At 35.8% G+C, this 288358-nt stretch overlaps 1 protein-coding gene across 1 annotated transcript; it reads left to right on the top strand.

Annotated features, from left to right (window-relative positions):
• The first annotated feature begins 58370 nt into the window (after positions 1 to 58370).
• BMP5 (bone morphogenetic protein 5) lies at positions 58371 to 181892 on the top strand. The gene is made up of 7 exons (XM_082414351.1): positions 58371 to 64614; positions 119842 to 120034; positions 143458 to 143606; positions 163359 to 163553; positions 174624 to 174700; positions 176018 to 176128; positions 179890 to 181892. The coding sequence occupies exons 1-7, from the start codon at positions 64125 to 64127 to the stop codon at positions 180037 to 180039; spliced, it is 1365 nt and encodes a 454-aa protein (XP_082270477.1). The 5' UTR covers positions 58371 to 64124; the 3' UTR covers positions 180040 to 181892.
• Positions 181893 to 288358: the final 106466 nt, after the last annotated feature.

Here is a 288358-nt window from a genome sequence, read left to right as displayed (position 1 = left end):
ATTTGCATTTTCTACAATAAGCATGTGCTAACTTTGTAAAGAGAAAAAATAACAAGCAAAAGATAAATTGATCATTCAGTAAATAATATTAGATCCAAATGCATGAGCTCAAGGCTTGTGTGTCTGCCCAGGAGGAAGGAGGGTCTGGAGAAGCTTTTCCACCAGGTGCATTTTATCACATAATTGGCACTTCACTAAGCCCATTAAACACCTTGTTGATTGGTCCAATAGTCCCTAACTAGAATACCAGGTAGTGGTTGTAAAAACAATGCTAGGACAAAATATTCACTTTTTATTTTAAATAATTGGCATCCATTATCACAGGTTGTGCTACTCATACTACCTTTTTGTATGAGTAAGCCTGTATTTCTAAGAAATAATAGTCTACTTTTAGGTTTCTTGGCTTTATGGGCTTGAATTCAAAGCCATAAATGATACTATAATGGATTTTACAGCTGTTTAAGTATTCTGGGAAAAGGCCAGTGTGTTCAAAAGATAGGAAAACCAGAGAAGGAAAAATATTTACCTAAATATAAAATAAAAAGTGTTAAGGGTGATGTGAAGATGCAGAAAATTTTAGAAAAGTTATTCAAGTTTTAGGGGTTGCTTCCAACCCTGGGGAGTCACGAATGAAGTCATGTATGAAGTAGAGTTTTTCTCACTTTAATGTGTTGTCATATCTGATATTTTAGTCTATTCTTTCTTTCATTGCACTAGAGTTCAATATCATTGTTAATATTTTGAGCATTACTTCGTCATTAGTTATAAGTAGGTGTTTTTTTTAACATCTTTATTGGAGTATATATGCTTTACAGTGTTGTGTTAGTTTCTGCTGTATAACAAAGTGTATCAGCTATATGTATATATATATATCCCCATATCCCCTCCCTGTTGTGCCTCCCTCCCATCCTCCCTGTCCCACCCCTCTAGGTGGTCACAAAGTACGGAGCTGATCTCCCTGTGCTATGCAGCTGCTTCCTACTAGCTAGCTATTTTACATTTGGTAGCGTATTTATGTCAATGCTGCTCTCTCACTTTGTTCCAGCTTACCCTTCCCCCTCCCCGTGTTCTGAAGCCCATTCTCTACATCTGTGTCTTTATTCCTGTCCTTCCCCTAGGTTCATCAGAACCATTTTTTTTTTTTTTTAGATTCCATATATATGTGTTAGCATACTGTATTTGCTTTCTCTTTCTGACTTACTTCTCTCTGTATGACAGACTCTAGGTCCATCCACCTCACTACAAATAACTCAATTTCGTTTCTTTGTAAGGCTGAGTAATAATCCATTATACATACATGCCAAGTCTTCTTTATCCATTCATTGGTCGATGGACACTTAGGTTGATTCCATGTCCTGTCTATTGTAAATAGTGCTGCAACGAACATTGTGGTACATGTCTCTTTTTGATTTACGGTTTTCTCAGGGTATATACCCAGTAGTGGGATTGCCGGATCGTATGGTAGTTCTATTTTTAGTTTTTGGAGGAACCTCCATACTGTTCTCCATAGTGGCTGTATCAATTTACATTCCCACCCACAGTGCAAGAGGATTCCCTTTTCTCCACACCCTCTCCAGCATTTATTGTTTGTAGATTTTTTGATGATGGCCATTCTGACTGGTGTGAGGTGATACCTCATTGTAGTTTTGATTTGCATTTCTCGAATGATTAGTGATGTTGAGTATCCTTCATGTTCTGGCAATCTGTATGTCTCCTTTGGAGAAATGTCTATTTAGGTATTCTGCCCATTTTTGGATTGCATTTTTTTTTTTTTTTTGATATTGAGCGACATGAGCTGCCTGTATATTTTGGAGATTAATCCTTTGTCAGTTGCTTTGTTTGCAAATATTTTTTCCCATTCTGAGGGCTGTCTTTTCGTCTTGTTTATGGTTTCCTTTGCTGTGCAAAAGTTTTAAGTTTCATTAGGTCCCATTTGTTTATTTTTGTTTTTACTTCCATTTCTCTAGGAGGTGGGTCAAAAAGGATCTTGCTGTGATTTGTGTCATAATGTGTTCTGCCTATGTTTTCCTCTGAGAGTTTTATAGTGTCTGGCCTTACATTCAGGTCTCTAATCTATTTTGAGTTTATTTTTGTGTATGGTGTTAGGAAGTGTTCTAATTTCATTCTTTTACATGTAGCTGTCCAGTTTTCCCAGCACCACTTATTGAAGAGGCTGTCTTTTCTCCATTGTATATTCTTGCCTCCTTTATCAAAGATAAGGTGACCATATGTGCGTGGGATTATCTTTGGGCTTTCTATCCTGTTCCATTGATCTATCTGTCTGTTTTTGTACCACTACCATACTGTCCTGATTACTGCAGCTTTGTAGTATAGTCTGAAGTCAGGTAGCCTGATTCCTCCAGCTCCATTTTTCTTTCTGAAGATTGTTTTGGCTATTCGGGGTCTTTTGTGTTTCCATACAAATTGTAAAATTTTTTGTTCTAGTTATGTGAAAAATGCTATTGGTAGTTTGATAGGGATTATATTGAATCTGTAGATTGCTTTTGGGTAGGATAGTCATTTTCACAATGTTGATTGTTCCAATCCAAGGACATGGTATATCTCTCCGTCTGTTTGTATCATCTTTAATTTCTTTAATCAGTGTCTTATGGTTTTCTGCATACAGGTCTTTTGTCTCCTTAGGTAGGTTTATTCCTAGGTATTTTATTCTTTTTGTTGCAGTGGTAATTGGGAGTGTTTCCTTAATTTCTCTTTCAGATTTTTCATCATTAGTGTATAGGAATGCAAGTGATTTCTATGCATTAATTTTGTATCCTGCTACTTTACCAAATTCACTGATGAGCTCTAGTAGTTTTCTGGTAGCATCTTTAGGATTCTCTATGTATAGTATCATGTCATCTGCAAACAGTGATAGTTTTACTTCTTCTTTTCCGATTTGGATTCCTTTTATTTCTTTTTCTTCTCTGATTGCCGTGGCTAAAACTTCCAAAACTATGTTGAATAATAGTGGTAAGAGTGGCACCCTTGTCTTATTCCTGATCCTAGAGGAAATGCTTTCAGTTTTTCACCATTGAGAATGATGTTGGCTGTGGGTTTGTCATATATGACCTTTATTATGTTGAGGTAGGTTCCCTCTATGTGCACTTTCTGGAGAGTTTTTATCATAAATGGGTGTTGAATTTTGTCGAAAACTTTTTCTGCATCTATTGAAATTATCGTATGGTTTTTCTCCTTCAATTTGTTAATATGGTGTATTACATCAATTGATTTGCATATATTGAAGAACCATTGCATTCCTGGGATAAACCCCACTTAATCATGGTGTATGATCCTTTTAATGTGCTGTTGGATTCTGTTTGCTAGTAGTTTACTGAGGATTTTTGCATCTATGTTCATCAGCGATATTGGCTTGTAGTTTTCCTTCTTTGTGACATCTTTGTCTGGTTTTGGTATCAGGGTGATTGTGGCCTCATAGAATGAGTTTGGGAGTGTTCCTCCCTCTGCTATATTTTGGAAGAGTTTGAGAAGGATAGTGTTAGCTCTTCTCTAAATGTTTGATAGAATTCACCTGTGAATCCATCTGGTCCTGGGCTTTTGTTTGTTGGAAGATTTTTAATCACAGTTTCAATTTCAGTGCTTCTGATTGGTCTGTTCATATTTTATATTTCTTCCTGGTTCATTCTCGGAAGGTTGTGCATTTCTAAGAATTTGTCCATTTCTTCCATGTTGTCCATTTTATTGGCATAGAGTTGCTTGTAGTAATCTCTCATGATCCTTTGTATTTCTCCAGTGCCAGTTGTTACTGCTCCTTTTTCATTTCTAATTCTATTGATTTGAGTCTTCTCCCTTTTTCTCTTGATGAGTCTGGCTAATGGTTTATCAATTTTGTTTATCTTCTCAAAGAACCAGCTTTTAGTTTTATTGATCTTTGCTATCGTTTCCTTCATTTCTTTTTCATTTATTTCTGATCTGATCTTTATGATTTCTTTCCTTCTGCTAACTTTGGGGTTTTTTTTTGTTCTCCTTTCTCTAATTGCTTTAGGTGTAAGGTTAGGTTGTTTATTTGAGATTTTTCTTGTTTCTTGAGGTAGGATTTTATTGCTATAAACTTCCCTCATAGAACTGCTTTTGCTACATCCCATATGTTTTGGATCGTCGTGTTTTCATTGTCATTTGTTTCTAGGTATTTTTTGATTTCCTCTTTGATTTCTTCAGTGATCTCTTGGTTATTTAGCAGTATATTGTTTAGCCTCCATGTGTTTGTATTTTTTACAGATTTTTTCCTGTAATTGATATCTAGTCTCATAGTATTGTGGTCAGAGAAGATACTTGATACAATTTCAATTTTCTTAAATTTACCAAGGCTTGATTTGTGACCCAAGATATGATCTATCCTGGAGAATGTTCCATGAGTCCTTGAGAAGAAAGTGTATTCTATTGTTTTTGGATGGAATGTCCTATAAATATCAATTAAATCCATGTGGTCGAATGTGTCATTGTGTTTCCTTATTTATTTTCTTTTTGGATGATTTGTCCATTGGTGAAAGTGGGGTGTTAAAGTCCCCTACTATGACTGTGTTACTGTCAATTTCCCCTTTTATGGCTGTTAGCATTTGCCTTATGTATTGAGATGCTCTTATGTTGGGTACATAAATATTTACAATTTTTATTTCTTCTTCTTGGATTGATCCCTTGATCCTTATGTAGTGTCCTTTGCCTCTTGGAATAGTCTTTTATTTTAAAGTCTATTTTGTCTGATATGAGTATTGCTACTCCAGCTTTCTTTTGATTTCCATTAGCATGGAATATATTTTTCCATCCCCTCACTTTCAGCCTGTATGTGTCCCTAGGTCTGAAGTGGGTCTCTTGTAGACAATATATATACGGGTCTTGTTTTTGTATCCATTCAGCCAGTCTGTGTCTTTTGGTTGGAGCATTTAATGGATTTACATTTAAGGTAATTATCGATATGTATGTTCCTATTACCATTTTCTTAATTGTTTTTTGTTGTTTTATACTAATTATTTTTTATTTATTTATTTTTGGCTACGTTGGGTCTTCATTGCTGTGCGCGAGCTTTCTCTAGTTGCGGTGAGCAGGGGCTGCTCTTCGTTGCAGTGCGTGGGCTTCTCATTGCGGTGGCTTTTCTTGCTGCAGAGCATGGGCTCTAGGCACGTGAGATTCAGTAGTTGTTGCACATGGGCTCAGTAGTTGTGGCTCATGGGCTCTAGAGCATAGGCTCAATAGTTGTGGCACACGGGCTTAGTTGCTCTGCTGCCAGTGGGATCTTCCTGGACCTAGGCTCGAACCCGTGTCCGCTGCATTGGCAAGCAGATTCTTACCCGCTGTGTCACTGGGGAAGTCACATTTGGGTGTATTTTTGTAGGTCTTTTCCTCCTCTTATGTCTCCTGGCTAGAGAAGTTCCTTTAGCATTTGTTGTAAAGCTGGTTTGGTGGTGCTGAATTCTCTTAACTCTTGCTTGTCTGTGAAGGTTTTAATTTCTCCATCAAATCTGAATGAGATCCTTGCTGGGTGGAGTAATCTTGGTTGTAGGCTTTTCCCTTTCATCACTTTAAATATGTCCTGCCACTCCCTTCAGGCTTGCAGTTTCTGCTGAAAGATCAGCTGGTAACCTTATGGGGATTCCTTTGTATGTTATCTGTTGCTTTTCCCTTGCTGCTTTTAATATTTTTTTTTGTATTTAATTTTTGATAGTTTGAATAATATGTGTCTTGGTGTGTTTCTCCTTGGATTTATCCTGTATGGGACTCTCTGCGCTTCCTGGACTTGACTATTTCCTCTCGCATGTTAGAGAGGTTTTCAACTATAATCTCTTCAAATATTTTCTCAGACCCTTCTTTTTCTCTTCTTCTTCTGGGACCCCTATTATTTGAATGTTGGTTCATTGAATGTAGTCCCAGAGGTCTCTGAGAACTGTCCTCAATTCTTTTCATTTTTTTTTTTTTCTTTATTCTGCTCTGTGGCAGTTATTTCCACTATTCTATCTTCCAGGTCAGTTATCAGTTCTTCTGCCTCAGTTATTCTGCTATTGATTCTGTCTAGAGAATTTTTAATTTCACTTATTGTGTTGTTCATCACTGTTTGTTTGCTGTTTAGTTCTTCTAGGTCCTTGTTAAACATTTCTTGAATGTTCTCTGTTCTATTTCTGAGATTTTTGGATCATCTTTAATATCATTACTCTGAATTATTTTTCAGGTAGACTGCCTATTTCCTCTTCATTTGTTTGGTCTGGTGGGTTTTTACCGTGTTCCTTCATCTGCTGCATATTTCTCTGTCTTCTCATTTTGTTTAACTTACTGTGTTTGGGGTCTCCTTTTGGCAGGCTGCAGGTTCATAGTTCCTCTTATTTCTGGTGTCTGCCCCCAGTGGGTGAGTTTGGTTCAGTGGCTTGTTTAGGATTCCTGGTGGGGGGGGCTGGTGCCTGTGTTCTGGTGTGTGGGGCTGGATCTTGTCCTTCTGGTGGGCAGGGCCTCATCTGGTGGTGTGTTTTGGGGTGTCTGTGAACTTAGTATGACTTTAGGCAGCCTCTCTGCTAGTGGGTGGGGTTGTGTTCCTTGCTAGTTGTTTGGCATGGGGCATCCGGCACTGGAGCTTGCTGGCCTTGGGGTGGAGCTGGGTCTTAGTGTTGAGACGGAGATCTCTGGGAGAGCTGTTGCCGATTGATTTTATGTGGGCCCGGAAGGTCTCTGGTGGTCCAATGTCCTGGATTTGGCTCTCTCACCTTAGAGGATCAGGCCTGACACTTGGCCAGAGCACCAAGACCCTGCCAGTCACACGGCATTCTACGTTGTCAGACTGGCTTCTGTTCAGGATTTCCAAGCTGCTATAATTATGAGAGTCATTCTCATCTCTGCTCTTCTCCAGTCCTTCTGAAAATTATGAACCAGGAACTAGTCTAGGTCCATGGATTTCAGTAGTAAAAAGCAGTCAAAAATGTCTGGCTTCATGGAGTTTATACATTTCCTCACAAACCAGAAGGGAAGATCCTTGAGGACGGAATATCCTTGTTTCTCTAGTGCCTATTACAATGCCTGGTCCATTGCAGAAACTCAATGTGTAATTGGGAAGAACAAATCTGACTCCATACTGGATCAGTTTCTTTTACTTTTACCGTTGTATTCAATTGCTTTTGCTTAGTTGTACTAATTCAAGGAGGCATGAAACTGAGCAGGACCCTGTGGGGCCTTCCCAAGTACAAATCCTTCCTGTGTCCCTCCATAAATAGGGTTTTTGTTTCCTCTTAAAATTTGTGATCTAAAAAGATTTCCTATGTTTTCCAACATGGTTTAATTAAATTTAGAAGTCATAATGTTTAGTAGAATATATTTCCGGTTTTGCTTTTACATATGAGACATATTTTTATGGAAGTGGTTTGGGGAATATATAATCTAGGAAATAATTCAAAGTCTACCTGTCATACTGAGAAAGAGAAGAAAGTAGAAGGAGATTTTAATGAAGGTTGTATACTGATAAGTAAAGGAAAAGGATAGATAATCTGGTAAGTGCAGGTAGATAATATGGATTATTCAGGGACTCCCAAATCTGTTTGTATTCTATATCATTTATTAGTTGTTATTTATCTTACTAAGTCACTTTTACCACTTTAACCTAAATAATATTACATTTATGCAATATCTTCCACTAACCAAAATATTTATCATTTTCAGAAAAACTTCACATTTATTACCTTATTTGATCCTCACAAAAACACTTTTGGAAACTGAAAAAGTACTATTAGTCCCAAGTTACGATATGCATGCAATTATCATTATTTACAATTCTAAAATTCTAAGTTTATTTCTGGACTCTCTATTATGTTCCATTGATCTATGTGTCTGTTTTTATGCCAGTAGCATACTGTTTTGATTACTATAGCTTTGTAATATAGTTGGCAATCAGGGAGCCCCCATACTTTCAAATTTTTTCTTCTTTCTTAAGACTGCTGTGGCTATTTGAGGTCTTTCATGGTTCCATACACATTTTAAGATTGTTTGTTCTATTTCTGTGAAAAACGCCATTCAGAGTTTGATAGAGATTGCATTAAATTTACAGATTGCTTTGGGTAGTATGGACATTTTAACAATATTAATTCTTCCAATCTATGAGCATGGAACACCTTTCTATTGATTTGTGTCTTCTTCAATTTCTTTCATCAAAGTCATACAGTTTTTGGTTGTACAGATTCTAATTCTATTAGGTAAAATAGTATGCAGATACATACGTAACTATTACATTAGGTAATGATAGAAGCTTTGAAGAAAAATAAAAGAGGCAAGAAGGTAAAGACTGAAAGGAGGTACTATTTTTATAAAATTTGGTCCAAAAATGATTTTCTAATGGGCTAACATTTGAGCAGAAACCTGAGTGAATGGAGCATGGGAACTCTGTGATACGTGGGGTGGAGGACTTTTTCAGTCAAAGGGAACAGGATGTGCAAAGACCCTGAGACAGGTTTTTTTTTTTTTTAGAAAAATCGAGAAGGCCCAAATGGGAGGGTTAAGACAATTATAAGGGGGACTATTTACCTGGTTTTGGGCTACCGGCTATCAGAATTTTGACTCTCATTGTCAGATATACTTACCCAACTCAAGTATTTATCTATAAAAATATTTATAGAGGAGATTTACCTTATATTTTCAAAGGCTTCTAGATACATGGAGAATGACTGAACCCATGTCCTCTATTTATATAAATTTTATTAAATCCTCCAAAATTATAAGAGGGTGTATAGTGTGTCCTTTTTCCTCATAAAGAATTTATTACCGTTAGATATCATGTGTAAGAAAATAATTTCTGTGACAATTTAGTCAGGTGTTTCTTCCAGCTGTCCCACTTTCATTTGTCTTAATGCTGTAGACTCCGCATCTGACCTCTTTTACTGAGTCTGCTTAGAAGCGGCTCAGAGTAGTCTCTCGGTTTGGGACTTTACAATTCGTTCACTCCACCCCTATGAACGTGGGAAAGTAGGTATCCATTTTCCTTGGAAAGATACTACCAGTGTTTGGATTGCTCCCCAAATTCACTATGGAACCATGAATCCCTTCCCCCAGGGAGGGTGAGCCCTCAGCTTTCATTACCTTGTTTCTTCTGCAACCCCTCAAGCTATTCTGCACTGAGGCTTTTTTGCGTCTAAGAAGAATATATCATCAGGGAAATTCTTATTTTACAGGCATGGAAAATGGAAATCCTGTCCCCTGTGGGGTGGTGGGGCTGGAGAGAAAGAGAGGGAGGGTGGGGATTAAGTCAGGGATTAGAATTGAGGGTCTGAGTTTCCTCTCCCTGCGGGAGGAGACAAGGTAGAGGACAATGCTGGGGAAGCAAGGTTGCCGTTCATCTCTGGATAGACCTTGGGTAATTCCAAGCTCTCTACTCAGTATAGTTTGAGAATAATGAGGCAGGACAATATCTTGGAACTGGTTGAGGCAGATGTCTAGGTTCAGGCTGAGATGGTAGTCTCACAGCCTCACAAACTGAGCATGGTGTCCCAGCCACCCAGAAGTTCCCTGTGTGTTCTGCCAGCTGACACAGAAGTGCTTAGAAGAACCAGATTATATAAGGGGGCTGCCGAAAATTTGTCTTCGTTCTATGGCAGCTCAGCTGATGCTAGCACAGAGACCAAATAAAGCAGGTGGGACCAAGCACCTCTCAGCAGATACTGGCAGAAACTTCTCAGTGACTCATTGGTTTAAGCGTGATTGCAGGGGAAGGTAGCTTAACCCCCTGAAACCATAGGTTCTCTTGGGAGGGAAATAGGAAGAATGAGGAAGGGAATAATTAAAAACTCAATGAGTTTGTATAATGAAAAAATCTGAGTTACTAATACCCCAAAGAGTCTGTTGAACCTAAAAGGACCAAGGTCCCTTGAAACTATTTGAAAGATTTTTTTAATCCACTGAGTAGAAATGGAAACTTGAGACAGATGACATCATCTTTGAATTTTAAAAGTGCATTTTTTTTGGTATATCTGCGTTAGTGTTTACAAATTTCAGCTCTTGCTAGATTAGGGTATTTGGCATACCACACAGTAAAGGACTTATTATAAGGCATACGAGCTGCCATGAGTCCAAATGGATACATTTGTAGCTTTGAAACCACAAGCCATCCTCAAGAGAGGAGACTTGGGAAGTTTCCACAGCTCTTCTTTATTTTCATGTCTCCAAAACTTTCCATTTTCACCATCGTGTGGTCAAATTATGGTGCAGATGCTTCCTGGGGCACCCCACATAGGTCTTTGTAAATCCTGAAGTTTCCAGAATGTAGCAGCATCTACACTGGTTGCCTTGTTTCTCTAATGTCTGCCCCAGCTCAGCAGTTCCTGGATGTTGAGGTGGCCTCTTACATACCATAAGCCTGTCCCAGCCAGTATCAATATATCATCCATGGACCTGCCTTTCCTCTCAAAGCATGAGCTAACTTTTAGAAAACAACAGTGCCTATTCCATGTTAAATCCAGGACAGCCATCCTGTGTTCCATGGCTACCCCCACGTTCCCCACCTTGCTTCTCCTACTCTAGGGCTGATACATCATTTGCCTTTAACATGCCACTGGTCCTCTGGGAGGAGGTAGTAAGTCTATTACTGCCTTTTTTGCATTCACTTTTGCCCCCCAGAAACATTCTTCTAAAAGTTTAGTGTCTACAGTAGATCGCACTTCATTGGTTCAGTTACAGGGTATGACCTGGTTTGGGAGCAGCCAAGCAATCTGCTTTGTGTTATTCAGAGTAAATAACATCCACACCTGTGCCAGATCTTAGTGGTTTATTTCTCATTGTGGTCTGAGGCCGGTTGAGTGGCTGTCTTCACAACGGTCACTCAGGGACTGGGCCTCCATCCAGCAGTGACTCCATCCCAGAAGCCTTTGGTCCCAGACATGAAGATAAAGGCGAGCAGATTCAAGAGACACCTGGGATTAGGCTTAGAAGCAGCATACATGAATTCCATGTACATGGGCAAGGGTGTGCCTTCTCTCTCAAGAGGTGATAAAACTTTTTCACGAAAGTCCCTCTCTGAAGAAAAGCTGGGGAGTAGATAGCAATGCATGCGTATGGGCTAGGCTGCCACTGTCTGTCCTCTGAACACCAAAGCTCAGGTGGGTTCCCCTCTGCCATGAAGACCACACTCACTCCCTCCTCCAGGGGGACAGTGGAATCCCAGGCAGTCACTGCATCAGCCCAGGTCCATGAGGCTCTGTGGTCCTTTCCATCAAGACCACACCTGCCTCCTCTTGATCCTTTAGTCTACATGCTAACATAGCAAGTCATCCCTCCCTTTCCTCACTCCCCACACCTGATGAACAGTAGTGATCAAGAAAGGATAAACTCAGTAAAGCTCTTACTGGGAAAAGGGGAGGAAGGAAGACCTCCGGAAGTCACTGGTCCACAGCAGTACTGAAATTCTGTGTAGAAAGCTCTCTTTGTAAAGTGGGTTGATCTCCTATTCTGTTCTGTAGGATAGAATCTCTTATGCAGTATTTTTGGTGCCTCTTTCCTTTGCCCTCTGTATTGATTTTCCTTATCCACATCCTCCTTGCCAATGTCTGAAATGGCTGTTTTAAAGGTGGCCATATACCTTTAAAACCTGCCCTAGTTTTTAAAGGCAGTGAAAGTTTAGGGTCCCTTAGGAACCTTTAAGTCTCGATCAATCACTTTTTTTTTTTTCCATCATCTGGACTCTTGGTTGTTTAGATAGCACATTTTGCTCAAAAACTCTGTAGGCTTCTGAGCTCTTTGCTTCCAGCCCTTTCCATCTGCCCATCACCACACTCAGAGTTCTCTTCTATACCTAATTCTCAAGCTGATTTAATTCTTTGCTTCCTTACCCACCTTCTTCGTCACTTAATGGGTGCTCAGAAGTCATGCTTTTAATAGGATCATTGCAACAGGTTTAAAGAGTAATTGGTTAAGACTTGTTTCTCAAAACCTCTGTCAATTTTATCTCTTACTGTTTGAAGTCCAAAAAACAGAGGGTTTTCCAACCCTTAGTTTGAATGGTTTTCCAACTAATTCAGAGTCAGGGGGAAAATTTGGAGGCATGAACCCTGAAATTATATGGTGGGTTCACAGACTTAAGAAAAATACTGATGAAATTATTGTGAGTTGATATGCAGGCATTGCCTTTGCCCTGAGGAAACATGCCTGATAAGTTTATAGAAATTTCTAGAATCTGGAAGTGGAGAGGAGGCAGTGTCTTGAGGAGTGTGGCAGGGACACAGGGTACCTCATTAGTGGCCAAGCATACCAGCATCCGTAGTCACTTCCGTTCACAAACCTGCTGAGGGAGATTCTCCATTTGAAACAAAAGAAGAGCAATGAGCACTTCTCTAAGTTACATAAATTCAGATAATTCCTAACAAAAAGAAGTGACAAACTGTGTCTTGTCGTTTATTACAAAATGCCCATTTTCTTCCTTCCTCCCTGAATTCAAGCTCTTTTTGCATCAAGAGAAGCTCACATTCAAAAGACACCAAATGTAAAATGAAACAAACTACTTACACAAAATAAGTGGCAGCAACAGCAATTTCTATTGTTGAGGACCTAATAATCTAAATTATGAACTATTTGAAGAAAGCAAAGATAAAATAGAAAATCAGGAAGGAAAAAAATAAAATAACCAGCAAGAATAAAAAAGCATTAAAGGAACATCTATAACATGAAATTTTTGAAGGTGAAAATTTAATAAATGGGTTAAACAGCATATGAGGCATAGCTAAGGCAGCAATGACTGAACTTACAACTTTACCAATAGTTGGTGATGTTGGCACTGAATATTATCACCATTAAAAATATTTACCGTATGTAGACAAAGGATATTAATTAGCAATTTAGAAAGGAAGAATACATATGACCATTAAAAGGAGTTAAGTGAAATATAAAATAAACTCATAGAAACAGAAAAAAAAAAGGAGTTAAAAAATTACAATCTCATTTGTTTTTAAAGAAATGCAAATTAAGTAACAGCATATTTTGTTTATTAGCTTGGCAAGGATTGAAGAACCATACCCAGTACTGGCATGGATGTAGGGAAATGAAAAACTCCAGTCACTGCTCTTAGGGCAGAAATTGTCATAACTTTTCTGGAGGACACTTGTTTCAAAGGATTTAATGGGCAAAATGATTGACTTAGAAATTTCACTTAAAAATTTTTTTCCCTTAGGAAATAATTACACAGATGCGCCAAGATGTTATGTAGGAAACTGTTCCTTGAAGGATTCTTTGTAATAGGAATGAATTGTAACAATTAAAATATTCAAAAGAGGTTTTGTTAAATAGATTTTGTTTTTACATTGTGATAATAAACGGCTATTAACAATAATTGTGTGAATATTTATTAACATGAAAAGATATTCGTGGTACCTTAAGTGAAAGAAGCAAGTTTTGGGAAAATATATGTGATACTTTTGTGTATTTCTAAATGTGGGCATACATTTATATGTGTGTGTGCATAGGAAAAATTTGAAACCAGATATAGCAAAATTTAAACAGTGAATATCTCCCTATGTTTGAATTTCAAGTGATTTTTAATTGTTTTTTCTTCAGGGCCTTTCCATTACTAACTTTTTAAATTAGATGAACATATATTACTCATGTGGTAATTTTTATAGAAGAAAACCACTTGTCATCAAATGGTGACATTTGATTCTTGACATATATTTGATTCCTGACATCATTGAAGAATTTTCCCCAGTATTTGTTTCCATTTTTTCTTTTATGATTTGTATGCTCACAGGTTTTACAAATTTACTATTTTAGTTTTTATCCTTTCTTGTACAATTTAGAAGTCGTCATGTATTTAAATTAATAAACTTGGTTTCTCATTTCAGATGCATTTATATTATGTCGTGTGACCACATTTACATATATAGTATTAAGAACCTAAAAGTTAGCACGTCTCTGGCTTCTTCTTTTTAAAGATTTTTTTTTTTGAAGTAGACCATTTTTACAGTCTTTATTGAATTTGTTGCAATATTGCTTTTGTTTTATGTTTTGGTGTTTTGGCCACAAGGCATGTGGAAGCTTATCTCCCTGACCAGGGATCGAACCCACACCCCCTGCATTGGAAGGCAAAGTCTTAACCACTGGACCACCAGGAAAATCCCTCTCTGGCTTCTTAATGTAGAAGGTCCTTTCACTTCCTAATCTCAAACAGTTTATCACCCTCAACAACTATTCCAAGCCATCGAAGCTCCACTGGAGTCAGACTGTGCCCCTTCCTCCTCTCACACTCAGCAGATAACCTGCCTACTTCATGGACTGAAACTCCTTCAAATTCCTTCCTGTCACCCTCCTCCACTCTTCCCACTCAGTCACAGAGACCCTTGTCTGCAACTGCATACATTCTTATCTCCATCACCACTGCCCCCTTCTGTGAAAAGAATTCTTCTTCTATCTGGGTCCCAGATCCCATCCTCTGTCACCTCTTTGGTGATCTTTAGTCTGTCAGCAATATCTCCCTTTCTTCTGTATGTTTCTCTTGGTTGTTTCATTTTCACGTTTCTCTTTGGTGTTTCATTGTTGTACATAAGCAAGTTAAATTGCCATCTTCCTAAAATAAAAACAAAATAAACAACCCCCAAACCCTTCTTTGAGCTTTTCTTAGCACAGTGACATAAAGGACCTTCAATGATGTTGAGCCCTAAGCATTTGTTGAACACTCAAAAATGGCACTATAATTGTTTCCGGAGCTGCAGAGATGAATAAGTCACATACCTTTGAGGAGTTTACTATCATCCTTTACGTACTTAGAGCTCTGAGTGTGATTGACATAACTGTTTAACAATGTAGCTTCATGCAGGTTGGGGCACTTTCTATGAATTCTGTTGGGAAATATTTGAATAAAGGAGGAAATGACTAATTAATTAAGTGAAGATCCCTGATCCCCTTCCACTCTTCAGAAGAAAACCATAGATTTCAGTTGGCTAACAGACACCATCCCTTTTCTTTCCTTCGCTTTCAAGATTCTGAAAAGAGTTGTGTATGATTGCCACCGCCACTGCCATCAAGCTTCTCTCTTTTTTTTTTTTTAAATTAATTAATTATTTATTTATTTTATTTTTGGCTGTGTTGGGTCTTCATTTCTGTGCGAGGGCTTTCTGCAGTTGCGGCAAGCGGCGGCCATTCTTCATTGCGATGCGTGGGCCTCTCACTATCATGGCCTCTCTAAGATGTTGCGGAGCACAGGCTCCAGACGCGCAGGCTCAGTAGTTGTGGCTCACGGGCCTAGTTGCTCCGCGGCATGTGGGATCTTCCCAGACCAGGGTTCGAACCCGTGTCCCCTGCCTCGGCAGGCAGATTCTCAACCACTGCGCCACCAGGGAAGCCCAAGCTTCTCTCTTAACTAAACTAAAATGACAACAGATGATTTTCTGTGTTCTCATTTCTGACTTCTTTGAGACATCCTCTCTCCTTCCTGAAACCCTTTTCTCCCTCCACTTCAGGGTTGCCTCCACCATCTCTCTGGCTATATTCCCCCAGAGATCATTTGTGGACTTGTCTCTGTTTACCCTCTGCCCATTCCAAGCTTCATTCTTTTCCTGGCCTGTTTTGTCTCCATCAATGAATTCTATTCTCACATGCATTTTTATATTGAGGAAGGAGTGGATTAAAGACTGATTTAATCCACAAACAAGTCTTAAGGAAACTGAGGAAAGGAGAACCTAAGTGTCATTTCCAAGATCTTATGTCCATTAAGAGCTGGAAAGATCCTGACCTCACCCTGGATTTCCTAACTCCAAATTCCATCAGGTGTTCCTGTGCAATCCTTCTGGAAATAGTTTTGGAACCATTCTGCCCCACCATGTCCTAGGATGTTACATCAGGAATATTTAGGTGGGCACTTTCATCTTCCTTCAGTAGCTCTCCTGGCTTTTTAAAAATGTGATTTTTTTCTTATCACCTGTAGGAATAAAATTCCCCCTGGATGCCATGAAGATGCAAAGATAAAAATTTTTTTTAATTGAAGTATATTGGATTTACAATGTTGTGTTAGTTTCTGGTATACAGCAAAGTGATTCAGTTTTATATATATATATATGTATACACATACGTGCGTGTGTGTATATCCATATATATATTCTTTTTCACATTCTTTTCCATCATGGTTTATTACAAGATACTGAATATAGTTCCCTGTGCTATACAGTAAGACCTTGTTGTTTATCTATTTTACATATAGTAATGTGTATATGTTAATCCAAAACTCTTAATTTTTCCACCTCCTTTCTCCTTTGGTAACCATAAATTTGTTTTCCATGTCTGTAAGTCTGTTTCTGTTTTGTAAATAAGTTCATTTGTATCATATTTTAGATTCCACATATACATGATATCATATGGTATTTGTCTTTCTCCGTCTGACTTCACTTAGGATGATAATCTCTAGGTCTATCCATGTTGCTGCAAATGGCATTATTTCATTCTTTTTATGGCTGAGTAATGTTCCATTGTATATATACCACATCTTCTTTATCCATTCATCTGTCAGTGGACATTTAGGTTGTTTCCATGTCTTCACTATTGTAAATAGTGCTGCTATGAACATTGAGGTGCATGTATCTTTTCGAATTAGAGTTTTCTCTGATATATGCCCAGGAGTATGATTGTAGGATCATATGGTAGTTCTATTTTTAGTTTTTTAAGGAACCTAAATACTGTTCTCTGTAGTGGCTGCACCGAGTTACATTCCCACCAACAATGTAGGAGGGTTCCCTTTTCTCCACACCCTGCAAAGATAAAATTCTTAATGTAAGTGCGAGTAACAATACAGTGAGCAACATGGGGAAAGAAATATTAAAAAAAAAAAAGCTCACATAGTCCAGTGTTATCATTAAACATATGCATACATATACATATGTATACAGATGTGCATGTATAAATATATCAGTATACAAACCTATTATATGACATTTCTACAGCATACAAGTTCATATGATTAATGTACATGTAATTACATTACGTATAACATACAGAGTTGATTTTTGCAGAATGCTTTCGAGTTCTTCCATAGTAGAGCGCCAGGAAAGGGCAGGTTGCCACAGTGTTGATAGTATGTTTTGGCTGGTCTGTGGTCCTGCTGTCCCCATGTCTTGCAGACAGAACCCTCACCCAGCCTTCTGGGCTGCCCTGATCTTTGACGTTCCCATCCTGTTTGCTAAGGGAGCTCCATGAAGCTCATGACTATCTGAAGAGATGACTCAAACTTTACTCCTACTGTACATGATTCCTGCATGGTGGAGTCAGGGTAGGATGAGGGTAGACTAAGTGGCAGATGGCCTTGGGGTTTTTGTATACAGGCAGCCAAATTGGGACACTCATGTTGATGGTCACAGTGTGCAGGGCTGGCTGAGACCCATCAGGTCAGAGTGTGTGCAAGGGAAGACCAGCCCCTTCTCCCCACCACCCATCCAGGCACTCAGCTTATCCAGGCTGGGAGGTTGAGGAGTTCCTGCTCTGGCCCTGCAGAAGGATTGAGGGAGGGAAGAGGCCAGCCCTGGACAAGAGGGCGTGGGTCTTCCTGAAGATCTCTGTGTGCTGTGATCTTCTCGTCTACCTGCGCCCATCTGAACTGTAATAAGGAGGCTTTGTGACGTGTGTGGCATACACTTGTGCATGTGTGAAGTTAATTCTTTGTGAATATAACCTGATTTATTTACATGTACTATTTAAAAATTTGATTATTTTAGGCCTCTAACTTTTAAATACATTTCCAGGAAAGAAACATATGTAAATAGAGGACTTCCTGGACATGCATAGAAAAAAATCATGAAAGGATATATAGTAAAAATATAACAGTTTGTTTTGGAACATTATGCATGCTTATTATATTCTTTTACTCTTTCTGTTTTTCTGAATTTTAAAAATCATCATCAAGTTATTATTATTATTTTTTAAAGATTTTTTTGATGTGGACCAGTTTTAAAGTCTTTATTGAATTTGTTACAATATTGCTTCTGTTTTATGTTTTGGTTTTTTGGCCCCGCGGCATGTGGGATCTTAGCTCCCTGACCAGGAATTGAACCCTCAACCCCTGCATTGGAAGGCGAAGTCTTAACCACTGGACCACCAGGGAAGTCCCCATCAAGTATTATTTTTATAGTCAGGAAACATGTCTTGAATATGAAACTTCAGTCTATTTGTTCTCAGATCAGTAGCCTTGGGTCTGTAATACTTAGTAATTAAGTATTGATTTGTGGTGTCAGTTATTCTTACTAGAAGGATTAGATCTTTAAGCATTACTAAGATTGGTTTTGCTGGTCTTCTTTAGTAATTTTGCTGAATTTCTGCAGGATTTGTTTTTAAAATAAAAATTTTATAGACAAATACTTTGGGTATTGCTTAATCAGAACACTTTATTTCATTAAATTCTCAAGCTCTTAACCAAAGGATGAAATCATGATGAGATCATTAAAAAGGCAATTTGGCACTTGAGAAACCATTCCACATGCTATTGAAGAAAGACTTTTGTCTATGCCAATGAAATGACTAAGAGTTTCAACATTGATATTATTATGATGCATTAAAGTCCTGATCTAATTATAATATATCAACATTTGAGCATAATTTACAAATTCTGTCTTATCAGAGAATTTATTATCTTCGTTTATCAGAATGGGAAAAATAAAGAGTGAAAGTTTAATGATTTACCCAAGGACACACATCAACATTTTAAACATCTGGAAACAAAATCTTGTCCCTAACTTCAAATTAAGTGCTCTGTTCATTAGAGCATATTTCCCATCAACTATGCCATTTTGATTAAATAATCCTTATAGAATTAATTTTAAAATATGCCCTGTGGACAGTAATCATAATTTGGCTTCTTTTTTAAGCTTTAGTTTGAATTTTAAAAATTACCCAAATTTTATTTTTTTGGAGAGGTCATAATAAGGAAAATTCAGGATATCGACAGATATCACATAATACTAAGAAATAAATCTGAATATATTTGGAATAAAGATTCCATTATAAGATTTTTTTTTCAGATTTTAATTCTATCAAATTCCAGTTTCTCGAATTTTGTAGCAAGTGAGACAGATACAGAGGAACTTTCTCCTAGGCTTTCAACATTTGCTTCCGATTTGAGCCGTTGATGTTGCAAACTTTCTTTCTTACAATATTTTTGTTCCATTTTATTTTAGTTTGCTTGAAACCATGAAAGAAGTAAAACATAGGATATTTTAATATTTTAAAATTTGTGGGTAAAGTTTGGGATACATGGAGGTCTCATTTTATATTTGGTTTGAGTTACTTTATTCACTTTTAGTTTTAATAAAATGTGAAACAAAACGAAACTCTCTAGTGTGTATGACTGTTTATTTTATTGTGCTCTGTTTAGTTATTCAAGAAAAAAAAAGTTGCAGAAATGTAATCGTTGCCATCTGTTGTATTTGAAGTAAAATCTAGCCCCAAAGTCAAAAAAGTCATGGCAACAACTTATAAAAACAACGGCAATAATATCAACTCACTATGGTTACTGGTGAAACTTTTTCTCCCAAATGAAGTAAGTTTCCTTAGAGGATTATTTTTTACATTTGATTTATGTCATTATTAAATTTTCCTCCCAAATCATCAGAGTCTCTAGTAACACTGTTATTTAACTTTGCCTGATAGGAGATTAGCAGATTTTTCTCTCCCTGTGACTCAAACCGCATCAGAAGTCCATCTTTGGTGAATATTATTTTTAAGAATTTCATAGGATGTGATTTTAAGGAGAAATGTGTGTATATATGTGTGTATACATTTTCCCATAGTATTAAATGGCTACTGTTACTGGCAAATATAGAAAGCATGCAAATTTGGTCAAGTGTAGGATATTCGTTGTGATTTAGGGACATTTTTTCAAAAAGTGGTACTGCCTCAGGCCATGTTTTTGTCATGTTTTTCTTTAGACACTGTAGCTGTAAAACATTAGGTGGTCTTCAAGGTAGACAGGTCTTATATGAGGTTGCTCTCTCTTGAGAGCATAAAGGCAAAATATGGTACCATTGGCTTCTTTTGAAATCAGCAGAGCTAGTATTTAAAGACACTCATTGGAATTGCTGATGTATTTACTCACCTTTTTATTTTCCAAAAAGGAACTCTAATTACTCTACCAAAGGAAAAAAGGACTTTATGCTACATCCATAATTACACATTTTAAAATCATTTTAACCTCTCTAAATATTTTTCAAAAGAAACCATAATCAGAAATATTGTGGACATTCAAGAACATACCATATTTTAGAGAAATTAGCACAAAACTTATTGTCAAGTTATTTAATTTAATTTTTTTCTCTAGTTCTACTCCAGGGTGAAATAACTAAATAAACTGAGAAAAAATAAATGATTGATACCAAATTTTCATTTATAATGTGAAACTAACAATCACCACTTTTACTACCTGAGAAAAGTATTGTGATTTTAAATAAGAAAATAAATTTGAAAGTTCTTTGGGTTTGTTCAGGACAAATATTAAATCCTGTTCTTACAATTTCTACATTAGTCGAATTTGAATTAATGTAAGTTATAGTGTTGGCAAGGTTTGTGTATGTGTGTGAGTGTTTGGTAGAAAAGAAAATGTGTAAAAGTAAAAAGTATTCACTCATTTACCACACATCTTTCTCACCTATGATGTATGAGGCACTGTGCTAGGTACTGAGTGGAATTCATAACTAAGCCTGAAGGAGTTTATAGGCTCAATTAGATAGGAAGATAACAGACATTCATGTCACCGCAGGATACCCATTACTTGTTTAATCTTAATGCCAAGTCACAAAAGCCTGGAAGTAAATACAGGATCATATTTTTCAAAAACATTATTTCTTAGACTATATTCCCCAACACTAAAACTATTTATAGGATTCCTTAGGGAGCTAAACACCATCTAAGAATAGGGTGTTTTGGGTACACTAACCATCTGCCTGTTTTTTTTTTTCTCCTGAAATGATTTGGTTACATGCGCTCAAAAAAACTATTGGTGAATCACCAGAGCTACTGAATGCCAACAAAAGCTTCATTTGTGTGTGTGTGTGTACACCTTGTTGCCTCTTCTTTTTTTTCTTATTCTTTTTAAAATTTTAATTTTAATTTTAATTTTATATCACAGTATAGTTGATTTACAATATATTGTGTTAGTTTCAGGTGTACAGCAAAGTGATTCAGTTATACATATACATATATCCATTCTTTTTCAGATTCTTCTCCTGTATAGGTTATTACAGAATATTGAGTAGAGTTCCCTGTGCTATACAATAGGTCCTTGTTGATGATCTGTTTTATCCTTGTTGCCTCTTTTCATCCTAAAAGATACCAGACTCATTTTCTGCCTTGGGATGACTTTGCTCCCCTCACCGCCCAAACTAGAAGAGTAGCAAAGCCATGGATACCACCTACAGGATTTTCATGGGTCTGCCAACCACGCTGTTTAACCACCCTACTGAAAATTCAGTGCCAAAGAGCTGGCACAGCGGCAGTTTCTCTGTGAGCTGTGGAAACCCTTCCCGTGCTGGGAGAGCTGATGGTCCTCAGACTCTACAGCTATGGTGTGTTACCAAAAATATGGAAAATTCTTTCTCTCTACCTTTATGGTGTGTACACTAATAATACTCAGAATTTCAGTGATGCAGTCATTTATCTTTGCTTTCCAGTAGCTCCCTCTCGCCCTGGGATCAGACATAAATCCTCAGGGGTAGGTAAGGAAGTCTGTATCAGAAATCGCTGGGATCCTCTAATAATGTATGTTGATATTGACCCAATCTTGTGTGCCACCCTTTCTTCCCTTAGATTAATGTCCTTCCCACAGATTATTGTCTTTATGCAGATGTATTATTGTGCCTACCTCATCTGTCCTGAACTTGTCTAAATCCTAAAATGAGAAGGATTTATACCCAGCTGGGATTCCTGTAACATAAGAGCAAACAGACAGGAAGTAATGGAACTTTAGAGAAGGGAAAGGAAACCTTTGTCTAAGAAGACTTCACAAATGAATATTGGAGTTGCCATCAAGAGAATTGAGGAGAGGATATGGCCAGATCTGCGGAGTTAAGAATTTCAAGTTCTAAATGAGATCCTACAAGAAATCCAGTTTCTGTGGCAATTTTTTAAAAAAAATTATATTAAAAACATATTTATTTATTTGGCTGCACTGGGTCTTAGTTGTGGCATGTGGGATATTTAGTTGTGGCATGCAGACTCTTAGTTGCAGCATGCAGGATCTAGTTCCCTGACCAGGGTTCGAACCCAGGCCCCCTGAACTGGGAGCACAGAGTCTTAACCTGGACTGCCAGGGAAGTCCTGTGTGGCAAATTTTAAGCATAAAGAGCTTAACAGAGGGAATTAAGGAATCACACAATGCATGGAAGGGCTGAAGCGTTGGACCCTACAGTGGTCCTTCAGGAAAAACTCTCACAGCATCACAGAATTGACTCACCAGAATCTTCTCCTGCTTCCTCTAAGATTTCTGTGGGCACTACAAAGTTCCTGAAGACCTCAAGGGAACTGGGATCCTGGGATTAGGGAGCTGCCGCCACAGTAGACTGTGGGCTCACAGCAACTGGAGAGGGAACAGTGGCATGATTTGCAGGAACTTCTCGCACCCTTACAACATAGTTTTCCAGTGGAGGAAATTGGCCTCTGGCTCATTTTTCCAATTCCAAATATTTAGCAAGTCCATCTAATTGTTGGCATCTATTTTTCATCCAGAAGTCTAGCTGAAAGATAGATCTGGAAATATTTACACCATAACAATTGGCAGACAATACACATCAGAGCCTCCCTCCCCTTCTCTCCCCAGAAAACTGGTTTTGAACATTTCTTAGCACATCACTGGCCTATTGACTCTGTCCATGGTGTCTTCCATATTTTGCACAGGATACATAATACGTAAATGAAAGTGTAAAATAAGATTAGAATTTTATGATAGTATAAGATTAGAACTTTCATGAAAGATTTGATTCTGACAGATTCAAAGCTAGTCCTTTTGTGACTTTTTGGTAAAGATTCTTCAAAATGAAAGCACAGGACTTCAAAACACCATTCTGGCATGAGATACTAAGGGACTAAAGTGGAAAATTAAAGTAACTACTGGTACTGGGAGTCTACTTATATCAGTAAACCTGTTTATATATCCCTGTTCAAGAACACCGTGTTTGTTAATAACCTATTTTCTCTGTCCTGACCCAATTTTACAGTTTGAGGCTATCTAGAAATAAAGATTCTGTGTACATATAGTATGATACAATGACTAATTTTTTTCCACCATCCAAACCTCATAGATATTATCATGTTCAGTTGGAATTAAAACTATCATTAATGGCTAAAGCAGTTTATTTGCATGAATATAAACATTTTCATTTTATAACACAATAGGAAGTATTCTAAAATTAGTCTTTTTACACAAATGAACTTATCTATGAAAGAGAAACAGACTCACAGACATAGGGAACAGAGTTGTGGTTACCAAAGGGGGAGTGGGGGAGAGAAGGATTGGGAGTTTGGGATTAGCAGACGCAAACTATTATATATAGGATGGATAAACAACAAGGTCTTACTGTATAACACAGGGAACTATACTCAATAACTTGTGAAAAACCATAATGGAAAATAAAATAATTAAATTAAATTAGTCTTTTTTAAAAGTTGTTTGTAGGTTGGGAGAAAGGATTTCAATAGGTCCTTGACTTTTTCTTTATAGTTAATGATCATTAACTTCATTTTGATTCAAGCTAAAGTTATCCCCCTTTTTTTCTTTTAAAATTTAAAAATGTTCCTAAGCACCATATGGGTATAAACTAAAGAAAAAACAAAATGACAGTTTTTGTGGAATCAAGGTTAGACCTTGGGTGGGAAGATATCCCCCCCTCTCTTAAACTGCGTTTAAGGATACTGAGGAGGTAGAACTTTCAAGAAGAATGGAATTGACTATGTCTTTGGTACAGTTAATGATGGGAAAAAACTGTGGCCATGTGGATTCTGGGTAGTTACAGAGCATTCGAAAGGAGTCTGATGTTACAGTTGATTCTAGAGCTGCACAGATGAAAAAGTCACATAATTTGAGGTCATTACAGTTATCCCTTTGTTTTCTTTGTGTCCGAAGGTGTATGACACACTACTGAAAATTGAGATTCGTTCAGGCAGAGGCAGCTTCTATGGATTATGTTGGGAAATGTTTGAATGAAGGAAAAAATGGCTAATTAATCAAGTAAAGATCTTAGATTATCGCAAGTCTCTAGCAGAGAACAATGGAAGTAGGCAATGACCCTACTTGACTTTGAGGAGGTTAATTCCCTTGTCATCAGTGAAAGCAGCCAGACTTGCCTGTCAACTATTAATAAATATTTGTTGGGCTCATTCTTAATATCATCATGACAAACAGGAGAGCTTAAGCTTATTTAGATGGGCTGATTTCCCAAATTTTCTGAGTGACAAATTTAGCCAAGAGGGGGCCGATACCACTAAATATAACTAATTTGTGATGACACTGGTCTTTTTTGATGCTGGAGTTATAAGGTAAGAGAAAAAGACCAATGTCAATGACATGAACTCCCTGTAAATTTAACTTTACTCTTCCCTGCTCTGCAAAACATTTAATTGAAAACCTATTTGAAGGACTTTCAAAAAAAATGATTCTCTGAACACTGATTTCTAGTTTCGCCTCTTACATTCTGATTGTAATGACAGAATAATAGAGGAATCCAGAATTAATGCTGGCAGCTAGGAAAAAATACTGTAAGTTTGTCCATAACATTTCAGGAATTTATGCTTGATATGGTATAGATTGATGGGATCTCTAAAAGCCAAATTTGAAATTTTCCCTTTTGATGAAGTAGGTTAGCATAGAGAATTCTGGAAAACTCCTTCAGAAGGTGAGAGCACCCTTAGGAGAGAAAGATACGTTTCACTTGGACTCTCACCACTGAAACTTAAGGCATTTAAAAAGACCTGCAGCCAAGTACCCACAGACCCCAGGTAACTGTAAATCTACCACTAAGATAGGAACCTTATTTACAGATTTATGCTGATAAGATAACTTTAATGAAAGACAAAAAGTTAATAAAATGAATGGAGAAAGCATGAGGACCTGCTTAGAAACAGGTAGAAATACAAAGGGAATTAGCTGTGTGACCTAAGAAAATCAAGCATGCAATAACCTAATTAAAACTTGCATTATAAACTATAAAGATTATAGTCTGAGATCAATCTAATGAAGGCAATTAAATTTCCACGGAAGATCTGGCAGGTAGGGATTAAAACAATGAACTGAGAGCCAAACTTTAATATAGATTGTTGTTCTCATAAAAAATAATATTAAAAAAGAAGGTAATAAGCAATAGTCAGAGAAATAAGGAAGATCATTTTGTGAGCCAAAGATGGACTTGAATCTATACATTGACAAGTCTTTCCTGGAACAAGAAAAATATTAATGAAAAGGGGCTAACATCAAGGCAAAATCTAGTGAAATATTTGAATTTGGAAATCAGAGAAACAGTCCTATAGCATTTGGTCAGGGGATGAAATAAAACTATCAGCTTCAAAGAAAGTTAAGCCAGCTCAACCTAAAACTTACAACACTTTAAATACAAGGAGATAGTGGAACAAAATATTTTTAAGGGAAAACTTGTGATCTAGGATTTCTCTACCAGCTGAACTGGTATTTATTTAAATTATAAATACATCTTTTTGTAAAAAGTAAGCAGTGAAAATTGAAAGAAAAAAGTGAAATGAAGTTTAAATCATTGTAATTATCTTTTCCCAAAGATGTACAGATGGCCACAGACACAGGAAAAAATGCTCAACATCACTAATCATCAGGGAAATGCAAATCAAAACTACAGTGAGATATCACATCACACCAGAATGGCTGTTATCAAAAAGACAACAAATAACAAGTGTTAGCAAGGATGTGGAGAAAAGGGAACCTTTGTGCACTGTTGGTGGGAATGCAAATTGAGCCACTATGGAAAACAGCATGGAGGTTCCACAAAAAATTAAAAATAGACTTGCCATATGATCCAACAGTTCCACTTCTGGGTGTTTTTCCAAAGAAAACAAGAACACTAATTTGAAAAGATATATGAACCCAGCATTCACTGCAGCATTATTTACAATAGCCAAGATATGGATGTAACCTAAGTGCCCACTGATAGCTGAATGGATAAAGATGTGGAACATTACTCAGCCATAAATAAGATTGACATCTTCCCATTTGGACAACATGGATGAACCTAGAGGATATTATGCTAAGTGAAATAAGTCAAACAGAGAAAGACAAATACTGTATTATTTCACTTACCTGTTCAATCTAAAAAGCAAAACAAATGAACAAAGATAACAAAACAGAAACAGACTCATAGATACAGAGAACTAACAGGTGGTTGCCAGATGGGAGAGGGTGGGGGAGGTGAGAATAGGTGAGGGAGATTAAGAGGTACAAGGTTACAAAATAATTGAATCATGGGAATGAAATGTACAGCAGTAGGAATATAGTCAATTACAGTATCTTTCTATGGTGATGGATGGCAACTAGACTTATCATGGTGACCATTTTGTAATATTTTGAAATATCAAATTACTATGTTGTGCACCTGGAACTAATATAGGTGTAGGTCAATTATACTTCAATCAAAAAAAATATTTAGACACTGGGAAGAAATGCATCAAAATGTTAATGGTGGTTATCTCTAGGGGGTGGGGATTATGGGTGACTCTTACTTTTTATTTTATGTTTTTTTATATTGCTAGTTGTCTATAATGAACATGCATTGCTAGTAAAATTAGAAAAAAAACAATAAATGTTATTAAAAATGAAAATTATTGTAATTATGTACAAAATGCAAATGTTGTGAGAATGCTAAAAATGTGAAATACACTGAAAAATAACAATAATAAACTGAGTCTAAAATATCAGATGATATTGTTGATAGCATATCAGGGATTGAGACAGAGTAATGGATGGAGGAATTATACAAGCATGAAAATAAGTGACTAACAGATAATTAAATACTGAAATAAAAACTTAGAAAACATTAAAAATTAAGGAAATATGATGGTAATTTTCAGAAGCATAAAAGCAGAAATGAGTAAGCAGAAATCATTCAAAAATGAGAAATAATAAGTAAAGTGAATTGTTTTCCATAGGAAAAAATATATAAAATTTTAACTAGTTATGTTTAAAAGATCACACCTCTGAGAACTGACATATAGGCACTTAAACTTAAAATCAAAGATGATAGCCATGAGATCATAACCATTTTTATAATACTTATTGCGAACTAGTTACTGAGTACCTATTCTGTGCCAAGCACTGTTCTAGAAGATACATCAGGGATTTCCCTGGGGGTCCAGTGGTTAAGACTTCACCTCCCAATGCAGGGGTTGCAGGTTCAATCCCTGGTTGGGGAGCTAAGATCCCACATGCCTCGTGGCTAAAAAACCAAAACATAAAACAGAAGCAATATTGTAACAAATTCAATAAAGACTTTAAAAATGGTCTATAACAACAACAACAAAAAAAGAAGGTACATCAAAGTAGTAAATGTACACAGATCTATGCCCTGGTGGAGATTATATCATATGTTGTCATGCAGTGACCGTAATAAATAGGTAAATTGTATTAGGAAATGATATACATATATGCTTTGGAAAAATGAAAAAGTAAAGTAGGGAGAAGGTGATTGGAATTACAGGTTGCAACTATAAATTGGATGGTCTGAAAGCTCTTGGTAAGAAAGTGACATTTGGGCAAACACTTGAAGAAGATGAAAAATTTCATCATCTTGATATTTTGAGAAGCAGTGATCCAGGCAGAGGAAAGAGCTGGTGCCCCATCCCCATGGACACATAGCTAGATTATTTTTCCCTGTAGCCTGGGAGGGGACACAAAATGAATTCTTACCAACAGAATGTGGGCAGAAGTGACTTATGCCTCTTCTAAAGGTGGCCCTTAAACCCTACAGTCATATTCTCAGCAAGTTCACTCTCACCTCCTCTATCTGACTCTGTCTCTGTCTGTGTGTCTTACTGGCCAGTTGGGTGGAGGAGATCCAGCAGAGTGCTCCAAGATGGCCTTAGGGAACAGCAGAGTCACATGATAGAAGGAGACTAGGTTCCTGGGTCACCCCTGGGAGGAGAGACATCTAAGAGAGCCAACCAACCTACATCACATTGTGACACTTATGCCATCAAGATTTCTTTTTTAAACAGGAAACTATCATTACTTACCCTGACTAATACAGAAGCAATTATAAGGACTTTGCTTTTGAATGTGAGTGAAATGGGGAGCCAAGGAAGGGTTTTGAGCAGAAGAGTGATTTGATCTGACTTACATTTTAAGAGTTTCACTCTGGCTGCTTTGTTGGTACCAGGCTGCAGAGGTACAAGTGTAGAACAGAGAGACCAGATAAGAGGCTACTGCAATTATACTAACGAGAAATGATGGTGACTTGGACCATCCCACCAGCAGTGAAGGTGATGAGAAATTGTCAGTCCAGGATAGATTTTGAAGGGAGAGCCAAAAGAATTTCTTTTCATATTGGATAAGGGCGTGAAATAAAGAATGAAGGGAAGGTTTTTGACCAAAGAACTGGGAGGATAACGTATCTATCTACTGAGATGGGGAAAGTGGTGGGTAGAGACTGCTTGGTGGAAAGATGAATTTAGTTTTTGATATGTTGAGTTTCAGGTTGAGGAGTAAGCAATTGGAAATGAGCTTAGCTTCAAAGAGATTTCATAAACTAAAAATGTTAAATAAATCATAATTCAATCATATTTATTTTCATCACATAAAAACACCCTTATATATGATAAACTGTAATTATGAGAAATAGTAGCTGGATAATATTGTATATTTCTATTAATCAAATGTGATCCTTGAGAGTGATATCCCATTTTAGTTTGCATTTCTTCAGTTACTACTGAAAATAACATTTTATCATGTTTAGTGTCCATCTATATTTCTGTAATGAATTACTTACTCATATTATTTATACATTTTCCTATAGGGTATATTTGTATTTTTATCAATTTATAAAGCCCTTAGTATTTTATGATATCTGATCATTTGTCTCTGATATATTTTGCTAATATATTCTCTCCTTTTTTTCATACAATTACAAAAGCTCAGAATTTGACCCCAAATTATAACTAAAAATGTTAATCATTTGTCTCTCTTTAATATAGAAAAGAGAAAAGAAGACAAGAGAATAATTCTTTTCCAGTTTCATTTACTTCTCTAATTTGGAACCTTCTAAAAATATGTTTTCCTTTAAAATATTTCAAGAAATTGCCTCCCATTTGTCAAAATAATCTTCTGATTTTAAATCCCATGTAATGCAAGGGTTGGGGCTGGTGGAAACTGAGGTCTGTAGAGTTATTATCTATGGTTGATAGCTTCAATTTACGATCTGAGATTTTGTTGGATAGGAAGTCTCATACATAAATGGGTGACCATGAAGCGACCACGAGAGACTTCCAAGGATGCTCTGAAAACCGTGACCCCAGGGTGACTCTGAGGTCGAGCACTGTCAGTAATTAGGAGACTGGAATGTGAATTAGTAGCAGAGGAGACTCAAAGAATTTTTGGTGAACACCATTCTTTTTCCTGACCTGTTTCTATTGTGACATCTTCACCACAGTAGCTCTTGCCTCCTTGTGAAGCCAACACTTGGTGTCTGCCAGTTGAAATATTTTTCGTCTCTGACTTTCAATCCAGAGTGGTTTCTGAATTCCAGCACATCTCCTCTGTGACCTGTATGGCCTGTCCTTGAACAGCTCCCTCCCTCCCTTCTTCTTTCATTTCCTTCCTTCCTTCTCTCTTTCTTCCCTTTTCTCTATCGCTCTCTCCTTTTCTCTCCTATTTTTCTTCTTCCTTGTGGTCTTTTAGATTAAATTTTCTTTTTGGCCCCCCTATTTCACCTTTTTCTCTTTCTGGTTTAGAGGTGATTTATTTGCTCTCTATTCTTTTAATTAGTATCCTAGAAATTATAACATACAGCCTAAAATAATGAATTTTAAAGTGAATCAACATCTTTACTCTCTCAGGATATTATCTAATATTAGTTTCTTTCTTTCTCTTTCTTTTGTTTTCTTTCTTTCTTTCTTCTTTCTTTCTTTCTTTCTTTCTTTCTTTCTTTCTTTCTTTCTTTCTTTCTTTTCTTTCTTTCTTTCTTTCTTTCTTTCTTTCTTTCTTTCTTTCTTTCTTTCTTTCTTTCTTTCTTTCTTTCTTTCTTTCTTTCTTTCTTTCTTTTTCTTTCTTTCTTTCTTCCTCATAGGTAAGGCTTATTTGTATATATTCACACTTTTACCAGTTTCTCTGCTCATTCCTCCCTGTATGTCAAGTCTTCCTGCTGAAATCCTTTCTTTTCCTTTTGAATCACTCTTAAGAATTTTTTTTCATAAAACTCTGTTTCTTTATGAAAAGTCTTTTTTTCATTGTTCTTGAAAAACAGTTTTGTTGGAAACACAATTGTGCACCGAGATATGAGAGACATTTCTCCCCAAATTTGAAGGGATTCCACTATTTTATTATTTCCTGTGTTACTGTTGAACATTTCAGCTGCAAGTTTAGTTTTTTTTTCCTTTGTAGGTAATCTTTCATTTCCTTCTCACTGCTTTTAAGTTCTGTTTATTTTGACCACAATGTTTCTAATAGTGGGTTTTCTTTGCTTTTTTTTTTTTTTTTAAATTCTGCTTGGGATTTATTCAGTTTCCTAAATCTGAGAATTTTAATAAATTCTATTTCTCTTAATTCCCAGCACAAAAGGAAAAACCTATTTATGGTGGCTTTATACTGTTTATATTGCATTATCTGGTATATTCTGGTCGAGAGACGACTTCTGTTTTGACTAGACATCACTGAGAAATAAATTCTCTGCCTATAATTTTATACTTCATGATTGGAAGAGTTTCCCTGGACTAGATTCCGGCTCTGTTCCTTTTACCTTGTTTCTTCTCCATTACCCAAATATTTCCAGACCCTAGCACTGTAGGATACACTTATATTGTCATTTGACCTCTGGCTCTACACTGTTAAGTCACAAAGCTAAGGAGTCAACATGCTGAGTGGTAGAAGTATTCCTGGAAGCCAGTCCTGCACTGGAATGGTAGCAATAACTTAACCGTACACAGAAATAATTGTGAACTAAATAAATATACTAGACACTAGGCAGTCGAGTTTGACACTAGTGTCAAACTAAATGAATAGCCAACTCAACTTCCTTTTAGACGGATACCTTGAATGCCCATTACCTCTCTTAAGGCATCCAATAAAAGGGGAAATGTGACAGACCGGAATTTGGACAGGAATGAGCCATCAGTCTTAACCAACTGCAGTTAAGTGTGCTTCTTTTAAACATTTTACAAAAACATATGATCACGTGAGCACATTGATCAGGTTTCCTTAGGACCTTGAAAGCGGCCCATGCAAGCGAGGGGCCTGAAGCTTATCTCATTGCAAATCTACTTCTGTTCAATCTCTACCCTCCTCCTCAAAGGTAACTATTATTCTGAATTCTAACTTCATAGGTTAACTTTGCTTAATTATATTTTTTGACTTTATATAAATGGAATTACACAATATATATATATTTTTTTCTTCTCTCACTGAACATTGTTTTGGTGAGATTCACCTATAGTGTTGGACATAACTACAATTTGTTAATTTTCGGTATAGCATGACATCATGTGAATAAGCCCCATTCTTTCATTGATGAAAATTTGAGTCATTATTAGTTTAAAGCTATTGCAAATAACGCTACTATCAACATTTCCATCTTGTCTCTCAGTGTATGTGTGTAGGCATTTCTTTTCGGTCTATACCTAGTAGTGGAATTCATAGATTATAATCCTCTTCAACTTTAGTAGATAATGTGAAACTCTTTTCCAAAGTATTATATCAACTACACTTTCACAATCAATCTATGAGAGTTCCTGTAGTCAACACTAGTAATGCTGGAAAGTGGGAAGTGGAATCTCATTCAAGTTATAATTTCTATTCCCTTGATGATTGTCATATGGTTACTAACCATTTGGTTGTCCCCTTTTTTAAAATGTCTGTTGAAGTCACTTACTGACTTGTTTGCCTTTCTCTTATTGATTTGAGGAAATATTCATATATTTTGGATATAAGGTCTTTGTAAGTAATATAAGTTGCGAATATTTACTTTCACACACTGAAAGTAAATAACTAATTGTAATTAACTTGTAAGTAAATAACTATGTGTAATTTTAATGACTATGTTTTTATATTTCTAAAAAATCTATTTATTTCTTTGCAAATATACTTGGTCCATTTTTGGTAGACTTTTAATTTCTTCATCTTTTTAATTTATTCTTTTTCTTTAAACATTCAAAATGTTAATATTTTGTATTCAAGACTTCAATATCTCAGGTGTTGTGAGATCAAATCTGCTTGTTTTTTTCCCTCAGTGCTGATTCTCTCCCATGGTTTCTTCATGTATCTGTGTTTGGAGGGGCAAGGGTGTGGGCCAGAGGGGGATGAGAACTTGTTTGAGGTTATCCTTTGCTCGTGTGGATTGATATTATTTTTCTGCCATGTGTCTATGTGTGTCAACAATCTTAGGGTCTCATAAATTCATTTCTTATGAATGGCGTGATACACTGGAGTTTGTACTTAATTTGCCAAACAAAGGGAGACACCGAGAAGTTTAAATGTGAGAATAACATGGTTAGAATTCTGATATTAAAAAGAAAAAAAGAGGGAGAAAAAGAGCATGTAAAATGATTTGGGTAAATAGTTGGTAGATGGGGATGGGTTAGGATGCTATGCAATCATCCTGGTGGGGGTAAGGTAGACATGTACAATAGTGGTGGTGGTAAGAAAGGTTACAATGACTCATTGAGACAATATGTATTTGCAATTCACACAATGCAAGTAGAAACAAAAAGAACAAAAATACTCTTGGTCAAAGACCCACATTTTAGTAAAGAAGAACTTTCATTCATTGCTGATGGAAATATAAATTGGCCAAATCTCTAAGTGGGGAATTTGGTAATATATACTAGAAACTGTAAAAACAAAAGTACAATATCTTTTTCCAGCAATTCCACCATTATTAATAATTAAGGGACTATTCAGACAAGCATGTTAAAGCGTATGAGCAAAGGTTTTACTTGTTTACTTCTAAGGTAGCAAATTAGAACAAATCTAAATAATTCAGCAAAATATTGGGTTGGCCAAAAAGTTCCAAATGAAATTTTTGGCCAATCCAATAGAATAGAGTAACCAAAAATGGAGATATAAATCCATATATTTGAACATGGAAAAATTCATTAAATTATATCATTAAAAAATAATATGTATGCATGTATAGAACATATTTGAAAATGTGTATACAGTTTTAACAATGCTTATGTCAGTGTGTTTTTCTCTATTGCCTTATATTTTGATAATGCATATGGATTACTATGTTTTGAAAAAATGATGATGTCATTAATAGGCACTTGTGATGATTTAGATGCTGCTTGAGAGTCTGGTTGAAAATCTAACTGGATATATCTGAATATCAGTTTGAAAGAGTCTGACTATAGAGAATTTAAAGTGAAATGATGACAGAATTTTTGAGAATTTAAGATGAAATGGTTGATGCAGAATTTTCCCCAATATTAAAAAATGATTAATGCTTCCAGGAAGTTTGGTACTAAATTTTAAATGCTTAGTTGAAAGAATGATATAAGCCCATATTTCAGTAGTATTTATAGCTGCTTTCCTTTATGGCATTTAACTTTCTGGGGTTTAACTTCCCCCCTTTCTATTATATATAATTACATTTATCAGATATTTGAAATCCATTATAGATTAGGTGAGCTATACATTTTAAAGAAATATATTGTATAATTAAGTAATGATTCTATTGGTCACTATTTAAGGAGGTGTTTTAATTAAATTCAACAGTTGAATAAAAATTCCAACACTATTATTTCCTCGAATATCACTTTTTAAGGCAAACTTTGAATAACGTATTCATTAGTTTGCCAATTTAAAGTTTTGATTTTTTTTTTAAACTCCCAACATTTTGCTTGTTTTTTAAAGATTAAAAGCCTTTTATTTATGACTGGTATAAAAATTTGGTAAATCCTATTGACTAAGGTGCTTCAGTTTTACAGGTAGGAAAATTGGTCACAAATCTAAACCAAGCAAAAGGGAGATACAAAAAAAAAAAACCTGTTTATTTCTAAAATTGTTTTAATCCATCTCTGCAATTCAGTTAAAAACCATCTACTCTTCTCCATTCTCCTTCTAGTTCAAGTTCTAACTTTTCCCCTGGATTATTACCTTCACCTGGTCTCCCTCCTCTCAATGTTCCCCTATTTCAACCTATTCCACATTGGTAGTTGATTGGTAGTTGATTATGAAAATTCTCTCCTTTTTAAAAATTTTATTTTATATTGGACTGTAGTTGATTTACAATGTTGTGTTAGTTTCAAGTGTACAACAAAGTGATTCAATTATACATATACATATATCTATTCTTTTTCAAATTCTTTTCCCATTTAGGTTATCATAGAATATTGAGAAGAGTTCCCTGTGTTATACAGTATGTCCTTGTTGGTTATCTATTTTATATATAGTAGTATGTATATGTCAATCCCAAACTCCCAATTTATCTCTTCCCCATTTCCCCGTTGGTAACTATAAGTTTGTTTTCTATGTCTGTGAGTCTGTTTCTGTTTTGTAAATAAGTTCATTTGTATCATTTTTTTAGTAGATTCCACATATGAGTGATATCATATGATATTTGTTTTTCTCTGTCTGACTTACTTCACTTAGTATGATAATCTCCGTGCCCATCCATGCTGTTGCAAATGGCATTATTTCATTCTTTTTTATGGCTGAGTAATATTCCTTTGTATATATGTATCACATCTTCTTTATCCATTCCTCTGTTGATGGACATTTAGGTTGCTTCCATGTCCTGGCTATTGTAAATAGTGCTGCTATGAACATTGGGGTGCATGTATCATTTCAACCCATGGTTTTTCTCAGGATATATGCCCAGGAGTGGGATTGCTGGATCATATTGTAGCTCTATTTTTAGTTTTTAAAGGAACCTCCATACTGTTCTCCATAGTGGCTGCACTAATTTGCATTCCCACCAACAGCATAGGAGGGTTCCCTTTTGTAAATTCTCTCCTAAAAAACTTCCCTTCCCACTCTTGACAGACTAAATGTTCTTGCATGGAAAGCAGGATCATCTACACGTTGGCCCCATCCCACTTTCCTGACTTCATTTCCTTCTATGCTTAGAAACATACCCTACAGTTTAGCTACTTAAAGTTCTTGGGGGCATGAAGTGAATTTTCTTGTCTTAAACTTTTGTGTAAGTGCCAGGAAATTCTTTCCCTTCTCAAATTCTTATGGGTCAATTTTGATAAGCAGGAAAACTAGTCTACAAAATCCGTTGTGAGAATTCATTTATCTAATGGCTAAGGAGATTTACTGTTTCTCCTCCCCGTCCAATTCTGGCTCAAGCACAAGGTTGTGAAAAGAGTGACCTTTTCAGGTAAAGAAAGGCCTTTCTGTAATAAAGAGTAAAGTCTTCCTTGAGGACTCAGATCAAATTAGGAAAAATTATTGATGATACATATGAGCTCCAACAATGATTAGTGTGGTATTGGTTTCATTAAGTTAATACATGTACAAAACACCACTGCAAAAACAAAAAACTAAAATAGAACAGAAACAGAGTGTCTAGAAAAAAGTTTAAATGTACTCGCTTCTTCCTATTGGTCAGGACCTTGGAAGCTTGGGTTGAGCTTAGGGTCATTACCCTTCATTACTCCCTGGAGACTGAGCCCAGTGCCTGGGTGTTTCCTAAGTGGGAAAAAAATGAATAGGTGTCTTACATTTGTAAGACAATTTTTTTTTTTTTTTTTTTTTTTTGGGAATAGATTATTTCTATGTCTGTGGGAAGTGTTCTATTTCAAATTTCAGTTGGAGCAAGATTAACTAAATTAGGAGATCTCTTCCTTGGGTCCCTTAATAAATTGTTTTTAGAAATTAATTCTTCTTAGATACTTTGTTACTTAATAGTTCTTTACTACTAAATGCTTTTCTTTTTTTGTTTAAATGGATTCCTTTTATTTTTAAAATTTATTTATTTTATTTATTTATTTTTGGCTGCATTGGGTCTTCTTTGCTGCATGTGGGCCTTCTCTAGTTGTGGCAAGTGGGGGTTACTTTTTATTGCGGTGCATGGGCTTCTCATTACAGTGGCTTCTCTTGTTGTGGAGCATGGGCTCTAGACACATGGGCTTCAGTAGTTGTGGTGCGTGGGCTCAGTAGTTGTGGCTCTCTGGCTCTAGAGCGCAGGCTCAGTAGTTGTGACCACAGGTTTAGTTGCTCTGCGTCATGTGGGATCTTCCCAGACCAGGGATCGAACCCGTGTCTCCTGCATTGGCAGGCAGATTCTTAACCACTGTACAACAAGGGAAGTCCCTACTAAATGTTTTTAACAGGAATAATTTTCTTCTGGGTAAAATGTTTTCGTTGCTTGTATTTACCACCATTCCTTTTGAATTAGGCATTGAAGTAACTTTTTCTAAAGTCAGAGGTCTTGGCATCATTACTCTTTACTAATTATATTTATTTTCTGCCTCTCATTTGCTTGCTCTTCTGCTGATAGACACTTAGAGAGTAGTGCCAAGATATAGCTTTGCTTCTGTCCTTTGTTTTCCCCTGTTTTTAAACATCACCTCCTGAGACCACAAGGATTTTTATCTTAAATACTGTTTATTTTAGTTTGTGTACTTTTAAAAACCTCTATCTTGATATCTTTTGGCCAAACGTTGAATACTCAAGCTTGGCTGCTATCTAGTTGGGAAATGAGACTGTATCATTCTCTGCTGTCATGGTTCCCTAACCAATTCTGAACTATTTCTTGGTTTATAAGCTCTCCCTGCCATCGAAATCTTTATTTGGCTTTTCTGTTATAATAGACACTTGCTTCTCTGGCTTTTCAAAGCCCGGACCCAGCCCGGGCCCTTCTCTGACAGCCCTGGTCCTCAGGGCTGCTTCTCTCCCATTATCTCTTTGGAATTCAGCCTCTTTCTCTGAACAAATGAGTCACGTTTATCTAAACCTTACCTTTCAACTCTTTAGTTTTTTTTTCTTCTTCTTTTGCTTATGTTTGGGCCCTCTGGAAATCTGAGCCTGGGGAAAAGAAAAACAAATACTATGAACTTTTCCAAAGAATGCCTGGCTCCTACCCTTTCTGCATTTCTGCAGCAGACACAAAGCCTCCGTATCCATTTCACATAGATCCTTCTCCCCAGAGCTCTTTTATTCCAAAGTGCAGCGAAGAATTTATAGTCATCTGGTGAATTCCAACATAGTAATTCAATTTTTAAATAGAAGTTTTACTGCTTAATATTTTGGCTAGGCTTGTCTTAATGTTATTAATTATATTAGTAATAATGACCACTATCAACTGATTTTTTTTAATGTGCCTAGTGCTGAATTAAATAGTTTACAGACATATAAGAAATCTAGATTTATCAAATAACAATCAGCCTTTCATTTTAGTCAATATTGTGTTTTATAAACCATGCTGCAATGTTTTGGATTGTGGTCCTTGGATTAAAGACCTGGGTTCAATTCTGTGTCTGCTAAGTAGTACATGTATGACCTTCCATATATTATTAAATATTTTTTATGCAACAACTATTTTTGAGACCATACATGCCATTTATTTTTGAATTCATCATAAAATTTAGAATTATTCATTGAATGTGTACATTTCAGGACTGAAGCTACATCATTAATCTAAGGAAATGATATATCTAACTCATAGAGTTATCGTCGGGAGTGAATAAGGTTATATATGCAAAACACTTAGCTTAGTGCTTGGCACATACCAGTGGTCAATAAACTGTAGCTCTCTCCCTTCCCCCAGCAGTTATCAAGCTGTTAAATTCCTGGGGCCAGGAATCTGCTAGAAGCTCATTCTTTACATATCATAATAGTTCATAGCAATTTCTAATATTAAACAGGCTAGGATAGAAATAATCTAAAGTCATAATAAAATAAAAAATGATAATTTAGATATATATTCAATCAGTTTTGAAGCAACTTCTATGTTTTTCCACTTTTCCACTTTTTTATTTTCCAGATAAAATTATTATTTTCCAAATAAAATAATTATCTTATCCCAGGAAATAAGTGGTTAATCGTGGGCCTGATTCTCTCCTTTCAGATAAAATTTAAAAGGCAAAGCCACTCAAGATGTGGTATGACCATTGGCTAGTACCTCAGAGAGTTACCTTCTTAGAACACAATAGAAGAGGGGAGTTGTTAGCTTTGACAAATTTTGAGACAAGTAGCCTAGAAAAGTGTAGTACATGTTGATTCATAATGTCATTAGGCAATTCTAATCTGCCAAAGAACAAAGATAAGGAAGCAGTTGTATTTTTTTGACATCCTACATATAATTATCAAGATCAGGTACAAACACTTAAGCCCTGAATTCAAATCTTCAGTCTGCCTTTCATATTGCTCTATATTTTCCCGCACAGCACACCCAGGCTGGACCACTTGCTCCTCCATGAATGGATTACGTAAATTGAAGGTGATGCTTTGGAAACTTTGCTCATTTGATACACTGTGTAGGATCTCTTCCCCTTCTCCTGCCCCACCTGGGAGAACCACTAGGGATAGTTCTCTATCACATCTCACTCCTCTTTCAAACCATACATCAGAGCTGCAACCTCTTTTCCATTTCTCCTTAGTGATCTTCATCCTGATGTTTCCACAACAGTTAGGTCTGCATCTCTAGTCAAGTATTTATTTCAGTTGGTCTTTTCTTATGATTTTTTAAAAATAGAAAACCTGAGTAGTTCATAATTTTTACAGAAATGGAATCATTAGTTAATCTTTCCACAAAAGAAAACTTCAGATATAGGCAATTTTATAAAGTGAGTTCTACAAACTTTTAAGTGAATAGATCATTTCAGTCATACAAATATTTCCCCACAATAGAAAATCAGGAAATATTCCCCTCCACATTTTATAATGCTATAATAATCTTGATGTCAATATTCAATAAAAACAATAAAAGAAAAGTTAATTACAGGCCAATCTACTGCTAAACATATATGCCAAAAATCCCAAGTTAAACGTTGCCAAACTGAATTTAGATGATATACAAAAACCAAAAAGAAAGAAAAAAAAAACAACAAAAACCAAACCAGAAAAAAGAAACCCGAAAACCCACTGAAATTCTAATATTCCAGAAATTCAAGTTTGGCTTGACATTATACAGTCTATTAATGAATTTGTGATATTAATGGATTAAGAAAGGGAAAAAAAATCTAGGTGTTTTTCTTAATAGAAGTACATAAATTATTTGATAAGATTCAAAATCCACTGACCCACTGATGATTAAAAAAAAAAAGACCTTAGCAAGTTAAAAATAGAAGACAGTATATACTGGTAATCTAAAGCAATTATGCTTAATGGGGAGAGTTAGATACACTCCTTTTTGAATCAGGAATAAGGGAATGTTCTGTATCACTGTTTATATTCAACATTGTTTAGGATGTCCAGGTCCTAAAGATAAGTGTATGCATGATAATTCCCACTGTCAGGGCTCAGAGGACCACATGCCCCTGCCGGAATCCAGTAACTGGGCTAGTCTAGGGTGGCCAAGGCAGACATCCACTGTGTTGAGTATCTTTTCCTACCACAGTCTCCCCATGGATATCGAATGTCTAGAGCTGAACTCTGCAACGTGGTGGTTACTATGTACATGTGGCTGAAATGTAGTTAGTCTGCATTGAAATGTACTATAAGCATAAAATACAACACTGTATTTCAAAGACGTAGTATAAAAAGAGGAAAATACCTCATTAATAAATTTTTGATAACATGTTGAAATGCTAATATGTTGGACACGTTGGATTAAATGAATATATTATTAAAACAAATTTCACTAGTTTCATTATACCTTTTAAAGTTGTAGCTAGTAGAAAATTAAAAATTATATATGTGGGACACTGAGTTGCATTCTGTTTCTACCAGAGAGCTCTGGTCTACAATAAATCTGAGTTAAAGGGCATTAGACCAGGATGAGAGGGGAGGAGATAGCATAAATGTTGGCAGGATGCAGGAAGAGCCTGGTTTATCCTCCACACTAGGCGGCAGCCATCACCCCTGTGATGTAGCTGTCACCCCTGGGTTGCAGCCATCACACCTGGGAGGCCCCAGCTCCACAGGATGAGAAGCCACTACTGGAGCCACAGGAGGTGTCCAGTGGGGGATTTCTGGTTCTGGTCTCTGTAGGCCAAGGTGCTGCTGCCATGGCTACCTCAGATGGCAGCCAGTTGGGGACCACAGTGGGGCCATGATTGGGATCCCTGTTGACCACCATGGACATCTTAAATTTGGTGCTGGGCCTCTGAGGCTGGAGCAATAAACTCCTGCTGTTAACGACTTCCTGTCTGTCTTATTAGACTATAAGATTCTTGGGGAGGTCCTGTATCCTACCATCTTTCTATTACACACTATGTTAACACAAAGTGTTTTGGACATAAAATATGCTACAAACTTATTTTCTGAATCAAATGGGAATTACATCTTAGTTCAACAACTTTCCAGGGGACTATCATTCTTAATGTCCTCATTCACTACTACACTCCTTCAGGATAAAAACCCAGCACTTCCCAGAAGGCATAAAATCCCTTCATAGTGCACAGTTCCATGGTGTTTTTAATGTGTATTGGTGATCCTACTATTAGTATCATTATTATTTGTGTATATTGAATTCCTTTTTTAAACTTATTTTTCACAGCCTTAATTAAGAAGTCTTTGTACATATAGAGGTATTTGAATACTGCAATTACTAAATAGATAGTAAAGTTTTTTTATTCCACTCTTCTGCCCCTGACCTTTTTCCTCATTCTTATTGCATTAACATTGCTGACAAACAGATCCACATATTTACTGTTGTTAGTGAAAATCTACTGTATAAAGCTCTGTGAGGGCTGAGAAATACACAAACTCTCAATCTTCAAGCTCCTTCTATCTGATAGGAGAGTTAAACACAACAATCACTTTAGCACACATGGTGTGTGAAAACTGTGATAGAAGCTGTCAAAATTTAAGACTGCCAGATTGCCTGGGAAAGAGGGTTCACTTCCACTTGAGGAGATCAAAGGCAATATCCTTGTTGAGATGACATCTGACCTGAGCCTTAGATGGTGAGTGGAATTTGGATAAGTGGAGAAAAAAGAGAGGACGTTATCTCTAGGTGGAGGAAATGGCATGAAAAGTGGTAACATCTTGTAGAAATGTTTAATTGTATGAACTGAGCAACAATTTTGAGTTTTTTCTCTCCATAAATAAAAGTAGTGTTTGCTTTATTTAATAAGCAATAGGAAAGCACTGAAAAAAAAAAAAAAAAAAAAGGTTTTGGAGGTGTGTGATTTGACCAAAACAAGACTTCAGTAAGATAAAGTTCAGTTGTTGTAAAAGGTGGCTAAAGAAGACAGTGATGCCTTCATGCTTTAGAGAAGTGTTTATAGAAGAATGAAATAAGCAAATGTGGAAACTGCTACCCAGAAAGAACTCAGAGAATTTAGCAAGTGATTTTGATAAAGGTGATAGATAGATAATGAAGAAAAGGTTATCACCCAAGATCTGAGACTAATTAAACTGACTAGTGAAAAAATTACGTTCTGCAATTCTAAAGGCAGGCAAATATCCAACTTTCTTTTACTTTAACTTTCCTTTAGTACAACTATCTCTCCCCTTATTTTTCCTTTTCAGATCTTTCATAAAATAGTTGTTTTCATTTATTATTTCCATTATTTCATTTTCCATACACTTTGAAATCTGGTTTCCATCAAGGTCACACCACTGAAAATTTTTAGGTAAAGGTCTTTGATGATCGATCTGTGGCTTAAAGTGACAGATGATTTCTATTCCTTATCTTACTTGACCTCACTAAACTATTTGAGAATTGTATCTAACCCACCCTTTTGCATGCTCTGCTATCTTGGGTTCTGTGACATCACTATTTCTTTGTTTCTTTTCCTACATAGCTGGCTCTTTAAAGAACAATGAATGCATCCTTAACCTGTTTCATGTATACTGGTGTTTCCTAACCTTCTGTTTTCAGCCATTATATCTTATTATTCTATATTTGCACTGGCATTTTTTCAACAGTCACTTCTAATGCTTTTTAGACAAGTGTTTATTGAGCATCTACCTTTCCCAGGCATGGCATTGATTAATCCCAAATCACCAACCTGGCTCTTTCTCCTCAGCTCCCGACCCCAGATGCCCACCTACCTGCTGGAGTTAATCTCTTGATTGTCTCCCTGGCTCTGCACAGATAGCATTCTCCATTCTGATCCCTCCTCAGACCTGCTCTTATTTCTCTATCCTCTTTCTTGGCAAATGGTAATATCATTCATCCAATTGACCCAATTATGACCCCAGGAGCCATGCTTGACTCTGCATTTCAGTAGATGACAGCATGGACAGATACCAATGGCCAGAGACCAGACGCCTTCTTTTCATTACATAAAGTTAAATACCCCTGAAGAGAAAGGAGAGTGGAAGGAAAATTTTGGGTAGAAAGCATTTAAATTAGAACTAATCATGTTTCCATAGAATTCACTACAGTATGATAATGTAGATTAAAAATTGAGTTTGAAGTGAAATTATAGAAAAATGATGTTAAAATTTTGCCTACCTGAGTATATGACTTTAAATTATGACTTAAATTTGTTTAATTTCAATGTACTTATAAACATTTTACAGAGGGTCCTCATAACCTTTAGGATAAAGTCCCAAAACTATAACATGGGATCCAAGACCCTTTACAACCTGGGTCATGCTGACCTCCCCAGCCTTGTCCCTGGCCACAACCGTCCTTACACCTTACCCTTGAATGCACATGCTCTTTCTGATCTTTAGGACTCTGTACATTTGCTCTTACATTTTCCTAGAATATGTCTTAGCCAGTGTTCATTTGGTTAATTTCCATTAATTAATTAATTCATAAACATTTCAGGAAAAAGCAAAAATCCCTGCTCTCAAGGAGCTCATTATCTATTGGAGGAGGCAGGCATAAGAGATAAGACAACTTTTACTTATGTTGATAGAAATACATTGCAGGTGGTATCCCTATAACTGAGGGAAAGGTTCTGGAAGGTTCATCTAATGGTGAACATCTGAGCGCAGCCCAGGGCATTCTTCCAGTTTTTGTGATCAAGAAGTGCTTTCCCATGTTCAGAGGAAATCTTCCCCTTTGTGTTTGATCCTGGTTCTTTCCAATGAGGGAGCAATCAGTGATATTCTAAATGAGTATGAAGGTTTAAAGTCGGGGACTTTGGAAAAATAAAATGGTTTTAACACCACTCTGACCTGCTGATCAGGATTTTCAGTTGCAGTCCAGGCATTTCAATTTTGAAGAACAGTTCTACAGGTTGTTGTGATGCACACACAAGGTTGAGTACTGTTGCTAAATAATCTCAAAGAAAAAAGGAACAAGAACTCTTTTAGTGATTTACATTTTGTTCAGGACATAACTTAGAGACCATCTTTTCAGAAGTTCTTCTAGAATCATCTGAAGTCTGAGATAGGCACCCACAGCAATCTGGGCTTAGCTCTATGAAAATACACTAAATGGTATATTTCTGTCTTCTCCACTAGACCTAAGGTAGAAACTATGTTATTTGTTAAGAATAGAAACTGTATCTATATCCAAGGCCTTGTATAGTATCAGAGTAGAGAGCACTTAACAAGCAGTGACTATAGGGTATGAATGCCTTTATGGGATAAAGGGGACTCTAGTTTTAAAGGGGAACAAATAAATTTCATTTTTTACATGTTGAGACCAAGGTGTCATTGGCTTATTCAGTTTTAAGTACCCAATGGACAACTGGGGATGTGGAACTTGAAGTTGAGAAATAAGTCAGGACTGAAAATATTGGTTTGGTCATAACCTTCAGGATGGTATTAGCTAACACATGAAAAGTAGACTTTATCTCTTTGGGCAAAGTGAGGCTGAAAGAGGTCAAATCACAGAAGTTTGAGATTAAAAAAAGATATATATATATATATACACACATGCACATACACATGTATATATAAAACATATTATATTATTAAATTATAAAAATTATACATAACATACTATATTATTATATTATAAAATTATATATAACATATTATGCTATATTATAATATATATATAATTGCATACATGTAAAATTACATATATATTATATTAATATGTTATAAAATTATATATAATTGCATATATATATATGTGTGTGTTTAGAGGAGCAGTAGAAAACAAAGAGTTAGTGAAAAATGTACATCAGAAACTTTCCTAGAATACAAAGAGGAGAATCAGTCCCATATAATTCAGCAGAAGAAAAAATTTCATGGTGAAATAATGAGTCAACATTGTTAAATATTGTAATTAGAGTAAGTCCCCTACATACAAACGAGTTCCATTCTGAGAGGGTGTTTATAAGTCCAATTTGTTTGTAAGTCCAACAAAGTTAGCCTAGGTACCCAACTAACACAATCAGCTATACAATACTGTACTGTAATAGGTTTATAATACTTTTCACACAAATAATATGTAACAAACAAACACAAAAATAAAGAAAACATTTTTAATCTTACAGTACAGTACCTTGAAAAGTACAGTAGTACAGTATAACAGCTGGCATACAGGGGCTGGCATCGAGTGAACAGGCAAGAAGAGGAGGTGGGAGATGGTAGAGCTGAAGGATCGTCAGCAATAGGAGATGAAAGGCAAGCTGCGATTTCACTCATGCCTGACGTTGATTGCACAGGTTCCTTGCTGGATTCAATTCTATCTACCCTCTTGAAAAAATGATCCAGTGATGTCTGGGTAGTAGCTCTTTTTTCCTCACCATATATAACACGGTAGCACTGGATTGCATTCTGAACGGCTGCTGCAACCTTCATGTACATACTGTTCTATATTCGGGTCCTGTGCCTCAAAAACTAACAGTGCTTCCTCAAATAAAGAAAATCCCCTTGCCATTTCCTGCGTCATGAATCTCTTTGGTTCTTCAGTTATTTTCACTTTTGTTTCCATCATTTCACTTGGCGCTTCTTAGCAGTAGCAGCTACATCACCATTGCTTTTACGCTTGCTTCCGGACATCCTGGGCTTGAAATAAAGATACTGTACTACTGTACTCTATACAGTACTGTATGGTAAAGTACACAAAAGCACAACCACTTGTAGAGGATGCATGCATGTGACAACATACGCCAGACACGTGAACTAACTTACGTGATTGGACATGCGAATGCATGTTCATATCTTTGAAAGTTTGCAACTTGAAGGTTCATACATAGGGGACTTACTGTACAGTGTCAAAATGCTGTTGAGATCTATCAGAGAAGTCAAGAATGGAGAAAACCCATTTTCTAGTATAATTAGGATATCACAGTTGACATGTAAGGGAACAGTTTCAGCTAAGTGGTGGAGAAAAAATCTTAATACTATAGTTGACAAAATGCATAGTGATAGAATTGTGGAAGTCTGGATAGGAGAGGGATTGAATGATAATTTGCGGGATTGGCAAGTGAAAGCAAAGAGTTTGTATTATATTGAGACCAATGTGTATTTGGAAGGAATGTGTGTTTGTCCAGTGACTGACAATGGCTGGTGGTGGAAAACATCCAAAAGGGAATGAGTGGTAGAGGATGATCTTGGGCAAAGTAGGATGGTATGGATCTTTGCAAGTGGAGGACATGGGAGAGGTCAAGGCATCTTTTCACAGGATATGGAAAAGAAAAAAAAGTAGGTGGAGGCATGGAATCATCTTGATTTAAAATGGGGATTCATTTCAGGTTTGTTAAAAGTTCTCAGTAAGTTATGACAATCAGCTGAAGATGGGTAAGGTGAGTATAGAATTGGGGTGGGAGGTTGAGAAGACTAGGCTAGTGGAGGAGCCACTGGGAACACATTAAACACAGAGTCAGCAATCTGGTAATAAATGACTTGTGGTGCAATGGTGAGGACCCAGCTGATGGAGCATGGTGCTGTGAACAGAAGCAGAGAATACAGTCAGTAGGCATGACCTGAGGAAATAGATCTGTTAGATAGGAATGTTAAAAATTTAAGGAGCTATTCCATTGGTCTATGTGTCTGTTTTTGTGTCAGTACCTTACTGTTTTGATTACTGTAGCTTTGTAGTATAGTCTGAAGTCAGGAAGTGTGATTCCTCCAGTCACTGTGGAAAACAGTATGGAGGTTTCTCAAAAATCTAAAAATAGAACTACCATATAACCCAGCAATTCCACTCCTGGGCGTATATCTGGAAAAGAGGAAAACTTTAATTTGAAAAGATACATGCACCCCAGTATTCATAGAGCACAGTTTACAATTGCCAAGGTATGGAAGCAACCTAAGTATCCATCAACAGATGAATGGATAAAGAAAATGTGGTATGCGTATATATATATATGTATATATATATATATATATACACATACACACACACACACACACACACACACACACACACACACACACACACACAATGGAATATTACTCAGCCATAAAAAAGAATGAAATTTTGCCATTTGCAGCAACATGGATGCACTTGGAGGGCACTATGATTAGTAAAATAAGTGAGGCAGAGAAAGAAAAATACTGTATGATATTACTTATATGTGGAATCTAAAAAGAGATAGATATAGAGAACACAGATATAGAGAACAAACTTGTGTTTACCAGTGGGGAGAGGGTAGAGAGGAGGGGCAATTTGGGATGGGGGAAAAAGGGTTAATATGGCATTATATGAAATCATGTGTGAAACTTTTGAAAATTGTGAAGCACTATTATAGAATTGAAAGAATTTTTCATTCAATAATAGAAAGTAAGGAGATGAGGAATTCAGAGACCTTGTGAATGATCACACTGAAGTAAGTGATCATTTTAACTATGATGAGTAAGACAACAAAGAGTGAACGGATTGAGAAATATGGTGTGGAGATCAGACGTAAAAATAGGAATAAAAATAAGTTTAGCAGCTGTGAGGGCAACAGAGTAAAAAACAGGAAAACAGGCAATTGTATTAGTGGAAGGAGAGTACCTTTGTTATTTGATGAGTATTTTTCTGCATTTTTGCTCCTCTAGCAGCCCATATGAAAGTGTTATCCTTAGATTCTGTGTGACCCCCAGACTTTTAGATTTCATAAGCCAATAAAATTTCAAATTTTAGTGACATAAAGTTGCTAGATTTTAAATTTATTTTTGACAATTAAGGACAATGAAAAGAAGAACTGCCGTCTGCTCTCACTATAATGTACTAAACATAAAAACACATTTTAATATAAAAAATCAGAAAAGGCAAAATCTCAGAATAAGAAAATAAAATTTTTTCCCAAGAAAGTACATTTTGCAATTATATTAATGCCTGAGCTTAAATTTATATGCACATGCATATGCATCTATCTATCTATCATCTATCTATCTATCTATCTATCCTCAGTCTTTAGTGTTGTATCGTCATTAATATAAATTATTTTTTGTTTATTTTGTCATAAAAGCTTACACGTCCACCTGGAACCTCGGAATACCTCTTTGTTTGGAAATGTAATGTCCTTTGTAGATGTAACTAGTTAAGATGAGGTCATACAGGATTATGGCTTCTAAGGTCTGTCTGCTATAGCCAGGTCACTCTCTAGGTAGCCTTTGTGGGCTGGATCCTAACACAGTTCAACACATTGACGCTCCACCATCTGTGGCCCAAATCTGGTCTATAGAGAACCCTCAAATAACTTTTGCTTTATTGAATTCTTGGAATAGGAGCTCATCTCAACTCAGCCACTGCCCTTTGCCCACCATTGGAACAATTAACAAGTGATTTCTTGCCTTTAACATTTTCAAGGTGGGAGTAAAACACCATCCACTGCATCTCTCAATTCTAAGGCACACATGTCAAGTTCTCTGAAGGACTCATTGAAATCCCTATAATTCAGTTTGTTGTTAGAAGCAGACACCCTCCCCTAAAAAGGAAGAGGGACCCTCAACACACTAGCAGTTCTCTCTACTTTTGACCACTGGCTACTCTTGAGGTGAAGGACTTATGGAATGCTTAACTGGTTTTTGTAAACCTCCCTTGAACAATTTTATGTTTGATGTCTGATATTTGTCATCTTAAAGTGTTAGTTAAATCTTCCACCTTATCATCTCTTTACTTGTGATCAGCTGTTTAATGTTTCCTTCTTCCTTAGACTTTTACTTCTATGAGAGCAAAGACACCTTTTTTTTTTTCCTAACAAATGTATTCCCAGTACCAATCTAAATGACTAACTTATGGTAAGACAATAAATACAATATTTATTGAGCGAAAGAATGAATGAATGAAATTACAGAAGAAACATTTTTCCTCTGGTACTAAACTTTAAAACAAATTTTCCATGTGATGTTTTAAGAGGGATATATTTAGAGATGGACAGTGTTCTCAACATCAATATCATAGATGTTCTAAGCTAATATAGCTTATTTTACACTTCACCCTTAGATCAAGTTTTCTCAAGGAGTGGATGGATGACATGCCCATTAAATTGTCTTTTCTAAATAGATTGTTTCTTAGCAGTTTTTAAAACTAAGAAATGAGAGTTTGATATTCATTTCTTTGATGAGTTGATATTTGTAAAGTTGATTGATGGTTGACCCATATTCTTCAGAAGCTGGACTCTCAGGTGATATAATTTCACTTTCCATTATGGTTGTTGAAATACTGGTACCAATACTTTTTCTAAGTTAAAGGACATCTCGCTCATGTAAGAAACACTGCTACATAACAAATAACCCCCAAACTTAGAAGCTTAAAACAAAAAACATTTATTATTTCATAGTTTCTGTGGGTCAGGAATCTGACCCCAGCCTAAGTTGATGCCTATGGCTCAAGACCTCTAATGACGCTGCAGTTCAGCTGGTGGTGGTGGCTGTGGTATCCTCTGATGGTTTGATGGCAGTGGATGAGGGGAGAGATCTGCTTCCATGCTCACTCGCGTGGTTGCTAGAAGCCCTCCATTGCTCACTTCATTGGCCTCCGCATAAGCTGATGAAATGCTCATGACAGGACAGCTGGTGGTTCAGGAGAGAGAGCCAGAGAGGGAGAAAGAAAGAGCACCTGCGATGGAGCCACAGTTTTTTTATCACCTAATCTTGGAAGTAAGATCCCATTACTTCTTTTATTTATTTTTTTAATATTTTATTTAGGGACTTCCCTGGTGGTGCAGTGGTTAAGAATCCACCTACCAATGCAGGGGACACGGGTTTGATCACTGGTCTGGGAAGATCCCACATACCGTGGAGCAACTTAGCCTGTGCACCACAACTACTGAGCCCACGTGCTACAACTACCGAAGCCCGTGCACCCTAGAGCCCACGTGCTGCAACTACTGAGCCCATGTGCCACAACTACTGAAGCCTGCACACCCTAGGGTCCACGTGCTGCAACTACTGAGGCCTGTGCACCTAGAGCCTGTGCTCCAAAACAAGAGAAGCCACCACAATGAGAAGCCCGAGAACCACAATGAGAAGCCTGTGAACCACAATGAAGAGTAACCCCTGCTCACCACAACTAGAGAAAGCCTATGTGCAGCAACGAAGACCCAAAGCAGCCAAAAAATAAATTAAAAAATTAAAAATATATATATTTTATTTATTTGGCTGCTCCAGGTCTTACTCGCAGCACACGGGATCTAGTTCCTTGAGCACGGATCGAACCCGGGCCCTCTGCATTGGGAGCGTGGAGTCTTAGCCACTGGACCACCAGGGAAGTACCCCCATTACTTCTTTTACTCATAGAAGCAAGTCAATAAGTTCAACCCACATTCAAGGGGAGGCGATTACACTAGGGCACAAATACCAGGAAGCTATTTTAGAGACTGCCTGTCGTACTCAAGAGGACCTAACTGCAAAGCTAGAATAGTCTTGAAGAATTCAAATTTCTGCATTGTAGATCATGGGAAAATTCTTCACTTCAATAATTTTAAAAACACTTACTATTTGGCAACTTGCACATAGAATTCTTTTCTGATTATTTCAAGCAATACTTGAGAGTACAGCAGTGGTGAGCACCTGGGTAGAATTCCTAAAATCTGTTTAAAAATATTACATTGAGACCAAGACTCTAGGTTTCTTGAAGAGAAACCTGCCATAATGTTTTGCAGAGATTTCCAACACTTCCTTTTCATGTCTTTCACTTTATATTTTGTAGTGCATTTGGGTAAACTTCCCAGATAGATCTTCTAGTTCATTAATTTTTCTTTCAGTTGTATCTTGTTGGTTGTTTAAATCATTCATTGATTTAAAAAAAATTTTTGGTAATCATTTTTAAAAATTTCTATTAAATTTTTTCTCCAAATCATCCTATTCTTTTTTTAAATGTCCTGCTTTTTTTTAAAAAAAAATTATGGTTTCAATTTTTTCTGTTGTCTCTTTCCCCATTTTAAACATATTTTAAAACAGTCTAATTCAGGTGGCTTCACTGCCTCTAGGCTGGCATGGGCAACACCTCTTGCTGTTTTATTTGATGACTCCTGCTATTGTTAGATTGTTTCTTTGTGCAGTTTGTAATTTGTGATTTTGAACTTCTCTTCAGTAAGGATATCCTCTGTTGGAATACTGTGTACCCTAAGATGTGATGCTATGTACTCATGTTTGTTCAGTTGGTTTAGGACTAGTTTTTTTGTTTTTCTTTTTTTTTTTTTTTTTTTAATTTATTTATTTATTTATTTTTAGTTATGTTGGGTCTTCGTTTTCGTGCGAGGGCCCTCTCCAGTTGCGGCAAGTGGGGGCCACTCCTCATCGCGGTGCGCGGGCCTCTCACCATCGCGGCCTCCCGTTGCGGAGCACAGGCTCCAGACGCGCAGGCCCAGCAGCCGTGGCCCACGGGCCCAGCCGCTCCGCGGCACGTGGGATCCTCCCAGACCAGGGCTCGAACCCGTGTCCCCTGCATTGGCAGGCAGACTCCCAACCACTGCGCCACCAGGGAAGCCCTGTTTTTCTTTTTAATTTCTAAGCTTGAGGATTCTACCATCATCCTTGAAGACTAGTATCGTGAAGTCTTTTGTTTTAATTTTTAAAGGGGAATTTTGTTTTTCCCACTAAGATCCTCAAGCCAAATCAAATATCCTTGTTACTTTCCCAGTGATTTTATCCCTTTCCTCTATCACTCAGGAGTCACTCTTTCATTTTCCTAGCATTTTATAGGGATCTCAGGTCCTGCACCTAAATTCACATGTGCCAAGGTCATGTTCTTATCCCAAATAGGCATGTAATCTGTGGCCTCTGGGAATGAGGCCTTCCTTGAGTCTAACCCCCTGAACATCTACTGAGTCACTTTACAAAGCTTTTGTTTTACATTTCTTCTTTGTTGCTGGCTCCCAGGAATTTCTCTTTCTTTTCTTTAAATTCATATGTATACTTTTATTATTATTTTGATTATATGTTATTTACTGTTTTTCTACTTTTATAGCCAGAGGGCCATGTTGTAGGAACTGGACTAAAAAAATAGTATAATATCCTGTTCAACCAGTTCCTTTATTTACTTTATTTATAAAGTCTGTCTACTCTTCCATTCTTTATTTTCCTTGTTTTGTCCCCATGCTTAGAAAAACATCATAATTTCAGATCCTGCCCTAAATGAAATCTATGTCTATATATAGGCTTTTATTTCTTCTCACCCACCAATTAGTCCCTATATGTACCTAGGCACCTACTGTATCATTTCTTTTACCCTATAATTTAAAACTGTATACATAACATACTTATGGGTGAGAAGGCATAAATCCCTCTAGCTGAAAGAAATGCAATATGTGATTCAGGGAATTTGAGTGTGTCATTGCAAAATCCTGTTCTGTCGGGTAGCGGTGTGGTTTGGTATAGAGAGAAGTAATAGAAATATTCACAACAGAGCCCTAGGATATAAAAGTCCCTTTGTGTTTTTCATTACTGGGTCATTACTTGCCATTCTTTACAAAATAAACAGGAAGAATTGTTTCCAGGTTCTAAAGTTCAAGAGTTTGGGGACAAACTTGCAAAATACTTAAAAATAAAGGACCACAACTGAGGAACAAATAATGAAAGATGGATATTTTCATACCAACAGAGATAGGATTACTATTTCTAAAAGCTGAAAGTATGTCTACACATTTTCATTAAAAAAGCCTACAGTGAACTTCTGCAGCTTTACAATTTGTATAACCAAAAGGTGGCAGTGTTCCATTTGGTTTCCTCTGGAGCCTCATTTTCTAGAGGTATAATTTTCAGATGTATTCTGTCTTTAATTTACACTTAAAACAAACATTAAGCAATATTACTATTATCACATGTGCCAAAAGATAATTATGATTGAGAAGAAAAAAAATTTTTTTTGACAACAGGAACTTTAAAGGATTTATTGTATAGAATGCATTAACCTGAACAGCCAAAAAAACAAAAACAACAAAAATAACCGGACATTTAAAAAATCAGCATATGGGTGATTCACATATATTTCATTTGTTATTCAATTATCTCTTTGGTCTACTCTGCCTTGAATATTAATTGATTCATTTTATAACACTATGCAAGCATAGATTCATTTTCAGGTCTAACTAGTTAATGAGGGAAACAATTTGGCTTTTGTGTTCATAGCAGACAAAATATTTTCATCACTATGATTAAAATTTTTCTTCAACAAGTGAATAATAAATATTTATGGCCACTGACGAGTAGGTTGAAAATATATGCAAATATATTCTTAAGCTATTAATATTACAATGAAAGCAACTAAAATAAGTAATTGAAAATGATTTCAATCCCAAATCCTAAATCTGCTACAAAATCTTAAATGAAAGCTTACATGAGGCAAAAATTCTTTTATGAGTGTATCCTGGCAAGAATCGACCTAACAGTCAATTATTATAAACAAAGTCCAGATTTCTTAATTAAAATACAAAATATTGGCTCTCCTTCTTAGCCTGAAGTAAGTTATGTCTTAAGGAGACTGCAATTACGGTGGCGCCTTCTATTGCTTCTGGTGGTCAGATCCTGTCAGTATTTGCATAAAACCCCCTTTCTTAGAGCTTCACAACAGTGCTGTGGATTGTTACTTTCTTAGCTAAAGCTTGGCATCAAAATTCTAAAACAGAAGTTGAGGAATTTTGTTTTGAGTTTGCTCCGAACACCAGAAAACTTTCATATTTATTCTCATAAATGTGGGGAAAAAATAAACTCTTCCATTTATTATGGTTACATTTTTGGACATGGGGATTTTATCTCTGTCCACCTACTATATATAAAAATTATAATTGGCTATATTTGGCAAATAATACTGACTACAAATTAATGAACCATCCATAGTACTTTTCACTTTAAAATGACTTTCAAAGACAGCCTTTATGTACTTAAATGATAGCTGTTTTTAGTTGGTGAACCAAAATTAGTTTTTATACCTGATTTTATCAAAGTAAGTAAACATTTTTTCAGTTATCTGTGTTAGTGGCAAAGTCTTTTTAAATGACTTTACTTATTCCTTTAAAGCTCCTTTACCACCTAACCTAAGAAAAATTTCTAGGACAGAACAGGTTTGACTAGTTTTTATTTAATCTTTCTTGTGTCCTTTCCTGCCAATTGAAAGAATGCAAGTGACAATAAAATTGTCTCCAGCTGGTCAGGGAGAGGAAGAGGAGAGAAAGTCATGAACTGATTTTTTCACCTTGGACTTGTATTACGATTGGTTTTGTCATGGAGTATTTCTCAAGGTATTTATACAATCTGAAAAAGTGAAACTGTCTTTTCAGCTAAAGAAAACTACCGTTAAAAACACCTACTTCTAGATTCCTTTATTATAGCTCATCTGCTGCCCTTGGCTAGTGATGGTAAAGGTCACATTGGCACAAGAAAATGTCCTTTAGGAGATAAGCATTTGGACCTTTCGTGTATTCAACTGTGGATGAATTTTGTTGTGCTGCATTATCAACGTGAAAACACTTTTGTGGACCAGTCACAATCATGGCCTACCTTCCATAGACTTTGATGCTACATGAGTCAGGTAATTAGATGTGTAAATACTTATTGATTTGTTTAATGGTTGCTGTTGTTTAGCTACAGATATGTGCTTAGTAAACATTTTTGAAACAGATGAATGAACATTCATTATATTGGGTATTTATGTGCCAAATGCTGTGTGCAGGCATGTGGGGGGCAGGGAGGGGTGAAGGGTAGGTCTAGTGAGACATCAGAAGAAAGTCCTGTCCTCCAGGAATTGGTCACTAAGCAGTGAAATCTAATGGTAACTGACATTTATTATTTATTATGTGCCAGGCCCAGTGCTAAGTTTTTTTTACACTTATTAACTCATTTAATCCTTATAAAACCCTATGTGGGAGGAACTGCAATTAACCCCATTTTACAGATCAGGAAACTGAGGCAAAGCCTGGTTACACAGCTAGGAAATAGTGGAGCCAGGATTCAAATTCATTCTGGTGTCTGAGCCTAGGCTCTTAATCACTGTTTTATCTTGCCTTTCCAATGATAACAAGACACAGATTAATTCTCTCCCAAAATGTGCTGGTTGCAGATTAGTCCTAGGGTGTGTTTTGCAAAACAGCAGTCAGCTCCTTAGATAAATGGTAAAATTTGCTTGGAAAATACTGCATACTATAACTCCTCTGCATCACCAGGGCCATTAAAATATCTTTGCTTATTCTATTGCTAAATGCTTTAGATCACCACTCTGTAAAGGTGTGAGAATTGTTCAGTACACCCCTCAAAGACAGCATTCTGAGTAATAAATGCAGTGCCATTTTTTTTAAGATGAAGTTATTGAAGCAGAGGTGTTAAGTGACCTTTCTCATCTGGAACAAAGTGGGCAGTACCGGGACCACTGCTTGAATCAATTCTGATCCAAAACCTAGTGCTCTAAATTGTGTAGAGCAAACTTCTCCTTTGTCTTTGCCCATGTGCTTTGGACAATCCTTTTTCCTAGTCCTTGGTCATGTGTGGCTTACTTGAGTCAAAGCTAAGCAAGCTAACTCTTCCCCTCTTTTCACTCACCAAGTTTCCATTAACACTAATGGAAAATCTCGGGGTAGATGTGCATTTTACATTTTCTTTCTTGTGCAGTGGAGGAGCAGTTAGCCAATCAAAGCTCTTTTTTTTTTTTGGCCACTGCACTGGGATACCCTAGGACCAGAATGGAGATGGGCTGATAAAACAAGGAGAGAGAGGTTTTGTGTCCTTTGAGCTGTTAGGAGATTGTGTGTAAAGATAACCATAAAATTCCTGGCTTTGTCTACCTTTTTCTATTTGTAGACATCACAACCTTCTTTGGGAGAATGATCTTTTCATAGTAATTCTTAAGTGTTTTTCTCCCCATCCAGTGATTAAACAGTGGTACAAACATTGTCTCCAATTATCAATGAGCACCAACCAATGGAAAAGCTTACACAAATTGAATTCTACTGGGCCACGTGCCCATGATGAGTTATGAAATACATCAACTTTTACAGAGCATTTATTCATTTATTCTCTCCTTTTAATGGGCTCAATCTTATGCATGGTGAGATCTTGTTTTTTTCTGATTTCACAGGTGAAGAAACTTAGATTCCAAAAAGTTAATCCTTCCTATTTATTCTCTAGTTGGATGATTCCAAAATGACGTTTCCAAGGTCATTCAGATAGTTAAGTGGCAAAACCAAGATATAAATCTAGTTTCCTGGCTGACATTCTCTGAGCACGTGTTAAGTGATAAAGTATAGTGGGTGCCTAGGAAAAGATTCAAGCATCCAGATGGCATTTGGATACTTGCAAAGAAAATGGTATATAGATTATAGGGCAGTATATATTATAGGGCAGTGAGTTTTAAGCTCATGCCTTGTAGTTATTGATTTTACCCTTCAAAGTGCTTCTGATTCCATGTGTATGAATAATTCAGTACTTCATTCTGGTTAGAGGGGTCATGCCAGCAAGTTCTCCTTGAATCAAGCATCCATTAACATCTATAGATTTAGAAGAGAAAAGCTCAGGGTAACTGAAGTGCTCCAGCCTTCCAAGGAAATAACTTTTCCCACCTAGAAAGCACTTGAAAAGCTTAAGCAGTCCTGAATGCTGCATATAAACCACTCAGTTTAAGGGACCTTATCAGATTGGTCTTTATCTAATGAGCCTTTAACTGATTTACAAAGCATGTTTGAAAATATATGTAAATGAGTCGTATATCTACATATGAGGAATCCCTGGATTACATTAGAAATTGTAGATGATTTGGCTTAACTTTTTTTCCTTAAAATAATTGGAAGAAAACATACAATTGATAAACATTATATCTAGAGAATTTTCTAGGAAAAGTATTAAAAGACATTTTAGAAGACAATATTAAATCATACTGCATATATAATTGAGGACTTCTATTAAAAGAAATGTATCTCATGTCAGAATATAAAAACATTGAGAATAAGAATTTAATGCTTTGGACTCAAAGATAATTATCCATTATGCTAGGTGTGGCCTGGCAGCAGGATATAATTTCAGTACCTATTTAGGTTATTTTCTTATATTTTCACTATAACACTGCATATCACATTCAAATTCAGAGTTATTATTATTGTTGCTATTTTTAATATATTAGCCAGAAATATTAAAATGTTGTGAACGTTTCAAAAGTATTTGTATCTGCATCTGAAAACACTGATCTATAGTTGGATTGATAGGTTACAATATTTGCTTCTATTTCTCCTGAAACAGCTTAAAAGTAAAATGAATTTATCCAATGGGAAGAATATTATTGTACTGCAACTTGATGTTATCACTGCCTTGCTAATGAACATGCAGTGATAGAAAATACAGCCATTCTAGAAGGAAGAAAGAAGTGGAGATTAGGAAGGGGGAGGGTAGGATTACCCTGCAGGAAGAGAGAGGTGGTGAAAGGTGAGAGATAAAGGAAACAGTCACATACTTGAAAGAGAATTCTAGATAAGGGAGCTAGGCAGGATAAGGCTTTTAAAAATGGAGACACCAAGATAAAGAGTTTATTGTAAAATGGAAGAACAAAAGATATCAAGAGAATGCAAGGGTGAAGAAGAGAAAATCAATAGCTCTTAAATATAGAAACTACCTGGGAAATGAAGATGGAGAGAAGTCCCAGTGCCAGAGGGAACTTCAGAAATGCATGTGCAGCTCCGAGGAACTTGTGTGCATTCACACACGAGCACACATGCACACACAACAACACACATACACACACACACACACACACACACATGACACACACAACCCTCCAACAACCAGGACAGTAGGAAATTTTCAGAAATGAACATACCCAGTATAGGCATGAAGGGCACCTGCTATGTGAGTTAAGATGACTATTTTTTTAAATTGAATTTTAAAGAGTTATGTAATGGAGCAGCCCTTGTGATTCACCTTATGTTATAATCCAAGAAGGAACTGGAAACGAGGGCAAAGAAGACTGTGCGATAAACAGATGCCATTTTGAGGAATATATTCTTTCTGTGATGCAATAGCATTCTGTGTCTAAGAAATTGCATTTTAAGCTCAACATTCAAATACAGATATCTAAGGAAATTGTTCTAGAAACAACTAACTTTTAAATTTGGAAAGAGCGGGGACTGTGTGTTTTATTCATTGCTATAGTAGGTGCTAAATAAGTTGTATTTAGTGTATAAACGGGTGCGAAAGGTTTTTTGGATGCAAGCACTGCATATGTCTTTAAAAATTTAAACAACAGTTTATTGCATACCAGGCATCTTAGCAGCAATCAAGGAAAAATCAAAGGTCTTGTTCTAATTTGGAAACTCTATTATGATACTGAAATATCCTCTTATTATGTGTGTAGTGGTTTGAATGTTGCCAAGACTATTTGTTAGGGGTTCTTAACTTTGGCTACTAATGAATCAGTATTAAAAAAAATACTGATGTCGCCTTAAGAGTTATGATTTAATTGGTCTTCTGTGTGGTCCAGCCATTAGTTTTTGTGTGTATGTGTGTGCTTTTTTTAAATTAAGGCATAATTGACATACAACATTATATTAGCTTCAGATGTATAACATGATTCAATATTTGTATATATTACAAAATGATCAATACAAAAAGTCTAGTCTAGTAAGATCTCCTCTCTTAGCAACGCCATTAGTATTTCTTAAAAGTTCTCCCTGCTCCCCATTTATGATTGTAATGTGTAACCTGGTTTGAGAATTTTTGTGTTAAAGGGATAGTGTTATATGCTTACAGCTTGAATATTAATCATTAATGTCCATCCTCCTCATTATTAGTTATATTTCCTCAGCATATTTTGTCTTAGGGAGCAGAGTTCATATCCTCTCATGTTGCAGAATAGGAATGGGTCTTGGGTGACATTTACAGAATTTTTTTCTGTTGCTGTTGGACAGTTTTTGTGATATAATTGGGGCTAATTCGTTAGGCTCTTAATTTATCCTAAAGCTTTACCTTAAAGTGTTTGATGAGGAGTCTATGAAATAGCATCTATTTCCTATAAAAAAAAAAAGTGGAAAAGTAGGGCTATTTAATTAAAGCATTACAGATAATAGTAAGTATGCTATTGAGACACGTTTATATTAGGTAAAGTAATTTAAAAATTTCCTTTGAATTGTCTCATTTTGAACATATCATGACTAGTGACATTTATAAATTGTATTTTCCACTGAGGACTAAATCACCGTTTGTGGGAATTATGGGGATACAATGGTAGTCATGCCTTTCATTGATCTGTAAGATTCCTACAAATTTTGAATTGGTTAGTATGTTGGCAGATACTTCTAGAGTCTTCCATTTGCTAAAGTGTGAAGGATGAAAAATGTGGGTTGAAAGACTTTGACTTTGGGACTCCCCAACATGCTTTATCAAATGCCTCTTCCCACGCTCCAGGCATTTTCAGACTTCACCTCATCCCAGTGTGTGTCTCAACTCTGTATATACCTGCTCGAGCCTTGGCAGGTGTGGTGTTCATTGCTAATGTCTGTTAAACAAAAAGTGGTCACTTTTGGGGCTTCTTGCCTTGTAATATGGGTCTTAAAAAACAACACCAAAACCCAAAACTAAACTAAACAAATAAGCCATTACAAGTCAAAGGAATGAGATATTAATTGAGAGGAACAGAAGTTGCTCTTTTGGGTCAAAGGCCACTTTAATTCAATGGGCAGTCACCTCATCAGAGCTCCCTGTAATGATAGACCAAGGTATTTTGCAAGTGCTAATGTGACTCATTACATGATGTTTTTTTGACATTTGCACTCTGTTTCACAGCTGTGGGATGAGGTCTGTAATAGACCAGTTTCCCCATGAAAGGAACCTTTCCTGGTGTAGGTGAGCCTACCTGTTAAGAGATACAGCAATTTGTAAACGAGTGTGTCTAATGAATCCTTGTAACTTATAATGTTTCCAGAGACTATTGCCCTTAAAAAAGTCCCTGGAATATTGTTCATCTTTGTTAAAAAATTGTCTCATCAACAAATATTGATTGAGCTGCTAATATGTACTGTTTGACACTGATGAACAAAATAAACTCAGCCCCTACTTTTATGTTGCTTTCATTCTAGCTAAACTCTCAAGCAAAAAGTAGAAATATCTCTTGATTAACAACCACATTTAAATAATAATTTTATGCCCTTAAATCAACTGAAACTATCATATATGATTGTAAACTCTGTGAGGGCAAGTATCTTATTTGATTTCTTTGTATATGTAAGGCATATAGCACATAGTAGTCACACATAGGCATTCAATAAATGCTTGTTGAATGAATAAATCATTCCAAATGCTGAGTTGTTGTGAATGAGTTTTTAAAATTATAAAGTGCTTTACAAATGAGATTATTCTTTCATGATTAACTATATAACTGCTTAATGGTCAACCTACCTATCTAAATATTCTGTCAATTTGGATGATGGATAAAATATCTCCCCTAATAATTTGACTTACCAAATGTCTTGGGGTCAGTTAATTTGAGTCTATCTGTCAGATGAATCCTTAGAACAGTATTTCATTAGCAGTGTTTCCTTTTTAATGATTAAATGTTGGTTCTTTCTCACTTAAGTAACTACTAGACTACCTACTCTATGAAATAATATAAAACAATCTTAGGAACATGTAATAATACAAAGCATATTGACACATCCTCTGTTCACTTACAAGTATTACATGATGTCACCATTCATTAAAAAAAATACTACTAAACATTTTAAACGTTTTGGATCACTATCTTTTATTTTTCATCTCCAAGGTTTCTTTAACAACTATTAACCAGACAGAAAGTGGAGGTTGGTATAGCCTCCACAATTACAATCCCTTTCAGGTTACTGCAGGCAAATCCAAGTCAGATGGTGGTGTTGTAACACCACTCTTTTCCTTCAGACCTTTCCTATGCACACCATATTCTCTGTTTGTATATGTGCTATATTTGAGTGAACTGAGAGCAATTTCATATCACAGATGCTGCTCTGCTCTGCACTTGTGCATGTGTTCACCAAGAAGGTTCTAGAAGACGGTGTCTCCCCTGGACTCTCCCACGGCTGTCGCCTCTTCAACCTCCTAAGCATTCTCACCCCCCACTTCCTCCAAAGCAATCTAAGATAGCTTCTGCTTAAGAATTTTAAGATCCTATTCAGATGATTTTGAATTGTTTTCGAACTTAAAAGATAATTTAGAAGTGCAGACACCACTGACATTGGGTATCTGTCTTTCACTGCAGTCACATCTTTCAGTTAGGAATTTTTGTTTCAAGGAGCAACCAACATAACAACAACAACAACAAAACCAGGAGTGAAATAGAAAGACCCATCCAGAACAACACAGATTTACAAATGCTCCAACTTTCTTTTGAAGGGCTGGGGAAAATGGGATCAGTCTATCCGTTGTCATTTTGCATATCCATGGACTAAATATGTCCAACTTTTGTGAGGGAAAGAGGAAAATGAACAGGAGGAATGGCAGTGGGGAAGGACTTCTTCCATGCATTCGATTATCTCTGTTTCCCACCAGAAGGCCACTTATATTAGTATATACCTCAGGCAAATACTACGCCTGAGAGGTGGGTTTTTACAAAGGCCCCTCTTCTTGGAATGTGCTTATCTTTAGGAACAATTCTTGTGATGCCCTGGATGTTTCTCCTGTCCCAACTTCTTTCATACTGAATATAGTTCTTCAGTCTTTTCAGTGACTTATGCGACTTTTAAATACACGGTCTGAAGTTTGGAACATTTATACCTTGTCATTGCAAAATAATCTTCTAAATTGCTCTCACATATTTACTTAGATACACAACAACCCGGCAATCCCAATGATGTGGTAAAACACCTTTACTTTTATTTAAAAATGAATCTGACTTTTCGTTTGGCAGTTAGCATTTCCCCTCTCTTCCTGGCAGGTTTTTTTTTTTCTTCTTTATTTTCTTTCTCTCTTTGCACATGTTGATCCTTTTGAAAAATGAATGTTTGCCAAATCTAGTCTGAGTTGGAAGGGAAGGTGGGGGGAGGGTAGATACGAGAAGTTCTGACCAAGAATGCTAGCAACTGATTTCCAGTCTAGATGTAGGCTCTGTGCCTGGTGAAGCAATTAAATTACAATTACACTGATTGATATTATAAATCAGACTTTGGGAAAATGAGTTTGGGGGACTTGTGACACCTAGACTCATTTTTATTTTTCTGTTGGATCTTAGGGAAAAAAATCAGCACGTGTGGAAGATAAGAATTGTTTCTTCCTCAAGGGTAACCAATTTTTACTTGTAACTCTACACTGTGCTCTAGAGACAGGAAGCGAATTCATAACCTTGATAATTTCTTCTAAAATGTAGCGAGAAAAACTGTAGTATCCTTTATCTGGGATATGTTTAATAAATGCAGAAGAGACATTTTTTTATCTCCAAGTAATTGATTTGGATCTGCACCAATGGCCAAAAAATTCTTAGTTTGGTTTGTATATGAAATCAACAGTTTCAAAAATTTTAGTGGTTTCAACCATTTCTTACTGAAATGGTATTCTTTCACCTCCTTTCAACCTGCCCTACTGCTATTCACGGGAGAGCGATGCTATAGAAGTATTCCATGTATGTCAGTATTTGGGTCTGCTACTGTGGTATCCTACCTGGCTATTAATAAAGTATTTTCAGTAGGGCAAATATTCAACAGTGTCATCAAGTTTGCAGTGAGTTTGTATAAGAAAAATTATGCAGACAATAAGATTCCACAAGCCCTTTCGGTATCTTGCCTTCACCAATAAATTGTAGATTTATGAGAAATATGGCTTTGCTTTAGACACTCAGAGGAAATATTTAAAAAGAAATTAAATAAGAAACCGGGCGCCTCTAGGTAGAGTAAAGGAAAAACATTAAAATTTCATAATAGTTTGAGAATTTGCTCGATAAATCTGCAACTGGTATCAGAATACTATCCCAGACAGTGAAAGTACTGTGAGCCCTAAGGTTAAGGGAGAGCTTGTAAGGAAAATTATAGCTGCACAGAAACGTTGTAGACTTCCAAATTTTAAAGGCATTAAACATTAAGGATAAACACCTACTTTGCTCATTTCCCTGGATTAAGTATGGCATTTTAGAAAGGTGTGCACTTTCCCCATTATACCCATCAGATTTTAAAAACACAAATTTCAATCTGCATGTAGTCATGAAGAATATTTGACTTGTGTTTATTTGCATGGGTCAAGGCAAATCAAAGTACTGAGTACAACTTATGGGAAATATCTAATTTGAAAGTCAGTTTACATTTCAACTGAAATGACTTGAAAGTTGAGAATCATGACACCATATCTTAGGCTATTTTTATTTCAAATGCACCGAGTTAACAAGAGAAATATGAATACACTTTTCTGCTTAAAATTTTGATGTTTAAAGATCATTATACCTGGGCTATCTCATCACCATTATGGAATTATTATAACTACTGCTTTGGGAGCTAGAATATATTTACTGGTGGTGAATTCTCTACTGTATTTTATTCTAAAGAGATCTGGCTGTCATAAACAAACAATAAATTAACCTCAATTTATGACACTTCCTTTTATTTTTCAAGAAGTAAGCTTTAATAACTTACAAAAACTAGAAATAACCTCAAATACAGAACGGAGACATCTCATGTTAATTCAGCCACAACCTGAGACTTAATATAGAAGTGTATTAAATGTGTACTATTAAAAGAAAGATCTGAAAGCGTCCTCTATAAAATTGATGACCAAATTTCCAGTCTGCCGCTTGAAAACTGGCTTTCCCCCCCAGAACTAATATGCTCCATGCATCACTGTGCTGTGTCAGATGCGTGCCTATAAAATTGCGAAAATGAAGTCTTTTCTGGTAGCAAAGGGGTTAAGTTCTTTTTGCTTTACCAGTTTCAAATTACAATGAGAAGCCTCTTCTTTCCCAGCAGGGTTGTGCTTACATTACTCTTTAGATCTCCCTTGAAGAGGGCTGGTATATTTGTGTCTGCTGGAGGTGGAATTAACAGTAAGAAGGAGAAAGAGAGTGAAGGGACTTTCAGCAAGGTTTGCAAGTAAATTCAGGAAAACACATTGACTTGAATAGTACAACCTTGAGTCTTGTTTTACACTAAGACGACACAAAAGATGTTAAAGTTATCACCAAGCTGCCGGACAAATATATATTCCAACACCAAGGTGCAGATCAGCATAGATCTGTGATTCAGAAATCAGGATTTGTCTTGGAAAGAGCTCAAGGGTTGAGAAGAACTCAAGAGCAAGTGAAGATCACTTTGGGAACTACAGTTTATTAGAAGATCAACTTCCGTTCATTCAAATACCAAAGGCCTGATTATCATATATTGATATAGGAATGCATAGGTCATCTGATCAAATAATATTAGCCGTCTTCTGCTCCATCCATGCAGCAAAAACTCTTAACAACTGTGGATAACTGGAAATCTGAGTTTCAGCTTTCTTAGAAATAACTACTCTTGACATATTCCAATATATTGAAAATAGGGCAGGAAAATCAATGAGGATGTGTGTTCAGAAATGTCACTGTCATGAAGAATAGGTAAATTTGTTTTTCAGCTACTGGGGAAATATACCTCCTAAGAACTTAGATTTTTTTTTTTTTTTTTTTTTGGTAAGAGGACAAGAACGACTAAAAAATATCAACTTTTGCTTTTGGACAAAAATGCATCTGACTGTATTTTTACTTAGGGGTATTGTGGGTTTCCTCTGGAGCTGCTGGGTTCTAGTGGGTTCTGCGAAAGGAAGTTTGGGAGACAATCATGTTCACTCCAGTTTTATTTATAGAAGACTACGGAACCACGAAAGACGGGAAATACAGAGGGAAATTCTTTCTATCTTGGGTTTGCCTCACAGACCCAGACCATTTTCACCTGGAAAACAAGCTTCCTCTGCACCTCTCTTTATGCTGGACCTGTACAACGCCATGGCCAGTGAGGAGAACCCCGAGGAGCCGGAGTACTCTGTGAGGGCATCCCTGGCAGCAGAGACCAGGGGAGCCAGGAAGGGCTCCCCAGCCTCTCCCAATGGGTACCCTCGCCGCATCCAGTTGTCTCGAACGACTCCCTTGACCACCCAGAGTCCTCCTCTAGCCAGCCTACATGATGCCAACTTTCTGAATGATGCTGACATGGTCATGAGCTTTGTCAATTTAGGTATGTTGTTCGTTTATTTGTTAATCTATGTTATTGCAAAGTGGACGTTTTCCTAATGGTAAAGTAGCTGCCTGGTAGGTGGTCATGTTTATATAAAGTCATTTTCTATAACTCTCCTCTCCAGCTTCTGTTTCCTTTCTTTCATTGACATAAAATAAGGTTTTGCCTTAGGCAACAAAGTCATATGTATATATATATATATATTTTAATATAAAAAGCTAAAATTAAACACATGGTTTGGGTAAATTTGGGTCTTTTCACATCTTGTTAAAATTTCAACTTTGCTTAAATGTATGAATAAACAGGCAATAGTTTAAAAAAAGGAGAATTTATGAGGATAGCTAAGCTATGGGTAAAATAATAATCATAATAATAATAATGATGATGATGATGTAAGTATTTACAGATGGAAAAGTAAAAGCCAGATTCTGGACCATTTTTTTGGTTAGTAATTTAAAAGACATGTAAGTGTAATTTATATGCCACTTAAGAACTCTCATTTTAGTGAGGAAACTACTGTGAAAATATTGATGTGAAATTAATTAAGTTCAAATAATATTGTAAACGATTACTATCAAAGACTTTCAGGGATAGATTCTGAAATTCTGTGAAAAATATTTTGGAAAAGAAGTTTCAATCTAACATTTTTTTTAACTGTAATGATTAAAATATATTATACTTATTTGATTTTTTTCAGAGGCAAGAGAAATGTAAAACATTCTATGATGCTTTACCTATACAAAACTTTCCTTGTCATTTAAGATAAAAAATTTCAATTGAAAAATTCTTTAATTAGCAGTATGGTTAGCGAATAATTTAAAAAAATTATGTTTTAGTGCTGATACTGACAATACCTAAAAAAATTGATATTGACAATATCAAATGATAAGTTAGTGCCCAGTATTTCATCTTGCAATAATATTAAAGAGTCACCACTTTAAAATGAGTTTATGGGGGCTGTAATTTTCTTTAAATTTTTTGGTAGTGACTGAAGGTGAAAATTTACTGTCTTTAAACATTCAAAAAAAAACCACATAGAGTGTATTTATTTTTGAAGACAAAACTTAATCAATAAATTTAATCAATTTTAATGTTAGAACTTTTAAAACTTTATTTTAAAAGTGCAATCTGCTTGGACTTAAAATTGACATGTTTTATTACACACTTAATTTAAAACTTCCTCAAATAATATCTCAAAAAATATTCTTTGAAAAGTCAGATAGCAACAAATCTTAATAACACATGATGCTTTTATAATATGTGTTGCTTAATATGCCCTGCTCATTTGCTCTGAGCAATCCTAGCAGGAAAGATAAGGTGCCTAATAAATCATATGCTTCACATTACAGGAGACAAAGCTCTCATTATAAGTTTTAGTAAGTCATCATTTGTTGCCTTAATCGGGTGTCCTGGGGGCCTTTTCTTCTACATGTAATTAAAAGGTTCCTTTGGAACTTTTAAGCCATTAAAATATATCTTAATTCTAAATTAGTTTGATTGCTTTTTCTTCATGAGTGGCATGCAAATGTGACTCATGGTATGTTTGAATTTGTAGCAATTTCTCAAGCTTATTCAATAATTTAAGTTAGTTTTAATATTTTCATAGAAAAAATGCAATTTAGCATGATTTACATATTCATAAAATAAATCACTGAAAAAATCAGTTCAGGTCATCTAAAATCTGACAGGAAAGAATGTGTTATGTTTTGTACTTTATAAAACAATAGCTCAGTCATGAATCTTTTCTAATAATATATTAAAATTGAATACTTTGATCATTCACAAGAGAGTGTATTGTTTTTTCAGAAAGGAATGAAGTATGATTTTTGAACCCATGCACCATTGTTCTCTGTAAATCTACATAGAATAAGAAAGCCAAAACCAATAATAAACAGTTTTATTCAAGGACTTTTAGGAACATTTTTATCGTTAAAGAATACTTATATTTTTAAATCAGTAGACTTTTGCTTATTTGTTTGGATTATAATAACAAAGCAGTTTATTAACTATACCATGAAATATAATTATTCATTTTACACTAGAGAAACAATACTGGATATAAGCTTCAGAAAATTTTTATTTATTTATTCTTATCATGCTTAACTTGCTGAGTAGTGATTCATCTTCAATAATAGATCGTATTGTTTTCTCCTTATTTAGTAATTCCAAATGAAATGTCTCACATGAAATTACTGACAAATTGATTGTGATACTAAGTGAGTTTTTCCTAGTAGTCTCTGAGGAAAATTGAACCACAGTTTTATTTTATTATCTTTAGACCATGCCTCCTAATATATCCAAAGCTTATAGTCAATCACTACTTAGTAAAAAGCTTTAACTTCTGTATTTCTTCCATAATAAAATAGGTCAAAGTATACTTAGAAAGGGTAAGAGAGTAATATCATTATTAACAATGCTAAGAATTTCACTGCTTCTTACTGTAAAATTCATTAACCAATATTATCTGAAACTTTTTTCACTTTCTATAAGACTCAAGAGGATTTTATTCTATTTTTTTAGTATCTTAAAAGATATGTATATAGTGGAGATTGAGGGCAAATGATCAAATTAGCAAGAGGCAAGGGATTTGTATTGAGGAAGTCACCTGATATTTAAAAATGTGAAAAGAATCTGTTGACATTTCCCATAACAAGTTGAATTATATAAAATGGATCTAGTAGCATCCTTGTTATTAATGCCTGCCTGTGTCATTTTCAAGTCAAATAATGGATTTTCTACAATTATCTTGTCATTCAGAAAGACATTTTTTCCAACATAAGTTTTGCTCACCAAGAACAATTAAATTTAATTCAAACTCTGAATCAAATTTAACAAAATATCTATTTTTTAAAATTTCAGATGAGATTAGTTTTATGTTCATAAGCAAAAAGTAGAGTAGAATTTACTAGAAGAAAAAATAAAATGTGAATAAATTGCCTCAAGGCCAATGTAAACAACTAAAACCAAACACATTATTCTGACCTTTAAATTATTTTAGTGATTTGTTCACTTTGAAGAAACAAATATTAATTATTAATTGTGTGAAGAGAAACTTTCCGCCTTATTTTATTCATTATTCTTAGGCCAACTTTTGTCAGTCTCATAGTCTATAGCTTTTACAGATTGACTTCTCTGCTTTCTCCCTAAAACTAATGAATATCAGTGGAATTTTGCTTAGTCAATTCCACACTATTTAGTTAGTAACAAAAATATCTTTCTGGTAAATTTTTTCTTTTTCAAAAATGTTAAGTGTTAGTTTATATATCAAATACCTTTGCAAATGAAAAGAATGATTAGGTAAGTTGTTTGCAATATTTAAGCATATCTCTAGCTTACATAAACAAGTAGTGTATTTCTAAGATCTTTTAGTTAGAAACCAATTTGATTACTTGGTGATCATAAAATTAAAATGACATAACATTGTAGATGTTTTAGAGGAAATTACAAAAATCAGTCAACATAGGAATTTCACTTTTGTATTATTCTTTGTCTACATGTATTTCCCTGATAAAGAACTTCGGGTTTATTAATGGGCTTTGATCAGTTGGCTTGGAGTCAAATACTCAGATACAGTTCAAGAATGTATATTCATTCTCAAGCATAAAAGTATAAAAATGTGATGCTTACATTTTTTCATGTTTTACGACAACATATTTAACATGTTAAGGTATGAAATAGAAAAAAATGCTTAAACCCTTCCCCCCTACTTCCCCAAATCATTAAACTCCCTTGGTATTGGAAGAAAAAAAAAAAGCTTATGCCCTCAGTTGACAGCTTTGAAAGACATCTTTGATATTTATTGTTGGTTTTGGCTGACTCAAGTGCCCAGTGGAGAGGAATTTATACACAGATCTACCTAAAGATGCCTATCTATGTAGTCTTTCCAACAGGGTTATTAACACTTGTGTAACATAAACGCACCTATAAACACACACACAAAATTTTTTTTTGAGGAAAGAGGGATGGGATGGAAGGAAAGATGATCTAAAACCATTACAGTACATATTCATGGATTATGCCTGGAATAAGAAAAGGTAATACTGGGTAAAACAATCATTCTTTACAACTTTTCACTTTTGAAGAGAAAAGAAGTTACTGAGGGTGGAGACCTTTTTCTCTCTTCTTCATCAACCCTTGGCATTCATGAACGCACCCCAGGGGGATTCTTGTTCATCTCTAAAGCTATGTCCTTGCTGATTGATGAGCATGGCTGCAGAGATAGTTATAATCATAGTTTAATTAGAAGTTTTTTGCACGTTTGAATGGTCACTCACAAATCGCTAGTTTTAGAAGTTTAATCAGAAGTCATGGCTGGAGAGAAGAAGGTATGAAAACACACTGTAGAAGGGCTTGGGGCTGCTCACCCACCATCTCCAGCTCCTTCCTTTTCACTCTTCCATTTTTGCAATATCACCTCTCTCCTCCCCACCTCCTGCCCCTCCCATTTGTTGGCCTTTCTTCTGTAGTTCTAGGGCCTCTCCAGCTTCAGGCTTTCTTGGCATCCCTCTCCTGACTGCCCCCACTCTTCCTGGGGTCTGCCTTTGGTCCTTGTTTCTTCGTGGCTGAAGGCTTAGATGAGCTGAAAATCAATTCGTCACAGCTCCATCATTGAGGTACAGTCTCCTGTTTTCTCTCTGTTGAGAAGGAAAAGGTTATGATGGGCCCATTGCAGCCTCCACCCATCAGGAGAAAAGCTCCCCAGGGCATCAGAACCTCTCTGGCTGTTGCATCCCCTTTAACTGTTTCTCTACCATCCCTTTCATCTTCGCCTCCTCACCTCTCCCCGAGGATCCCATGGACTGAATTTAATTGTTTTTGCCATTCCTATTTTATAACAGTATTAAAATTTAAAAGGGGAAATTCAAGGGCAAGTTAAAAAAAAAAGGGAAAAACGCACCACTGAACAAAAATAACGCTCATCAAAAATGCGATCCGTTTTTGGTTTATAAAACCCATTGGCTAATAGAATTTTTATGGAATACTCATGGCACGTCTGTAAAGAAATGAGGATTTCCTTTTTTAAGTTGAAGAGAGATGTTGAGAGAGCATAAAGAGAACAAGAGTAACGGTTGGAGACAGAACAATGAGGATGAGATGGAGAGAGAATAAGTATTTTTTAAAGCCCTGGAAAGGAGGAAAACGAATAGAATGAGTGTTAGGGGCCGTCTCTGGGCCTCGCAGGTGGAGGCTGCGGGGAAACCCTCTGTCTACCTCATCGTGACACTGCTGCTAGTACCACATCCCCAGCCACATCGGCTCCAGGGGGAAATCCTTTCATCCTTCCAGACTGAAACACCAAAGCGGGGCAAAGAGAGGGGGCGCTCTCAGTGTGTGTGTACAAGGAGCACACAGATGGGCTACTCACATTTACAGTCATAAATAATGTGGTAACTCAGCTTGAAAAAACCATAGGTTAAAGGAAGAGGCTTCCCTGATGCAGAGAGGGGCTGAGATCAGAGGAGCCACTGAAAGGGTGGGAGGGAAACAATGCATCCCTTGTTCTAGGGAATATTTATGAGTGCTTCTTTGCACCTTCAGTTCATATTTTATTGCCTGGGCTGTGGGGTTTCCCCATTTGCTCATCTCTTAAAATAATACCCTTGGCTAAGATATCCTTTAAAATACACCAGTCAGCCCTGACAACTGGCTCATTTATTTGGGGGGAGAAGGAAGCTGTTGTGATGTTGATGTCTAACGGGAATGTTTAAGATCCAGTCATGGAGCTTAAAATTATGACAGCGTGATAAAAATCATAGTGGGAGTATTCACCTGCCTTTTTTGGAGATGTTTACAAGAATCTACGTAACCAAGTAGTAACCCCAGGTTTGTATGAGTCTTATCTAAACGGCTGTGATAAAATGATAATCTAACAAGGTAGAAAGAAAATCTATTAAAGTGTACAATGTTTAAAATGAGCAAAAAAAAGTCATTTGTAGATTTGTAAGAAGGTTCTTTAGAGGTGTTGGGAGAAAGGCAAATAACAACAAACCTTCATAACCAAAGAAAGTACATATCTACACTTGGAAGGCAGTGAATTACATACATATTATACAAAACGTAGAAACCCAGACCTTGTGTAATGTTAAATTGTTTGATCGGTATAGAAATGAAACAAAGGTTTAATTATTTTATAATTATCTTATAATTTCTAAGATGATGAAGATCCCTGCCTTTACGATGATGTGTCTTTTCATTTTACTTTTCATAAACAATGGAGTCTTGGGGCTTGCCTTACAAAAACAACCCTGCATTTTAGAAATAAATACATCTAATTACATTATCTCTTACATATTGTGTTTATTTAACTTCTTTTTGGAAGTAAATAACAATTTTATTGTTCTTGTGGTTTAACAGCTTTCCTGAAGTTGTTTGCAATAAAGTAAATAGTTTAAAGAGGTTAGATGCAAATCTCACTTAGATTTTATGCAGGCCTATGAAACATGTCAACATCAAAAGATTTATTAACATTTACAGACCCCTTCAGCTATGCTGTAAGGATATGAGAAATTCAATATTATTTGTTGTACACAGATTTCCTGTCCTCAGTGAAACTTTGCTATTAGCCTTCCTATAGAGGGAGAGGCAGTCTATTTTCAGAATTCTGAGTCCATGGCATATTACTGCTCAAACGGCTTTAAGATTTAATTATAAATGAAACCTAATTGCAGTGTAGCATAGAAGAAGCCAGCCTGCCTGGATTAGGATTCCATAGCCTACACTTTCTTGCAGGGTGACCTTGGGCAAATTACAAATTTGTAATTTGGGCAAATGTGTCTCTCATTCCTTGCTTAAGAAGGGCTGATGATAATAATATCATCTTCCTCCTTGGGTACTGAGAGGATTAAATGAGTTAATCACATACAATTTTAAGAAGAGCATTTGGAACCTAGTGAGACCTCTCAAAATGGCCGTTATTGTTATTGTTACTGGAATTTCATTTGTAGCCAACATCTGTACCACATTTGCAGGAGCAGCTAAGTGATTCATGGAGCCCAGTGTAAAATGGAAATGTGGGGCCACTTGTTTAAGAGTTATCAGGAATTCCAAGATGGTGGCAGCAGGGTATTAGACCCGATGCGGGACCCTCCTGAGTACATATTTGATGATATGTTACACTAGCAGGAATCAAGCCCTATTCATCCTTTTCTTATCCCCAGTGGAAAGAGACAATATGCACAAAGTGCATCATTTGAGGAGAGTTTAATTAATGTTATAATATTTCTAATGTTGTAGGTGGGGCTTTCTGGAAAAACTGGAGATAATGCAGAATGTGGAAAAGCAGGGGAGCCTTCTTTCATGACTCCTAGGATGGGACGAGGGCAGAAACAGTTACCAGAAGTCTTAGAGGAGGACTGTAGAGGGAAGGCACCCTGACGGGAACAGTGGCCTTTGTGAGAGCGATGCCAGGCAACCAACCCCAATGGACTCAGCAGGGAGGGAGGTCAAGCAGTAAATACCCAGACCTTACTTTTCCGCTGTCTTTCCCATTGGCTGATCTTCACTGAAAGCCAAGGGCCGTGGAGCCCATTGGATCAGCTCCCAAAAAGTCAGCCTCTCCGTGTAGAGAGCTGAGCAGAGAAACAGGGAGAGTGTATATTGAGGCATCAACTGAAGATATTGGGGACAAATGGATAGATGTATATTGAGTGTTTAGTCAACAAGAGTTCTAGAATCACTTCAATTTCAGTGCAAGTTACTGATAGGTAAGTTAATCCTTGTCCTGGTCAATTTATTGCAAAATTTAAGAGATAATCATAATATAGTGTGAGAACTAATTATGTCACAAGTTGGTGAAGTGGCAAAAACAGGCATGGCATGCTGAAAAAAAATTCTTAATTGTATCTGGATCAGTAATTTCACATGATATATTAAAACTGTTTTAGAGAAAACTTAAATTAGAGACAAAACCCAAAATACAAACAGCAGACTACCATTGCCAATCACAAAACTCAGTAGAGAAAGCACTAGAATATACGCAGATTCGTAGGGCAAATATAAAGGGTGATATGTGTTTTCAATCTCTAGGCCTGTTGATTCTCAATTCTATGTCATTCTTCCTGAAAGGACCCGTGACTGTGTGTTAAAGTTTTGTGAATTCTGAGTGGAACCATATAAAATTATCCACAGTGCATGTTGCAGGTAAAAATCATTTCAGGAGGAGGCAAATTCAGATGATTGTCTTTCTTCTTTGCTACCTTTCCTCTCCCCTAGCAGAGTTCCTGTGACTCACAGATGTGGAATTTCATGGGGGAGCAGGTGTGTCTGCTGTTTAGTTCTCATAAATAACCAACCTCTAAGCCTCGAGGCCAGAGCCATTCCCCTACCCTTTAATCCCAGAGGAGCTTTGAGTAGAACAGCTTCTTTCCAGTATAAACTCTGTTCCCCTTCAAAGCTTTGAAGGATGGAAATTTTAGCCTGCTTTTGCTTCTATAATTATCAAAAGCAGAGGAAGGGTGAGTTGGACTTGGAAATGATGTAGGCTCCTCTGCAAATAACTTTGATGCAGACATTGAAGACTCATTTAGTGAGGAAGAGGTGAAGGTCATCAATTCTATAAGTCTTATGGTTAATATTTTGTAGATGTTTTCTTTGCTCAGAGTGAGGAGGGGTTATTTGGTTCTCTAACCCTCTCAGGAGGGTTTAAGTGTAAGGGTTTTGGAGTCACACTGGTTCGAATATCAGCTTTGCATTAACACCTGCATATCTTTGAACAAACTAATTCACTTCGTGGGACTGTTCCCTCATCTGTAAAGTGGAGATCATAATACAGAATTGTAGTTAGGACTTAATAAGGGAAGGGTATAGGTCTTTGAGCCGACATGAGCAAAGGATGCAATTAATGATCCCTATTGCTATTATAACTCCTTCTACTAGAAGAAGATCCATGCTGTTCTAATGCTTGAGTTGGTATTCTACGCCCAGTCCACCAGACATTGTCAGATAATTTTCTATCTGAAACTGTGGAACATTATGCACATGACTTTTGCTCCATCCAAAAGAAAATGAACTTGAATTTCAGGGACTCTGTCTTCAAATTGGTCAGTTGATGGGCTCTGCTCCCTCCTTGGGGTGTCCAAGGAAAGGTCAGTCCACAACCGAGATTTTGGGTAACTGTGGGGCTTCCCTGTGATCACCTGAAGGCAACACTTTCTGTGAGTTGCTGTTGAAAGGTGCTTTTCAATTACTTTTTGTCCCTTTCCTAGAATGAACCCGACATTCTACTTTAGTTCCAGATATTACCTGTACCATTTCCTTGCTTGTTATGGAGAAGGGGAAACTAATGGCAGGCCAAAGTAATAATATAGGATTAGAAAACATGTGGTGGTGAAGGCTGGGAAATCTCTAAAAGACCCTTTTGAAAGACAGGAAGAAAAAATCTTGAGTTCGAAAGCTTATTTTCAGAAGCCAACTTGTGTTTTTTTTTTTAGTTTTAATTTTGCAAAACGTTGATTCATGATGAAAATATCGGTGAATAAACTCCTGAACTCTAAAAGAGGAAAGCCACTCTGTTCAAATAATCATTCAATCCTGGCACTGTTAGTGTTTTCTGTTAATCAGATCATGTTTGAATTTATGATTTTCTAATTTGTAGCTGTTCTCATTACTATTTGTATTATTATCATTTTGTTTCTATTTCAAACAATTCAGCCTTAAGTATTTTGACTTTCCTAGACTATTCTTTGGGTTTTTCTTTTTTCTTTCACATGACAGTCAGATCCTTTTATTAATTTTCCTGAATTGTTTCTTGTTATAATATTTTAAAGCAGGATGGGAATTTATGAGTTTTATCCAAAAAGTCACACAGAAGGCCATGCATGAACTGTGGACCTCTTCTGATTACAGTATCCATATTGTAAAGTCATCACATAGACTTATGATATTTCCTAATACTTTGAGTGGGAAAATATGGATTTATTGTTTTTTCATTATTTGATAACATGCTAAAGATAAGTCATTACGATGCTCTTTGCTAAAGTTTTCATTGTGGTGAGTGAAGTTTTACACCAAAATATGGATTCCAAAATTTATTGGCATGTTCAAATCAACAATTAAGATTTTTTTGTTCCATACTGACATATCAAAAACAGTTAGCATTTTACAGTTATTTACTTGGCGGAAGAATTTATCAGAATTAAGCAAGCTGTTTATCATTGTTTTTTTGTGTGTGTATGTGATACATTTAAAGTATATGACATTGTCACATAATTTTAAATGATAGTATAGTTGTAGCAACAATGACAACAATTAAATATAATTCCTGTGCCGGGAACTGGACTAAGTGATTTACATGCATTATTTTAGTTAATCTGTGTCTCAGTTTTATGGGTAAATATTTTTCTGTTCCCATTTATTGGTGTGAAAATTGAGACTCATCAGAGGTTAAATAACTAACAAAGATCACCAACCTGGTAAATGGCAGAATCAGTACTGGGACCACGATCTGTCTGGCTATACATTTTTTTGTTCTTTGTCACTACTCTTTAGCTAGGTAACCTACTTTTGAAATATATAGACAGCAGTGCAACTTCTAACAATAATCATCGTTTTCACTTTTGTACATCACTTTAGCATCCAGCACTTAGGAAAGTGGATATGACCCCACAATACACATCTGTGGGCACTGGAGATCTGAGTGGTCATTCATTCAGTCACTGGGCAAATGGAACTGACTACCTACTATTGGGTCAGGCACTGTGGAAAGACTCTGCCTATCCCACTGCCAAGATCACAGGGCAAGAGGAGCCGGGTCCAGGCCCAGAGTCCCTGATTCTTGTGCCAGGATTCTTTTGCTCAATGTCACCAACTTTCAAGAAATCACACAAAAATTCCAGCACCAAGTAAAAAGAAAGCACTAACAAACATTATCTAGAAGAATGTATTGCTTTGTTGTTGAAACAACCAGACAGAATTAATCTATTGTGTGCAGAGAAAATAGTTTTCAAACCTAAATTACTTTAAAGACAATTTAAAAAAAAAAGCTTCTTACCAGCAAACAGAACCTAAGGAAACCTGTTAGTCCAAAAAGCATAAGGCAGAGGTAGAACCAATCTTCAGCAAAGCTTAGGGACTCTGAAACCTTCTGTGTAATGGGTAGAACTTTACCAATAGGAGATATATCCCTTAAAACCACTAGGTGATTTTAGGGGGAAATATCTCAAAAGAAGGTTCACATTTTACACTGCATGCTTACTGCACGTTCCAGACCTAAGTGTGGCTTAAACATTCATTATTTATTTGTGCTGTACTTAGGAAATAGGGGTAAAGTTCATACAGTTTTTCAACTTTAAATTATTTGATCTGTCTAAATCTTGACCCCAGACCCTAACTTACTTCTTCATTTGTGTGCTAACAAGCTTGTGTTCAGTGTCTCCTTTGTCACTGTACACACTGCACGTGATGTGGATTCAGGACATAATGAGTCATTGAAGACACATTTTACCATGTAGGGAATAACAGAGAATTCCAAGAATTGGTATACAGACCTCTTGGATACATGTCTTTGAATCTACTCAGGATCCTGAGCATTAGACCATTATTACTTCAACTTGATTGTTGAGAAACATTGACAAATATTTTACCACTGTTTTACTCTTTACCAGCAATCTGTTGTGATCATGAAATGAACTTATACAACAAAATGTGGATCTAAGTCTCCTGGAGCGCCATGCCCCCGACTGGTGTTTACCTGTGAGTTCATATCAACAAACACCGGATCATCAAAATGAAATAATAAAAGAAGCCCTTAAGATTTATAATGATTTCTGCTGTACTGAATTTCACTGTCTTCCACAGCTAACACTTATTTGGTGCTTATAAATTACCAGACAGAGTGCTAATAGCATTTCAAGTGCTAACATTTAATTCCCACAAAATTACCCTATTTTACAGATGAGGAAACTGAGACCCAGAGATGTTAAGGCATTGGTCCGAAGTACTACATCTTGTAAGAGGAGGAACTGGATTCAGAATCTAAGCTGCTCCCTGCTGTACTGTGTTGCCTTTGTAGATGCTGTTGGGAAGACTGTTGGTTGGGACATGGTTTGAATTCTATCAAGTTCTATATATTTTTCCAACATTTCCCATATTGGATTTGGAATATTTTTACTTCATTAGTAATGCTTTATGTTTTAGGGAAAAAAAATTTCTAGTGATGAATTTACCAAGAGTGTTATCCCTGGAGTTGGGCTCCTCCAGGCCTTCTTCTGAACTGGGATGCTTTGGCCTTCTGAAGGAGGCAAATCCTCATAATACTCACAAGGCAGAGGGAGGCAAGTATTTTGAAGACACCGGTGATACTGACCTTTGTGCCATGCAACCATCTGGCCAGTAATGAGGAATGGAAAGGGGATTTGTGTTGATTCCCACCTTCAAAAGACAGACTTGGGATGAACAGGAGTAATGTTTGGCAAACTAGAAAAGAGGTAGAATTTCAAAGTTGCAAACAGTAATGGGCCTCAAAAACAATGGTTGGAGGTTGGAATAAATAACCGTGAGTTCATTTGGATGCTGGAAAACTACCAAAATTCTGGCCAGTGTAGAAGGACACATAACAGGGCTGCCCTGCACCTAAGGATGAGTGCCTTGTCACAGCTTTTCTGACCTAATCCTGGACTGGCCAGTGAATGTCATGAGATACCTACTAGACTAGAAGTTTGGGCTACAGGACCATCTAAACCTACAAGTGAGGAAGTTCCTGCTGTTGCAGATGGGAACTCTGGCAGCTAGCCTCTGCTCCATCCTACTAGTTGTGGCTGAAGTCTCCTCTGTATGCTATATAACACTGAACACTCCACACTGAATGCATATCTCTTGATCTGTAGCAGCTACAGCCCTAATCTCTTGCACATGTAAAGTGAGTGCCTTTCACATAACTCACTCATTGCCCCTATATCACACTGAAGTTAAATCTGTTATTTCTGCTCCTCATGTATTTTATAAATTAAAAGCTAAGACCTTGGGATAATTAATTTTTTTTCCAAGAGAAAGTATTTCTAGGATGAAGTGTCTGAGGGCAGCTGCCCTCAGTTTCAGCTGCCCTCAGCCTCAATACCAAGCCAAGAAATCAAAAAAGGACTTGTAAAAAGCAGGGATGATTGTTCATGTATCAACTCTTACTAAAATGCCTGAGGACTAATTTCTGCTTTGAAAAGCAAGTCAAGCAGTAGCTGCAGAGTAAAGATGAGCATCTAAGATGGCACCTGTTTCTTTTTAAAAATTCTGCTTTCTTTCTCTCTCTTCCTCCCTTTACCTAACTGCTCCGACCCAATCAACCCATGGCCTGATTGTAATGTAAGGGGAAGTGTGAACGATCTCAATATCTGACTTCTAAAAACTTAGACTGAGATGTACTTAGAAGGTCTGAAGATAAAATTATTGTTTATGAATGGATAAAAAAGCCTATTTAATTTTAATTCCACTAACTTCATTGACATATAATAACTCAAGCCCATGCTGAATCATGATTGTTTAAATTTCTTGGCCACTTTCAATCACTGACTCTTTTTAATCAGAATTCTTAGTATTTGTAAGGGGATTCCATTGAAAGCATTTCAAGTCCTTCTAAGGAGTGAATCTGAAAGTTTATAGTCAAATAAATTTGAAGGATGCTGAGAAACAGTAATTAAATAAGGTTTGATATTTCCAAGAGGAGACTTCTCAGTATCTTTATTACGCTAACGGGCATGGTGAATCTCTGCAAGGAGGATGTGGGTTATAGGGTTTCCTGTGCACATTGGACTCTGGAACTCTTCTGACAGAGCACCATGGGTACCTGGGGTTACAGGGAACTCACTCTGACAAAAGCTCTTCCACGTGGAAATCCTATTATATAAAAGCCATTTTGGAAATACGGCAAGCAGAGCATTATGATAAGCTAATTTGCTGACACCATGGCCACTTTATTTCCAAAATTAAAAAGAAGCAGGGGCTTCCCTGGTGGCGCAGTGGTTGAGAATCTGCCTGCTAATGCAGGGGACACGGGTTCGAGCCCTGGTCTGGGAAGATCCCACATGCCGCGGAGAAACTAGGCCCTTGAGCCACAACTACTGAGCCTGCGCGTCTGGAGCCTGTGCTCCACAACAAGAGAGGCCACGATAGTGAGAGGCCCGCGCACCGCGATGAAGAGTGGCCCCTGCTCGCCGCAACTAGAGAAAGCCCTCGCACAGAAACGAAGAACCAACATAGCAATCAATCAATCAATCAATCAATCAATCTTTAAAAAAAAAAAGAAGCAGGGAATAAAGACTCAGATGTAGAGAACGGACTTGAGGACACGGAGGGGAAGGGGAAGCTCGGACAAAGTGAGAGAGTAGCATTGACATATATACACTACCAAATGTAAAATGGATGGCTAGTGGAAAGCTGCTGCATAGCACAGGGAGATCAGCACAATGCTTTGTGACAACCTAGAGGGGTGGGATAGGGAGGGTGGGAGGGAGGCTCAAGAGGGAGGGGATATGGGGATATGGGGATATATGTATACATATAGCTGATTCACTTTGTTATACAACAGAAACTAACACAACATTGTAAAGCAATTATACTCCAATAAAGATATTTTTAAAAAAAGAAATTAAAAAAAAAGAAAAAAATCCATGACATTAAGAAAAACTAAAGAGGAACAATTGAAATTATTTTTGATAATATATTTTCCTTAATCCAATATATCCAAATGTTACTGTTTCCATATGTACTCAATATAAAAAAGTTAATGAGATATTAAGAAAAAGAAGGAAAAAGTTTAAATTCTATTATCTAGAATGACCATTGTTTACATTTTTATGTATTTCTTTCCATACTTTTCAAACATACATTTTTCATAGACTTGAGCAATGTTTATGCAATGTTGTACCCTTAGTTTATTCTTGATTTTTTAGTATATGACTTTTCTCATTTCTTTGCGTGCTCTTTATGGGCATATTTTTAATGACAGTAATATTTCAGCTGAAAAATTCATTTGTGTAAACATTCTTTTATAGTTGGGCATGTAATTTTTCCAGTTTTTACTATTATATATTCTATTGCAATGGATATCTCTCTATATATAAGTGTTCATAAACATTTTAAACAATTTCTGATCATTTTTCTTAGAGTCTGTTCTTAAAAAGTGAATTATTAGAAAAAAAGATATGATTGTCTTTTAAATCTCCTGAAAAATATTACTAAATTTTTTTCCAGTAAACTTCTTTCAATTACTATTTTCACCAACAGTAAATGCTAGAACTATTTTATCATACTGAAACCTATATTAAATCTAACATATTTACATTCTTGATAATCTTAAACATCTTTTTTTGAATTTGTATTTCTTCCAAGATCGATTCTTTTATATATCTATTGGCCATTTATATCATCTCTTTGGGGAGTCCTATTTTGATATTTTTGTTCATTTTTCTAGTTACCTTATCTCATTGTTGCTTATGCTTAGAAATTCCTCCTGTGTTTAGGTATTTAATAATTATTCACTTCTAATTTTTAAAATTTTTATGTTTTGATTTCTCGCTTTCCACCTCACTTGTCATTTGTGTATAACAGTCATGGGAAAACACTCTGTTATTTAAGAGTTTGGAAAATATTCCATCCACATCCCACTCTAGAAATAACTGCTCAAAGGTGCAATGTAGCTGATTCCTGGAATAGAAATCAAGAAGAATGGGGAATTCATAGTCTTCAAGGAACCACAGTTTGAGAATTAAAATCAGCTGAACAAATAAATTTGGGCTAAATAACCTTACACCCAAATAATCTCCTGTAATTTAATTATAAAACATGCATTTACAGATGACCTAAGAACAGGGCTGGCAGAGGGGTATAAGTATCTCATTGATTATAGTACTTAAAGGTGGCATTTGAGGATTGCAGAGAAAGAGCACTAAGTAAATATGCACATTATTTTTAAATTGATTAGCCATTGCCTGCATTTACCCACAAAAAACATACTTTCTAGTTTAGTATCAAGTTTGTTTTTTGAGTCTAAATCTTTTTCACAGAATCCCGAGATGGTTTGGTATTACTTTTGCCATCAGCCCTTGTTTAAATGATCACAGTGATGTGGAATATTCATGACCCACTTCCATCACCTTGACCTCTTTAGTACCTTCTTGGCTGATAGCTACATCTGAGATTTAGGAAGAGTGCCAGGATATGCCTGCACTTTTGTTTTGGCTAAATCTGGTCTTTAAATCATGATTTTTCATTACATGTGTTCATAATCTTATCAATATCTCTTAGCCCTGAAAAATTCAATACTGTATCATAGTGTATAGTTTTAAAAAAAGACATTTAAGCAACAGCTAGAAATCCAAATATTAGTACGATGGTGTCCTAACTGCAAAAATAACTCAGCTAAAGTGACAATCAAATAATTAGATAAATTCTGAATCAAGGAATAAAGTATATCACAGATATACAAGCAGAAGAAATCAAGGGTCAGAATTTTATATCAGGAAGTCTAAGGTCCAAGGGAAAATGAATGACATTGAACAGAGCAAGTCACTATGATCATGGGCTATATAAAACAACAAAACTCCAGCATTGCCAAATCTTTATATGGGAAGTAATAAATCAAAATGCACAAAACAAAAACTGTTAAAAGTGTAAGTAAAAATTGATAAAAACAAATTTGTAGTATGAAATCCTACCATACAATTAAAACTGCATGATAGAATACACACACACACACACACACACACACACACAAATATAAAACAAAAATGTACTTGACTAATACAATTAATGACGTTAAATTAATTGACATATCTCAAGGATTGTACTTTGAAATATATTGACATGTATCAAATTGTGTAGAGTATATACTTTTTCTGAGATTCCATGGACTGTTTACATAAATCACTAATTGGATGATACATAAATTCAAAATATTATAAAAGTTATGGAAAGCCAATAGGCACATAAAACCATGTTCAACATCATCAGTCATTAGGGAAATGCTATTTAAAACACAATAAGAGCACTACACATCATAAAAATAGCTAAAAAGGAAAAAGGAAAAAACAAAACAACAAAACCTCCCAGTACAAATGCTGGTAAAGATATGGAGCTCTCATAAATTGCTGGTAAGAACACAAAATGACACAGCCACTTTGAAAAAAATCTTGGCAGTTTCTTATAATATTACACATACACTATCCATCGTGACCCCGATATTTCACTTCTAGGTATTTACTATAGAGAAATGAAATCCTAGGTTCACATAAAAACCTGTGCATAAATGTTTACAGAGGCTCTCTTCATAATTGCCCCAAAGTGCAAAGAACTTAAATGTCCTTCAGTGGCTGAATGGTTAAACAGACGGTGGCATATCCATTCAATGGAATTCTCAACAATAAAAAGGAAAGAACTATTGATACATGTTAATACATAGATGAACTTAAATTACATTTTTCTAAGTGAAAAACCACCAGACCCATATTGTATGATTTTATTTACATGAAGTTCTAGGAAAAGCAAAACTATAGAGATAGGGAACAGATGAGTATTTGCCAGGGAGTAAAGATAGGCAAGAGTTTGATTAGAGAGAAGCTGAAGGATGTTGATAGAACTGTTGTGAATCTTGGTTGTGGTGGTGGTCACAGACCTCTGCATTTGTCAAAATACACAGAACTAATAGCAGGTTTTACTTGTGAAAGTACGTTACAAAGAGGCAGATATTTTATATGCCATATTTACAATTGAATATTCATAAAATACATAATAACTCTATTTAAAAATAAATTTCTTGGGCTTCCCTGGTGGTGCAGTGGTTAAGAATCCACCTGCCTATGCAGGGGATGGGGGTTCAAGCCCTGGACCGGGAAGATCCCACATGCCCACATGCCGCGGAGCAATGAAACCTGTGCACCACAACTACTGAACCTGTGCTCTAGAGCCTGTGAGCCAAAACTACTGAGCCCACGTGCCACAACTACTAAAGCCCATGTGCCTAGAGCCTGTGCTCTGCAATGAGAGAAACCACCATAATGAGAAGCCTGCACACTGTAACGAAGAGTAGCCCCAGCTCGCTGCAACTAGAGAAAGCCTGTGTGGAGCAATGAAGACCTGATGCAACCAAAAATAAATAAGTAAAATAAATAAATTTATAAATAAATAAATAAATAAATAAATAAATAAATTTCTTGATTAAATTAAGAGAGAAATTAAATGTTTAAGGAATAAATTTTAGAAAATACCATACATGAAAATTTATCAAAACATAAGAATGGTTGCCAAAGCTATACTCTAGGATAAATTCATGCCTTTAGAGCTTTCATACTAAAAGGAAAAAAAATAGAAATGAATGTAGATTAATGAATTAAGTATTTTATTCAACATGTCCCATTAAGTCCTGAAAGGATAACATACAGAAATAAAAAAAATTTATGAAATTAGAAGAGAAACTATGAATTAATTCATTTAAATGCTGTTAATTTGAAAGGCCAAGTAATCAGTGAGGTTCTGGCAAATATTATTATACAAAAAATAAATAAATAAATAAATAAAATGGAAAGAAAACAGATAAATGATATATAATTATAAAGACAACACTTTATGGAGTACTACATTAATTCTATGCTAATAAGTTGAAAATCTTAATGAGATAGCTCAAGAATGAGAAACATGAATAGGTAAACAACATTGGTATTTATTGAAAATTTGATTAAAATATTATTTTTTCAAAGATTTGGAGCTTTGTCATTTGGGGCAGGAGAGTGAACAAATTAAGAAACAGGACTGCAAATGCTAAATAAACTGGTCCAGAATGCTAAAAAACATAGCTACAAAGTAATTTTTAATAAATTAACAAACTTGGATAGGAAAATATGAAAAAGAGTTCTTTTCTGCATGGCAGAAATCTCAGTTAAAATTACTTGCAAATCAAAATCAAGAATCCTGTGGCAAAGTCTTAATTAAAATACTTGCAAATTGAAATTAATTTAAAATAGTCATGTATCTTTACCAAATGAGTTTGATCCTAAAAATGAATGGATGATTTAGTATCAGGGAATCTATCAATTCAAAGACTTACATAATCTTGATTGATTGCATACCTAGAATATTGACAATCAGAGTCATACACCTGGCTCCGCTGTCTGACAAATTATTTTCAATAATAATAATGAAATCAATCCAGTAAAATAAGACCACAAAGAAAGTACAGTGAACAATTTCCTTATTGAATGACATATATAAACATATATATGTATGTATTTTAATAAAATAATTAAAAATTACAGTATAATAAGAAAAGGGGTACTTGATTAACACTTTTAAATTACATTAATACTTTTTGGAAATAAAGAAAAATAAAGAAAAATACTGACCAGTATCAATATTGGTCAAATACATAAGAAACAAGATTAGAGTTCTTCTGCAACTTTGTCAATGATTTTGTTAAAAGCAATCTCTGTATATTACTTTTGTAATTTGTAATTTAAAATTACATTATAATTATTTTCAGTATCAGTATAGCCGTTTTCATCAATCTATCTTACTCCTACTTGATCAAAGAATAATTTTTGTAAATTATAATTTAGAGAAGTTTCTTTCAGCACAACAATAGATATACAAATAGTTAAGGAAGGTCTTAAAACAAAAGGATAAATTTGAGATTCATAAAAATCCTATTTCACTTTTCTGAAAATTGCAATACTGTCTGTGTTTCTTTGGATTATTTCTAGTGGTTTTCAATAGTTTTCATATTTGAAAATTTTGTGCTAAAATATCTTCATATTCAGAAAATTTGTAATAAAATTCTGTTATATTTGGTAAAAACTTCTGAAGTTCATAATAGTTCAGAATTTTTCAGGCTCACTCTGGGTGCTATTTGTGTCTCCAAGTCATGTGATACTACGCATTCCTGTATTTAAACAGTATATTTGGTATAAATAATGAAAGCACAGTGATTGATTGTAAAGGAAAAAATATAACTGAACTTAACTTCTTGCTCACCCATGTGCATTGGGATTTACTGTATAACCAGCAGTTCTCCACATCAACATCCACATAATGAAATGTTTATTAAAGGATACATAATAAAAATGTGCTAATTTGAAACTCACATATGTATTATGAAAATATAACAGTAATAACAGCAATTTTTTGAACTCTGATCAACACAACATTTTTTCTGAGAGGAGTATTTTATCACTGAGAATTGCTGAGGCATGGTGATAATGAAAAGCAGAATGACTTATAGTTGGTTTTATTATTGTCTTTAATGAATCCCTTTCTTTCCTAGACCCGGCATGGATTGCTCTAACAGCCTACTCTTGGTACACCAATGATCTTCATAAAAAATTAATGGTGTACAATAAAATTCAATTCCCAATCCTGTTAGAGAGAGAGAGAGCGAGAGGGAGAAAGAGAGAGAACTGGGAATAGAAAGATATTTTACTCACATGGTAAAATTTATCATATATCAAAAAAAAAAATTTTAACACATTAGGCCTATTAAAAAAAAATGACAAACTAAACAAGAAAACTACAACAGCAGAAACACTTAAGTGTGCTTGTTATCACCATCAATAATTAACATAAGTCTGGGAGTTCTGGAAAATGCCACGTCTAACTATACACCATTAACATTATTGTTCACTTTAGGAATCAACTGAAAAGGTACTAGAATAAAATTGGTTTGGCTAAATGTGCAGAAATAAAACTAAAATTAAAAATACACAGATTTCATGAAAATAAACAACAGCCAGTTAGAAACTATAATGAAAAAATTACATCCCAATGACAGAAGTAACAACAAACACTAACACATGTAAAAAGTTTAACTGGAACCCTCCACGAGAATGTGTACAACCTTTATGACTAAAGCGTTACATAAATTTAAAAAAGGTATAAATCAATTTAGAGACAAACTATTTCCTGAATGAGAAGAGAGATATAAAGTATTGTCTTTTTACATCCATATAGACTTATTATAATTCCAATTAAAACTCTTAACTGGATCTTCTTCCCTGTACCTTGACAAAATGTATAAAGTTCATCTCGAAATGAAAATTAGTCAAGACCTAGTTGAACAGGAAGTTTAGGAATGTCTTACCATATGTTAAAATACATTGTAAAGCCCTATCAAATATTATAACATATTATAATGCTATGATAGTAGAAGCAGTATAGTATTTGTATATAACAGGGTATATATCCATGAAACAGGATAGCTAAGAAACAAACACTACCATATATTATAATTTAATATACAATAAATGCACATTTAAAAATCAAATTGGAATTAATGTTTATTAGTTAATTACCTTAATTTATTAATTTTTGTTTATTTTGACATGTAACACTGTATTCGTTTTTGGTGTACAACATAGTGATTTGATATATGTATATATTGTGAAATGATTACCATAATACATTTAGTTAACATCTATCATCACACATAACTACCAAATTTTTTTCTTGTGATAAGAACTTATAAGGTCCACTCTCTTAGCAACTTTCAAATATACAATGCAGTATTATTAACTGTAGTCACCATGCTGTACATATTAATGTTTACTTGGAAGCACTCATTGAGGGAAGAAGTTCTGCTGTTAACAGAAGTGGAAAAAACTTGGGAAAAAGAGAGCTAGATTTAACTATATCACAAATGAGCAATTTCTCCACATAAGAAAAGGGGAATAGAAATAGAAGAACAACAACCAGTTGGATAAAAAAAAAAAATTTGGAATAAATATAAAATATAAATGTTAACATACTAGCTATATAATGAGCTTATATAAATTAAAATAAGCACCAAGACTCTAATTGAAAAAAGAGGGAATATAATACAGATATGGATCAAACCACTGTTAAGGAATATATAATCTCTTATGCATATGTTTTAAAAATATATCACAGAATACCTGAGAAAAAATGAACCAAACTCCTAATTAGCTTAAACTCTGGAAATTAAATTCATAGTGATTTTCTAATTTTCTTCTTTATATATTTTGTTACTGTTTTTTCCAAATGGTATATAATGAGTATGTATTTTTATCATCAGAAATAGATTTTATTAAAATACCTACACCAAAATCTTTTTACTATCTCCATTTCATATAAATTTCAGAGTTTTCTGCAAATCTTTCTTCCTTCTTTTCTCTTTCTTGAGCACCTATTATTTGCAAAGCAAGATTTTAAATAGCATATTTCCTGAATTAGGTCAATTTCATTCCAGTGAGAACAGATATATAAACAGAAAATTTTTCTAATTTTTTTTTTACTAAAGATGCTTGGTACTTGAAGTTTATTTAAAAAAAATTTTTTTGATAATGGGAGATATGAAAATTTGGGTTAGTGTCTTTTTTTTCTGAATTTACTGGGAAATTAATGTAATCTTCAACTTTTTTGTAGACTGATACACTCAAGATATCTTTGCAATAAAATATACTTCTTAAAAATCTGACAAAACCCAATCTTAAAGATTTTCATAATTTTAAAGTCATTTTTCCTGTGATTTACTAGAGGAAACAGGTAGATTGCCTCTTATCAGATGCTTTCTATGACATCTGATCAGAGTAATAACAATGTAGACATGACTAGTGTTTAAAATGAACAAGTACTTTTTGTAATTCTTAATCCTTCTAGGTTGATTCTTATTTTTACCAAAATTATATAGGCACATGTTTTAAAGGTATGATACAAAATCTTGTTAAGAAAAACAGAAGTCCTCTCTATTTTCCAAGCCCACAGATTCCCATGCGGTCCAGTGGCTCTGTGCCCAATCTCTCTCTCCAGAAAGATTCCAATAATATTCCCTGGGGCTGGAAGCCCACTTCCCATACTCCTTTCAGAGGTGCTATCACCTGCTGTCTCCAAGAAGGACCTGGCTCTGGACTCCTTCCATGGTCTTGGGGAATCTTTCTGTTCCATCTTGTGATTCCTGCCCATCTCCCTTCAAAAGCATTTAGTTTCTCTGCATCTCTGACACACCTAGCATAATCCCATCAGTAACGTTAAATTACAGGCCTAAAAAAGCCAGAAAGGTTTTCTTCGTCTGTCATTAAACACAATCATCCCCTGAAAGAGAAGTTCACACGAAGACCTGCCTACCTGTTTGGAATGGGGAGAGGAAAATTAAGAGAAGAAAATCATAAATGGCTCTCCTTTTTCTTTGTTCTGTTAAAATAGCAAAAGATGCAAACAAAACACAGCAGAAAGATCAAAACAATAATGGTAATAGCCACCTTTTACCATGGCCGTGCTTTGCAATCAACAAAATGCTTCATGCTGAAAATACATTTTATCCTTTGAACCATTCTACATTATATCATGTACGTCCTGTTGTTTATGCCCCATTTGCAGATGAGGAAGCTGAGGTTTGAAGAGGCTAAGCAACCTCCCCAAAGTCACACTACTAATAAGAAGATGGGATTGGAAATTATTCTATCCAACCACATGCCAAACAGCCTCCAGATATATACATTTAGTAGATGCTAAATAAATATTTGATGAAAGAATTTATGATAACAAACATAGCTTATAGCATATGGCAGTGCTGCTGTCAGATAAGCATTATTGTGAGTGCTTTTGTTGGAAAAGAGCATATCGCTGTCAGTAGACAGAGAGGATGGTGGAAAACGCACACCAAATAAGGTTTATGTGGGGTCAGGCTTGCACTGGATAGAATTTGGAATAGAGCTCTGTGGGGTAGAGTGGTGTGGAAATACAAGAGCGTGCATGTGTGATGCGGGCCCAGCACCCCTGGTTAGGGATGAGGGAGGGGAAGGAGGGAGAGGAATAGATATGTATATAAGAAATCTATAATGCATATATCATCTATAAATGTATATAAATCCACCTCTATATGTGTATAGGCTTCATGTCAGGTGAAAAGAGTTAACTCGTATCTACTGCTTATCATTCACCAGGCATGTTCTAAACAATTTATATCTATTGTCTCATTTAATCCTCAACATCATTATTATATAAATACTATTATTAATCCCCATTTTACAGAGAATTAAAATATAGAAAAGTTAAGTCATTGGTCAAAGTTGCCCAACTAGTAAATGGCAGCTGCAATTTGAATCCAGGTCCTCTAAGAAAAGGAGATGTATTTGAGAGAAACCGGAAGCTTCGCTCTAAAAACAAGAAGAAAAATACAGCACTGACAGATCTTGACAATTACCATGTGTGTTGCAAAAGACTCCAGAATGTTCTTTGACCCTAAGTTCAAGAGAAAACACTTGATAGAAAGTATATGTAATTTAATGGAATACAATTTAGACTTTATTAATAGAGTAGATTATCAAGAATTGGGTGGAAATTGTCCTATTATAATTGTTGATCAGAAAAATCTAGGACTGTTTTCATTTCCTTCCCATCTCCATGATTTAAAAGACATGTAGAGAAAGTTTAATAAATTCTTGGGAGATCACTGCAGGTTGTGAGCGTGTTCATTTCATTAGTTCAGGAGTGCTTGAAGGAAATCTAAAAGCTTTCTATTACACAGAATAAGATTCAAACTCCTCGTCCCTAAGTAATTCAGTTTCTGGCTCGCTTCCCTACATTTTGCCCTAATTCTTCTTGCATTTCACTGGGGTTCCAGGCTGCTTGTCCTTAAGCGAGTCAAACACCATTATGCCTCAGGGTCTTTGCACTGCCTAAATGTTCCTCCCCAGAGTATGTATGTGGCTTACTCTCACTTTACTTAATTGCCACTTTCTCGGAGAGCCCTTCCTTGACCAGAAAAAAATAAAAATAAAACAGCACCCATATTACTCTCTATCCTCTTATTCTATGTGAATGTATGTATGCATGTATGTATGTATGTATACATATGTACACACATAAATTGCCTTTATCACCATCTGATGTTATTTCTGTATTCATCAATTCTTAGTCAATGTCATTACAGTTTTCACCAGTAGAATATGAACTCCGTAAGGACTGGGATTGTCAGTTTTGTTCATTGCTCCACCCCCAATCCCCAGAACTGTGTGTGGCACACAGTAGGCTCACAATAAATATTTCCTGAAGGAATAAACAACTGATTAAATGATCAGCCTGGAGAAGGGAAAAATGCAGTGAGGATAATCATTATCCTCAAATATTTGAATTGCTTTTGCACAGAAGTGTAATTTGACATAACCGGCAATAGCACTAAATTATTGGTGAGCCTACTTGAGCTCAAGATGAGGAAGGATTTCGTAACAGTCCCAGCTGTCAAAGATGAAGTGCACTGTTACAGGGAGTGTTTGTTCCCTGTCACCAAAGATATTCAAGCAGCGTCTGCCTAATTTCTCAGTTAAGATTTACAGGGGATCGTGCTCAGACTAGAGGAACTTTAAGAGCTGGTTTAATCCCCAGTCTTTTTTTGACTGGATAGAAGAGGAAAATGGCTCCCACAGCACAGTCAAACCATAACATCTTAGGGCTGACAGACATGAGAGATCTTATAGAAAATGAAGTTGAAAGCTAGGGAGTGATAGTATGCCTTGCGACAAAGTCCTCTGTGGCCATCCACCGACCACAGATAAATCCCAGCTCCTCACTCAACAACAAATATTTATTGAGCTCCAACTATGTACCAGGCACTGTTTTCAATCCTGAGGTTACAGTAGGAAATGAGATAAACAAGGACTTTCTTTTCATTGGAATCCCATCTATCATTTGTAGATGACTTATGTACGTGTGTATAAATGTATGTGTATATTTATATTGAGTTTATGAACAGGATGAATATATCAAATTATGAGTGGTGACAAAAGATAGAGACAAAAGATAGAGAATAAAATGTAGTGACTGGGATGCAATGTTTTCTCTGTTTACAAATTTGCATTCTTTTGGCCTTTGAATGATTACACCAGTGACAGCAATTGGTCAACCAGAAACCAGGAGTCAGCTGAATTTTTGCAGGATATTTATTCATACATTAGGGTGGTCTTCCAGGAAACAGAACAACAAACAGAACATTTTACAAGCAGTGTTATAGAAAGATACACAAAGAAGCGTTCTGGGTGGAAGTAGAAACTTTTGGCCTCACACAAGGAAGTCTAAATGGAGCTTAGGCTACACCAGAAGTTTTGACTAAGAAAGTAAATAGGAGTCTTTAAAAATTGTTTTAAAAATAATGGCTTAAGAGTCAAACCGAAAATGTTAGAATCATTTATCCTTCTAGGGAAAATTAATTGGAATAAAATTAAAAGTACTTTTCATTAAGAATATTAGTGATCTCTACGAAAAATCTATAGGCGTGGTGTGATTTGCCCTCGGCACCCTTTTTGAAATTTTGGAGTGTTTTTTTTTTCACAATGTTGGTTTGTATCACTGTTATTTTGTTAGTGGGGGTGCTAAACACCATATAAAAATGGACATTCCACACAGTGCAGAATTTTCTCCTTCTTACACAAATTTCTAATTTCCTACTGGACATTCGTGTACGTGTAAAACCAAAATCTAGATTCTAAACTCATTTAGCATAAAAATACCAAATATTTTGACATTTTTACACACATTGATTTCTCCACTAATGCATTTATTTTGTAAGTCAAAGGATGATGGTACTAATTTTGTTTTTGTCCAAGATTTTAAGAGACACCCTTTTCCATTTTGATAAATAATATGGCTGATGGCAGTGTAAGTGTACATTTTAGGCTGTTGCATTTCTGGTGTACCTATAACTTACTTTATAATAGTGATTTTATATTGATGTTTTGGAAACTATGAAGGTGGGTAGGATACATTATCTAAGAGTTTTATTTCAAGATAGAAAAAGACACATTACAAGATATTTAGCAGGAAAGAAAGTGTGGAGTCTGCCAGGGCTGAGAATGACAGGCTGAGACGGGAAGTTATGCTTGTGAATCCTGGGTTTGGTGAAGATAACTAGATGGGCTCGGGTATATTTTATTTTTTATTTTTATTTTTGGTCACGCCGCGTAGCTTGTGAGATCTTAGTTCCCTGACCAGGAATCGAACCCGCGCCCTCAGCAGTGAAAGCCCCAAGTCCCCACCCCTGGATTGCCAGGGAATTCCTACAAGTGTATTTTAGAATGCATTGACTTTGCATTCCAGCCCCAGTACTTTCTAGCTGCAAACTTGGGCAAATAAATCTCTCGGAACCTCAGATTCCACATCTATAAAATAGAAACATAATTCCCACTATAGGAGGTAATGGAACTGTGGTTACACAAGGCTGGGGACAGGCCTGGTCCATAGTTAGCCCTCGGGGGTCACTTCCTCTCTCTGCCTTAGAGCTAAGATTTCATCTTGAAACTACCTTTTAACTCTAAATATTTACTTTTCTGTAATGAAAAGCATCCCAAACATAATACACCCACACTTAATTATAAAATGTCAACTTATGCTTAAATGTAACATACAGGAAGAATAAAATGAAAACTATTTTAAAATATTATATATTTAAATATATAAAGATTTGAGTCTTGCTTTAGTAGATGAAACAATAAAATAGTTGCTTGAACTTACTAGAAATGAAAATATTGGAATTTAAGAGACCTGATGTCAGAAGCCATTCTATTGAAAAAAACACATTGAAATAAAAGAGCAGACATTCAGGGAAATAGGAGCATGTAAAGTAGTGTAAAGTGATAAGAAACTGGGACATTAGCACATGATAAGAGAAAGAGGATTGTAATAAGTGTGTGGATAAGAGTTCAAGTTTAACTGAAGACAGGATACACAAGAAAAATGACCAACTATTAAGGTGGAGAAAATGAGGAACTATTATAATCTTCCCAGTGAGCATGTAAATAATGCCCTCAGGAGCCCTTTGGGTTGCCATCTGTTCTAGCTTACTTTGGGCAGCCTTTCTCTCTAATAATGTAGTGAGGACCATTCCAAACAACTACCATGTGTCCTCAGTAATAATAAGTAAAATATGACCAAAATTAAAATTATCCAATCAGTACTTGCATTTTCCTTTCCATTTTATTCTACTATCAATGTATCACATTTAGATTATACATTGGCTACAGTATAGAGTAGCAAGTCAGTACTTCAATAATTTCAAGACAATGTCTTTACTCAAGTCAGACTTCCCTCTCCATGTTGAACTTTCACTAAATTACTGGTATTTTCATGTAAGTTCTTATAAAAACTCTTCAGTATTGTTACGTGCTAAAGAATGCCCAGTTTGTATTTAACAAGGTTGAGTCTGGTGGTCATTTAAAGGTGATGTGTGGCCCAAGACAATTCTTCCTTGGGAGGGACTCCTGTGTGGGTCTTCCTACTAAATGTCACAGCTCTGTAAATTTCCAAACTCTAGGGACAGCATTGTGTTCTCTGAGGTTTTCTGTGCCTTAGTGTTACACCGACCAGGCTCCTTGGCCTCCTTAATCAATAGAAATTGATAAGAGGCCAGATAAGAAGTTCAGGCAAGGCTTTATTGGGGCCCCTGCTACAGCAGGAGGGAGCAAAAACAAGTAATGGGTTCCCTTGCTCACTCCCTAAGGGGGGCAAGCTGGTTCCTTATCTGGGGTGAGGGTAGGGGCAGGACCAGGGGTCGGGCCAGAGGGTTGATTTAGGTGGTTTGTCCACCCCTTTGGTGGTGTCAAGTGCAGGGGGTATTTTCTGTACCCTGCTTTTGCTCCCAGCTCTTCAAAAGTGGCAGTTGGGTTTTTGGTCTTTTTGTATTTTGTTGTCCATAATTTGTCCCAACTGCACATGCGCGCAGTTACTTTTAGTCCCTTATGGTTTCTTTGTGTTTTGTTGCTTGACGAGATGTTTGTCCAGGTGCAAGCCCTGGAGCAGAGGGTCCCGGGTCCCAGGTCCCAGTCTGTCTCATTGGAACATTGGGGGTGGGGGTGGGGTCGGGGAGGAGAAGGAATTGGATTTGGTGTTCTTCTTCCCAAATATTTGGTTCTAGAAAAGTATGAGAATGAGGAGTTAAAACAGCTACCTAATGGTACAATATATGTTTTCCAAGAAGACTGATAATGGGAACTTCAGTAAACTGAGCCAAGAAGGTACACAGTATACCCTCCAAATTACAGAAGGACAGAAGCATGATACTCTCTGTCTCTGTATGAGAGAAAACCAATTCTCAATTCCCTGAGTTTCTCTGAAAGGCTTCTTTTTGTGGTTTTGTGATATGACCAACCTCATATTTTAATCCAAGTAAGTATATTGGCTATTTAACTATTTTTCAAGTAGCAGTACTCTATTGCTATCATCTATAGCTCTGCTCAGTAAGTAAAAAAAATCTTACAGCAGGTAGGAGACACTCATCTTCACAGTAAATGAATTGTCACATATTCACACATTCATGGAAATCCCTCCACCTTCTGGTTGTTTCTCTACATCAAAGCATGCAGACCATAATTTTGTTTCAAGAGTTGTTTTATAGACTCATTTTACATTTCAGATGAATTTGCTATAGGATGATTTAGTTACTTACAGACATCAAGTAATTTGTATGGTAGAATCATATCTTGGAATAATTCATAAATTTCCATGTTTATTTTTCATTGTCTCAGTGTATCTGATTTGTTGTGAAACTCAGATTTCTTGGCAAAAATATAAATCTCATTATAAGTGTCCACTGAAGTAAATATGACAGCTCTGTTTCTCATTACTGTGCATGTGCAGAATAAAAATATTAGCCATAAAATTTGGTGAATGTCCTCTAGGGGATTTCAAAGTTTAGTATGTTTCAAGTAACTTGCAGAATAGCATTTGTTTATGGTTTTTCATGTGTATAGGAAATAATAAATACAACTGAACATCATGTACATGGTGAATTAAACTGAAGCTACATGATATATACAAGGTGTCATGTTTTGGCTTTTGATAAACTTAAAATGAAGTTAACATGTCAAAATCAATATTTCAAAACGTATCTTTTTAGTTAAACATTTAAGTCTTTTAGAAAATATTTTGGTAGGCATTAAACAGCTTTATAACTTTTTCTTAAATAAGTTTCATAAATATTTGTAGAATTTCAAAATTACTTATAACAAGAGTCAAACTGTACATTTACTAGATTTTAAAGGGCAAGGAAACAAAATTTCAGTAAATTATGTAATTTATAAAATTATTAATAAAAGTATTGGTATTTCATTTATTGAATAGCTGTTGAATTATAATGATCTGCTGTGAGTTTTTGGAGTTTGAAGTTTGGAAAACAATGTAATCCCTAATTTGTAGAACTCACATCACTCTCAAGGAAAAAAGCCATCATAAAAAGGAAATTGCTTCTAGTTTAAATATACAATCTTAAAAATGAGTTCACAAATATGCATAATCTGTTGTAGCTATAAAATTGTATAACTTTATGATACTATATCTTCCCTCAGCTGATAGTTTTTATTTTTAATTTAAAAAAAAAGTCGCTCTCTTTAGATTGATCAGAGGAAAGAAAACCTGACAATGTTTTTATTCATTTATCCAAATCAAAATTAGATTGATGAGGTATGGTGACAGTAGTGCATTTAAAAGAACTGATAAATTATCAGTGGACCATCTCCAAACTCTGCTTGCAAAACTTCTGAATGCAAAATCTTAGCGGGGGTGGGGAGGGAAGTAGCTTAATGGAGAAGACAGAGCAATCAACTCCTTGGCTCCTGCTGTGTGCAGATAAATAAGACAATGTTTTATCCAAAGGGTGGGCGGGAACATCATTAAACTAAAAACAACTCATCCTGTAGCATAAATACTGATTCCTTTGTAGGCTCCTCCCTCTGTCCTCCCTCAGTGTGTGTTGGTAGAGATGTAAATGGAGCTACTGAGGGTCAAGTTTGACTTTTCATAAAAAACCTGGTAACTGATACCTAATTAAAATTCAAGGACAATTTTTTTTTTACTTAAACAAAAGTATGATAATGTGAATTTTTAAAATATTCAGAGAATTCAAGTTTCTTGCAGAATATTATTTAGGGCAGGATATTAAGAGCCATGAAAATCTGCATTTGAATCTTGGCTCAGACAGTACTGAAAAGCCTTGTTAATTTATTCAGCATTCATTTATTAAGTGAATACTATGTATCAAAGACTGCATTTGGTATGATAGAACACCAAATAAATAATTTCTATTTCAAATTATATTTTTCTCTGAATATCAGATTACTCCACAGCATAGTGTAAATAATAATTCTTCCATTTTATTAAATAAAATAATTTTGTAAAGTCTCAGCTCAAAACTAATACCTAATTTTTGTTATTAGAATAAAAAAATTTCACCAAAGTGGAAACTAGTCTATTATTCATTTCTGCTTTTCAGCTATTAAGGTTGAAATAACAAAACCTGAAAGACAAATCTTTTTTTAAAAAATTATTTATTTATTTATTTATTTTTGGCTGTGTTGGGTCTTCGTTTCTGTGCGAGGGCTTTCTCTAGTTGCGGCAAGTGGGGACCACTCTTCGTCGTGGTGCGCGGGCCTTTCACTATCGCAGTCTCTCTTGTTGCGGAGCACAGGCTCCAGACGCGCAGGCTCAGCAATTGTGGCTCACGGGCCTAGTTGCTCGGCGGCATGTGGGATCTTCCCAGACCAGGGCTTGAACCCGTGTCCCCTGCATTGGCAGGCGGATTCTCAACCACTGCGCCACCAGGGAAGCCCGACAAATCTTATATAACAAATTCATCAGGTGCTCAAATTATCTTCAGTAGCAACTTGACTTATTACAAACCCTTTTATCTAAACATAACTTATATTTACATTTTTCGATTTATATGTATATATTTTTACATTTTATTTGTTTTTTTGGCTGCATTGGGTCTTTGTTGCTGCGTGCGGGCTTTCTCTAGTTGCGGCGAGTGGGGGCTTCTCTTCGTTGCGGTGCTCAGTAGTTGTGGCTCGCGGGCTCTAGAGTGCAGGTTCACGGGCTTGTGGCGCACGGGCTTAGTTGCTCAGAGGCATGTGGGATCTTCCCGGACCAGGCATCGAACACATGTCCCCAGCATTTGCAGGTGGATTCTTAACCACCTCGCCAACAGGGAAGTCCCTTAGATTTATACTTATTTAAATTTTATTTACAGCTTTCATTATTCCTAAATGATTGTGCTTACAGAAGAACCATCTCATTCTTTAAAGGCAGTCTAACCAAAGTGAAATCCATGACTCTCTATATTAGAGTCATGCAGAAAAATATAAATTCTGCCTTTGGGAGAAAACATTACATCAGGCACGATCAAATGGTTATGCCAGTATGCAAGTTATTGAAGGTTTTGCTCCAAATGCCATTATAGAGACGTACACTTATGCTTTAGTTGGCTGTATTTCTTGACTTCAGAAATGTATTAATTTATACAGTTTGTAAAATACTTAAATGCTTAACTATTTAAAGGAAACTTAAAAAAAATTATACTTGTACCAAGCATTCCAATGAACAAGCCAGTCTGCTTTAAAAGCTAATCATTTATCAGTAAGTCTAAAAATCATGTATCCCAACTGAGGATACTCAGAGAAAAAGTAAAAAGGTGTTTTTACATGGTAGAATGTCATCATGTAAATCACTTTCTTTTTTTAATTTAATAAGCCTATGGAAAAAGACTGTTTGGAAAAGTATTACTTTATTTTTATTTTTAATTTAATTTTATTTTTTGCCTTTAAAGTTTTCATGAAAAGCGGTATCAATGGCCAGGGAATAGATTTAATGATATTTATTCTTAGGAGACTACATCTGGTACAGGGAAGCAGATTTTAGCCTCATAGCAAAGAAGTAATTAGATGAGTGAGGAAAAATAACTCTTTAATGTTGATATATATTATTTTAGCTCAAACATTTAAAAAATACATAAATAACATATTTTTTCTCTAACCTTGACAGACTAACTGTTCTTAAGCTTATATCTTCAATGTTAAAAAACAAAATAAAACAAACTAAATAACCTAAGAAACTGGGAAAAAAATATATGAGGCAACTTTTCAAGGCATTGGATGTCAGGCAGTGGAGGCTTATAATCTCCAATGGAATGGGAAACACACAGGTGAGACCCACTCCTGCTCTGGTTTTCTGTGTGGAGCAGTTTGGGGGCCTTAATGCAGGAAGGTGGAGTCTAGGCTGAGAGCAGCAGCCTGGGAGAAGGGGGTGTTTGGGGTCTGGGGCTCCTGGGGTAGCTGCAGTTTTCAGGGAAAGGTAGGGTAGATGAGTGAGCTGTGTGGAGGCACTGAGCTCCCCTCCAGAACTTGGTCAAGGGTTGGCCTCTACTTGTGCAGGTTGAGGCTCTGGGGAGAGAGTCGAGAGCAGCTGCCACTGTTGAACCAGTGATCAAGTCCTGGGTGGCACGGGAGATCCAGCCCAGCCAGTGCTGGAGAGACCTTGCTGACATTCAGTTAGGACCCCAGAAAGGCCATACCTTAGGAGTAAGGATGCTTAAAGTAGGGCTCATACCCTAGAACTAAAGACAAACTAAGATCCACTCTAAGAAATCACAATTTCTTAATCATGAAGCCTGATAGAATTAAGAGGATTTATCAGAAATGTAATTTTCTATCAAAACAAAATTCAACAGCTTTTAAAGAAAGAAACGTACAGATTCTCTACAATATATCATTTACAACAATGGCTAAAATAATGATATATCAATATTTTAGATGAATGAAAGAGGAGGAGTTCAAAGCAAGGCCACTGCATTCTAAGAAATATTAGAAGAAAATCTCCAGGGTCAGGCAAATAATATCACTATTGGGAAGGACATCTACACAAAATCTACAGTTAATATTCTAAGGGAAGGTAAAACATTGGGTGATTTCCCTCTAAGTTAAGAAATAAGGTAAGAATGCTAACCCTGTCTATTTAACATTGTTATTGGAGTTGTTAGCCAGTAAATCATGTCAGGAGAAATAAAAGGCACAAAGATTACAAAAGAAGGAGTAAAACATCCTTTTTTTGCAGACACCATGAGCATGTACAAAATCCTTTTAAAAACTCGACATGATTACTAACAAAAATATTAGTGGATTTAGAAAAGTCACAGAATACAACGTCAGTACAAAATAATAATTGTATTTTTATATCCTGGCATGTAACAAAAATTGGAAAATAAAATTTTAAAGGTATTTACTACAGCATCAAATATAAATTTAACAAAAGATATATGACCTCTATACTAAAAAGTATAAAACATAGCTGGAATAAATTAAGGAGATTTAAACAAATGAAGGGATAGACTGACCTCACTGAAATCTCGATGTTGTTAAGATGACGATCTTCCCCAACTTGAGTTATATATTCAATGTTATGACAGTTGAAATACCAATAGTCTTAAAAAATTCTAAATTGACAAACTGCTTTTGAAATGTATATGGAAATGCAAAAGACCTAGCATAGCCAAAATGTTCTTGGAAAAAGAAGAACAAAGATGGAAGACTTGTTATCTTATCTAATTCAGGATTTAGTATGAAGTTACAGTGATCAAGACAATGTGGTATTTGAGTAAGAACTGACAAATATAAAGCAATGGAACAGTAGAGATGCTGAAATAAACCCACAGGATTACATTCAAAGAATTTTTGACAAAGGTGCCAAGGAGGAAAGAACTTCAATGGGAAAGGATAATCTTCTCAACAAACGGGGCTGAAACAACTGGGTAAATACCTAGAAAAAATGAACTTCAGTTCCTACCTCACACTATACACATACTAATTGATAATTATAGATGGATCCTAGAATTAAAAGAAAAAGTTAAAATTATAATGCCCCTAGACAAAAATAGGACAATATCTTTATGACCCTGAAAGAACCAAGTAACTCCCCTCTCTCTCTCTTTCTGTGTATGTATATATATATATATATATATATATATATTCACATTTTATCTCAGTGTGAATGAGTTGTCTAAATCCTCCTTCTACCATGGATTAAAACATACATGTTCATAAGAGTGAGGCTACTCATGTGTTTAGAATAAAATTTTTTAAATGAAATATCAACATGTAGGACTTTGAAATATATTATTATACAAAAGAGATTTCCTTTCCTTTTATATTTTGCTGATTATTTTATATATATATGGAAGAGGGAGGTGGGGGAGGGGGAGTGGAGAGAGTGAAGGAAGGAGGGAAGTTTTATGGGGTGTGGATGGCCTATAGTAGCTTCTAGTAGGTGTCATTTTACTACATTCTGAGTTTGTTGGACTATCAGCAACCTTTATGCAGTATCACTCTTGGTCCCCTGTCTTTTTCTTGGCCTCTGCCAACATTTCAATTGATTATGAAGGTTTAAGAAGATAGTGCCACAAGAAATAAAAAAGTGAAGGCACCTCATTAAAACAATATGTGATACTCAGTATGTCCTGAAAGTCACCTAAGAGATGGAATAGAAAGAAAATGGAACATGTATCAGTGAGCAAGGAAGAAGGCAAAATATCATTCTCTCCATTATTTCATATTTCCCATATTTTTCATTTTAGAAAATATTTAAAGCAGTCTAACTTAGGAGATAAGTTAAAACATCAAATGGAATAATAATTATTAAAGGACCTGTGGTGAACAGGTTACACTGGGAAAATTAGTCAAATATCATTCCCATAAATACCATGGTATTAATATCTACTAGAGAAAGATTCCTAACACTTCAGCTATCGATACATTTTTTTTTTCAAAATGGTTCGATCTAATAGTACTCTAAGATTTGTCCTTACTGTCATTTCTATACACCTATTTGTTAAAGTTTTGTTTTGAGTTGTGTGAAATTACAAAATGCAATTAAAAGGAAAAGGGATGTGGAACACATTGGTATTTATAATTTATAAAGTTCCACAGAGGTATGGCAGCAAAAGCACCATGAAATGTGTGATCCTATAGATGTTTCTCTGGGGTAACGATAAGACAGAGAAATATTTTTTTAAATGCTATAAATAACTTGGAAGTCCAGATCTGGAGAATACCTCCAGAAGCTTTTAAAACACTATTTAATGTGATAACTTAAAAAGACTGGACTGATTTTGTTCAAAATAACTGTCCATCTATCTTTATCTATCTATCTATCTATCTATCTATCTATCTATCTATCTATCTATCTATCTATCCATTTATCTATCTAAATTAGTTATATTTTATAAAATATAAAGGATTATTTTAAAATTTTTTTGTAGTTATAGAATTTTCAGTATTTCTTCCCATACTTTCAATACCAAAAAAGCACATTTGATAACATTATGCTTTATTAATTTAAAGATCTTTGTTTATTATTTATTTATTCTAGTCTTCCACAATTTCTTCTGATTTGAATTTTTATATCCCTCAAGTTCAATGGAAGAAGTGTTTTTAAATTATACTGTGAGATATTATTCAACATAGATCTATCAAATTCCTAACACTGATGATTCGCACTGAAATAAGAAATTACCAAAGTACAGCCACGGAAGTCCAGAATTGACAGTGCTTTTTGGAATATGTTAGTTGGCATCAGGCTGAAGGGTGGGAGGGTAAACTAGATGATCTGGAAGGTGTTCCACTGATACCTACTTATGTTTGTTTGTTGGGGGGAGGTTCAGGTCTCTACAGCTTAGAGCCTGTCAACTGGGAATCTAGAGTCAGTGGACTAAAAATCTCATTCTTACCACTGATTCATCACATAACTTGGTTCACCAAGACTTATCAAGTTAGATTTTCAGGCTGGACGCTGGTACTCTGACTGCTAGACCTAAACCCCATTAGGGTGATGGAGGAAGATGTTTGTTTGTTTGATTTTGCTTTTGAAAGAGGCTCTCTAGTCTTTGTAAAAAGTTCTATGTATGCATATGGTCTCGGATTTGGTTAATGTTTACTCCTTAATGTTAACAGTTTTGCTGAAAAAATTTAATTACGATCACTTTTTAGGTTATTCTGAATTTTAGTTATAGATTTTTATACTGTATTTAATAAAAAGCCATCTATAGTCCTTAATTCATTGCATAGTATACTTTAAATGCTCAATAAGCACCACTTGTAATTATAATAATTATTTGTTCTCTGATACTTTTGTGAGCCTTTCTAGATATCTAAACCAAGTTCACAAATTGTGTTAATTTGCTTTTGTTTTGTTTTGTTTTGTTTTTGTTGGGAAAATTGTGCCATGTAGCCTACACTTAAATAAATAATAAGATGGTATTATTACTCCATTTACTATTGAAGGAAGAAAGAACAAATTCAGTACTTTATTTGTGTTAAATCAAAATGTACTGCAAACATACCAACAGTGGTGCAGATGTGCCTATTTTTTAGTTCTAAATTAGTACCGTTTAACTTTAAATTCAGCTCTCGCTTCGGCTTTAAATTTAAATTGAAAACTGTAACACTTTCCCCCAAATAGTTTCTGACAGAAAATTCCTTTCTCAGTCCCTTGCCACTGAAGTGTTTTTCAAGTGTTGCAAATCTGCTCTCTCTGTTGCCTTTCCTCTTGAACACAATGAAGGCTAGCGTTGGCATTCTGGAAAGGAAAAATAGGTGCCTGAAAACTGGACAGAATTCAAGCCTCAGGTAGAGGGAGATGGAAAAATAGAACTATATACCCTTGAGCCCTGAACAATGTCGTTTAGTCTTGAGCACAAAAGTTGTGCTTATAATGCGTATTCTGGTGCCTCCTGCACAACTTCAAGCTGAGAACCTTGTATGAAATACGTGCTCAACAAATATGAATGAAATGCACTTTGGCATTTGAATTTATTTGCAAGGTAGTATGTAGTGCAAAAGGTAAACAGCATTGCTTAACCAAGTCCAAGTTTTCCTGTACATATGCATTTTAAGTCAAAGAGACTGCCCCTGCTCAATTAGGAAATTTTGCCCCAATCCATGTTATACTTGCTTTTGATGAAATCTTGCATTTTCTTATCTTTTCATTGTTGGGAATTTGGTGGAGGGAATTTGGGACAGGGTTTTGGTTCTCATACATTTTTTTTTTAGATGGTAAATTAAGTAAAAGTGAACATTTCCCTGTCAATTGGGTTACATGAAGAGACTAAATAGAGACTGCTATTCACAAGAAAGTCTTCTCAAACGAACTGCACCCAGAACTTTGTACCATTTGTTTGGTATCTTCTGAATGTTATAGAATCTGTTTCTGAAATCTCATCTGTGTTGTCAACTTAAATATGTGTATGTGAACTGTAAGTTTGACTTTTTGGGGAGGGGTGTATTCTCCATGACACGGGGTACTGTATCTGCCACATACAAAAGTTCAATAGAATGAGAGCAGATTGAATTGAATAAAATAGAACTTTATTTTATTGACGTACATTTGATTTACAATGTTGTGTTAATTTCTGCTGTACAGCAAAGTGATTCAGTTATACATGTATATATTCTTTTCATATTCTTTTCCCTTATGGTTTATCAAAGGATATTGAATATAGTTCCCCATGCTATACAGTAGGACCTTGTTGTTTATCCATTCCATATATAATATTTTGCATCTGCTAATCCCAAACTCCCAGTCCATCCTTCCCCCACCTCCCAGCCCCACTGCAACCACAAGACTGTTCTCTATGTCTGTGAGTCTTTTTCTGTTGATAACTTTTTGTTCCTACCTTCTCTACCTCCCTTCTGTTCCCTAAACTTCTCTGCTGAAAATGGTGGCTGAATAATAAACATCTAATAAACGTTAGCTGAATTTCTCTCTTCTCTCACTAAGTACACATCATATTAAATAAGATTATATGCATTTAGCATAATGTCTCACAAATGTTAGTTATTATAATTTTATAATAATTATTATTACTACTGATTCTGAACATTCTAAGGCTTTGAGGCTAAGCTTCATAAATTCATCAGGATTCCAAGATTGAATATAGAGTGTCCTGTGTGATTTGAGTAAGAAGAAAGGAGACCCTGTAGCGTCTAACTTCTGCTCCATCATTAAGACAGTTAACGACACAAACTCTGCTTTATTCTTCTGATGTTGCTCTTGGTTGACATATTCTTTTGGCATCTCTTGCTTGAAGGTATCAGGTCATGAATATTAATAAACTTTATTAAGACCTTACTCTCTCATATGCATTCAGTTTCTCTTTCAAATGGGTTCCTCAAACATTTCCATGACCATCGTCCGTCCGCTCTCTTTCACTGAATGATTCTTTCCATGACTATTTTCAGCTTTAGCTGGTGTCCTTCAAAAGCAAAAAAGAAGGAAACTAGTTTAACTGGAAATGTGTGAAATGTATCTTAGCTTTGGGATTACTTTTGTTTTCACTGTGAGTTAAGAGCCATGTAGAATAAACTGGTGATGTTCATATGCTTTCAGGATTATGCTTGTTTGCCCTTGTGAACCTGCATCTAGGTGAGAAAAGCAAAACAAAATTTCAAGTTTATTTTCTGCTTCCACACAAGAGCCATTCTTGGTGTATTTAAGTGTGATTGTAGCAATAAAGCTTGCGTTTTGCAGTGTCTCAATATTCTGTACTGTGATCGACACATTAGGATTACTGAAAATGCTTCCTGGTGTTAGATATTCCAAATCACTCTGTGGTTTCTTCATAAAGGAAAGATGTCCAAAGGTAAAATGAGAAACTAGAATTTTGGAATTAGAATAAACACTGAGGCAGAGGATAAAGATAAACGTTCAAAAAGAAATTCTGTAGCCTCTTGGGAACATTTCCTAAGAGGCGCTGATGTGGTCAGAACTGGATTTGAATCCATGCTTCAAGGATCACAGTAAACATGAACTTGACTAAGTTATTTTTCTCTATCTCAATGATGTATTTTATTTTAATTGGATGTATTTCACATATAAGTAAAGATAAAACCAATTATTATTAAAACTAATAGGAAGCACAAAACTCCTTATTTAAGTCAAAGTGTTTAGGCGAATGTTGCCAGAAGATGAGTTAAACACAGCTTGCGAATAAAATTCTGGTTCAGTTTGCTTGGCAGCTTTTAATTGTCCTTCCTGGGGAGGTGGTGTCCTGGGAATTTATGGGGCTGTAGTGTGGTGAGGCCAGGTATGACCCACTCAGCTGAAATGCATGAGGGCGTGTGGGCTGTGTTGTAGTCTCAGCTTCTGGTCTCAGCGTCATCAACGGCCAACTTGGAGGAATACATCAAAAAAGGAAAAACAAAATACTTCTATGGGAAAAGTGAGTATTCTCAGATGACCCAGACAGCAGGACTTTGAGGAGAGAGCAGGAACTTCATAAATACATGTAAGGAAAGCTACTTCTGGGTCCAAGTCTGGCTCAGGTTCACCTAGACTTTGTCAGAGTCAAAGGATGGTGCGAACGGGAAATGGCATCTTGTGATGTTAGCCTTAAGGTATCTTTCTGTGGAGTTGCATGGCTCCAATACGGACTGTTTGCCTCTGTGTCCAGAGCACAGCTGTCATCCTGGGATCTCCCTTCATCATCATTCTGTGAATTATCTTTGTTTCTCCTGTGTCAAACCTCCTCTTCCCTGTAGCTTATGCCTTCATCTTCTTTCTGGCTGGTATGTTTTTTGCTTTTGTTTGTTTGTTTGCTTTTTGACTTTTTACTTGTGAAGCATTTATTTACTTATTTTTATTTCTTACTTTTTACAGTAGGTCCTTGATGATCTATTTTAAATATAGCAGTCTGTACATGTCAATCCCAAACTCCCAATCTATCCCTTCCCGCTACCCTTCCCCCCTGGTAACCATAAGTTCATTCTCTAAGTCTGTAAGTCTGCTTCTGATTTGTAAATAAGTTCATTTGTATCATTTGTTTTTGTTTAGATTCCTCATATAAGTGATATATGATATTTGTCTTTCTTTGTCTGACTTACTTAGTATGGTGTTTTGAAGGAGCAAATTCTTCAGGAAATTCCTAAGAAATATTTTTTGGGAATCAAATTTTGGACACCTTGCAATGTCTGAAAGTATCCTTATTATACCTTCATATTTGAGGGATAATTGAGTCGAATATGGAATTCTAGGGTGGAAATAATTTTTCATCATGATTTTGAAGGCATGGTCCCCTTGTCTTATAGATGGCAGTGTTGTTTTTGAGAAGTCTAAATCTATTTTGATTCCTGATCCCTATGTATGTAGCTTGTATTTTGTGTCCAGAAACTTGTAGAAACTTCCCTTTGTCTACAAAGCAGACATTTTCAATCCTGAGACTTTTGCACTTGGATCAGTGAACTGAATTATTTCTTTGATGATTTCTTCATTGTTTCCTGATCTCTCTTTATGGAACCACTATTATTAGGGCTAATTCTGAACTAATGTTTTTTTTTCTTTCTTTCTTTCTTTTTTTTTCAGTCTTCCTCTCCTATTTTCCATTCTTTTGACTAATTGCTGTCCTTTTTGAAAATTTCTTGAGCTTAATCTTTCAAACTGAGATTGATTTTCAACTTCATATCCAAGACATGTTTTAGCATTGAATATTTGTCTTTTACAGCATCTTGTTGTTTCACGGGTGCAAAAGCTTCTCTTGGCTCTCAAAAGATATTATGGTAGTTTTTAGCAAATTTTTTCTTTTTATGAAATACCTACAAGTTCCTTTTTTAAAAAATCTACTCTTATCTCTATATTTAAAGGGAGAGAATTTTCTCAGCTATTAGTGATCTTTGCTTGTCAGCTCTTATTTAATTGCAAGAGATTAAAAAGCTGATTAGAAGCTCTTAGCATATGGGTGGAACTTGATATTATTTTTTATCTAAGATATTCTTGCTTTGCCATTTTGTGGAGACTTATTCTTTCTGCTGGGAATGGTCAGATTTCAATGAGAGGACCCTTTCATTCTCTTATTTGGAAGGCACAGGCCTGGGTGTCAACATTCCAGAAATTGAGTGGGGACAGAAGCCCAGAACTCAGCATTTAGTATGCATGGGTTGGTCTAGTTCCTCTGTTTCCAGAATACTACATTCTCAACTGTGCTGGTGATGCCAGTTTTCCAGAAAACTTCCAAATTTCTGCTCATGTGGCCAGAGCATTCATTAGGACAGATGTGGAGGGTGATCTATGAATCCACCAGCTACTTAAACATCTAATACTCAAACATTCTTATTTTAACCCCACACTCATACCTGCTCTTTGTACTCACTTCTGGTACTAGGTCTCACCAGTTCCTGCCCATTTGGAGGAATATGTGGTTTAAATGAAGTTGGTATTTAGCTTTTCCCATTGCTGAATTTGGCTCTTTATGTAACAGTACATATGGGTTCATTGGATGGATTATGAAATAACATTGAGAACAAGTCCAACTACTAGTAATAAAACCATCAGAAAACAGGCCATCTGATAATTAATATAAAATTGGACTGGAGACTCAGGAAGTTATTAAATTTGAATCTAAAATGAGATCGTCTGAGTTGGATCTCAGAAGACTTATTGTTCTTTCCAGGTGTGCATCTTAAGAATCTTGGAGGGTTTGTATAGTTTGAACTCAAAACCAGATACTGCTCAATGATTCTTCTCAGAATTTTGCTCTGAGTTTTGTGGTTGGCCTGAAATCCCAATACAAAGGAAAAACCCAGGAGTGTGAAACCAGATCAACAAAAATATTAGACTGTTCACATGAAAACTCTGTGACCTGAGACCACTAAGGGTCTCTTGACTCTACAATGCGGTCTCATTCCATAAATGTGGGAAGGTCATGTGATTTCTTTATTGATTCTGGCACTTGTTACATCTTTATTAAATCTAGCACATGTTCTTAAGTAGGTCTCCAATTATAGAAAACCTTTTTTAATACAACGTATTGACTCATCTAACTCACAGTTTTAATAACGTGCTGTAAAGAAATGTTAAACAAGTCATGTATTATGCATTCCAGTTTCTATCTGTAAACACTCAGGCGGATGAAATGAACTTTCACTTTCAAGGATGATGTTAGGAAAACATACCAAATAAAAGCAGTTCTAATAAATTTTTTCTAACAAAAAAGAAATTAACAAAAACAAAGCATATTTCTGAAAGGAGCAACTATTTTCAATATTTTGGGAAGAACATTAATAATATTATGAACATGTTATCAAAGATTTATATTACATATACATATTGTAGAGGAATGAAATTCATGTTTTCATGTAAATAGAGAAAAATTAATGAGAATATATAAATTATTATATTATAATCAAAAATGCATAAATATTATCATCTACAATTTATTCTGCAAATCATTCTAAATACAATTCTATTGATAACCATAAAATAGACAAATGTTAATTTTTCTATTACCTTTTTCTCCTTCCCCAAGAATAATATGTCCATTGAAGAATCAGAGATTCTACTAGTCCAGCATATGTCTTTAAGTACCAGTATAGCTGGTGGAAACAAAATAAATATAAGACATTAACATTCTAAGTTTTCATTATTTATTTGAATTCCTTTCAAAGAAGAAAGGGAAAAAGAAATATATCATTAGGAAGAATACTATTTCAAAACATGGGCAAGACTCATCCAAGAATAAATGGTTGAATTGTAAATCAACTAGACTTCAACTGAAAAAAAAAGAATAAATGGTGGAAGGGTTTTTGCTTAAGCTGGATTAATGGGGTCTGCATTTACTCTCCCTCCTGAAACAAACAAATGAACAAACAAAAAGAACCAGAATCAGTCATATATGCCTATATTTTTATATTCATTCATTTCCTATGTATATTGACCACCTACTGTGTGCCAGAGACTGAGGTAGGAGCCGAGTGTACAGTAATGAGCCAAGCAAAGCTGTTGCTGTCAAGCTTGAAATCTGGTGCTGGAGGCAGACAGCTATACGCACATCGTAGGAAGCAAACATGGGCCACCAGTGGCTGCTTGTGGTCCTTGCCTAAGCAGAACAGATAAATCAGGTACCTTTATATTAGGTATAGAGTATATAGGTAATACATCCAAATACACCATTTTATTCCTTTTCCTAAAAACCTGTAAAACCATGTAACTGTGTCTCTAATAACTTGATCCGGTTTTAAGTACCAAACTTCCTGTACCAAACTTCACTGATGCAACCCATCAGGCAGAAAAAATGTAGAGTTTGCTTTTGTTTCAAAATGATGGATTGAACCACAGATTGAACTTGAATGAACTCTATAAAAGCTATCATACTGATTTAAAACTTAAAGGAGTTCATGTGAGAAAGACATTTATTTGTTTGTTCAGCTACAGAAATTCTCATATCCTTTCTACTATGCAAACTGTCTTAAACTTCCTTCATTTTCCCCCATAGAGAAATTCTGTACACATTTAATGCCAAGTTTTCTAGCTTTCCTCTTTTCCATTAAGTAGAATTATTCTTTTTTCTGGACAAGATGTTTCTGAAATTCTCCAAAATAAGCATGTGAGTACACTAAGAATACATGTGAGTACACTAAGAATGTGATACGAAAACAATCTTTTTTTTTACTATGTAAATAAAAACATGCAAACCTTAACTATTGATACACTTAGGGTGAGTGGTTTCACTTTTACATCACGTGTATCATGGCATCGAGATATCTCTAAATTATAACAAAAGCAAGTGAGAACAGATTTCAGGCTCAGGGAAGAGCTATTAAGGGGATAATAGACTTTTGATGTCTGCCTTTTCACAGTAGCACAATGGCTAATTCCTGTGACCCCTGAACTTTTAGTGTCTCCTAACCAAGTATTGGCATTAATCTACTGCTCATCTGTCACCTATCACATTTGGGAGTCCCAGTCTCTGTTTTCAATTATCAGTCATTAGAGAAGGCCTTGAGCAATTTCAGAAGAAAACTCACAAAACCTTTGACCTGTTTTTGTCAGATAACTGCAAGTATTCATTGTAGATAAACTATCATTTCATTGTATCCAAGTATAAAGGAAGGTTCTTTGCTGTATATCACTTACTGTAACCTCTATCACCTTCAGGTGGTTAAAAATGGACTGTTTTATTTTACTGATGAAGCAGAAGGATTCACAAAGTCATTCAGTGAAATCTGGTGAGATTGGAATGGTTGACCTCTAGCTGCCAGGCAATCTACAAACCCCACAGATTTTTCCACTAAAGAAAACATGAGATAAATATTTACCAAAAGGTGATTATCAGATAGTTGTGTTTTTACATTGACTTCTTGTAGGTAAACACAAACTTTCTCAAATATTTATACATAGTGTAACTGAAATCCATTATTTACATACTAAGCATATCCACTCATCATTAAGTAATCATTTTTTATTACACAAAATGAATTAATCAGGTACCATCCTCTGTGATTATTAATTCTAAACTGACTTTTGAAGTTTAACATTAATATCCAACCCACAAAAGATGAATATTTGCTTTAAATTCCAATTAATTATTTCCTGTATAAAATGCCTATAATCAAAAAAATAACAAAATATTTTCTATATGTCAGGATGTATTGTTGTCTTCAGGGATAAAAATAAGTGACTTTCTGACTCCTTTAAAGAGGAAGTATGTCAGAACCAGCTAATCTGATTGGATTGGTGAGTAATATATGAATGTCAAAAATGTGTTCTCTACCTTATAGATGTGAAATATCTAAACAAGGTATCAAGTAAATACAATTATTTTCTAACTACCCACTCTTGTAAAAATCTAGACTGATTTTTTTAACACTACTATAACACTATGTAAAAATTGTATATCTATAACTAAACAAATAACACAATTAAAAACTATAACACTATAACAAAATTATATAGCAAAATTAAAAAACCAAAAAATTTTGTCTTTTTAATTTTGTTATAATGAAATTAAAACACTATAACAAAATTTAAAAATGGTAATAGTCATCACCTTTATTAATATATCTATATTCCAGATAAAGAAATTGACATTTTGATCATCAGCATGGCTGCGTTTTAAGCCAGGTAGCAATTTTTTACAATTAAACTTTTATTGACCATTTACTGTATTAAAAGTCCTGTTTGTTGTATATGTAGAAATACAAAGGTAAGAGACAAAACAAAAAGAAACCATGGATATTCCTCTGAAGTATCTTACTCTATGGGATTAATCTAAGGTGACATCATAATTACAGTGCAAATAGAAAGTAATTCACACAATAGCTACTGCTTTTTGAGAACTTGCTCTGTTCCAGCCACTATGCTATGATCCTCTCTTTCAAATATTATTTAACCTCTACAGCACACTGTGGAGGAGGTCTTTCATGACTGGCCATTTTAAACATGGATAAATAAAGGTTCAGGGATGTTGAGTATCTTTTCTAATATCACACTCTTTTAACAGGTTAGGGAACTAAGATTGAATTTAAATTCTTCTCACCTCAAATCCAAGTCTTCACTGTGGTCCCATTATGACAGCTCTGTATTAGAAAGGGAGGAAGAGAACAAGTGCTCTGGGGCTCCCAGCAGGAGAAATTAATGTGGGTGAGAATTTTCAAAGTAGTCTTTGTAGAATTCAAACTGGAGGTTTTAAGTAGAATTGGGATTTCAACCTCTGACGTGTGGGAAGCATCTTAAGTTAGAGGATCTTAGGTCTAGGGTCCAGGTCCAACTTAGACCCAACATGTGCAATGACAATGAACTATTTATTATTCACTCCTTTGGACCTAAGCTTTCACATCTCTTTCCATCTATATGAATTCCTTTCTCTCCCTGGTGATAATCCTTTAAGACCAAATTCAAAATGACCTCCCCTTGAAGCCTGCTGCACAGCTTGTTGCTCCTTCCTTTCTTATTCTGCCCCCACACATGTCCCTCCCAAACCCCAACATGATTGTGCCACAGTGGTACTTTTTAACATATGTCCTTCTCATCCTGAGCTCCTGTCTCTTTGCTTCTCAAATCTTAACTATTAGGCTTTGGCCGAGAGCAGTTATCCGATTAATATTTGGGGCTTGAATAAAGTTAGAGGGATCACAGTGGCTCTTTTTAAGATAATCAAGATGAGTATATATGGAAGGTGAGAAAGAGAAAAGCAGCCCCCTGACAGCCAGGATTGGGACTGGATCAAATAAGGGAGAAAAAATAAAAAATTGAAATATATTAATTTTAAGAAATCAATAATTACTTTATTGCTATTATTGTTTATTTATTATTGAACATATCAGTTTTCATACCAATGCTTGACATGTATCATTATTATTATTATTGTATTCTAATAACCCCTGGGGGCTGAGTGCTGGGCGCATCCAGTCTGAGGAGGGAAGGGAGACCTTGAGACCATCTTCCTCCCAGTTCCAAAGCTGTCTTACACAAGACTTAATTCTTTTTCTTTAAAATTTTATTGAAGTATATTTGATTTACAATGTTGTGTTTAATTTCTGCTGTACAGCAAAAGTGACTCAGTTATACATATATATATTCTTTTTCATATTATTTTCCATTATGGTTTATCACAGGATATTGAATATAATTTCCTGTGCTATACAGTAGGATCTTGTAGGACCTTGTTATTCTTCCATTCTATATATAATACTTTGCATCTACTAATTCCAAACTCCCAATCCTTCTCTCCTCCAGCCCCCTCCCCCTTGGCAACCACAAGTCTGTTCTCTTTAAGACTTAATTCTTTGTGTCCCTAAATCACTCATGTTTTTTTAAATCAAAATAATATATAACTATTGGATCATTAATTCAATTTTGTAAATTTCAAAATTATGTGCTGTGTATTTAATCGATTCAGGAAATCAATTTGTTTAGCTATCATAGGACAACATTGAAATTATTTAACCATCTCACCTTTCTTTTGCGATTTTTCTTCCTTATAAAACTGTATTCATGAAGCATTTATGAATACCAGCAACAGTATTTCAACTACAGGACATTTGAAAGTCAATTGAAATTGTTCTTTGAAACAAACCACTCAGGGGGACAATTTTCCCTTTTTCAAGTCACACATGGCTGTGGTATTAAGAGGCTCTTAGGGTTTCTGGAATCTGGAGTTTACCACACTCTCTGGGATGGTTATCCTTTCAAAGAAACATGTAACATGTGCATTCACTGACCAATGAATAGACCTTTATAGGACCAAGTTTATGTTTCTCAGTGGACTAGTCAGTGAAAGATGCCTTGTGGGGTGAAACATCTTGGTAGTCACAGGATAACTTTGCTTTTTTTCTTTCACTTTAAAATGTAACACAGATAAGTAATAATTCTATGAGTAATCTCTTAATGATTTTTTGCACTCAGCAGCAAACAATGATCTGTATTCTTTCAACAGCTGGCTGCACTCCTGGGAAAACGCTATCTTTGTCTTGCAGCTACTGATTCTATTTGAATCTTCCAAGTTACAGCCCTTGTGTGGGAGATTAAGACTGATTGCCCATGGATGCATCCCCTTAAGACAGCAGATAAATCACTAAATAGATAAAACTGCAATCCTCTGTTAATTAGTTCTACTCTTCAGATACTGTAGACAGCAAAATGTTTAGTCAGGACATTTCTATCCAATTTCTACTTATGATAAAGTCATTCAGAGAGGTGTCTGTTTGGAAAAAAGAGACTGCCATCAGTCATTAACTTCTGTTAAGTTATATCTCAACAATAAAAGGCTTCAGAGTACGTCTTGTCTTTAAACACAAGAAGCTTAATCTTTGCAGAACTTTGGCAATTTAGAGCATTTAGAATGTAGTTTGGTGCTTCTATAAAGGCGATCCTGTTTCTTTTCACTCTCAGCCCATGACTCATGGAATGCGAGTCTTCTGATTCATATTTTACCTCTTGTATGCTTTGATGTTGCCACTTTTTAAAAAAACCAAACTATAAAAATAAATTCATTCTCTGGTTCTGTCAGTGTAGGTGACCTTTCAGTTGTTCTAGTTGGTTCATAGAAGGAAATGTTTGGAAGACATTCTGTCCTGGAAGCAGAAGGAGGTACATTCCCTACCATCATTATGATCATGTTTTTAGTGGTAAGCTGTATCAATTTTGCTGATTTTTGACGGTTTCTTTTCTGTAAGTTGGTGTGTATGTATATGCAGAAAGCAACTCTTTAATTTTTGTAGAGAGCACTGTGGACCACTATCAGCTCAGGTAAATAAACAACTCTGTGTTGATAGACTTGTTTAATTTATGGTGATAGTCACTGGTTTACATGTAACGACCTTCAAAACAAGCATGTACCATAAATGACAGTGGGAGACGAGTGCAAGGCATCAGTGTCATGTTTTCATGGCTGTTTGGCAAAATACAGCCTGTTGATCTAGTTAGATATGTAAGCAGATATGAAAATAGCAGTCTGGGCAGGTGGTTGTGTTCTCTCTCTTTTTTTTTTTTTTTTTACAATGGTGTGTTAGTTTCTGCTTTATAGCAAAGTGAATCAGCTATACGTATACATGTGTCCTCTTTTTAAGTGCAGTTTTCAAAGGTGAATCAACTGATACAGGATGTGTGTTTTAAATCTAGTTATATTTGTTCCTAAACTCTCTTTTCCACTTCACATGAGAGAAATGGTGTCTATGGTATGGGATGAGGAAATGGTCTCCACCAGAGACAAGTGTTAACCTCTTGGTCTCAGCCTGTTTTAACCCTTGTGTCGTTTTAGCCCCTTGGACAAGTCTGGGTCTGGCTTGAGTGAGCTCACCCTTCTGCTTTTTTGTTTTGTTTCGTTTCACTTTGTTTTTCTTTGTCTTGTCTGGGAATGAGGAGCTCTCTTCTACCACTAAATAGGAATGTAATTATGACCTTTATGGAGTCTGGCAGATTTTAATCTGGTAACACAGATTTTATTAGAAATGATAATAAAGATGTTTTGGAAACTCACACATGGTTTTGTTGATGTAACATAGAAATGAAAAAATGAATTGAAAGGTCCAAATATTTAATACACTATGAATCAAAACCCCAAAATAGTATACATTTTAATGATTTTTTTCTACTTGTTTATTTGTTTATCTTTTAAGTTTCTCAAGCCATTTACAATTGCAATGTGTTATACAGCACACTGTAACTTATGGAGAAACACAATATATTTAATATATAAAATCATCACAATATGAACAAGGCAAAGATAGCTCCTATAAAAAGCTTACATCTAAGGAATATGAAATGTGTGTGTATGTTCTCTTTCATCTGTTTTGGGAGTGTTGTTTTTAAAATATAGTTGTAGGAAAAGTTGCATGCTAATAGAGATATTATATAACCCTAATTCAGGTCGTGAATACAATCACCTGCTTATTCATAAACATTTTCTTAGATAAGAAATGGAATCAGTATTAAATAAGTGAATATGATACAACTTTTGCTAAGATAAAGATTGGAGGAAATGAGTTCTAGAAGGAGCGGAGTCCAGAATGTATGGCATCCTCTGTAGGGTAGGAGCATCTCGTAGAGGAGAATGTAAGCATTGAAATATCAACTCTCCTTAGGGATAATTAGATAAAACAAACAAAACTACATCCAGAAAAAACAAACAAACACACAGGGTCGTGTTGTTGAGGGCTTTGGGAGTTGAAATCTTGACACTGGGTTGAAATCTCTTCTCTCCCAATTATAGGCTGTGGGCTCTTGAGCAAGTAATAGAAACTTATGGACATAAGTGAGTATTAAATAAAATACACGCCCTCCCAAATGAGAGTTAAATAAATTATCATGCCCTCAGTCAATGGGAAATGCAGCAGGATGGTGCTGAGTGAAAAGACAGAACCAGCTTTTGATCTGTTCATAGTCTTTCATTCAACCAATGTTTATTAGAAGACTTCTTCAGATCAGGCATTGTATTGTGTTAGATGCCAATTACACACTGGTGATCAAACCCTTGCTTCTCCACCTGTTCTCCACATTTTTGTGTATTGCTGATTAACATTGTTTGAATATACAGTTGACTCTCGAACAACATGGGTGGGACTGCACGGGTGCACTTATATGCAGATTTTTTTCAATAAATATATTGGAAAATTTTTTGGAGATTTGCAGCAATTTGAAAAAACTCAGACATGAACAGCATAACCTAGAAATATCAGGAAAATTAAGAAAAAGTTAGGTATGTCATGAGTGCATAAAATATATGTAGATATACACATAACATACAAAATATGTGTTAATCAACTGTTTATGTTACCAGTAAGGTTATTAGTAGTTAAGTTTTTGTGGGGTCAAAGTTATATGCAGATTTTCTGACTGCACAGGGAGTCAGTTCTCCTGGACCCCATATTGTTCAAGGGTCACCCGTACTAACAACGAACTAGTCTCTAAGTAGGATGTCATTATGTAGGTGGTATGGACATTGAACAAAGATTTACAATGAGTTTTAGAAGACAGACATCTGTTACCACCTAGCTGTCATCACCCACTTTCTTTTTTTTTTTTTTGGCATAAGTGTATTTTATTTTTTTATTTTTTTTATCACCCAATTTCTTATTCTTAAGTCAGGGATATTAATATTTGACACCTATCTAGGTAACTGAGATTACCTTGTGAATATTTGTGACCATCATTAGGAGTGCAAGGCTATATAAGTACTACTTTTATTCCATTACTCACTGCAACATGTCCCATGGAATTTAACAGGGCAATTATAATTCAAAGCAGTAGGATATAGGAATTTGAATCACTGGACAAAACTGCACTACAACTTTATTCTGTGTGGTATATTTAATATAAAATTTTATTAAACTCTTTGAAAATCTGCCCCCTTAAGGGGTTAGGTTAAAGAGCCTGGATTAGAAAGCTGAAATTTTATAATAACAGCTGAAATTCTAACTTTCCACTTTATTACACTAACATCTCACAGGGGATTCCAGAACAATAGATGACTTTACATAATATGAATTCAATACTCATCTGCATTACGCAAGTGCATGCTTTAGACTGGACCATAACAAACTCATGTCAAAGCACTTATGTCCAAGACTGTAGTTATTTTTGTCTAAATTTCAAATATAAAATTGATTGTTAATGAAAAATTGAAAAATGATTGTTATCACTTAGAATTTTGAATATTGACTTTCAGAATAGAGAATATATATTTTTGAATGACTGATGAATGCTTAGATCATAAAGTATGGAACTCCTCAAGCAGAGTCTGGGATAGTGCCACGTAGTCAAACACCGGGAACATTTCTGCAGCAAACCAGTAAGTTAAAGTGAGATAAATAGGGACTTTAAAGTCACCTCAAATCAGTTAATTTCCAGTTCTTCTGCCAAATGAAGTTGAAGCCAAATTTTCAGTTTTCAGAGCTTTTTGGATTTTGGACTTGTGAATGCAAGATTTCAGATCACTTTTCCTTTTCTTTTTCTTTTTTTAATTGAAGTATAGTTCATTTACAATGTTGTGTTAGTTTCAAGTGTGCAGCAAAATGATTCATACATATATTAATATATATTATATATATATTCTTTTTCATTATAGGTTATTACAAAATATTGAGTATAGTTCCCTGTGCTATACAATAGGTCCTTGTTGTTTACTTATTTTATATACAGTAGCATGTTTCTGTTAATCCCAAACTCCTAATTTATCAGATCTTTATTAAAGCATAAATACTTAGTAAATTAGGACAAAGTAGTAGTCTCTAAGCAGAAGCAGCCTATCCTGGCATTTAAGAACCATAGCTTGGTGGCATGAAATGCTTGGATTCAAATTCTTTGGCAAGGTATTTTTTTTCTCTACCTCCTCAGTTTCTTCATCTTCAAAATGAGGATGATAATAGAACCTACCTCATAGGTTGTTATGAAGTGTAATATGTTAATATCAATAAAATGCTTAGAACAGTTCTATTTAAATACTGTTTCATGATGTCATCTACTTTGTTTAAATTAGGATCAGAGAAAAGTTTACAGCGAATTAAATGTAGTTCTTTGTTGGGACTTCCCTTTTGGCGCAGTGGTTAAGAATCTGCCTGCCAATGCAGGGGACATGGGTTTGAGCCCTGCTCCGGGAAGATCTCATGTGCTGCTGAGCAACTAAGCCTGGTTCGCCACAACTACTGAGCCTGCAAGACAAAACTACTGAGCCCGCATGCCACAACTACTGAAGCCTGTGCGCCTAGAGCCTGTGCTCCGCAACGAAGAGTAGCCTCCGCTCGCCACAACTAGAGAAAGCCTGCATGCAGCAACAAAGACCCAATGCAACCAAAAATAAATAAATAAAATTGATTCTTTAAAAAAAAATGTAGTTTTTCTGTAAACAAGAGTTGTGGCTAGTTTTAATATTCATACGTACACTCTAGTTATTAGAGATCGAGTTTGTAGGTATTTTCTGCCCTTACACTTTGGAGATGGAGACCCGTTCATAGCAGTCTACACTACTGCCAGTTGGAGCTCAGACAGAAAAGAGGTTTAAATTATGTACCAAAATAGGATCTTAAAAATGCAGTCATCCTCCTTATTTAGGGAAAGTTAATTAATGATCTCTCCAGGGGAATGGACTTCTCTTAGGACCAAGATAATGGTACTTAAATAAAACAAAACCTCATGAGTCACGGGAGTGGTGTTGGTGTACCCAGGCAGCCTGAGAGCGCCGTTCTCACCAAGTCCATGGGAGGAAAATGCCTCCAGGTGTAGCTTACATTTTCCTCTTTGCTGGTGTAGGTATCTGAGATGGAGGTGGGGCTGATCTCCTAGCTCTCTTAAACCATCTCCTACTCCTCTGGAGAAAATAAACCAGAGATTATTTTGGAGGATGAAGGCAAGGAATTGTGGGTTCCTTTGTCATGAACTTCCTCTCAGACGTGGAGCCTTGTCTGGCACTAGAATTTAGGAGTCCAGCAGCCTGGGTTCCCAAAAATCACTCCTCGATGATCATGATTGCCTTCTCTCTTCCTTAATCTTGACCTTTCCTCTAGTTAAGGATCCCAAGTTTCATATATTTTTAGCAGTGTTGGTATCATTTCAATTAACCTCCTAAAGATATTTTTTGTGTCTTAATCCAGTTTTTGAACATTGTGAATTGTTTATATAACATACATCTTTTATCTTCTTGTAACAACATTTCAGCAATGAAATGTCACTGGATATATTCTAAAAAAATTTTTGTAGGTTTGTGAGACACTTGGAACACAATGCTTTGCAGTGAATTTTTTTTTGTAATCTGTCCTATATTATCTGAGGTAACTGAGATTTTGAGAAACCTACCAGCACTGAGAAAGTTAATTCCATTAAATGATATTGCATTACTAAAAATGAGCCCTTTTAATAGGTGGTTCCTTAAGAAAGATTTTGGTACGCAGCATGAGACAGGCTATGACCTGGGACCTGGGACCCTTTGCTGCAGTGCTTGCACCTGGACAAATATCTCTCCTCAAGCAATAAAATACAAAGAAACTATAAGGGACTAAATAGAGCTGCGTTCATGAACAGTTGGGGCAAATTATGGACAACAAGATACAAAAAGGCCAAAAACCCAATTGCCACTTCTGAAGAGCCTGGAGCAAAAACAGGGTGTCAGGAGCAAAAGCAGGGTACTGCACATGCCCCCTGCACTCAACACCACGTAAGGGGTGGGCAAACCACTTAAGCCCCGCCTCTGGCCCAACTGCTGGACACACCCTTACCCTCACCCCATATAAGGAACCAGCTCGCCCCAACTTGGGAGCAAGCAAGGGAACCTGTTACTTGTTTTTGCTCCCCCCTGCTATAGCAGGGCTCCCAATAAAGCCTTGCCTGAATTTCTTGTCTGGCCTCTTATCAATTTCTATTGATTAGGAAAGGCCAAGAACACTGGTCAGTAACAAGCATAGACTGTATCCAATAATACGTCGTTTTACAAAGCTGGATTATGTAATGATATGCCTGACACTGTCCTGAATCCCTCGACACTCCTCAATATTCCCAAGAGGAAAAATTCTCTGACCTCATTTGGTAGGAAGGTTGCTGAGGCGGAAATATGTTCCTCTCTCAATTTTGCATAAGAGCAGAGATCTTTGGGAGACTGGATGCTGCACCACGGGTTGGGGAGGTTGCACTCAATAATCTATAAGAACAAATGAAAATGCATTAAAAAAGGTAGAGCTTTGCATTTGCTAAAAGGAGGAAAAACGTCTCCCGGGAAGACACTTTAGGAACAATCTTTCTTGTGAAAATGCATTTGTTTTGTTTCCTTGACCTCTAAAATTTCATAAACACAGCCCCACTGTGCCAGCAGCTCCTCGGGCCTCCGTCCGAATTTCCTCCCTTGACTGTGCTAAATCTCACCATTGACTTCACCTGGAACTCTGGAGCTTTCTATCACAGAGTGCTAATTCCTGTATGAACCCTTCTCTGTTCTGGTACTTGATACACACTAGTAATAACTTTACAACCTTCACTTTTAAAAACATTTTTGGATAACCTTTCCATTTAGGAGCCAGGAATTTGTATAAAACCACAGAGGTTATATTGCTTTTGAACTAAAGGCTGTTGGTTTGTGGAACTTCCTTCAACTGGAAACACATATGAGTCTGTGGTTTTATGTTTTCCCAGTTTTATAACATCCTGCTTGTTTGTTTTCAAAGTGAAAGAATTTACCATTAATTCCCATACTTTATAAAGGCCTAACTTTTTACTTCCTTTTTTTTTTTTTTTTTTTTTCAGTTGAAAGAGACAAGGATTTTTCTCACCAGCGAAGGCATTACAAAGAATTCCGGTTTGATCTTACTCAGATTCCTCATGGAGAAGCAGTGACAGCAGCAGAATTCAGGATATATAAGGACCGGAGCAACAGCCGATTTGAAAATGAAACAATTAAGATTAGCATATATCAGATCATCAAGGAATACACAAATAGGTATCAAATTTATATCTGACTTATTATCCTAGCAAATAAATGTTACATTGTAGTAAAATCCATTGATAACCCACTGGTCTATCAAATCATGCTTCTTTGAGTGTAATGGCATCAAGGCAGGTATAGACACATGAAAGATACATGTAACTGATCTGAAACGTGTCTTGTACATTTCACAGCTTTTTCCTACTCCTTACACCAATCTGTGTGCTAAACGGGTCTCAAGCTACCCTGTATGTGATTTTCAGGCCCTTCACCTCATTTTGTAAATGAGAAAACTTTCATTTTATTCTGCACATATGAAATTTATAATTAAGATGATTTGAATTACTTGTTGTTTTATAAATTGGAGAAGAGTGGCTTTATTTTTCCCTGGCATAGTGTAAAGTGTGTGTAGTGTTATGTGGATTTTGATGGAAGACATTGTATTTGCAATAGATTCTGACAGTTAACCTGTATGTCTTCTGTCTATAAAATGCTTAATTCAAAAGGGTACAAAAATGGACAGAGAATCTGAAATACTAAATGTATGAAAACCTCAGCTGATAATTACTGCAAATGAGCCATCACATATAAGAATTAGAAAGGGACATTAGTGGTGTTTTCAGACCAGTGCAGAAATTGCTTGGGTAACACCTTTTACAAATGATTAACACTTTTGTTGGACAGCTCTTACATTTTTAAAGAAAATTCTTATTGGAATATTATATTGAGGTGAAATTTGTCTTCCATTCATTAAATCTAGATTTTCCCTTTGATGAAATACTATGTCCTTATTTGATGAGATAAATATTTAAAGACAGCTGTCATGAGCCCACTAAGGCCTCTTTCTCTCCTTGATGAATATTTCTAGTTCCTGACCTTTGGATATTTCTTGGTCTTCTAGTGAGTAGGATTTCTCAATGGGTATTCCATGGAACACTAGCTCCTCACAATACTCAATGAAGAAAAAGAATAAAAAGCTTCTGGGGTCAAATGCATTTGAAAAGTCTACTTGTTAGACCATGTTTTAGGAGATTCACCATGCATATTAGAATAGTAAAGTCTTGCAAAGTCTTTATGGTAAAGAAACCTGTCAATTCAGTTTTTCCTAGTCTTCCTCAAAATTATTCGACTATGGAATCTTTTTCTTTGGGTCTGTAATACTTAATAGCCTATGAAACACTGGTTTAGCAGGACACACCTTAATAAATACTGATCTCTGTACACTGTTATTTTAAGAGCACTAATTTCAAGGCAGAAAGATCTCTGTTATTTTCTCAGCTCTAACATGTACTAGCTATTTGTCTGTGGGTGAATTTTTTGTTTTAAATCTCAATCCTGTGGTTCCATTTATAAAAGGAGGATACTAATTTTTTTCTCACAGGGACAGGGCCTGGCATACTACATTATTTTTTTAAATACTAAATAATGGGGGTGACTTTTAAAATTAAATGACTAGATTTGAAAATAATGCTCCAAATACCATCTAATTATATTGCCATAGCTAACAAATATTTTATTTATAATTCTCCTTTTCTGCATCTGTTTCCACACTTGGGCTGGTGAGCTCCTTAAAGAAGGGATAGTGTCTTAAGTGATTTTTTTTTTTTTTTTTTTTTTTTTTTTAGCCTCAGCACTATGAATTTGTTTGATACAGTTTTGAAATTATCATTACCCATGAATGGGATACATCTTCCATGAATATATCCTAAAATACTTGAATTATCTTACCTTTTGACCATTCACAATATATTTTTATGAAAGTTGAATTTGTACTTGGTTATTCAACATACCAAGTATTTTTTACAGGAATTGTTTGTACACCAGGCCCCTGTTTATTTATTAATTGTTTGAAACTAAATATAGACATTCACACTGATCACAGTTAAAGGTCCTAACTTTTATTTAGGTCCATTGTTCTATCTGCTCAGGATATTTTTGAATGTCATCCATTGAACTAGCTACCCTTTGAGCTTTCTTTCACTCTATTTTCGAAGTATGTTAACTACACTTACATAATTTAATACATAATAACAATGATGAGAATAAAGGACTAATTTTTAGAAGAGTCCACTGATAATAATATATAGATTTATTTATGAATGAACCCATGCTGATTTTTATTAATAATACATTTGAAATATTTATGAGTATTGATGCTTAATCAGATCTCATAATTTTGGGAAATTTCATTTCTTTCTAAAAATGGAACATTTGTCTATCTTGAAACTTTGGTATTTCTCTAATTATAACTGATGTTAAACATATTATTCTCAATGTTTCTACAAATCCATCTGCCTGCTCTTTGAGTATTCTTGGGTATAATTTGGCTAAGACTTTACTTATTTTAACATGTGTAGTTAATCTACTCTAAGATCCAGAATTTCACTGATATTTTTCCTAAATCTTTGAAAATGATTTCTAAAATCTAAAGTACATGTATCTCTTTGATTGGTGTTGTCTCACTCTACCATTCCAGACTCTAGGGTGGCAGAGATTGGATAGGATTCTACTCAATTTAATGAACATTATTTTGAAATTTTTAATTCAGTAAATTCAATTCAATATTAATTCAATTCTACCAAGTTCACATTTTTGAACATTTACTATTAAGTATTGTTGCCGAATTATGATTTTTCTCCTGTAGGGTTATGCTATACCTATTGTCTTTTGTGTATTTGTTTGTGGTAATGGGTATGGAATTTTTTCCCCCAATTATTTGCTTCAATGTCTGAAACATACAAATGTACACATGCATACTGTACATTTCAATTTTATGTATTATTGACCAGGTGGGAGAATCTCTCACAAAATGCCTTCCTTATCTTTGAAAAAGGCAGTCATCCACTGCCAGTGGTTCATTAATCCACAGTGTAACAAAATGAAACCCTGTGCTGTGCTATTGTCTGTAAATCTAGGATCCTCTTTTTACACTCCACTTTCTCTGCCAAAGAAAGACATTTAAGGGACAGAAGATATAGAAACAACACATATGCCTCTTAGTGTATTTCAGATTTCTGTGTAGGATTTCAAAGTCTTTGTAGAAAATGGTAGTGTATAGTAATAAGAGCAGGGTCTTTGGAATTCCCACATGGGGAAATTGATGTACATCTTGGAGTCTCAGTTTAAAAATCTATAGACAAAAATAAAAGCAAAAATAAGTATTTCAGAACAATAAAAACATTTCAAATGATGTGGGAAAGACTGGTGCTTATCACAATGCAAAGACCAGAGTTGATACTTAATAAATATATCAGTTAACAGCTTAATAGGAGCAACTATTTTACTAGGATTTAGAGGGTTGTATACAAAGGGTAATCAAAAATAGGTGGTTACTATAATAACAGTAGCTACCATTTGCTACTGTTTATGTTAAGACAAAGTGAGCAAAATGATGCTAGGTGACTTTCCTTAATAAAAAATTAGCTGATCTGTAATGAAATGAACACCACCCAACTTATGAGCAGTTGGAGCTATCTGTGAACTTGTCCCTGAAAACCCAAGTTTTAGATAAATAGTCAAATTCTCCTTTAAAATACAGTTCAAGGGGCCTCAGACATGAATCCGGGGTGCAGACACCTGTCAAGCCCAACTGGAGTCCTTGGCACTCTGGGCGGTGCAGGCAATGCAGATGGCCTGGCTCAGACTCTGAGGAGACCAGGCCACCCTGTGCTCCTCAGGCCACTGTCCGGCCCTTCTGGCAACTCTGGACCCCATCGCCGTGCACCAGCCAGGTGGTTCCAGGGATTTGGATGTCCCTGTCTTTCAGGGACCATTACTTCACCTGCCACATGATTGCGGGATCTTGGTTCCCAGGCCAGAGGTCTGGCCTGAGCTCCTGTGGTGGGGGCTCTGAGTCCAAACCGCTGGACTAACAGAAAATCTCAGACCCCAGGGAATATCAATCAGAGTGAGGCCACCCAGAGGTCCTCATCTCAGCACCAAGACCGAGCTCTATCCAACTGCCTGCAAACTCCAGTGCTAGATGTCTCAGGCCAAACAACAAGTAAGACAAGAATACAGCACCACCCATTAAAAAAAAAAAAAAAAAAAAAAAAAAACAACAAAAAAATATGTTACAGATGAAGGAGCAAGGCAAAAACATAAAATACCAAATAAATGAAGATGAAATAGGTAACCTACCTGAAAAATAATTCAGAGTAATGATAGTAAAGATGATCCAAAGTCTCGGAAACAGAATGGAAAAAACACAAGAAACATTTAACAAGGATCTAGAAGAACTAAAGATCAAACAAACAGTGATGAACAACATAATTACTGAAATTAAAAATACTCTAGAAGGAATCAATATAGAATAACTGAGGCAGAAGAATGGATAAGTGAGCTGGAAGATAAAATGGTGGAAGTCACTGCCAGGGAGCAGAGTAAAGAAAAAAGAATGAAAAGAATTGAGGACAGACTCAGAGACCTCTGGAACAATATTAAACACACCAACATTTGAATTATTGGGGTCCTAGAAGAAGAGGAAAAAGAAGAGTCTGAGAAAATATTTAAAGAGACTATAGTTGAAAACTTCCCTAACATGGGAAAGGAAATAGTCAATCAAGTCTAGGAAGCACAGAGAGTACCATACAGGATAAATCCAAGAAGAAACACGCCAAACACATACTAATCAAACTATCAAAAATTAAACCCAAAGAAAAAATATTAAAAGCAACAAGGGAAAAACAACAAATAACATACAAGGGAATCCCCATAAGGTTAACAGCTGATCTTTCAACAGAAACTCTGCAAGCCAGAAGGGAGTGGCAGGACATATTTAAAGTGATGAAAAGGAAAATCCTACAACCAAGATTACTCTACCTAGCAAGGATCTCATTCAGATTAGATGGAGAAATTAAAACCTTTACAGATAAGCAAAAGTTAAAAGAATTCAGCACCACCAAATCAGCTTTACAACAAATGCTAAAGGAACTTCTCTATGCAGGAAACACAAGAGAAGGAAAAGACCTACAAAAACAAACCCAAAACATTTAAGAAAATGGTAATAGGAACATACATATCGATAATTACCTTAAATGTAAATGGACTAAATGCTCCAACCAAAAGACATAGACTGGCTGAATGGATACAAAAACAAGACCCGTACATATGCTGCCTACAAGAGACCCACTTCAGACTTAGGGACACATACAGATTGAAAGTGAGGGGATAGAAAAAGATATTCCATGCAATGGAAATCAGAAGAAAGCTGGAGTAGCAATTCTCATATCAGTCAAAATAGACTTTAAAATAAAGACTATTACAAGAGACAAAGAAGGACACTACATAATGATCAAGGGATCAGTCCAAGAAGAAGATATAACATTTGGAAATATTTATGCACCCAAAATAGGAGCACCTCAGTACATAAGGCAAATGCTAACAGTCAAAAAAGGGAAATCGACAGTAACACAATAATAATAGGGGACTGTAACACCCCACTTTCATCAATGGACAGGTCATCCAAAATTAAAATAAATAAGGAAACACAAGCTTTAAATGACACATTAGACAAGATGGACTTAATTGATATTTATAGGACATTCCATCCAAAAACAACAGAATACACTTTCTTCTCAAGTGCTCATGGAACATTCACCAGGATAGATCATATCTTGGGTCACAAATCAAGCCTTGGTAAATTTAAGAAAATTGAAATCGTATCAAGTATCTTTACTGACAACAACACTATGAGACTAGGTATCAATTACAGGAAAAAAAACTGTAAAAAATACAAACACATGGAGGCTAAAAAATACGCTACTAAATAACCAAGAGATCACTGAAGAAATCAAAGCGGAAATCAAAAAATACCTAGAAACAAATGACAATGAAAACACTACGACCCAAAACCTATGGCATGCATCAAAAGCAGTTCTAAGAGGGAAGTTCAGAGCAATACAATCCTACCTCAAGAAACCAGAAAAATCCCAAATAAACAACCTAACCTTACACCTAAAACAATTAGAGAAAGAAGAACAAAAAAACTCCCAAAGTTAGCAGAGGGAAAGAAATCATAAAGATCACATCAGAAATAAATGAAAAACGAATGAAGGGATCAGTAGCAAAGATCAATAAAAGTAAAAGCTGGTTCTTTGAGAAGATAAACAAAATTGATAAACTATTAACCAGACTCATCAGGAAAAAAAGGGAGAAGACTCAAGTCAACAGAATTAGAAATGAAAAAGGAGAAGTAATAACTGACACTGCAGAAATACAAAGGATCATAAGAGATTACTACAAGCAACTATTTGCCAATAAAATGGACAACCTGGAAGAAATGGACACATTCTTAGAACAGTACAACCTGCCGAGACTGAACCAGGAAGAAATAGAAAATATGAACAGACCAATCACAAGCACTGAAATTGAAACTGTGATTAAAAATCTTCTAACAAACAAAAACCCAGGACCAGGTGGCTTCACAGGCGAATTCTGTCAAACATTAAGAGAAGAGCTAACACCTATCCTTCTCAAACTCTTCCAAAATATAGCAGAGGGAGGAACACTCCCCAAGTCATTCTATGAGGCCACCATCACCCTGATATCAAAACCAGACAAAGATGTCACACAAAAAAGAAAACTACAGGCCAATATCTCTGATGAACATAGAGGCAAAAATCCTCAACAAATTACTAGCAAACAGAATCCAACAGCACATTAAAAGGATCATACACCATGATCAAGTGGTATCTACCCCAGCAATGCAAAGATTCTTCAATATATGCAAATCAATCAATGTGATACACCATATTAACAAATTGAAGGAGAAAAACCATATGATCATCTCAACAGATGCAAAAAAAGATTTCTACAAAATTCAACACCTGTTTATGATAAAAACTCTGCACAATGTGTGCATAGAGGGAACCTACCTCAACATAATAAAGGCCATATATGGCAAACTCACAGCCAACATTGTTCTCACTGGTGAAAAACTGAAACCATTTCCTCTAAGATCAGGAAAACAACACGGGTGCCCACTCTCACCACTATTATTCAACATAGTTTTGGAATTTTTAGCCACAGCAATCAGAGAAGAAAAAGAAATAAAAAGATCCAAATTGGAAAAGAAGAAGTAAAACTGTCACTGTTTGCCAATGACATGATACTATACATAGAGAATCCTAAAAATGCTACCAGAAAACTACTAGAGCTAATCAATGAATTTGGTAAAGTAGCAGGATACAAAATTAATGCATAGAAATATCTTCATTCCTATACACTAATGATGAAAAATCTGAAAGTGAAATTAAGGAAACACTCCCATTTACCACTGCAACAAAAAGAATAAAATACCTATGAATAAACCTACCTACGGAGACAAAAGACCTGTATGCAGAAAACTATAAGACACTGATGAAAGAAATTAAAGATGATACAAACAGATGGAGAGATATACCATGTTCTTGGATTGGAAGAATCAACATTGTGAAAATGACTATACTACCCAAAAGCAATCTACAGATTCAATATAATCCCTATCAAACTACCAATGGCATTCTTCACAGAACTAGAACAAAAAATTTCACAATTTGTATGGAAACACAAAAGACCCCGAATAGCCAAAACAATCTTCAGAAAGAAAAATGGAGCTGGAGGAATCAGGCTCCTGGACTTCAGACTATACTACAAAGCTACAGTAATCAAGACAGTATGGTACTGGCACAAAAACAGAAATATAGATCAATGGAACAGGATAGAAAGCCCAGAGATAAACCCACGCACATATGGTCACCTTATCTTTGATAAAGGAGGCAAGAATATACAGTGGAGAAAAGATAGCCTCTTCAATAAGTGGTGCTGGGAAAACTGGACAGCTACATGCAAAAGAATGAAATTAGAATACTTCCTAACACCATACACAAAAATAAACTCAAAATGGATTAAAGATTTAAATGTAAGGCCAGACACTGTAAAACCCCTAGAGGAAAACATAGGCAGAACACATTATGAAACAAATCACAGCAAGATCCTTTTTGACCCACCTCCTAGAGAAATGGAAGTAAAAACAAAAATAAACAAATGGGACCTAATGAAACTTAAAAGCTTTTGCACAGCAAAAGAAACCATAAACAAGACGAAAAGGCAACCCTCAGAATGGGAAAAAATATTTGCACACAAAGCAACTGACAAAGGATTAATCTACAAAGTATACAAGCAGCTCATGCAGCTCAATATCAGAAAAAAAAAACCAATGCAATCCAAAAATGGGTGGAAGACCTAAATAGACATTTCTCCAAAGAAGACATACAGATTGCCAACAAACACATGAAAGGATGCTCAACATCACTAATCATTTGAGCAATGCAAATCAAAAGCACAATGAGGTATCACCTCACACCAGTCAGAATGGCCATCATCAAAAAATCTACAAACAATAAATGCTGGAGAGGGAGTGGAGAAAAGGGAACCCTCTTGCACTGTTGGTGGGAATGTAAATTGATACAGCCACCATGGAGAACAGTGTGGAGGTTCCTTAGAAAACTAAAAATAGAACTACCATACGATCCAGCAATCCCACTGCTGGGCATATACCCTGAGAAAACTGTAATTGAAAAAGAGACATGTACAAGAATGTTCAATGCAACACTATTTACAATAGCCAGGACATGGAATCAACCTAAGTGTCCAATGACCAATGAATGGATAAAGAAGATGGGGCACGTATATATAATGGATTATTACTCAGCCATACAAAGAAACGATATTGAGTTATTTGTAGTGAGGTGGATGGATCTAGAGTCTGTCATACAGAGTGAAGTAAGTCAGAAAGAGAAAAACAAATACAGTACGCTGACACATATATATGGAATCTAAAAAAAAAAAAAAAATGGTTCTGATGAACCTACGGGCAGGACAGGAATGAAGACGCAGATGTAGAGAATGTACTTGAGGACACAGGGAAGGGGAAGTGTAAGCTGGGACGAAGTTTGAGAGTAGCATTCACATATATACACTACCAAATGTAAAATAGATAGCTAGCAGGAAGCAGCTGCATAGCACAGGGTGATCAGCTCGGTGCTTTGTGACCACCTAGAGGGGTGGGATAAGGAGGGTGTGAGGGAGACACAAGAGGGAGGGGATATGGGTATATACGTATGCACATAGCTGATTCACTTTATTATACAGGAGAAGCTAACAGAACACTATAAAGCAATCATACTCTAATAAAGATGTTAAAAAAAATACAGTTCAAGAGGATGGGAAACTGCTTATCTATGAATTTATTTTACAGACGTATCAGAGATATAGAAAATTAGAAAAGGATTCACATATAAATGTTTTTCACAGTATTATTGGTTACCATAGCATAGACTGAGAACATTTTAATTTTAAACAGAACAGAAAAAGTTGCACTTTGTTTCATGGAAAATGGAAACGCTATACTTCATAGAGCAAGTAGAAATTGTATTTTAAAAATATATTAGTAACACTGGAAAGTGCTCAGGCTGTAATGTTAATTGAATAAAACAGGAAACAAACTTTATTTACACATAATACACATAATTATGTTAGGATGAATTCATGTGGAAAACAGATTAGAAAGAAGCAGCAAGTGTTCACTGAAAGCTTGCAGGTAATTTTAAATTTTAATTTCCCCCTTTTCTGTACTTTCTAAATTTTTATAGTGAAAATTACTTTTGTAATCAAAACAAGCATAAGCATAGTTGAGCAAGTGAAGATAATGAAACAACAGTATGTTACATGTTTCTTTAACAAATAACAATCCCAACATTTCCAGGTAGAGAGAGGCAAAAATCAAAACTAAACTGAACAAAATAAAGGATTAAGAAAATAAGTTGCTCTTATTTTTTTCTTAAGCTACAAGAGGCATTTTTTTTTCCCACAGAAAATGAAGATAAATAAATTTTTTTCTTTCCCCTCTTTTATGGAAAATGTTCCTGCCAATTGGGAACCTTGACTTTAATTCTCTGAACTGAGGAGGAATGGATTAAAGATACTTCATTTATATATCATGTGATCACAGTAAAATGGAAACAATTTCAATTTGAGAAACCCATTTTAATATCCAATTATTATTTGTTGAGTATTGATTATTTGTGTTTTCATATATTTATCAAATCAAGAACTAAAATGAATATATGAAAAGAAACTTGTACCTCTAGACATTTTCAAGCCTAAGGTCACCTCTTAAAACTTGTCTTCAAACTTGTGGATTTTATCTATGTACTGTTTCTTTTTTTTTAAAGTTTTATTGAACTATAGTTGATTTACAATGTTGTGTTAGTTTCAGGTATAATGCAAAGTGATTCAGTTATACATACATGTATATAAATATATATATTTTTCTTCTACATTCTCTTCCATTATAGTTATTACAAGATATTGACTACAGTTCCCTGTACTATACCATAGGTCCTTGTTGGTTATCTATTTTATATATAGTAGTGTGTAATAGTGTTTTGAATTAAACTAAGAAACAATTGAAAAGTGAGTGCAGACTGTACTCTTTAAGGCAGTGCATTTGACAATGCAAACGTGTGTGTGTGTGTGTATAATTTCACATATTTAAAGGTCACTTCCCATAAGATGTCATCTAGGAGTGTCAAGGTGGGGATCCTTGAAGTAATTTAGACTGATGTTTTATAGATATGTTTTATATACAAGACGCTCTCTGGTCTATTAACCGTCTCATCTATAAATCCTTTGACAATGTTATGTGATCAGATACGAAAGAGACAGACCCATGATGTCATCTCTTTTCGCAATTATTTATCTTAGCAAGACCTAAAACTCTTAAATTTATATGTTTTAATCCTACTATCTCCCACCTCCCCGTTTATCCCTACTCATATGTCAATGCGTGCCATTTAAAAGTGTTCTGATATTTATCCAAATCTTTATTTTTCTTGGTAAAAACTTAATACACATCATTTCACTCATTTAATCTTTTCACATGAAGCTGACAGCCCCAAATTCTGTATAGAAGGCATTTCTCTTCAGTCACCCCTCACATATCTGGCATTATTGTGAAATGAGGTTTCCACATGATTGAATTTTCCAGATAATTCAGCTGAGTTGGCCATGCTTTTCCTGAGCAACTTACATGTGGCCAACACAGGGTACACAAGGAGAGTAAATAAGATCCTTACAGTTCATAGCCTGAGGCAGGGGTTGGGGTGAGCTTGCCACACACAGGCTTTAAAAACTATAATACAATGTGCTAAGCAGTATGATGTAAGTATGTACTATGTGTTGTACAAATGAATACAAAATACAAATGAAGGGGAAATTAATTCTTCACATGGGAGGGTGAGGGCCCTTGCGGAAAGCCACTAGGAGGAGTTCACCCTTGAGTTGGGCCTTTGAAGATGAGAAAGAACTTTTTTTTTTTTAAAGTCTATTTCTTTGACTTTTTTTTATTGAAGTATAGTTGATTTAAAATGTGGTGTTAATTTCTGCTGTACAGCAAAGTGACTCAGTTTTATATAAATATATATATATATATATATGTATACACACACACATTCTTCTCCATATCCTTTTCCATTATGGTTTATCATGGGGTATTGAATATAGTTCACTGTGCTATACAGTAGGACCTTGTTCTTTATCCATCCTATATATAATAGTTTACATCTGCTAACCCCAAACTCCCACTCCATCCCTTCCCCATCCCTCCTCAACCTTGGCCACCACAAGTCTATTCTCTATGACTTGAGTCTGTTTCTGTTTCATAGATTGGTTCATCTGTGTCATATTTTAGATTCTACACAAAAGCGATATCATATGGTATTTGTCTTTCTCTTTCTGACTTACTTCACTTAGTATGATATTCCCTAGTTTCATCCATATTGCTGCAAGTAGCATTATTTTGTTCTTTTTTATGGCTGAGTAATATTCCATTGTATATATGTACCACATCTTCTTTATCCATTCATCTGTCGGTGGACATTTAGGTTGTTTCCATGTCTTGGTTATTGTGAATAGTGCTGCTATGAACATAGGTACATATGTATCTTTTTGAATTATAGTTTTATCTGGATATGTGCTCAGGAGTGGAGAATATGGTAACTCTATTTTTACTTTTAGGAGGAACTTCCATACTGCTTTCCACAGTGGCTGCACCAATGTACATTCCCACCAACAGTGTAGGAGAACTTTCTATAACGACAGATAGAGAGAGAGAGGTAGAGAGAGAGAGGGCACTTAGAAGAAATATTCCTAAGCATTAAAATGTTTAAATGCATAAAGAATTAAATAGTAAGAACAATGCCAGTAGTCCTACTACTAAGAAGAGCAGTCAGCACTTGCCCATTTAATGGGCACTCACCATGTGTCTGGCACTGTACTAAGTGCTTTTCTTGAATTAATTTTTTTCACAGTATATACATTTATATATTCCCAAAAGAAAATATGCTGTGTAGAATTCAACCTTTTCCTAATGTTCTGCTACGAATATCAATTTCTGTGCTCCACTGCGAAAATATTTTAAGCCAGCCTGTTCGCTGCCATTTGCCATCTTCCCTGCTTGGATATATTTAGTTGAGCTGTCATCATTCAAGTCCACAGTCAGTTTCACACTGACATCTTCTCCCCCCTCCTGCTTCTCTAAGATTTTTGATTCTTCTGTGGACGTACTTCAGGATACACATTGACAATTTCAATTTCCACCCAGGGAGATTTTGTGAGCTTTTGAGAGCAGCATAACTAACACTCGGAAGGTCAGTGCCGACTGCTCTAAGTATATAGGACAGCAGACAAGCATGGCTTGTGTTTCTGCAGTGTGCAGGGATCAAGCTCTAGTTCAAGTTCTCAGCCGAGGGGATTCAAAACCCAGGAGACATGTAGCAATGTCTGGAGGCAGTTTTGGTTGTCCCAGGTGGCAAGGGTGGAGGGATGAAGGGCTCCTGGCACCCAGTGAGTAGGAATGCTGGGGTAGTGGAAGATGCTGCTAAACCTTCTGTCATGAACAGGACACACCCCTACCCAATAAAGAATGATCTGGTCCAAATTTTCCCTAATGCTGAGGTTGAGAAATATTGCTCTAGTTGTAGATTTAAGTTACAAACCTAAATTATGGGAATAATTCATGCCATGGAGTCAATTTTTCCCTATTTCATATTTGGGGTCGTAAGAGTCATAATATGGAAGAGATCTTAGGAACCTGGACTAGGTGTATTACTCATTCATTAGAGGGCATTAAAAGTGGTTGGACTATGTATGTAATAGTTTCACTTCTTTGCTTCTTGTTGAGTGAGGGACTCTCCCGTGTGTGTGTGTGTGTGTGTGTGTGTATTCAGTAGCCCATGTTTAGATCTCTCTGCAAGGGAAAAATATGGAATGATGTAGTGCCAGGAAACCTGCTAACATTATCAGTATCTTGGCAATTTAAAAAATTCCACAGAGGGAAAAGTTATTGAATTTTCATAGTGGGAATTCAACTTGTTTTCCCATTTTTTGCCATTCAATTCCATCTAATATTACTATTTTACCAGCTTGCATATGTGCCTTTTAAATGTAAATACAGCATTGAATTAGATATTCTGAAAATTGGTGTTCTGTGAGATTTACAGAAGCTTGTTATTTCACATTTGTTTTGGGAGAAAAAATAATTGCCATTTGAAAATATCAATCAGCTAACAAAGTCAAATTCTAACACTTTTAAACCTGAAATTGCACATGAGAGAAGATTTTGACATTATAAACCGCAGAGAATATCATTGATTAAGTTGCATCAGTTGTTAACGTGCTCTGTTTTAGAGCTGTATGTCAGGTTTCTCAGATGGTGTGGTGTATTTATGTCAGATACCCAGAGAAAGATGTATGCTTTCTTCTTGGGTGGCCGTCATTACATTTCTACTAGGCATGATAAGCTATTCAGAGACAAAAGGAGATGGAAGGAGGTGAAAACGTCCTAATAGTAGAAAGTTTGGGAAAAGTGTAGATATCTCTGTGCTCTGTAAGGATCATGCCTCATGGAAATAGAAAAGTATTTTAACTTTTGCTCTGAAATGTATCTGTGTATCTTCCAGACAATTTCCCAAAGCTTTTCTTGGCAAGATTTAGAGCTTCTTGGTTAGACAGTAGAATGTTTATGCTCCTGGTTAACTGTTTCTTCTCTCTCTCTCTTCCTCTTTCTCTCTCTCTCTCTCTAATGTACATATATACACACATATGCATGCATATATATAATTGAAACTGTAACAATCTAAAGAATATTTCTCTTTCATTATCTCTTGTTGAGTACATAAATAATTTTACTTCCTTTTTGATATGTTTTCAACTTCATTTTTTGCTTTTAATGGAATTTAGGGACAAAAGTTCATTATGGGTTATATGTATCAATAAATGTTACTAAATTTAAATAAAATGAATGAATCTCTATATCTAAAATTTATAAGTGCAGGTTATTAAAGAAATTTGACAGTAGTGATTGCATAAATCACTTCTGACCCTAATTTTGTCATGAAGCATAAGATATACAGCTTATTATATACATACTTACATGCCATAAATGTGTTTTGGTAAGAAAACAGCAATTATAGCAATTTGCATAATATTTTTATTTGTGTAGTTTTTTTTAATCCCTGCAAGGGATTTATGAGGTAGATTTTATTTTAATCTTCATTTAAAGAATAAACAAAAGCTTAGAAAGATGACTTAAAGGGCATAATTATTTTTTCTACTACTAAGCAAAGCCTAAGTATAGCAAGTCATTGTTGAAATTTAGCAGATACCAATTCCACCTATAATTACAATTCTTTACTTTATAAAAGTAGACTTATAATGAGACTCCTCAGAGGAGCCATGAGTCCTACACTTTCTGCTCAAGTAATAAGATACCAATGAGAACTGTTTGTTAACCATACTTAGAAACAAGCAAAAGGATTTATTTGCCACAAGCCTATGAAACAATACCTTTGATAAAATAGATTTTGGCAAAAGATGAATGGGGGTTCCATCCAAGGACTCATCTGATGTATATTAGTTTACCCAATTCCCCCTGCTGAGAAGTGATTTCATCTATAAAGAAATTTTCACAATACACGTGAACTCCAAGGACAGTGTCATAGAGAAGTAACCAAGCACAAGCTTATTTTGGAAGATTTTCTGTGTTGTCCACTCACATTTCTTATTGTGTTGAAATAGTATAAGATGTTCTATCTTTTAAATATGGATTCAAATGTGTCCTATAAATATTTGATGCTTCTTGTGTTTACTAAAAATCCCTCTATTTGACTCGCTTTGTTCCTACTATTCCACATTACTTCTCTTCTCCATATCTTAGTGAAGTCCATGCTATAAAACTTTGCTTTAAATACATCACTTTCTTATCTTTTATTCACCCCTCAACCTACTGCAGTTTGATTCCCATAACTCCACTCTACTGATTATCCACCAACGTTCTCCTTGCTACCAAATCGTCTAGACACTTTTTTGTTCTTTCCATTCTTCTCAGTTTTTGATATTGCTGACCACCTCCTATTTAATATGTGAGATATTTAATCTGTGAAAACTAGGGGAGTGTATTAGTTTCCTAGAGCTGCTGTAACAAATTACCACAAACTTGGATGGCTTAATACAACAGAAATTTATTCTCTCACACTTCTGGAGATTAGAAGTCCAAAATCAAAGCTTTGTTAAGACAATACTCCTTCCAAAACCTCTAGGGGAAGATTATTTTTGGCCTCTTCCAGCTTCTGGTAGCTCCAAATATTCCTTGGCTTGGGTCAACATAAGTTCCATCTCTGCCTTTGTCCTCATACTGCTGTCTTCCTTCTGTGTCTCTTCTCCTCTTCTTATAAGGGCAGCAGTCATACTGGATTAAGGCCCATGCTAATGACCTCATCTTAACTTGATTACATGGTCACTCCTTGGCTCCATGTCTGCCATCCTGTTTTAGGCTGGTGGCTCAGCTCAACCTTTCAGTATTCCAATCCAAAAATCAATTATCTTTCAGTGTAAAGAGGGCAGTTAAAGGATGGTTTGGGACTAAAAAGGGAGCTATAGTGGTATAAGGGAAAGTGTTCTGAAAATGGAATATAGAAACCTGGGTTCTGGTCTCCCAACTGGGTGAGTGACCATGGGAAATAATTTGATTTCTCTTTAAGTTTTCTCATCAATCAAATAACAGTTTGGTTACATAATTTATATCCCACTTAATTCTAGTATTCAGTGATTTATTTTGTTCACTTTCAGAGGTAGACTCCCAGGCTAGCTGATTTCACATCAGACATAACTGGTTATAATTTGTATTTGGGGCTTATAATGAGAATACTTCATTAATTCCATTATTCAGCTATGTAGAAAGTAGAAGGAGTTAACATTTCAAGCATCCAAAACCACATGCATAGTATGCTACTAGGCATGCTTGTGTACCAGATTATAAGAAGGATCATGAAGAAGAATATGATACGATTGTATAAAAATATTTGGTTTACTCAAGTTAAAGATCAAAGAAATTAGAGGAGGAAAATGAATATTTATATAATTGGATGTGCTTATAGACATAGATATATAATGAATATAATAGTAGCAGTTAAATTGTAAAAAGATACAATCATTTATTAATATAATTATTTTTACATATTTTAATCATGTTATATAAAATTTCATTAATGTAGTCTTATTCCTTGTTTCACTTTGAAAATATATATGTAGAGACTTTTTTCAAACTTTTCATATGCGTGTTTGACATCATCACTATAGCCATATTTTGAATCATATATCACGATATTACAAAGTTCATCGTCTTCACATTCATCTATGTTGTTATAAAAGTAGCAATTTTTGAGTCTGTGTATAATGCTGTCGTCAGAAATATTATGTTACCAAAAGCACTAATTCACACATTTTTTTGTTGTTGTTAGTTCGTTTTTAAGTATTTTTTATTGAAGCATAATTGACATATAAATTTATATTAGTTTCAGGTATACAATATAATGATCCAATATCTGCATATGTTGTAAAATGATCACTGCAGTTAACTTCTGTCACCATACCTAGTTAGAAATTTTCTTTCTTGTAATTAGAACTTTAAAGACCTACTCTCTCAGCAACTTTCAAAATATGTAATACAGTATTATTAATTACAGACATTTACCATGCTGTACATTACAGCCCCATGACTTATTTGTTTTATAACTGGAAGTTTACACCTCTGGACCTGTTTCACCCATTTCTTTCACTCCCACCCGCTGCCTCTGGTAACCACTAATCTGTTCTCTGTATCTATGAGTGTGGGCTTTTGTTTGTTTGTTTGTTGTTTTGTTTTGTTTTAGATTCCACATATAAGTGCTAGTGTTTGTCTTTCTCCATCTGACTTATTTCAATTATTATAATGCCCTCAAGGTCCATTCATGTCACAAATGACAAGATTTCATTCTTTTTTATGGCAGAATAATATTCCATTGTGTGTGTGTGTGTGTGTGTGTGTGTGTGTGTGTGTGTATGCCACATATTCTGTACCCATTCATCTGTTGATGGACACTTAGGTTGTCTCCATGTCTTGGCTTTGTAAATAATATTGCAATGAACATAGGGATGTGTGTATCTTTTTGAGTTAGTGTTTTCATTTTCTTCAATAAATAACCAGAATTACTGGTCCAAATGATAGTTGTTTTTTTTTTTTTTTTCAATTTTTTGAGGAGCCTCCATACTCTTTTCTGTAGTGACTGCACCAACTTACCTTCCCACCAACAGTGCACAAGTGTTCCTTTTCCTCTACATCCTCACCAACACCTGTTATTTCTTGTCTTTTTAATACATAATAGATATTCTAACAGGTATGAAGTTATATCTCATTGTGGTTTTGATTTGTATTTCCCTGATGATTAGTGATGTTCAGCATCTTTTCATGTACTTGTCCATCTGTATGTCTTCTGCCCATTTTTAAATAGATTTTTTTTTTTTTTTTTGCTATTGAGTTGTATAAGTTCTTTATATATTTTGGATATTAACTCTTTATCAGATATATGATTTGCAAATATTTTCTTCCATTCCATAGGTTGCCTTTTCATTTTGTTGATGGTTTCCTTTGCTGTGCAAAAGCTTTTTAATTTGATGTTGCCCCACTTGTTTACTTTTGCTTTTGTCACTTTTGCTTTTGGTGTCAGAGCCAAAAAAAAAATCATTGCAAAGACCAATATCAAGGAGCTTACTGACTATGTTTTCTTCTAGGAGTTTTATGGTTTCAGGTTTTACATTCAAGTCTTTAATTCATTTTAAGTTAAGGTTGTGTATGGTGTAAGATAGCAGTCCTGTTTCATTCTTTTGCATATGGCTGTCCAGTTTTCCCAACACTTTATTGAAGAGACTGTCTTTCCACATTGTATATTCTTGGTTCTTTCATTGTAAATTAATTAACCCATATACGTGGGTTTATTTCTTGGCTCTTTATACTGCTCCATTGATCTATGTGTCTGTTTCTGTGCCAATATCAAATTGTTTTGATTAGTATAACTTTGTAAGTGTGATGCCTCTCGTTTTGTTCTTCTTTCTCCAGATTGCTTTGGTTATTTGGGGTCTTTGTGGTTCTGTACAAACTTTAGGATTGTATGTTCTATTTCTGGGAATAATGTCTGACAAACTAGGTAAAGATTCAACTATAATTTCCTCTCTTCCAGATAGATCTTCAGATTATATTACATTTGGTCTTCACAAAATCTCTTAAGGCAGTGATTATCATACTATCTTTTAGGCATGGGAAAACAGAGGCTGAGGAATTCCTTTATTGTTCAAGCTCTGTCTGCTCCCCAAATTCTAGTTTATTTTATTACAATACACTTTATTTCTTCCAATGTCATAGTCTTAGATATGTAAGACTCTTTATTTTCAGATAAGTGGTAAGAATGATGATAACACAAATTTTGCTGAATTTGGCTACTGCTGCTCAGTTTTTAGTGAAGTTCCTACCCTTTTGGTATTTTGAGGCTCCCAAGGCATGTATACAAAACCCTTTCCTCTCTCAGTAAAATAAAAAGCACCCTTGCAAAGCAGTATCTTCAACCCCACCAACTTCCCATGAAAACACATGTTTAAACCTCTGGTCATGATTGAAGTAAGATATGCTCACATGTATTTGTATTGAACTCTAACTGTATCTACATATCTACATATTATTTTTCACCTGTGATTAATTATATTCAGTATATCTATATATTTCATATCCAATAAATCTGTGTGATGCAAATCCTTTATCTGTTCAATATGACTCTGTATTTAACAACTGCATGATAGCTTCATTAAACTGTATGAGAAATTATTATGCTGATCTATATCATACTCAAAACAAAGGTTCAAATTCTACCTGAAAAAGAAAAATACAAATTTTCATCCTTATGAGTTATTTTGATCAATATAAATTGACTTTCATGTATTAGTTTTTCAAAACATTTCAGTGTGGATAATTGCTATAATACCTATAAACACAGAATGTTCACATCCAGGATTATTCTTGCCTTAAAAAAAATTTTAAAATAGTATTATGGGTTGAACCATGTTCCCCTCTGTCCCCTATCCATATATTGAAGTCCTGGCCTCCAGTATCTCAGAATGTGATCTTATTTGGAAACAGAGTCTTTAATGAGGTAACTCAATTAAAATGAGGGTGAGTCTTAATCCAATATGACTGGTGTCCTTATAAAAATGTAAAATTTGGATGCAGTGATGTACATATAGGGAAGGTGATATGAAGTTGCAGGGAGGAAACAGCCATCTACGAGCCAACGAGATTCTTCCGTCACAGCCCTCAAAAGAACCAACCCTGCCAACACCTTGAGTTTGGACATCCAGCCTCCAGAACTGTGAGACAATAAATTTCTACTGTTTCAGCCACTCAGGCTCCGGTACTTTGTTATGGCAGCCTTAGGATACTAACACAGTAACATTCTGAAATGCTTGCATACATCCATGTAGGTGGACTTTATTTCCTTTACTAGAATGCAGATTTTAATTTTAGTTTCATTACTGTAATTGTACATAATATAAAATAATTATATTATGGATTTATTTCTGCTACAAATGAATATATTTTTCTACATATATATTTTCTTTGTACTGCATTCCTTTTAAATGCATTAATATTTAAAATTTTCTTTTATTAGAAGTTGTAAGAATTTCTTAAAAAAAAGGTAAAAGTGATAAGGCAAGGCAACTTTAACAAGTTTATTGTATACTGCTTATAGGATATATTTAGTATATTCTATTTCCAGGGAGATAAGTGCTCTTCTTTAGTGGAATAATTTTATACTTCCAAAGAAATCACGTCTCAATTTCTACAGAATGGATAGGAATTTATTTTTAAGATGCTGTTATGAAAGTTGCTACATGAGTGAAAATTACAAAATTATTACCATTGTGCTTATTAAAAATGGACTTGAGGACTTCCCTGGTGGCACAGTGGTTAAGAATCCACCTGCCAATGCAGGGGACATGGGTTCAATCCCTGGTCCGGGAAAATTCCACATACTATGGAGTAACTAAGCCCGTGAGCCACAACTACTGAGCCTGTGCTCTAGAGCTCGTGAGCCATAAACCCACGTGCCGCAACTACTGAGCCTGTGTGCTGCAACTACTGAAGCCCGCGTGCCTAGAGCCTGTGCTCCGCAACAAGAGAAGCCACTGAAATGAGAAGCCCACGCACCTCAACGAAGAGTAGACCCTGTTCGTCCCAACTAGAGAAAGCCCGCACGCAGCAAAAAAACCCAACACAGCCAAAAAATAAATTTAAAAAAAAAATAAATAAATAAACAGACTTGACTCTCCTAAAGCATATTCTCTTGTCTGTAGGTAATGCAGAAGAGCTCTTTACACAAAAGGAAAGAGGAGAAATTAAAGAATAGAAGTAAACAGTCAAAAATAAAATAGTTTGGCTCAAGAATAGGAATCCATGAAGCTTATGAAGACAACTGATCATTCATAACTTTTCAGAGGTGAACTAGAAATATACGGATTTTTTCAAATCATACTCTTGGCCTAGGTTTACCTTCCAATGAATTAGATTTGCATCACTGAAATTCAGGTATTTAGGGTTTGCTTGGGTCTGTTGGCTGATGCTTTTTCTAAATATATTCATTAAAACTGAAACTATTTTCCTCATAGACATGCTTAACAGTGTTGAGACTTGAATATGAATAGTTAGAGAATTTTTTTTTTCTGGAAAAGTAGCACAATTTAAAAATAATAGAAAATACACCTAAATAACTACATAAAGATATTTGTTAACTGGTTGAAATTGCTCTCAGAATTTACCTCTTTGTTCTTTTTTGTTTTTCAAATGTTTATCTATATCACACCAAGGGATGGCATTTTATACTTTGCACAGTTTATTAGAACATCTTTACCATATTTCAAATGAAAGCAGGCTTTGAAAGCAGGGTAACACTTGCGTATTTTCCAAGCTACAAGGTGAATCCATCTTCTGTTTAAGAAGCTAATAACGTGATTAAGTTACTTCCAAGATTACAGTCTCAAAGACATTTTTAAAATATTTCAAAAATTTAAGAATAATCCATATTTTCTTAGATTCTGTTTATTTGGTAGGTTTTCCAATTTTGGAGGAAGAGGGAGAATTTGATTTACATTCCATCACACTGTGAAAATAATGGGTCCTTAAAATTCAAGTGGGAATGAATTAATCTTTTCATTGAATTGTAGTATATGCCTGTCGTATGTCTGCAGTGACTCAAACTGATTCCTGTATTGGATGTGAAAAAGTGTCTGTAACCCTTCTTTAGTAATCACTATGATTAAAATTGTGAAGGAGAATTAAAGCTGCATATTTTGGTGTATGGTAGCTGGACAATATAATTGATCATAAAACATTAATTTTAAGTTCTCTAGGTTAATGGAAGAATGGTATAAATCAAGTTTAAGTAAAGAAATGGAGAGGTACCTTCTAAAATATTGACTGAGATTCTTTACTTCTGTTATAGTTCAGTTTTCAATTATAGATTTTTTTCTAAGAAAATAATAAATATGTATGATTTGATTTTATTCAAAATTAGTTTTTTACATTTTGTAAGCCACCTTTAAGGTGACTTCTAAGATACAGATAGATGGAAAATAAAGTAGAATAGTATTTAACATAGCTTATTATGACATAGCTCTGATCTTCCTCATATGAATAATATGCTGTCAGATTCAGCACAGTCATAAAGTGCATAATAGTGTATTTCTATTCTACTTTGATGGAGTTCCATTGTTTTTACCATCAACCTATCTGAGCCTTAATTTCATCAATATAAAAATCTATTGTAAAGATTAAATGTCACATAGAGAACAGACCTGTGGTTGCCAAGGGAGAGGAGTGTGTGGGGGGAATGGATTGGGAGTTTGGGATTAGCAGATGCAAACTATTATATATAGAATGGATAAACAACAAAGTCCTACTGTATAGCACAGGGAACTATATTCAGTATCCTGTGATAAACCATAAAGGAAAAGAATATGAAAAAGGATGTGTATACATATATGTATAACTGAATCATGTTGCTGTACAGCAGAAATTAACACAACACTGTAAATCAACTATACTTCAATAAAACAAGTTAAAATAAAGACTAAACATCAAAAAGATGTAGCACTTAGCTCAGAAGCTGCCTGTAGTAAGGATATAATAAATAAAATAATTCATTATAGTTTGACAAATACTCATACATTTGTAAATTTAATACTAAAGTTTAGATTGATAAATGTCAATAACAGTAACACTGTGGAGACTATCCTAAAACATACAAGTTTATATGCATAGGTACTACTGTGCCCAGGGGACTTGTGTGCAAAGAAAGTGTTAAAGTGAGTCAGGGAAGAGCCATAGCTCAATCTACGGGATTTCTCCCTTAATCCAATGGTATACTTGGTGACCCTCTCTTGGTCTCTGGGATCCATAAAATAATTAATTATATAATAAAAATAGAAAATGAAATAAAAATGAAAAATATATGTAATAAAAATGGAAAAAAGTATAATGAAAGAGGGAAACAAAAGGAAAACTCCCTCTAAAACAGAGGCTTGCATCACAGCCTGCCTGCCCTCCATCTCCTTGGAGAATCCACATCCATGCAGACTGGAGCAGCTACTTTCACTTCTGTCTCTTTTCACTTTAACCCTTGCTTGTGTACTTGCCAATGTACTGCTACTTATAGGTAATGGTTTGGGAAAATACTGATTATCAGGGACCAAACCAAGACCACTAAGTCCCTTTGTAAAGGAAACTTGACAGTGAAGAGCAGGCAAATGGAAATTGCTGTCAGATATTCCTAATCTGCACCAGGTTTGGGCTGGGATTCCAGCAATAAAAGGTTCTGTATCTTATTACTCATCACTTGAGTCCTTTGTTCCTCTTATTCTTTAATGAACTCCTGTTATTGTAAGAGTGCTTTTGTAGTGTTTTCACTTAAGTGTAGGAAATGATGATCTTCATTCAAACCTGTAACTCTTTTTTGCTGTTGTTCTCTTTCTTCTTTTAGGGATGCGGATCTGTTCTTGTTAGACACAAGAAAGGCCCAAGCTCTAGATGTGGGTTGGCTTGTCTTTGATATCACTGTGACCAGCAATCATTGGGTGATTAATCCACAGAATAATTTGGGCTTACAACTCTGTGCAGAAACAGGAGATGGTAAGCACTGAATTTCATAAATTTGGGGGAGTTCTGGTTTGGACACATTGAGAGTTACAGCTTTTTGTGGGATTTAACCAATGTATATTTTATACACACAATGTGCAAAGTGGTGCATTCTATAAGATAGGGCAATATATTGATTAGTTAATTTACTTATAAACACATTACCAAACACAGGTTTATTGTCAGGCTCTGCAGTGGGTGTGGGGGTAAAGAATTAAGTTCTGTTCCTGCTCTTGCAGTTTTTAGCCTTGTGTTGAAGACCTGTATGCAAACAAGTAGAACTACTGTGATATAACAATACCAAAAGAAATCGATGTATAAAATGCTATGGATCTATGTCTTGATTTTGTGGTGGTTACACAACTATATAGTCTGTAAAAATGTATAGAACTGTACACTAAAGAAGAATGGATATTACCATATTCAAAGTATATCTCAAAAACCTGACTTATAAAAAGAAATATATATCAAAACAGATGATAGGGAAACAGACAAAGGACCTACCATAATACAGAGGAAGATGGGAATGGAACAAAAGAGTCATAAAAAACTGCAAAAAATGATACTGAGTTAGGTCTTAACGTATTGTAATATTTGGTCAAAGACAACAGCTCCAGAATCACTTCTGGGAGAGATCTGTTGACTGAGAAAAAAAAAAAAAAAGCACAACCTAAAAGTTGAGAGTTATGTTTTACTTGGTGGACAAAACTGGGGACTTAAGCCCAGGACACAGCCTCTCAGATAACTCTAAGGGACAGCTCCAAAGAGGTGGAGGAGGAGCCAGGATATACAGGAGTTTTTGCAACAAAGATCAGGTAGTCAGAACATAAAAAGATTATTGTTAATTAAAGAAAAACAGGCATCTCAAGTTAAGAAATTTATGTATGGGAAGATGAGAGAGTCTGGGCTTATTGAAATCATTCCTTTGATATGCATCTCAGCTGTCTGGGTCAGTATCATGTGCTTTCTCATCCTGAGTCTCCTCAGGGTGCACCATCAGGGGGCAGCTGCAGTGGCTGATGGTTTGATGTCGGGCATCCTGTTTCCACCCCAACTTCTCTCAGGGCTCACCGTTGGGGTGGTTGTAGTGTGATGGCTTGTTGGTTGAAACATCCTTTGTTTACTGATATGGCAGGTGTCATTCTTAGTCCACAGGTCTATAGGAAATCTTTTTTGAGAAGCTCCAGATGTTATTCTTATGCTCACAAATGCTCACAAATGCTCACTGAGTAGCGATGTGCTGTGTGCTTGGCTTGATGCTGGAGATAAAATAGTGAGCAAGTACAGAGATGGCTTCACGAGGCTTGCAGTTGAGTGAGGCATGAGGTAGTCAGCACATAATATTATTGAATGCACTTCACTACACACTAAGAGTCCAATGGACTCTGAGTGTAGAACAGTGAGCAAATTCGAGCTACAGTCTTTTAAAGATCAGGAAGATGTATCTAGGGGAAGAAATTGGAGGACCCTATACTATTTAGTTCTATCTTGCTTTCCATTCATCCTTTTCTCTCTGAGAACTACTTTATATTTTGTTTATCCTTTTCCTTTGATTGATTTTTCTTATATTTTAGGGGTAATTTTACTTTAAATGACATATTATTTATGTGATTTTTTGGAGCCTAAAATAAACTAACATTTCACTTCTTTCAAAGGTTTCCAAATTCTTTTTTTAAAAGTTAGGTTTGAGATACACAGCCTTTTGTTGCTCTTCTTTGGTTCTTTAATATTGTTTCATATGAAAATATTAAAATGATTAAATATGCTAGACAAGCTGGCCTTTTGTATTTAAGCCAGAGCAGACAGACCACCTTTTATTTGCAGCAATGGAATCTGAATATGTTTACTTCTCAGCAAAAGTAATTGGAAGTCGTGAAAAAATGAAACTCAGCAAAGTCTCCTTTCAAATTCATTTGTTGACTATTATTCGTTTATTCATTTGTTCGACATAAAATCTTCGAGTGCCTATTCATGCAAGACAAAGTGTTAAGGAGACAATGACCAGCGAGACAGACACATATAGCTACTTAAGAAAGACTAAAGTGCCCTAAATCCTAAAAATAGTGATACAATCAAGACGCTATAGGAAACGTAAGGAGATGGTTAAGTCCAAACGGAGCCAAAGAACTGTGGTCCAGGTGACTTCTGGGCTAGGTCAGCTGGGTAAGATTTCAAGAAATGAAGATGAGGAAGGAGAGGGTGTGGTGGTGAGAATGGAGGAGAGAGGTAGCTCCTGGATGAGGAAACAATGTGAGTAAATACATAGAATGGCAAAAAGGCATGGTGTTGTCTAGAACATTCAGCAGTCCAGATTTGGCTCGAACAGCTTTCATGTATAAATATGATTGCAGATGCTATTAGGAAAGTGATTTGGAGACAAATCATGGAAGGCACATGACATCTAATTTATGTGTATATTCTTGTAACTTGACCACAGGTCATTAAAGAACTAGACTTGCTGCTTTAATCAATCAGAGTAACACTTTCATGATTACGTATTTGAATGTATATCCATTTCATAAGGTCATGGATGTGTATTTCTGGTTCACAGTGGAACCCTTGATACTTGGTACCATGCAGGTTGTAGGTATTAAAAACATGTTTTGAATGATTGTTGAATGAGTTTGTGACTTAAAAGACTCTTATGGACCACCTGTCATTGAACATGTTACTCTTTTTTTTTTTTTTTTAATTGATAGTGGATTTACAGTGTTGTGTTAGTTTCTGGTGTTCAGTAAAGTGATTCAGTTATATATATATATACTTTTTCATATTCTTTTCCATTATGGTTTATTACAGGATATAGAATATAGTTCCCTGTGCTATACAGCAGGACCTTGTTGTTTATCTATTTTACATATATGAACATGTTACTCTTAAGAAGACCTTCCAAACTGTAAATTTGGGGTGATTATTAACCAAACCAATTTGGTGTAACACAGGAGAATTTTATACCACAAACCACAGTACAGTAATTAAAATTGTTTCAATCATAAGGTGAGGAGAAAGTCAGTGATATAGATTATTAAATTTTGTTTATCCTGCTTCCACAAAGGAAAAATAGCTAAGAGATCTAAATATATTTTGGAAATCAAAAGGCTGTTGAAATCAAAAGTAGCATCATGATTCCTCAGAGGACCTGTGGAAAGTACATCAGTTTGTAAAATATTCTTTTTAGAAATTTGATAAGTGAACTGCCATGGATTTGGCAGGAGAGTTTAAGGATATTCTATCGATTTTTTTTCATGCAGAATAGATAATTCTCTGAGTTCCAAATGTCTGCTTCAGCTAAATAAAGCAAACATATGAGCAAGCAAATGGAAAGGAAACATTGCTGCTTCTTAACGGCAAAATCTAGAAATTCCATACAAGTGGTTGTATCCAATTGTACTAAATCAGTTTCAGAATTTTCTAATACTCCCTCATGGTGGTTAATAACCCTCTATGATAAAATAGGTACTCTTTTTTTAGCAGCAAATGAGTAGATTTAGGTCTGTCTTATAATCTAAGATGTTCAGTTCCCTAAATTATAAACATACATTAATTACCTGGCTTGTTAGATCCTTATTAAAATTGTTAATAAAACTACGGTAATTGGTATCATATCCTATATATATGTATATCCTATATATATATGTCCTATATATATATGTCCTATATATATATATATATATATATATATATATATATATATATATACATACACAGAATTTATTACCCAGATAGCAATTTAATCTAGCTTTTAAGACTTGGGTTTTCTCCCCAAACAGTGTAATTTTCCATTGTTTGATGCTTTATATAGTTTAAACCTTCCAAGTAAATTAATTCATTTTTTTCAAATTTGGGTTTATAGAATAATTTAGAGATGGAAAAACAAAGATAGTATTTTTGGGATCATTAGAATGTCTTTTTAAAAACCCCATGTTTTCAGACATTTTAGGTTTGGCAATACTCAGAGTAAATTTTGCCAATGACTTTTTCCTTTCTATTCAAACCCGCTTATATGTCAAGGAAAATTCAATCCGTATGTTTCTGATTCATTTGTATTCAAGTCATCAAAATGTTGTTTTGTCAGAGTATTGTTCAATGTCCAAGAAACAGTATAAGGTTCTTTTTTAATAAGACTCTAAAATCCATTTTTCTTTGGACAAAGTTGTGGCATAATTTCCAAGCGTATCAAGGTAAAAATTCAGATTTAAAGTCAGAGATTTCAAAGTTTCACTAAATTTTGTAGCCAAATCAAGGAAAAAAAAAAAGATTTCAGAGGTATGAAGCTATCAAGTTAAATTCATTATCATTAATGCTTAAATATAATATAAAGAAATTTATAGTTATTGTTAGAACTTAGAGTTTAAGGTTTTGATACTTAATTTAAATGAAGAGAATAAAGAAATAGAATCGATCGCTCCATTCTGGAAATAGAAATTTTAAGAAAAAATCGTTAGGAAAACTAGATTCAAATCTTGGCTCTGACAAAATATTTTACATTTTAGCCATAGCGTTAATTAAATGAGTGTAATGGTAACTACCTTCCAAGGACCATGTGAGGCTATATTAAGCAATAGTACCCGGAACATGATGAGACAGGAATAAAGGTGTTTGGGTTGAACTGGACGAGAAAATGCACAGAGACTTACTCTACATGGTACTCCTTAAATTAGGATCAATTCTTTCATTGTGGAGATTTTACAGATGATTTAATAAGACTTTAGATAAATTCACAAATGATAATCCACTGGAGAGAAGTAAGATTATTGATATATGTTCTTAAATCTTGAGTTGGAAGCATAGTGTATAGATAGTTACATTATTAGGTGCAAGTCTAATAACTTTGGTTGATGAAATGATTATTGGTAGGAAGCTTTTAAATACATCTGATCTAGGGTATGAAGCCAACAGAAATGAACATTCAGAGATATGTGTCATGATCAATTGATTGCTTATATTGGCTAGGTCTTCATAGGCACTGGAGAATATCAAATTATTAGTACTTAATATGGTAGTTTTCTTGAGGCCCAACAACTTTATTCTTAGAAAAAAATGACATGGTTATTTGGGGGATAACTAACTGCATCAATGAATATAAGGGAAACGACCCTTGTTATAGGGTAATATACGAGGATAATTGATTAAAGGCTGGCGTACATAACCATCAGAAAAAATTTTCAGCCCAGAGATGCCTCAGTGTAAATTACTATCATTTGGCTTCGTAAACCTATTAGCAAACGTTACACATCAACATGGCTTCTTACAAGCAGTAGTTTAATGCTCATAGAAAACATGGTTAAAAAAACATTGATCATCTTTGTTAAAGAGTGGGACCCAAGAACTCCTAATATATGTTGTGCTAACTTTTTTAGCAAATTGCATAAAATCCCCACTACATAAGTTATATTTCCCATTAAAAAAATCAGAAAATGAAGATACTCTATGAATTGATTGGAAAAACATCATAGAAGACCTCTTTGAAAGTCAAGGAAACAAACCCTTGTAATTATTGCCTCCTCAGGTTATAGCCCATGTTGGTTAGCAGCTATATTTCCCAGACATTGTAAAGGGATAAAGTTATAGCTTTTTAATTTTTTTTGATTGTTAGTACACAAAAGTTTTCTCTATTCCATTTTTAGAAATTATATACGTACATAAATATATTGATATTTCAGAACTTTTCTAAAAGCACCAACAATTTCATCCTCTTTTATTTTCACCAACATTATTATTCAAATTATAAAAAAAGGTCTTAACTTTAGTTATGAGTACAATTAAACTGAAAGTGAGTATTTTAAAACTTTTATTACCCAAGGTTTCGCCATGTTCCCTACCCTTCCACTTGGAATTTTTGGGCTCATTTCTGCAAATTGACAATTGTCACACCTACATTAATAAGAAATGGGATTAGGTTTTCTTTTTCTACAACCTTGAATTGTTGCTTATTTCTATTGTTCCTTATTATGTGAAGAGTAATTTAAAGCACTGATAAATTTGTCTCCAAACCTTCAATATCCTGTGATATCTTTTAAATATGCTGTCTTAAATCAGATTTTTCAAAAGTTCCATGACATCTTTTGAATTACAGAATATAAACTCTTAATTAGAAAAATCTATTCTATACTCTAAAGTCCTCATGTCATTATATATTAAATTAATATGTGAGTTACTAAATTGATATTCTTTTACTTTTATTAAATGTGAACATCTTTGTCTGAGAGAGATGAGGAGCTCTTAATGTGATATCTGCTTAAATTTAGTAAGTCCTGGAATCTGCTACTTTTCAATGCAAGTATCTGATTAAATAAGTTTGTTGTGTTATCCTTAGATACCCAAATACAGTCTTTTTTAACTCAGGGGAAAATTTTCCAAATTAAGCCCTTGTGTTGTCAGATGACTATTTATCTGTCTCAAGGGTCAAATGATCTATGTGGCTGGTTAATCTGAATATCAGCTGACATAGTGCTAATAAGTAGCAGAAGAAATTCAGAGATCAAGGGTGATATTTTTCTTTTTGTCCTGCTGTTTTGACTACAGTTTCTCATTATTATGTATCTCAGTTCAAAAAGTTGAATTATGTCCACTTATCAGAGGATCTCTTAAATATTTTGAGATTTGATAATATTCTCTTCCCTTATCTGAACTTTATCTTTTAAAGCAATTAAGTCTTTTTTGTTCATAAAACCATATGGCTCCCTGTTGCTGAATTTATGGTGCTGACAATTGGTTTCAAACAAATAAATGAGAGTCTCTACTTCCAAGAAACTGCAAAAATCGCATATCTTGCTAAATGTTCTGATAGGAAGAAGGAACATATACTCCTATGTTTGTTTTAGGTAAATATTAGTATAAATGAAGTACTTCTTTATGTTTAATGTTTAATGCTGAGGATAATTAGAGCATACTTGCTTGACTTTTGGTTGAATATTTAAGAATAAATTAGGAGGACAGTTGAAGAATAGCTATCTTCAAATACTTAAATAAATACAGTGAATAAGTAAAATTAAATTTTCCCTGTAGTCCAGAAATTAAATCAATGTGTAAAAAGGGCAGATTGAAGGCATAAGAATAAAGTGCCTAAGACCTGGGAGTTAATGGCTATGGAATTATTTGTATTGTGAGGGAATGAGCTTGTGTGACTAGAAGAATTCTCTATTTATTTGACCTTTTGTCTAGGGATTATTATATTGTCTGTGATAATTTCTCAGGTAATTGTAATTTATATATTTACACTTTAAGCATTATACACATATAAATATTATTTTCAGAGAGGGTACAGTGAATAGATATGTACCATCTTAAGGAGCTTGGTATTAAATAGTTTCATTCAAACCAAAACTCAAGATATTATATAAAATCAGAGATGGAGAAATGGATAAAGGGAAGTAAGAAATATTAGACATCTTTTGGGATAAATGTGTGTGTGTGTTTGTGTGTGTGTGTGTATACAAAGAGGGGTAATACCCAGGCATAAACAAATTCCCAACTGATCACGTGAAGGATCAGATAAGTTCATAGCTGAAAATCTATAATTATTAAGGTGTCTAGAGAGCTCTTATTACAGCATTTAAGTAAGATTATATTTTCTTTTTCTTTAAGTGCCACAATATATTTTTCAGTATCATAACAAAATGTAAAACTTAATCTAAATTTCTCCAGAACATTTTAAAATGGCTTCTGTTTCTATCATATTTCTATAGAATTTTAAAAACTTTAAAACATAAATAAATCTATGGCAATATGTCAGTTTCTAAGAAAATCTTTTTTTTTTTTTTTGGTATGAATCAAACCATAAGAGAGATTTAAAAGATAGCTAAGCAAAACAACTGCCTTGGTCATTTTATGTGAATGATTCAGAAGAGTTTCCATTGAGAAGAATTCCTGTATCTTTATGGTAAAAATGACTAGATTTCTACTGAAAATAAATATGACATAGATTTCCTCTGGGGTTTTAAGATCACTATTTGTTAATTTTCCAAACCCACGTAAGCTGTGACTTATGGATTTTCTAACTTGTGTAATATCTTAAAGCACATCAGAGAACATAAATCCTTCCAGCTTTAGATTTTTCCTCCTTTCCCACTGCATAAAAATGAGCAAAATCATCAATATGCCTTTCATGGCTAGAGAACTAAACATAAATATAGGAGCACTGTTAAATTTCTACTTTGTTCAACCTAAGTTCTTATTAATTCTCTTAGTCATATACGATTTTTATAAACTATATGTATTTCAAACTCAACTTAGCAAAACTTATTTTCTGTCTATACAAATAGCTGCTTTTTTTAAACCCTGATTTTGGCAGTACTTTTTTTTCTTCCATGCTAATATTTCGTAGTTTTTAGTTTTCATGATTAATTCAGGTTTTATTTCCTAGATTCATCTGTAGTTCATATAAAATAAGTATTCAAACCATGTATTTGCTGTGGTGGTCAATCAAAATAATATTAACAACTAACAGAAACTAATATTTCCTGAGCGTATTAGATGCCAGCCATTTGGTGAGATTTTTAAGTGGAATGTCTACTTTATCTTTACTATTTTCCCATTTTGTACACAAGGAAACTTAGCCTTAGAAAGCACAAGAATCTTGCCCTTGAACCTAAAAATTATTTGTTTTCCTAGCCAGATCTTATACACTATGACTCTCACAAATGATATGAATTTTATATAAATTCCAGACTGAAAAAAATTAATGCATTTTTATAATTTCCAAACAGGACATTGTTATTAATAATGATTGTTATAGAACAAAATTGAACTTTATGTTGGATCCGTTGGTAATTACCTTTGGGTTTTTATATTTTCTGTCTGGAATTTAACTGTGATCTGACCCACAACAGGTAACAGCATTTTTACCATATTTTTTGTTTTTTTAAATCTAACTACTTCAGTATTTCTTTTAGCTCCTTACACAATTATCATTAATTTGATAAATTTATAGACTGAAAAGAAGAAAAAAGTAACTTTTTTTCCTTCTAGTGATCAGCTTCAACATGTAATTAAATTTAGCCAAATTTAATTTATTTTTAATTCCATAACGAACGTCCCCCTCCTTTTGTGCCCTGTGTCACTCACTAATGTATTTTGCTAGGTTCTCCTTCCCTGTTTTCTCCCCTCTGTTTTACTGTCCTTAATCCACACTCCCCATCATAGACTCCTCATGTCTACCTCCCCCACCATCCTTTTTAAGTGTCAACTGGTACTCAAGTTTGTAGTTTCAGTAACGGTGCAGCAAACTCACCTGAGGCTAGTCAAGCATGCAGTTTCCAAAACATATTAATTGATTATTTTGCAAAAAGTCAGGATGAAATTCATCCTTTCTCTCATCTCTCCATCCCCCTTCCCAGCATCAAGGCTGAAGGTGACCTGGTATTATTCCAGCCCTAAAGAGGACTCCCTGAATTGTATTTTGGGGAGAGCATATTGGGGTAATTTTTTCCTCAAAAAATTGAAAAGAAATATCTCTGGCAAATAAAACAAGTTTTTAATTTTTCACTGTGTTTAGCTTTGCTTTTTAACTTTTTTTCCCTATGGGCAGAGGGTGAGCCATAACTGCTTTGCTAAAACCTCATATTTTGAACAAAATGGTTTGAATGTAATTTACAGATGCCTTAGTTCTTTGGAAAATGAAGAATCACGATGCTGGCTTCTTTTTAAATATCTATATCCATTTTGTTATCTCTATTATATTTTCCTCTGGTCGGTACTCTGAAATGGGCTTCCAGAGCCTAGTTTAATTTTGTATAATGATTGGTAGAGAGGAAATGGTTTTTCTTTAAAAGTAGGTTTGACTATAGAATATATTCAGTAATAAATTGGAAAACTTGGATTTGCTGTTTTACTATGTCCATTATATATACAATGTTTTAAAACCAGGTTTTAAAGGCAACTTCCTTGTTTTAATTTATAGTATGTTTATATTTGAATGAGAGCCACTTGGTAAACATCATTTGCTTATCCAAATTTAGCATCACAACCTAAAAACATACGTGAAAAAGAATTTTGAAATCAATGATTTAAAGTAAGCGGATAAAACAGGAGTTAGTCCTGCTTCATTATCTGGTGAAAGAGGTATTTTACCATTTTTTAGATTTCCCTTAATGAAAAGGGATATGGAAGTGTTTGGCGACATCTGTATTTCTGTTTTGGATTTTCCCTAATTCAAAACAGTAACTGTGGAGCACCCATCTTGCCAAACAAATCCTAAGGTCAGAAACATATTCCAGTTTTTGTTGTTTGTTATATTCTCTATTCTAGGCTCTAACTCTGCTTTGACTAATGATCTGAGGGGTAAATATGTTCATGGTAGTATTGATTTGGGGCCATGCAGAATATGAGATTCTCCATATTCTCATCGTACAGAGTTAACTCCGTCTCTTCCATTGTTCCTTCCCCTATAAGTTTAACATCGCTGAACATATTTCTTAAAGACATATTGCAGAACAAGGGCAGTGCTGGTTTTGCATCACGAGTACAGAGCACAATGGGAAGAAGAGAGAGCCTTTAGTCGTTTAAGGCATCAGCAGTCACTGTTGCTGAGGTTAAACTTTGACTCAGCTGGTGTAGACTCACAGGGACAAAGGAAAACCAAAACAAACCAAAGCATCTACCCGCCAAAGCCAACAGTATGTATTACAAGTGGGGATCAAAACTTGAAATTAGACGGAAAATGCTTTGATAGGGAAATTATATATCTCAGCTCCTTGAACATGGATTCCAACTTCTCTGCAGTCAAACTTGTCAAGTTTCAATTTGAGGGAAATGGAAAGTAGGGGAGACCACCTGTGTTGTCATGGCTGGAAGGAGTGTTGAATGGTCTTCCCACTTACTAAGGAAAGTCTGATCTTAAACATCACAAAACCAGCAGCTACCACAGTGTCCTTGACAAATACAATGTGTGTATCACTGCCAGACCCAGGAGATGGATGGATTCCTCCAATCTTTTCAAGGTGGGGAGCAGAGACCCAACAGAAAAGCATCAGCCCTAAACAATCTCTAACAAAGGGGAACTCTGTGTACTTAAAGGAATAGGGTAGTACTTAGGGTGGACAGGGCTGAGTTAAAAACATGACTCTTCTCTGAGCTTTATTTTATTCATTTTAAAAATGTAACCATTGTTTTTTGGGGAGGAGTACATAAGATGATGTATGTAAAACAACTGATAAATTCCCAAGCTTCAAAATGGCAGCTGTTGCTTCTTTCTTAACTTCAAAAGGACTGAACTGGCTTATCTTCTCAAATCCCAATTTCCCTGATGCTTTTGAAAGGCTTGCTTGTTATGACTTTTGGGTACCAGCTCTATTTATGAGTGGAGGTATTCAGATGATTTCTCTGTGAGGTGATAAACTGATAGAAACATGATAGTTCTACTTAGGCTGTGAGATTAGATTTGCTTCTGACCCACGCTGACCAAAAGGTAAACACCCTGGGAACCCAACTGTTATTTTGCATGTGGACAGGTCAGAAGGATGCTTTTGCTCTGGGGTCCACCATGAAATCATGGTGGTGTGAGGTCTCACCTGGTCCCTTAGGTGGGGCAGGCCAGCTCACATTCTGCTGTGGCCAGAGACATGAGAAAAAGTGAAGAAAGATTCTGCTTCTCTTCGCTCAGAAGAATATTTTGTGATCCAATCTTCATATGCGAAGGAAAGAACTAAGTCCCAAATGTCTTAACTCCACTTTTTTTTCTTTTTTTGGCAAAAAGTAGACACTTATGATGGTATATACATTAGGTATTCGGTATCAGGCCTTCACTATGTATTTTGGAAAACACCTTTTAACTCCTTTCACTCTTTCTCTTCATTAAGTGTCAAAATGATTTACTTCTCCTCCATTTTGGTAGTCCTTGACTATTCTAAAGATTCTAGAAGTAGCTTATGATCATTTCACAGATTCATGTATCAAATTGAAAGGGAAGGTCAAACATTTAATGAACTATGTTTTTCTGTATGATAAAAGTTCTTTTTGAATAATATATCATATAAGCTGGTAAAAAAGAATGTTTCCTTTAGACACTCATAAATTTCCCAAGTAACTGCATTAAGTTCGTTGCAAAGACTACTTCCATCCACTATAGATAAAATGCAGAGTCTGAAATTAATTTCACTGCTATGAAACAAACTCAAATGAGCTTGACGCCTAAAAACTTTTCTTCATTGATATCTTAACACGTAAAAATAGTTTTTGAAGATGTTTTGGTTGATTTCTGCTGAAACCCTGCTTTCATTATAGTTTTATTTAACTCCCCTGTGATTTTAAAGGAAAAAGTATATGTGTGTGTACACATTTTTTATTTTAAGAAGTCACATAATAACTGGAAAAGAGACTAAAAATAATTCACTCTTCCCATGGTTTTGTGAAAAGAATGTTTCTGCTTTCTTAAAATAAATGAGACCTGTAAGACCAACAGCTAACCAATCTTTTGGGGGCATGTGACAGATTATGTCTGTAAAACTCATAGGGCCTCAGGGGAAAGGCTCTCTATATAAAGAGAGGAGCTATTAAAAAGTAAGTGCTTATGTGAAGGTGAACTACAATTCCTAGTTTGAGATTCGTATTTCCACTAGCTGAAAAGAGGGCCCCAGTAAAAGGCATTTGTGGGGCTTGTCACGCCTGAGACAGTAAGCCTCCACATTTCAGACCATGTCCCATGGAAGGAGACTAATCCTTTTCCATCACCTCAATCCCACCCTCAGTGCAATAAAAGATTTGAATATTCTGGAAAGCTTCCCCAACAAGGCATAAACCTCTGGCCCTGCTCCTTTATGTTTCTTGGTCTTTCTTCCTCCAGGCAACCCCCCACCCCACCTTTCAGAAATTTCTTGAGCTACAGTTCTCAACTATTTGCATTTTCCCCCCATCACGTCTTGAACCATCATACCTGTGTTTCTGACCAAATATCCCAATTTCTTTACTAATCCCTATGACTTTCTCAGACGGCAGGGCATGAGAATCCCTTCTATAAACATTTTAGAAAGAACGGAAACTCTTTAAAAAATCTCTTCCTCCTTTAAACGTTATCCTTCCCATACCCCAATCCTAGAGGAAAATGAATTTCTTCTATTGCAGTGTTACCAGGAATTTACCAGGAACTGGAACCACGTTTCTTGTCTGCAGATAATACTCAACCCACCATTCATGTTAGCACGCCAGGACATGGTCCCTTGTTGCCCTCTGTGGATGTCATACCCCCAATGTTTCTTTTCTTCTTTATCATCAGCTACAGAATCTTATCCTTATTCACACATGTTATTACACTGGACCCTTCTTTTGTTTTTGATACTTTTTATTTTTGTATTTATTTATTATTTATTTTATTTTATTTTTGGCCGCGTCGGGTCTTAGTTGCAGCACACGGGATCTTCATTGAGGCACGCGGGATCTTTTGTTGCGGCACATGGGCTTCTCTCCTGTTGTGGAGTGCGGGTTTTTCTCTCTCTAGTTGTGGCGTGCAGGTTCCACAGTGTGTGGGCTCTGTAGTTCGTGGCATGAAGGCTCTCTAGTTGAGGCGCATGAGCGCAGTAGTTGTGGTGTGTGGACATAGTTGTCCCTTGGCATGTGAGATCTTAGTTCCCTGACCAGGGATTGAACCCACGTCCCCTGCACTGTAAAGCAGATTCTTTACCACTGGACCACCAGGGAAGTCCTGTTACTTTTTAATAATGACTGTATAATTGTCAACATATAATTATATAGAACAAAGTGGTTATTTTTTAATTTACTCTTTTAAATGTTGGGATAAAGAAGAAAATGAAAAGATCTAGCAAAGAAATTGCATGATGAGCCTGGCTTATTAAACAGAAGCCCAGAATCACCATGAAGAATCACTAAAAAAAATCTAACTACCTTGTACTCTGAAGTTCAATACCAATATATTTTTTAACCAGTACCACATTACTGGGAGTTTTCAGTATCACTGAAATAGTTTAAAATCCCAGCTTTTCATTGTTTTTGTTTGAGATTGTAAGGCAATGTAAACTATCTTAAAATCAGGAAAATTCTGAGCACGAATGTAAAATTCTATTTATGATACTTCAAATATCTGGCAGTAGGTCTGTGCTTTTACTATAAAACTAGAAACTATGCAAAATTTTCATCAAAGTATGACATAGTTGAGATTCATAACTAGATTACAATTTGCTTAATTTAAGATTTCACTGAGTTAAAATGTATATGGAATTTAAGTAGACAAAGTTCTATCTCCCCCACATTCCTTAAAATCTGATATAAAAATGATTTAGTCTATATGCCGGGTAGAGAATTCTGCACATTTTAAATCATCTGTTTCTAAAAAGGGTACGATTCCAGTATAATTTAGAGCCACGGAAACTATAATTTAAGAGTACCAGAATCAGATTTAATCACAGATTGAAACTAAGCAAAGAGCAAGAGAATATGTGAATGAGAAACAGCGCAGTGATTTGTTTTCTGTGAACTAGTCCACAAAGGATGCTGTAAGTGTCTTTCGAAATGAAGAACAGGTAATTCGTGCACAAGTTTCATCACAGGTGTTTTGGGTTAAGTGTTCAATACTGTGGGTTTATAGGAAAAAAAACAATGGAATTTATGCTAACATCTTATAGTGATATCAACGTTTAGACTCTGATAAATCCTCAAGTGAATGTTTTTCAAATTGTGTATTCTGGAGGGAAACTAAATGCTCATATTTGGAACCACTTGTCCTTATAACATCAACATGTCTCTAAAGAGCTGTTTTGTCAGAGGCTCCTTTAATAACCCTGTTTTTAAAGAAATAAACATTTTGAAAGTCACATTTTCCAAAAAGAATGGTCTGAAATACAAAACTAGTGAGTTGGGGATGGCTCTTTGGTTTGCCAGCCTACTGTCTCGATGATTCTAAATTTGAAAATAGTTAGTTGTGTCCTTAGGCAGATGTGAATACAATACCCTGACCCCCAGGCTTATATAAAGTCATAAGGGTCAGAGGAGAAGATCTGGATGTCTTGAATCCATCTTCAGTTATGGCAAAATGTGTAAGTCAAAGCGCCACCCTCACATACTATCTTCTTGATTCCTGTGTGAAAAGAATAATTATTTCTTTAGATGATACCATCCTAACCCCACCTTTAGTCATTCTGTAGTTAATAAAACTGAGAAATGCCCATATATTTGTTTCTCAAATTGCTTCTCTTCCCTCAGTACCTGCTGAGTAATTTCGAGATGAAAACAAGATGGCCAGGATAAGAATAGTTCTAAAAAACATTCACATGGAAAGATTTAATGGGCATTCTTTTCATAAATTCAAGAGATGATACCTCTGCCCATATCGAACTCTGGACCTCTATATTTTTTTCTCACCACCCTTTTATTTTATGATCCAAGAATTCTGTGATACAGAAACCTGGGATAATTGGGCACCATGTTTCTTTGGGTCCAGCTGCCATCAGTGAAATCACTGGAATGCTGGTATATCCTTCAAAGAAACTTTTCTATCTCCTCTCCCATTTGTGTGGGAGATCCCATGTGTATTTAAACTTGAATGACTCCCAACAATCAAGTTCTTCTCCCTCTCTTGCTCTCACCCCACCCATTTAGCAGATCACTGCCCTTCCTTCTTCCTAGTGTACAACATCAGATGTGACAAAAGGGAAGTGTCCTCTTGTTCTAGGACCATTTCATCCCATCACTTGCCCTGCCTCTCACTTTGGGACAGTTTTTGATCCACCTTAAAATTCCCAATGCCATGAAATCGCTGTTTTGCTCACCTTTGAACTGCTACCACTCTCTGAAGCTGATGCTGGTACAGGAACTCATCTTGGACCTACCTACATTCTGGTGCTGCCATCTTGTACCATTGTGGAGCTACTTGGAAGCCACTCTTCTGATGTAGGAAGAATCTTTGGCCACCACTTGCACCACACCATTAACCAAACTCCAAAGTAGGGCTCCCTTGCCCTCCCAGGATTTTACAGGGAGTTTGGGTAAAAATAGGTCTGTTAGATTTTCTTGAATCCCCTTGGTTCTTAAGAAGTTAATCATGCAAACATTGGAGCAAGGCCAGAAGGAACACTGAGTTACAGACTCAAAATCCCTGCTTCCTTATACTCACTGGGACATTGTTCTGAATCTGTACTCTAGGGGTTCACCTGTTTCTTTCGATGAGTTCTCTCCCTTCAGGTTTTTCCATTCTCTTCCAAATATAGGCCTGGTAAATTAAGCTTATCCATGTTCTAGCTATGCCTAAACTTGTCAGAATCCTAAAATGATTAAGCTTGGATTCAAGCTGGTGTCCCTTATCACCCTTTTATTTTAATGCTCTTTTTATTACCCCAAGTTATGTTTATTTCCACTGTATATTCTTTTTTTATTTTTTCAGTTATACATATGTATATTTATTCTTTTTCATCCTTTTCCATTATGGTTTATCACAGGATACAGAATATAGTTCTCTGTGCTATGCAGTAGGACCTTGTTGTTTATCCATCCTATATATAATAGTTTGCATCTGCTATCCAGTGTATATTCAATCCTTAATGTATATATGTTTCCTACCTACATTTTTTAATAAGTCAAAATTGAAGATTAGCTTTGAAAAATAAAACCACGGTAATACACACTTACATATAGTTTTCCTAAATCAAAATGTTTTAGGTAGGTTTCTTTACTGATATATTTGCAGTATCTAAAACATCCTGTACCTTTAATAATAAAATTCAACATTGTTAAATAGATTTTATAAAATAGTCACTATTTTTAATACCTGCAATATAGTCTGGGTTTCTATTAGCACTTCTAAGAAAAATAACTGTTCAGCCCTATTCAAAAGGTTCAGTCAACATAATCAAGGGAGGTATAATGTGTCTGAAGGACAAGGTCATATAGTTAATGCTTCCACGGTGTAGCTCAAGATCAAGAGCCACTGAGTAAGTATGAACTTATGGAATCTTAATAGTCACATCATTGCTGAAGTGGAAAGGAAACCAAGAGGAAACTTAATAATATCAAAAGTTATTTTAAAGGGAGTTCACGTTGGTTTGAAGGGGACTTTGCTTCACACACAATATCCACCTTTGTAAAGCCCAAGAAACCCATATTTGTCACACACACACATCTTTACAGTTTTCAAAACATAAATCTTGAGAGCAGTCTTCTTTCTCCACAGATAAAAATCAAAATATTGAAAGTCTTTCGAATAATAACAAAAGGAATCCTCTTGCAAACCCAAGGAAACTTGGAACTCTGGGTTCAATGCTTATTTAACTGGAAAAGGGTCAGTGTGTGTTGTAATGAATGGAAAACTGATTTTACTGTATTCCATTCGTGGCCACCATGTGGCAACCCATTTCAGTATTACAAAGATCATATACTAAAAATGATTTCTGCAGTCATCCATGTATACAAGTAAAAATTTTGTTCCTGTTAAATTATCACTTCATTAAAACATCAAACTCAAAGCTCAACAAATACTTTTCATGTTGTGCTCCAAGACTGAAAAAAACATCCAAAATTTAAAGAACAGATCACCAGTTATTCTATTCCATCACAGTCAAGTTTCTCAGTTCTGTTTTTTTTTTTTTTTTTCTTTTGCTGCACTCTCTGTCACTGGAAACATCTTAAACCAATTTCAAGTGCTACACCTGAATAAACATGTTGTAAAAGTGTTTATGTATTGAGGTGGGTCAGTTCAAGGTATGGTATTTGGCTGGAACTTCTAATTTCTCTTTTTACAGCAAAAGGGCTGCCAGAAGGAGGAAGTCTGAGCTGAATTAATACATTTGTTACAGTGGAAGTAGAATGGAAACTACTCCGACCACAAATCAAACTGCCTCTTTCATTTATGCCAGTGATATAGTTTTTCTAAGAAATATAGACTCTGGCATGGAGCCACTGTAAGTTTGCATTTAAAAGAGAAACCCATACGCTTATTTGTTTAAGGTTTACTGCTCTGATTATTTGGAAGTTCTTTCTCTGCTAGGACAGAGTGAAGTGGCATTTGGGAAGCCGGTGGCCGTTTTCATATTTGTAAGAAAGCAACAAGTTTTCCCAATGAGCAATTGTTGAGGACGCTGATGGATGCTGCATGCATTGACACACACGCATTTTTTTAAACTAATATCTCCACATTTAAAGGACCTCTGTGTTCCTCCCAACAGCTGCACAGCCTCACATAGCACAGTCTCGTTTTCTGATGGTAGAGGGTCCCTGCACAATACAAGTATACACAAAAGTGTTTATGCTGCCAAAATAAACCGTGTTAAGAGCTAGAGTTTACTTGCTAAAATGCCATTGATTTTAGGGACCTGTTCCCTTTTCTTCCAAGGTGGGTCAGGTCTTAGAATGGACCGAGGCTACCCCACAGTCATGACTGAATAAATATTTTAAGAAAACTGACACATCTTTCCGGGTGCAAGGCAGGGCCAATCATGTACGTATTTGAAACCACATGATATATTACTATGAAAAGATTGGTAACTTCTGTATCTGGAGTAGAATTTTTTGTTTGTTTTTTTTTTTGCATGACTTTTGAGTAATTCTCACCTAAAAGTACAACTTAAGGTTAAGTAGTTCATCCTCTCTGGGTGATTTTCATTGAATTCAATATCAACTAATGGTTTTCTTTATACACACACACACACACACACACACACATATATATATATATAATTTTCTGTGGTAATTAGTTTAAATGAGATCATAGCAAGAGTGAATTATAAAAAGGGGGAAACAGTAATACTTAACTCCTAAGGTATTTGTGGAATCACATTAAATAATGCATGGAAAACACTTAGAAAAATGCCTACAGTACACAGCAAGTGTTCCAAACATGTTTTTTTTATAATGATAATACTTATCATTTATAATGATAAGAATTATTGTTGCTATCCCACAAGGAGAAATACTTTATCAACATCTACTTCTAGTCTCTAGGACACTTCTCACCCATTCCTACCCAGGCCCTGGGTGCACTCCTTTTCTGATAAACAACCACTCCAAGGGCTCAAAAGGGTCTGGGACACAGGCTGGTTTAGAGACCAAGGTGAGTCTCCAAGCTCACCTGGAATTTTTCTCCTTTCTGAGCACCTCCAGGTTTTGTTTGCATCTTCTGAAATCCTTTCAGTAAACGTAATTTGGGCATGTCCAAATTCAGAAGGGGAGGGATTCTGTAATTTTCATGTTTGCTTCAAAATCCTTTACATGGAGAAAGACCTGGAGCTTACGGCAAATCTCCATCCCAGCAGGGGTTCTGGAAGGATCTTTGAAGAGCTTTAAGTAGATCACAGCTTTGTAAAGATCACTGGGCACAGGCCAGAGGTGAGGGGGGGAGGCTATCAACACTAATCAACACTGGAAAGTCTCCAAAGAAGCGGGTGAAAATAGAAACACCCAGCCAGCCATTCAGAGTTTATCACATGGAGGAAAATTATAGGGCACCTAATGCAGAAGCACCTGTAGCTAATATTTTTGAAATTGCTGTTTAACGTGGACATTTCCAAGCTAATGGGGGTCAAGCCTTTCCATTTAGAACATTGCCAACTTCCAGGTCTGAGAAGGGACCAACAGTGAAGGCCTGAGGGTGTTCTGTAGCCAAAGAGGGAAACAAAATGGAAAACCAAGCATGGATAATTGTCTGTAATAGTAAACTTTCCATGTTTATAAGACTCTTTGGCCTGCAAAGAAAACATTCTGATAGTGTTTTAAAACATCTCCCTTTACCCAAGTACCCTCTGAGTTCATTCCCATCAGGTAAACTTCATCTCTTCTTCATAAACCCAGTGCTCCTTCCCTCTGTTCTAGGACACAGCATCAGTGTAAAGTCGGCTGGTCTTGTGGGAAGACACGGGCCTCAGTCAAAACAACCATTCATGGTGGCCTTTTTCAAGGCTAGCGAGGTACTTCTCCGATCTGTGAGAGCAGCCAACAAACGGAAAAATCAAAACCGCAATAAATCCAGCTCTCATCAGGATTCCTCCAGAATGTCCAGTGTTGGAGGTAAGCAAAAACCAGAGCAGCAGTTCTGCACAGAAAGTGATGGGGTCATATGTTGCAAATCAAGTAGCCACAATAAATTTACCCTCTGGATATACCTTCATTTGGTCTATTAAATCATCCAACGATGTTTCTCGCATCCCCCAAATGCTTCATCAGCAAATCACTCAGTAATTCATTATAAAATACTGTAAGTAGGACTTGCCTTCATATGTTGAAAGATGCAGTTCAAATTAAAATCAAGCTGGCAGTAATAAAATTATGGAATGCCTACATCGACAAAGGCTAACCAAAACTGAACTCCACAACTTGTGAGCTGACCTTTCCAGGGCCTTTCAAATATGGATGGGTAACCAGGTATATTCAAAATAAAAAGATTACTTTGGTACTTAAAACAGTACATGTGAATCATGAAATTTAAATTTTTTATGACAAGAGAAGCAGGGAAGATCGTATGGTAACTGAAATAATATTTATATATCCATTAATTATTTGGAGGGCTGTTATTTAGATAATTTGCTTTGAGTGTGTGTGTACACATACCTGCATATGTGAAAGCGAACAAAATGTTACAAATGCACAATTGATCCCACTGTGCTTGCAATTTAATCTACTAATTGATAGAAAGGGAGATAAAAGTACAGTTGATCTGAACTCATCTGAGAAAATCTGAAGTAATTTAATAATATAATTTATACCATTAAGTACCTTGTTTAGTCCTGGCTACAACAAATTTTCATAAGCTGTTCTTAGGATGAAAACCATGGCTATTTTAGTCCTAGGAATTGTCTTATCTATGAAAAATAAACCTATTTGAAGGGGAAACCTTGCCCTAGAACATTCCAACTTAGTATGGCATGTTTGTTCATTTGTAAAATGTGTATTCTTCTATGTTGATGGCCACCATATGCAGTGTACTTGTGAGGCACAGTGAATGATCAGGTGAACAAAACAGATATTACCTCTGCATAGGGTATTTCAGCAAATTAGAATGTTTCGCCCTTCCAAAAAGACACGTTTAGACAGTGTTTGCCATTATTCCTGAAAAAAATCTTCATTTTTTTCCCAATTGCTAGAAACTGACAAGTCATATTGTAATTTTTTATTACTCCAATATGTATGAGTGACAGATAAGATTATAAATGAAACAAAAATATATAGAATTTTTTTTGAACCTGAGACGCTCAACAAAAATACTAAGTGGAACTCATTGGAACCCTCCTAGAGTGCGGGTACAGGAGAATCGTGTTAGAAAGAAGTCTGTTTTGGGCATCTAGCAACAGAAGCAGAGGGAAGAGTTCTATATGGAATTGCATTATACTGAATTACATGCTACACAGAAAGCCATGTTTTAAAATAATTTTCCATCAAGTAAGTTTAACTGTCTTTTTCACTTGAAAGTAAAACGTGATATTAGTGCCTTATTACAAGGCTATTTTATAAAAATCTTCACAAGATATTTAGTTTGGCAAAAATTGTAATGGCTTAATATGAAAGATGGAGAAAAATAACTTTCTAAGACCTTTTCTTCCTTGTAAATACTAGCCTGTCAAAGTTGTATATTTTTCTTTCCATGTAGAATGGTTCTGAAATGGGTTGAAATGTTTTTAATTTAATGTAGCAGACTGCATTAAAAAAAAGATTTGTTAAATCTTGAATAGACTAGTAAATAATTTTTGAGGAAATTACAAAGGAAAAAGGATAAGTTGCCTACGTATTATTAGAGCTCATAATGACTCTGGCAGAGGCGTTCCAGCAACTGAAATCATCCGAATCCTTCTCCCTATTGGTGAACTCTATTTATCTTCCCTTCCTGACCACAAGTAACAAATGTGCTTCTATAACTAGAGATGAATAAAACACATGGCACAGAAATCACGTAACTTTTCACCAGTTTCCTAACACCATTTAGAGTACAAAATTATTCTAATATAGACCAATATTTTCTTTTTAAAAAGTGTGTCATTGTCACCCATTTCTGTGAAATATGCAGTAGATGGTTTTGGAACGTGTTCGTATTTTGATAATAAGAAGAAAGAAAGTAGCTGGTTTGTGTGTATGAGACTTAACCTTTCAATAGTTAGTAATCAAGCAGACGGGAAAAAGTCTCATAGGATTTGATCCGAAAGACAGGGGGTTAATATAAACATAAAATTTGATACTTAGGAGACCTGAAATGCCAGTGAAATTTTAAAATTATCCAAATATAAATAGTAAATGCTGTAATACTACTAGGCTTTTACAATAAAATACTGTGTGAAGACTATAAATAAGAACGGGGTCAGGAGGAAGAAGGGAGAGCGTGGTATTAGTAGTTTGCTTGGTTGCATTTTTTTTTTTTTTTTTGCAAAGCATATCCTCAAATGTTAAAAGTCTCCAACAGTGCGGGAGAACCCAGATCATTCTTGTTGCCTTTACCTCATTTCTTTCTTCTTTCTTCTTTCTTCTTTGTGGAGAGCCTAGAACAGTGTCTAACACAAAATAGCAACTTCACAAACACACGTTGAAGACCTTAACGTGTTGCCTGTATGGGAAAAACTAAGTTCTTTTTTCAGGTGTCTATGCACAGAACCACTGCTCCCAGATTTTCTGCAGAAACCCTCCCTCTTTGTTCCTCTTCAGGTTTTTGGCAAGAAAGTTCAGCAGACACTTTGTGAAAGATGTTGCTTGTTTCACGATGAGCCAGCACAGTTGATTTTCATTTGAACTTGGGTTTGGGGGAAAGAAAATGTAGGCAATAGCTAAATGATAAGGGAGCCACCCTTTAAGATGGAAAGGCACCAAGCTGATAAGATTTTAAAGAACCTACCAAAAGCAAAATGCTGTTTTAAGCACTATATCAGTGCTGAAAAAAATAGAACATTAAGAGTTTACAGGACACATGGCAAGTCCTGGTTCACTGCAGAACTGCTTGAAAAGGTGCTTATTGCAAGCTTGGTACTAGGGATATTTGAAGGTGAATCTAATCATTGGCGCCCTGCCTGACACCATGGTGATTTCTTAAGATAAGTCTTTTGAAGAGGCATTAAAATGGGGACACTCTGGGGCTTCCCTGGCGGTTCAGTGGTTAAGACTCTGTGCTTCCACTGCAGGGGCATGGGTTCAATCCCTGGTTGGGGAACTAGGATCCCTCATGCTGCGTGCATGGTGCAGCCAATAAATACACAAATACATAAATAAATAAATAAATAAATAAATAAAATGGGGACACTATGCAACTCCCAACTCTTTGACAGGCGCTATCTCTTGCCTAATGGATACAGTGTCAAATCATGCCTCTTGGACAAAAATATTAAAACTAGAAGGAACAATTAATTGGGATTATTTGTTTAGACTGTTTTATATAATTAATATACATTTTCATTATTTAAAAATAATCAAATCTTCAATAAAGCTAAAGTTCTCCTCTGATCACCTAATTCTTTTGAGATAGGTTATACTGATACACTGATATCAACATGATACCTGTACTTCCAAATCTTTTCCTCCGTATATACATTGCTTTTGGAGAATATATTTTGTTATGTGTTATATGTGTGTGTATATATATATATATATATATATATACACACACATATATATATTCTTTCTCAGATTCTTTTCCACTATAGGTTATTGCAAGATATTGAATATCTTGCATATTCCCTGTGCTATACAGTATGTCCTTATTGTTTATTTATTTTATATATAGTAGTGTGTATATTTTAATCTCAAGCTCCTAATTTCTCTCTCTTCCCCCCATCCTCTTTGGTAACCGTAAGTTTGTTTTCTACATCTGTGAGTCTATTTTTGTTTTGTACAGAAGTTCATTTGTATCATTTTTATTAGATTCCACATATAAGTGATATCACATAATATTTGTCTTTCTCTATCTGACTTACTTCATTTAGTATGATAATCTGAAGGTCCATCCATATTGCTGCAAATGGCATTATTTCCTTTTTTTATGGCTGAGTAATGTTCCATTGTATATATTTACCACATCTTTTTTATCCATTCATCTGTCGATGGACATTTAGGTTCCTTCCATGTCTTGGCTATTGTAAACTGTGCTGCTGTGAACATAGGGGTGCATGTATCTTTTCAAATTATAGTTTTCTCCAGATATATGCTGAGGAGTGGGATTGCTGGATCATATGGTAGTTCTATTTTTAGATTTTTAAGGAACCTCCGTACTGTTCTCCATAGTGGCTGCACCAATTTACATTCCCACCAACAGCAGGAAGGTTCTTATTTTTACATACTTTTTAAGAGCAGTTTTAGGTTCACAAGAAGATTGAGAGGAAGGTACAGAGATTTCCCATGTACTCCCTGCCCCCACACATGCATACCTCCCCCATTATCAACATCACTCACCAGGATGGTGTGTTTCTTTCCAAAGATGAACCTACACTGACACATCACAATCACCCAACGTCTATAGTTTACCTTAGGGTTCACTCTTGCCGTCATATAGTTGGTCTTATGTGCTTTTAAACAACATATTTCAGCCATCTTTCAAAATGGTGACTTCATTTTTTTTTAACTGCTACAATATATTCAATAACGCTTGTATCAGAGTTTATTTAATCACGTCACTCTTAAAAAGAAATTTTGGTTGTTTTTAAATTGGAGCTTTCAAAATCAATGCTACAGTGAAAATCCTGCAAAGCTGCACGTGTGAGAATCGTTTTAATCTACATGGTTTTTCCAGTAATTAACACTAAAAGCTGGTATCTGTGCCCTGAATATGCAAAATTTTGAAAATCCCTTATCAGACGACAATTGTTTTGGTTCCTAGATCTAGTCTGATGATAGATTTTTTTCATCTATCTATCCATCTGTACATTTATCTATCTATCATTCTGTCATTTAACCCTGTCCACTACTTCCTAGTTGTGTAATCTCGGAGACATGTCACGTTTCTCTGCGTCTGTTTCTTCATCTGAGAAGTGGGAATGCTAATAATACCTGCCTCACAAGGTAAAATTACATGAATTGTGAGGATTAAATGAGTTATTTAATATGGGTAAAGAACGGAGAACAGCGGTACGTGCTCATTCAGGTTTAGGTATTATCATTATTATTTGTCAAATTAAGGTTTGGTTTTTCAGAACTGGTACCTAAAGAGTTCAGACTTTTACATCAGAGAAGACTAGAAATCCTCTTTCTCTAATCAGTATCCATACCCCTGGTCACTTATTGTCAAATTTCTATCTAGAGAGAATCCTAGAGAGATAATTTATCTGGGCATGGTTCATTGTAAAATATTTATTCAGTGTTAAATAAGCACCCACAATGTGACAAGTACAGTATTAACTATATGCTCATGAAAGATGGGTAGCATAAGAATTTTGCTTCTTAAAAAGCACTCCCATAGACAATGGGAAAGACATGCCCGCTAGTACTAATCGGGAGATAATTCTACTAGAGTAGGTACAAGGTAGTGTGGGAGAAGTAAGGATAGAGTGCGACTCATATGAGAAAGAATAGACATTTTCCAGAAATGGAGGGGTGGGTGAAGCTATTTCAGACTTATGTGCACAGTTATAGAACCACGTACCAGTGTCCAGTTGCCGGGTGTGCAGGTATTCTTGTGCGAGAGCAGTGTGATGTCAGCTAGAAAGTCATGCAGGGACCAAGTCGTAAAGCGTAAGTGTGTGATGGTCAGGAACTATGATGCTTCTGTGCAGGCAGTTGGGAAAAAAGGAGTGTCACAATCAGATACACATTTTAAAAAGTTCAATTTGGCATCAAAATGATGGATGGGATGCCAAGGGGTAAAACTGAACATCAAAATATGATTAAAAGTCTAGTCCCATACCCCAAGCAGTGAAGATTATAGATTGGAGAGAGAGGAAGTAGAAACCAAAATATGTGGAATGGAGCCAGCAGCACTCTGGAAATGGGCGTGTCAAGAGTAAGTGGAAGGTGTAGGAAAAAGACGCAGCTATGAGCCCCAATGGTTAGATGAAGCACAGGATTTGATGCTGCCATGGAAACCAGGGTAAGAGAGAAACGTCAAGGATGGAGCCCCCAGTGGGAACATCAGCACTTTAGTATAGACAAAGGAGTAAAAGGAGTTCCATAAACTAGGCAAAAGACTTAAGGTCAGAGAGGAATGAGGAGACAGGGGTGAAGAGTTATCCTAGGACCAAATTCCCAAAGAGGATGTTGGGGGAGTGTGAGGTGACCAAGAGTGCAAAGGGCTTCTGCTAGGTTAACTAGGCTAGAGGTGGGTTGGTTAAAGGAGGTTGGGGATGGATTTAACGCAGGGTAGGAGGGAAAAAGAAAGAAAATCGAGAAACGTACTCAATTTTCTGTCTTGGGCCACTAGATGACTGGTAATCCTGTTAACCAAGTAGAAGGAATGGAAGGAGTATGAGGTCAGAAGCAAAAATAGTGAGTCGGAGGCCTCTGGGAAACTTTCACGCATAGATGTCTGGTAGGCATTTGGAGACTCACATTTGTGGATGGGTTTTTATGTCAACGAGCTCTAAGGTGAGAATGTTTGTTGCATCATCCACAGAGAGGCTTTGCTAAGCAGAGTTAAGCAAACACACCAGACAGTTATTATGTTGTGGTGTCTGTTCTGTGTCACACATTCATACATAGACAAACACAATTATCCCTACATAAATAAATAACAGTAATTCCTACTGGGTCATACGTAAATTTGGGTGAGTAATTCACTGGATGTGGGAGATGGGGATTAAGGGAGGGTAGGAGTGGCATTTGAAATCCCTCATCTTTGGGGGGGATTGCTATTTGTTTGGGATTTATCATGAATTTCTCTATCCCCAAGGCCATATCAAAATTTACATTATTGAACAGTCTACAGTAGCACCATTCCTGCTATTTTACCTCTGATACCTTCATTCATTTGTCATTTTCATTTTCTATGAATTAATGAACATCCTGAAGCTATGGGTGCTGACATCCATCTGTTATCTCCCTCTAGGAATTAAGTAAGAGAATGTTGGCATCTCCTCCTTTGCTTTGAAACACAGTATCTCATTATATTTGGCTTAAGCTGTTGATGTATTTAAATGTTAAATTCTATTTTGGATTTTTTTCTTCTCTTTTACAGATTCACCTACATTTTATTCCTTAAAGACACTAATGCTTGATTTTAAAGAAAAAAGAAACCCATACTGGTATATGGAGTTTTTTGGAGTTATTTCCTTTGTGCCCTTCATAGCTAGTTTAGCATGTGTTTCTTTATTTGGTTGTTTCTTCAGGGACTACTGGACAGACCATTGAAGCCCTAACCGTATGTAGATCTCAGGATTTTTTTTAAATCACGTATTTAATTGTTTTCTATGACAAAATAATCAAAAATTAAGAAAAATCAAACTAAGACAAAGATTAAATTTGCATTATTGGGGGATGAAGGGGAACTGGATGAAGGCAATCAAAAAGTACAAGCTCCCATTTATAAGATAAATAAGTCCTAGAGATGTAATGTACAGCATGATGAATATGATTAACACTGCTGTACGTTATATAAGAAAGTTGTTAGGTGAGTAAATCCTAAGAGTTCTCATCACAAGGAAAACAATTTTCTATTTCTTTGATTTTGTATCTATGTGAGATGATGGATGCTCACTAAACTTACTGTGATCATCATTTCATGATGTATGTGAGTCAAACCATTACGCTGCACACCTTAAAGTTGTACGGTGCTGTATGTCAATTACATCTCAATAAAACTGGAAGAAAAAAATATAGCTTGTAAAAATATAAATAAATTTGCATTGTTTCCAGAAATTGATCATAAACAAATTGGCATAAAGTATTTAACAATATTTTCAATATTTTGGAACTGGTTTCCCAATATTATTACCATTAAGAGGCAAAACAGGGAAATACGTGTCTGCGATACCTGCCTTGTGGTTGAGGAATGCTAGCATGCTTTTCTAGTGTTGGCTGTGGCTCCAGAACGTTTAGTAGTTTCTGGTGTGACTCTTCATTTCTACACAGGTTTGTCAACAGCAGCATCATGTCCATCTCATTTTCATATTTGAAGGGCTGCCAATCACTATTTTTTAAAGATATAAATCTAATTTCTTTGCCTTTCCTCCCACAGGTTATTCTGCCAACCATTTAATAAACCTAACTGCAGACTTTGCTGGTTTGGGTACAACGTTTACTCAGTATCCATTCATTTTTATTTCTGACATACTAAGCATATGGTCCTAATGCTCTATGAAATCAGACTCTTGGAATGAGATTCGGTTATAAATTTATTGCTCATTACCTTTATGTGATGTTACATTATATACATCACTGAGCCTGCATGAAAAGCTGCATAGATGGAACAGATCTATTTTGACTTTTGAGTTTGACTTTCTTTCTTTTTTTATAAACATGGAATTCAAATAACCTTAGACATAGTTTATGGCTTTTCAGATATACTTGAATGTGTTATTGGCTATAAGGTCTTTATTCACATTCCATGCCTTTCATTAAGACAAGGATAAATGAATAAATATTCCCATGATTGTCTGATGCAGGGTTTGGCAAAGTAAGGCCTAAGAGTCAAATCCAGCCATCGCCTGTTTTTGTACCGCCCAATTGCTAACAATGGTTTTTACATTTTTAGATGTGTGAAAAAGACTCGAAATAGAATAATACTTTGTTTCACTCAGAAATTTTATGAAATTGAAATTTTAGGATCCATAAGCAAAATTTTATTGGAATATAGCCGTATCCGTCCATTCACATACTATCTACGGCAGCTGTTATGCTACTGGGGCAGAGTTGAGTCACTGAGAGGGGGGGCCTTGTAGCCTGAAACATATACTATCTGTCCTTTTCGAGAAAACGTTTGCTGGTCCCTGGTCTAATGCATAGCTGACTTTATTTTTTAAAAATTCTAAGTATCAAGAACTTTATGAAGTCAAACTAATACCAGGATTAGTTATTCCTTTTCCCTAAAAATGATGCAGGGTTCAAACTTATCCATTTCATGGTATTATACTTATTATTACAGTACCCTTGCTTATTGCCTGGACAAACTTAACTCCTTTTGCTATTTCAATTAAGAGAAAAGTTTACCCAAAGAAGAAGAATGCTAAGTTTCAAATAAATTCCCTTTTCTCCATTTTCTGTCATTATCTATATATTTAATTTGTTTTAATGAAGGTAATTGCACACAGGAATAACTCCGATCTAGAAGTAAAAGAGTCTCTGTGTTCAAATTTAATCATCATCTTGTTTTCTAGACTCACATTAAATAAATAATTAGTTGAAGTCACTGTGAAAGGCAGACGACAGGGCCCGTTAAGACAGGCCCCTTGGATCTTTGATGTGCCTACATTTTCTTAGACGTTGAGGATAATTAAACTGGAAGGTGACAGCCTTAAGACAGGCTGCTCTTCATAGTGAACTGCTACATTGATTTACCAGAGACAACTGTCAGAGTAAAAGTAGCATTTATTCCTAGATGAAAACATTAGCTGTCTTCTTTGAAAATAAATTATTTTGTGGCTCCCATCACCCTAAATTTTTTCCTGTTTCATTTTTTTGTGTTAGAAATAATTAAAATGGGTTAGCTTTTTGAATATTATTTATATAAAGTATGAATAAACCCCAGAGACAATAATATAGAGAGATTTTCTGTGATGTTCTGTGTTTCTGCAGTGTTTTACTTTATTCCAGATGCAATTGGGGATTCTCTATTCTTAATTCCTTTAATCAGTTATCAAAGGTTATGGGTTTTTCAGATTATATTCCAAAATAAGTCCTGGAAATCATGTATTTTCTTTGCTACAAGTCATTTCTGGAATATCCTGAGGAATTCATTCTTCGATTCCTCAAATATTTATTGAGTACCTACTGTGTGCCAGGCCCTGTTCCTGAGATTTGGGGTATATCAGAGCACCAAATGGAACCAAACAAGATTTTTACCCTTGGGGAGCTGACATTCTAGAAGGAGGAAACAGGCAAGAACCAAAGTACATGATAAACAAGTAAATGGCGTAGTATATTAAGAGATGATCAGCAAAATGGATAAAAAAAAATCAGAGCAAGGGGGGAGAGAAATATTGGAGTGGGAGTTGGGATCTGAAATAGGGTAGTCAGTGAAGGCCTTTTTGACAAGATGATGCTTAAGCGAAGGACTGAAGAAGCTCTGAGACTTAGATAAGTAGATATCCAGGGGAAGAGCATTGCAGGGAAGGGGGGTGGAGTGAGAGTGAAGACCCTAAGGTGGGAGAAAGCGGACCTGTGTGCAAAACAGCAAGGAGACGACATGGCCTGATATGGGAACCACGGTGGGACTTTTTGCTGGAGCGTGACATAATTGAGCTGACTCTTGGCTGCTTTGATATGGGGGTGGGTTGGGGCAGGGCAGAGCAGGAGGAATAGCAGTGAGGATGTGGCAGTAATTCAGGAGAGAGATGGTGCTGGTTTGGACCAGAACCCATCATGGAGGTGGTGAGGGTGGGTGAATTTTGAATGTATTTGAAGGTGAAATGTGTAAGGATTTCCTGACAGATTGGATGTGGAGGTGAGAGATAAAATGAGTATGTTTTGACTCCAGTTTTTGTGTTTGTTTGTTTTGCCTGGGAAGTTGCTATTAGTCCTCTATAGGTGGAACTAGTTTGGGAGTGAGGGGGGAGGCAATCAGAAGCTCCACTTTGGGTATCCTGAGTTTGAGATATTTATTAAGATAAAATCAACTCTGTAGCATCCCAGTTGGTCCTCTCCCAGTGTCTGTCTCATGGAAGCATAAAAAAAGTGTTGTTTGAATATTTAATATACATGAATATAGTAAGCACCACTGTAGTTTGAGTGAATTGAGTGCCAGGTATCAGGCTGTTCACCATCACAACACAAAGGGTACAACCTGATCCTTGTTAGAACTTCTCAAGGTACATGGTGTGTCTTCATTTTACAGAAGAAAACATTCAAGGCTAGTGACTTGCTTGAAGTTCACATGGCTAGTAAGTGGCTTTCACTTTGAGATTCAAATTCATGTTTCACAACTTCAAATACAGCCTCCTTTTGATTTTATCAGTGAACTCACAAAAGAAATATTAGTATACCTGACAGACTGCCGTTTGTTGAAAATCTGATTTTTATCTTCAGACTATAACACAAGTGAACAAAAACAAGCCTGTAAGAAACATGAACTCTACGTGAGTTTCCGGGATCTGGGATGGCAGGTAAGAATGGTCAACCAACTTGGTTGCTTCTTTTCTGCTTTATTATCAATCCTGAATTACTCGGAATCTTTGTCAGTAATTTTTCCTATACAGTAACCAATTATTTTTGACGTGACTATTCAGTATATTGATTATCCACATCATTTTTATTTCTCCATTATCCTTTCACCATTGAAATATAACAGAGTTTATGGTTAAAAAAAAAAAAAATTACGCTGAAGAAGAAATATACCCTTAGAGAGTGAAAAAAAAAAATCCTGTTCTTTAAATATCCCCAAATTTTCATTTTAATACCCATTTTTCAGATTAACTCAAGCAATTTCCATTTGCCTCCTATGGTCCAAAACTATTGGTATAAGAAATAGAATCCTTGACTATGTCTCTGTCATAAGGTAGATCTGCAGAAAAAAATTTTTTTCTTGTACTTAAAAATCTTATTACTTTCTTTTACATCTGCTTCACAAACAGGGTGAGAAGGAGGATTTAACCAAAATAATTTTTAATGGTTCTCTGTTGAAATAGTTTAAATTGGATTGCTTAGATTACATTATTCCATTACATTGGATCCTCAGAATATGAGCTATTATATTGAGAAATAATATGAACAAGTAAGCATTTTCAAATTTATGATAAACCTTCTACATGCATTGTTCAATAATTTTACATCTGTGACAAGTTTTACATCTCTGGAAAAAAAATCAGGGCCACCATTATAAGTGCCAACTTTTTAGCTTCCTAAAATTTTTCACGTACAGTGCTCAGGAATTTTCTCCAATTCATTTCTTTTAAAGAGACTATAAAGTTAACACATGAATGGAAAGAAAAATAGGACAAGGAACAAATCTTACAGCTTTAGGAGCTTGTCAAGCTTCTAAAGCAGGAATGAGTTAGTAAGAAGTAATGAGAATTATCTCAATTAAGTTTATTCTTCTTTTCCTTTCTGGTTCACTTGAACTTTCCAGAGTTCATCATTTCCTGTTTAAACAATATTTAGAATACTATTTCATGATTAAGGCTTTATTCATGAATACATGGGTTAATACAGGCTATGAATATCTTACATAGTGACCTCTTGGGAGAAATTACAGAGGACAATTTCTTGTGAAAATATTTATACTTTTGTTGTAAACTTTAACTTAACCATAAATTAAGGGCTTGGGGGAGGCTGTCCTATTAGAGTAATTGTTGGACCAAGAAGAGAAACCGATCCAGAATATATTATATTATATTAATTATATTTGAGTATTCTTTAAGTATTGTTTTTCTGTGTTTTTATTTTGGTGATATTATTTCTTCTTCTCTTCTTGTGCATTTTAGGACTGGATTATAGCGCCAGAAGGATATGCTGCATTTTATTGTGATGGAGAATGTTCTTTTCCACTCAATGCCCATATGAATGCCACCAACCATGCCATAGTTCAGACTCTGGTATGCTTTCTTTTCGCAGGATGGAAAGTGGATTATGATGCAAACTGCCTATAAAGTTATTTCAAAGGAAAACATCCATTTATAGTTAGAAATGCATTTTCTTCTCTTCTCAAACTCCTAAAGTAATGATTGTGCCAAAGTAACAATTGTGGATATAGTCAGGAAATTCAGGCTGGCCTAAAGAATAATTCTGATTCCAGAATGGTGAAGGATTCAGCGAGGAAAATTGGAGTTATCACATAAAGTGGTCATTGTGCACTGATTTCTTCACTAGACAATATGACTAACCGCACAGGCACTGTTTCTAACCTAACAATTCATTAGCAGTCATTGCAAAAGCATTGAATGACAGTCATACTGAATTTCATCTGAGGGTTTTTTCTCTCATTATTTAAGAATGTTCTATAACATACTTTGGTATTATGGAAGCTCTTCAATGTATTATAGAGTATAAGTAGAAGACTGGTTTCTATTTTTTGATACTTTTTTTCTTTATAATCTTTAAGGTGGAAATTAGCCTTCCTTTTGTCCCTTCCACACTTAGGAATATAACAGTGACATAATCTCTAATAATCTAGACTTATTTTTGTGAAAAAGATAATGAAATGTTTATTTCACCATCTCTAAATGGTCGTACTGTATCTAATGAGCTCATGAAAACCCTTGAGAGTCTGACGTGCCTGCCTTACGGTGTGTGACTTGATATGTGGGGTGAGGGGAGGTCAGCCTCTGGAAGACTTCAGAGGGAGAGGCTTCTAGAAGATGCATAGCCTATGTGATGTGATCCCACATTAAAGTTTGGGTTCATAGGAACATTTCAACTAAAAGTAATTAGGACAGAAGGAAGGGAACACATTATTTTAGAATCAAGACAATGATGGGAGTGGAGTTACTTAGTGGATGGCAGTAGGAGAGCAGGAGCTATTAGAAGAACATCTGTCTTTGTGGATGAGGCTTGTTTATGACCAACAGAAAGAGTAACTATTAGAATTTGTGAGGAGTTAACTCTTCAGAAGGTTACCTTTTTTCACAATTAATTTACAATTTAAAGCTGATGGAAATAACATCCCAGTTTCCTTATGAATAAAGAACTGTACATATACATTGACAGATTAAATCATTTGACTTGATGTTTTGCTGGCATCTTTCTGACCTCAGAGGTACTACAGGATAGCTAGACACCAAGGATACATATCTATGGCAAGTATAGTATAGATATTGTCAAAAACTTTAGAAATAACTTTGGATTAGAGAGGAAATAGAGAAATAAAACAAATATATATTTTTAAAGGTAGTCATTTATAAATATTATTTTTCCCCCAAGTTTGAAGATATGCATTTATTTCAGAATACAATCACATAAAATTATCAGGTTGCTTTTTAGTAATGAATGGAAAACATTTGCTCATGTTTATCCTTCCCCAACACTGATTTTTCCACCCTAGATTTCTTTGATATATCATACCCAGAAAACCCATACATCTAGGGAGAAACTCTTATTTCCTCCTTGATAACAAAATTTATATTGATTTAAAGAAAACCTTAGTTTGCTATGGCTCTTATTTCACTGTCTAAAGTGAAGAACCAGAGTCTAAATTCCAACCAGCAGGTTCGCTCATGCTTGCTTTGATGTTGCCAATGCCATAGAAATATTCTTCTTTTTATTGATTCTTGACCAATAAAGTTGCCATATGCAAAATAGAGTAAATTCCTGGGGGTATTTTAAATTCTCATATTCCTTCATCTTTGCTATCTATAAATATAAGCACTTCTTGATATAGGATATCATTACTGGGGGATGGGGAGCAAGTAGAAGGTATGTGATACAGGGAAGGGTATATTGTATTCAAACTTCCTCCAGGAAAAGAATGTCTGTGGAGTCCAGCCTTCTATTCTTCTGTATGAGAATTCACATTCTGAAATGTGAGTCATCTGAAAACCAATCGCAGAAAAAGGAACACTGCTGTCTCACACCTGAAAGGAAGAACCCTGGTCACTGTCTTTCTGTCCAGTTGCAGCAGAACAGCCACTATTAGCCTATAGAGAAATGCCACTTAATTTCCCAGCAGTTAAGCTCTTTGTACTGTCAATGCCTTAGAGAGCTTTCTGTGTTTCCTTAGATATGCATCCAAGTTCCCTCAGGCTATACAATGCTTAAGTATCGAAAAAACTCTGTCAAATGCCCCCCCATCTCTCTCTTTTTTTCTTTTTTAAAAAATATATAATTATATACTGTCAGCTCTTAGGACTGTAGTCTAGAAGGCAGCGTCTAAAAACAAACATTTTTTAAAACTCTGACACAGACTTGGAACAGGACCCTGGTCTGTATCACTGTCCTGGGATGTGGAGCATAAAGTCATCCCAGAACTTTAAGGGATGTGGGAAGTTTGGTGGGTTTTTTTTTTTTTTTTTTATTCCCCCTGGCATTGTACACTCTCTACGTTTGTCCTGTGAAGGACATGAAACAAGAAGACAGACGTGTTTGTTGTTAAAGGAGAGCAGGTTTGTGACAAATATGTTTGAGAAATGATTGAAGAACAATCCCATTTTTTCAGAGTGATGGCTTGGTGAGACGGTCCTTGAAGCAGGAGGTTATCCATCACGGGTGTGAGAGTTGAGGACGATAAAGCCGAGGAGGGTTGCAGGCTGCATCTGAAATTGGGAGAAACCATCCAGCTTGCAGTTTTGTGAGGTCTTAGGAAATTTCACATCCGTGTCCGATCACCTCATTTTTCCTGCTGTGTCTGTCCATAAGCAGGGCTCCTATATCATTTCAGCCAGGAGGTTGTGCAGCCAAGACTCTAAGAGCTGTATTTTCTCTTTGTAGATCCCTAAGGACTCTGCAATGGGACTTCCCATAAACTCCTCTGGGGGAAGGGCCGGGGGCGGCAGAGGTGGGTGGGAAATGGGGTAGTGTTCTGGCTCCTTCCTTGATTATTGAACATCAGAGGCAAACCTGCCAGTCTGATCAAAGTGAGAACAAACCCTTTACTTAAGCATTTCACTGTCCATATATAGCTACCTTTTCAGGCTTTGGTGGGGAAGATGGATATTTAATTTTTAAAATATCTAGGCTCCTTGCTTCTGCTTTAGCTTAGCCTGCTTTTTGGCACTTGTCTAGGGGAGAAAGCAAGTCAAAGGATGTTACAATCTGGCCAATTTGATAAAAAATTATGGGGAGAATAGTTGAAATCATTGCTTTAAAGCAAGTATTGGATTTTACCTGGAATTTATTTTGCTGTGATTTGTATGCTTCCTTTACCATGGAAAATGAAGAATTGGCACAGCTTTTAATTGATTTATTGTTTAGTTATCCTTTCAAAAGTAATTCTTAGATTCACATCTTTCTACAGTGCAGTGGTATGGCTTCATTGATTTTGCATTTAGAACTTCTGTATTTCTCATGAAGTAAATAGAAGTGGTCGTTTTAACCAAAACCAACCCAGTGCTAGTTGCCATGTTCTTTCCCCCAGGAAAATTTCCACTGAATATTCCATAGAGGGAGTTTTCCTTCCTTGGTAGAATATTTTTTAAAGTGCCAACATGTAATTAGAACTGGTGGGTCGAGTCTAGGTGTTAATACTTAAGAATACACCCTTCACTACCAGCCCTACCCCACCCTGCCATGGAACATAAACAGAAGAAAGGGAGGTAGCTTAAGGGGGTGCTGATAGTCAGTGATAAAACGAGAATATTACTTTCAAGCTGCAGACAAAATGTCTATCTTAATTCTTAAAGAACAATATGTTTTTCCCCCCCAGGTTCATCTGATGTTTCCTGACCACGTACCAAAGCCTTGTTGCGCGCCAACCAAATTAAACGCCATCTCTGTGTTGTACTTTGATGACAGCTCCAATGTCATTTTGAAAAAATACAGAAATATGGTAGTGCGTTCGTGTGGCTGCCACTAATATTATATAATAATGGTAATAAGAAAAAGGTCTGTATTAAGGTTTATGACTACAATAAAAAGTATCCTTTCAGATAAAAGGGGAACTTCATAAAATTAGTCTGGCTCATTTCATCTCTCTAACCTATGTACAATATCATGTATATAGTCACTTTTATTTATTTAAAGGTATATATTCTCCTTTGTGGATGCCTTTTCAATAAAATGTATTTTATAGGTCACTGCATTATGCAATAGATCGCCCAGTCTAACTTTCAATAGGATATGCTGAGTCCAATTCCATTTCAACATTTTTTAATGTATTACACTTTTTATACAATTTTCTGAAATTAGACAGAACTCCTTTGACTGTTAAGTATTGTTGAAGGAAACTGAATGCATTTGGTTAGGCTGTGCCAATGAAAACTCTGATAGGATATTTATTTAGAAATAAAACTTAACAAAATAACCACCCCAAACAAAAATTCTTGGAGGAACACAATTTTTCTTTGAGAGTTTCTGCTTCGTTAGATAAAGTGAAATGTTGAACTGGATTTGAATAAATAAATGGGAGGCAGAACACAGAAGCTGAAAGGTTGCGCATAATTGTTATAACTATTTGCTTGAACAGAATTGGTGTAACTGTAGGAAAGCGTTCCCTCTTGGCTCGTGGGTTGTAAATTTTTCAAAGAGCTCAAAGCTTCAGGAATTCTGTGGAGACAGACTTGAGCCTGTGTCCATAACTTTCCAAGTTAACACTAAAAAAGCATAGTACAACCTTCTTACCTCAAATAAATCATGTCTGCCTATTATCTAGAACACTACTGCTGCAGACTTTTTTTCAGATTTAAAAACAGTCCAAAATAAAGAAACATTTACATGTGCTCCCCTACCCTCCCCACAGACAAGAGTCACCACATGCATAAAATATACCTGAGCAAAGAGGCCGACAGAGCCATTTTCTGTAGCTCTATTTTGTAACTGAGTTTGCTGATTGATGGGATGCAAGGGATTTTATTTAGGGTAAAAGCACTGAAACTCAACTGGAGGAAATTACCCCAAATCCCAGAAAGGCTTTGACAGAATTGCCATTTTGAAAGAACAGCTGAAATCCATTTTGCATATCTTGGAGAATGAGCTCATTGAAAACCTTATTTTGGAGGGGGATTTTGTAAACCTTCCTCCAAGCACAAATAATTCCAAATGGGAAGGTTCTGTTGTGTGTATGTGCATGTGTGTTCTTCCCTCTGAAATTAATTTATTTTCTCTCCCTGTTTCTCTCTCTGCCTTTTAAGGCTTGTCTTTAACCCACTGACTTTTGGAAGAATGACATTTAGTCGATAACTTGCTATTTATGTGGGCTCCACGGCTAGGATTATTTACAGTTCATCTAAAATATTCATAAAGCACCATTTATTAATCACCCTTTTGGACTTTTTAAGTAAAATTTGTATCAGAAATAGCTTAAAAATGTTATGGGTTTGTTCGTGATTCAGGAATATTGCAATGTAGTTTTAAAATACAGTTTATCTTAAAGTAAATTTGATAATAACTCTATTTGGGGTACATTAAGTAATATATTTTTGAATTAATGGTATACCATTATAAGAATAAGAAACGAAAGTCTATTATATTATTCTTTAAATATGCTGTTTAAATATATTTCTATGTTTTAAAATGCATTAAACTTGTGATGCTAGTTTTTACTGTGCTTCTTGATTTGGCTCTTTTTTTTTAAGAGGGATACGAAATGTCATAAATTGAGATTATAAGCATATCAGATGTAAAATGTTTGTGGATTACATGTTTTTAATTGCCAAAACTAGTTTTTGTGCTGTTGATAAATAACTCACTATTAAATGAGCAAAGCAACCATCCATGAATTAAATATTTTCTTGATCTGTTCAAACAACAAAGTAATTTTTATTTTTTCTTTTTTTGTTTTTGTTTTCTTTTCCTTTTTCTTTCTTTTTTTTTTTTTCTTTTTGGCCATGATATGTGGCTTGCAGGATCTTATTTCCTCAACCAGGGATAGAACTTGTGCCCCCTGCAGTGTAAGCATGGAGTCCCAACCACTGGACCGTTAGGGAATTCCCCAAAGAAATTTTTAAAATAGCAAAAATATGATAAGGATGGGAAATTACCTTACTCATTCTCTTTCATTTAAAAAGGGAGATATTTAGCATTAGTATTTTCACATTTATATATATATATATATATATATATAGTGTGTATGTATATATATACACATATATGTGCACATATGGCCTGTTACATTATTCTCAAATAACTATTATAGTAAATTCTTAGTATTACTTTGAATACTCAAGCTATTACCAGAAATCAGAATAATTTGACCTATTTTAACAGGATCCAAACTCTTCAGTTCTTTTTAGTTAGTTATGTATTAGCTTCTTTGTCTGTATGTTTTAAATTTTTCTCCTTTATAGGTATTTTGCTTTGTAAAGTGGTCCTAATCCTTTTTGAAGTTAGAAGGGCATCAATCACAGATACTCATGTTCTTTAAAACTAAGGCAAATATAAGTTGTCTGCATTGAAGAAAGAATACACAAAAAAGAAAATGCAAAATTATTTTTTTCTCAAGTAAAGAATTGTCATTTTATAATCCTTGTATCACCATCATTAGATCTGAGCCAGTGCCTACTGGCTACTGTACAGTCTGGCAAACTTCATTTCTCAAGACATTTACAGTGAATGATTAGCTTACTCTATAGCTCCATTCAAGGCAGAAGAAATCCTCATTCCCAAACACAGGTCACTGTCTCATAACCATTCAATCAACTGCTCAATGGATCATACAGTCTTGCTCTCAGATTACCTGCTTTTCTATGTTTTTCCTTTTGCAGTTTTTTGTGTGTGTGTGTGTGTTGGGGGGTGGCCGGAACTTTTTGAAGTTACAAGTGAAAATGCCTTTGATGATAAAGTGGATACATCGCTAAGTATACATCTATACATCTGAATTTTATCAAGTTTGGTTAAGATCATAACTGGAGAAAAAGTAGGAAAGTAACAATCAATGCTAGAATTTATTTTTATGTATGCAGAAAAGTGACACTCTATCCAAGTTAGCAATTTTAAAAAAGCCAAGGTTCTGCAAAAATCACTTCCAAGTCTCTTGCCATATTTGTTAGAAGCTGTTTGAAAGATGGGGATTTCAAAGACAGGAGAACCTGGATCAGATACAGCCTTTAAAATTACACAGAAACTTCAGACTTTTAAAAACATGCACTTTAACCTTTGCATCTTAGTTTCAACTTTACAGAGGCAGCTAGCCTCCAATCAGTGGGGAGAGGATGGGGAGACACAATTCAGCCTCAAATCCTGTGGCTTATATATAGGAGGGTAAGAGAGGAAACACTGCAAAAATAGCCTCCTCACTAAGCATCTGGAAACAGGACCTACGCTGATGGTTCAGTGGGTTGTGGTCAGTGTTTTCTTCCCAGCTCATTGTGACTACATGGTGAAATACAATAGAACCGACCTAAAAAAACTACAGTGGTTGTCATCCTGCAGATACCTATAGGAAAAGCCCAAACTAGGAAAATAATTTTCTACCTTGAGCCACAGGCCAATTAAGATGTCTTCACTTATGTATCTTTATACTTTCTTCATTAAAACACACAATACATACACACTTATAAATAAGTGTATTTATTTAAATAAAACACATATACTCACATACTTATAAAGATGTATTGTTTTAAAGAAGAGAGAATAAAAACATGAATACAAAATCTTTTAAATGAACCCATAGAACTTCTGGGAAAGAAAAATATAATACTTAATTTAAACTTTATGGGATATGTTATGGGAAAAGTAGTGAGCTGAAAGACAGATCTGAAGGAATTATCTGGAAGGCACCTTTGAGACAGATAAAGTGATAGAAATTCAAAAAGAACTTAAAGTAAACTGAGTAGTAACATCCATTTAATCTATATTCCAGAGAACTGGGAACAATTTTGGGGTAAACATGTGACTTTTCAATCAAAGCTGGCTTCTCAACTTGGAAGGCAGTGAACAGGTAATCACTATCCTCAAATTGCTCAGAAAAAATAGCTGTCATTTGGAATTCTTTACCCAGCAAAACTATTTCAAACATTAGGGCAAAAGAAAAACATTCTCAGGCAAAGAAAAATGAGAGAGAATTTACCACCAATGGCAAAGCCACTGCTAAAGGTTTTACCTCAGGAAGAGCCAAAACTAACCCCCAAAGGAAATGTATACAAATATGATGAACAAGAAAATAGTAAACATGGGGATAGATTAAGATAAAAATGTCTAATAATTGTGGTTTATAAGAGCAAGAGAGTTAAATGGCATTCAATAGGGTTAACTACAGCAAAATACAGTACAACTATAGAATGTATTATGGAAGGTGGATGGTCAGAAATATATGTTTTGTATTTTACTTAATAATGATTAAGTTAGACTATTAACTACAGAGCACAATGCATATTTTGAACCAGGGTTGGCAAACTCTTTCGGTAAAAAATGTGATAATAAATATTTAAGGCTCTGTGTTTCTGTTGCAACTACCCACCTCTGCTACTGCAGTGTGAAAGCAGCCATTCACCATATGTACACTAATATGTGTGCATCTGTTCCAATAAAACTTTATTTACAAAAACAGGTTGTGGGTAGGATTTGGCCCATGGGCTGTAGTATGCTGACATCTATTCTAAACCAGTAGAGGGAATAATTGCAATGTGGTAAAATGTAATCAATTCAACAAGATAAAAAAAGAGAAAAGGATAAAAAGAAACATAGCAAAAAGGAAGTATTGCATATAATAATATGATAGAACTATATCTGACTTGGTCATATGGTATTAAATGTAAATGGACTAAAAAGATCACTATTACCAGATTGGATTTAAAATACTAACTTCAACAACTAGTCACATTCTGTTCAAAAGAGGCACACCTAAAACTTAAAAACACAGGAAGGTTGAAAGTAAAATGAAGGTAAACATATATCAGGCAATACCCACAACAGCAAAACTGGATTAATCATATTAAGCCATTTCTAGGGAAATGAGGGTCAAAACATATCAATAAAACTTGTAATCACTATTGTCATTTCTAAGCTTTGATGTAAGACATAGGATTCCGTTTCAGAGCCATACAAAGTAAAAATTGATAGAATTTCAAGGAGAAATTAAAAGCGTATCTTTTTAGTGAGAGGTTTGAGCAAACCTCTCTCATTAACTGACAGATTAAGAGAAAAATGATCAGTGAAGATAGAGCAAATATGCCCATTTAACAAACATTAATTAATTAACATGTAGAGAACATTGAAGAATACACATTATTTTCCAGCAAATATGGAAAATGTATGAAAATCGATCATTTCACCCAACTTCAAAAACTAAGGTTGCTAAGTCGAACCACTTTGGTGACAAGAATATGTGGGCATATTGGAAGAATTTATTTCTCCCTTGTCTTTCTTGAGATATGCAAATAAATAATGAACAGAGTGCCTCCTTTAGAAAGATTGCATCTGTGGGGATAGAGCGCTTCCTTTTGAATATAAGGACATACTGTTAGATTAATAATTGTTTTTCTGGGTTTTTATCCACCACTAAATTCCTTTAGAAGTATGGGAAACACATTACTATACTTTGTGTTTCCTCCATTCTTCAAAATTATGGTGTATTACTGTGTATTTTTTTAATCTAGAAGTTTCTACAAAAGGTTAGATAATTGTAACAAATTATTTTAGGAAATGAGGTATAGAGAAATAAAATGGTAATTAAAACACAAAATTTTAAAGAAGGACATACTGTTGTTGCCTATTCAATTTTTGGCAAGTCTTCTCATAAAATGGTTTCTAGAATGGCTTTTAAAATTGCCTGTTTAAAATTAATAAACAAAAAAATGATTTTACTTTGGCATATAATATTATTTCTTAATGTTATTAAGACTGGTCACTTGAAAACTACTTGTCTTTGAGATGAAGGTCTACAATACTCAACAACACTTGTTGATGTCAGTAAGCCTGTCTAAGGTGTCCTACTTAGGATATGAAATAAAGCATAAGGAAATGAACAAGCAATTCTCCAAAGATGTTGTGAAAAAAAGGAAAAATATTTGAAAAATCTTGGCTATTGAACATAATGGATCCAATGAATCTCATCTCATACAAACCTCCTAGTGTTATTACTAAGTCAAAATAAATAAGTACTTTTTGTATCCCCAATACGTGAACACAGCTTCCTGACCTTGATAACATTTTTTTCATTCCCGGGGAATGCCCTCCCTCAGTTCTGCCTGGTGATATTCTACCTATTCCTGGAGGCCCTTCTCATTTGCTACTTCCCTCAAAAAGACCAAATACACCAAACCAGATGTGTTTGATCCCTCTAATAAGCCACCACAGCCCTCTTGCTTCTGAGACATGTTTCCCATTATGCCGGCTACTATAGCTATTTGGAAAAACCTTCTACATTGTAAGATGAAGAAATTTACCATACCCACTCATTTATTAATTCCTTAAAAATTATCATAAAGATATTCTTGGAGCTGATGTTCTAGAAATGATTTGGAAATGACTAGCTTAATGTATTACTTTAATGGGAAACAGCAAACATAAAAGCAATACTGTCAAAATTGAGATAGAAGGGACTAGATTCCTTATTTTATTTTATTTTATTAAAAAAGTTTTTTTGACCATACCAAGCAGCATCAGGGTTCTTAGGTCCCTGACCAGGGATCAAACCCATGCCCTCTGCAGTGGGAGCATGGAGTCTTAACCACTGGATGGCCAGGGAAGCCCCGAGATTCCTTATTTTAAAATGAATGTCCCCCAAATATCTTTCACTTTTAGGGCATTCCATTCTAATCTCCATTTCATTAAGGTTTTTGTTTTTGTTTTTGTTTGTTTGTTTTTCCTGAGGTTTTATCTTGTTCTTTTGTTTGGAACATATTCCTCTATTTCTTCATTTTGCTTGACTTGCTGTGTTGGTTTCTATGCATTAGGTGAAACAGCCCCCCTCTCTCAGTCTTGTAGGGTTGGCCTTGAGAAGATGATGAACCTCATTGTTCAGCCCTGCCCTAGCTCTTGGCCAGCTCTCAAATTTTTGTGATTGTCCAAGCAGCCTATTTTACTTGAATAGCTCCCAATAGTTGAAGGTGTGCCAAGACAGTCAGTGTTCTAAAGGGGAGGATCTCAGTCAGCACTTAAATTCAGGCTGATTGGCAGTTTGACCCTCAGACAGCAGCTTTTAAGTGATGCAAATATACAAGGTCCTGTGGGACCAGAAGCATAAACCCTGCTCAGGGTCAGGAGATCTAGAGGTGTCCCCTGACAACTGTTGCAAAAATCAGGGCTCCATAGGAATGTGTAAGCTCCTTTCTGGGAGTGAGCTGCACTGAGGCAGAGGGAGAGTGCAAAGCTGGCATTAACCAGCCCACCTTCACTGAGGGCACCCTGTAGCCTCTAGATTGTGTTGAACCTGAAGCTTGCCCCTCGGGTTAAACTCCAAGACAAGCAAGTCATCCTCTTTCAGAGAAAGGCTGGGGATGTGTTTCAGGCTGCTGTCTGTGCAGTGCCCTGGGGTGGTAGTTGGCCAAAAACTCTCTCCTGATTGTTACAGCCCTGTGGGACTCAGGAACACAAGGCCCCCTGGGCACCAGAGCCAGATGATGCAGACATGTCCCCTGGGGGCAGCTGCAAAATTCAGGGCAGCAGACATATACTAGCTCCCCTCCAAGAGATGCTGGTGCTCTGAAGCAGGGCAGCCTATGTAAAGTTGGTACCCACCCTCCGAGTCCTCAGGAAATGTTTACTGTCAGCCTATAGATGTGTGTTTCATTAGAAGCCTACCCCTCAGGCTGCAGCTACGACAATAAGATGACAATGTCTCAGGCTGTTGTCTGTGCAGTGCCCTGGGATGGCAGCCAGCCAAGAACTGTCTCTCCATCATCACTGTCCCCTGGGACCCAGGAAAGCAAGCCCCCCATGGCCTCCAGAGCCAGGTGATCAAAGGGCATCCCCTGGGTGGCAGCCACAGACACCAGTCACCAGATGTAAAAACTGGGGCACCAGACATAGGAGATACTGGTCCTCTGGAGGATGTGGAGGGGGTGCCCATTGGACGGAGGCAGAGGCAGAGTGCAAAGACGGCCCTCAACGAAAAAAGGGGAAAAAAAGTAAAAGGAAGAAGAAAAAAGGAAGAAAAAGAAAGAAAAAGAATAAAAAAGGAAGAAAAACGGAGAAAAAAAGGTAAAAGAAAAGAATTAAAAGAAAAAAAAGAGAGAGAGATGGCCCCTGCTGGCTAATCCAGGCAGAGGGGGGAGGGGTAGCTGGAAGATGTGCCCCCTGGCCTCCATCCTGGAGGGTCTCAGCGGTCCCCAGCCCTCAGACCAGTGCTTTAAAATGAGCAAATGGGGGTCTCTTGCATCAAGTCCCGGGCGGTTTTCTAGGGCTGCCTCTGCTGGGCGGCAAGCCTTGTGCAGCCTGGAGGAGGCGTCTTTAGCTCATGACAGGCCATGGGTTTCGTGCAGGAACCACTTAGTTTTTAAAGCCCATGTTCTGCAGGCTCCTCTCTCAGGTACTGGTTGTGGGGAAGGATGCTTTGCTCCTGGGGAAGCCTGGGAGTGAGCTCCCGGCCAACTGTGGGTCCCTGCGCCTGGGGTGGATTCACGGAGAGACTGTCCCAGCCTTTCCTACTCCCTTCCGGGGGGTTTCCCTCTCGTTTGCCCCATGTGAAGGGGTCTCTTCACCAGTTTTTAGGTCTTTTTCAGAGGACATTGTTCCTATATAGCTGTAGATTCAGCGCGCCCCTGGGAGGAGGTGAGTTCAGGATCTTACCCATCACGGTATTGAACCGGAATCTCTAATTCTACTCTGGATAAAACAAGGAGCATAATGGGGCCCACAGGATGATTACTTCTCAATTATAGGAGGAAAAAAGCCTCTGTAAGGCAGGAAGTGCTACTGCCTCGCTCCTATAGAGAAAATACAGAAGGGAGCACAGAGACAAGTGAAGTGATTTCTGTAGCATCTTTGGGAAGAGCAGTCCAGGGTCTTTCTCCTATGAACATGGCCTGGATAAGGGGAAGGAAGGGGAGATCACTTACTGAGCTTCAGCCGAGGCTGGATTGCACCAAGTCGTTGAGAGTTTGATTTGGGACATGTTAATTTCTGAAGGAAAGGTCCAGAGACTCGTTAGAAACAGGCGTCCTGAGATTACAGAAGAGGTCCTGGCCAGACATATAAATCCATAAGTCATCAACATGTGATGGTGTTTAAAACCACATGATCAGTGAGGTCACCACTGCAGATAGAGATGACAGTGAATGACACTGCAGTGAATGACAACCCTTCCTCACTTTCTTACCCACAGCTCATTCACGATGAGGTCTACCTGTGAGAAACAGGTATTGCCATGAAGACAATCATGGTTCTGCTCCCATCTGCCAGGGGGCTTTATGAATCACCTTATCTCTGTTTACTGAGAAAAGTCAATTAGAACTCCCTATAATTTACGCAGAAAATAAAATGTAAGTATTAATGTACTAAACATATTTATATAACTTTTGTCATAATAATTTTTGCTGTGCATTTGAAAGAGTCCAAGGAACTTCTGGAACGTGAATAAGGCAGTGAGATAAAACAGATAGATGAAACTAAATATCTGGGAACTGTTTGTATAAAATGTCATTGATATAAATGCTATATGCATATGAGTCCTTAATAAAGAACAAATTAAAAAGTAATGCATTTTGCCACAAATGAACCTATCTACAAAACAGAAACAGACTCAGGGACATAGAGAACAGACTGGTGGTTGCCAAGGGGGAGTGGGGGAGGGAGAGGGATGGATTGGGAGTTTGGGATTAGCAGATGCAAACTATTATATATAGAATGGATAAACAACAAAGTCCTCCTGTATAGCACAGGGAACTATATTCAATAACCTGTGATAAACCATAATGAAAAGAATATTAAAAAGAATGTATGTATATGTATAACTGAGTCACTTTGCTGTACAGCAGAAATTATCACATTATAAATCAACTATACTTCAATAAAAATTTTTTTTTAAGTCGTGCATTATCTTTTATCAATTCTATATGTGTAATGGGGTGGGGGGGAAGAGCCTTAATGATAGCATTAAAGGTTTAGGAGAGACATAAGGGAGGCATTTAAAATACTACTGAACATTGAAATGGCTCTCCAAGAAAAGACTTTGAAAAACTCTATCGAAGTGCTATTGATTTTTCATCATCCCTATTTCTCAACTTTAACGAGATACAATTCTGCCTGAACTTTTTGGCTGTAAGTTTTTTTGTATATTATTAAAATTTCTTTTGTTTACATAGCTTTACTTTGAGCTAAAATATAGCTATTTGCTGTTTGTAAAACTGAAGTTTTTTTCTGCATTAGGACCTACTTGGTAAGAAAGTTTGTTTTCTAGAGAACTGTATACACTAACACCAAATAATTTATATTACAAGGAAACAGTATGAATACTAGTCCAAAATTTTCTAGATGTTGCAATATTAATGTAACTATTCTGTAGGTGAACAATACTATTATTGGGTTAAGATGTGTTATTTATCATTAGATATAATCATGTACCATGTGTTAATACTATTTATAACAGTAGAATATACGGGTTTTTTTTTCTGATACCTTTCTTGAATCTGTGCTGGTTGTTCTTATTTCAATTTTTACTAACTTTAAATATCAGTGCCTCAAATTTTGCCTCCAGAGCCTGGAGAAGTCTTTAAAATATGTTCTGTATTTTTCTTTGTTTTATTATTCTAGGTTTCTAATAGTTCTCTTAGGAAGTGCTGTATCTTACATGATATTGTGGGAATGGATTCAGAAGAGTTTAGCCGAGTCTGCTGAATATTTAATTAGAATGAACATTTTGAAGAAGGCTGTGTTCTCACTTTGCCTTTCAAACCTCTCCTAACAAAGATGTGGAAAGGACCAAACAATCAAATCAGGAAGACAAATGCTTCCCCTGTTTGGAAATAAGTGTGCTAAACCGGTTAACTCTAATATTATTTGTGAAAAAGAAAATGAAATTAGAAAGATGCTTGACCTGAAAAAGCTGTGTAAATTGACACATGTGTCATTCTTGATGGTCTAGGAAAAGTAGCTTTCCTTGTGGAAGATTTTAAGTTCCTACTTATTAGAATTACATGAGACACACTCTAAAGACAATACAAATTGAAACAATTGTTGAGAAAAAGTATAGGAACAATCTAATAGAAAATTAGTAAAAGCTTTAACTGGCATTTCCCCCAAAAAGAAAGAGTTATGGCCAAGTAATATAAGAAACAATGTTCAACCTCACAACATTTATAAAAAACCAGAGACCACAATGAGTTAACATTTCACACCAGATTGGCAAATAGATTTTATCAAGGAATGCTTTAATACTGAGTGTGGGAGAGAATATGGATCATTATGCTGCTAATAGGAGTGTAAGTTGCTAAAATAATTTTGAAAACAATCTAGCTTAATCGCGTAAAGAATATTCACATACTCTACCACCTAATGATTCCTTTTCTAAATATTCAGTATGCAAACACTTCTGGAGATCTGAACTTGGAAACGATACAAGAAGGCTTATAACAAAACTGTTTAACTTTTTTTTTCACATCTTTATTGGAGTATAAACGCTTTACAATCTTGTGTTAGTTTCTGCTGCATAACAAAGTGAATCAGCTATACATATACATATATCCCCATATCCCCTCCCTCTTGAGCCTCCCTCGTACTCTCCCTATCCCATCCCTGTAGGTCGTCACAAAGCACCGAGTTGATCTCCCTATACTATGCAGCAGCTTCCCACTAGCCATCCATTTTACGTTTGGTAGTGTATATATGTCAATGCTACTCTCTCACTTCATCCCAGCTTCCACTTCCCCCTCCCCATGCCCTCAAGTCCATTCTCTATGTCTCCGTCTTTATTCCTGCCCTGCCACTAGGTTCATCAGTACTGCTTTTTAAAATCCCATATATATGCATTAGCATATGGTATTTTTCTCTTTCTGACTTACTTCACTCTGTATGACAGATTCTAAGTCCATCCACCTCACTACAAATAACTCAATTACATTCCTTTTTATGGCTGAGTAATATTCCATTGTATATGTGTGCCACATCTTTATCCATTCATCTGTTGATGGATATTTAGGTTGCTTCCATATCCTGGCTATTTTATATAGTGCTACAATGAACACGGTGGTACATGTATCTTTTTGAATTATGGTTTTCTCAGAGTGTATGCCCAGTAGTGGGATTGCTGGGTCATATGGTAGTTCTATTTTTAGTTTCTTTAAGGAACCTCCTTACTGTTCTCCATGGTGGCTGTATCAATTTACTTTCCCACCAAGAGTGCAGGATGGTTCTCTTTTCTCCACACCTTCTCCAGCATTTACTGTTTGTAGATTTTTTGATGATGACCACTCTGATCGGTATGAGGTGATACCTCATTGTGGTTTTGATTTGCATTTCTCTAATGATTAGTGATGTTGAGCATCTTTTCATGTCTTTGTTGGCCATCTGTATGTCTTCTTCAGAGAAAAGACTGTTTAGGTATTTCCCCCATTTTTGGATTGTGTTTTTTGTTTTTGTGATATTGAGCTGTGTGAACTGCTTGTATATTTTGGAGATTAATCCTTTGTCAGTTGTTTCATTTGCAAATATCTGCTCCCATTCTGAGGGTTGTCCTTTTGTGTTGTTTATGGTTTCCTTTGCTGTGCAAAAGCTTTTGAGTTTCATTAGATCCCACTTGTTTATTTTTGTTTTTATTTGCATTTCTCTAGGAGATGGGTCAAAAAGGATCTTGCTGTGACTTATGTCATAGAGTGTTCTGCCTATGTTTTCCTCTGAGAGTTTTACAGTGTCTGGCCTTACATTTAGGTCTTAATCCATTTTGAGTTTATTTTTGTGTATGGAGTTAGGGTGTGTTCTAATTTCATTCTTTTACATGTAGCTGTCCATTTTTCCAAGCACCACTTATTGAAGAGGCTGTCTTTTCTCCATTGTGTATTCTTGCTTCCTTTGTCAAAGATAAGGTGACCATATGTGTGGGGGGTTATCTCTGGGCTTTCTATCCTGTTCCATTGATCTGTATTCCTGTTTTTGTGCCAGTACCATACTGTCTTGATTACTGTGGCTTTATAGTATAGTCTGAAGTCAGGGAACCTGATTCCTCCACCTCTGTTTCTATTAACATTGCTTTGGTTATTTGGGGTCTTTTGTGTTTCCATACAATTTTTGAAATTTCTTGTTCTACTTCTGTAAAAAATGCCATTGGTAATTTGATAGGGATTGCATTGAACCTGTAGATTGCTTTGGGTAGTATAGTCATTTTCACAATATTGATTCTTCCAAACCAAGAGCATGGTATATCTCTTCATCTGTTCATGTTATCTTTGATTTCTTTCATCACTGTTTTATAGTTTTCTGAGTACAGGTCTTTTGCCTCCTTAGGTAGGTTTATTCCTAGGCATTTTATTCTTTTTGTTGCTATGGTAAATGGGATTGTTTCCTTAATTTCTCTTTCTGATCTTTTGTTGTTAGTGTATAGGAATACAAGAGATTTCTGTGCATAAATTTTGTATCCTGCAACCTTACCAAATTCATTGATTAGTTCTAGTAATTTTCTGGTGGCATCTTTAGGATTTTCTATGTATAGTGTCATGTCATTGGCAAACAGTGACAGTTTTACTTCTTCTTTTCTAATTTGTATTCCTTTTATTTCTTTTTCTTCTCTGATTGCTGAGGCTAGGACTTCCTGTACTATGTTGAATAATAGTGACGAGAGTGGACATCCCCATGTTGTTCCTGATCTTAGAGGAAATGCTTTCAGTTTTTCACCATTTAGAATGATGTTTGCTGTGGGTTTGTCATATATAGCTTTTATTGTGTTAAGGTAGGTTCCCTCTATGCCCACTATGTGGAGACTTTTTATCATAAACAGGTGTTGAATTTTGTCAAAAGCTTTTTCTACATCTATTGAGATGATCATATGGTTTTTATTCTTTAATTTGTTAATATGGTGTATCACATTGATTGATTTGCATATACTGAAGAATCCTTGCATTCCTGGGATAAATCTCACTTGATCCTTTGGTGTGTGATCCTGTTAATGTGTTGTTGGATTCTGTTTGCTAGTATTTTGTTGAGGATTTCTGCATCTCTGTTCATCAATGATATTGGTCTATAATTTTCTTTTTTTGTGATATCTTTGTCTGGTTTTGGTATCAGGGTGATGGTAGCCTCATAGAACGAGTTTGGGAGTATTCCACCCTCTGCAATTTTTTGGAAGAGCTTGAGGATAGTTGTTAACTCTTCTCTAAATGTTTGATAGAATTCACCTGTGAAGCCACCTGGTCCTGGGCTTTTGTTTGTTGGAAGATTTTTAATTACAGTTTCAGTTTCATTACCTGTGATTGGTCTGTTTATGCTTTCTAATTCTTCCTGGTTCAATCTTGGAAGGTTGTACTTTTCCAAGAATTTGTCCATTTCTTCCAGGTTGTCCATTTTATTGGCATATAGTTGCTTTTAGTAGTCTCTTAGGATGCTTTGTATTTCTGTGGTGTCTGTTGTAATCTCTCTTTTTGCATTTCTAATTTTATTGATTTGAGTCCTCTCCCTTTTTTGCTTGGTGAGTCTGGCTAAAGGTTTATCAATTTTGTTTATCTTCTTAAAGAACCAGCTTTTAGTTTTATTGATCTTTGCTATTGTTTTCTTTGTTTCTATTTCATTTTTTTGTGTTCTGATCTTTATGATTTCTTTCCTTCTACTAACTGTGGGTTTTCTTTGTTCTTCTTTTTCTAGTTGCTTTAGGTGTAAGGTTAAGTTGTTTATTTGAGATTTTTCTTGTTTCTTGAGGTGAGCTTGAATTGCTATGAACTTCCCTCTTAGAACTGCTTTTGCTGCATCCCATAGGTTTTGGATCATCATGTTTTCATTGTCATTTGTTTCTAGGTATTTTTTGATTTCCTCTTTGATTTCTTCAATGATCTCTTGGTTATTTAGCAGCACACTGTTTAGCCTCCATGTATTTGTGTTTTTACTCTTTCTTCCTGTAATTGATTTCTAATCTCATAGAGTTGTGGTCAGAAAAGATGCCTGATATGATTTCAATTTTCTTAAATTTTCCAAGGCTTGACTTGTGACCCAAGATGTGATCTAATCTGGAGAATGTTCCGTGTGCACTTGAGAAGGAAGTGTATTCTTCCTCTTTTGGGTGGAATGTCCTAAAAATATCAATTAAGTCTATCTGGTCTATTGTGTCTTTTAAACTTGTGTTTCCTTATTTATTTTCTGTCTGGATGATCTGTCTATTGGTGTAAATGTGGTGTTAAAGTCCCCCACTATTATTGCATTACTGTCGATTTCTCCTTTTATGGCTGTTAACGTTTGCCTTATGTATTGAGGTGCTCCTATGTTGGGTGCATAAGTAATTATAATTGTTATGTTTTCTTCTTGGATTGTTCCCTTTATCATTATGTAGTGTGCTTCCTTATCTCTTGTAACAGTCTTTACTTTAAAGTCTATTTTATCTGATATGAGTATTGCTACTCCAACTTTCTTGTGATTACCATTTGCATGGAATATCTTTTTCCATCCCCTCACTTTCAGTCTGTATGTGTCCCTAGGTCTGAAGTCGGTTTCTTCTAGACAGCATATATAAGGGTCTTGTCGTTGTATCCATTCAGCCAGCCAGTCTTTGCCTTTTGCATGCAGCATTTAATACGTTTACATTCAAGGTGATTATTGATATGGATATGTATGTTCCTATTACCATATTCTTAATTGATTTGGGTTTGTTTTTGTGGATCTTTTTCTTCTCTTGTGTTCCCCACTTAGAGAAGTTCCTTTAGTATTTGTTGTAAAGCTAGTTTGATGGTGCTGAATTCTTGTAGTTTTTGCTTGTCTGTAAAACTTTTGATTCCTCCATCGAATCTGAATGAGATCCTTGCTGGGTAGAGTAGTCTTGGTTGTAGGTTTTTCTCTTTCATCACTTTAAATATGTCCTGCCACTCCCTTCTGGCTTGCAGAGTTTCTGCTGAAAGATCAGCTGTTAATCTTATGGGGATTCCGTTGTATGTTATTTGTTGCTTTTCCCTTGCTGCTTTTAATATTTTTTCTTTGTATTTAATTTTTGATAGTTTGATTAATATGTGTCTCAGCGTGTTTCTCCTTGGGTTTGTCCTGTATGGGACTCTGCACTTCCTGGACTTGATTGACTATTTCCTTTCCCATGTTAGGGAAGTTTTCCACTACAATCTCTTCAAATATTTTCACAGACACTTTCTTTTTCTCTTCCTCTTCTGGGAGCCCTATAATTCGAATGTTGGTGTGTTTAATGTTGTCCCAGATGTCTTTGAAGCTGTCCTCAACTCTTTTCATTCTTTTTTCTTTATTCTGCTCCCTGGCAGTTATTTCCACTATTTTATCTTCCAGCTCACTTATCCGTTCTTCTGCCTCAGTTATTCTGCTATTGAATCCTTCTAGAGTATTTTTAATTTTAGTTATTGTGTTGTTCATCATTGTTTGTTTGCTCTTTAGTTCTTCTAGATCTTTGTTAAATGTTTCTTGTATTTTCTGCATTCTGTTTCTGGGATTTAGGATCATCTTTACTATCATTACTCTGAATTCTTTTTCAGGTAGGTTGCCTATTTTGTCTTCATTTATTTGGTCTTGTAGGTTTTTATCTTGCTCCTTCGTCTGTAACATATTTTTTTATCATTTCTTTTTTTTTTTTTTTTTTTCCGATGGGTGTGGCTGTATTCCTGTTTTACTGGTTGTTTGGTCTGAGGCTTCCAGCACTGGAGTTTGCAGGCAGTTGGATAGAGCCGGGTCTTTGTGCCAAGATGAGGACCTCTGGGAGGCCTCACTCCAATTAATGTTCCCTGGGGTCTGAGGTTCTCTGTTAGTCCAGCAGTTTAGACTTGGAGCTCCCACCACAGGAGCTTGGGCCCGACCTCTGGTCTGGGAACCAAGATCCTGCAAGCCATGTGGTGCAGTAAAAAAAAAAAAAAAAAAGAAAAAAGGAGCAGTACAATAACAAAGAATAAAAAAGAAAATAAAATTAGAAATAAAAAATATATTAGGAAAAATAAAAATATAATTGAAACAACTACAACCAGGTAAAACAAAACCACAACAGAAAAAAAATAAGGAGCAGGGGGATCAAGCCAAGAGGGGCAGAACAATAACAAAGTATAAAGAATAAAATAAAATTAGAAAAATAAAAGATTTATTAGAAAAAAATATATAAATGAATCAACAACAAGTTAAAATAGAACCCTAATCTAAAAGAGGAAAAAAGAAAAACAAAGGGAAAAAAAAAAACCTTTGGCTATAGGAGCGGTGTTTAGGCAGGGATGGAACTTAGGCAGGGGCAGGATTTAGGGTGGTGCAGGACCTGGGGGGGGGGGCGATGACATTTGAGTGTGGGGAGGGGCTTAGGCTCAGGACCAACTCAGCTGGACAAGGCCTAAGTGGGGCAACATTCAAGTGTGGGGCAGGGCCTCTGCTTAGGACCTGCACGGAAGGGGAGAGGCAACACGTCCAAAGGGGCGCCTCCAGAGTGTGATATTCTGGAGTTGGGAAGTAAGGCCCTGGATGAGGGTGTGTGGGTGGGGTTTAGGCCCAGCACAGTTGGAGGGGTTCTAAGAGGGGGTCTCCAAATGTAGCTGTAGGGCCGTGGGTGGGGGTGTAGGGACAGGGCTTGGGCTCTTCACAGCAGGAGGGAGGCTCCAAGGGCAGAGGATTAGGCCCAGGAGCCCAACAGGCTCCCCGGTGACTAAGTGAACAGGGAAAGCCCTGGCATATTCCCTTCCATTCCTCTGTTCCCCACCATGGTCTCCCCCAGGTTCTTCCCTGTCCCCACTGGACCGCTAACTAAGGGTGGGTCCCACTGGGTATAGGAACTCCTCCTCTCCCCAGCCACCCTTCAGGGGTGCCAGTCCCAGATGTCTGGCCTTACTTTTGCTCCCCCTTCCCTCCTTCCCACTCCCTCAAGACCTGCATGGCAGGAGGGGGCCTTGGTGGACAGGGGATCAGGCCTGGGATCTCAGCAGGCTCCCAGTGGCCCAAGTGGGCAGGGGAAACCTGGGCACACTCCCTTTTGATCCTATGCCTTCCCAATGGTCCCCCAATTTCCCCCTTAGGGCATGGGATCCCTTTCCCTCCCCCAGCCGGTCCTCAGGGTGCCAGTCGTGTCCCACCTCCACTTCTCCTCCCCCTTCATTCCTCCCTACACCCCACGTCCTACCCAGTCGCTGAGGGTTCCTCCCATCCCCTTAGGTGTCCATGGTCCCCCACTGGTGTCTGGTAGATGCCCTAGTTGTGCAGAGACGTGAATTCTTCATCCTCCTCGTCTGCCATCTTGACTACGCCCTTCCAAAACTGTTTACCTTAGCAGACAATAATAAACAACCAAACAAATAAATGTCTGTATGTTACAACTAAAAACCTGGACAAGACAGAGATGTTTAACTATAGAAAATAGACAAATCATATTGTACAGTAGGGAAAATGAATCAGCCACAACTTTATAGATAAATCTCACAAGCATAATGTTGAAAAAATATACTGTAAAACATTATATATGGTATGATGTAAATTTTATAAATCTCAAAATAAAATCAAATGATATATTTCTGGTGTAAATACATTAAAGAATAGCAAAGATAGCATATATAGAATGAATAATCAACAAGGCCCTGCTATATAACACAGGGAACTATATTCAGTATCCTGTGATAAACCATAATGGAAAATAATATGAAGAAGAATGTGTATATATGTATAACTGAGTCACTTTTCAGTACAGCAGTAATTAATACAATATTGTAATTCAACTGTACTTCAATAAAAACACATTTTTAAAAAAGCATAGCAAAGATAAAACAAAAAGTCAAAATTCAAGAAAATAATTATCACAAAAGGATGGGAAAATGATTTTAATTAAGGATGGGGCTATCCATAACATTATCTCTTAGTATGAATGGTAACATAAATGGATGAGTTCATTAATATTTTTAAAATATATGTATACATTGTGTTTCAGTTAGCTTTTGCTGTGTAAAAGAATAGGCTTACATCTTAGTGGGATACTACAATGATTTATTAGCTCACAACTTTGTGGATCGGTCATTTGGACTAGACTCAGCTGTGATTGTTCTACTGATCTTGTCTGGGCTCACTCCTGAAGCTACAGTCAGCTGATGCATCTGCTGGGGCCAGATGTCCTAAAACAGCCTCATTCCCATCTGGCAGTTGGTGCAGGCTCCTGTCATCTAGGAGTGATGGGGTGGCCAGGCCCATGTTGTTAGCAGACTAACCCAGGCTTGTTTCCATGCCAGTGGGCATAAGATCACTAGGAGATCATGTGTATAACCTCAGATACCACTTTCCCCTTAATCACTTCCCCAAGTAGGCTTTTTGGAACAGTTGCTTTCCCAGTGGTGTCTTTATGGATCAAGAGGGGTTTGATTCTATGTAAATTAATTGTGAATGGCTTAAGTGATACATGGTATGCCTAAAAGCAAATGAAAACCACCAGTAACAAATGTGAAGTTCCTCCAGGCACAGGGAGTTAGAGAAAAGGGAAGGAAGCCAGAGGAGCAGATTTTTATGTGCTAAAGTGGGGTTTATGGTAGATGGTGTTAATAGATCCACTTATTCACCCTCCCCTGTATCCACATTCCTTGTCATTGGACTGTGAGGTTCCTCTCGCTAAAAGGTGAAGTGTATTTCCACACTTCTTGCCTTTGAACTTGAGCCCATAACTTACTTTGTCTAATGGAAGATTGATGGGTGTGATATGAAAAAAACATTGGAAAGTATTTGCACAATTGGGCTTTCTCTATTGCGCCCCTACCAATACCATAAGGATATGTTTAGGCTAGCTTGCTGTTCCAGGAGAAAGATAAGAAACTCTGGAAGCTAGGAAACCATGCAAACATGAAAGAGCCCAGGCAAGATCAACAGAGTTGCTAAGTCTTGCCCAGTTTAGATCAGCTAACCCACAGGTGACTTGAATACAGGTGAGTAAATAAATATTTATCCCGTACACTGCTGAGATGTTTGGGGCTGATTGTTACACAGCATTACTGTGGATTTAGCTTACTGACACAGAGCTATAAACATTGGGTGGAGTTTTGCTCCAAGGTCTCTCTTCTCTTTTTCACTGGTGAAACAAATATTTGGTTGATTACCCCTGAGCTGTGGGTATCACTATGCTCTGGTTTCTCAAAAATTTTAGTTTTGGACAAATGCAGAGATCTGTTTCATACAACTATTTCTAGAATGAATGTCAATGTCCAATATCTCTCATATGTTTATTATTTTTCCAAGGGAATTAAACTCAAGATCTACTCTTAGAATCACATCCTGTATTCCATTATGATAAAAAAGAAATCAAAGTTGATTTTTGCTCTACATGTCAAATAATTTTCAATGTGGTTATCAAATCACAAAAGGTAATTATTATTATATTCTTTAAACAGCATTTACTTGCAGTTGGAATTAGTTTCACAATTTCTTTTTCTTTAATTTTGTAGCCAGTATATATATAGTACTATATCACATACTTTATTTCCCATTAGTCCTCATGGCAATAAAGAACAACTGGTGAATTTCTGTCAAAAGTTCCCAAATACCAAATTGTCACTGTAGGAAGCTGAAAGTTGAGTTATTTCCCAAGGGTAATAAAAATTTTCCCCCTTATTTTGTGTCAAGAGAATACTAACAATCACAATTCTTTTAATTTTTTTTTAAAGTTAAAATTCTTTTTTTAAAAAACAGGGGTAGTTTGTAGTTTAATTACATGGTAGAGGATCCTGATACTTAGATATTGTCTTCTATCAGCTGGTATATTTTGTCCTATGAATATCTTTATAACTATTGGCCATTGTTCCTTATATGCTTTAATGAACATAGGTTATTTTTGACAAAAATGGTTAATTATTTATGCTCTGGTAGGAGACATATGATAAAATAGTTTCATTTTAGAAATCCTTATAACTGGAAACTTTTCCAAAGGAGCATACCATGATGAATAAAATACATTAGAAAAGTAGTTGCCATGTTATGTTAGTTGATCTTGAGAAATATGATAGAGTAGGAAGACTACATTGCCCTTCACCTGTACCCATTCCTCTTCTTGAATATTTCCTTCTTAGAATATCATACCTATTCTGGTTACTTCTCTCCCAGGTATCTGGAAGGCTCATACACTTCAAGAGTTCAGTTTAGACATACCTGCATGGGTCCCTGATGCCAGCAACCTCCTTTGTCTCTTCCTTGTGCTGCCGAAGCAACCAAATACCATATACTAATGGTTACCAGTTTTGTTTGGTTCTGCTCTTATTGTATTTATGTCTGGGAAATCATAAATGAGGTGTCACTAGTTTAATGTCTCATCCAAGCTCAAGTAATATATTTCAGTTTCAACAGATTAAAGATTACATTGATAGATACAAACTGTAGTTACAATTTGAAAGTAAGTAGTTTGGTAATAGGAATTACAGAAATTATTCAGAGAGGAAGATTCTTTTATATAGATGAGTCTTATGTTGCCACTTACTGTACTTTTCTTGTCCAGGGCTCACCTCTCAAGGACTTATGCTCTGTAACATTGGCCTGTGACCCCTGGCTACACTGTATCTCACAGAAGTTCAAGAAATGGTGTTTTGTCAGAAATTTTCTAGGACAAAAACAACATTGGCAGCAACAATAAAAAATAAATAACCTCCAAAATAGTAGCAGAAATAATTAACTATTGAGACTTGCTTAAAAATTCTGTATGCCATATAAAACCAGTAAAAAGGGAGTTCAATAAAAATAAATGCCCCTGGCAGTCTTTATATTAGCAGAGAAAAAAAAAAATAGTTATATGCTTCTAGCAATACAAAAAGAGCAAGAAGAAATTGATAATTGGCCCATATATGTAGTTTACCAAGCATCTCAGTTAGTTTAATTTAGATGAGGGTCTTTTACAAATAATGTATTAAGATTTAAAAATTTTGACGTGTAATTCTGGCTCACAGAGAATCAATCTAATTTAATCACAATTTCTCTCATCTGGATTTCAGCATATCTAACAGAATTGAAAAACTGGAGCTATAGAGTTGATTTATAAACCTTTTATTAGGACACTAAAACCTCAATCTTACCCTAAAATCTTTGGATATAATTTAAATTCCAGGAAAATTAAGTGCTTTAGATTTAAATTTTAACCTTGAATATCTTCAAGGAAAATCCTAATAATCAAAGAAATGTAATTTTAAGTACTCAATCACACTAAATAGCTACAAATTGAGGTTGCTTTTTAGTTGGAATATAAGTGAGTATAGTTTATACGGTAGAAAATAATTTTATTTTGCCAATGGGATTAGAATCAACAATTTAAAATCTAAGATCATATAAAGTGTTAATATGAAAAATTAATTTCAAACCTCATCTCCTGAATCAATGAGAGCTTTGAATTCCCATCATGCAATTACCCACATTCCATATTAATTTAATAGGAAGGAAATGGAAGATGGGTGAAATAGTAAACAGCTGGTCAAATCTTTACATGTTTAAGTACCACATTGATGTAATGAAGTAGGTAATTACTTTTTCACATGGTGAAGATGATACATAATATTTTTCTGCAAAAACTGATTGGAAATGTTTTGTGGAATCAGGAAGAGTGGGTTGGTGGGAAGGAATTTGTACCTAAGTTGGATATTTTGACAGTACCATAGTTCCAAGGTAATTCCTTAACCAAACACAGTATCTCTTGAGCCAATTTATCTTTAATGATCTAATTGCCAGAATTGTATTTTTATCAACATTAGCCTAATGAAGGTCAAAGTATTCAATTAATGTATTAAATATATTAAATATTTTATATTTATTAAGTATATATGTATCTTATATTTAAGATTTTATATCTGTCCTACAGTATGAGACTGTAAGCTTCCAGAAGGCAAAGACTGTTTGAGTGTGCGTTGAATTATCCCAGTTATTTCTAGCAACTACCCAGGTGTCATTATATCATAGACATCGCTCAGGTGTCAATGAATTAATGAAAGAAAGAATGAATGGAACCATCTAACTCATTTAGGTTTTTTCACTTTTTAAGTAAAGGACAATGGTTTAGACTTAAGAATGTGTGTTATTCAATTATTCTTTGAGCTTATAATTTAGAATTTAGATTTGTGGGTTTTTTTTTTCCTGTAAACTTTGCAAATCCAAAATTAATTACTCACCTCTTAGTCTTTGATTTCCTTATACCATTTATACGGTTCCCTAGTACCAAACTAACAATACCCCAGATCTTTACCTCCAAAGGACACTTGATAACAGATGACCTTAGAAAATACATTTAATCAGGTTCCATCACTTCATGTTAAGAGCTGTTTGAGTCCCATCTTGAAATATTAATGAGAATTTGGCTGCCTTCTACCCTATTTCAGTCAGATGGCCAATACCAAATTCCCTATATATTCTGAAGGTTATTTCCTGCCATGTTGTGCAAATCTTATGTTGCAAGAAATAGAAACTGACATCTTAGGAAAAAAATGACTGTTCTAGATAGAAAACTAGAAATTAGCACCATAGAAAAATCAATTGATTGCTGAAGATTGAGAGTTGGAAAATGGACATTTAAAGAGGTGTTACATCTCTGAAATCCTGAACACACAATGGCAGAGTGTCTAAAAGGAAGATGGGGTGAAGAGAGGTATAGTGAATGCTGTCAGTGCTTATCCAAGAACACTTTTTAAAAAATATTTATTTATTTTTATTTTCGGCTGCTTTGGGTCTTCGTTGCTGTGTGCGGGCTTTTTCTAGTCGCGGCAAGTGGGGGCTACTCTTTGTTGCGGTGTGTGGGCTTCTCGTTGAAGTGGCTTCTCTTGTTGCGGAGCATAGGCTCTGGGCACACAGGCTTCAGTAGTTGTGGTTTGCGGGCTCTAGAGCGCAGGCTCAGTAGTTGTGGCACACGGGATTAGTTGCTCCATGGCATGTGGGATCTTCCCAGAGCAGGGCTCGAATCCGTGTCCCCTGCATTGGCAGGCAGATTCTTAACCACTGTGCCACCAGGGAAGTCCAAGAACTCTTTTTACAGTTTTGTGTTTTCTTCACCTCAGGCAGAGAGCCAGAAGAACCTGGGGATTTACCTATAACTAAGAACCAGCGGGGGCACATATGCATCTCCAAGCTGCAGGCCCCTTTCAGGTGAGGCAGTTCTAGCCCTGCAGGGTGCACCTGTGAGACCAGATCAGAGGTGCTCTGATGGATTTCCCTGAGGTTTTAGCAAGCCGATGTATTAGTTTCCCATTACCGCTATAACAAATGATCACAAACTCATTGGCTTAAAATTACATAAACTGAACATCACGAGTCCAAAATTGGCTCCTTTGGGCTAATAAAGTGTTAACAGTGCTGTCATCGATCAGGAGGCCCTGCGGGAAGATTGTGTCCTTGTCTTTCCTAGATTCTAGATGCCATTTCTCAGTTTGTGGGTCCTTCATTCATTTCCATCTTCAAGGCCATCTTCCAGCATTTTCAAATCCCTCTCAGTCTCTGACTTCTGTCTCCCTCTTTCACTTTCCAGGGCGCTTGTGATTGCATTTGGCCCATTTGGATAATCCAGGTTATCTGTCTATCTCAAGATCCTTAACTTAATCACAGCTGTAAAGTTCGTATTGCCATTGAGATAACTTATCCATAGGTTCCAGAGATTGGAATGTGATATGTTTTTTTTGGGGGGAGGGGTATGGAAACTCCCATACTAGTTTCCCCCCGAGCAGGATTTCCTCAGTAAAACACTTATATTGGAATCATTGTCTAAGGATATGTTTTGGGGGGAACATGACCAAATACAGGGCATTTGGAAATAAAAAATGATGAATATCTATTAAAACCGAGGTCTGTAATTGATTCAGGAAAGCTTCTGGTTTGTACGAATACCTCTCCTCCTACCCATAGTTTCACGAAAATGAGTGGAACCAACATTTTAAATGAAGAACCCAAACACAATAGTATTGGAAAACAGGAAATAGAGCTACCAGTGGACCAGAAAGTTTAAACAAACCCTAGAAGCTAAAAAGCAGGTGGGATAGAATTAATGGAGAAAACAGAGCAGAAGAATCGAAGCCAAGATTCCAGAAGTTAAAGAAATCAATCCTAATGGAGCCCATGAGAAATTCTAAGATCAGAGACAATGCAAAGACTGGGAGAGGGTCCTGGGAATCATCAGGGACATTAATTAATTAAATAACTGATTTAGTAATAGTGGGGCCTGAAGAGACCTATTCCCTCTCCTGCCTCCTTTGCCATATTTGTGGATAACATGACTGACAACAGCTGTATTTGCCTCAAGGCTAGAACCTAACACCTGTCTGGGGAGATATTCTAGAATGAATTTGGACCTGTGAGAGAAGTAGAGAAGGTTTTGAAATAACTCCAGACCTTTACATCAGATGCTGAGAAAACACTAAAAAAGTGAGAGTGAGAGAGAAAGAAAAGAAGAAAAAAGAAAGTTCAATCTGGTAGTGAAATACAGTAAATCACTTTATCCCCAGAGTAAAAGTCTCTTTAATTTGATAATTAAAGGGATCTGTAGTCTGCCTGCTCCATAATCAAGCACTCTACAGTGTATTGACCTGTTGATATGACCCAACTATCTAACAAAAACCAATAGTTGGGTTTCTCATTTAAGCTCTTGGGAAAATAGACAACACAACCAGAGAGAAAATCTATGAAATAACTTTGTACTTTTTGTGAACTAGGAACAAAGATCAACACATATTTGGAACACACACACACCATAAATAGATGGAAGAAAGTATACCCACTAACACCAAAGGAATTAAAAGCACCAAAGGAATTAAAAGTGATATATGGAACAAAGGGAATTTTGCATTTCTAACAGGTGTAAACTTTGGTACTATTGACATTTTGGACAAGATAATTCTTCGAGTGGGTGTTCCTGTGAATTGTAGGATATTTAGCAACATCCCTGACCTATACCCACTAGATATCCGTAGCAAACCTCATGACTGTGACAAGCAAATGTTGCCAAATGCCCCCTGGGAGGCTAATTCATGAGAAACACTGGGAGAATTCAGAGATTTGAGAGACTATTATAGAAATAAATTAAGAATAGTTTGCTCCTGAAGAATGAACAATTTAGAAATCAAGACAGAAATTATAAGATATAAATATATTTTCCCCAAAATTGAAACAAATCAAATGAATGGACCAAAGAATAAAATGGGTCAGGCTAAAAAACCAAACTAGTGATCTATCTAAAAGTATGGAATAATGCAGAGCTAAAGACAAATATGTAAATGACATGAGAAAAACCTGAGAGAAGATCGAAAATGGTATTTAAAAACATGTCCAGAAGCAGAAGGAAAGAGACAAGAATATGGAAGAAAACAATCAAATAGATAATAAAAGAAAATTTCCCCGAGCTGTGGCAAGACATGATTCTTCAAATTGAAAGGACCCAAAATTGCCCAAAGGAATGAACTAGGAAAGGTCTACACATGTATGTCTCCAATCGCAATGAAGAGAAACATTCCAAAATCTCTTTGGTAAACTGATTAAACACAAGAAATTGATTATACACAAATGAGTTAAAGATGAATCAATGGATCAAAGATAACATTGGACACTAGGAAACAATGGAGCAATGCTTTCAATTTCTTTCAAAAAATATTTTCAACTTAGAATTCTATACCAAATCATGTTGTCAAGAAAGTAGGAGGACAATGTAAAGACACTTAAAACTCAGAATATTTCCTGTTCATTTGTCTCTAATGAAGGTAAAATTTCTCAAACAAAATTGAGAAGACAATAAGAAGAGGATGTCTTCAGATAAGAGTGACAGCTGATTATGACCATGAAAAAAAAAGAAAGCTGAAAAACCTAGTAGAGATCATGTTAGGCCTTGGTGTCTGGGACATTCTCCTGTGGGTTTCAGGGACTTAGTGACATAGGAATACATTTTCTTCTCTAGGGGCTTCATCCCCTTTCTTTATTCTGCATTAAAGTATATTTATATAATTATAATACACTACATTTTGGTTTTATTCTTTATATATTAAAATGAATAGTATCATGTCATCTGCAAACAGTGAGAATTTTACTTCTTCCTTTCCAATTTGGATTCCTTTTATTTCTTTTTCTTCTCCTATTGCGGTGGCTAGGACTTCCAAACCTATACTGAACAGAAGTGGTGAGAGTAGGCATCCTTACCATATGACCCAGCAATTCCACTCTGGGTATATATCCCCAAAGAACAAAAAACACTAATGCAAAAAGATACATGCACCCCAATGTTCATAGCAACACTATTTACAATTGCCAAGATATGAAAAAAACCTAAGTATAGTGGAATAATATAATATAATGGAATATTATAATAATATAATATAATGATAATATATTATTATAATAATAATGTATAATATAATAATATAATATAATGGAATATTACTCAAACATAAAAAAGAATGAAATTTTGCCATCTACAGTAACATGGATGGACTTGGAGGGCATTACGTTAAGTGAAATAAGTCAGACAGAGAACAGCAAATGCTGTATAATATCACTTACACGTAGAATCTAAAAAATACAAGAAACTAGTGAATATAACAAAAAAGAAGCAGACTCACAGATATGGAGAACAAACTAGGGGTCACCAGAGGGAGGCAGGGGAAGGACAATATATAAGGGTGGAACAGTGTGAGGTACAAACTACTGGGTGTAAGATAGGCTCAAGCATGTATTGTACTACATGCGGAATATACCCAATATTTTGTACTAACTGTAAATGGAATGTAACCTTTACAAATTGTATAAAAAATTTAAAAAAATTAAAATCAGAAAACAATAAAATAAAATGAACTATTCATCAAATCAAACTATAATGGTATTTCTGTCCAGAATCCTGTGATAATAACACTTAATATAAAATGTAGATATAACTGTCCAAGTTACCTATTGCTGACCCAAAACCTAGTAGCTTAAAACAACAATCATGTTATTATTATCTCTCATGGTTCAGGTATTGACTTAGCTCAACTACTCTGGGTCTCTCAGTGGCCACAGTCAGACTGTGGCTGGGCTTAGCATCATCTCCATCACTTCCTCACATGTCTGGAGGTTGATCCCAGTAGTCAGCTAGGACCTCAGCTGGGTCTGCTGGCTGGAACCCCTACACATGGCCCCTCCTTGTCATCTGGGTTTCTTCAGAGCCTGGTGGCTGAGTTCCAAGAATGAACACCCCAAGAGAACCATGAAAAAGCTGTGTTGTCTTTTATGACCTACTCTCGAAAGTCAAGTTACATTACTTCTGCTCTTTTCACAAGCACGTGAGGTTCAAGGGAAGGGAATGAACACCCCACATCTCAATGGGAGGAGAGTCAAAATCACACTGTCAGATGAGGGGTGAAAGAGCTAATCTTGGAAAATAAAATCTGCCACAGTCAGCAACACACTTTGGATGTAAGTGGAGGAGGACAATGAAGTGCAATTTTGGTAAATCCCTCATTTTTTACAGTGGTTTAAGCAATAGGTACATTCTACATCAAAACAGAGAAATATTGTTTAAAGTCATAACTATAACACTGGATAATGTAAACAGCAGAATTTGCCAATTCTGGGAGAGTATCTGTGGGTAGGGAATGGGGCGGTGGAATTTTGTTTTTAACTTTGCCTGTATTACTCTTTTAAAATTGTATATGAATTTTTATTTGAATATATATCTAGTAGGATACAATAAATTACATAAACTTTTATTAATATAAAATAGTCTTATAAAAGAAAACTAAAAATGAGACAAGGTCAGTTTTCAACAATCATGGCCATTTATTTCACCTCAAACAACAAATATTCATTGGGCACTAACTGAATGCTTGTCCTTTGTAAAGGTCAGGAGATTTTAGGTATAAACACAGAGCTGGAAAGAAAGTTAATATTTATTTGGTCTAATTTCTTAATTTTGCAATGGGAAACTGTATCTAAGGGGAGGTGCTTTCTTTGCTCAGGATCACACATTTTTTTCCTAGTGAAACTGTTATAGGAAGAATTCTAAAGGTGCCCTCTCCTCCCAAGCTTTCCTTGCCTGGGTTATTTAATCACAGACTAATTTAGGCACTGCTGTTAAGGGACTTTGCATATGGAATTACGATTGCTAGTTAGGAGACTTTAAAGTAGGGAGATTATCTTGGACTATCAGGGTGTGTCCAGTGTAATCACATGAACACTTAGAAGCAGAAGATGGAGACAGAAGAGCCACACAGAGAGATATAGCAGAAGAGGAAAGTGGGGAGGGGCAGTGGGAGGAGGAAGGTACAGGGTGAGAGCCCTTGACTGGCACTGCTGGCTTGGAAGATGAGGAAGGAGGGCATGAGCCAGAGAATGTGGATAGCCTTTAGAAGCTGTGAACAATCACAGCTGACAATCTGCAAGGAGATGGGAACCTCAGTCCTACACCCACAAGGAACAACCTGAATGACCTTGGAAGCAGATTCTTCCCTAGAACATCCCACTAAGAGCCTATCCTGCTGACACTTTGACTACAGCCTGTGAAAAAGAGAAACGAGCTGAGACTACTGACTTACAGAACTCAGAGTTAATATGTTTGTATTGTTTTAAGCTGCTAAGTTTGTGGCAATTTGTTATGGTAACAATAGAAAATAAATAAAAACACTAAAACTGAAATCAACACTTCGTTTTATTCTCTTTTCAGTGGACAAGAACTAGAAGAGGTAGTATCTTTACTCAAACTGTTTACAATTTAGTTTGCTGGAAACAAACAAACAAACAACAGGTACATCTGAAAAGGAAATATAAAAATGAGGTAGTCCAATTGACAGTCCTATACATGCCAGATTTTCTATAGGTCATCCCTGGTAAGTTCCTTAAAGCCAGCCTGAGACAACAATACAACTAACACCCACATTAGGTGACCACTCACAACCCTCCCTGCTCTGAGTCCATCTCCCTTACCGCTCTGGTTTCTGTGCTTCACGTTCTGATATGTCCTCTACTCCCCTGATTCTGACTCACGTCTAGAACTTACTGAACTCTGCTTCCAACTCCACTCTTGACCTCCTAAATGTCTCTTGTTTATACCCTTCCCAGCTTTTGGTAATCCCTTGCTTTCTCTGCCCATTCTCTGAGATCCAATGAACCGAAGTGTGAATATTTGGTCAAGACACCAAGTTTGATTAAAGCTTCACTTTTATGATTATGCCCGATAGTGTTAAAAACAGCAAAAGCTAGACTATCGAGTGAAATTTTAAGTCAGTAGACTATTTCTCACACAGGTTATGTTTTCCTTTGTGAAACTGGCATTTTTAAAAACAAAGTCCCAACTATATAGATTCTATCATTGATAGAATTCTATCTTGTCATGATTTATAGTCAAGGGCATTCTATCTTGGCATGATTTATAGTCAAGTCTACATTTTAGTACTCTTTGTGTGTACATGTGTAGAAATGAATATATAGTGTTATTTCAAGTCATTGGTCTTCCAAATTAAAAAATGTAAAACTAATTTATTTAGGTCAAAATCTGTAAATTGTTGAAATGTTCACAGTGATAATGCTGTGTATATAGAAATAAGAAGTAGCTGTGAATTTTACTACAACAAGAGTAGATGCCATTAATAAGTAATTCAAAAAAGCTAGCAAACTAAAGTATTAAAATATGTGTGGGATCCATCATGTTTGAAAAAAGCATTGTATCCTTCAGCATTTAGAAATAAACTTATCTTCCCTTTTTCCACCCATAAACTTCATTTGTTAAATACCTGACTCTCGTCCCAGTCTATATTTATATTAATCATATAATTATGATTAATACCATTTGCACAGGAAAGAAGGCTATGTGGAAAGCAGTTTTCAAAAAGCAAGTGTGTGGTCCAAAAATATGTGCAAAGTTAGGGTTATTTTCCTTTCTTGTCCCATCTCTTTTTTTACCCCTCTTCTTCCCTTATCTGTTACAGAGAGTTCTTAGAGGTAGTTTGAAATTAAGAGTGCTGGCACTTCCTCCTAACTCTTGGCGATTTCATAGTCATTCATATTACATCTGTACTGATTTCAGATAATTTAATCATTTAGAAGGGCAGAAAATTGTAATTCTTTTCTCATTATTAGAGATGTTCTCCTTGGTTCTGAGGCTTCTTTGAATGGAAGTATACTTTCCTTGGACCTTGTCTCTCAAGAAACAAAATAAAATACATAGAAAATTAAAACTTACTTCTTCCCTTTGTAGTTTTGAAGGTTTCCATGGGAGTAAAGAGTGAAGAGTTTGCAGAATCTATATTAATGCATTTGGGTCCCTCAGTAGCATAAAGAATTCTAAAGCATTATGGCTTAGATTCTTATGTTTTTGTGTTTATTTCTGCCCCCCTCATCCCCCATAAATCACCTGGTTGAGATTGAATGAAATAACTCATTGTTTTTCCATGTGAAAAAACACCCATCAAATAATATTTTCTGGCACTAAAAAAAGTCAAACTTTTAAGCTGGTTTGCTATCCACACATGTACTCTAAGAATTAATCTTTCACTGATGTTCATTCTGCTTTGTTATATAGATTACTGATAGCTTTGGAAGGAATAAATAAATATAGCTAATTATTTACAATTTATTTATTCAGCTAAAAGGTATTTTCTTTAAATAATCTCTTTGAGTTAATAAAATATGTAATCTTAGGAATATCACAAATAATTAATATATTCATTGCTAAATTCACATTGAATCATCCTCACCATGGCAACTATATAAAAGAATGAGACTGACATTTTTTCATGAAAGAAAAAGTTAGACTTTATTAAAATTAAAATTGTTCTACAAAGGTATTTGTGGAATGAATATACAAGGCACAGACTGGTGGAAAATACTTGCAAAAAAGATATCTGATAAAGGACTTGTATCAAAAAATACAAAGAACTCTTAAAACTCAGCAATAAGACAAACAACCTAATTTAATAAATGAGCAAATGATCTGAACAGACCTCTCACCAAAGATGAAAAGGTGAATAAACATATGAAAAAATGTTCAACATCATTTGTCTTTAGCTGTATTTGTTTCCTATTATTGCTGTAATAAATTATCACAAACGTAGTGACTTAACCCAACACAAATTTATTATTTTACACTTTTGGAGGTCAGAAGTCCAAAATGGATTTTTTTAAATTAACAATTTTAAAAAAATGAAGTATAGTTAACTTAAAATGTTCTGTTAGTTTCAAGTGTACAGCAAAGTGATTCAGCTTTATATATATATACACATATTCCTTTTCAGATTCTTTTCCATTATAGGTTATGAATGAGATTGATTTTTAATTCTCAAATTTTATTTCAGGACAAATGTTATCAATTAAAAATGTTCATTTACCCAATGAAGTCCTTTTCAGTAACTTCAGCAATTAAAAAATTACGCCCTTTGAGAATAGATTTTCGTTAGAATAAGAGAAGAAGAGAACTGGAATCTAAATTTGAAGCATAAAATTGGTGGTTAAATTCATAATGCTCTTTGAGGTCAAAATTTAAAAGGAGACAATTATTTTATTGTGTTTGGTGAACTATCCCTAGATAGTCCCGTGGTATTAAATATAGATATGCTTTTGGGTTTTTTTTTAAACATCTTTATTGGAATATAATTGCTTTACAATGGTGTGTTAATTTCTGCTTTATAACAAAGTGAATCAGCTATACATATACATATATCCCCATATCTCCAGCCTTTTGGGTCTCCCTCCCAGCCTCCCTATCCCACCCCTCTAGGTGGTCACAAAGCACCGAGCTGATCTCCCTGTGCTATGCAGCTGCTTCCCACTAGCTATCTATTTTACATTTGGTAATATATATAAGTCCATGCCATTCTCTCACTTCGTCCCAGCTCACACTTCCCCCTCCCCATGTCCTCAAGTCCATTCTCTACGTCTGCGTCTTTATTCCTATCCTGCCCATAGGTTCTTCATAACCTTTTTTTTTTTTTAGATTCCATATATATGTGTTAGCATACGGTATTCGTTTTTCTCTTTCTGACTTACTTCATTCTGTATGACAGTCTCTAGGTTAAATATGGAGATTCTTAATGCTGACACTACAGAGGGCAACAGACAATTGTGCTGGATTTATGAGCTCTGTTGATTTGATTATTTTAAAACAACTTTTTTATTTTTTATTGTTATTATTTTTTTAACATCTTTATTGGGGTATAATTGCTTTACAATTGTCTGTTAGTTTCTGCTTTATAAAAAGGAAATCAGTTATACATATACATATATCCCCATATCGCTTCCCTCTTGCATCCCCCACCCCCATCTCACCCCTCTAGGTAGTCACAAAGCACCGAGCTTATTTCCCTGTGCTATGCAGCTGCTTCCCAGTAGCTATCTATTATACATTTGGTAGTGTATATATGTCCATGCCACTCTCACTTTGTCCCAGCTTACTCTTCCCCCTCTCCATATCCTTAAGTCCATTCACTAGTAGGTCTGCGTCTTTATTGCCATCTTGCCCCTAGGTTCTTCATGACCATTTCTTTTTTTGTTTTTTAGATTCAATATATATGTATTAGCATATGGTATTTGTTTTTCTCTTTCTGACTTACTTCACTCTGTATGACAGACTCTAGGTCCATCCACCTCACTACAAATAACTAAATTTCGTTTCTTTTTATGGCTGAGTAATATTCCATTGTATATATGTGCCACATCTTCTATATCCATTCATCTGTCAATGGACACTTAGGTTGCATCCATGTCTGGGCTATTGTAAATAGAGCTGCAATGAACATTGTGGTACATGACTCTTATTGAATTATGGTTTTGACAGGGTATATGCCCAGTAGTGGGATTGCTGGGTCATATGGTAGTTCTATTTTTAGTTTTTTAAGGAAACTCCATACTGTTCTCCATAGTGGCTGTAAAAACTTACATTCCCACCAACAGTGAAAGAGGGTTCTCTTTTCTCCACATACTCTCCAGCATTTATTGTTTCTAGATTTTTTGATGATGGCCATTCTGACCGGTGTGAGAAGATAACTCATTGTAGTTTTGATTTGCATTTCTCTAATAATTAATGATGTTGAGCATTATTTCATGTGTTTGTTGGCAGTTTGTTTATCTTCTTAGAAGAAATGTCTATTTAGGTATTCTGCCCATTCTTGGATTGAGTTGTTTGTGTTTTTGATATTGAGCTGCATGAGCTTCTTGCAAATTTTGGAGATTAATCCTTTGTCAGTTGCTTCATTTGCAAATATTTTCTCCCATTCTGAAGGTTGTCTTTTCGTCTTGTTTATGGTTCCCTTTGCTGTGCAAAAGCTTTTAAGTTTCATTAGGTCCCATTTATTTATTTTTATTTTTATTTGCATTTCTCTAGGAGGTGGGTCAAAAAGGATCTTGCTGTGATTTATGATGTAGAGTGTTCTGCCTATGTTTTCCTCTAAGAGTTTTATAGTGTCTGGCCTTACATTTAGGTCTTTAATCCATTCTGAGTTTATTTCTGTGTATGGTGTTAGGGAGTATTCTAATTTCATTCTTTTACATGTAGCTGTCCAGGTTTCCCAGCACCATTTATTGAAGAGGTTGTCTTTTCTCCACTGTATATTCTTGCCTCCTTTATCAAAAATAAGGTGAACATACGTGCATGAGTTTATCTCTGGACTTTCTACCCTGTTTCATTGATCTATATTTCTGTTTTTGTGCCAGTACCATACTGTCTTGATTACTGTAGCTTTGTAGTATAGTCTGAAGTCCAGGAGCCTGATTCCTACAGCTCCATTTTTCCTTCTCAAGATTGCTTTGGCTATTCAGGGTCTTTTGTGTATCCATACAAATTGTGAAATTTTTTGTTCTGGTTCTGTGAAAAATGCCAGTGGTAGTTTAGTAGGGATTGCACTGAATTTGTAGATTGCTTTGGATAATATAGTCATTTTCACAATGTTGATTCTTCCAATCCAAGAACATGGTATATCTCTCCATCTATTTGTATCATCTTTAGTTTCTTTCATCAGTGTCTTATAATTTTCTGCCTACAGGTCTTTTGTCTCCTTAGGTAGGTTTATTCCTAGATATTTTAATCTTTTTGTTGCAATGGTAAATGGGAGTGTTTTGTTAATTTCACTTTCAGATTTTTCATCATTAGTGTATAGGAATGCAGATTTCTGTGCGTTAATTTTGTATTCCGCTACTTTACCAAATTCAATGATTAGCTCTAGTAGTTTTCTGGTGGCATCTTTAGGATTCTCTATGTATACTATCATGTCATCAGCAAACAGTGACAACTTTACTTCTTCTTTTCCAATTTGGATTCCTTTTATTTCTTTTTCTTCTCTGATTACTGTGGCTAAGACTTCTAAAACTATGTTGAATAATAGTGGTGAGAGTGGGCAACCTTGTCTTGTTCCTGATCTTAGTGGAAATGGTTTCAGTTTTTCACCATCGAGGACAATTTTGGCTGTGAGTTTGTCATATATGACCTTTATTATGTTGAGGTAATTTCCCTCTATGCCTACTTTCTGGAGGGTTTTTATCGTAAATGGGTGTTGAATTTTGTTGAAAGCTTTCTCTGCATGTTTGAGATGATCATACGGTTTTTCTCCTTCAATTTGTTAATATAGTGTATCACATTGATTGATTTGTGTATATTGAACATCCTTGCATCCCTGGGATAAACCCCACTTGATCATGGTGTATGATCCTTTTAATGTGCTGTTGGATTCTGTTTGCTATTATTTTGTTGAGGATTTTTGCATCTATGTTCATCAGTGATATTGGCCTGTAGTTTTCTTTGTTTGTGACATCTTTGTCTGGTTTTGCTATCAGGGTGATGGTGGCCTCGTAGAATGAGATTGGGAGTGTTCCTCCCTCTTCTATATTTTGGAAGAGTTTGAGAAGGATAGGTGTTAACTCTTCTCTAAATGTTTGATAGAATTCACCTGTGAAGCCATCTGGTCCTGAGCTTTTGTTTGTTGGAAGATTTTTAATCACAGTTTCAATTTCACTGCTTGTGATTGGTATGTTCATATTTTCTATTTCTTCCTGGTTCAGTCTCAGAAAGTTGTGCTTTTCTAAGAATCTGTCCATTTCTTCCAGGTTGTCCATTTTATTGGTATAGAGTTGCTTGTAGTAATCTCTCATGATCCTTTGTATTTCTGCAGTGTCAGTGGTTACTTCTCCTTTTTCATTTCTAATTCTATTGATTTGAGTCTTCTCCCTTTTTCTCTTGATGAGTCTGGCTAATGGTTTATCAATTTTGTTTATCTTCTCCAAGAACCAGCTTTACGTTTCATTGATCTTTGCTATCAATTCCTTCATTTCTTTTTCATTTATTTCTGCTCTGATATTTATGATTTATTTCCTTGTGCTAATTGTGAGGTTTTTTTGTTCTTCTTTCTGTAATTGCTTCAGGTGTAAGTTTAGGTTGCTTATTTGAGATGTTTCTTGTTTCTTAAGGTAGGATTGTATTGCTATAAACTTCCCTCTTAGAACTGCTTTTGCTGCATCCCATAGGTTTGGGTTGTCGTGTTTTCATTGTCATTTGTTTCTAGGTATTTTCTGATTTCTTCAGTGGTCTCTTGGTTATTAAGCAGTGTATTGTTTAGCCTCCATGTGTTTGTAGTTTTTACAGATTTTTTTTCCTGTAATTGTTATCTAGTCTCATAGTGTTGTGGTTGGAAAACATACTTGATATGATTTCAATTTTCTTCAATTTACCAAGGCTTGATTTGTGACCTAAGATATGATCTATCCTGGAGAATGTTCCATGAGTACTTGAAAAGAAAGTGTATTCTGTTGTTTTTGCTGGAATGTCCTATAAATATCAATTACGTCCATCCTGTTTGATGTATCATTTAAAGCTTGTGTTTCCTTATTTATTTTCATTTTGGATGATATGTCCATTGGTGAAAATGGGGTGTTATAGTCTCCTACTATGATTGTGTTACTGTCGATTTCTCCTTTTATGGCTGTTAGTATTTGCCTTATGTATTGAGGTGCTCCTATGTTGGGTGCATAAATATTTACAATTGTTATATCTTTTTCTTGGATTGATCCCTCAATAATTATGTAGTGTCCTTTTTCTTTTTTAATAGTCTTTATTTTAAAGTCTATTTTGTCTGATATGAGAATTGCTACTCCAGCTTTCTTTTGATTTCCATTAGCATGGAATATCTTTTTCCATCCCCTCACTTTCAGTCTGTATGTGTCCCTAGGTCTGAAGTGGATCTCTTGTAGACAGCATATATACGGGTCTTGTTTTTGTATCCATTCAACCAGTCTGTGTCTTTTGGTTGGAGCATTTAATCCATTTACATTTAAGGTAATTATTGACATGTATGTTCCTATTACCATTTTCTTAATTGTTTTGGGTTTGTTATTGTAGGTCTTTTCCTTCTCTTGTGTTTCCTGCATAGAGAAGTTCCTTTAACATTTGTTGTAAAGCTGGTTTGGTGGTGCTGAATTCTTTTAGCTTTTGCTTGTCTGTAAAGGTTTTAATTTCTCCATCAAATCTGAATGAGATCCTTGCTGGGTAGAGTAATCTTGGTTGTAGGTTCTTCCCCTTCATCACTTTAAATATGTTCTGCCACTCTCTTCTGGCTTGCAGAGTTCCTGCTGAAAGATCAGCTGTTAACCTTATGGGGATTCCCTTGTATGTTATTTGCTGTTTTTCCCTTGCAGCTTTTAATATTTTTTCTTTGTATTTAATTTTTGATAGTTTGATTAATATGTGTCTTCGCATGTTTCTCCTTGGATTTATCCTATATGGGACTCTCTGTGCTTCCAGGACTTGATTAACTATTTCCTTTCCCATATTAGGGAAGTTTTCAACTATAATCTCTTCAAACATTTTCTCAGTCCCTTTCTTTTTCTCTTCTTCTTCTGGGACCCTTATAATTCGAATGTTGGTGCATTTAATGTTGTCCCAGCGGTCTCTGAGACTGTCCTCAATTCTTTTCATTCTTTTTTCTTTATAGTGCTCTGTGGTAGTTGTTTCCACTGTTTTATATTCCAGGTCACTTATCCGTTCTTCTGCTCAATTATTCTGCTATTGATCCCTTCTAGAGAATTTTTAGTTTCATTTATTGTGTTGTTCATCACTGTTTGTTTGCTCTTTAGTTCTTCTAGGTCCTTGTTAAACGTTTCTTGTATTTTCTCCATTCTATTTCCAAGATTTTGGATCATCTTTACTATCATTATTCTGAATTCTTTTTCAGGTAGACTGCCTATTTCCTCCTCATTTGTTAGGTCTAGTGGGTTTTTACCTTGTTCCTTCATCTGTTGTGTGTTTCTCTGTCTTCTCATTTTGCTTAACTTACTGTGTTTGGGGTCTCCTTTTCACAGCCTGCAGGTTCGTAGTTCCTGTTGCTTTTGGTGTCTGCCCCCAGTGGGTAAGGTGTTTCAGTGGGTTGTGTAGGTTTCCTGGTGGAGGGAACTAGTGCCTGTGTTCTGGTGGATGAGGCTGGATCTTGTCTTTCTGGTGGGCAGGTCCACATCTGGTGGTATGTTTTGGGGTGTCTGTGGCCTCATTATGATTTTAGGCAGCCTCTCTGCTAATGGGTGGGGTTGTGTTCCTGTCTTGCTAGTTTGGCATAGGGTGTCCAACACTGTAGCCTGCTGGTCGTTGAGTGGAGCTGGGTCTTGGTGTTGAGATGAATATCTCTTGGAGATTTTCACCATTTGATATTGCATGGAGCTGGGAAGTCTCTTGTGGACCAATGTTCTGAACTTGGTTCTCCCACCTCAGCGGCACAGCCCTGATGCCTGGCTGGAGCACCAAAAGCCTGTCTTCCACACAGCTCAGAATAAAAGGGAGAAACGAAAGAAAGAAAGAAGAAGAGAAAATAAAATAAAATAAAATAAATAAAGGAGTTATTAAAATAAAAAATAATTATTAAAAATAGTTTTTTAAAAGTAATTTAAAAAAAAGAAAAAAGAGAGCAACCAAACCAAAAACAAATCCACCAATGATAAGAAATTCTAAAAACTATACTAAAAAAACAAAAAAACAAACAAAAAAACCAGACAGACAGAACCCTAGGACAAATGGTAAAAGCAAAGCTATACAGACAAAATCGCACACAGAAGCATACACTTACACACTCACAAAAAGAGAATAAGGGAAAAGTGTATATATATCATTGCTCCCAAAGTCCACCTTCTAAATTTGGGTTGATTCATTGTCTATTCAGGTATTCCACAGATGCAGGGTACATCAAGTTGATTGTGGAGACTTAATCCGCTGCTCCTGAGGCTGCTGGGAGAGATTTCCCTTTCTCTTCTTTGTTCGCACAACTCCTGGGGTTCAGCTTTGAATTTGGCCCCGCCTCTGCGTGTAGGTCGCTTGAGGGCATCTGTTCTTCACTCAGACAGGACGGGGTTAAAGGAGCAGCTGCTTCGGGGGCTCTGGCTTACTCAGGCAGGGGAGGGAGGGCTACGGAGTGCAGGGCAAGCCTTAAAATAACTTTTTTCAGTTATTATATTATAATCATTTTTAAACAAGTCAAACTACAAAACTCCCCCTCCCCCCACCAATGTATACAGAATAGAATTTACCTCTCAATTTAGAACATGTGCTTTTAATATAAACCAATGACATCTTTCTACATGGGTAAATAATTTAACTATTTAGAATTCATTTCCTTTGCTTTAGCTGCAAACAGCCTGCTGAATTACATAAGTATAATTTTAACTCTTCCCCTTGATTGCTTTCTCTGCATGCACATTTAACAACAGAAATATAGTATACCATTTCTTAGAGGAATATTGCATAGAAAACCACATCCACAGGACATTAATATGTGTTCTAGGGGAACAAAAAAGAGATTTGACATATGTATTTGGGAAATACTGAGTTAAAGAAATTTAAACAGTTTTATTTATTGTAGGCATTCTCAGGACCTTTTAATAGATCGATGTGCATTTTGAATTTCTAGTAAGAAAATATACACTGCAAAAGAATATTTCGCAATGAAACTCTTTTGCCATAGGGACTTTCAAGGTAGTACTATTCTTTTGAACACTTTTGTAAAACACTGATGTAAGGAATAATGAGTGTATGACTAATTTATTTATTGAAAAATAAATCTTGGATCATCTCTACAAGTTTAGATGACAGGACATAGTCTCTGTCCTCAAGGATTTAGAGTTCACTGATTAAGCCAAACACATAAACTCTTAAAAAATAATTTTAATAAAAATAATAATATTTTTAAATCTAGTGAAACTTACTCAAGAACGAGAGAGCAGAAGAAAGTTGGGCTGAGTTTGGCTGAGGCAGACAAGGGGAATTTCATATGATACATGGTGTATATGCTGACTATCAAATTATTTGCCAGAAAAAAGAGATGTTTCATGTAGGCAAATATAAAATGTTTTGCAAGGCTCAGAACTACAAAGGACCTAAAACCATAGGTGTACACAATATTAGATAGTTCATCCTTCTAGGATTGGGAGTTTGGGATTAGCACATGAAAACTATTGCATATAGTATGGATAAACAACAAGGTCCTACTGTATAGCACAAGGAACTCTATTCAATATCCTGTGATAAACCATAATGGAAAAGAATATGAAAAAGAATTTGTATATATATGTATAACTGAGTCACTTTGCTGTATCGCAGAAATTAACACAACATTGTAAATCAAATATGCTTCAATAAAATTAAAAAGAAAAAAAGTATCCATCCTTCTAAATTCATTTCCTTTCTGCTTAGAAATTCTGTCACTTATATAGTCTACATAACATACTATTTAATAACTGGTACCTCGACTAGTGAAGAGCCAGAAAACATTTGCAAGCTCTATGCAAGTGACTAGAAACTCAGATTAAAGAAAGAACCAAGCAGAGCCATCTTCTAGAACTGCCGTATGTCCATGCATCCAGGAATAAGAAAAGATAAGCCTGTCTTTATGAAAGTTAATACAGACGACTGTCACTTGCCAAACTCTTGATCCTGTGAGACGTGTAGCGTTTGATGAATGATTAAAGTGTTGTGTCCACGGGCGTCGTGCCCACCGCACCCTGTTGAGATATGAAATTAAACAGAAACCTCAACGTGCCTATTGGTGTCTCAGCGTCTCACGGAATGAGGCCAGGCTCTGCCTTTGGGGTACCAGGTGCTACCGCCAGTTTTAGCAGACTTAAAAACTTGAATTTCACTTCTGAGGGAAGATACTGAAATGTAGATTTGAGAATTGCTGGTTGCGGGGAAATAGCATTTAAGGTCGGAAGTTGTTTGGAAGATCGTGTATGAGTATTTTGTATTAAAAAATTTAAAGGCTAAAAAAAAAAGGGAAGCAAATTATATGAACATTCAAAACAATTACCCCACAAAGATGGTTTAAGAATACAGATTTGTATGACAAAGGACATGGAACTTGAATACTTGTATAATTAACCTGACGGCTGATATTGGTTTTCTCACCACATGGTTAAGGGCAAGAAACCCAAATTTAAAATTTCATGTGATGATAGGAAGATTTTTAGACCATTAGTCTCCAAACTTCTAAAAATCATGAACTTTTATTAAAACTTTGTAGCATGAATACAATATTGCATATTTATTCATATGTAAATGATACACATAAACCACTGGAATAGCAGACAATAAATATTATGCAGTACACAAAATATACATTTAAAAGGAGATAAAATTATAATTTGAAAATAAATAAGATTTTGAAATAAATGGATAAATTTGGAATAAATTTATATGTTTGAAGTAGATATTTTAATAAAGTTTTACTTTACTTTATTAATGATAAAAACCAATTTATCAATACTAATACTGCAGTAAGTGCAATGTAATTGAATTAATTATACAATTATTTTTAGAATCTTTGTTTAATAATGTGTGACAGCAATTTAAAGGTCTGTTCTGATTTCAAGATATTTTTTTAAGCTTGGTTTTGAAGCTGGCAGCTAGAAAACAATTCAAAATGATACATTGATCCAACATTTTTGCTGTAATTTGGTTATTAAATTTCTATCTTCTTTGATATCAATCAGTTTTCCTTGCAAACTATTTTGAAGTTGTACCTTTTAACGATTTTAACAAACTAAGTTCTCACTGAAAATCTTCATGTTTTAAAAGTATTTCATAAACACCTTTTTTCCATAAGTTTAAAAAATATGTACATATATTTTACAGATGATACACATTATTTTTGACCACCAAATCTTGGAATGATAAAAACCTTTTTCTAAAATGAATTCTCAAAATATCCTTTCATGTTCATCTTAAAAACATTATCTTTATCTTGAAGGTCACATAAAACATTTTCCTCACCACCCACTCCATATATACCTTTAGCAACATATAAATGTTAGCCAGTTATCACTTCAGAAAAGGTCAGCAAGTTTGGAACACTTGTCTTCTTTCCTAAAAAACAAAACCAAAACTGTAATTCATTCTCATATTCTTTTTTCTCTCTCTCTCCTCCCTTCTTATTTGTTTGGGTGGACACATTTTTTAAACAATTTTGAAATATATCATATACACAAAAGTGAATGAAAATGTACACGTGTAATTTAAAAATAATGAAAAGTATATGTCCATATAGCCCCTGTCACAGTGAAAGAAAGAACCTTAACTCTAGAAGTTCATCTCCTACTTTACTAACCCTCTTTCAAAGTCATTCCTTATCCCCATCAGTTAATAACCACCATGCTGAATTCACTTGCTAGTCTCACAGCTTTTATAAATATATATATATATTTATATCTGTATATACAATCTTGATAAATTATTTTGTTTCCCTTGTTTTTGACCTTTATATAAATAGAACCATACTATTTATTTTATTTGTGACTTCTTTCAATCAACAGTACATTTTTGAGATTCTAATCTATTGCTGCCTGCTATACAGTGTTCCACTGCATAAATACTCAAAGACTTATTTGTCCATTTCATTGATCTGTTCATCTGGCCTTCATTTCTACTCCATCCCACAAAACCCTACACTTTCCTAGAAAAAAAATCACCTAGAGTTGTTACCAGTGTTCATTACTTATAGATCTCTATTAATCAAAATCCTGGCAACTAGTTTTTTTGTGTTTTTTTTTTCACCATTCTTTCACAATTTCTCTAGAATGCTTAAGCTTTCCTTGGATAAACAAATTGACAAAGTTTATACTGGCATATACTTAATTTTTTTAAATATTTATTTTCTTATTCACTAGTTGGACATATGAATTACACTGAACAAGTTATTTCTTCTCTTCACTCAGCCATCCCCAAATATTCTGAGAAATGTAACTCTCATATATGATTCCATCTTTGTTCCACATGGCTTCCTCAAATCAGACATTTTCATAAGCTGGTGCTGTTTCCCTGACTACAGTTGATTGGTACCTAGGGGGAACCCAAGGTAGGCTACTCACACATTAACCTGTTGATTGGTCTAAAGATGAGCTTTGCCAAAGTTTAACCAATCAGAGCTCCTCTCTCTGTGTCTGGGTCCCAGAGATTGGAGCCATTCTCTCTTCAGTGACTGAATCTGTAAAAAGTTAAGCTTCAGATCTTTTGGCAGCCATGTGGACTAGAGAAGCTGAGGCCTTTGGTCTCCAGAGATAATCAGAAAAATGAAGCAGTGAAGCAATAAAGATAAAAGGAATGAAGCTGTGACACATGCTACAACATGGATGAACCTTGAAAACATTAGGCTAAGTGAAAGAAGCCAGAAGCCATTCCATTTATATGAAATGTTCAGAATAGGCAAATCCATAGGGACAGAAAGGGGATTATTGGGTGACTAGGGCTGGGGGCAGGGAGAATGGGGAGTCACTGCTAATAAGTATAGGGTTTGTTTTGGGATAATGAAAAAGTTCTGCAATTAGATATTGGAGAGGTTTGCACAACCTCATGAATTATATACTATAAAAGGATGAACTTTATGGTATATACATTATATCCCAAGAAAACTGCTATTAAAAAATGAATGAGGGAGAGATTTGGGAGTATGAGTGAAGAAGAAAGAGAGTTCTGATAACAAACAAGTGGCTGGTTTTAGGTGTATTTAAGACTAAGGAGCTCTTCTGATTCAAGATTGTGCCATAAATTGCTCATAAAACAGAGTTTGGTTTTCTTTCATTTCAAGTGAAAGGGGATATCATATCATTTTTGAAATCATATCATTTTTATTACCCTGGTTTTGCATATGAGGAAATTGGATTCAGGATATTTAATACACTAGCTTAAAATAAAGGGGAACTTACTTCACCCCATATACTTATTTCAATTTATTTCTATTGCTCTCTTTACAAGTTTAAGCCTATTGTAAATACATTTATTCACATTTAGTATTCACTAATAATTTAATTTCATTGCTCTTTCCACTTCCCAATGTAGAATTATTTTGTTCTTGAGGTGAGTATTTTTCCTCCTTCTTTTTTTTTTTTTTTTTTGCTTGTGCATTAATCACTAATTCTCCACTTATATTCTGCACCAAATGTGCATTTTCTTGGAACTGCTTCCTAAGGCAAAGTCCAAAGAAAGACCAAGTAGCAGACACCAACTGTGACTAGTTTAAGTAGGAATTAATACAAGGATAGTATGTAATGCTTCCATACATCATGGAGCCAGAGGTAAGAATGTAGCCATTCCATCAAGTTATAGAAACGAAGGACTAGGAAGCTGTTAGCTTTCCTGTGTGTATTTCTCTTGAGAAACTCTTTCTTTCCTCTTTTGCTCTGTAGACCAACTACCACTGCTCTCCAGTCCACAGAGAATACAGATATCATTCAATTCCAAAGATTATCCATTTCTTACTCTAAACCAGGATTTCTTAACCTTTGTGCTATCAATGTTTTGGGCTGGATAATCTCTCTCTTTTTTTAATTAAGATAAAATTGACATATAACATTATATTAGTTTCAGGTGTACAACATAATGATTCAATATGTATATATATTGCAAAATGATCACCACATATAGTTATATTTTTTTCCCTGGTGATGAGAACTTTTAAGATTTACTCTCTCAGAACTTTCAAGTATACAACACAATATTATTAACTATAGTCACTATGTTGTATATTGCATCCCAAGGACTTATTTATTTTATAGTTGGCAGTTTGTACCTTTTGACCCCCTTCATCTATTTTGTCCACCAATCTGTTCTCTGTATCTAAGAATTACTAATTCAGATTTTTGTTTGTTTGTTTGTTTTGCATTTCACAAATCAGTGAGGTCATATGGTATTTGTCTTTCTCTGTCTGACTTATTTCACTTAGCATAATACCCTCTAGGTTTATCCATGTTCTTGCAAATGCAGTTTCCTTCTTTTTTATAGTGAATAATATTCCATTGTATATATATATATACACCACATTTTCTTTACCCGTTTATTGATCAATGAACACTTAGGTTGTTCCAATATCTTGACTACTGTAAATAATGTTACAGTGAACATAGGGTTGCATATATCTTTTCAAGTTAGTGTCTTCATTTCCTTCAGGTAAATACCCAGAAGTAGAATTGCTGTATCATTTGGTAGTTCTATTTTTGATTTTTTGAGGAACCTCCATACTGCTTACCATGGTGGCTGCATCAATTTACATTCCCACCAACAGTGCACAAAGGTTCCCTTTTCTCTGCATCCTTGTCAGCATTTGTTATTTGTTGTCTTTTTAATAATAGCCATTCTGACAGGTATGAGGTAATATTTCATTGTGGTTTTGATTTGCACTTCTCTGATAGTTAGTGATGCTGAGCACATTTTCATGTAATTACTGGCCATGTGTATGTCTTCTTTGGAAAAATGTGTATTCAGGTCCTGTGCCTAATTTTTAATTGTTTTTTTTTTTTTTTTTGCTATTCAGTATAAGTTCTTTGTATATTTAGGATATTAACCCCTTATCAGATGTAATATTTGCAAGTATTTTCTCCCATTCTGTAGACTGCCTTTTCATTTTGTTGATGGTTTCCTTTGCTGTACAGTAGCTTTTTGGTTTGGTGTAGTTCCACTTGTTTATTTTTGCTTTTGTTTACTTTGTTTTTTGTGTCAAATCCAAAAAAATCATTGTCAAAACCAGTGTTAATGAGCTTACCCCCTATGTTTTCTTCTAGAAGTTTTATAGCTTCAGAAAACTTTTTTAAATAAAAGGGAGTATTTAGAACTATTTTAAGGTCTGATGGTAGGGTATTTGTTATATAATTGTGGTTCATCAATTATCATCAATAATTCTGTGTCTTAGAAGAATATGCAACCCTGTAAATTAAGTTAAAAACAACAAAAAAAAGCAAACAGGTAATAAGAAGTAGGTAGACTTAAAAAGGCTTAATATCTGGGAGGTAAAAACAAAAATATTAACTGTGGTTATCTCCAGGTCATGGAATTATATATGAGATTTTCTTTGTACTTTTCTAATTGTTTTTACAAGTCACATATTGGATTTTAATCAGCATAAGGTTATTAACTTTGGGAAACTAAATTAAAATAACACTAATTTAATGAATTCTTTAGTAAAATGCTATTCACTTCTTTGGGAACTTATTGCTTAGGTTAAAAAGTTTGTCAATCCTCATTTCTCCAAAGAAGACATACAGATGGCCAAGAAGCACATGAAAAGATGCTCAACATCACTAATTATTAGAGAAATGCAAATCAAAACTACCATGAGGTATCACCTCACACCAGTTAGAATGGGCATCATCAGAAAATCTACAAACAACAAATGCTGGAGAGGGTGTGGAGAAAAGGGAACCCTCTTGCACTGTTGGTGGGAATGTAAATTGATACAGCCACTATGGAGAACAGTATGGAGGTTCCTTAAAAAACTGAAAATAGATTTACCATATGATCTAGCAATCCCACTACTGGGTGTATACCCAGAGAAAACCATAATTCAAAAAGACACATGCACCCCAATGTTCATTGCAGCACTATTTACAATAGCCAGGTCACGGAAGCAACCTAAATGCCCATCGACAGATGAATGGTTAAAGAAATTGTGGTACATATATACAATGGAATATTACTCAGCCATAAAAAGGAATGAAATTGAGTCATTTGTTGAGACGTGGATGGATCTAGAGACTGTCATACAGAGTGAAGTAAGTCAGAAAGAGAAAAACAAATACCGTATATTAATTCATGTATGTGGAACCTAGAAAAATGGTACAGATGAGCCAGTTTGCAGGGCAGAAGTTGAGACACAGATGTAGAGAACAGACATATGGACACCAAGGGGGGAAAACTGCGGTGGGGTGGGGATGGTGGTGTGCTGAATTGGGCGATTGGGATTGACATGTATACACTGATGTGTATAAAGTTGATGACTAATAAGAACCTGCAGTATAAAACAAACAAACAAAACAACTAATACTAAACTTTCATTGGGTTATTTGTATGGAAATATGTTAATATAAATGTTTCAGACATTACATGAAATTTCTAAAAATCTTATATGTTCTGGTATAATGTTATAATTCTAGTTATTACTTTAAAATGTATATCTCAGAAATAACTAAATTTCCTTGTCAATTGCATTATTATGAACTTTCATCAAATCTTTAACTGTGGTCATTTTTAAGTCTTTTGCCATTTACAGGCAGTTCTGGGTGTACTGTGATGCTTTTGCAAATATGTTCCTATAAAAGGGTTTCATCTTCAAGGAATTCATGGAAAAGACTCTGACAAGTACAGATTTCTGGTAACTGACTGTACTGCTGAACTGAATGAATAAGCATTTTCAGAACTCTAATGAAAAACTGATGAACTCATAAAAATGCCAACAAAAGATTAAGATGAAAAAAAAATTAATTACTTGGGACTGAGTGAGCTGATGAGGATGATTATAATTTTTGTGACTTTCTGTTTGAATTAAAAAAAAAAAAATCCCACAAGGACTCAGAGGCAAAGAATATACAAATCAATTTTCACTGCAAAGTAAAGGAGCTGTTACAGTGGAGGATTACTGGACTGAATGCCAATATTATGACATAGCATGAGTGTGTTTCGTGTTTGGTAATTGCAATCATTGTTGCTTTTGTTGTGGTCATCCATTTACAATGCTTGGTGTCAGTCTATTTATCTCTTGTAAAAATAAAATAGAGTGTGTATGTGTGAAAAAAAAAAAGTTTGTCAATCCTAAGCTAGTTTCAAGTAAGGTGTGACCTCTGAATAGTCATTTCTCAAGTGAGGAAGAAGTGGGATAAGCCCTAGTGAACAACCAGAATCAAAACAATAGAGTTCCTGAAATACTGCAAATTTATTTAGTCTGTGTCTGTGTGACACCCGAGTAAAGGCAGTCCTGGCAAATCAGACCATCCAGGAGCCAAACTCAATAAAATGTAAAAATCAGCCCCAAGAGGTTTTTGACAGGTTTTGATATCTAATCTGAAATTTCCCTTATTGCCTTGTGTTTGACAATAGCCTAAGGAGATAGAAAAGAATTTGGCTGGATTATATATTTCTTTTTCAGAACAGGAAGAGTCTGTTAAGTGATTTTTTTTTTTTTCTAATGTTAGCATAGGCCTCACTGTACCTATTTTTCTTTCTTTTTCGTTAACCTGTAAAGAGAAAGTTCTAGCCTTTCCATGCTATCCATGATCCTTGGGGGAAAAGATTCAAAATATGCTTAGGAAAACCCCAAATATGTGTAAGATAAAGTCAGATCTCCTTACCATAGCCTCTAAGGCCCAGTGAAAATTAGTGCCTGCAAGTTCTCTGAGATCAGGTTTGCTGGCTTTCTGTCTGTTCCTTAAACATATCACATCCATTCCCCCACAGGACCTTTGCACCTGCTGCTCATTTTGCCTAGACAGTTTTTAACCCCAGTTCTCTCATGATTGATTCTTTTCCATCACTGAGTCTTACACCAGGAGACACCAGTTTCAGGGAGGTCTACCTTGACTGGTGCCTTATCTACAGTAGGCTGCCCACCCACCTCAGTCACTCTCCTATTTCTCAGTTTTGTTGCTTGTTTATTTCTTCATTTACTGCTTGTCTCTTGTCAGTAGAATTTGTCTTCCCTCTGAGCCTGTAGAGTTACATTCTGTCTTGTTAACATTTGCATCCCCAATGTCTACAACTGCACCCAACACCTATTAGACTCTAAATAATACTTACTGAATAAATGAATGAATAATCTCTGAATAAGTGACATATAAATCTATCAACAATAAATATAAACTTTTGCATGGGGTACTGTATTCATGTAGATTATTTTTCCTAAAAATAATATTGATAACTATATGGAGAAATAAGAAGGAAAAGAATAAAAACCAATTTAACTATAAAAATTAATGTCATAAGTTAACACATCTTAAGTAATTTTCTTCTTATTTAAACTTTTGGCATTTTCTCTGAATATTATTTTCTCCATGAATAAATTATTGAAATCTATATTAAAATAATGTGTGTGTGTGTTGTTTTTAGCCTTCATCTTCTGATAATACAGCAGTTTGATTTGGACAGATGGGAGATTTCCATTTTGCATTTTGGCCACATTCAGCCCTGATTTGTTATTGTTTGAAATTCTGAGAATGTTTTACACACGTTTACAAAAGAGAAACATTTGGCCTCTGATAAACGAATGACGAGCATGATATAAACGCTTGGGGAAGATGCTTCAGGATCCGTGCAGGAGATCTGCACATCTGTCTCCAGCTGTGCAGCAACTCAGAACCAAAATGACTAATCCCGCTCTGGCCACAGCCAGTAATTATTTTTACTGTTGATCTGAAGATCAAAGGTTATTCCCAGGAAGTAAGGCTAGGGCATTGGACTTTGCTATCTAACGACAGTGGAGATTTATGAAGTCATCGTGGGGCTCACGGCTTGCACTTAACCTGGCGCTAATGCATATGGATGACAGCAGAAATGTAAACAGCCTTGATGTTATATTCATTATAATTGGCTCAAAGTAAATGAATCTACTGGTCTTGAATCATCTCTGCCCTTTGCCTGGCCTCACATCCTGACCCCAAATGTTAGGAAAATTTGCAGCAACTATATCACACTTTTAAAAGAAAGTGTGTTACTCTCTGTATCCTTGCTCCTATTCATAACTTTTAGACCCTCTCCTCATTAAGATTGTTTTACATTGAAAACTCACTTTCAATAACTTGCACAGGTGGGAACAGTCTAATTATCCTTATAAATTCATGAGAAATCTTAAAAATGAAAGGGTTCAGTATTATTTTTTCATCAAGCAGAGTCTTATTCCTTGCAGTCAGTTTGTGTGATGTACTCTATATTTTCATTGTTCTCTGATATCAAGCCAGACCATCCTTCAGGGCATGCTTTGATGAGAAGTAATAAAATATTTATCAAGGACCTGCTCTATAGAGGCCACATTTATAAACCTACATATACTATGTCATGCATATTTTCAAGATATACATATACCTTTAAAAATTATTTTAACCTTATATATTATACACAAGAGGAAAATCATTTATGGCTAAGAACAAACATTTAAATTTTAAGAGTGTATACTTTGTATATATACAGCAAGCTCCTCTTTTTTTGAAATTTTAAATTTTTATTGGAGTATAGTTGATTTACAATGTTGTGTTAGTTTCAGGTGCAGCAAACGCCTCTAAACTTTAGTGGGAATGTTGGAGCCTATGTACACACTGAAAAGAACATATGGATTTGGGCACATACTAAACTTAGCAGGGATTTTTTTGACTTTGATACACTGCCTTAATGCATTCATATTTTAATTTGTCACCCCTGAGGAAATAGATGATATATTGTCCCCAAAGTTTCATGGCATTTTATTTAAAAATTACTTTAACACAGTAGTGAATATACTCCTAAGTGTGTATTTAAAATATGTATATTTAACTATCCCAGAAATGATGCCAATAGTATTTATTTCTCTTTAAATCTCTATCTCTTTGAAACAAAACACTCCTTCAGTAGGCACTAATCTTGGTGTCTATAATATATCCATGGTAACAACCCGTACAGTGGGTATTTCTCAGCATTGTAGCTAGCTAGAGCTGTCACCTACTTAATGTTATTAAAGTTACAAAACCAATCTAAAAGTCCTCTCCTCTCTATTAGTAATTTATCCATCTTGCTAGCTTTATGATTTAAATTCAAAAGTCATTTATCAATGAAATATGTAGGGAAAAAAGCAGCTAATTCTCTGAGTTCACCATTTCAGCCATAAAATTTTCTCTAAGAAAGGCTGAGATTTAGTGTTACAAGGATTTCTAGCTACTTTCAGGCATTTTTGGCTCTTCTTTGGCAAAATGCTACCAGTTAAATGGACAGTTAAATAGTTTTCAAGAATTAATGACATTTAGATATAGTTTGTATCTGCTTTTCTTTGAGTTTTCATTCTTCTTCCTTCCTCCCTTCCTCCCTTCCTTTCTTTCTTTCTTTCTTTCTTTCTTTCTTTCTTTCTTTCTTTCTTTCTTTCTTTCTTTCTTTCTTTCTTTCTTTTTCTTTCTTTCTTTCTTTTTCTTTCTTTCTCTTTCAAGCAGAGGATATTGAAAATCTTTTAAATACTTGCTAATATTATGGGTTTTTAATTGTTGTGAAAGTTTGACATGGTCCCATGATTTCTTTCTCATTTTGCTTATTGGTAGTAAAGTTATTGAAGATCCCAGAGTTATAATCTGTGATGTAAATTTTAATGGGTAGCATTTATTTAAATATCACCATGGAAACACCTTCTTTGAATGGAAAGTCACTAATATATGTAGGTGGCTTGTTTCGCTCCATCCTTTCTCTTGGTGTGACTTGTTACAGAGGATCTGAAATATACTGGCCCTTTTCCAGACAGAGAAGCTTAGCAACAGATCTTAACTAAATATAACAACTATTCTGCAATCCAGAATTTGATTCATAAACCTGCTTTTTTCCCCTTAATAACCATGTTAGTCTCAAAAAATATTTCAATTTGATTTTACGATTTCAGTGGCTTATATTTCAGAGTGACTATGTCTTCACTACAGCTGCTCTTCCTTTGTTGGATTTCTCTCCCACATTCTCTCCATGGCTATGTTCCACCTCCAGAGATGAATCAGCACTTCAGACATAGCATCATAAATGTTATCAAGTAGATGCTCTATGACGATAAGTATAGGAGATGCTTGTCTTTTCTCCATGTCTCCTAACTGTCCAGACACAGGGGAGTTAAAGAGACATGGAGAGAGGAGATGGAGCTCAAGGGCTCTGCTGTGTTTTCCTGGGTGTTATGTGCATCACCACATACCTGAGGAAACCAGCCACTAACCATGGGTGCATAGTTCCAAACTCTTTCCAAAGTGCCTATCATTGACTCTGTGTATTACAGAGCAAAACCCTTATCAGATGGCTGTATTCAGCCCTTATGTGTATTCAGTATGGTCAATCTTTCTGGCTTCATTGGGAATATCATTATCTCCCTCATTCTTCCTCCCACCCAAGAAAGACATCTTTACTGGGGAACCACACTCATAAAAATGCAGCCCACACTAAGCACCTCTCCCCCACTCTTGTTTCTCTACCACTTCTGGTTTATTCCCTGAAATTCTCCATCCAACTAATGTGCTACAGAGCTTAATCTGAAGTATCCATAGCTGAGGTCTCAAATACAGATTTAGTTTGGGATCTGCCTGTCAGTCTGTTGATTATGGCTAATTGCTATCGTGTGGTAGGTAGGCATGATGCTAGACATTTAATATACATTATTTCCTTCAGTTCCTACAACTGAAAGTGGGCATTATTGTCCTTATTTATAGATAAGTGAATTGAGACCCCCCAAATGATAAGTAAAGGACAGGATTAGAACCTATATCTGCTATGATTCAAAATAAATCCTTTATAAATCATACAATATGGTCTCTAGCAAAGTCAAAATGATGATTTCAGTGCTTACTTCTATAGTTATGCTGGACTAGAAAGTCTAGTCTTCTCTTCAATGAATCTTTAGTTTTTTTCTTTGTTTTGATGTAATTACTAGTTTGTGATTAGGAGCATTTCAAGAAGGATAAGAATTCCATGGGTGGCTAGATTTTTTCCTCAAGTCATTAGAATATAAAATTTATTTATATAAGCTTCCACACAAATTTCATCTTCTTGGGAGGGACATTCTTTTATTTTGAATAAAAATCTTATTTCTGTAACCCTTATAGAAATTGCATATAACAGGCACTCAATAAATTCAACAAATGTTTACCCAAAACTATCAATTCCAGTTGACTTTAGAAGGAGGTCAAGGGAGGTAGAAAATCATTTGACTTCTTTCACAAACTATTTCTAATTGCTGACAGAGAATGAGTATATATGGGCACAAGATTCTATTGTTCACTCTGTAATTCACAAATTTACATCATTCTTCCCAGGACTTTTCTCCATAAGGATTTTTTTGATTTTATTAAGTCCAGTGAAATATGGAATCTTTTGCAAAAGTGTGGAAAGGGTCTGTGTAGGTTATGACAAGAGGGGATCATGGATTTAGGTAAAGGTGAGGCTGCACAAGAGAAAAAATGCTTATTACGGAATTCATTGTCTAGTGTAATGACTTATTAAGTAGTATGAGATAACTTCCTAAAGAAGGAAGGACATCTTATCTCCCTTTCTCCTGCCACATACACACACACACACACACACACACACACGCACACACACACACACATACACCACAAAGCTCCTTACCCAAAGGCATATACACCACAAATTTTCCCAGGTACAAATTTGCTTGAGCTAATTAACCACTTTGGGATGCAGCTACATTCTCCTTTTCCATTCCAAAGCCACAAAACATTAATTAAGTAACTACTGATGGGCACCGTGCCACATCAGGGCACCCCAGGGCAAATGGCATGTGGTTTTCGAAGAGCTCATGGTTCCAAAAGGAGACTGGATAGTAAAAGACTGTTACATAAAGACACTATTTAAAAATGCTATGAGAGGTGATGATTGGAGCATTTATCAAGGGCATCTTAACTCAGGATCATCATTCAAGGAAGATGCATTTATGCTGAATTTTGACCTGATTAAATTAGGTGTTTATACTGCAGTGTTCAGTTCCTTTAAGTGACCTCAGCAGGTAATGGAACTTTCTTGAATGTGAATTTTAGTTAGAGGAGAATGAACACTTTTAGGATATGAAATGCTTCCCCAAAGCATCTCTTTATCTCCCACACCAGCTTCCTGGACCTGGAAAACGTCTCTCCTCCTAGATTCTATATAAGTCTCCTAACCAATTGCTTGAGATCCACTTTGCCTCTTGTTATTGGTTTTCCACACCACAGTCAAATAATAATCTGTCATGTTTGTTCATGTACTTTCATGATTCAGAATCTTTCAGTGATGTCCCAGTGTCCTTAAGAGAAAACTCCTTCAAACAGCTGACACATCCCTGTGATCTGCTCCCTTCGCACCTCTCCAGCCCATCTGGCACCATGTTGTGGTCACTTTCTGCTGTTTGCAAACTTGCCCTTTTGATCCATTGTATTTATCCAGCCAGCAGATGGCTGGATTCAAGGTCCCCCCTGCCATCTACCAGCTGTCTGTCCTTGGGCAAATTGCCTAACTTCTCTGCACTTCAGTTCCCTGTCTGTAAAATGAGGATAAGGATCTCCCCATCTCCCTCACAGTGTGAGGATTATACAAGTAAAAACATAGATAGGCACATGAGAGCAACTAAGAGTTTTACCCTATTATCATTTATTGAGAGCCTGTGATATGCAGGAAACTCTATGAGACATTTTGTATATTCTATACATTGTTACTTTCAATCTTGATCCAATCTCTCTTCCTTTAGTAGCTCTATGAATGCTAAAATTTCCTATACATTGCATTGCTCCAAAGGGGAAAAAAGAAACACTCCAAAGAAAAAAAGACAAAATAAAATTGGCCAAAAAAATTGGCATTGATTTTAAAAAATCAAATGAATCCCCAGGCATTAGACAAAAAGATTACTCAACATTTTCACAATTTAAAATTTTAAATCACATGTATGGTTCTAAAGGTAGGTAAAATCAAAAGTGTTTAAAAAAAAAGTGTTTATTTTTTTACAATCTTTTTTCAGGGGTAAATTGTATATTTTCATTAATTTTTTTCAAATGTTATTAAAGTATAGTTGATTTACAATGTTGTGTTTAATTTCTGCTGTACAGCAAAGTGACTCAGTTTTATATATATACAATATATATGTATACTTTTTCATATTCTTTTCCATTCTAGTTTATCACAAGATATTGGATATAATTTCCTGTGCTATACAGTAGGACCTTGTTGTTTTCAAATGTTTTTAATATCACGGGCTTCCAGATCCAAAAATGTCATCAGACCAATATTGGCAATGATTCCTGGCAAATTTAATGAATGCTTTCAAACAGTTGACAGCATGTCTTTCCATAAGTGTGTTAAGTACTTTACAGATGGATAGTCCACTATTATCCCCAGACTTCAATCTATGAAGCTTATTCAAACTTCCTCCTGACCAATGTTTACCTACATTTCTGAAAAATAAGCATAGTTCCCTAATTAAGTGTTAGGAAATTTGAAAGATAATGTCTCATTTTTAATAGAAAACAAAAAAGTCTAGTTACAAACCAATCTACCTACTAAAAAGTATCCTGAGGCTTATGTGCACTCATGAGTTTAAGTTGAATATTTCTTAGAGAAATATACTTGTACCTAATATGAGCCATTAAAAGAAAGTTACATAACTCAGCATCAATTTCAAACCTAATGTAAAAGGAGATTAAAACCATCCTTAAGAAATCTTACCAAACAGCAGGTAAGTGAATTCACAATCTTCTGATGATTTTGTCTGTGTGTCTGTGTGTGAGTGTGTGTGTGTAATTGTGAAATGAGCTTGACAACTACCTACAGGGTTCTAGGAAATAAAAGCACACATGTCCAGTCCATCTTAGTGTCTCTTCGCCTTCTTGTTTCAGCTTTGGGGACCCCAGCAGTGCACATGCCTCTGTCACTCAAGGCTGAAGTGGGAGTGGTACCAGGGAGCACTTTCTCACTCTTTTCTCCCTTTTGTATCACATCTTCCACCTCCCCCCAGTCTTACTCTCCTGCCTTGCCTGCCTCTACCTCATTCCTTTCACTGGCCTCAGGAAAATACTTCTCACTGACTTCATGGGTAGAAGGCATGGATCAAACTCTTTAAAAATACACAGTTTTCAAAACAAGAAACATGAATTTGGCTCCATCATTGCTGTTGAACAGAACGGTAGTGTATGATGTTTGACGTTAAGGCAACACCATGGGGATTTGGAAAGGGCCAGTGGAAGGGCTTATGAATGTGTACCTATATGTAAATTCAGAAAAGTCCTCCCATAAGCCCTTTAATCGTGGCACTTTTCAAAAGAATCAATGTATGCTCCTTCTTGCTGAAAAGAAGATGGGTAATCCACACATGTTATGTTTTCCAACTCCTCTGAACATGGTGTCAATGGCTTTTCTGATGCTATTCATCTTGCAGTAGAACTTCATAAATTCTACATAAAATGCATAAATAGACCACTAAAAAGTGTGGAAAAAGTTCCCTTCTATTACTGCTTTTATAACAAGAAAAACCCTGTCTCTTGTTCTGTGAGTTTTTTACTCACGTCTTGCTCAGGTAATCATCTCAAAGTTTTAAAACTATGATACAATACTAGCACTTCTTTTCTTTTTTATCCTCTCTTCATTTTGAAAATCTAGACTGAGTTTTTGTTCTTAAACACACTGAAAAATATTTCCAATTAAAAAATAACAGTGTTAAACTGAATTTTATTTAATTATGTGGAAATGAATTACATGGAGTTGTACTACAAAAATACTTAAAGAATGTTAAGTTTGAAAAGATAACAGATTATTTAATAGATCAAAAACCTTAGTAATCAGGAGTAATACTGCTGAAGTGGAGAGAAAATATTAGGTCACATGAAAGAGTTTTCCGAATTTACGGAAGCTAAACCAAGTCAAGTGCTATAATAAGAAAAGACTGAGAATTTTGATAGATTGTTTATGGTTGCTTCTAAAATAAGTAATCTGTGAGATTCTCACTTTATGAATGAGAATGCCTACTGTCTTCTGATATAATTTCACAAGATCTTTTAGATTAGTGAAAATTACAAAATAAATTTAAAAAGGAGAGATTTTGGTTAAATATTAGTATCAGGATGGAATTGTAGAGAAAGGACTCTATCGAGGGCAAGGGAAGTAGATAATAGTCAAGTGTAAGAAGGAAAGAAATTAAATGTTCTAGCTTTAGAAGAAGGCTTCCATAAGAAATGAGTGCCATCCACCAGAAGACAGCATTTCCATGTCATATAAATATTTCCGGGTTAAGTAACTGATCCTAAGTATCTTTAAATAAAATTCATTTCACTGTGATAGAGGAAAGGCTGATATGTAATCTCCATTATTACACAGGGGTAGGAACAACCAGCCGTGGAAGGTGACAAGCAATGTGCATACTGGAAATACCATCAATACAATGTATGTCTTCTTTTTTTAGAGGCTTAAAACAACACAACTTTATTATCTTGCTGTTCTATAGGTTATAAATCTAATATGGATTTCACTAAGCTAAAATAAATGTGTTGTTGGCAAGGCTGCATTTCTTTTTAGAGGCTCTGGTGGAGGATCCATTTCCTTGATCATTCAGGATGTTAGCAGAATTCTGTTCCTTACAGCTGTGGGACTGAGGTCCCCATTTCCATGCTGGCCATTCATAGCTTCTAGAAGCCACTTGAATTCCTTGGCTATGGTCCCCTTCCCTTATCTTTTTTTAACCATTTTTTAAAATTGATGTATAGTTAATTTACAACATTGTGTTAGTTTCAGGTGTACAGCAAAGTGATTCAGTTATTTTTCACATTCTTTTCTGTTATAGGTTATTACATGATATTGAATATAGTTCCCTGTGCTATACAGTAGTTCCTTTGTTGTTTATCTATTTTATATATGGTAGTCAGTATCTGTTAATCCCAAACTCCTAATTTATGTCTTATTGTTAAGCATTGCCCTCTTTAGAAACTGTCCTTTAAGTCATAAAAAATCCTTTAAGAGTCCTCGATAAGGAGGGGATCCTGGAGCAACACAAGAGATTCTGAAGTGGTGACATGCTCTGAAGGGGACCATGTTAGTTCCAGTCACTTGCTTGGAGGTTTGGATGAGGCTCTCCCCGGCTGCAAGTTGTGGGGAATCTGGAGGGTGTCTTGAGTCTGACCGGTGTTAGATTCAATCATTCCTTTGCCTCCTCAGTAGAAGAAGGTATACATTGATATCTCCCTTGAATTGCAATTTAAAAAAGCCAAAGTCTGCTAAACAGAAAGTTTATTAATTTGTTGTTTCCAATAGATACAGCATTAAAGAGTAGAATTCATTTTTGTATTAGAAGACACTTTGGAACTATCGAGGCTAAGGAAACTTTAGTACTATTAGGAAGAAAGATATTTTTATAAAGGAAATGTTCAGAGCTTCATAGCTTTTAACCTGGGTAATAATAAACAGACAGTGGTGATAGTTTGGTACTAATTCAATAGTTGAAATGGAAAACAGAGGAAAAAAATAGCTCAAGTTCCAGAGTTTGGGGGAATCAGTTTGTGAAGTGGCCTAATACCACGTGGATATGAAAACCAATACTCTCATTACGATTTACGTGGAAACGAAGGTTCTCAGCTAATTTTACTTGGTAACACACCATGGTTGTTCAGTGTTTATCATCAATCATCCATCCATTTTGTTCCTTCACCACCTGAGATTTACAGAAGGCAGGTATAATCGCAATACTTTGTTCTCTGGCACTTTTATCCTTGAATCTTTTAATATACTACTGCTTTATGTAGATTTAAATCAAGAAATAGAGATCAAATGCCTTGTTTTTTATTTCACACATTTGAAGATTGAAGGGTAAGTGTATTTTTTAGTTGGGCTTTCTAAATTCTTAGTCTTCTTAGGCTTTGGGAAATGGAAAAGAAACTTGCCTTGGCATTCTATGTGGTGTCATTTGGATCCTTGATTTTCTGGCTTCAGTTTGCATGCTAAGGATTTGGCATAGTGAGGCCAAGACCATTATAAATAGACCCCTGGCTTCTGAAATACTGGGAGCATTATGTTCATAATGCAAGAAAGCTTGAAAACATTGCTTTCATTATAATTGGAACTGCTCTAACAATCCTGCAGACGTACTGTTTATATCTGGATTTATTTTTCTCAATCTTTCTTTGTAAAAGCCTTGCATTTTTATTTTGTAGATGGCTGAAAAAAATGGTTAAAATGAAATCAAGATGTGACAGTGCCAAAAAGATGTGTAGGCCATGAAATATGATGACTTAAAAAGTTGGTTTTGTCCCTACATCATCCAGGCTTACCACTTACACTATTCACACGCATTGGAGACCTGCCATCTTTCTACTTTGCAGTAGGAAAAAATGGCCCAGAGGCTTCCTCTTTATATATTTATGTGGGTGGGAAAGGAAATCCTCTGGAAAAGTCACTTTGGTAAAAGTTATTGTCATTTCTGTGCAAATGAATCTCAATACACATAGAAAATTTTAAATTTTTTTCTGAATTGATTTATTTTAAACTGAATTGAGCTAATAATTCGACTATCACATGGACAGACTTAGTAACAAACACTCAGTTATGACAGGTTGTAGTTAAGATGTAGGTAAGAAGTACATTTGTGGTGAAGGGTGCTGTTTAAACATAAAAGGGACTCCTTTCATGAATATCCTGTTAGAGACAAGTAAAAACGTAATTTTTAGGGAAATTCCTTGAAAATCACCTGTGATAACCCTCATGTTAATATCTGTAGCCTAGCTTTCTAGTCCTAATTTCAGATTCCAAGGTTTTTAGCCTAAACAACTGGAAGAATGGTTTTGTCTGAGGATGAATATCACAGATCATTAGATGTATGAGGTTTGAATTCAATAGCAAATCTCAGTAGAAATAGAAATTGAGACCTGTCAGCATTTCTATGGTATTTATAGCCAGTAGACTGGCTGAGATCATCTAGGGAGTCAGTGCAGATGGAGAAGAGAAGATGAAGAATGAGCCCTGGGATTCTGCAAACGCAGTGTCTGGGGATATGAGGTGAAACAAATAAAGGGAGCTAAGAAGGAAGAGCAGATAAATTAGGAGGTAAATGAAGAGATTGTGACATCCTGGAAGCCAAGTGAAAAAGCGTATTAAGCTGAATCTGGCCTCTGTACCCCAATACCAAATTAAAACTCGGAGACAGAGTTTTGGGTGAAGTAGAACAGAATAGCTTTATTGCTTTGCCAGGCAAAGGGGGCCACAGTACGCTAGTGCCCTCAAAATTGTGTGTCCCAACCTGGAGGGGGTAGTGAGGAGTTTTACAGTAATGGTTCTGATTGGCTGGGGTGAGGTAAGCGGGAGTCAGCATCATCAACCTTCCGGTTCCAACCAGTTTGCGGTCTATGTGCTTGTGGGCAGCATACAGTTAACTTCTCCCCCCTGGCGAGGGTTTCAGTATCTGCAAAACAGCTCAAAGGTATTGTTGTGTATATCCATTGATGGGGACCCAGGACCCTGCTCCCAAGGCTGCACTATTGTTTCTCCTGACTGTTCATTCCTCCCTTGTCTCTGCATCCCCTCCCTTCCCTAATTAATAAATGCTTGAACCTGCCCCATTGGAACTCAGGGAAGGTCATGGAGGCTGAATGAAGCCTGTTTCTTGTAATAAAGAAGCAGGGGACACAGGAAGGCTTCTGTGCCCAGGATCCCCAGGGGGTCCTGCTCGATATCAGTGTCCTCAGAGGTCCATTAAGGTGAGGACATAGAACTGAGCACTGGATTTACCTGTGTGGAGGTCATGCTTACCCTTAATGGACAAAGGGTGAGGGCAAAGGTTTACTTGGAGTGGGTTTAAAAAGAAACTGGGAGGTGGGGAGACACAAGTGTAGATACCTCCATCCTTAAATGCTCCTCCTGTCTATGCCCTTGTCTCCTGGCCGACCTTCCTCAAGACAGAAGCTACAGTGATCCCTTTAAAATGGAAGTCAGATGTGGTTGCTTTCTACTACAAACTTTCCCATTTTATGGAGAATGAGAACCTTATCTGGCTCCTCCATTATCTTTCTGACCTCATCCTCTCCTCTGTTTCCCTGGCTCCCTCCCCTCCAACCATCGCTTCCTGCCTAAAGCCTCAAGCTTCTGCACCTTTGTTCTCAATCTGCCTTTTAGTTGAGATGCCATTCTTCCAAATATCCACAACCTTCCATCTTTCCATGAATGTCATTTCAGTGAGGCTTTTTTTGGGAGATTCTATAGAAACTCACACTCCCCTCCGTCACCTCCCACACATATACTCACTTTTTGGACTTAACTTTTGTCCTAGGCACTAGCTAACATATTTTACATATTTATCCACTTCATTGTTTGCCTTTCTCTCCACGAGGTCAGCTTCATAAGGGCAGGAATTAAGTGTTTTTTTGTATCCTAGTGTATTTCATGTACTTAGAACACCACTCATCACCCAGTGGGAATGCAATAAATATTTGCTGAAAAAGTAAATGAGACATGCCATTCATCTCTGTATAAAATAAAACAAATCTTTGTTGTAGTTTTCTCAGAGTAAAGATAAACTCCAGCAAATAACATCACCGTTTATTTCCAAATCCTTGGATGAAACATTTATGACTACCTTAAATGACATAAATATAAGTAATAATTGATGAACTTATTACAGAAGATCTGTATTTTGAAGGAAATTCAAAGATAAAATAAAGAACAGATTAAGGAGCCTTGACATAAACATATGTAAAACTAGAAAATTATGTAGTTTGAAAATATTTATTAAAAGTGAAAGGATGTTGAAACATGACATTTGATGATTATTTTTGCTTCTATGAGATTAGTAAACTATAAACTATTAGGGAGTAGCTTTCTTTTTTTTTTTTTTTTGGAGACAACACTAATGTACACACTTTCTTAGACTAAAAATGATCTGAGATGTTTTTTCAATCATGAGGACTGCTGTCATTAAAGAAATGTTATTGAATAGTTTTACAATATATAAAATTGAAAAAATAATTAGATTCCAGGAAATATAAAGATTTCTGGAAGTCAATAAGAAATACTAAAAAAAAAATTAAAAAGCTGATAGTAAAGTGAAAGAAGACTACTATAGGAAAATTGCCAAAGAAGAAAGCAGAATAGTTAATAAACTATTGACAAAATTCTCAACTGCCCTAGAATTTAGAAAAATGCTTATTAATACAATAATGAAATACTACTTTATATCCAGATCAACACATATTTAAAATCTGAAAATGCCAAGTATTTGTTAGGTTAAGGAAGAAAACTCTGTTGGAAGGAAAGTAAACTGATACAATCAACTTGCCAATTTCTAAGAAAGCTGAAATACGCACATCGTGTGATCCAGCTTTTCTATGTGAGTGAAGCACGGTGGCCATACCTTAAAACTTCAATTAAGTTGACTTTGTTATAATCCTAGGGAGACAGGAATGGAATGTGTTTGGAACCAAGAAAGCTGAAATCTAATCAACTGTGTTGTAGTCTGTTTGGAGGCTTCTGAATTAAGAGATGATAGATGGTCAGTATGGAGGCTAGAAACAGGGAACATAAAAGTTAAAAAAAAGTATTAATGTACCTCTGGTACTTCCTGTGAAAGAAGATAAAGGGTCAGTTGGGATGAATTCCTTGCATCACTGGGCTAGTGTTTGACTCTATTGCAGGGTTTTTAAATCTTGGCTTTTTGGACTTTGGGGCTGAATCATTCTTTGTCATGGCTGCGGGGCGGGGGGTGCATCTTATGCAATGTAGGATGCTTAGCTGCATTCCTGGTCTCAACTCACTAGATGCCAGTAGTACTCCTCAGTTGTGACAATTAAAAATGTCTTCAGACTTTGCCAAATGGTCCTGAGAGGTAGAAGAATTTGGCTGCCTTGTAGGGAGTTGCACTGATCAAATGCCATGAATATTTCATTTGACCTGAAGGTAATAGTCCTGATTCCATAAATTGGCATTCCTACTAAAGATGATACTGTTCTCTCTAAATCTTGTGTTCACTAATGAAAATTCAATTTCTTGACTTTCAAAACTGGGGGCCAGAATCTTGAAGTGGTGAACACACACCCACATATTGTCACCCTTTCAAAGCCTGCCCATATGGCTGGCTGGTCTCCAGGATAACGATGTCATGGTTCTTTTAACTGCAACAGCAGCCAGTTAGATTTTGGCACACTCTGTCCCTTCTAAGAATCTATAATAAGGAAACTGCAAGAAATTAAGACAAAGATTTATGTACCGAGAATTCATAGCTATGTAATCCATAATAGGGATTATATTAATCTCTTTCTATCACTGTGATTCAAATGATAAAAACACAGCTAAATCTACATAAGAAAAAACAAAAGAAAACAAAACAAAAAGAAACAAAGTATGAGTAACATATTTGTATATTTAACAAAATTTCAGGAAGGGCAAACGGGGAGCTGGATTTATGCATGACTGGATCCAGAAACCCACATGATGTCAACACACCCTCGTTCTAATTTTGTCATCCTTGCTTCTTGTAAATTGACTTCTCTCAAAATGTAGCTGAGTGTTCCTATATGGGGTGGAGCATGAATACTATTGAAAAGTATTTTTAAGTCATCCGGCATCCAAAGATAAGCACTACTAAGACTTTCCTTCCAGGATTCATGTACGTAATTGTTTGCATACATAACACCCCTGAACACACACACACACACACACAAGCATACATAATTATTTGGGGAGCAAACTGGATATTTACAGTTTTGTAGCTTGCTTTTGTTACATAGGACTTTTTAATGAAGATTCCCTGGTTCTTAAATTTTATTTGAAAATGATGTTCAAAGATTGCCCTGTGATTCATTCCATCTACCTTTACATAACCATTTCCTGCAAGGTGCTTTCAAAATTTAAGATGATTTCAATGTTTCATTATTATAATACAAAATAAATGCTGAAATAAAAATAATCAGATACACATTTCCAGCTATAAAATAAATGTCATGGGGATATAATGTATAGCATTGTGACTGTAGTTAACAATACTGTATTGCATATTAAAAAGCCACTAAAAGAGCTGATCTTAGAAGTCTTCATTACACGCACAAAAAAAAATACAGAAAAATTCTGTAACTGTATGGTGATGGATGTTAACTAGACTTTTTGTGATGATTATGTCACAATGTATACAAATATCAAATCATGATGTTATACACCCGATACTAATATAATGTTATATGTCAATTTTACCTCAAAAAAAATTCTCATTGTGTCCTAGAACAAATTCTTAGATACAGAATTCATGGGTCAAAGGATATGTACATATCTGAAATCTGTAAAAATGATTGCCAAAGTTGAGAAAGTTGTTCTGATTTAAACTTTCACCAGCATTGTATGAGAATGATTTTATTACTATAAATCTGCCAACATTGGGAGTTATAATTCACAAATATTTTTGCCAACTTGACAGATACTTTAATTTGCTTAAATAATTCTTCATGTGTTTATTATCAATTTTTATATCTTATTTTGAGAATTGCCTAAGTCCGTGATTACAATGAACATGGGATGTTTTTCTTTTCTTTATTGATTTAAAAGATATATTTATTTAATAAATTTATTAGCCCTTTGTCATATATGTGGCAAAATTTTTTAGTGTGTTTCTGTATTGTAATTTTGTGATGTTTTGATATAAAATAACTTCAGATTCATATGTAGTCAAATTATCACTTTTTTCTTTTCCATTTTCCACAGTCACCAATACTCACTGTCAAATTTAGACATTATTATAACTGCAGTACCTGCACAGATCTAATTTCAAGCATACTTCCCTTTTCAACTTTCCAACTCACTCCCTCTAATGCTCAAACTCTAGTAACTCTCCTTCCCTACAGGACTTTCTCTCCATCAGTCCCTTTACCTTTTTCTCTCCTTCAAGTCCTGATTTCCCTCCTTATCCAGCAAAAAGCCCATCAAGACCATAACCACCCAGAATACATCATAACCTCCCTCGACCTCTTATTCTACCTTTGGCCTATTCAAAAAACCTCTTGATTGGATTCAACTCTAGACTATGGCCACAAGACTCAATGTGATGGGAAAAAAATATGGCCGTGTTGACTCGTTTCCCAATGAATCAATGACCACCAACCTCAACTGGGACTTTTTGCCACAGTCATATTATAGTTCCTTAAACTGTTAATATGCTTCTCCCTTCCAAACTACCAGCGATGACCTTGATTGCTATTTCACTAAGGAAATAGAAGTAATAGGCAGAGGATCCATATTCCCTAACTATCACAAGGAACACTCTGCCAAACCTCTGTCCCTATGGATGCCTTGTCCTTGTTCCTATGAAAGGACGATGTTACATTTAGTATTTTCATCCTAGTTCCTCTCCCCTGATCATTACTTAATTCCAGAAACAGCTCCCTCTGGATACTGCAGTGTAATTGCATCTAAGTGGTCATTGTCCAGGGACCAGATCAGACTTGTGAATCTGCAAAGAATTCAGCACGCATTCAGAGGGTACTATGTGGTCACAGGGCTTGCTTCTCTACCACATTGAGATGACCGAAGCCTCTCAGTCCTTCTATAGATTCAGACAAAATATGGGAGACAAGCCAAGGATGGGGGAATATTGAAAGACCCCCTTTCCCCATCAGAGTCTGAGTCACCAGTTAAAAATTATATCAAACAGAAGATACTATCATACCATTTCAAAAAAACCTTTTGAAAGTGTTTGAAAGAGTCAAATTTTCTCTATTCTCTTCTACTTAGCTTGGTGTGGACATTTTTTGTTAGTTTTTTTGAATAGTATAATAAATTTTCAGCACACAAAATAAATTTCTAGTTAAAGATGTAGTTGAGTGCCATCTTTCTTATTCTGTCTGAACAGTATTAATATGAACTGGTAAATACAATGATGTAGGTGCCAAATTTCAGTGAACAGAAGTAAAGCAATTCCACCAGTATGTTAAATAGCTAGAAAATATTTCTGAAGAAATACCTGAATTCTGAAGTAACAACTTTATTTCTGTAACAGTAAATTTGAGACTATTTATTGTCACACTTACTCAGAACAAAATCTGTTATACATATTCCTTAATACCCCTGATGAATATCCTCTTGCAGAAGTACATATGACGTACCAATACAGCTAGCATAGGAGTCACACAGGGTCATTTGTAACAATAAATAGGAGGCAGAGAGACAGAAAAGTATATTTTGCTTACAGTAAATTAGAGTAATCATCCACCTCTCCTTCTTTCGTCTAGGGTGTACTGAGGGTGGGTGGGAGGGGCTCTTACATTTTTCTTCCGAGCTAAGCCACGCCCTAGTCTCATCGGTCCATCCATACTGCTCTTAGCTGCATCATGGAAAACTTTTTACTTTATGACTGGTAACTGCCTGGAGTCTTCAGACCCAGGTCCCTAAATACATACTACTCTTCCCCAGAAGAAGGAGCAGAGAATCTGTTGTGGGGTAGAGTGCCTTCAATTTCCGACCTTGTCCCTTTCTCTACATCACCACCACTCAACCTATAATTTTATCAGACTTTTCTCCAAATTTAGTGACAGGATTGATTTGCCTGAGGACTCATCACCTTTTCATCACTGCACCTTAATCAATCAAGAGATGAATGATTCCAAAGCTCCATGTGATTCGTCATTAAAACTCACGTCCTCCTGAATGGCACTGGGAGTGCTGGGCTTGGTCCTTCTACATCTCACCAGGGGACCTGGAATTCTTCTGATACCAGTGACAGCTCTCCACTGGTGTGGTTTATTCTCTGCATAGTCTGGAAAATAACTGTAGACCCTCTTCACACTCCCCTCTCCTAAAGATAAGTATTCATTCTCACGGCAGCAGAGTTTAATTCTATAGTCAAGAAATAAAATTATCTTTCTAACTGCTTCATCCTTTAAAGTATCCCCCACATGGTATGAGTTCATCCACCTTGAAGAATGGGTGATAAGGGAAGTGCATAATGTAAACTTTTCATTTAAGCTTTCGAAAAATGATTGAGTTCATAAAATGAACATTTCTTAAGCACCAATAATCTACAGGCACCGGCTTCTAAAGCAGAAAACCTTGGTGCAAAGCTCTTGTCGAGTACACTCCCAACCTCCTGTCCTTGGTGCAGCACTCAGGATGCCACATTGTAATTACCTGTTTACTTGCACGAATTTTCCTTCAGATTATGTGCATCCTGAAGGTGGGGATGTTCTTTTCTCTCTCTTGTCACCAGCATTTAGCACAGTGTGTATTACACAGTGTACATATTGTGTACACCATTAGCACATTTAAGAGTAGTTGCTTAATATGTATTTTTGAATGAATGATTATAAATCTCATAAGAAGATCATTGACGTTTTAGAGAGAAAAACAGATATCTATCCATGTAACTAGTTTAAAATTGTGTGGAGGGATAATACATTGAGAGGTTGTTTTGTGGTTTATTTTTGTTGCCATGGAGAGAGAAAAGCATGCCAGGTACATTTTCCCCCTTGGAAGAGACCCAAGGTGTCTATATAGACCTGTGTTCTGAATTCTAGGCTCCTTTTTAGTGGGATGGAAAACAAGAGTTCCTTTGTGTTTCTCAAAATTCCTTGATGATAATCCCTACACAGATTGTATCTTGGAGGTTGAAGCCCACTGAGAAACTCACGCCAGGAATTGATTAAGTGGAGCGTACTTGATCCAGGAGGGCAAGACCTGGGCTCCTCTCTCTCAGGGCCGTGGAGGGATAGATGTATCCAATGCCTGGGGAGGCTGCACCCTCAGCTATGGTCCCAGAGCTCAAGATGTCTTCTTAGTGTGGAAGGACTTTCTCAGTGAAGAGAAGACGACGCTTGTCTGCCCAATCTAAGTCCCTACAAGCAAGTCCCTTATAACCTCAGCAGTTCTGTAGTCATGGTTTATATTGGGATTGGCTGGCAATTGAGGGGTTGCAAGCAAATTTAATGTGCTGCATATTGTTCTAGAATAATCCAACCTTATGAACGACAGATGGACAGATGAAGTGATTGAGGAGACAGCCGTGAACAATTCATTTTTTCCAGGGACTTAAGTGTGGGAGGGAGGGATATGAAACTTAGAAGGAATCTGTAAGCGTTGATTAGAAATAGAAGGGGAAAAGAGCATAAGCAAAAGTGAGGAAGTAAGAAAATGTATGTTGGAAGAAAAGCAGTTTGTTGGGTGTGACTACCGCAGTGCTTACTGATATTTCCTGGGCATGAGAACAACACTTACTGTTCTTATATATGGTGCATATGCCAAGGACCTAACTGAAATAGCCTGAATCAGTGAGTCTCTAGTGGGCTCTATTATGTGGATATGGAAGAAGTTCTACAGGTGTGTTTGATGCACTCAAACAGGTGAGAAACATAGGGATAGAGGTGGAATTATCAGGAAAGAATCATGGAACATTAGCCAGAATCTAGATAGAACTGGATTTTGAAGAATGTTAAACAACTCGCTCAAAAGTTTGGATTCTGAATGAAGGGAATTATATCGTCCTCTGTGTATTGCATATATTTTATTATATTGGCATGTGCCATTTTTGTATTTTATATTGTTACTCTTTTTATCATTTATCAAAACTGCCCTCCTTCCTTCCATCCTTCCTTCGTTTAACAAACACATTTTGAGCACCTATCACGGGTTAGACACAGATGTATGGATGTGGATATAAAATAAATAATCCCTGATTTCAGGAAGTTCTTAGTATGGTTCTCTTAATACTTTACTAGACTTTTAGTAAAAAGTGAACCATTGCTTTACAATTTAGAATTTATATCAACCAATTATAGGGAAGCGTAACCTATTTCCAGCAAAAATCCATGTTTTCCCACAAAGACATTGAACATTTTTACTTCTGAAAGCAAAATTCTGCCTTTCACAGATATTTTAAGGAGGAAAATACTAACCTGATTAAATCATAAGATCATTGTCATGAAATTCTAAATGAAACTTTAAAATCCTTACTAACCTGGCTGGCCTTTCTAATTTAAATATTTACTATGCATAATGAATATCTTTAAGAAATTTCACTCTTATTAGGCTCTTAAAGAGTGGTGTTTTAATTATATGACTAATACTACTTTTTGTTTTTAAAAATCTATTTTATATGACATTAAAGAAGCTGCACAGCAACTTTTAAAAATTAAAAATAAAAGAGTGGTGATTGAAGTAGTTTTTGACAGTGCCTTGTTCTACATAACCTGATATATTCAGTGTGTGTGTGTGTGTGTGTGCGTGCGTGCGCACACACTTCCGGGTAGAACTACGGTTTCAAATAATTAAGGCTTTAGATTCGGACCTCAGAAAATAACTTAACTCTATACTCTGACACTTCCTCCTGTGGTAGGTTAATCTTCTATAACTTCATTTTGAAAAGTTGTGTTATGGTTATTCCAAAACTCCTTCACATAGAAATATCTCAAAAGAATAAAACATTAATCATAAGAGAACTGAAAGAACACATTTCTTCCCTCATGAACATGTTGGTCAGTCATGAAAAAGCCAAAGAAATATATTTCATAAAATGCTGAAATGACATATGGAAAATATGTGAGACTAAAACTACCACACAATTGAAGGTAAATGCCCCCATTTCTTTGTATCGTGAGCATGACCTTCAGTGTACAGAAGATACCTGTTTTGATGGTGGTTTTCCCGTAGGAAGGAACACTGTGTGGCCTGTGTTCTACTTAACGAGAAGCACCAGAGGCCTTCCCAGATGTTCCACAGCCCAAGCCCAGCAGCGGGCTGACATCAGATGTGCGGGCAAGGCCACCTGCTGGATCCACTCCTGGCTCCATGGGAGATTTGCATTCCTGTGGCCTGTTGCTCTGCAGGACCCCTCTCAGCACCTCCCAGTCCCCTAGCCTGGTTAATACCACGGAAGCCTTCCAGCCATGAAGTCTCTTTTCTGTATTAATATCAGCTCACAAGAGCGAGGGTTTCTTGCCATGATTTCTTTGCTTAGAGTATGATGTTTTTACTTCATTGAGGCCACATAAAAGGAAATGCTTTTCTATGGGCTGGATTAAGAAAAAAATAAATGTCTTCTTGCCTAAAATCATGAACAGATAGTTTGTTCTCTTGTGAAGATAATGCTCCTCATTTTAATCTGCAAATAGTGTGTTAGACCAAAAATATAAATCTTGACGATATTAATATCCATAAAATGTTTCGATTTTATTGCATATATATATATATATATATATATTTTTTTTTTTTTTGGCCAACAGAGTAAGTCACTTGAGTGTGTTAAGATCAGACAGCAAAGGTGGTGATGGGATTCCTCTATAAACCTAAGACATTTCAGGTTTCAGAGAGGAGACATTGCAGGCGGCAACAGAGGTGAGAGGATGATTCATAACACTGCAGTGCAGACTGTATTGAGAACACAATGAGAAAGAGGATGCTGTCATCAAAGGAACTTGCCAAAGAGTGGATTTTAAAATTCTTTTAAGAACAGAAAAGCTAGTGGGAATGTATGTAGGTAGATTTGGTGCATTACCCATGAGAAATTGAAACAACGGCTTACACCAAGCACTAGTGTCAGAGGTACTGACATTATTTATAGGATGCATCTTTATTGTTTCTGTTGAATAGTTAAGGCTTCATATTAAATTGGAAAATTTATATTTACTTCTGTACTTATAGGTTAAAATACAATATATCTAACTCTTAAACTACCTAAAGCATTTTGCATATATCTTTCTGGGTTTAAGGTACAATTATTTAAATTGAATCGACATTTTTTAAGATACAACAAGTAATTCATAAGGGAAAGCTTCCACATATTTGGGGTTTTCTAATGTGTCAATAGGTTTCCATATACAAGCCACTTAACATGGATTGAGAATTCATAGAGGATAAAAGACGGAAATTCCGCACAGCATTTAAACCTAGTTTGGATCTTGATTTTCAATAATGTCATCTGTGACCTAAACAAGCATAGGTGTTCTAATAGAAACATGGTGTAATAAATTTAATACTTTATACTATGTTTATGGTATTGTTTTTAAAATAATCACTGCCGTTTTTTCCAAAGATAAGTCATTGAACTTTACCTGTAATGGGGTAATATTTAAAATTTTAATATAATTGAAAATGTTATTATTTATATTTATTACATAGAACACTATGATATTTTCATTTATTTATTTATTTTTTTAACATCTTTATTAGAGTATAATTGCTTTACAATGGTGTGTCAGTTTCTGCTTTATAACAAAGTGAATCAGTTATACATATACATATGTCCACATATCTCTTCCCTCTTACATCTCCCTCCCTCCCACCCCTCTAGGTGGTCACAAAGCACAGAGCTGATCTCCCTGTGCTATGTGGCTGCTTCCCACTAGCTATCTAGTTTACATTTGGTGGTGTATATATGTCCATGTCACTCTCTCACTTTGTCCCAGCTTACACTTCCCCCTCCCCATATCCTCAAGTCCATTCTCTAGTAGGTCTGCATCTTTATTCCTGTCTTGCCCCTAGGTTCTTCTGATCTTTTTTTTTTTTTTTTAGATTCCATATATATGTGTTAGTATACGGTATTTGTTTTTCTCTTTCTGACTTACTTCACTCTGTATGACAGACTCTAGGTCCATCCACCTCACTACAAATAACTCAATTTTGTTTCTTTGTATGGCTGAGTAATATTCCATTGTATATATTTGCCACATATTCTTTATCCATTCATCTCTTGATGGACACTTAGGTTGCTTCCATCTCCTGGTTATTGTAAATAGAGCTGCAATGAACATTTTGGTACATGACTCTTTTTGAATTATGGTTTTGTCAGGGTATATGTCCAGTAGTGGGATTACTATGTTGTATGGTAGTTCTATTTGTAGTTTTTTAAGGAACCTCCATACTGTTCTCCATAGTGGCTGTATCAATTTACATTCCCACCAACAGTGCAAGAGTGTTCCCTTTTCTCCACACCCTCTCCAGCATTTATTGTTTCTAGATTTTTTGATGATGGCCCTTCTGACTGGGGTGAGATGATATCTCATTGTAGTTTTGATTTGCATTTCTCTAATGATTAATGATGTTGAGCATTCTTTCATGTGTTTGTTGGCAATCTGTATATCTTCTTTGGAGAAATGTCTATTTAGGTCTTCTGCCCATTTTTGGATTGGGTTGTATGTTTTTTTGATATTGAGCTGCATTAGTTGCTTGTATGTTTTAGGAGATTAATCCTTTGTCAGTTGCCTCATTTGCAAATATTTTCTCCCAATCTGAGGGTTGTCTTTTCGTTTTGCTTATGGTTTCCTTTGCTGTGCAAAATCTTTTAAGTTTCATTAGGTCCCTTTTGTTTACTTCTGTTTTTATTTCCATTTCTCTAGGAGCTGGGTCAAAAAGGATCTTGCTGTGATTTATGTCATAGAGTGTTCTGCCTATGTTTTCCTCTAAGAGTTTGATGGTGTCTGACCTTACATTTAGGTCTTTAATCCATTTTGAGTTTATTTTTGTGTATGGTGTTAGGGAGTGTTCTAATTTCATTCTTTTACATGTAGCTATTGTTTTCCCAGCACCAATTATTGAAGAGGCTGTCTTTTCTCCACTGTATATTCTTGCCTCCTTTATCAAAGATAAGGTGACCATATGTGCATGGGTTTATGTCTGGGCTTTCTATCCTGTTCCATTGATCTATACTTCTGTTTTTGTGCCAGTATCATACAGTGGATTACTGTAGCTTTGTAGTATAGTCTGAAGTCAGGGAGCCTGATTCCTACAGCTCCGTTTTTCCTTCTCCAGATTGCTTTGGCTATTCGGGGTCTTTTGTGTTTCCATACAAATTGTGAAATTTTTTGTTCTAGTTCTGTGAAAAATGCCAGTGGTAGTTTGATAGGGATTGCATTGAACCTGTAGATTGCTTTGGGTAGTAGAGTCATTTTCACAATGTTGATTCTTCCAATCCAAGAACATGGTATGTCTCTCCATCTATTTGTATCATCTTTAATTTCTTTCATCAGTGTCTTATAATTTTCTGCATACAGGTCTTTTGTCTCCTTAGGTAGGTTTATTCCTAGATATTTTATTCTTTTTGTTGCAGTGGTAAATGGGAGTGTTTTCTTAATTTCACTTTCAGATTTTTCATCATTAGTGTATAGGAATGCAAGAGATTTCTGTGCATTAATTTTGTATTTTGCTACTTCACCAAATGTATTGGTTAGCTCTAGTAGTTTTCTGGTAGCATCTTTAGGATTCTCTATGTATAGTATGATGTCATCTGCAAACAGTGACAGGTTTACTTCTTCTTTTCCCATTTGGATTCCTTTTATTTCTTTTTCTTATCTGATTGCTGTGGCTAAGACTTCCAAAACTATGTTGAATAATAGTAGTGAGAGTGGGCAACCTTGTCTTGTTCTTGATCTTAGTGGAAATGGCTACAGTTTTTCACCATCGAGGACGATGTGGACTGTGGGTTTATCATATATGGACTTTATTATGTTGAGGAAAGTTCCCTCTATGCCTACTTTCTGGAGGGTTTTTATCATAAATGGGTGTTGAATTTTGTCAAAAGCTTTCTCTGCATCTATTGAGATGATCATATGGTTTTTCTCCTTCAATTTGTTAACATGGTGTATCACGTTGATTGATTTGCATATATGGAAGAATCCTTGCATTCTTGGGATAAACCCCACCTGATCATAGTGTATGATTCTTTTAATGTGCTGTTGGATTCTGTTTGCTAATATTTTGTTGAGGATTTTTGCATCTATGTTCATCAGTGATATTGGCCTGTAGTTTTCTTTCTTTGTGACATCTTTGTCTGCTTTTGGTATCAGAGTGATGGTGGCCTCATAGAATGAGTTGGGAGTGTTCCTCCCTCTGCTATATTTTGGAAGAATTTGAGAAGGATACGTGTTAGCTCTTCTCTAAATGTTTGATAGAATTCACCTGTGAAGCCATCTGGTCCTGGGCTTTTGTTTGTTGGAAGATTTCTAATCACAGGTTTAATTTCAGTGCTTGTGATTGGTCTGTTCATATTTTCTATTTCTTCCTGGTTCATTCTCGGAAGGTTGTGCATTTCTAAGAATTTGTCCATTTCTTCCAGGTTGTCCATTTTATTGGCATATAGTTGCTTGTAGTAATATCTCATGATCCTTTGTATTTCTGCAGTGTCACTTGTTACTTCTTTTTCATTTCTAATTCTATTGATTTGAGTTTTCTCCCTTTTTTTCTTGATAAATCTGGCTAATGGTTTATCAATTTTGTTTATTTTCTCAAAGAACCAGGTTTTAGTTTTATTGATCTTTGCTATCGTTTTCTTCATTTTTTTTTTCATTTATTTCTGATCTGATCTTTATGATTTCTTTCCTTCAGCTAAATATGGGGGTGTTTTGTTCTTCTTTCTCTAATTGCTTTAGGTGTAAGTTTAAGTTGTTTATTTGAGATGTTTCTTTTTTCTTAAGGTAGGCTTCTATAGCTGTAAACTTCCCTCTTAGAACTGTTTTGCTGCATCCCATAGGTTTTGGGTCATTGTGTTTTCACTGTCATTTGTTTCTAGGTATTTTTTGATTTTCTCTTTGATTTTTTCAGTGATCCCTTGGTGATTAAGTAGTGTGTTGTTTAGCCTCCATGTGTTTGTATTTCTTACAGATTTTTTCCTGTAATTGTTATCTAGTCTCTTATCGTTGTGGTCGGAAAAGATACTTGATACACTTTCAATTTTCTTAAATTTACCAAGGCTTGATTTGTGACCCAAGATATGATCTATCTTGGAGAATGTTCCATGAGCACTTGAGAAGAATGTGTATTCTGCTGTTTTTGGCTGGAATGTCCTATAAATATCAATTACGTCCATCCTGTTTGATGTATCATTTAAACCTTGTGTTTCCTTATTTATTTTCATTTTGGATGATCTGTCCATTGGTGAAAGTGGGGTGTTAAAGTCCCCTACTATGATTGTGTTGCTGTCGATTTCCCCTTTTATGGCTGTTAGTATTTGCCTTATGTGTTGAGGTGCTCCTATGTTGGGTGCATAAATATTTCCAAATGTTATATCTTTTTCTTGGATTGATCCCTCAATAATTATGTAGGGTCCTTCTTTGTCTCTTTTAATAGTCTTTGTTTTAAAGTCTATTTTGTCTGATATGAGAATTGTTACTCCAGCTTTTTTTTGATTTCCATTTGCATGGGATAACTTTTTCCATCCCCTCACTTTCAGTCTGTATGTGTCCCTAGGTCTGAAGTGGGTCTCTTGTAGACAGCATATATATGGGTCTTGTTTTTGTATCCATTCAGCCAGTCTATGTCTTTTGGGTGGAGCATTTAATCCATTTACGTTTAAGGTAATTATCGATATGTATGTTCCTATTACCATTTTCTTAATTGTTTTGGGTTTGTTTTTGTAGGTCTTTACCTTCTCTTGTGTTTCCTGAATAGAGAAGTTCCTTTAGCATTTGTTGTAAAGCTGGCTTGGTGGTACTGAATTCTCTTAGCTTTTGCTTGTCTGTAAAGCTTTTAATTTCTCAGTCAAATCTGAATGAGATCCTTGGTGGGTAGAGTAATCTTGGTTGTAGGTTTTTCTCTTTCATCACTTTAAACATGTCCTGCCACTCCCTTCTGGCTTGCAGAGTTTCTGCTCAAGATCAGCTGTTAACCTTATGGAGATTCCCTTATGTGTTACTTGTTGTTTTTCCCTTGCTGCTTTTAATTTTTGTTCTTTGTATTTAATTTTTGATAGTTTGATTAATATGTGTCTTGGCATGTTTCTCCTTGGATTTATCCTGTATAGGACTCTCTGTGCTTCCTGGAGTTGATTAAGTATTTCCTTTCCCATATTAGGGAAGTTTTCAACTATAATCTCTTCAAATATTTTCTCAGTCCCTTTCCTCTCTTCTTTTTCTGGGACCCCTATAATTCGAATGTTGGTGCATTTAATGTTGTCCCAGAGGTCTCTGAGACTGTCCTCAATTCTTTTCATTCATTTTTCTTTATTCTGCTCTGCAGTAGTTATTTCCACTATTTTATCTTCCAGGTCACTTATCCGTTCTTCTGTGTCAGTTATTCTGCTATTGATCCCTTCTAGAGAATTTTAAATTTCATTTATTGTGTTGTTCATCTCTGTTTGTTTGCTCTTTAATTCTTCTAGGTCCTTGTTAAACGTTTCTTGTATTTTCTCCATTCTATTTCCAAGATTTTGGATCATCTTTACTATCATTATTCTGAATTCTTTTTCAGGTAGACTGCCTATTTCCTCTTCATTTGTTAGTTCTGGTGGGTTTTTGCCTTGCTCCTTCATCTGCTGTGTGATTCTCTGTCTTCTCATTTCGCTTAACTCACTGTTTGGGGTCTCCTTTTCACAGGCTGCAGGTTTGCAGTTTCTGTTGTTTTTGGTGTCTGTCCCCAGTGGCTGAAGTTGGTTCAGTGGGTTGTGTAGGCTTCTTGGTGGAAGGGACTAATTCCTGTGTTCTGGTGGATGAGGCTGGATCTTGTCTTTCTGGTGGGCAGGTCCACGTCTGGTGGTGTGTTTTGGGGTGTCTGTGGCCTTATTATGATTTTAGGCAGCCTCTCTGCTAATGGATGGGGTTGTTTTCTTGTCTTGTTAGTTGTTTGGCATAGGTTGTCCTGCACCGTAGCTTGTTGGTCATTGAGTGGGGCTGGGTCTTGGCGTTGAGATGTAGATCTCTGGGAGACTTTTGACATTTGATATTATGTGGAGCTGGGAGGTCTCTTGTGGACCAATGTCCTGAACTTGGCTCTCGCACCTCAGTGGCACAGCCCTCACGCCTGGCTGGAGCACCAAGAGCCTGTCATTCACGTGGCTCAGAATAAAAGGGAGAAAAGAAAGAAAGAAAGAAAGAAAGAAAGAAAGAAAGAAAGAAAGGAAGAAAGAAAGAAAGAAGGAAAGAAGATACAATAAAATAAAATAAAGTAAAATAAAATAAAACAAAATTATTAAAACAAAAATTAAAAAATATTTTTAACAAAAAAATTTTTTTAAGTAATAAAAAAAACAAAAAATGGACAGACAGTACTGTAGGACAAATGGTAAAAGCAAAGCTATAGAGACAAAATCACACACAGAAGCACACACATACACACTCACAAAAAGAGAAAAAGGGGAAAAAAATATATATATCATTGCTCCCAAAGTCCACCTCCTCAGTTTGGGATGATTCGTTGTATATTCAGGTATTCCACAAATGCAGGGTACATCAAGTTGATTGTGGAGATTTAATCCGCTGCTCCTGAGGCTGCTGGGTGAGATTTCCTTTTCTCTTCTTTGTTCGCACAGCTCCCAGGTTCAGCTTTGGATTTGGACCCGCCTCTGCATGTAGGTCTCCTGAGGGCATCTGTTCTTCACTCACACAGGACGGGGTTAAAGGAGCAGCTGCTTCGTGGGCTCTGGCTCACTCTGGCCGGGGGAAGGGAGGGGTACAGATGCGGGCCGAGCCTGCGGCGGCAGAGGCCGGCATGACGTTGCACCAGCCTGAGGCACGCCGTGTGTCCTCCCGGGGAAGTTGTCCCTGGATCACGGGACCCTGGCAGTGGCGGGCTGCACAGGCTCCCTTGAGGGGCGGGGTGGATAGTGACCCGTGCTTTCACACAGGTTTCTTGGTGGCTGCAGCAGCAGCCTTAGCATCTCATGCCCATCTCTGGGATCTGCGCTGATAGCTGCGGCTCGCGCCCGTCTCTGCAGCTCCTTTAAGCGGTGCTCTGAATCCCCTCTCCTTGCGCACCAGGAAACAAAGAGGCAAGAAAAAGTCTGTTGCCTGTTCGGCAGCTCCAGACCTTTTCCCGGACTCCCTCCCGGCTAGCTGTGGCGCACTAACCCCTTCAGGCTGTGTTCACGCCTCCAACCCTGTCCTCTCCCTGGGATCCGACCTCCGAAGCCAGAGCCTCAGCTCCCAGCCCCTGCCTGCTCCACCGGGTGAGCAGACAAACCTCTCGGGCTGGTGAGTGCTGGTCGGCACCGATCCTCTGTGCGGGAATCTCTCTGCTTTGCCCTCCGCACCCCTGTTGCTGCGCTCTCCTCCATGGCTCCAAAGCTTCCTCTCTGCCACCTGCAGTCTCCGTCCGCGAAGGGGCTTCCTAGTGTGTGGAAACTTTTCCTCGTTCACAGCTCCCACCCACTGGTGCAGGTCCCATCCCTATTCTTTGTCTCTGTTTTTTCTTTTTTCTTTTGCCCTACTCAGGTACGTGGGGAGTTTCTTGCCTTTTGGGAGGTCTGAGGTCTTCTGCCAGCGTTCAGTAGGTGTTCTGTAGGAGTTGTTCCACATGTAGATGTATTTCTGATGTATTTGTGGGGAGGAAGGTGATCTCCACGTCTTACCCTTCCACCATCTTGAAGCTCCTCCCTGTATGATATTTTTAATAGTCAAATTTATTTTTCTACAGATTGTACATTTATTCGGATTAAGAATTATTTTTAAAATGTTAGCAAATTGAATTTAACAATATATAAGAAGGATCATACACCACGATTAAGTGGGATTTTTTCCAAGGAGGCCAGGATCATTCAATATCCTCAAAGCAATCAATGTGATACACCACATTAACAAAAGGAAAGATATAAACCACATGATCATCTCAATAAATGCAGAAAAAACATTTGACATAATTCAACATCCATTCATGACAAAAACTCTCATCAACATTGGTATAGAGGGAATATATCTCAACATAATAAAGGCCATTTATGACAAACCCACAGCTAACATCATATTCAATGGTGAAAGCTGATAGCTTTTCCTCTAAAATCAGGAAAAGGACAAAGATGCGCACTCTCACCACTTCTATCTAGCATAGTATTAGAAGTCCTAACCATAGCAATCTGACAAGAAAAAGAAATAAAATGCATCCAGATTGGAAGGAAAGAAGTAAAACTGTCACTTTACAGATGACATTTCCAAGAATAGAGAACTGGCTAAACAAATTATGAACTAACAACACAGTGGGATAATTTTCAACATCTTTAAACCTCCATTGTTTCATTTGAATGATTGGGATAACACCTACCTTTGAACTTGTTGTGAGGAGTCTATGAGGTTATATAAGTAAAATATTGAGCACAGTGCCTGGGACAAAGCCACCTTCCATCTTATAAATTCATGTATAGATGCATAGAAATATTTTTGGAAAGTATATAAAAGTAGGTGTAGATTATGGTTGACTTTGAATAGTTTTATGACTTTTTAATATTCTTCTTGTATTGGCCAATTTTCTTATACTTATGATAGAACTGTGATATTTTATTTTACTTTATACTTTAGTAATTTGGACAACAGCAATGACAACAGTAATTGAATGGAATCAATAAAGCCATAATAAAGAAATTAAAGCAAAGGATCTGTTATTTAGAAGGATTATCTTATCCAAGCCCTTCCTTCTTTTTCCTATTTTTCAATTTATTGCACCTGCTCTGATAATTAGTTAATATTTTTAACATGTATACATTTTCATTTTATTTTATTTCTACTGAGTTTATATATCTTATTACTCCAGCATACACATACGTATTGATTTATAAACTAAATTAATATGACTAATATAAATAGGGAAAAACAATAATATTTGAATGAAAATGAAATTGACAAAATCAAACAAGTATAAAATCTTTCAAAACCAACAAAAATTCTGAATAAAAAGTCAAAAGAGATTATAAAACTTCTCAGTGATGTTTCAAAGGAAGTACTTTGTGGGATTCATTTCTTACCAAATAATCATTTTGCTAAAAAACCTTATCTAATTAAATAGTTTCTTCTAAATTTCTTTCAACTGAATTGCATGTCCTTATTTTGGAGCTGGAGAACATAAAACAGGCTAGTCAAGAGATTTGTGTCATAGGGTAAATTAGAATGCATGATTAATTTCAAATCTTGAGCATTGTATTAATAAAAATGTGCTGATTTTCTAAAGCAGTGGAAAACACTGAAGGTTTTATTGGACAGGAGAGCAACATCATAAATGTGATCTTTAAGCAAAATCAGCATTGGCATTGTGGTCAATGGACTGAAAGGGACAGAGTTAATTGAGCTGAAAACCAGTCTTGATGAGCAAAGACTCATTTGTGTTTTGCTTTATGTGTGAGGCTCTAGTTTCAGGCTTGGTTTAATGCAACTTTTCCTGGAAAAGTTGTTTTCACACCAGAGGGCTTTCCCAGAGGTACTTACAGCCTTCCTAGCATCATTACACAAGGACACCGTCCAAAGAAAGGCATTCTCTTTCCCATTAATCTGTTTCATATGTTTGAATATTGACTACAGAGGTATGAGGGGTTTTACTTGAAAAACAAGACAACTGCTGCTAAAACTCACTTGAAAAAAATCGTAATTCTGTAGACCCTGTAGTGTGTAGGTAGACAGTCTTCAGTTCCATTATTTCATCATTATTATTGGAAGATTTCATTATGAAACCACCTGCTTAATATCTATCTTGAAAATATTGCAGCACTGCTCCTTATTATAGCGTGTTTCATTTTGACCTAAGTCCCTATTATCTGCTTAGAGTGGGAACTTAGTCTTTGGAGATACAAGTCCTCATTAGAAATTTAGTAAGGGAAAATATGTAACCTCTTTATTACAATCTATTCTGTGAAAGGAAAGCAGGTGCTATTAAGATCTTCAGTTTTAAGCTAATGTGGATTGAGAAGCAGTGTTAATCACAGTGTGATCTCTGTACAAGCAACATGGGTATCTCATGGCAGCCCAAGCCTCCTAAATCAGAGCCTGCATGTTAACGTGATGCCCACATGACCCTGAGCCAATTAGAGTCTAATAGCAGCACCGTAGAGAACACACGAGGCACCTGAGCCCAGCGAGTGAGATGCATGTGTGTGCAATGTGCATGTGGGTATTCATAGGAGAAACTACACCCAACTTATCATACAAAATACAAATAAATATTTAATAATACTTATGTGTTGGGGATCTGTCCACTCTCTTCCTTTTCTCCTTTTCCCCCATCTCGTTTGTTTCCTAACTAGTTAATACAGAGAATTCTGGCGAAGCCTTGTGTCTTTTTTCAGACTCGTACTCTCCAAGGACAGGAACAAACTGAAACGTCAATAAGATGATTGTTTTTCTAAATGATAGAAAACTAGTTTTTTTTTAAACTAAATGACAATGAATGAGATCGCATCCCATCAAAACAGCCACCTTCTCTTTGTGGCTTCTCTTCTTTTTTGCTCAGTATCACTAGGCAGGTCGGATGTCACAAGTTCTATACCTGACAATGCAGGTCCGTTTTACTATTACCTCACTTCCAGCCCTTGCACGTAGGTTGGTCCCCTTAAGACCATAAATCATAAATAATTTTTTTATTTATCCCCTGCGTTTCCTTTTATTCCACACGCCATTTTTCTGGTGTGTATAATAATATGCAATGGGGCTCTACAGCTTGTGCCATTGGTCTTTTCTTGTCCTTGGTAAATTCAAAAGTCTTTGCAGCTATATCTCCATTTTTAATCTAGGTGAAGAATAATGATAAAGGATTTAGAAGAGAAAGGCAAGGATAGACCTGGAATGACCTTTCCAGAGTAAATATATTGGCCCATGCTAAATATTTAAATCCTTGCTTAATATTATTGTAATAGGGAAAAACAAATCTGGCTTTATATTAGATCTGTTCCTTTTATTTTAACCCTTGTGCTTTGTTGCCTGTGTTTAGTCATGCTGGCTCTGCACCTTTTGTAAAAGAATGTTGCCTATAGCCTGAAATATACAGGATGACCTGTTCTCAGGGCTCTGACCTTTAAAAGCCCATTCATATAGAGATAAAAAGTTGCAGAACAGAGTATAACATTGGTCTTGTTGGAGGTTTACAGGAACATAATGACCTGACCTATGGGGACAGCTGCAAGAACAAAGGATTCTGACTCCAAGAAGTTTGTAACAACCAGTCATGCCCCTCCCTCACCTTGCCTTTAAAAGGACTTTGCTGAAACCCTTCTGAGAGTTAGGGGGTTTTGAGCACAAGCCACTGTCTCCTTGCATGGCCCTGTGTAAACCTTTCTCTGCTCTAAACTCGGACGTTTTGGTTTGTTTGGCCTCACCGTGCATCGGGATAATGTCAGATAATGTCAGTAACATTATCTCAGCCATAGCTCTTGTCTCTCAAAATACCAGCCATCCATGAGGTGATGTCCTGACCCAGAGAGGTTAATGATTCTTCACATGAGGTAGTTTTCTGGCTGTTAACATACCATGTAGGTGTTTTCATCATGGCGTTGTAGGAAGATTCTGGGGGCTAAGGTGTGTCCTTGAGTCTAGTCTGTGGTACAAGGACACAGTCTCACTGAGTGCCTGCAGATAAGTCATCATCATCATCAATACCACCATCATTGTCAGACCCTAATATTAGGTTCTTTCACATGACAGGTGGAAGAACTGAGTCAGCCAAGATGCCTAAAATATATGCTTTCTATCATTACCTATGAGATAAATGCGAGAATGAGACAAGATGCAGATGCATGTGAACAGCCATGGAAAGAAAGCATTGCCACTGTGATATTATCATTTGAAGGTTGCTTCACACTTACTCTCAGTTACTAAAGATTGAGCTGTAAATAGATGTCATTAGGTTATTTGGCAAAATAAATACCTCTTTATGTAATCATTTGAGAGCAGGGATAGTCTGAAGTAGGATTTTAGCATTCTGTGACACATTAAGACATATTTTAATTGAAGAATGACTGTAACGGAATGCCCAATCAGAGAAATCTCAAAAATCCTTTCGAATCTAAAATTGCAGCCAGTCACATATATACAATGGAATATTACTCAGCCATAAAAAGAAACAAAATTGAGTTATTTGTAGTGAGGTGGGTGGACCTAGAGACTATCATACAGAGTGAAGAGAAAAACATAAGTCAGAAAGAGAAAAACAGATACCGTATGCTAACACATATATATGGAATCTAAAACTAGGAAAAAAAACAGGTTCTGAAGAACCTAGGGGCAGGGCAGGAATAGAGACGCAGATGTAGAGGATGGACTTGAGGACACAGGGAGGGGGAAGGGTAAGCTGGGATGAAGTGAGAGAGTGGCATGGACATATATACACTACCAAATGTAAAAAAGATAGCTAGTGGGAAGCAGCCACATAGCACAGGGAGATCAGCTCGGTGCTCTGTGTCCACCTAGATTGGTGGGATAGGGAGGGTGGAAGGGAGATGCAAGAGGGAGGAGATATGGGGATGTAAGTATATGTATAGCTGATTCACTTTGTTATACAGCAGAAACTAACACACCATTGTAAAGCAATTATACTCCAATAAAGATGTTAAAAATAAAATAAAATAAAATAGCAGCCAGTAGGTATTAGTAGTTTTTAGTATTGTAAGAAAAACTGTCTTGGGTTTAGATGTGTGAGTTTTAATTGGGTAAATTTCTCCTTACAGTATATCTCAGACTGTGAAAGTATTATATAGGACATATTTTGTAAAGTCATATCATTGACTTTTTCTGTTATCTGGGCTTGATAAAGCCTAGGAAATAACAATTAGATGACATTTGCTAACACTCAGATTATATCTACCATAATACCACCTCTCTCCACCATTGTAACTATGTGCTAACTGCCACTGTGTCCAAGTATATGAAGTCATAAATAAGCCCCAAGTATCAAGCAAATACAAAAGCAGACATAACATTTTCCCCTGCATATGGGAACCATCTCTTATGAACTTAATTTCAATCAAGATAGGCAGTTTAAATTGTTTCTCGATTTCCTTTGTTAAGAAACTATTTATATTCTTAAAAACAAGCTTTCACTTGTGGTTCTTACATGAAAACAGTGGACAACTTAAACATTTTGCAAACTGGAGAGTTCTAGTACACGGTGTTTGTCTGAAGCATTTTTTGAGAGAAAGTGTATGAGGATTATAATAACTTTGGATATTTCAGGTGCTATAAAGATTAGTCTCCACATTCGGTCCCATGCTGTGCCTGCACTGATGTTATTAAGTTGAGGCAAATGTGTATAGTGAGTGAAGGAAGTGTTTGGAAATGGGCCATGCAGAAGGGGTGAGGAAAAGCCAGACATTTAGGCTACCCTGTTGCCATCAGCACTTCCTCAGTGCAAGGCTATTTAATGAACTTAGCATTTACAGATTTTTACTAGTGTCAAAATTTTGGAAGGCATCTTGTTTGAATATTCACACTGTTTTGCTCTTCTTACAAAAAAAGAAGAAAACAATTGAAAGAGCATTTGCTACACCTCTGTATTGCCAGTACTTTATAGGAGCTGCAGTGTAGCACCTTATTTTTTGTTTATCTTTGCCTGTTTTTATGTTGTCCCTTAACTGAGCATAAGAATATCGTTTCTCTGACATGCAGAATTGTACTTTGATGGTCATTAAAAGTTTGGAAATGAGTGGTGTTTGGTATTAACCAGCTGTGGCCTTGAGTGATGAAATTCTAAAAATATGTAGTGTGCCTTCTCAAAAAGCATATGCCTTAAATATGTAGAAGTAATTAAACACATAAGACCAAACTTCAGGCAAAATTTGCTGAAGGTGATATAAGCATGCCGTTGACTCGAGGGACTGTAGTACAGGAGCTGGAGACTTTGATATGTAAATGGGAATAGTTGCATAACTATCAATTCTCAAATGAACAATAAAATAAAAACATTCCTATTTTATTTTATTTATTTAATTTTGGCTGTGTCGGGTCCTCGTTGCCTCACGCTGGCTTTCTCTAGTTGCGGCGAGCGGGGGCTACTCTTCGTTGCAGTGCACGGGCTTCTCATTGCAGTGGCTTCTGTTGTTGTGGAGCACTGGCTCTAGGTGCGTGGGCTTCAGCAGTTGTGGCTCGCGGGCTCTAGGGCGCAGGCTCAGTAATTCTGGCGCACGGGCTTAGTTGCTCCGCGGCATGTGGGATCTTCCTGGATCAGGGATCGAGCCCGTGTCCCCTGCATTGGCAGGCAGATTCTTATCTACTGCGCCACCAGGGAAGCCCTTATTTTACATGCAGATATAATAAAAATGGGCACATGCACACACCCAAAAAATGTCATAATTCAGTCAGATCTATTAAAGGAGTCTTAAGGATTTCAAGAAGGTTGATGCAAGACAGAAAAGAAAGTCAGTGACTATCACTGTGCATGTCTCCTGCCTAAATTCATTAACTGCTTGTTATTTCACTTTGTTGATCTTTCAAATGCCTTAGGAACCTAGGATCCCAAGAATCACAATAAGATAGCTGGTCATTACAGCTTTAAAAAAAAAAAAAAAAAAACACACCAGAAACAACCAAACAAACAAACATTCCTGGATACCTTAGTCAGTTAGAACATAGCCACTGACACCTGAGAAGATTCATAATTTATTCCAAGAATGAAAAACTTTTTATTATTACTAGCAGTGTTAGTATCAGTGTAATTGGAGAGAATAAGAATAGACCAGACAAAAATCTTTGCATTTTTTCTTTTGCCTGTGTTAAAACATAAAATTTATTCTTAAAACTCCCTGAAAATAGTTAGTATATTCTATACTAATTTTAATGACTATGTTCTACCTTATGCCTATGTTTACATGGAACTTTTCATTTAAGTATTTTAATCAAAAATATTTATTTAGCATACTCTCAGATGATGCAACAAAAAAATACTACTTAGGCACAAGTAAATGTTTTTGTTTCTTTCCTGGAGAATGTATTGGAGTGACTGGGTTTTTGTCTTTTATGAAATTGTTTAAAAATGTTTTCAAACATTAACTCATGGATTTTTTCTTTTTTTTTTTTTTAGCTTCAAAAAATATGGGGTCATTATATCAGCTCAGCAGATGTCAAACCTAAATTTCTCTTGTCATAATTGAAGCCTGTCTCCTCTTCCTCCTGGTTCACTGGGGAAAGAGAACAGCTGTTGGACATCACCCTCTTACAATAACTGTTTCCTCCTTAACTTTGTCTTTTTCAGTTCATTTGAAAACCCCAAGTCCTAATTTTCCTCATAGGTCCTATTATTCTTGCTAAAATTGTTGGATGTGATCTTAGAGTCACATTGCCATGGCCTCACATGTGGGGAGCCCCAAATTGAGAAGAGTTGCCTCAAAAAGGCCACATTTATCACAAAGGTATGGTTGCCTAGCTTATTTGCATAACATTTTAAGTAATTATGATAATACCATAGAGGAATGGTACATTTACAGATTCCATGTGATTCTTTCCTTGTTTTTCATGATTTAGTAATTTTGTATTGCATTTCATTTAAATTAGCTCTTCTTGTGACTTATGACCTAGATTAATTTAAGTATTTTTCAAATAATTCATTCTATCTTAGATTAGGTATTTCATTTGTAAGTAGAGGTCAGAACGAGTCATGGAACTATCTCAGTTTTCCTGAAAAGGTACCCTACTAATTCACTAAAGTCCTTGTTGGAGTCAGGATATATAGAAATAATGACATCTAGAGAATAATTTGAAAATGGTGATATGTATCTACACGATTTTCATGTACAAACATTGCAAAATGCTAGTAACTTTTGAAGCAATCTCTTTCTTCCCTCCTTACTCTCAAACTTCTGAATCTATTTTTATTCTATTTGTATTCATAGATGTTAACTGTATATATGCTATACATGTATGTATATGTAGATATGTATATATATACATATATTTATTATATATATATATATATATATATATATTTCAGTAGTTAAGAGCATGGGTTTTGAGTTTTACCTTTGGCATTTATTAACTCTCTGATACACATGGAAGTACTGAATATTTTTAAACCTGAGTCTCTTCATCTATAAAATGACAAAACCCAAGCTGACCACAATATCACAGGGTGGCTGTGGGAATTAAATGGGCTGATACATTTGATACTTTGTAAAATATCTGACACACAATGAGCATACAATACGTATTATCACTAGCACTGCAATTCTATTATTATTTTTATTATTATCATCATCCCCTGAGTGACATCACCACTAACATAGAGTTCTCTGTTACACATTACTCATACTTAAGTTGTAATGTATTAGTGACCTTAGGAATATTTTAACATGACTGCTTTCCAATCATGTATTTTTGTTGTTATTGTTTATTTGCTTATTTAAATCTGTTAATGGTTGTTTACTATCTTCTCACAAGCTGTATATTTGCACCTGTGCACTTTAAAGCATTACTTCTGTCTTGGTTTAACGTTTTTTGGTCACACTGCATCATTTATCTTTATGTGGGTAGTGTTTTTTTATGTTCCACAATCATAGAACACAGGGAGAAGACAATAACCATATAAAACAACAAATACAGGCTCAATGAAGCTCACAGTTGGAGCCTGGCTCTCCACAATATGTCTACTTTGTTTCTAAACAATAAACTTAGGCTGAGTATAGCTAGGTTCCCCATGAAGAGAGGGACCCCGTTTCCTGTCTCCTTTCACATTTATACAGGAGCTACAAGGAGGCAGAGCCTCACTCAACAGAGTCAGAAAACTCTGGACTTTCAAGCTGACTCTGAAATCATGTCGGCAAGAGAAACACTTTCTATTTGGACAATGGCTCCCTAGAAAGTTTGCATATTAGTATTTATATCAGTGGGGGTCTTGGAGCCCACTTTGCTAAGCTACTTCTTCTAGAGCTTCTGAGGAAGACTGTTAGGGTCATCCACTGGCTAAACTGAGTCATCAGTGATGATTACCTATTTGAGAAAATTGGAAATCTTAGTCCAGCAGACCTTAAAAAAAACTTCCAATATTTGTGTGCCTTACAGTTTTCCATGCTAATGGGTAATAGGCACTTATAGTCAAATAGTTCCTATGGCAAAACCAATCATTTTGCATTTAGCATGCAGGAGTGCTAATTATTAATAACCCAAAATGGAAAATTAAAGTGGGATACAGGCTCCTATAAAGAATAAAATCTATAGACTATTATAATACTATACAATTACATAATAGTAATTTTAGTGAGGTATATGCACTCTTGAATAGTTCTTCTTATGTTTAAACCTGATGTTAGGTAATAAGACATGTCGGTGAATGTCAGTTGCAAAGTGTCTACATCCCAACTTGGCCTTGTTATTCTTTTCCATTATTACATACCCTTGATCTCTGAAAGAAACAGGGTTTTTCAGGAGAAACAGTATATTTGAGCCCTTTGGCAAGAAAATGCAAGATGTATTCAAGGAAAGAGGAAGTGATTCCATTTGATTATAATAGGAGGCTTCAATAGTGTGGGTTAGGAAGTTAGATTAGGTATAAATGATGCAAAATCTGGAATGCCAAAACAAGGAATTAAAGTATACTCTTTAGGCTTAGAATTTGAGCATAATAAGTATATTTTTATTTTATAAAACCTAAATTCATGAAATTTATTTTTTATATTTATTCTAGACAACATGGAAGACATAGAAAAGTATGCAGACTAAATTTTAAGGCATCAGAAAAATTTAAAAGTAGTATACTAGTTTATTTCTCTCTCCGCTCTTTTCTATAAAAGTATTTTTAAACATGATCAGGATAATATGGATTTTTTAAAAATTAAAATTAGTTATTGATATTTGAAAAGGTAATACATTCTTAAGGTTTAAGATTCAAAAAGCACCAAAAGGGTATACATTGAAAAGCTCCCTCTCAATTCTGTTCCCTGGCACCCAGTTCTGTCTCCCAAAGTGTCAATTCACTCACCCTCCCAGGCTGATCACAAGCACACGTCTACACAAACACGTGTCCTTACCTGCTAGCAGATTTTTATTTTATTTTGTACCATACCTTTTTCAACTAACAATGTATCTTAGAGATCATTCCACATCAGTATCTAGAGAGTTTTCTCATTTACCTAATGTTCATATGGAATCTTATTACATGAATATTTTGTAATTATTTAAATAGTACCTCTTTGATGGACTGTATTGACCAAAGAAGCTAGATATTATTGCAGTAACAATGACAAAAATCCCCAAGTCTCAGTTGTGTATATAACAGAAATTTAATATGGGTATCTGACTCCATCTATTCCTTCCTCCAAGGACTGAGTTGAAAGCCTCCACCATTTAAACATAAATAAATGACAAATCTCAAGGTTAAGTTCTTACATATCTTTGCTGGTTTTCTGTCTACTAGTTCTATCTATTACTGAGAGAGGAGTGTTGAAGTCTTCAACTAGAGACTAAAATCTTTAATTCTCCTTTCAGTTCCATCAGTTTTGGCTTTATGTCAAAGCTCTTTAGTTATGTGCTTGTATTACTTTTCTATTGCTCATAACAAATTACCACAAACCTAGTGGCTTCAATCAACTTCATTTATTACCTCAGGGTTCTGGAGGCAGTAGTCCAGGAAGGCTTGACTTAGTTCCAAAGAGAAGGGAAGGAATGGTCAAGTCACCACAAGTTTTGTGATACTCTGAATTCTAGGGCGTTTCCTCTGCCCATCTGGTGTGTCCACTTTTCGGAGTCCTCCAAGTGTGGCACATTCAACCTATGCAGGTTTTATAGTTGTTCTCAGGGAAAGAGACAGGGTGGCGATTGTTTACTCCCATTGTACCCAGACCCAGAACCCCCAACTTGGGGTTCTTAAATATGTGATGGAAGTTGACTCTGGCAGTTGTTTTGTTTTTTTGTTTTTAGGTTATTGGATAACATAAGGAACTGGGAATGTTGAAGAATGAGTCTAGAGGCCATGCTCCAGCAACAATACTGCTAATCCCGTCACGGAACCCGCTTAAACACGGAACAGCTTAGCAGGGAACAGAAACTCGGGTTTTCCACAATGGCTACTGCTGTCAGTAGGAAGTCAATCTCCAAATCCAGAACCCAAACCAGTGTTCATCTTCACCTCCAATGTTTTCTTGATCAAGCCACTCAGTTCTAAATCCAAACCTCTCATAGGTGAATCTAATTTATGAAAATCATGTCACACGCCTCTATGTGCAAATCAAGTCCCATGCCTGTATTTTTAACACTAAAAGGCCATGGAAGTGAGTTCTATGGGTACTGCCTCATGGAGGGAAATCCCCTCAGCACACTGAGGATGTTCAAAATGTGTTGAGCAACCAGGAAATGTGACAAATGTCTACTGCATTTTGAGTATATTGTATAAAGCAAAAGAAACTTTGATCCTGCCTTATTTACTAACACTGTGTAATCAATTTTGCTGATAAAAGTACTAATGTGTTTTGTATACCTAGAAGGTTTAATGAAATTAACTGGTATTTTTAAGTGCTTTTATTGTGACATTGGCCACAGATAGATGAGAAAAACATTATATAGATACTGGTACTATTGTGCTTAAGAATTCATAATGTCACATTTCCATTATAGGACTGTGCTATAAACAAACAAATACACACACACACTGGATTCTTGCCCTCTGCAGTATTTACGTCTTAACATGTAGTGGTTAAGAACACGGACTTTGAAGTGAAAAAAGACTGCCTTGTACCCTCTCCTGTTGCTCAATAGCTGAGGAATCTTGGGCAAGTTAACTTCTCCACCCCCAAGCTTTGTATCTATAAAATGAGGGTGATAATGTCAGTTCCAAGCTCATAGAATTACTGAGAGGATGAATGGAGATCAATGTAAAGCCTGGTACATAGTAAATGTTCAGTAAATTTTAGTTATGCTTAATATTATGAATGCTTTTTCTTTGATATGATAATAAAATGTATTCATTTTATCTCCTAAGATACTCAAAGAATTTTCAATGTCGAGTAAAATGAAAGTATTTGTTTGCAACAAGTGGATATTTCCTGATTCATTATGTACTCTTAGTAAGTGAGTAGAAATACATTGAAAGGCTTCTAAATGTTAAACAGGTCCACCTTCTTGTATATGGTGGTCTTAGCAGGTAGCTGGAATCTGGACTATCTCTGCTGGAAACCCTTATGCTTATCTTCAAACACGAGTCACAGGGCTCTTCAAAGTTAAGAAGCCAGGGCAAAGGTCAATGGAAACTCAGCTCATGATTGTTATAACCTAGTCTGTATAAGCACATCATGTACAGAAGTCCAAACTTTTGAAAAAAATTGTGAATGTTTTTTGGCTTCCATGGCTAATGTTACGATAAAAGAGACTCGACTGCAATGTCTTTTGGTCCTTCCTCCCTGTCTGTTTAAGGGTGTTCCGTGCAGCTTTGGCAAATGATGTTTCCAAAATTTTGAAATGTTTAACTGGTGCAGCTTTCTGAACTGGCTGACATCCATGAAGTAAGATTTATTTCCTTTCGGTATAAATCAAACGTTTAAGATGATAGCTCAGAGCAGATAATTGGAATTTTATTGCTTTGGAAAGAATATCTGTGTGAGTCCTTCATACTCTGTTAGTTAGAAAATATTAACAGAAAATTAATGAATCCTGCTATGAATCTGTGATAATTTGTGGCCTGGTCTCCCATAATAAAAAAATAAAACTCTAATCTTTACTAAGCTTTAACATGTAACATTAGATGTAACATGTAGGGTTTTTTTTTCTTTCACATGGCAACAAGCGAAAAAAAGAATGTAAGTGTTTTTGCTTAAGGTCTTAGAAAAAGTACCTCCCCTGACTAACTCAGGCACTTTGCAAAGATCACTGATTTCTGATACTTTGAGTGGATAAAAATGTGGTTTTCCATGAAGAGGGTTAACTTATTACTGAGGACCCTGTGGATTAATTCTTGAAATGGGATCCTATTTCTGGCATATTGCAGAGTTTAGTTAATGCTGGGCTTAGGCCCTATTTGTAAAAATTATTTTCATGGCTGGGTCACATTAGTTCCATTACTTTTTAGCATACAATTGGGGCTGCAGAGTCTCTGATTCAGAACCAAAGAAGAGGGTTTACAAAAGTGTGTTCCTGTGGAGGGAAAGCCTGGGAGCTGAGAATTTATGAGCATGGGGGTTCCTTTCCTCTGCTTCTCTATGTTCTGTCATTGTCAGAAGCATATGTTCTCATCAAGGGAGCAGTAGATCCTTGTATGGATATTGTGGGGCCATGTGGCCCTTCCTGTAGGTTTCAGTTATATAATAATTTACGGATTTGTCCAACTTCATAGTGGCTGTATTACATTGTTTTGTCTTTATAATAAAAAAATATATTTTTATTGAAGAATAATTCACGTAAAATGTTGTGTTAGTTTCAGGTGTACAACACAGTGATTCAACTATACATACATATATGTCTATTTTTTTTCAGATTCTTTTCCCTTATAGATTATTCCAAAATATCGAATATAGTTATAGTTCCCTATGCTATAAAATATAAACTAGAGCTCAGGAAAATAGATATTTCAATGATACTTTCCATTGATTTACCAAATTTTAGAGTAGGTTACATCGAGGATTTTTAACAATGATTTCAAAAACTTCCTCTTGTAACTAGATCAGTTCACAGGACGATCTTTTGCACCACAGCTGAGATTTGAGACAGATGACTTTTCAGTAATGTTTTAATTCCAGTTAAAAGCTCAAGAGGATTTCCCAAAAAGAACAAAAGGAAGGGTTTGGAGCTGACTTGGATGAGGAAGCAACTTCTCCAGCTGCAAAATTATTGCATGGGGGAAGCAGACAGATCACGTGCTAGTGAAATTAGCAAGAAAGGGGCACCCCTTTTTTCTGCCCTGGAATCTCCTCCTAAATCTTATATTCCCCAGTCAACCGTAATCTGACTACCATTTCCCTGTCCACAACATAAAGGAACAGCCTAATTAGGAAAATGTGCCCACTTGAAAATTACCTTGTAGCTGCTGTGATGAATGAAAACATCAATGACTCAACCAGGGAGTATATACTTACTTTACGGTCACAACCTTATTTAGAGTAAATCCCATCACCTAACTTGTTATCCACCATACTTTTCAGTTTCCATTTAAGAAGATAAGTGTTTGCTTCTAAAAATCAAACCAAAAACATCAAAAAGATTTCCCATGAAGGCAAAATTAAAATTTTCTTGCGTGATTTAGATGCACGTCTATCCTCTTAACACAGAGATGTAAAACCATGCAGTAGGCAGCGCCTAAGCAGCCTGAATGATTTCCATTTCCTTGTATTCATACTCTTGTATAATCTCTTCCATTTGAGTATGGTCTAAACTTATTCACTCACTTCTAAAGAATTGTATATGGTAGAAGGAATAGGGTGACACTTCTAAGTTTTGCTTATTTAAAGGATCATGGCTTTTTCTTGGTCTCTCTCAGTCTCCCTCTGATCACTCACTCTGGGAGAGGCCAGCTGCTATGTAGGTGAGGAGTTGCTATGTGTGTGGAGAGGCCAACGTAGAAAAGGACTGAGGGCTGCCAACTATGATATAAGTGAGCTTGGATGTGAATCCTTAGTGCTAATGAAGTTTTGAGATGACTACAGCCTGGCTAATAATTTGTACTGATTCATGAGAGACCTTGAGCCAGAGGCATTCACCTAAGCTTCATCCAGATCCTAACTCATAGAAATTTGTACATAAAAGTTTATTCTTCTAAGGCTCCAAGTTTGGGGGTAATTTGTTACCTGGCCATAATAGATAGCTAAATAAAAATATTTCAGTTGATTGTTTAAAAATATGACATTTTACTTAATAGACATAGCTTTGATAGTATATTCACTAATGCATATCTGCACATACATAATTCATCTCTGTAGATATTTGAAAAGTAAGTTTCTCTCTCATCCTTTGCTCCCCATTCTCCAGTGCCCTTTCCAAGAAGTAACCACTGTTACTGTTTCATGTATCCATCTGAAGATAGTCAATACACGGGTAAGTAGGTATGGTTATACATCTTTCAAAAATACATAGTAGCCATCGACATAACTATTATACATGTTGCTTTCCAGCTTACAGACATGTTTTACAATCAAGTTATCAATTGCCTTACAGTTTTCAATGGCTACATGCCATAATTCATCCATCAAATTCCCAACTGATGAACATTTTGGTTTATAGTATTTTGCTATCACAAACAATGCTAAAATGAACATCTTGTATTTATGCCTATAGGATAACATTTTTAAAAAGTGGAATTGCTATGTCCAAAGATTTTTTAAAAATTTTAGTTTAGATAGATGTTGCCTAGGTTTCCTCTGTGAAGTTTGTTTCAGTTTACACTCCCACCAACAATGTAAAACAATGCTCACTTCCCCACACTTGTATTAACATGATTCTCCAACTTTTATCTTTGTCAGTCTCAAAGTCTAAATAAATAAGTTCTTAAGATATAATATTAATTACAAGTGAGGTTGAACATCTCCCAAGATATTTAAAAACCCTCTGTATTTCCTTTCCTATGAGCTGTATATTCATATTCTTTCCCCATTTTAAAAAATCGGATCGCTGACTTTTTTCTTTGTGATTTATAGAAGCACTTCTTATTTAAGAACATCAGTCTTTTATCTATTATATATGTTCAAAATTTTTGCCCCATTGGTTATCTGTTTTTCTATTATTATTATTATTTTGTGTGTGTGTGTGTGGGCAAGTGGACATGGAATTTTGAGATAACTGAACAAGTCATAAAAGATGATTAATGGGAGTTCATCTGTACTTAGATCACTTTGTGTTTATTGAGGGCCACCTACAAAGTGTCAGCGGAAGGCTCTATGGATGAACAAGGATCAGTCACTTTCCTTTGGTGATATCACTTGTGCAGGGGCATAGAAAAAAACTTCAGGGAAGTGCTGTAGTTAGCGTTTCATTTTGAAGAAGCTGCAACCATAACAAAGACAAAACTGTTCAGCAGATCGAGGGGGAGGAAGGCAACTGAAGGGACCTGAGCAAATCGAAAAAATAGAAAAAAAGTAAAAGCAAAGTGAGAGGCATTAAGTACACTGGTTTTGTCCCCGATTTTCTGAAACGGCAGACAGTATGCCGAACTACTTGTTAATTATGTAACTAAACGTACATAACTACTTACTAAATACTTACTAAATATTTGTTAGTCATTCAGGTATGTCAGGTGCATTATTGAGAATTCAGTTCACTAACCAGTTATTCAATTGACTCCTTCCTGAATTGGGGGAAGGGTCTAGCCTGGATGAAAACACTAAATGATGCATTTACTTTTGAAGTAGCTTTTCCCCTCCATGACATTGGTACCATAATACCCTGTGAATGTAGTGAATTAAATGAATTGTAAATTCTGCAGCCCTCTGTCATGTGGTCAGAGAGTGATGTTTCCAAAATATAAAGAGAGATTAGTAACTATATAATATGACAGCTACATTATAAACTGCCACATCTCTGAGAAATGCTTCGGTAACTTTATGCCTAGAGGGTATTGTGGGGTCATTTACCTCTCAGCTGTATTGAGGAAGGATTATCTGGTACCTACACAGCATAAAGAGAAGAGTGAAGATCCATGCTGTGGAACTTCAGGGAAATTCACTGTTTTATAAGAAAATCAACATCCCAGAAAATGTAAAAAATGTAAATATATCAATAAACCAGTCAATGAAAAATTATACTTCATGTACACCTCTTGAACAGAGGAAGAAAGAATATGATAGATATCTGAAAGGTATGGAAAATCACCAGCTTCTAATTACATTTCCTTCCCTTCTCAGTTACTTGACAACCACCAATTAAGCAATTACACCAGTTATTTTCTTTAGCATTCACTTTGACGTCTAAGACATGTGTTTCTGATTCTACCTCTGTAGACTGGATTGCCCCCTTAGAGAGAAGGAGAGAGAAAGAGAGAGACAGAGAGACAGAGAGAGAGAGAGAAATAGAGAATAGATTCTCAGGTTTTCATTCCTGAAAGTCTTTGAGTCTATAATTGAGACAATATCCAATGAAATCATACACTGTTTCAGTTAAGTGTATCATATAATTCTATTGCATTATTCATTTAACAAATAGCCATTTGCCCTTCCCTGCTCCCACTCTCTATTTTTTCCTGTATTCTCTCTCTCAAGGAATGACATCTCCATCCAGTCAATTGCATACGCCAGAAATATGGAAGTAACCCTTAACATGACTCTCTCTCTCACCACCTATATCCTACCATGAGTGATAGATTATTTCTCCCAAATATTCCCTGTATCTCTCCACTTCTCTTCATTTCCCCTCGTGTCACTCAAGTTCAATCTACTATATGAATACATATTTTATTTTATATATATTATAATAAATGGTATATATATGTACCATTTTCTTTATCTATTCATGTATTAATGGAGACTTAAGCTGTTTCCATATCTTGGCTAGTGTGAATAATTCAGCAGTGTACATGGGAATGCAAATATCTCTTCAAAAAAAATTTTTTTTTAAAGATAATCTTTAAAGACTGTTGCTTTATTTATTTATTTATTTATTTATTTATTTATTTATTTATGGCTGTGTTGGGTCTTCGTTTCTGTGCGAGGGCTTTCTCCATTTGCGGCAAGCGGGGGCCACTCTTCATCGCGGTGCACTGGCCTCTCACTATCGCGGCCTCTCTTGTTGCGGAGCACAGGCTCCAGACGCTCAGGCTCAGTAATTGTGGCTCACGGGCCTAGTTGCTCCGTGGCACGTGGGATCTTCCCAGACCAGGGCTCGAACCCGTGTCCCCTACATTGGCAGGCAGATTCTCAACCACTGCGCCACCAGGGAAGGGAAGCCCCTCTTCAAAATTTTTATTTCCTTTGTATATAAACCCAGAAGTGGGATTGCTGGATTATATGGTAGTTCTATTTTTAATTTTTTGAGCAAAATCTATACTTTTTCCCATAATGTCTGTATCAGTTCATACTCCCACCAACAGTGCACAAGGATTTCCTTTTCTCCACATCCTTCCCAACACTTGCTATCTTTTGTCTTTTGGGTAATAGTCCTTCTAACAGGTGTGAGGTGATATCTCATTGTAGTTTTGATTTGCATTTCTGTGATCATTAGTGATATTGAGCAATTTTCATATACCTGTTGGCCATTTGTATGTCTTTTTTTTTTTTTTGAGAAGTGTCCATTCAAGTCATCTGCCCATTTTTTAATTGGGTTTTTTTTTTGTTTTTTTTTTTTTTGCTATTGAGTTGTTTAAGTCCCTTGTTTATTTTGGATATTAACTTCTTATCAGATGTATGGTTTGCAAATATTTTCTTTCATTCCATGGTTGGCTCTTAACTCGATTATTTCCTTTGCTGTGCAGAAGGCTTTTAGTTTGATGCAATCCAACTTGTCCATTTTTTCTTTTGTTGCCTGTGTTTCTGGGGTCATATTCAAAAAGACATTGCTCAGACCAATGTCAAGGAGATTTTTCCCTGTTTTCTTCCTAGTGAAAACTGTGAAATCAGTTTCATAGTTTCAGGTCTTACACTTATGTCTTTAATCCATTTTGTGTTGATTTTTATAAATGGTATAAGATAAGGATCCCAGTTCATTCTTCTGCATATGGATATCCAGTTTTCCCAACGCTATTGAACAGACTGCCATTTCCCTATTGTATGTTCTTGGCACTCTTGTTACAGATTTCTTGACTGTAAATGCATGCATTTATTTATTTATGGGCTCTCTATTATGTTTCATTGGTCTATATGTGTGTTTTGATGCCAGTATGATACTGTTTTGATTACTATAACTTTGTAATATATTTTGAAAACAGGAAATGTGACCCCTCCAGCTTTGTTCTTCTTGCTTAAAGTATCTTTGGCTATTTGGAGTCTTCTGTGGTTCCATATGAATTTTAGGATTTTTTTTTTTCTATTTCTTTGAAAAAATGGCATTGGAATTTTGATAGGGATTGGATTGAATCTGCAGATCACTTTGGGTATTATGGACATTTTTACTATATGAATTCTTCCAATTCATAAACATGGGGTATTTTTCCCTGTATTTGTATCTTCTTAAATTTCTTTCATCAGTGTTTTATGGTTTTCAGTGTATAGATCTTTCACTTCCTTGGTTAAATTTATTCCTAAGTCATACTCAACAGTGAAAAGCTGAAAGTTTCTCCTCTAGGATCAGGAACAAGTCAAGGATGTTCCCTCTCACCACTTCTCTTCAACATAACAGCACAAGTCCTAGCCAGAGCAATTAGACAAGGAAAAAAGAAAGCATCCAAATTAGAAAAGAAGAGATAAACTTGTCTCTGCTTGCAGAAGACATGATATTATATACAGAAAATCCTAAAGACTCCAGACACACACACACACAAAACTGTTAGAACTAATAAGCAAATTCGGTAAAGTTGTAAATACAAAATCAAAACTACAAAAATCAGTAGCATTTTATACACTTGCAATAAACTCTTTGAAAAATAAATTAAGAAAACAATGTCATTTACAAATGCAACAGCCTTTTAACTGTTCTCCCTCAACCCGCTTACAAGTTGCCCCCTACTCTTTTTCATCGCACAGAAACCAGAGTAATATTTTTAAGTTTAAGTCAAGTTGTGTCATTTCTCTACTCAGAAAATTCTAGTAGATGAACTAATAGATGAATTCGTTGTTTGCTGCTAAGTCATTGTCCTGCTAGTAATAGTAGTAGTATCAGTGGTAGTAAAATGTTATCAGTAAAAGTAGTGATGGTAGTGCTCATGCCAGAGATAAAAATGTTGTTGTTAGTGGTAATAACCACTAGTATTTAGTGAGATTGCACTATATGTCAGGCACATGAATTATTTAATCCAATCACTCAACTATCCTTTTAGTAGGTAAAATTAGCATTTCATGAGTAAGAAAACAAGCAAAGAAAGTTTAAATAATTAGTACTAATTACAACTAGAATTTACAGAGCAATTACATATGAACTGAAAAAAATAATCTTTATCTTTCAGATGTAAATATTATCATTTCAGAGTTCACTTGGGCTGCTAGGAAACACAGATTTAGAATTGTGGCTCATCTTTAACAATATTTAGGACTGTATGGTATCAATTTAGTGTTTATTATACTCCTGGCTTTATTTTCCTGTTCTTATTTTCCATTTATCTTAATTTCCTAAACCCTTTAATCAACCTGTTTTACTGCATATACTTTTGAAAACTACCAGGCTACCTAAAAAATAAAAAAAGTTCAGGGATACATCAAAATAAATTTTTCCCTTGCTCTATTTCTTGTCATTTGTAGAAGAACCTGTAGATTAGGCAGGCTTACCACCTACACTTTACATATGAAGAAATAAAGTTTTCAAGAAGTTCATGATAATGACAGTTCAAGATAATAGTTGAAAATGAAAAATCCAGGACTCAATTCAGATTGAACTTTTCTTTTTTTTTAATTTTGTTGTTTTGTTTTGTTTTGAGTTTTACTTTTCTGGTATTGAACTGCTCTTTGTCATTTAAGTTAGTTTGGCAAATATTGATAAACTCTTTCTCAATAGGATGAAATTCCTGTTTCTAAATGTCTTTTTATTTCTAATTTCTAGTATCACTTTGTCCTGCTCTATACTCCTAACCAAACTGTAGTAAAATGATCAAGATTGCAATGTTGATATAATTGTATCAGTTTTAGGCACTGAATTCTAGGGGCAAAGTCATTTAGAGCACATGAAGATGAGTTTTGTAGTTCCAACGTTTGGCTGTAGTATGGGTAAAATAAATGAGGCTTTGGTCAGCCACTGGGCAATCTTCCCTGTATACCTTCTCACTGCCCTTTGTCTTGAACTCACAAACCCACTGTAGTGACAAATGGTTTACTCCCAATTCTCTACTGGGTAATTTTGTCAACAACGTTGTACTTTTATGTATGTGTGCACATCAAATTGTAGAAGAAAGACCAGTGGGCATATGTGTCATTTTAATATTTATCCTGTGCTTCATTATTCCAGGAGAAATACAGAAAACTACATGATCAGATGTGGTCTCTACTCAGATACTCATTTACTAGTTCTCTGGCTGAAACATTTAAATGAGTATTAACAGAGATGTTCAGAGAAGAGAAGAAATGTCTTGAATATGTATATTTCAAAAAGAGAATTATCTCTTTGTTTTTATTTTTCAATTGACTTTTTAAAAGTCACTTTTCAAATGTGTTTTTTGTGGGAGAAGTAATTTTATTATCACACCTCTTTCAACTTTTGAGGGACAATTGAATTGGGGTTTTAAAAGTTTATATCACTGCAGGAAGCTCCTTACAGCATCCCTCACCCCAGGGAGTCTGTCAGACATGAGTAATGGTACCAGGAACCCTCTTCCATCCACCTTCTTATACAGCACTTTTTTCCTTTTATTAAATTTGTTAAACAGTTCATCACCTTGGTCTCTAAACTTTCTTTCTTTACTATTGCACAGATTTTTAAATGATACTATTTGGTCTGCAATTGTTATGAGAAAAATACCTGGGGGACCTGGTGTGAATACAAGGCACCTCTTGGTTTGAACTCTCTAGAGGCATATTATTCACATGTTAGTTTAACACATCCCCACAGGCAACAACTCATTGCTTAAACTTAAGAAATATGAATCCTTACACTATGCCGTAAGTTATTTAGCTTACCAGCAATGGAGTTGAAAAGATTTAGGTTGTGAGTCCAGCTGTAACACTGGAAACAAAGCATTTATAGTAAGAAGGACATATGGAAATTCAAGGGAGCTACCAAAACAAAGCCAGGAAACTTCGACCGTCTGTTCTCAGTGAGAATGTGTTACTATAAGTTGGACTCATTCTTCATATTATCCTGCAAAGTTCTATTGCTGTCTCTACTGAATTCCATGTGGATCTCTATCTGAAGATTGATGTGTCTGCTATGCCTAATATTTATAGAATATTATCGATACATCAACCTTTTAGAAATGCTCAAAATGTCTATTTCTAATTTCGAATATTTTTGACCAATCCTTGCTTATATCTCCCTTGGAGATGGTCTCAGTTTTATTAACGTGTGAGTAGGTTCTGTAACACATCCTGAGTCATATTACTGATTGGTTGTGAAGGTGAAAAACACATCCTAAAAGCCAGTGCTTCCCCTGATGATGAGATTTACAGTTTCAGCATTTCAGAGTGGAGTCTGGTTCTATCCAGTGGTTCAGTGCACTGTGGAAGAACTTCTGGGTACCTCCAGTAGATGAACATCTGGGTCAGATGGCAGGAAATGCTAGCAGACAAGCCAGATTCCCAGAGTAGCTTCTGTGCTCCATTCTCTAGGCTACAACAATTCTCTAAAACTTTAACTCTGCTTCTCTGGTCACATTATTTATGACACATCACCATATCTCTGTGTTCAGGGTCAAAAAACTGAGACAAAGAATTTTTCATTCAGAGTTTCTGCCCTGGCACTTGAGCCCCCTTTATTCTACCCCTGCCACATTCCCCTAGAGATGAGTAAAGATGAAATACTGCTTTTGATGCCTGGCAGAGAATTCAAAATGATGGACCTTCTCCACAAACGTAAGCAAAAGTGAAAATTGACCTTCTGTAAAAATGGCATCTAACTGACAGCTAGTATGCATTTTTGGAAAGAAGGTACATAGACTTAGTAATTTGATATGATCATCAATTCAACCACAGAAAATTAAATAAAATATATATGAAATTCAGTTCCTTGTTTTCAGCTAGTATATTCCACTAAAATGGAGTGTTTCTCACCGAGGACCCTTAGCTAGGCTTAGAACATCTGTTCTTCATCATATGTAACTTCTAAAGAACTTCCCTAGCTCTCTGATTTCTGATGTTGCAGACCAAGTTATGGGCTGGCCTTTACCTAGTCAGTGTTTCCCTTAGCTGTGTAATTATGTGAATTCAAAGCTAGGTCTCAGTTGTCTGTTTAGCTTTCTATTGCATGTGGATGGAGAGAGAAAATTTACATGGAAAAAAGTTCCACATATAGTTCAATTCTTCTATTTTTGTTGTCAGGTCATACAATTTTTTTCTGTAAATTACAGCTCTCCAGAATGATGTGACTACACATGTATTAGAATCAGATCATTTTGTCTATCCAGATGATATAATTTTAAGTGTTTTGTCTAGGTCAGTTTATTTCCAGTTTGTAGGAACTTCTAACTATCCCTTAGGGAGGGTTTGAGTTATTGCATTCAGAGGTTTGTTTACTTGGAGACTCAGGATATGTGTGCCTTAAAGATGATAAACTGTCTCAGTTATTTTTAGAATATGTAGAAATTCTCATCTCCAAATTACTTTCATGTGATGCAATTTTCCACCCTCATATTAAACAGTGTTTGATTGTATTCACAAAAGGCCCCATTAGGTGGTGAGCAAGAGAAGTAAAACATATTCTAGGGACTAAAATGATCTTCCAAGATATCTTCCTTTTTCCAGGATAGGAACTATATACCACAAATGGATGTGTAATTTACTCAGAGTGCCATGAGGGTTACTATTATTTCAACCAAGTAAGGTTTTGGAATTCAGGAGAGGTCTCAACAGAGTGATCTACTTAGGAAGGAGCTGTTATGTGTTTCCCTTCATTATCACAGCCATTTGGCTGCAGGAATGTTGGGCAGAATCATCTTAGTCATTTTACAAATGTCATTGATCACTTCTGGCTACGTGGATTAAGATGTTCCAAGTCATTTCTCCAATTCCTCTTTGTCTTAAATTCCTGCTGGGTTCACAGTAGTAACCTTGAGGAAAGAGTGCTAAAGTCAAGTAGCAAAAGCTTACTCAGGGATTCTGAGGTTTCAGACATAAAGCTGCTCTGTTATCTCCCTTTACTTCCCATTTCTTTTACTCTTGCTGGCTGTTGTAGCCAAACATGTTTCAGCAAACATTGCACACACACACACATATTTTCAGTAAAATCTATATCTATCAATTTTATTATATCTGTCATCTGGCTAATGGCCTCCCTACTTTCAACTGCTGGTTGACACTTAATCCAGGATGCCCTGTTCTGAGTCTCACTCATTACACATCAACTTTGCTTTCTGTCTTTGACAAGGGGGCTTCAATGCTGTTTTTAGCAAACATTTCACCTTCTTTCAGGTAAAAAAAAGTGATGGTAAAACTTTAGACAAAAAAATTAAAAATTTAATTCTTTCATAAGTGTGAAAGTGTTGACAGTAATAATATATGAGAATACATTACTGATTTGAGTGAAATATTTCCTAAAAGGCAGGCTGAAGCAATTGTCAAAGCTAGATGTTTTGAGATTTGCAAATTTCTTAGGAAGATATTTTCAACACCTGAGGAAACTGGCTTAGAAGCAAAACAATTTTTTGGCACTTTGATCTCTCCTTGCCCAAATCCAGTCACCGAGGTTTGGCCATAATACAATTTTAATGTTTTTAGATTTCTGCATTCCTCATCACTTCTCATTTCCCATAGTTTAATGAGTCATTTCAGAGCTTTTCAATGATTATTTTTGCTATAAAATTGTAATCTCTTTGGTCTGTTCTGCTCACCAACATTGAATTACTTTTTCTAAAAACACTATTTGCTTGCATCACTTTATGTTTTTTTATATTTATTCTTTACATCACTTTAGCCTGCTGAAAAACCAAGTTGTTCCCTGAACCTGCTGTATCAAGGTTGAATTTTTCAGATTAACTTTAATGTTTTGGTTTTTTTTTTTTGGCATAATATCATTCCTCAATAGTTTCCTGACCTCATTTTCCATCTTTTCATACATCTACCTTCTACTTGCATTAAATTGGTTTCTTAATTGTTTCATGGTCATCATTCTCATTTTGACCTTTATTCCTAAATTATGCTCATTTACGTACTTGGAATTCTCTCTTTGCTTATTCAAACGCACCCTTCTCCTGAGGCTACATATATCTCTTCCATGAACAATTAATGACTAGACAAACTCATTTTGGCCTACCCATTTTTTTGATTCCTGTAACTCAAGGGCACACTTAACCACATTTTAGACCATAGACATTCTCATATTTACATTGGTGGTTTTGACCTTTGCAAGATCACAAAAGTCCATGTAATTTTTCCGTGTAACTTGGTGAGGCAGACCTCTGAATCATACAGGCTTGAGGCTGGCGTGGGCTAGTGAGTCACTTACTAGTCAGCAAACTGGCCAATACCTTAGTCCTTTGCTTTATATTCACATTACAGTCTTTTGTAGAGTAATAAAATTTAACACCCCCCAAATGCAAATCCTTGCCAATGCAGAGATTCAAACAGGACTCAAACAGCAGGATGATGCTGTCAGAGATGGCAACAGCTTTGTGCTTTATGTGGCTTCCTCTTTGCTTCATGTATAGATATGTGGTCTTCCCAGCCAGTGAATAAAATTCACAGGAGAATGAACTATTCCAAAAATCTCTAGAAGAGTCCAAGGAAGAACACAATAATACCTTTACTAAACCAAAATGTATTGATTACCTACCAGACATGGTACCTGTTACTGTATTTTACTCATCCTTAGGACCTCAGCATCCCCTGTGATATGATATATGCAATCATATAAATATGTATAACATTCACCTGTCTCTCAATTGATGTGGTGAATAGGTCTCTTAGAAAGGAAGTTAGTACTTCCAGAAAACTTAAAATGACATGACTTTACTTTATCATAAAAATCTAAAATCGAACAAGAAATCTATTCTGCTAGTTTGATTCAAAATGTCAGGCTTGCTTTTTTGATATTTTATGCAGAAAAAAAATAAATTTTCAATTAATAAATTACATATATTATAGAGAGCTTTATTTAAAAACTGAAACCATTTCCACTAAGAACAGGAACAAGACAAGGTTGCCCACTCTCACCACTATTATTCAACATAATTTTGGAAGTGTTAGCCACAGCAATCAGAGAAGAAAAAGAAATAAGAGGAATCCAAATCGGAAAAGAAGAAGTAAAGCTGTCACTGTTTGCAGATGACATGATACTATACATAGAGAATCCTAAAGATGCTACCAGAAAACTACTAGAGCTAACCAATGAATTTGGTAAAGTAGCAGGATACAAAATTAATGCACAGAAATCTCTTGCATTCCTATACACTAATGATGAAAAATCTGAAAGTGAAATTAAGAAAACACTCCCATTTACCATTGCAACAAAAAGAATAAAATATCTAGGAATAAACCTACCTAAGGAGAAAAAAGACCTGTATGCAGAAAATTATAAGACACTGATGAAAGAAATTAAACATACAAATAGACGGAGAGATATACCATGTTCTTGGATTGGAAGAATCAACATTGTGAAAAAGACTCTACTACCCAAACCAATCTACAGATTCAATGCAATCCCTATCAAACTACCACTGGCATATTTCACAGAACTAGAACAAAAAATTTCACAATTTGTATGGAAACACAAAAGTCCCCGAATAGCCAAAGCAATTTTGAGAGCGAAAAATGGAGCTGGAGGAATCAGACTCCCTGACTTCAGACTATACTACAAAGCTACAGTAATCAAGACGGTTTGGTACTGGCACAAAAACAGAAACATAGATCAATGGAACAGGATAGAAAGCCCAGAGATAAACCCACGCACATATGGTCACCATATCTTTGATAAAGGAGGCAAGAATATACAGTGGAGAAAAAACAGCCTCTTCAGTAAGTGGTGCTGGGAAAACTGGGCAGGTACCTGTAAAAGTATGAAATTAGAACACTCCCTAACACCATACACAAAAATAAACTCAAAATGGATTAAACACCTAAATGTAAGGTCAGACACTATCAAACTCTTAGAGGAAAACATAGGCAGAACACTCTATGACATAAATCACAGCAAGATCCTTTTTGATCCACCTCCTAGAGAAACGGAAATAAAAACAAAAATAAACAAATGGGACCTAATGAGACTTAAAAGATTTTGTACAGCAAAGGAAACCATAAACAAGACCGAAAGACTACACTCAGAATGAGAGAAAATATTTGCAAATGAAGACATTGACAAAGGATTAATCTCCAAGATTTACAAGCAGGTCATGCAGCTCAATAACAAAAAAACGAACAACCCAATCCAAAAATGGGCAGAAGACCTAAATAGACATTTCTCCAAAGAAGATATACAGATTGCTAACAGGCACATGAAAGAATGCTCAACATCATTAATCATTAGAGAAATGCAAATCAAAGCTACAATGAGATATCATCTCACACCGGTCAGAATGGCCATCATCAAAAAATCTACAAACAATAAATTCTGGAGAGGGTGTGGAGGAAAGGGAACACTCTTGCCCTGTTGGTGGGAATGTAAATTGATACAGCCACTATGGAGAACAGTATGGAGGTTCCTTAAAAAACTACAAATAGAACTACCATATGACCCAGCAATCCCACTACTGGGCATATACCCTGAGAAAACCATAGTTCAAAAAGAGTCATGTACCAAAATGTTCATTGCAGCTCTATTTCCAATAGCCAGGACATGGAAGCAACCTAAGTGTCCATCGACAGATGAATGGATAAAGAAGATGTGGCACATATATACAATGGAATATTACTCAGCCATAAAAAGAAATGAAATGGAGGTATTTGTAATGAGGTGGATGGAGTTAGAGTCTGTCATACAGAGTGAAGTAAGTCAGAAAGAGAAAAACAAATACAGTATGCTAACACATATATATGGAATCTAAGGAAAAAAAAAAAAAAAAAAAAAAGGCCATGAAGAACCTAGTGGCAAGACGGGAATAAAGACACAGACCTAGTAGAGAATGGACTTGAGGATATGGGGAGGGGGAGGGGTAAGTTGTGACAGGGTGAGAGAGTGTCATGGACATATATACACTACCAAATGTAAAATAGATAGCTAGTGGGAAGCAGCCACATAGCACAGGAAGATCAGCTCAGTGCTTTGTGACCACCTGGAGGGGTGGGATGGGTAGGGTGGGAGGGAGGGAGATGCAAGAGGGAAGAGATATGGGAACATATGTATATGTATAACTGATTCACTCTGTTATAAAGCAGAAACTAACACACCATTGTAAGGCAATTATACTTCAATAAAGATGTTTCAAAAAAAAAAAAACTACAATGAGATATCATCTCACACCAGTCAGAGGGGCCATCATCAAAAATTCTAGAAACAATAAATGCTGGAGAGGGTGTGGAGAAAAGGGAACATTCTTGCACTGTTGGTGGGAATGTAAATTGATACAGCCACTATGGAGAACAGTATGGAGGTTCCTTAAAAAATGAAAACTAGAACTACCATACGACCCAGCAATCCCACTACTGGGCATATACCCTGAGAAAACCATAATTCATAAAGAGTCATGTACCCCAATGTTCATTGCAGCTCTATTTACAATAGGCAGGACATGGAAGCCATCTAAGTGTCCATCATTGGATGAATGGATAAAGAAGATGTGGCACGTATATACAATGGAATATTACTCAGCCATAAAAGGAAACGAAATTGAGATATTTGTAGTGAGGTGGATGGACCTAGAGTCTGTCATACAGAGTGAAGTAAGTCAGAAAGAGAAAAACAAGTACTGTATGCTAACACATATATATGGAATCTAAGAAAAAAAAAAAAAAAAGGTCATGAAGAACCTAGGGGTAAGACTGGAATAAAGACACAGACCTACTAGAGAATGGACTTGAGGATATGGGGAGGGGGAAGGGTAAGCTGTGACAAAGTGAGAGAGTGGCATGGACATATATACACTGCCAAACGTAAAATAGATAGCTAGTGGGAAGCAGCCGCATAGTACAGGGAGATCAGCTCGGTGCTTTGTGACCACCTAGAGGGGTGGGATAGGGAGGGTGGGAGGGAGGGAGATGCAAGAGGGAAGAGATATGGGAACATATGTATATGTATAACTGATTCACTTTGTTATAAAGCAGAAACTAACACACCATTGTAAAGCAATTATACTCCAATAAAGATGTTAAAAAGAATAAAATAAAATAAATTAAAATTTAAATATAGATAATAATTATTAGTTAATAAAAACTATATATATAACATAAACATATTAAAATATGTTCATTCAATTAATAAAGATGCAGTGGTTATACCCTGATTAATTTAGCTTATTATGACTAGCTATGTTATTCTCTATTTTCTCTCAGTATAAAAATTCTTACATATGATGGATTAGAACTTTATTTACTCTTCTTTGGATTGCCACCGTATGGTATGTTTTTACTAAGGTGAAATGTGAAGCAAGTAAAAATGGTCCTCTAACCTTTTTTTGTTTTAAATGCATCCTTCAGATTGGCTCAAATGTCGTTAGACGTTCACTGCTTCTTTATTGGGCAGCCTTCTTGATGTATTGATCTATTTCAGTCCTGGCCTCAGTTAAAATTTTTAAAAAGAAAGAAAAACCTCAATGCTTAGGAAACACAGGAATTCACAGAGATTATTCTCAATGCAGGAGTATGAGAACACAAGTAAGGCCAATAGAATAAAACATATCCTTGAAGTGTTCTGCCCTTTCCTTTGCTATTCTTCAGGATTTCTAAACTACAGTGTCAGTATCAGACCTGACATAAGAGAGCGGGGAGTATAAGCATTATTACACCAAACTTAATTTGTACTTAAAATGTATTCCTTTACTTATCACGTTGTATTCAGAACACATGAATCAACTCCAGAGTCAGTTGTGGAGGTGGTACCCAGTAATGGTACAAAGGAAATCAATAAATTGTTACTGTTTTTTCATATGAAATATTTTATTTTATTTCCAGTTTACATTTTTA

This window comes from Balaenoptera physalus, assembly GCF_965194825.1.
Source record: "Balaenoptera physalus genome assembly, chromosome: 11".
Classification (NCBI taxonomy): domain Eukaryota; kingdom Metazoa; phylum Chordata; class Mammalia; order Artiodactyla; family Balaenopteridae; genus Balaenoptera; species Balaenoptera physalus.
The sequence above is the reverse complement of the archived record's forward strand: the minus strand, read 5'-3'. Positions and strand labels throughout refer to the sequence as shown.

What these genes read in the sequence shown, in the direction of transcription:
- BMP5 (XM_082414351.1), top strand. Translation starts at nt 64,125, where the DNA reads ATGCATCTGACTGTATTTTTACTTAGGGGTATTGTGGGTTTCCTCTGG. An exon ending in ATCAAGGAATACACAAATAG is followed by an intron (nt 120,035 to 143,457) that starts GTATCAAATTTA and finishes TTCTTCTTTTAG; the next exon opens with GGATGCGGATCTGTTCTTGT. An exon ending in CAGAATGTCCAGTGTTGGAG is followed by an intron (nt 163,554 to 174,623) that starts GTAAGCAAAAAC and finishes TTTTATCTTCAG; the next exon opens with ACTATAACACAAGTGAACAA.